This window comes from Pogona vitticeps, chromosome 3 (genome assembly GCF_051106095.1).
Source record: "Pogona vitticeps strain Pit_001003342236 chromosome 3, PviZW2.1, whole genome shotgun sequence".
Lineage (NCBI taxonomy): Eukaryota > Metazoa > Chordata > Lepidosauria > Squamata > Agamidae > Pogona > Pogona vitticeps.
Window position 1 is genome coordinate 101,480,040 of NC_135785.1, and position 257,461 is coordinate 101,737,500.

A 257,461-nucleotide genomic window follows, 5' to 3' on the forward strand; every position below is an offset into this window, starting at 1 on the left:
GACTCTTTCTTACAGAAGCTGTGATAGGGTTTTTGAGATATGTGATATATTCAAGGAGTGGTTTACCATCACCACCCATCAATGAGTTTTATGTCTGAGTGAAGTTTGAACTCAAGACTACTGAATCCTTGTCCAACACTCTATCTGCTACCCCAGAAGCCTTCAGCACTAGCTATACTGGTAATGATTTCTGGGAGTTGTAGTCCAAAAACATCTCGGGACCCAAGGTTGGGAAGCATAATTTTTCATAAGCCTCCAAAAGATCAACATCTAAGCACCTACAATTATAACAAAGTGTTTGTGTTTCTTACTGTAATATCTCCTGCCTCTCTTCGTCCTTTGTCTCTTGTTACACACACGCACACGCGCACACACACACACACACACACACACACACACACACACACACACACACACACACACACACACACACACACACACACACACACACACACACACACACAGGGGGGGGGAGAAGAAAAAACAAATGGAGTTTTACAAGTACATACTTCCAAATCCTCACTATGGGCTTTGCTGAGGATAGATGACAACTTTTGAGGATATATGAGAAATAAAGCTTTAGGGCAGTATCCTGTTCAAAACGTTACCCAGTTTTAGGTGGGGACAGTCCCTGGTGGAAAACCAAGAAAAGGAGACCAGCGTGGTGCAATGCAAGTTTATTAAAGCAAAGAGATACACACTAGTGGCTAGGCTCTAAATGTGAGCAAAAGCACCTTACAAAGATAAAAACCCCTTCTTATAGATTTTTAACCAGTTCTTTATGCTAACTACTTAAGAGATTTTTGGGGGGTGGTGCCAGAGGCCTGGACACCAGGTTTCAACCGGTTTCAGGACAGTGCTGGCCATTGCTGATAAGGGTTGGGTGTTCCAGCCTTATGTTATTTAGGCCCTTCTGGAGGTCCCTTCTCAAGGCCACCCTCCCATCTTCCCCCATACAACTACAGCAATAAACATTCCTGAAGGCATACATGAGAACAACCACACAGACACAGGCAGACCTCAAGATTCACCAACAAGGTACAGACAAGACAAATTGTAACTTTAAGGCTAACAATGAAGTTAACAATTCCTCCCTTTTCTTTTGTTCATCAATATGGTCATTTTTACGCACACTTTGATGAACTTTATAACAGCCTTATTCGTTTAACAAGTACATATCTTGAATCATCAAGGGTGACTTGGGAGGTGGTTGATGGTAGGTTGGAGAGAACCATGTTGGGTGAAGAGGCGGCCAAGGGACTTGTGGTACATTGTATGATGTAAGGAAAAATACATTGAATACAGCGGCAAACAAAAACCAAGATACAGACTAATAAAAGGAAACCTATAAAAAGTTGTCAGAGCCAGTTAAGGTTAGGTAACCATGAAGTGAGCCCACTCCAATCCCAGGATAATTCTTGGGCTGGTGTGAGGAGGCTTTTATGCTCCACTTGTAATGATGCAGTGATATTGCTACCTGACCATGATCTAAGATCAAATCCTTGGTCGCATCATGAAAGCTGCAACAAGTTTGGTGCAATGCAAGTTCCTCCTTGTGCCGTCAGGAGCAAGTCAAGGGCCAATCTATTTTGAATTACCATATTTTTGAGGGATGAAATTTCTTCGCAAAGGCTTTCACGGCCGGGATCTAATGGTTGTCGTGGGTTTTTCGGGCTCTTTGGCCGTGTTCTGAAGGGTTTTTTTTCTAATGAAACGTGAGGAAGAACAACCTTCAGAACACGGCCAAAGAGCCTGAAAAACCCACAACAACCAACAATGAAATTTTTGTTTGAATTCATTCAGTGATATAATTAGTTAAGTTAGCCAGCTTTTCAAGGGTGATGGAAGTTTTCGGAATGCTTTGCATAGGCAACTCAAAGAAGGCAGAGGTTCAGGCCACTTCCTTAAATAAAAAGCTTCCTCCTTTCTTCATCATCTTCTGCCTCTCTAACAGACACTCCATCCGATCAGCTGCCAAAATGCTAAAGGACATGGACTCAAGCAATGTTCCTTTAACACAGCTGGAACATTCAAGATGTAATGGAGAGCATGTCTAGCTTTCCTTTGCAGAATTGATGGTGGCTTGGCTTCAACTGCTTAGTGAAAGAATATCTTGCAGCAGGACTACTGGGAATTTTCCAAGACCTTAATTTTTGCTTAAAGAGATGTGTCTTGAGTTTGTCTGCCTAGATTTAATTGGAACTGTCCTGCCTAAAAGGGACGTCTGACTTTGCCCTCCTGTGAATACCACACCTCAGCAGAACAAGATAATATGGTACAGATTATAGTGGAAAATCACAGTGCTAGATGCCTACCAGAGGACTGGCAAATGTAAGATTAAAGATTCCACGTGGTCGGAAACAACATTCAAACAGCTCCCGTCAGACCTATCTTAAGCATGAATCCTCTCTTGTCTTCTCTGAGAAAATGAACAATATCTGCCTGCTATCAAAAGAAGAGCTGGGACTTTGGAGGCGACTGCCCAAGTCCCAAAGATTATTATATAAAAGGAAAACAAGACTCTCCAGAGCTGGTTTCCCAGACAATAATTTGCACTTAAGGCAAAATGCATTAAGAGCAGGCAGAAATACAGAGTTCAAGGCCAGTGCAATTGCAAGGCTTCTGGGAGAGCCTATGCTATGGTCTAGCATTTAAGTGGTAATAATGCATAGCAGTTGCTTGATGAAACCTCACTCAGGATCTTTCAACTGGTGCTCAATGTGGAGAAAGCTAAAATCTGTCACACTGCCTTGCCATATTTGGACCACAGAATATGCAACAGAGGCAGAAAACCAAGAGAAACAGGCATTTGTGGAGTCCCAGGCAAAAGTTTCAGATGCAAGGCAGTTAGATGTCTTTGGAAGATCCACATCATCATTAGAGCTGGTTCAAGGCTCTGGTGGGCCCTGGGCAAAAATAAAAGCTATGGGAACCCCCCTTTCTTCTCCCTCCCTCTCCCTTACATCCCTCCTAAATAGGTCAAACAATATGAACAATGTAATAGAACATAAGTAAGACTGACTCATTAAGGTAATCTTGGTAGCAGTAAATAAGGGAACAGTGTTTAGCTAAACAAATAAACAACATATCAGTGAAAAGGAAGTCTAGCTTACGAGGGAGGGGCAAGGCAAGGGAAGCTGAAAGCTGCACTTCAGGGCACATTTATTTATTTATTTATTTATTTATTTATTTATTTATTTATTTATTTATTTATTTATTTATTTATTTAATATCCCGCCTATCTGGTCAGTTACGACCACTCTAGGCGGTGCTCAGAGGAGAGGAAAAGCTGTGCACATCTGCAATCCAGATCAGGCCCCACGTGGGAGGGAGGGAGGGAGGGAAGGAGACTGTTGTGTGGAATCGCAGGACACCGGGCTCAGGCATGGGAGGAGGTGGAGGGTTGCAGCCACTTTGAAGGAATGGCTCCTAACGGAGCCTAAGTAGGGTGCCCTGCACATCCCAGCTGGCCTTACTCCCCCTTTTCCTCACCTGACCTCTGTCGGGAGAGGCAGGTCTTGCTGAGGCGGTTGAGATCTAGGATGCCATCGAGGAGGCTAGGGAGAAAGACAGCTGTGGGCACCTCCACGGGGGAGTGTGTGTGTGCCCTCAGGGCCCCAGAAGATGTACCGGAGCAGGTCCTCAAGGTGCAGGAGGGCTCCCTTCTCCTCTTCTGGCAGCATTGCCCAGCAGCACCTCCCATAGGTGCGCCTCCCACTTGCACAGCGACGCCACCTGGCACAGGAAGAAGATCAGCTGCTCCAACAGCGCCCATGGCAGTCACAACCCAACCTCCAGGGGAGCGGAGAGCAGGCAAAGGAGGGCAGCATGCCCGCTGGAGGGTCCCACAGCTCTTTCCCAGGAGCAGTAGTGATGGTGGGGCTGTGGCAGGCCATCAGGACTAGCCCCTACAGTTCACCAGCCTGGAGCACCAACTGCATGCACTTCACCACTGCCCCAGCCCACCCTCGCTCTCACAGCCCCAATGGCTCCTGGCTGGCTGCTGCTTTGATTGCTCCAGACAGTGGGCCCTGGGCAAATGCCCACTTTGCCCTCTGAATAAAGCAGCCGTGGTCATCATGATGTGAAGCAGGGCCTGCAATCATAAAGGCTCCAGTATTCCATGGATCCAAGATAAGCAAGTATGGAGCCCAGAGAAAATCTTTTTACCGGAGGCATTCCAGTTGTGGAATTCCTTTCCTAAAGTCTCTATTCCTGCCTTCATTGTTAACTTTTAGAGAGCAAGGAAACACTTTTTAAAAAAAAAAATCCTCACAGACCTTTAAAATTGTTTTATTTTTATTTTTTAATTGCTAGTTTTTCTGGACAACTCATTATGTTTTTCAAAATGTGGCTCATAGTTCTTTTCTCGGCCAGTGCACTGTCTTTGGCAGAATGCCGAATTCTGGGTCAAAGTGAGGCTCTTTGTATCAGTCCAGATGCACCCCACATCAAAGCAAGCAACCCTAATCTAGCTCCTGTGCTGACAGAGACTGCCCTGGACCTCACTTCAACAGTTCGACATTTGGAAGATTAATACTTTTAAAAGACATGCTGGAAAGAAGGGAATGGAAGGGAAATTTGGAATGCATATGAAACAGCCACTGAGGGGATGTGAGATGACAAGGAGAAAGAGTGAAGTTCCTCCCCTGCACTCTCCTATCATGAAGAAGCTGAGTCGGTCACTGAGTGAGATCATTCAAGCTTTGTACGGTCTTGCATCCTGCCTTTCTCACTTTGCTTAAATGCCAGATAGATTAGAATAAGTGTTCCATTGGCTTGTTTGGTTCACTTTGCCTGAGAGCTGAGCATGTGTCTGAGGTGGGTGCTTTCTGTATTGTTTGGGCTTTGAGGAATCAGGCTTCAGTCAAATTCAATATAGTAGGGACTATCTTTCTCCCCCCCCCCTTTTTTTTAAGGTAAAGGTAAAGGTAAATGTTCCCCTTGACAATTTTTGTCCAGTCATGTCCGACCCTAGGGGGCGGCGCTCATCCCGCTCTTCAAGCCATAGAGCCAGCGTTTTGTCCGAAGACAATCTTTCCGTGGTCACATGGCCAGTGTGATTTAGACACGGAACGCTGTTTACCTTCCCACCGAGGTGGTCCCTATTTATCTACTCGCATTTGCATGCTTTCGAACCGCTAGGTTGGCGGGAGCTGGGACAAGCGACGGGTGCTCATTCCGTTGCGTGGATTCGATCTTACGACTGCCGGATCTTCTGACCCTGCAGCACAGGATTCTGCGGTTTAGCCCACAGCGCCACCACGTCCCCCCTTTTTTTAGATCTCCGGTATTCAGGATTTCCTTTTTTGTTTGTTACTTGTTGTGACTTGGTTGGTGTCTTCTTTCTCATGTTAGCCAAAACAAACATGCGGCAACTTCCAGAACAGAGACCTGCCTCCCCACCCTAATCTGAAACCATGCTTGCTTTTCAGTGGTTTCCCCTGAAATGGGAAAAGTTGCCCATATGCAATCCTCTCTTTGTGATTTAGTGTCTTATTGTTTGTGTGTCCCCATTCAAATAAATGGGAGTTGCAGATATTCAGAAATTGAACCATTAGCCTGGAACTGGGTCCTGGTTGGTTCAGAGAAGGCCAAAGTTACACTGCCACACCTTGTAACTAAAAGAGTATCACAAAAGAAAAGAAGTTATCCCTCCATAAATTGACAATCAGAATGTAATACAGCAATGTAGGCATATTTTCATTACTGGTAAAAATGAATTCGATACACGTACCGTAACTAGTGTACTCATAAAGTGGACCCTCGACTTACAGACGGCTCTACTTACAGACTTTTCGAGTTACAGACTTCTCTGGCCGCAAAATTTAGGTTCGACTTGCAGCTGGAGAATCAACCTACAGACCAGAAAAAACCCAAAATGGAACAAAAATGGAACAAAAACGGCCGGTTACGGGATTAATCAGTTTTCAATGCATTGTAGGTCAATGGAGACTCGACCTACAGACTTTTTGACCTGCAGCCACTGTTCCAATACGGATTAATTCCGTAAGTAGATGGTCCACTGTAAACAGTTAACTGCCAAGCTCTGGAACAGACAGCATTCCAAGTCCAGAATTCTAACAATTCTCCCGAGGCCTCTTCAGGCATCTGTAAAGAATGTGGAATTCACAGGTGATGAGAGAAGGATGCTGGTCACACACCCCTCTGTAATTGCTTTCAATTTAAAAAAAAACAGGCTGAAGAGAGGGAGGTGCCTGTACTTGTGGAGCCCTTCCTTGTGAACCAAGTATGCTGAGGCTACAGGGAAAAGAACAATCTTCCCTTCACTCTTATGTGCTTAAGTGACAATGGAAGGACAGGGTTAGTGTGCTCCCATCTACACTTGTGAGTTCCATACTCTCTATGAATATCCAGAAAGATCTCTTGTTGAAATGGAAATGGAGGAGTAATAGAATGCAGGGCATAAGAAATTACAGGAATGAGAGTAAGATATCTGTTATCAGAAGGAACAAAGAGATTAACTAAAATAGACACACCTTTTCATTCAACAGGCAAATATAAAAAGATACCAGTTTGGGCAAGAAGGCTCCGACTGGGAGAGAATAGAAGGGACAACCCCCAAATCCTTTGTTGGGATTTTTGACGGTGGCTGTTCTTTTAGGCTAACACCTTCACGGTGGAGCTAAGAGTGGTAGCTTGTTTTAAGATGTTAAAAGGTAACGGTACCAGAGAGACGCCTGAGCTACCTGGGAAATGTTAGGAACCGCTAGTGTGAAAAGGAAGTGGTAAAGGACTTCTCCCTGGTAAAGAAGGTCACATAAACTACTTTGCCTAACAACAAAATGGCAAATACACAGAGTGGTTACAAGCAGCAGTGGCAAACTATACAAGTGAAATGTCAGTAGGAGTAACTTTTCCAAGCTCTGAAGTGGGAAAGTGTGTTTACATGCATACATACAGACAAAACGCAAACACATAGAGACAATCAGCTCTTGTTCAATCTTTCAGCAGAAGCCAGACTTACAATATTTCTTTTTCCCAAGCTAATCTTGGGATGGATTACTGCAGACCAGTCAAATACAATGATATTATTGTGGGTCTCCTGATGTTTACATCTCAGGACAGCCCTCTAAGCAATATGAAGGGGGCAAAATATAGACTTGTGGGTCTTACAGAAAGGAGTGTGGTGTGTGGGCTGTCAATTTGTTGGCAACATTCCTCATTCAGAATTACCAACTTCCTTGTAATGCACTTTCCCCCTTGTTTGTTTAATAGGAGAACAGGGAATACAAGATGAATTGATTCCTTTTTTTTATTATTTTTGCATAATATACGAAGCTTCATTTGAAAACGAATATGCTGGTTATGGACATCTGAGAAGCTGGCTGTTTCCTGAAGCCTTTGATTATACTGTGTTCCTTTAACATTGGGAGCGGGGTGTTACCATTCCAACTTTCCTGAGACTCATTAGCCTCTCTCATGATGTGTGACAGAAAGAAACAGCACCTGGAACAGTTCTTAAGTGCTGTCAAAGCCAGGAGCGGGAAAGAGCCATGCTGATTTTATTTTAAACAGCTGGGGCATCTCTTCAATAAAGTTAATAGCCCCAGACTAGACCAGCTGCAGGGCAGGATGGGAGAGGTATGTTTTTGGTACCCAGTAGCCTTGCACAACTGTAAATGGAATAAAAGAAAAGAAAATGCTTCAACCTTCTTCCCAAAGGAATACAGAGAATTTGCACTGAGTGAATCCTCTGATGGGGATGTCAATGTATCAAAAATTAACAGTAGATGTAACATTAGAGTTACATTAACACATATTTTCCCCAAAGCAGGGAGAATTGCAGGACTTTTCCAAGTGGGACTAAATGAATGATAATCAGATTCTATTATTCCTGCTTCTCGTGGGTCAGCAGAAAAGAGCTGAGGGTATTTCTTGTCTCCATAGCTTGTGCTGGTTAAGAGAAACAAACGTCTTAGTAACAAAAGAGTTAAAAATGCAGTGGGAGACTGTGGCATTCGCCCTTGTGCCCCTTGATTGACCTTCCAAACACAGAGCACACAAAGGCAAACCACTACTCCTTTTTACCCCGCTGCCACCAGTTGATCACTAAATCAACATTAATTATGGAAGGATGAAGATGCAGGTCCAAACTTCACTGTCTTTTAAAATTAAACATCTTTATTGATTACAGATATTATTATTAACCATAGGTAACTTTTATTATCAGCAAAAACAACCTTCTATTTGTTATTACAGTTCTTATTCTCTTTTCACTCTAATCACCTCAGATCTCCCAAAATACCACATTCTACCACCTCCTCCACTCTCTCACTCTGACTCTGACTGACTCTTACTGACTGACTCTCTGACTTGGCCTCTTTATTACATATCTCTCTGCTCCGCCTCTCAGCAACATTAGCCTGAAACATGAATATTCATAACTACTTAACATAATAAGGGTGAACACTACATACCTCCCCCCCTTAAATGTGTTTGTTTGGGAGGGGAAATGTATTTTTTCTCCCAAACAAACAGGAACAATTGTATTAAACTTTACTTACTATATAACACATTTAACATAACAATTACTATACCTTATACACTAAACATTTCACTACTATTCAGTAATATACTTTAACCTTATCATTTATTTACTATATTTCACGTTTTCAACCATAGAGAAATATCACAATCAGGAAACTTTTACATAAATAATTAACCTGTACATCATAGTCCATATCAGTTTCTTTTAAAAGTCATTGCATCATTCATCTAGCCTCCTGGAAAGCGCATCTGCGACAATGTTGTCAGCTTTCGAGGCATGATCTGAGTCTCTGTTGCAAAGGCAAAATTTGCAAAGTCCAAGTTTTTTACTTTCCTGTTGTAATAAGCTGCACTATGGACTCTGGTCCGGTAGTCATCACCTCCTTCAGCTGGACACACATCTGCTGGCACTCAGAAGTCCCTCTGTTGATCACTGACTCTTTGTTTTGCAACCTTTTCTGTTGACTGGCAGTCATCAGCCACTCGGTTGACCACTGGATGTCGTCTGCTGGTCGTTTTATAGTGAAACCTGCTTTAAGTCTGGCTCGGGGCTTCACATTCTCAGCTGGGGAAAGGGTAGGCAGTTCCTTCTCCTCCCAAACTGTGACCTCATCTAGGTCGCTGGCAAACCACGTCTGGAAGAAGGTCACGGTGACCCTGATTCAGTAGCCAGAAACCAATTAGATCATCTTGCCTTTATCTGGAGCCAAGGCCTTGCATGAAGACAAAACATTGATAACACACCTGCTCATTAGCATTGCTCATTAACGCACGGATGTAATCCATCACTATGAAGCTTACTAGCTGTTAGTATTGTTTACTCTGTACTATAAAATAAACCTCTCACTTGGGTGAGGAAGGCTTTTGGTTCATGACTCTCGTCTCCGTGTCTTGATTGCTGGATCCTGAACCAGGATCCCTCATCAGTTGGTGACCCCGACGTGATCCAGCTCCCATCAGCCGAGCCGACACTCTTCTGATGTAGGTTCAGCTCCTATTCACCCTGCTTCCCTCGACTGGAATAGTCTTCGTGCACCCAGCCCACGGGCTCCCCGGGTAAGCATGGGCTCTTCATATACTAAGGAACAGGAGCAACACGCTCCAGAGCTAAGTAGGCTCGTTCAGCAGAATTGCAAGAGGCAAGTGTCAGATAAAGAAATATTGGAATTGTTAAGTGAGATAGATCAGAGTTGTGCTTGGTATCCTCTGCATGGAAGTTTGAAGTTAGAAGTTTGGCAAAGGATAGGGAAAGAATTGCAGTCAGAGCCAAGAGCAAGTATTACATGTTTGTTAACTTGGAAAGTTATTTATGAGGCACTCTCTGTATTTCATGGAAATGACAATTTGGTTTTAAAGGGAGCAGCAGAGGAAAAACTTTCATCTCCGCAGTTTGTGTTAGCCCCCCCCCCGCTGCTTCTACAGCGCTGCCTCCACCGGCCCCCCTTGCTGCTGCTTCTTCAGCATTGCCTCCACCAAATTTAGATCCTTTACCGTCTGCTCCTGTAGAGGAAAAAACTGAAACTTTAAGTGAGAGTTCTCGAGAGGGTTGTGTAGTATCTGGCATACGAGAGACCCCAGTGAGTCAACGTAACATTCTCCTTGCTCCAGAAGGTGAAAGTAATTTGTTTAAACTCCCTCAAATTCTTCTTCCCCTCCCTTCGGCCTCCCTGCTAACTGCGGAACCGCCTGGGATGCCTCGCAGTCCTCCTGTGTTGGACCCTGCCTGTGTGATTTTAGCTCAGAGAGATGAGGCAGCTGTTTCTGCTTGCTGTGACTTGCTCCCATCTCAAGGGGTCTGTGAACTGCAACTCAGTCTTACAGACAAAGGGACAGAGGCTCTCCCCAAATGCTCATCTGTCCAACAGTCAGTCCCTAGTGACTGGAGCAGGGGTCTCCTGCCACAAAAGGAAGGACTCATTTGCCCTAAGCAAATGAAAATTAATCTTGCATCAGCCACTGATGGTCTTCAAAAATCAGAGATAGCCAAAACAGGGGAAACAGCTGACTGCTTGCCTCCTTTCTGGGCAGGTCTGGATGCACCAGCCACATTGCTGATGAGGTCACATTACAGCAGAGAGAAATGGGATTCAGGGCAGCCCCCAGGGCAGCCCCCAGGGGATTTGCGAGAGTTATTTCAGGTCATGTTTGCAAGGGAAGCTTGCTGTGTGTCTTCTGTGCAGGTAGTTTGCTACGTCTCCGAGTAAGGGGGCAGCTGTTACACCTCCACAGGAGTTGATCTCATGGTTGCTAAATGCAGTTTGCTATATCTCCGAGTAAATGATTGCTTGTGTCAGGAACGGTTTATGTTCTTTTCTGCAGAATGCTGTCATTAAGGAGCGCTTTCTTCTGTCTTATCAGCTGGCCAGATATTAAAGGGTAATAGGTTTAAAGGGTAATAAGTTTTGAATTTCAGAGAAACAATTCTTAGTTTAAAGCTCAGAAAATCCGAAAGCTTTGTCCCTATTTCTTACAGTAATAAGAGGCAAAATAAATTCAACAGATGTAAAAGTTTTCTTGAGATTACTGTCAAAGAGCCATTATTGCATAGGGTTAAATTTGCTCTGAGTCTATGGCTGTTCAAGTCTGTATACTGTAGGACTGTGTTATGGTCACAGCTCCATGATGACTGTTACATACAGCACTGATGTTACCTGTCTGTCATGGGTTTGGAGGGAAAGTTCCATCCTATGGGGAGTGGAAGGCGGGACATCAGGAGGAGGGGCTGTACTGTATATATATGTGAAGCCTGTGTGGTGAAGTTTAGAAGACGCTGGGATGTGAAGAAGCAGCAGCTGGGAAGAAGAAGCTGGTGTGGGAGTCTGTGTGTCAGACAGGGTACTACTGTGTGTCAGTACCAACCTGATAGGTTCAGGTGTCTGTATGGTTAGCCAGAACTGATAGGTTCAGGGTCTGTGCTTCAAGTTAAGGGTTCTGTGTGAACCAAACTGTATGCATGTATGAATGAGACTAAGCCACGTTACTATATCTTATTCACCTGAGCATTTTATTTTCCCTGTGTGTTGTATTAAATAAACCTTATTCTTTTATTTGTTTAAAAATCCATCCCTGGTCTGTGTGACTTCTTATAGGGAATGGTTGGTGGCAGCTTAGTTAACGTGTGGCAGATCCCAGTAGGTCTGGGTTTGTCACATTGATTGGTGTCCAGCGTGTGGGATACGACTGGTCCAGTTGTCCAGTGGTCCAGCAAAGCCTTGGCAAGTGTGCCCAGAGCAAGGGGGGTCTAGTCAGGGACAATCTGAGAGCACGTAGGTAATCTTCTAGGTGTACCTCACGGGGGGGTGCACTAGTAGAAGAACGTGTAACCTCAGATTGGGGGCTAGATTAGGGAGCTCTGAGGCAGCCTGTTTTGGCGGGAAAAAGCTGAGGCAAAACTGTGAAATAGCAGTGAGCTAGCTTGTCTGCTGAGAGGCCCAGCAGAGGGGGGTGGACTCCGGCTGGCTACAGTTGCAAGTAGTGCTGAAGGACAGCAGCAATCTATAGGGAAAGCTGGTTCTGAGGCAAAAGAAAAAAAAAGTGGTCGTTTTATTTTGAGGCTTGACTTTTTAAAGCAGCCTGTGCTGGGGGGGGATTATGCCCTTGACTCGAAGCCAAATGGCAGAAATGGGTGAAGTGAAAGACCCCCAGGTTGACCAAGGTTCTGAGGATGAATTTGGCTCAGTGCAGGGTGACAGCACAGGAGAGCAAAACCCAGAACTCAGAAAAATACTCCTAGCCCAACAGCATGAACTGAGGGTGAGGGAAATGGAGGAAAGATTAGAGAGAGAAAGAAGGGAAGAAAGGGAAAGGCAATTTGAAATGGAGCAAAGGGAAAGAGAGAAACAACGGCAATTTGAATTAGAGAGAGAGAGAGAGAGAATGGAGAGGGAAGAAAGAATGGAGAGAGAGAAAATTGCTCTGGAAAAAGAAAGGATGGCGTTTGAATTAAGGAAATTGGAAATGATGAACCAGAACAATAATAACAATAGGGATTCTGAGGGAGGCCAATTGTCTAAAGCTGACCTGAAGAAATTCCCTGTGTACCACAAGGGAGATTGTCCTGAGGTGTTCTTTTCCTTAGTGGAAAGAGCGTTTGTGGACTTCTCAGTGAGGGAAACTGAGAAGATGACCATCATGCGATCTTTAATCAGTGGTAGCCTGGCTGAGGTTTATTCAGAGATGCCACAGGAACTGATGAGAGATTTTGCAGAGTTTAAAAAACTGGTGTTTGCAAGACATGGGATAAATGCAGAACAGCTGAGGCAAAGATTCAGGTCCCTCACAAAGAAACCAGAGCAGACTTTTACCCAAGTGGGGGCTCAATTGGTGAGGCTGCTAGAGAAATGGCTATCTCAGGAGGGGACAGAGACCTTTCAGCAGCTCAAAGACTTGATAGCGCTGGAACAGTTCTATTCAGTCCTGCATGGGGAACTGAAATTCCAGGTGAGGGAAAGGAAACCAAAATCTGTGGCAGAAGCAGCCGAGATCGCAGATTTTATTTCCCAAATAAGAAAGCCCTTGGGTGAGGGGAAAGCGATGGGGAAACCCAAAGAAACCTACAGCAAGTACTCTCAGGGACCAGGGAAAAGCCAGCAAGGGGGAGGGGCCCATGGTGAAGGGAAGCCCTCAGACATGAAACCAAGACCTCAGATTTTGGAGGGAAAACCAAAACAAGAGGAGAAAGACTCAAAATACCCCAGAAAATGTTATTTCTGTCAGGGAAAGGGCCATCTAATCTCAGAGTGTGAGAAATTAAAGCAGCTAAAAGGAATTGTGCCTCAGGATTCGAGTGGAACCAAGCCAAAAGCTGTGTTCTGTGTCCAGAAAGAGCAAGGCTCATTGTCACTGAGGGAGCCTGTTGCCATGGCTACTCAATCTGGAACAGCTACATCTGCTGATCAGGCTGAGGAAAATGGTCCTCTTGTAGAGGTCAGGCGCTGCTTACTGGTGAGGACAGATTCTCAGTTGTTTGAGACAGCAGGGGTGGACGTAGGAATACTTGGCCATCAGTATCGGGGGCTGCGGGACACTTGTTCCCAGGTGACCCTGTGCCATCCAGATATTATTCCTAGGGAATATGTAATCCCAAATGAGAGCATGAAGGTGGCAGGGATTGAGGGGCAGGTAATCTCACTGCCAGTCGCGGAGGTACCTGTGAACTTTCAAGGCTGGAGGGGAGTTTGGCGGCTAGCAATTTCATCGACTCTGCCAGCAGCCGTGCTCGTGGGAAATGACCTGGCTGAACATGTGAAAAGGGTGCTAGTGATTACACGTTCACAAGCCACCACGGGGACAGTTCAAGGGGGTAATGATGAGCCAGAGACGGAAGCAGAGGGGAGTTCAGAAGCTGTGGTGGAAACCTTAACCACAGACAGCAGATTTGGACAAGAGCAAAAGGCAGACGCCACTCTCCAAAAGTGTTTTGAACAGGTGACTGACGCCCAGCTAACACCTGAAACCCCAGTGAGATTTCTGGAGAAAAAGGGGATTTTATATAGAGAGACCCTGAGGAATATCTCAAAAGGGGGAGATGGGATCAGAAGTCAGCTGGTGGTACCTGAAAAGTATCGCCCCATGATCTTACAAAGGGGGCACTCTGACATGTTTGCTGCACACTTAGGGGTGAACAAAACACAGCAGAGAATCACACAGAATTTTTACTGGCCTGACATAGGGAAGCAGATCAGGGAGTTCTGTAAACAATGTGATGTGTGTCAAAGGCAGGGGAATAGCCGCGACAGGACCAAAGCAAAGTTGTGCCCTTTGCCTGTGATTGACACTCCGTTCAAATGCATAGGGGTGGATATTGTGGGACCTTTGCCCAAGGCCACAAAGAGGGGGAACAGGTTCATTCTCACCATTGTGGACCATGCCACGAGGTACCCTGAAGCCATACCCTTGACTAATATTGAAACTAACACAGTGGCAGATGCCATGGTGGGGTATATGTCCAGGATGGGATTTGCCTCAGAAATAATCACAGATTTGGGAGCATCATTTACATCAAAGCTCATGAAACGGTTATGGCAAATCTGTGGAATTAAGCACAAGGAAACCACTGCTTATCATCCTGAAAGTAATGGGTTAACTGAGAAGTTCAATGGGACTCTAATGCGCATGATTAGGGCTTACTTGGCAGAGAATCCAAACAATTGGGACCAGAAGCTGCAATCCCTTTTGTTTGCTTATCGATCAGTGCCACAAGCCAGTACCGGGTTCAGTCCATTTGAACTTTTATTTGGGAGGAGGGTGAAAGGGCCCCTGGATCTGATCAAACAAAATTGGGAGCAGATCACCCAGGATGACCCACAAGACGTTGTGACATATATAGACTCTTTAAGGAAAGACGTAAAGAGAAACCTAGAGCTAGCAGCAGAGACCCTGCAAGCTCAAAAGGTCAGAAAGAAAGCTTGGGATGACCAGAAAGGCAGGGAGAGGCACTTTAACCCAGGGGAGGAAGTGCTTTGGCCTAGGCTCTGCAAAGAGAACAAACTGCAGCTGGGTAGCCCAGAAATAAAATACTTGGGTCACATGGTAGGGGGAGGAGTGATCAAACCCCTGGAGGCCAAAATAGAAGCTGTTCGTGATTGGCCCAGACCCAACACCAAGAAAAAAGTCAAATCATTTCTTGGGTTGGTGGGCTACTACAGAAAATTCATCCCGAGGTTTAGCGAGATTGCGGCTCCGCTGACCGATCTGACGAGGAAGAAGACTGATGACCGCATCCCGTGGACCAGCGACTGTGAGGCGGCGTTCCAGAGGTTGAAGGAGGCGCTCGTCCAGTATCCAGTGCTGCGTGCTCCAGACTTCGACCGGGAGTTCATCATCTACACCGATGCGTCTAACAGCGGGGTAGGAGCAGTTCTTTGCCAGGAGGATGAGAATGGTGACCAGCATCCAGTGTCCTACCTGAGTAGGAAACTCCAGAAAGGTGAGAGACATTTGGCAACCGTGGAGAAGGAGTGTTTGGCCATAGTCTACGCGATCCAGAAGGCCAAGCCTTACATCTGGGGAAGACATTTTGTTCTGTGCACTGACCATTCACCACTGCAATGGTTAAAGACAATGAAAACCCACAATAGCAAACTTATGAGGTGGGCTTTAAACCTACAGGACTATGACTTTGAAGTGAAGGTGGTCAGAGGGTCAGTGAACTGTGTTGCTGACGCCTTGTCAAGAAGACCTGGAGAATGAAGACGGCGAAAGAAACATGGACTATGTATATATATTGATGACAAAGGTTAAATGTACCTGTTTTTTTGAACTTGGTTTGTATGAATAAAGGTAAATTGATGTAATGTATATGGTAAATGTTTAAATGCCTAATTGATATGGTTAACTTAGAATGTAAGTATAAGTAAGTATGATATTGTATGTATAAATGTTGTTGTGTGTTTTATTCAGGTTGTTTTTTTGGGAAAAAGCACGTTAGCTTTCCCCCTACAAAACAACTTATAAAGAGGGGAGGTGTTACATACAGCACTGATGTTACCTGTCTGTCATGGGTTTGGAGGGAAAGTTCCATCCTATGGGGAGTGGAAGGCGGGACATCAGGAGGAGGGGCTGTACTGTATATATATGTGAAGCCTGTGTGGTGAAGTTTAGAAGACGCTGGGATGTGAAGAAGCAGCAGCTGGGAAGAAGAAGCTGGTGTGGGAGTCTGTGTGTCAGACAGGGTACTACTGTGTGTCAGTACCAACCTGATAGGTTCAGGTGTCTGTATGGTTAGCCAGAACTGATAGGTTCAGGGTCTGTGCTTCAAGTTAAGGGTTCTGTGTGAACCAAACTGTATGCATGTATGAATGAGACTAAGCCACGTTACTATATCTTATTCACCTGAGCATTTTATTTTCCCTGTGTGTTGTATTAAATAAACCTTATTCTTTTATTTGTTTAAAAATCCATCCCTGGTCTGTGTGACTTCTTATAGGGAATGGTTGGTGGCAGCTTAGTTAACGTGTGGCAGATCCCAGTAGGTCTGGGTTTGTCACAATGACACCTAAGCATTTTTACAGGTATTTTTTTATTATGAGGCCAGTCATTCATCAACAGGTAATTTAATTAGTGACCCAGCAGTAAAAATACTGGGACATGTATGGAAGCTAGTATTCACTTCATATTTATTATGACATGAAAGCATTGTTCCTCTCCAGCTACTTGTACAACTTCTATCATACCTTGCATTGCTTAGTAGTTTCCTAAATATCTCAGCGTGATGGGTCTAATCTCATCCACGGATACAGTGCAGCCTGCTAGGACATAAAGTCTGTATTGTTTTCCCTGCTCTGTGAAGTAGAAAACTCTAGGTCATAGCCTGGCGTAAAGCCCAGACTTCTTATCAGCGATTCTGGGCGTTCTGCAAGAGAATGCTATTCATCTCGGACAGTCTAAGGGAGAATCATTTGTAAACACTTAACTCCTGTAAATATGCTTGTGCAGCCTCAGAGGGAAATAAACAGAGCATAAAAATTTTGCATCTTTAACACATCTATTGCATGTCAGTTTTAGCATTGTATACACATGATCTCTCAACAATTTCATCTGCAAGCTGTGGATGGTCTGTCAATCTTAGCTATACCACGGCTGTCAATTACAGTTCTCTTCTTCATCCCTAACAAGAAGGATAGGATTACAATTAGTGAAAGATGCACTTATCAGACACTCCTTTGAACTTGTACTCCCGCGTTAAAGCAGTTACAGATTTGTGTTGCCAAAGCTTGTTCCAGATAGTGCCGTAATCAACTTTTGCTAATTTTTTTTGTTGTCTGCAGGTAATGTTGAATTCTCCAAAGGACAAGCGCCTGCTTCTCTGTGTTTTCTGGCAATTAACCATTTGTTTTCTTCCCAGCATCTTGTATTCTCTTCACAGACAGTTCATCTTCTCGAGGTTTTGTTACGTGACAGCTTTTGAATTTTTTCTATGACTTTAATTGTTACTTGCTTTAAAACATGTGATCCAACACTGTATTTGAATATCTTGTGTGCTCAATAAGGAATCACCCTGAAGCATAGGATTTCTTTTTAAGTCTACAGGGCAAGAAATTGTGGAAAGCGCACATTTAACATTTAATTCTCCAGATATTTCTATGCAACAGTTCTGTGTACCTTAACATTTTCTGCCTTTTTCCTTGTAGCAGTCTGCTGTGTTCATGCACTCCTAGCAATGGAAACAAGGTGATGCTTATGACTCACTGATTGCGCAGAGATGGATTTTGCAATGGTTCTGCTGATGGTAAAACATAGAGCTTATTAGCTAATTCTGGTTATGTATCTTTCCATATTTAGGTCCTATAGGGGTATATAAGCTAAGCCCAGTAGATAGGTTGAAGAAATGCTGTAGTGTTTATACATAGCTGTTCGCACATCACACTCACGTTTTTGTGTTTAAAGCTTTAAGGAGTTATACTATATGTGACAATGTTTGAATACCTCCCTAATTAGAACATTCCACATTGGGAGATATCTATCTAAATTTTCTTTTCATGCCAGCTAACTGTACAATTACAAGATCAGGTTTTATCTGTGTTCACATGTTTCTGAAAGATCCAAGTTTACAGGACTGCAAACAACAACTCAAAGAGCAAAGTTGGCTGCTGCTATCTTAGTTTTTCTTAATTCACTAGACAAGAATTCACTCTCATTGTAAATAGTCTTTAATATTGCTAATCAAATTGAACTTACGTATCTATCCCAATCCACATGGTTTAGAGCCAACTCACTTATGGCCCATGGATACTTTTGGTATTAAGTCAGCCTTAGCACAATTAAAAGAAAAGGGGGAATTATCCCTGGACTATCCCTGGGCCTGGGTCTCAAGGATGGGTCTCATGAATAAAGAATCCATGGTCTCATGTATAAAGAATTCACTCTTGCTTCAATTCTCTTCACTTCCTTCTAAGAATCATTTCAATAGTTACTGCATCATTTCAATAGTTACTGCATTAATAATTGGTCATACTCAAAGTTTTAAAGGTCTCCTTATCTATATATCATCATTCTTTATTACAGTCACAGACCTACAAAGTCCAATAAAGACCTACAAAGTCCAATAAAGGCTTCCACGTTCGTTTAAAGTTCATCAATGCTTTGTCCTTTATCTTTTTATTAAATCCTTTGTTTCTTTTTCTTCCAAACTAACCACTTGTGTTCATAGACACTCTAGCTGTCCAACCCTTAGTTCGCTATCGGAAGCCTCCAGGTCCAGGTTGGCTGATTATGTGGCAGTTGACACTCCAGACGGTCCCTTGTGGGTGCCAGCTCGGTGTGTTCGACCACATCATGTCGTGGCCTCAAGATCCGACCAACCCGATTCCAGAATTCGGCACACACCTGACCATTGCGACAACACCAATGGAGCAGAGACCGCGAAACCAGGGAGCTCAGCCGCCACCACCTGTCACTTGGGGTGCTCTTAAGACTCTCTCAGCAGAGGCCGCAGGACTTTTGCAATTTACTCAGATGGAACCTGCACCCGAGAATTTCCTAGCCGCCATTATCACCATTCTTAATTATAACTCTGCTCTTACTATTGTAATGTATTTTATTTGTATCTTTCCAATTATGTTGTGTGCACCAACACATGCATTGCTTTTACACGATCGCTTACAATATAACATTTGGGTTCGTCTTGCTGAGGAGGTTAACACTACTGACTTCTGTCTCTCTCAAGTACCTGACATACATGGCTTATTAAGTACTTGCCTTGTTCCAGTCTGTAAAGCCCCTGGTAATATTGGTACTGACTCAGGATTAAGTAAATTCATGAATGAGTCACAGATACAATATTCCTCTCTACCGAATTGGGGACCTATTCAACAACAGCTACCTGCGGAAGCATTTCAGGTACTTACTCCTCATGTTGCTAACGCTGTTAATAATACATGTGCTCGCATAGTGAATTGTACTGTAGCTAAAGTTCCAGGAGGTTGTGTAGATCTTGGTAAACCTCGTTGGAATTGCACTGCTTATCAAAATGTTTCTTTTAATTATGCTCATGTGAAACTTCCTAAAGGCTGGTTCTTCACATGTGGAACAAGAACTTTTAATTACATTCCAGCAAATATCACAGAGGGTACACAATGCTGTTTACTCGCAGCACAAGGGACACATCAGTTCTCTCTGCAGACTGTGATGGCAATATAACTTTATACTCAAAAGCTGAATATTCTGCTCTTATTTTAAGTTTTGTAGGCTTACCAGCTATGGTAAAAGTAAATGCTCGCAACACTGCACGAATTGCCTGCTTATTAGCAAAAACCATTAACACTACTTCCACTGCTATCAGTTTATTGGCAACTGAACAGCAGGAACTGCGACAAGCCATTTTGGACAATCGGGCTGCTATTGATTATCTATTATTACAACAGCATTTGGGCTGTGAAGCCATAAAAGAAATGTGTTGCTTTAATCTAACAGACAACAGTAATAGAATTCAACAACAGATCAACACTCTAAAAAGTTATGCAGCCTCTATCAAAGAGCAAATCGGTCCAGCATGGTGGGATGCTCTCTGGAGCTGGTTACCTGTGGGCTGGATTCGAAAGGTAGTGCAATGGCTAATCATGTCTGGGTTCATTTTAATTGCCTTTTGCTGCTTCTTGCAATGCCTGCCAAATTTACTAAATCTTTTCATGTCTTCATGCTCCAAAACAAAACCATTATCACCTCGACAGGTTTATTATCAACGGCTAAAGAAAAGGGGGAGATGTGACCTCATCTAGGTCGCTGGCAAACCATGTCTGGAAGAAGGTCACGGTGACCCTGATTCAGTAGCCAGAAACCAATTAGATCATCTTGCCTTTATCTGGAGCCAAGGCCTTGCATGAAGACAAAACATTGATAACACACCTGCTCGTTAGCATTGCTCATTAACGCACGGATGTAATCCATCACTATGAAGCTTACTAGCTGTTAGTATTGTTTACTCTGTACTATAAAATAAACCTCTCACTTGGGTGAGGAAGGCTTTTGGTTCATGACTCTCGTCTCCGTGTCTTGATTGCTGGATCCTGAACCAGGATCCCTCATCACCAAACATCTTTAGATGCGTCCCTCTTTAAGGCATCAGGGCTTACATCTTCCTCCTTCTGAATCACATACTTTCCCTTGTTCAATTTTGACACCACTTTATAGGGACCCTCCCAAGCTAATTGTAGCTGGTGACTCTTGGCTGGACTAAGTAAACGTACTTCATTTCCTGGCCCAAAAGTTCTTTTCCGGGTTTTCTCCAGTGACCTTTGCAGGCTGTTTTGCAACCTGCTCATATTTTCTTTTACTGAGTCTGGGTCACTTCCACTAATTGCCTCAGGATATCTAGTGGCAAAATCCATAATGGTCAGAATGTACTTATTTCCCCTTCTGGTGGCTTTAAGCAAAAGACCCACCAGATCAATTCCCAGCCTTTGGAATGGGGTAGAGACGACTGGCAAAGGACATAATTTGGCTTTAGTCCTGTCCTGCCCTGTCCCTCGTCTCTGACAGACACCACAAGTTCTGCAATAATAAGTAATCTGTCTACCCATACCTGGCTGAAAGAAGTTCTGGGCAACCCTTCTTTTGGTTCGTGTGATTCCCCATGTGTGCCCCAAACAAACTACTGTGATCTTGATTTATGATTTTCTCCCTGTATTTACTTGGGACCGCTAATTGCCTTTGGGGTTCTCCTTTTCCTCTGTATGGGGTGGCTAAAGTTTCCCCATACAAAAGGTCTTTATCCATGCAAAATCTCTCAGGGCATTCAGGAGACAATACAGTGGGCGTTCTGGCTGCTTCAAAGCAAATCTGCAAGCTAATGTCCTCCTTCTGCTCCTAGGCAAAATAATGTTTATTGGGATTCTTCAAAAGCATGAAATTAGCTCCAGCACCACTATTACTCTGGTTATTCAAGGGACTCTCTCTCTCCAGGCCTTCCCCTGCTACTGTATCAAATTCTGCTCTATTGGGTGATGTAAGCACCCCTTTGACATGCTCTATTATGTCCCAACCGATTAGAAAAGCGGCTGGTATTTCATCTGAAACAGCCACCTGCCACTTTCCAGACCAATTCCCATAGTTTATCCGAACCTCTGTCCCGTTCAGCACTACAGATTCTTTCCCAATTCCTTTTAAGGTCATAGTTCTGCCTGGAATTATGTCATCCTGGGCTATCAAATCAGAATGTACTATAGAAATTTGAAATCCTGTGTCCCTTATAGCAATGTATTTCTTTCCTCCCACTAATATATCTTCACCAGCGTTTTTGAGAGGGGTATTATCATTTTTGCTATAGAAACACTGGACTACAGGGGCTACTGGAATGTCTTCTTGCTCAGTTGCTGTGGTTGCCATGGAGACAGAACCTTAGCCACGGTTTCCCTCAGAGGCCTCCACAGTTCCAAGCAGTATACTTTCTTGAGCTGGCCATTATTCTCCACATTTTTAGGTTTATTTTCTGTACAATTAAATTGTAAATGACCAGGCTTGCCGCATTTGCAGCATCCGTAATTCCTCCTCTCATCCTGAGGAGATCCATTAAACTTTTCCTCAAGATTCATTTGGTTCTGAGAACTAGCCTGAGCCAATCCAGGTGAAGTACTACCCTGGCCTTCTTTTCCTGTTGTTTTGCTGAGGTAATTTTTATTAAAGGGCTTCTTATTGTCGTCCCAATTCTGCTTGTTAAAATTTACCTCAGATTTCATTTGGGTCTGAGAACTAGGCCATGCTAATCTTTTCATTTCTATTTGAAATTCCATTTGTTTTAACTCCAACTCCATTTGTCTTTTTTCCTGCTCTAATTCCCTAAGCTTGAATTCCTGTTGTAACTTCCATTTTTGAAAATCTAGGGAGCTTAGAACACTTGGTCTTTCTGAGGTATTTTCCTCAGTCTCTAACTGTTCTCCTGGAGTTAAAGGGTCTCCATTTCCTGAGGTACTAAACTTTGTGCCTCTTGAGACACAGTTCCCACTATTACTAGTCTTTTAGTTCCTTTGGGAGGCATATTTATCTGAGTTACTTATTCTAGAGTGTGTTTCTACTGATTTTATAATGGACCCATCTTCCTTCTTTTACTTCCAGTCATTGAAATGATTTCTGTTTCAAGCCTTGGCTTTCTCTTCTCTTCACTCAGATCTGCACTGACCCCTGGCTTCTGCTTTTTCCACAAGCGTTCCCTATACTGTTAGAGCAGGGGTCTCAAACACACAGCCCGCCAGATGATAGTTTGTGGCCCCACCTTGCCTGCCCCCTGAAGCGCCCACACATCCTCTGCTGTCAAGATTCAAAAAAGCCTCACCTCACTCTCCAGCTTTCTCCCAAGACAGCGCCTCTTGCACCCTCCATCCAGAATTGCAGCCTGCCAGCCAGCCTGCCTGTCTGCCAGCTGGCAGGCTGCAGTTCCGCATGGAGGGTGCAAGAGGTGCTGTCTTGGGAGAGAGACGGCAAGCGAAGCGCGCTGCCAGCCCTATTCCCTGAACACTCGAGGCACCACCGAGTGATGCCTGATAGCGGAGCTCGCTCCTAGCCCCTCCTCGAAGAGCACCTCCAACAGCACCTCCAACAGCAGCTGCTGCCACTGCTGCCTCTTCCAGGGAGGTGGCTCTCTGGCTGTCTTTCTCTCTCTGCACCCCAGCATCAGCCCGGCCAGCAGCCACCTCAGCACCCAGCGGTGCTTCCTTCTCCTCTTTGTCCTGCTTCAGCCACCTCAGCTCTGGAGGCTGCCTGGCTCACCTCACAAAGTTTGCTCCTCTGTCGTGGTGAGGGTAGCTGCTACTGCTGAGTGCACCTTTTTTTGAGGGGGCCCTCAGAGGAAGGTTGCCGGACCTCCGTGTGTGTGTTTGTGCATGTGTGCATGCACCTGTGGGGGGGCTGTCCCGTTCTGTTTAATTTCGTGGATATCAATGGGGGTTTTTCTCCTTTGGCAAGGTGATTCTGTGAGATTTTTTTAAAGTGTATGTCGTGCCCTCCTCCCCCCCAGCTAGACAGTCACCGGTGCTCCCTCCTCTGCTTCTTCGTCCTGCTGGTGGTGGTGGTAGTGAAGAAGGAACTGGAGAGGGTCATGGCCGGCAATGAGGGCTCATGCGCCCCTCCTCCTCCTCCTTCTCCTCGGAGTCCCGGCCGGGCTAAGGAAACTCCTTGGCGGCTTCCTCAGGCTCTTTCTCCGCTGGGTGGAAAATCTGATGCGGCCCAGCCTCAGCCAGACTCTGCCTCCAGTGGCCCCCAGGTAAATTGAGTTTGAGACCCCTATCTTAGAGCCTTGAACCTTAAGCTAGCCGACTGGGTCTTCAAATCTTGAGGTAAAAACAGGAATTTTCTTTCAGAGTCGTTCCCTATCTTAGACCCCCCAGATCTGGCTTCAGAATCCCCCACCACTAAGCTTTTCCCAAAAGCTCTAGTGAGGAACCAAACTTCTTTGCCACAGACCTCTGTCTAAAAGGTACCCTTGACTCAAGAAAAATTCTTTTTAAACTCAGGCTTGACTGGATTTCTTCATATCCAAACTCAGACTTCACTGGATTCCTTCATATCCCACTGCTGCCACCATTTGTGGCATTCACCCTCGTGCCCCTTGATTGACCCTCCAAACACAGAGCACACAAAGGCAAACCACTACTCCTTTTTACCCCGTTGCCACCAGTTGATCACTAAGTCAACATTAATTATGGAAGGATGAAGATGCAGGTCCAAACTTCACTGTCTTTTTAAATAAAATATTTTTATTGATTACAGATGTTATTAGTAATCATAGGTAACTTCTATTATCATCAATCACGATCTTCTATTTGTTATTACAGTTCTTATTCTCTTTTCACTCTAATCACCTCAGATCTCCCAAAATACCACACTCTACCGACTTCTCCACTCTCTCACTCTGACTCTGACTGACTTTTACTGACTCACTCTCTGACTCAGCCTCTTTATTGCATAATTTCTCGGCTCCGCCTCTCAGCAACATTAGCCTGAAACATGAATATTCATAACTACTTAACATAATAAGGGTGAATGCTACAGAGACATTTTCTCCAATTGATCTTTGTTTTTACTTTTATCTGGCAACAGCATTGTTGAAACATGGGAACATTGGTTGAATCTTCAAAGCTGACTCCTGAAACTTCTTTGCAGGTCTAGTTCTCTGTGAATTCCACAATGGAACATGACTCTGGAGCAGGGGTCAGGGAACTTTTTTACCTTTTACCCCCCCCAAAAAATTTATACAAGCCAACATTACCCTCTTGATTTGAAAGGAAGGAAATGATACAGTATTTGAATTCAAAATTGTATTGAATCTATTCAAAATTACTGTGAAAGCGTCAATTTACTTGAAAACTTCAGGTTTTGGAGAAATGATGTTGCTTCAGCTTGGATACAAGAGCATCAATACTGGGGCATTTTGATGTCAGAGCAATATGGATACAGTCTTCAGGGTCCAATCGATTTCTCTGCTTTGTTTTTACAGTGGAGTCTCGATTTATGGTCGGCTTCACTTACGTACTTTTCGACCTACGGACTTCTCCAGCTGCAAAGTTTCACCTCAACTTGCAGCCGGAGAATCAACCTACAGACCAGAAGAGGTAGGTAGGAAAAGCGCCCGATTCAAATTGGGTGCTTTTCCCTTCCTCCCCCTTCCAGTCTGTAGGCCATAGGTTGTGAATCCGGATGCCTTGCAGGGCTTCTCCGTCACCATGGGAGGCATCTCGGAGGTCCCCCCCCCGCTGCCGATAGTGCTTTGGAGCCACTATCGGCAGTGGGGGGGGGAACTCTGAGATGCCTCACATGGTGGTGGAGAAGCCCTGCAAGGCATCTGGAGGTTCCCTGCCGCTACCACTGCTGGGAGCCGAGCCGCACTGGGCGATCCCGGCCATGCTTGGACTCCCAGTGGTGGTGGGGACCTCCAAGAGGCCTCCCATGGCGAAGGGGAAGGTCTCCAGAGGTTCCCTGGCACCGCCGCTGCTGCTGAGAGCCTTCGTATTTCCCGCCCTTTCTCCCTGCCTTTTTCTTTCGGAGGTCTCAAACGGCTTCCTCCGATGTCAAGAGGAAAGCCCTTTGAGACCTCCAAAGGCTTGCAGCAGCAGCGGTGGCGGCAGGGAACCTCCAGAGTCCTTCCCCCTCACCATGGGAAGCCTCTTGGAGGTCCCCACCATCACCGATAGTGCCTCCCTGGTAGGCCCGTCCACCCTGGGAAAGCCTGCGTCATTGGGGGGAGAGCTCCGAGAGGCCTCTGGCAGCCACGCCGAAGACCTTGGAGTCCTCCTGCAACAGTGATGGCGGCAGTGGCGGAGCTCTGAGAGGCTTCCGGCAGCAGTGCCGAAGCCCTCAGAGTCCTCCATCAGCAGCGATGGTGGCGGGGGACCCCTGGAAGACTTCAGAAAGTTAAGTTTTTATTTTTAAATTTTTATTTTTATTTTGTATGTGTGCGGGGGTTGGGCGGGTTACGGATTAAATGGTTTTCAATGCATTCCTATGGGGAATGCATTTTCGGCCTGCGTACTTTTCGACCTATGGACTCCGTTCCCATACGGATTAATTCCGTAGGTCGAAACCCTACTGTATGTTTGTAAGAATGGAATATCGTTGTTCACAAAGGTAGGTTGTTGCAAAAGGCAGCAGCGTTTTGACTGCCTCCTCATGTGCAATTTTGAATGTCTTTGCAGCTGTTGACATTCAAAAATTTGACAGAAATTCTGCATGGCAGAAAGTGAGGAGGACTTAAAGAACCTCTTAATGAAGGTGAAAGAGGAGAGTGCAAAAAATGGTCTGAAGCTCAACATCAAAAAAACTAAGATCATGGCCACTGGCCCCATCACCTCCTGGCAAATAGAAGGGGAAGATTTGGAGGCAGTGACAGATTTTACTTTCTTGGGCTCCATGATCACTGCAGAGGGTGACAGCAGCCACGAAATTCAAAGATGCCTGCTTCTTGGAGGGAAAGCAATGATAAACCTAGACAGCACCTTAAAAAGCCACCCTTCCCCCTGCCTTAATTCAAAGTTTCTTTTGCTTGCCTGTTCATTTTCACAGTTTTGAATCAGTCTCTCTCTCTCTCTCTCTCTCTCTCACACACACACACACACACACACACACACATCCATCCATCCACCCACCGACCCACCCTCCCTCCATTTCCTCCCTCCCTACATTTCCTCCCTCCATTTTGTACATTTAAATAAGCTTGATGAAGTCCTCGGTCTCTCACACCTTTCTTTCTTCCCTCCCTTGCTTGCTCCTTGATCCTTTCCCCGCCTCCTGCTTGCTTGCATTCATTTCCAGAGGAAGCAGTCATTCAAAGCCCCAGATTGATTAATTGCTTGGGGCTATTCCACAGCTGTACCTATTAGATACTATATTAGATACTATATTAGTATCTAATATACTAATATATAATATATATATAATATATTATATATTATAATATATAATATTATATAATATATAAAATATAGAACCTATTAGATACTATATTAGCTAGCCTTGGCCAGCTTCCTCAACAACCACAGAATAGACACGCCTCAGCCACATGTCCTAGGTTAGACAAGGAATGTCTCGCCTTGAAGCAGGATATGAGGAGGATCTATAATAACTATAGATCCTCAAGGTCCTTTAAGTTCCCCTCTCAGTCCTTTGAGCTGGAAAACCACCTCGGAATAGCCATTAAGAAGCTTCAGCATTGCTCTATAATGGACCATTGGTCTCATTTAGTTCAGGCTATCAACTCAGGTAACAACAGAAAATTTTGGGAGGTGGTTTCAGTTTCTTTCATTTTTAATAAGAACTCTCAGGACCTCCCCTACATACCAGATGGGATGTGGGAACAGCACTTCTTGGCCACTTTTTATGATAGCTGCAAGCCCACAGTGCCAACCGACTCGCTTCCACCCAGAGATCTTCCGGAATGGGCCCCAGTTACAACCAGTGAAATAAAAACCTCATAGGACACCTTAGATCTGGTAAGGCACCGGGTCCCGATGCCCTTCCTCTGGAACTGCTTAAGGCTTACCTTGATTGGTGGGCGCCTGTGCTTGCTGCTTTATTCATTTCCGTTAATCAATCTGGTATCACGCCTAGAGCATGGACACAGGCCATAGTGATTCCCATTTATAAGAAGGCCATAAGAAATCCCCTGCAAATTATAGACCAATAAGCCTTCTCGGTATCACTGGGAAGATGTACCCCAGTTATCTACTCCAAAAACTACAAGACTGGCTTTTAGACCAAGATATCCTGGGACCGGAACAAGCGGGTTTTAGGGCAGGAAAGTGTACATTAGTTATTAATAACATGGATTCAAAGCCAGGCTTTCTGAGCTGAGTGCCCAAAGCCTTGCATATAGAAAGATAGATCTGTTTTATATTCTCACATTAAAAAAAAATTCAGATGGAAAATTTTATATTTCCACCTGAAATATTTTAAAAATTTGGGAATATCAGTAAACTCTTCTCAAAATGAGCACATAACTGGTTGTTGTGGGTTTTTCGGGCTCTTTGGCCATGTTCTAAAGGTTGTTCTTCCTAACATTTCGCCAGTCTCTGTGGCCGGCATATAACTCTTCCCATATAGATGTGTCTCACAGAGCTATGTTCCTACAGCAGAGGAAATATATAATCCTAGTATCTTTTTACAGAAAAAGTCTAGCCAACATAGAGTAAAGCTAAAATTAAACAAACAATATACAACATTTCCAAAAATTAACAGCACTTTCTGTTGCTTTGGTCTACATGTAATTATGTTACTGGTAGTGGAGAGTATTTTCAGTGCTTGAAACTAACCCACGTACACATAGGAAGCAAAAAAAAAAATGAGGGGACATGACACATATAAATTTTATTGAGATTATTCAAAACCCATTCTTAGTTCACCAACAAAATCAATTAGATACAGAAAGACAACTCTGACATATCATGCTATTGTATAACAGGCTGCTCACTGAAATTTCCTCACCTGTACGGTTCAAGACTTTATTTCTCTTTTCCATCAAATTCCCACATGGCTCTTTCTCTGAAATATTGACATCTATAAATCTTTCCCTATTACGTTTATAAAAGGTATTCTATTGATTTTAAAATGAGCTATTGGCGATTGAAATGCCCCTCAGCTTTTTTTTTCTTTTGTTCTTCTGGTGAATGGTCAGTCACTCTTGGAAATGTCACCAGGCCTCCCATTTTGATTCAGGGCCTGTTCTCAGAATGTCCCTGGTTGATGGCTACTGAGGGGGAAATCCAGTACACAGCCATCTGTCTGTACAAGGCTTCCCATCACCAGGCATTGGTAACCAGACAGGAGTGGCAATGTTATGGAATAGAGTTTCAGTAAATTGAGGGTCCATTTTCAGCTGGCTCAAGTGGCAAAGAGGGAGTGATGATGGCAGCTCCACTCCCCCACTCCCCAGTTCGCTGCCACCTGAGGCAAATGCCTTACTCCAGCTCTCACCTAGCCTGTCCCTTTCACCAGACCACTGCCAGGAACACATTCTATGTCTAACAGGCCTATAGGCTGACTCAGTGGCAGAAAAAAAATTCTGAATGTTGGCTCTGTGAGTTTCCCTCTGGAATAGGGATGGCCATTTCAAGGGGGAAATTGCTCTATCCAGTCAATCAAATGGGGCAAGTTTGTTGGTTGGTTGGTTCGTTGGTTTGTTAGTTAGTTCATCTCCCAACTTAGTGACAAGCACTATTCTGGGCAGTTGACAACAAAAAGGAATGTTGTCTCAGCAAGCCTAATGCCACAAAACTAACATTAAATAATGCAAATTAAAATTAACCTGAAATAAAAAATTCTCTTAAACATAAATGATGGTGGGACCAGGTAACTCAAATCCATAATAATTCAGGGGAGAATATCTTTAAAAGCTTCTTTGAAATGCATGATCTTTATCATCCTCTTGAAAGTTTTTGCCTCTCTGCCATGAATCTGTTAGATGGTGAGAAACATACTATATGGGTATTTCCATTGATAGCAGTAGGATCTGTGGTATTGTGTTTGAAAGCCCACTCTCTTTGCTGTATTTATTTTCCTGTAGAGATTGTCCATGGTAACATTTTACTAAAGAAGTGAAGATTTGTGTTTTTGGGGTACAACTCCCAGTCTCAAGAAGTAACATGGCTACAGAATCTAAAAACACAGGCAGAGCTTAGCATTTGCTACACCAGTGGGCAATAGTACACCTTTTTACCCTGGCAGAGGAAACCCCTTTTTAATACTATTATGTAGTACAATTAAAACAGCAGTATAGGTCTCATCTTACAGCATTTTGCTGCCTGACACAGGCCAACAAAGTACCGTATTTTTTGCACCATAAGACGCACTTTTTCCCCCTCCAAAAGGGGGGTAGAAAGTCTGTGCGTCTTATGGTGCGAAGGTGGTGACTTCGCCCCCACTGGCCCCGTGGGGGGGGAGCGTCGCAAGGGTCTGAGGGAGCCTTCCAGGACCCTTGCGATGCTCCCCCACCCCCCACGGGGCCAGCGCAGGCGAAATCGCCAGCTTCCTGGTGGGGGGAACGTTGCAAGGGTCCTGGAAGCTCACTCAGACCCTTGCGACGCTCCTCCCACCGGCAAAATCGCCAGGTTCTGGGAGTGTTTTGAGGCTTCCCAAGCCTCAAAACACTCCGAGAAGCTGGCGATTTTACCCCCCTGGCCCCGTGGGGGGTGGGGGTAGTGTGGCAAGGGTCCAAGGAAGCCTCCCAGGACCCTTGCCAGGCTGCCCCCACCTCCCCACGGGGCCAGCCCTGGCGAAATCGCCAGGTTCTGGGAGGGTTTGGAGGCTTGGGGAGCCTCCAAACACTCCCAGAACCTGGCGATTTTACCCCCCCTGGCCCCGTGGGGGGGTGGGGGTAGTGTGGCAAGGGTCCAAGGGAGCCTCCCAGGACCCTTGCCAGGCTGCCCCCACCTCCCCACGGGGCCAGCCCTAGCGAAATCGCCAGGTTCTGGGAGTGTTTGGAGGCTTGGGGAGCCTCCAAACACTCCCAGAACCTGGCGATTTTACCCCCCTGGCCCCGTGGGGGGGTGGGGGTAGCGTGGCAAGGGTCCAAGGGAGCCTCCCAGGACCCTTGCCAGGCTGCCCCCACCTCCCCACGGGGCCAGCCCTAGCAAAATCGCCAGGTTCTGGGAGTGTTTGGAGGCTTGGGGAGCCTCCAAACACTCCCAGAACCTGGCGATTTTACCCCCCCTGGCCCCGTGGGGGGGTGGGGGTAGCGTGGCAAGGGTCCAAGGGAGCCTCCCTGAAGGCTAGAGGGGGCAAAATTGCCACCTTCTGGGGCTCTTCTGAAGCTTTCCAAACTCAAAAGAGCCCCAGAAGGTGGTGATTTTGCCCCCTCTGGCCTTCAGGGGGTCTGGGTGAGCCTCCAAAGGGTCCTAGGGTGTGTTCCATAAGACAGACCTCTCCATAAGGCTCACCAATTTTTAGGAGAAGAAAACAGATTTTTTTCCTGTTTTCTTCTCCTAAAAATTTGGTGCGTCTTATGGAGAGGTGCGTCTTATGGAGCGAAAAATACGGTATGTCCCTCTCACCACAGCCATCAGATTGCATTGTACGCACATTTAGCCAAGTGATTCTCATACTTATGGAATGAGTTGCATTGTATAGTAACTACAGTCGTGCCCTGCTTAATGATTACCCCATATAATGACAAATCCACTTCATGACAATGTTTTAATGGGTTTTTTTCGCTTTGCGATGATCGGTTCCCTGCTTCGGGAACCGATTCTTCGCATTACGATGATCAAAACAGTTGATTGTTGGGTTTACAAAATGGCCGCCAGCTGCTTAAAATGGCTCCCCGCTGTGTTTTTGGATGGATTCCTTGCTTTACAGGCAGTGAAAATGGCCGCCCCTATGGAGGATCTTCACTGGACAGTGAGTTATTCAGCCCATTGGAATGCATTGAACGGTTTTCAGATTGTTTCAATGGGCTTTTTTATTTCGCTTTACAACGTTTTCGCTCTACAGCGATTTTGCTGGACTAATTAACATCATCAAGCGAGGCACCACTGTACATGGAATCTTGTTACTTTTTTCCTGTTTACAGTCACAGCTGTAAATCACTACCTTCAGTGGACCAAAGATTAGCCTCTGCCTGTTACTCCTTACTTAGGGAAGGTTGCTGTAACATTGAAAGAGGAACAAGAAAAGAGAGGGTGACATGTTAGAGAACAACAAAAAGGGATACAGCATGCAAAATAGAGAAACAGCACAAGAGAGAGTGCTTATCCCACAGAATGTGCACAAGAGAAAGAGAGAGAGAGGACATGCAAGTGAGAGTGTGTGATAGAGACCAACTTGCATGGCATGGTAAGCTGCAGCTAGACATAATCTGCACGAGAGAATGACAGTGTGAGAAGGGAAAAGAGAGAGAGAGAAAGGGAGAAATCAGTGGCTGAGGCAGGCAATACAATGGACTGCTAATATACATTTAAAAGACTTCCCAGTTTCACATGTTAAGGCTAACTGAGCTTCTCATATAAAAGACCAAGACAGAGTGGTTCCTAAGGATGAATTTTAGAAGTTATCAGCTGAGATTTGTGTAATCAGCAAAACTTATAAAACACACTATTTTTTCATTCTCTAGAGTTTATGACTTGCAGTCAGTGGTGGATAGCTCAGTGGTTTAAGCATCTGGCTGTAGAGCCAGAGGTTGGGAGTTTGATTCTCCACTGTGCCTCCTTGACATGAACTGGAATCAATGATCCATAGGGTCCCTTCAAGCTCTGTAGTTGAAAGATGATGATGATGTTGATGTTGATGATGATGAATTTGTTTATTTTGGTGTTCCCAAGGTGCAGTAAATAGAATTGGCTTCATGAAAGAACTAGTGAGCACTTCTTATTTTTACAGTGGCAATATAAATAATGGTAATGGTAAAACATTAGCAATGACCACCAAAACAAATTATTCTTGGGGTAAAGGCAACAATAACAATATGTTATGGATCCAGAGCAATAAGCAACATAGTAAGTTCTTTTTTAAAATGAATTTTCCAAGCTCTGCTGCTGAGGTAAACACATCTGGCTCCCGCCCAGGTGAAAAACCACTTTGGACCCACAGCATTGTCACCTTTCTTCCTGAAAATTGTTCTAGATTGAGATGCTGAGCTACGGTCAGGAAGTTTGCATGAAGTAACCCTAGTTTGATCCAGCAAATATCTTCTCTAGTTTGTGTAAGCCCTCAGCTTGATGTGAACATAATGAACAAAGCTCAAAGCAACGTTCCTTAAAAGATTTAGTGGAAAAAACCAGGAGATCTTAAGAAATCTAGGCAGCGGCACTGTAAGAGGAAGTAACAGCTTGCCCTTCTTCAGCATATGGGCTTACACTTTACTCATCAAGAGGGCCTCTGATGCCAGCATGCTCAGTCAGAAAGATTGGCTCACCCTGCTCTGATCTTCACACAAAGATATTTGTGGATTTGCCAGACTTTCAAAATACAGCAGTGATGTTATCCCTGTGAATCCTTAGCTCAGGGATCTCTTCCCACACTGTGCATTCCAGATGGCCAAAGAAAAGCACTGCATGGTTGTCCAGGCACTTAAGATAAACATAACTGAGCAATTTAATGGATATTGTTAGAGGGTCATGGATGGAGATACTCCTCCCCCTACCCCAACTCACCCTCAAAAATGTGGTTGCTATGCATGAGTGTGCACAGCACGCACACCCAGAGAGAGCATAGATTGCTCACTTCACATGGTACACTTTGTATCATCTGATTCCACTCCCTGCTTAGGCAGGAAATCCATTCTGCAAGAGTCCCTAAGTTGTTGTCATTCAGCCTCCATCTAAATATTTCTGACAAAAGAGAATCCACAGTCTTCCACAACATTCTTCTTCACTGTCAAACAGATCCAGCTGTTAGGTGTTTCTTGCCAATGCTCAGTTGAAGTCTTTTATCTTGTAATTTGAGCCAGTCAGTTTCTGGATGTACCCTCTAAGGACAATGGAATCATGGCTGATGCAAATTTGCCTGCTTCGTTTTATATAGAATACCCAAATGTGGAGGAGATGTGTCATCAAGCATATGATGGGAGAAACATGCTTAGGGCCAACTATGTTGATTGCAAAGGACATATAAAAAATAACCATAAAGTTTTAAAAAAACAAAGTCAATAAAGACATCTGCAGCTGTCATAAGGAATTTTCTTCATATCAGCAAGTTTCCAGAAATAACGTTCTCAGTTGACCTCATCTAAAATGACCCCTCCTCCTGATAAGCACAAGCTTCTGAATCCGGAGATTGCCAGGTGTCCCACTGCTTTGTAAAGTCTCCCAGTTGCAGTCCATACTTGCAGTGGAATAGCTTCAAAAATAACTCTGTGAACAATATTACTTGCCTTGCCCTCCTGATGAGCTCCTCCACACACATCTTGACCAATAGGAGTTACTTTGCAATCCTAAATTACACAGGCTCAGAAACAAAGTGACAGCAATAAGAAGCTGGTCAATAGGTGTCAACTTCTTTAACCGTTTCGTGTCCCCCTTTGACATTGGAAGAAGTGATATATAGCCATCCTGACTAGAAATAATTGGTGATTCTCACTTTCAGCAGTTTTGTTAATCTCCTTTTAAAACTGTCTAAATTGGCAGCCAACACTACCTCTTGTGGCAGTGGATTCCACAGTTTAAACATGTGCCATGTGCAGAAATGTTTATTTTTATCCGACCTGACTCTCCCACCATTCATTTTCAGTAGGTAACTCAAAGTTCTGGTATTATAAGGAAGAGAAGACCTACTTAGTTCTTCCTGAACTTACATCCACATTTTGTGATGTGGGAGCTGCTTCCACACAGTATAAATCTCCCATTGGGTACACAACTGACTCTTGTGGGGATCTATAGTTGTAAAGTCATTAAATGTTGGAAAAAGTGCTGAAAATCAAATGTTTTCCTTGAAGATTTGTGATCTCTTCTTGTTGTTATGGACAGTGAAATTAATTCTGACTTCAGGTGATGCCATTAAGGTTTTTGAAATATGTGAGATGTTCACGGAGTGACTCACCATTGCTCTTTCCCAGCTGAGTCAGAAATTGAACCCAGGTCTTCAGAGTCCTAAGCTGGTGCTCTATCCACTATGCCACATAGACTCACTATTTACCTGTTACTCTATGCCAGTGGTTCCTAACCTTTGGTAACCCATGTGTTCTTGGACTGCAATTTCAAGAAGCCTTTACCATCAACAGTGCTGGCTGTGGTTTCTGAGAGTTGCAGTCTAAGCACACCTTGGTCATTAAAGGCTCGGAACCACTACTCTATACAAATTAATGTTTAAAATAAATGGATGATCTGTCTAATTCACACATTTTGTACTTATGTGCCTTATGTACAAAATGTGTGAGACAGACAGACAGACAGACAGTTGGCATATGAAATATTGGAGAAGATGCTGAAAATAAAATTTCTTCCTTGGAGATACAAAATTTTCTTCATGTTATGCAAAGGTTAATTGGCTAGTGCTGCAGTTACGAACCACTGTAGCAACTTTCTCAGGAATCAGTGTTTATTGCTGGTATATTAAGATGTGGTTTCACACTTGCATCTCTGCTTTGAAATATAAAAATTGTGTGCATACCAAAGGGGAAACTAGAGTTTTCACAATGGCCCCATAACACTAATTAGCCAACTGCAAATGTAATTACAGAGGAAAAGTAATAAAGCTTGATGTTGACAATACATAAGACAAATAAGTATGGCTATGCATGTTAATGATTCCTTGTTTTAGGAGGTCAAATTGTGCAATCATTTTGACACAATTATCTTATTAAATTTGTTCTTGTTTAGTCATTAAGTCGTATCCGACTCTTTGTGACCCCATTGACCAGAGCACGCCAGGCCCTCCTGTCTTCCACTGCCTCCCAGAGTTTGGTCAAATTCATGTTGTTGAATTTAGCAATGGCCAAATAATGATGAAATAACGGATCTGCTGGAGCTGCACAACCTGGAAAAATAACTTTTTGGAACTTCTGGAATTCCCCAGTTGGCATGACCAATTCTAGTTCCAAAACATAGCTTTCCCCCAAGCTCTGGTGAATTATAGGAGTAGGAAGGGGGGGGGAGAGTTTTGTGCTTCGTTAGAGATGCAAGATGCTCGCAAGTGATCACCTTCAAGATTAACATAACTAAACTGGAACAGTGCATTCCAGGTCACTTTCAGCTTGCTGAGAATGTTCCAGGAATCAGAGCAGTCACTTCATCTCCCTCTTCATTATCACCATGCCTGTGCATGTGTTAGCCTCTTTTTGATATGCTCGATGCCATGTTCTTCCTTCCTGCAATCAACCTGCTGTCCTCAGCATAATAGGTGTAATAGTCTCCTTACAAATCTACAAGGTCAATGCAATTATGCATCAATGTTTCTGTGGATTGCCAGTGTGTGAGCTGACATGAGTGAATCAGAGATGCAAAATTAAAGACATGCAGCACCCTTCATATGATTTATGTCAGAGCGTGGAACTTTTTTGGACTACAAATCCAAAACTTTTCCGAAGTCTGGTTTATATAGACAGAATTCAGTCCAGCAAGGGAAGTGGGGAGAAGAACAGGGCTATTATCAGCTATGCTGAGAAGAAATCTTTGCTTATGCTTTGCTTGTCCCATAGGTTAACAGGCTGAGGAAGGGGGACAAGATCCATGGGCCAAATCAAGGATGACCAAAGTGCAGCCATCCAAATGTTGTTGGACTATAACTACCATCAGCTCTCATTAGCACAATAGATCCCATGCAACATCTGAAAATACATTTTGTACATTTTGTGTGGTAAAGATTGTCTTTGGAAATCAGGTACATTTCTAAAATTTAAAAGATTTAAGGTAAGATATAATTTTTAGAAATATTCCTGATTTCCACAAGACGGTATCCTGTAGACCATCTTGACTGCTGCCCTTCATTTCATCAACATTCAGGCTCCCCTTTGCTATGTAAAGTTTGGCTTGCTTTTTCTGCTGGCAACACAGGCACAATATTGTACAGCAATATCAGGCCATTTCTGGGCTTTTTGAATCATGGATACAGATGCACAATGTCCCACATTCATAATTCATCCCACCCATCTTGTCACTATAGAATTACCAAGCAATTGTATAATGGCAAGATGGGTGGAATGGTTGAGGTACCAACTAACAAATGGAGATTGTGATAGAATATACGCACCTGTTAACATCAAGTAAGACTATTCTGAGCCATGAAAGGAAAAAAAAGCCCTAGTAATTTCATTGCTTAAACCAGTGAGCTTCTGAATATTTGTTCTGTATTCTTTTTTAAATATATTTTAAGAAATATTTTTATTGTTTGTAATTTTAAAAGCAGTTTTAATATTTTTTTTTTGTCTGCTCTTCTATAATGAGACTCAAAATCCCCTTGCAAGCATGAATCCCATAAACCTGTTTGGTCAGAAAGGAGCCAATATGTCAAAAGGCTAGCACACCTAATTGGGTCCTGATTGACAGAATCAGAACTTCAGATGGCCCCAGATGTGGAGCTGATTTCTGCTTTGAAAATGGATTTGAAGAGACTGTTTGGTCTCAGAAATCCTGAGTGAATGTTTACTGAAAGTGCTAGAATAAAACACAACTGCTGCTTTTTAAAGGTAAAGGGAAATATTTTGAATGTGCCTTACAAAACCGTATGCTAGTTCCCTGAAGATGCATGGCAAAATTTCCCTCATTTCTGGAGGAATGTCACTACATTAGTTTCTTTAAAGCAAACCTGTTTTTTTTTTAATTCTTCAAAGAAAACCTGCATTTTCAGTCTGTTTCTGTGATTTTTAGGTGCCTTACAACTCTCCAAATACCTCCTTTTGCCACCCACAAATGAATCGTCGTTTAGTCGTGTCCGACTCTTCGTGACCCCATGGACCAGAGCACGCCAGGCCCTCCTATCTTCCACTGCCTCCCGGAGTTGTGTCAAATTCATGTTGGTTGCTTCGCAGACACTGTCCAGCCATCTCATCCTCGGTCGTCCCCTTCTCCTCTTGCCGTCACACTTTCCTAACATCAAGGTTTTTTCCAAGGAGTCTTCTCTTCTCTATCCCTTCATGGATTGCTGCCTTGTCGTGGCGAAGGGGCTTGAGTAACTCAGAGAAGCTATGGGCTATGCCGTGCAGGGACACCCAAGACGGACAGGACATAGTGGAGGGTTCCGACTAAACGCAATCCACCTGGAGTAGGAAATGGCAATGCCACTCCAGTATCTTTGCCAAGAACGCCCCATGATCAGAAACACAAATGAATACAATGGATCATTTCAGGAAGCTCTTGCAGGCACGTTTGTACCATATATGATAAAGGTTCTAACAAACTTGCTGTTTTTCTCATTTGAAAGACCAATTTTGAGGGTGGATACTTCAGCCCCAGAGCTGGATTTTTTTCCAAATTAGAAAAAGTGGTCGGGGCCAACAATTTTCTTCCAAAATAAGCAAGAATGTTATTTTCAATATGATCTGTTTTAAATCTGGGGCTGTTTGCAAGCCACGTATTCCTGAATTGGGGCAGGGGGACAGTTTGAAAAATCATCACTTCAAAATTCTTGGTTGAAATTTCCTCAAATTTGTAACATAGCAAGAGAATACTGTTTTCTAGAATTATGCCAAATGTGGTCCAGTGTCAATGTTATAAATTTTTGTTTAGGTTTCTCCCATTTTTAGAATTGCCTTATAGAACATTGATTTACTCTGCTACACATCTTAAGATTAGCTTTTTCAAATATTTGAAAATGGAGCTACCTTGCACATCTCCATTCACCTTCTAATTGTGAATGGAGATGCAAATACTAGCCAAAATCATATTGTGTAGATTAGAAGACAAACAGTGTAACTGGCAGTGGCTTCTTATTGGCAATCAATGGCAGTTGGATGGGTTGTTGTTGCTTAGTCGTTAAGTCGTGTCTGACTCTTTGTGACCCCATGGACCAGAGTATGCCAGGCCCTCCTGTCTTCCACTGCCTCCCGGAGTTTGGTCAAATTCATGTTGGTAGTTTTGATAACACTGTCCAACCATCTCATCTTCTCCCATCCCCTTGTCCTCTTGCCTTCACACTTTCCCAACATCAGGGTCTTTTCCAGGGAGTCTTCTCTAGGGAGTCCTCTCTGGATGGGTTAGTGGCTCATTTATTGCCAGCGAGAAGCTACTGGAAAGTATGTTATTTGCTTTCCTTGGACATGACTATGCAACAAGATTTTGACCGCTGTATTTTGGTGATTACCAAAACCTGAAAATAAAGAGAAAATGAATCATAAGACATTTGTGTTTCCTTTCCCCATCTCATCTCCATTTCCTGAAACCACTTTTCACTAAGCCATTGCAAAACCTGGTTTATCTTCTTAAGCACAATTCCATTTTCTTGTTATGCTCGTTCCACAGCATTGTATCACTTCTGCTTTTGATGGTATTTAGTGAATCATTTCCTCAAAAACAGAAAATACAGATGCTCCAAAGGAGCCAGAAATGCATGTAAAAGCCTGAAGGAACAGTCCTCCATGGAGTCTACATTTTGTCCCAGTTCTTTTGATTACTGTTTGGTGCAAGCACCTCAACTATATAGAATCTCCGTGCCAGAAAAAGAGCAGCTGCTCCATCAGTTTGAACACAATACCAACAGAAGGCATAGAAAAAGAAAGGGAACTTGTATCAAATGCCCACAAAGCAAAGCACCTTCTGTTTGAAACCCTGCAAGGCATCTCTGCAAAACTAGTTCAAAGATACCAGTGGCCAAGGTTTATCTTCATCAGTTTTGTTCTTGGCCTGCTGAAAGCATTCTCTAGCCTCCAGAAATGCTGCTGGTCAGAGTATTTCTCTTCCCACCCCACACCCCAATGGTAGAACTGGGCATAGTCTCTTTTAGCCATCCTAGCTGAATTATTTTCCTACTCAGCTATGCAGAAGCAGCAGGCCTTTAGGCTAATTAATAAATCATCAACGCATTTGTGGTGTGAAAAATGAAATATTTATGCTTGCCAGAGTAATAGTTCTGTCTTGTAGCACTATGCTCTGTTGATGCCTGATGGAGGATGAAGTAAATACCAGCTGGTGTAGAATGAACAGAATATAATTACTCTTTATGAAGTTAACTGATTTTTTTTTTTTTTAAAAAAAAGAAAGACAGGAGAAGCCAGAGAAACTAATAGAACTAAAAGAATTGAAATCGTGACATTGCATGGAATGGAATGCAAAGCGCATTCAGTATGGGGAGGGGCAGGAGAACACCATGACACAATTCCTGCTGCTACAGTGTTGAGAAAATTGTGGAAGCCATCTTGTGGACAAACATTCCACACTACCGTCACATCACTAGTTTGTGACCAGCTGGAGTAGCCCAAAAAGCCAGACAGGATGCCAAGCATACTTGAATATTTCAGTCAATCATATTCATAATTACTGGCCCAATGATGCATTCAAGGCCTCAGCTGTGATTGGCTTTTCCAAAGGGCACACTGCTGCAATTTCTTCGATTCTTTAAAATTTACTAGCAGGGCTCTTGGATGAAATAAGAACTAACCCCTTGAATTCCACTTCACATTTTTCTGTCTTCAGCTGTGCCAATTGCTTCCTCACTGCAACCACTGTCTACTGCCCAATAAATCGGAGAGGTGAGGCTGGTCACATGACAAGGGTACCTTTAAGAATCACAAGGAATAGGGAATCACACAGCCTACATCTCTTGAAAGTCCTTCTTTGGCATCACTATTAAAGGTGCAGATGTGTCTTCTGTTTTCTGTGGTCACTTTAGTACTGGCCACAGCAAAAGCAACCAACTAGAGTGTCATTCCTGTGATTAGTCTGCAATGTCTTGCTGAGGCTTTCAGTAGATCAGCCCTTTTTCTGCTGATTATTGCTTTCCAGTCCAAGGCTGCATGGAGGATAATCAATTCACTTTTGCCCCTGCTATATCATACTATGAAGACCCCTCCCTTTGGATACTGCTCAGCAGCAGTGCCCAAGAACTTCATTGGACCTAATCTCCCCAGTTACTGCTATGACTAGGGATGTGCCGTTGTTTTCTCTTTTTTTAATACCAATTCCCAGAATTCACCATGAATTCTCCAGGCAGAATTTTGGGAATTCCAACTCACATACCCTTATTTACAAATACATACAGACACCTACATTTCACTCACCCAGACAAGGGCCTGGCTCCATCGCTATCTTGGACCTTGTTTCCTGTTATTAATGTACAAAAAAAGGAAGCTGCTGCAGTGTATCCTGGGAGTCAATGTTTCACTGCCCTTTGGGCTCTATAGGGGGTATTTTCTAAAGAACTATGACCCCCCAAGAAGCACTGTGGCAGCTTCCTTTTCTTTATAGGAAGCAAGGCCTGAGCCTGCCATGGAATCTCCAAGGTAGGCCCTGGTCCTGGTGAGCACAAGCGGTGACTAAACTACATTAGTGCCAGCCCAGTCAAATAACAAAGAAAATTATTATTATTTGATTGTTCATTCTATCTGTAAGAGGCAAATCTAGAAAACCTCAGTGCTAGTACAGTGGACCCTTGACTTACAGAAGGCTTGACTTACAGACTTTTTGAGTTACAGACTTCTCTGGCCGCAAAATTTAGGTTTGACTTGCAGCCTGAGAATTGACTTACAGACCAGAAAAAAACCAAAATGGAACAAAAATGGCCTGTTACGGGATTAATCGGTTTTCAATGCACTGTAGGTCAATGGAGACTTGACCTACAGACTTTTTGACTTGAGAACCGCCTTCCAATACGGATTAAGTTCTCAAGTCAAGACCCCACTGTATCCCCTTGTGGAGGGACAGAATAACTATCCCCTATAGTCTTTGGCTTATAAGGCTATAGCAGTGATGGCAAACCTATAGCACGTGTGCCACAGCTGGCATGTGGTGCCCTTTCTTCTGGCATGCGAGCCATAGGTCGCTACTCCCACCACCACCCTCATGAGGTGGCTGCAACCAGGATTCCCCCTTCTACCACCACTTATGGGTCCTCCGGGTCCATCAGCATGATTCCCCCTTCTGCCGCCACAATGGGCATTTGAAAAGGGCCCCTAAAAGTGGATGAGCCTCTGTAGTTAGAACATGGTTTGCCAGAAATTCTGGAATTGCTTTAGGGGAGATGTTTTGATGCTGTTGTTGTTCTCAGAACCGAGTATTTGCATTTATCCCAATATTTTTGTAAATCTTTGTATATTTATATATTTTGGTGTTTTATTTGTGGCTGGTCTTAGACCGTAATAAAGTTTTATTCTATTTTATTCTATTCCCCCTTAAACCGCCACTTCTGGTTCCAGTCTTCCAGGTCCATCGCTGCCACTATTGCAGCGGTGGTGGCACGCCAACCACTGTTTCCCCTCCCATTTTGGGCACGCAAGCCCAAAAAGGTTTGCCACCATTGGGCTATAGCAATAACCTAGGGGACAATGATTTAATCATGTTGCTTGTGTTGGTTTAAATATCAAAGATGGCTTGCTATGTGTTTCAGCATCTTTTAATAACAAGCGGATGTGCTTGAAGACAGCTAGTGTGTACTGCTGTTTCCCATATTTGTAACCATTCATAAAGGCTCCTTGGCTCCTTGTTTGAAGAAGAGTTTGCTATAAATATGGAAGCACACTGTCTTCATAGAGAAGTGTAAACGTGAACAAAGTTACAGAGCAGAGCAAGGAGCCCAGAGGTGTTAACAGAGTGAACCCACCAATCTCTTCTGTTAATGTTGACATTAGCACATAATGATTAGACATGGGTAAAGGGAAAGAAAAAATTAGGAAGATGCTGAGTTAGTGGCAACATAAAAGGAAAATGTGCCTTTTACCTTAAAAATTAGCATCCCTTGCTTTTTCCAGTGCAATCATTGATTAAATCATCAAAGCCTGTATGGCCACAGCACCACTAATTTCCAAACTAGGAAACAGCAAGGGCTGGGAGGAGGGGGAGAGAGGAAGAAAGGATGGATGGAGAGTGTAGAAGTGCAAGCTCACTGCATTGCTCTTCCAAGAGGGAATTAAATATAATGATGCCCGTTGACTTTTTGGAGTCCCTCATTCACTCCATTCATGGTGACTGCCTGAGGAAGTCACTTGGATTTTCTACTGGTGCTGCTTGGGAAACAGGAGGGGAAAAAAACCAAAGTACATTTCCACCACCAGTGCCCTGCTGGCCCAGCTGTATCATTCAGTCTATGACCAGGTTCCTCCATTTATATTTTCCCCCTTTGCAGGAATAGATCTCTGTGGAGAATGAAAAATGAACAAATACCAACATGATGGAGCTGGGAAAGGATCAGTCTGGAAGGTCACTAAAAATACACAGGGCAGGTCATTCCCAATCTCTGTGCCTTTATTTGAGCATAGCTTAGTCAGGTTAGCTCTATAGGCTAACTATATAACTATATATAAAACTCTCTCTATATAGAGAGCTAAGGATGAGCACATATATATGGAACTTTTAACAGCACTCAGCCAGAGAGACTTCAAAAGTACTGTCCAGCAAGTGGGAGAGGGTGGGAAATCAGAGTATATCTCCTTAAAATGTTAAATAGATACATTGAATGTCATTATTTTTTATATATTCTGTACCATTATAATGCAATCAATCTTTAGCTGAAATTCTGCAAAGACATATAGTCAAGGTAGAGCAGAACACATACACAGCTGGAGTTGGTGTCTTTCAGGTCTCTTTCTACTACAGGTGGGCCAAAACGTTATGAGTTTTCATTTTCATGACAAAATGTCCATGTTTGATGCTAAGGAAGAACATGTCTTCAAAGAGCTACAGAAGCCCCCTGTAATTCACCTGTGTTTCTGTGATTTTTGTCAGAGCCTAGGGCCATCCTATTTATCAGCTTTTCATTCCGCCCTCTTTCAGGGCTTTCTGTAAGTTCCGGAGTCTTTGTCCTTCTGTCACAACACAAAGACTGAACATATGAGTTCGAAAGGCACCCAAGTGAATTTTTTTTTCCTTTTCTAATTTGTGACCTTGGAAAAGAAATGCCTGTGGAGACCAAGCTAGCATATTGGTCATAATTGGTTAACCAGCACATTGGTCACAAGGAAGGTGTGAGGTTGTTTAAAAGATCTTTCATCCTAGCTCCATCCTCTACCCTCATTAATGCCACTATCCGTATCTCTAGGTCAAATGTTCCAACAGATTGGTTCCTCAGTGTTTCTACCTGCTTTGATAAATATTATTTAATACAAAACCTCTTTTATGGAGCCACTTGGACTTCTCTGGACTCTGTGTGAATTGTCCTGCTGTGTTTTCCTCTGCTTGAGTGATGGGTCCTGCTGGGACAGTTTAGCTCTGGCTAGTGACTTGCCTCTGAAAAGCAGAAGGAGAACTTCAATTATCTACTTCCAAACCCCCAAATTAGGAACAATTGCTGCGTAGACAGCAGCCCCACACTGTGAAGGATCAAGTTTTACTCAGCTCCTTTTGAGGCTCCAAGGGAGACCTCTTTAAAAAAAAAAAACAATGTTTTTTAAGGAATCCATCACTCATACTGCCATTCCTGTATTTTCCACGTCACTTGCTTTCATTTTCTGCCTCCTCCAAGGGTACACAGCCATATGAGAATATTTTACATCCCCATGAGATTTTTCTCTTAAGTTGAATCAGCATGTGAGTCCTGGATAAGGGTAGCAAAGAATTTCATTAGAGTCAAGATCCTTCGTGAAATTACCCACGTTGCATCCCTGGAGATAGGAACTGTGCTTTTCTTAGGGATGTAAATATTGGTTGGGTTCGTCTTACATGCAGTAAATCAGAAAATACATATTTTCCTCTTTGCCATGAGACAATGAGAAATTGTTTTTATTGGTCTTATGGAGATTATGCATGTTTGCAAGTCTGCTGTGGGCACTTTGTCTCTCTGTGAAAAGCAAGGAATTAGCAACATGATTATGCATCCCTAAACCTACTTTTAAAAAAACACTCCACACTTGCAAAGTCCATAATACGTTCCGGAGAACTAAAACAGGAACAATAGTCAGTGTGCCTTTTAAAAATGCAAACATTTAAAATGTATACATTTCAAAACCATGCAGACAATACTTTGGTTGATGGGGGAAAAGATACAAATATACAGTATATATATACACTCATTTACACTCATATTCTCTCTATATATAGAAAATGAGTGTAAATTAACATGCAGCAAGGAAAGAATGAAGACTTGCAAATTGATATGAAAAAGAATGGGCAAGAGTACTTATGGGATTTGGAGAAACCCAAGAGTTTTCATACTACTGATCTTGAAGGACTCATGTTTTGTGCCAACGGCTTTAAAAATCTGTTTAATGTTCTTTTATTCTCTCTTTTTAAAAAACTCCTTTTGTTTATGACTTGTCAAAACAGTGGTGTGAATTAGCTTCTGAATATTGATCTCCACCCTATATTTTGTTCCTCTTTTCTTTCCTTTCTCTACCTTTTTTATTTTTGCTAAAACCATACATAATTGAAACACTGGTTCAAAAACCAGAAGAGGAATTTGCAATTCTTTCTGTTAGACACAGAGAGATACAATACTGTCTTCACATTTGTGAAGGGAATGAAATTACTGTTATACATTCCAACCAAACTTGTGCCTTCTAATCAAGCAGGTCTGTATAAGACTCAGCTTCAGATGTGACCAAGCTCATTACAAATCATCCTGTTTCTCTCTTCACCCTCTCCAAACATAGTTTTTTTCCTCGTCTGACATCAGAATGATGAGGTGAAATTCAGCATCTAATTTCTATGCAATAAGAGATCTGTTTGTTCTTCTAAAGCTTCCCCATTGAAGCAAAAGGCAAAAATTCAAGGACAGTCATGATGACTGCTATAGTCTATATCCATATCATTGTATCTTGAAATTCTTGCACATTGACTAGAGATGTGACACAAGGACTATCATGCGCTAAACTATAATGAGTCTAATGTGAGAGAAGTCAGGTGGAAAAGAATAAAACAGCTGGCATGACTGGGAGAGAATGTGGGAGCACAGAGTTGGGTCAGTTGAAATGAGTAGTTATTGGAGGGAAAGCGATAAGATATTCTGAAAAAGATAGCAGCACTAGTTTTCCTTAAACATTTCCATTATCTGTGTAATTTGTGTTAAACTGGATTGCCTACAGATCTTTCACTCACCATATATATTGGTCAGGATCCTCTTAGTGTTGGTGTAACTTGCCTTATTACAGCTAATTGATGAGGTGCCAGGGCATGAACAGGTTGTGTGCCTGGTCATGCCCGTGAGTGCAAAACTGAGATATACTATGGCATTTTGTCCATTAGCTGCAATTAGACACGGCTAGTTGTACAAATCTTAAGTAAATACCAATGGAATTCCAGCCATTTTATTGATGCAATTTGAAAGACAATAAAATAACTAATCCTGCTTTGGAAGGGAGTACAAGGATACATATCTAATGCAAACACAGTTTGAATGGGTAAGATCTGAATACCCTCCCTTCATGATATTGGTCAGTTTAAAACAGATCCAACTTTATGATCACAGGTTTATTAGATGTCTATATGGAGGGTTGGCTGTGTACCATCTGCTGAGAACTTAAACCTAGTGTCATTCATCTTCTTCAATCAAATGTTTCTAAGCCCAATTTTCTTCTTTCTCAGATTGATGAAGAAATGTTCAAACTCTAGAAAAAATTTCTTTTAAAAAAAGTGTAAAAGTCTCATCTACCCAAATGAAGAGACTTTGGCTCGTAGTCAGGCGTCTAAGGACATCTTTCCTGAAGCTTTATTCACCTGAGTGGTCAAATACTTCTTCCACTACAAAGAGAGATCACAGGTAAAGGCTCAGTCCTTCTTTGGCCTTTGTGGAAGCAAGCTAATGAGTAATTTTCTATGGGACTGTGGCCAATATTGTTTAGAAACCAAGAAATCAAAGAGGTCAGTGAAGCGTAATGATGTAAACCTTCTCTTTTTTCATCTTGCAGGAGAGAATGAAAAATTCTGGATAAACCTAACAGATTTTTGTGGGAGTTTTTTTATATATATTTATTCTTTTTCATGTTTGTCTATTGGAATTTTTTTAAAAAATGCAGAGTTTTTTGTACAAAAGTGGTATTTTGCTAAGAAAACCTAGCAGTGTGCATAGGAATTTTTCTGCTTTGCACAAAATGTAGGTTTTTATGCAACGTATTAGTTTTCCATGGAATAACACAGATTTTTATGAATACTGTTGCTGACCAAAAATATGGATCTTTGCACTATAATGCAGTAATCTAAAATTTCAAATTTCAAAGTGTTTTCCCTTTTTTGGCAGGATGTCTTAATGTATCAAGATATTCTTTTTCTTAACAACAACAACAACAACAACAACAACAACAACAACAACATAGTAATAGTAATAGTAATAGTAATAGTAATAGTAATAGTAATAGTAATAGTAATAGTAATAATAATAATAATAATAATAATAATAATAATAATAATAATAATAATAATAATAATAATAATAATAATAATAATAATAATAATAATAATAATAAAGCATTATTATGTCATTGGCCTCTTATGGAGGGCTTTGAAAAGTAGTTCACAATTTATGTCGCTTCACACAGCCCATTTTTTTTGTTTTGCTTTGACAAACACTTACCCCTGTGATAGGGGAAAGGGAGAGCTTTTTACAGGGAACATTTTATACAGGCTTGCAAAATAATCCTTCTCCCTGCCCCTGAAGCATTACAGAGGAGGAAGAGAGTCCAGTCACCCTACCCCACTCCACCCCATCCCTTTGGCTGTGAAAAACCCCACGTGGGGCTAAATTCAACCCTAGTTCCTTTTTTATATGTCAGCCTTCTTCACCCCTTGCCCTGTGATGTAAACACAGCTGTACCTACTTTTCTTTAGGTGGTAATCCCGGGTAGGTGGGGTTCGTCAGCCTTGGAAGACAGCCTCACTAGGTAGCTACCGCCCGCCTTAGGCTTGGCAGCCCCCAGCCAGTAAGGTGCTGCCTCGCCATGGTCTGTTAACCTCACAGGGTGCATGGCATTTAGGGTGAAAGCTGACAAGGAGATTGATAACCCTGCACCATGCAATAATCATAAGAAAACCTTTGCCCTAAAGCTGGGCACCTGGAATGTTCGGACAATGACCCCTGGTTTTTCTAGTGACCTGCAGGAAATAGACAACATATGCAAGACATCTGTCATCGAGATGGAACTGAGTAGGATTAGCACAAATGTCAAATCACAATGGAGGAAAACATGTTGTAGAGAGACTATCAGGTACGGAGAACTAGCAGATGGGAAAGGGCTAGCTTTCCCCTCCTCCCACCTCCTCCAATATCACTGCTCCTATTTGCCCTCACGAGCAGGAACTTTTACATATGGAAAATTCCCAGCCTTTTTGTGTAACATACGCCTTCGATCTGATTGTAGAAGAGTGGACCTCGACTCCAGTTCTGCAGTTTTTTGAAGGATATCTCTTGATCTACATGAGGTAGATTATATGTTAAAGGCAAATTATGTGGTTTTGATACATCTTCCACTCATAAAGTTCCATATTAAATGATAAAAATCAATTAAAGTAAATAATATATTAAAACTCAGCACTCGTATGTGTGTACATGAAGGAATAGTTCCTCAAGTGGTCAACTGAATGTCTAACCTGTCTTCAAGATTTGTTTGAACATGACAACAGCTATATGAATGTGTCTGTTCAACACAGATTTTTTTTTCTTGAATCGCAGTAAATTGTTGGTTTTCCACTCCATCACATCTCCAATCGGGATTAGAAGTAAATGTCATATTTTCACTTTCACTTTTCTATTTGTATCTGAGAGAGCAGCCAATTTAAATGTCAGTTATTTTGTCTTGTCAATAGTTTTCAAATGTAAGCACATCTGGTGCCAGTGATTGACAACCACAAATTAATAATTGCTTTGTTACATATCCAGTCAACATGCAGCACCACCACTGAGGTCTCTCAGTATGCAGTGCGGAGAGTTCACTACAGCATTTGCAAGGATGTACTGACAGGTTGTACAAAACACTCAAGTTTAATTCATATTTTGAAGTGATGAAATTTAAGTCCAGACGGTGCCCTTTTGGAAAAGGTACAACAGGAATTCTCTATAGCAAGGGGGAAATGGTAAATTGCTAAAGCAAAAATATGACCCTTTGTACAATCTTTTTCATCATATAACAAGAATGGAAAAAGTAAGACAGACATTTACATCTCTGAAGAGGAAATTATTACTGAACTGGTGGCTGATTCATTTTAAAGAAAGGGATATATCAACATAAAACCTTTGCAGATACTGAGAACTTCAATGTAACATGTAAGAAAGGAGAGAGAAGAAGCTGAGTCTGAATTTCCCTGGGAACTTGATTAGTTTCCACTTCCAGAACCAATATGTGAACTGAAATGCACTTGTATATTAAAATTTGCTCTTCAGTAGACATTTGCAAAAGGTGGCTACAAAAATTCCTATTTTTTGTGAACATGATTGCAGAACTGCATACATTTCTCAAAGTAAAAAACAAATGAACCCACATTCTATAAATTAAAACTGATGGTCAGAAATGTATATACTGTATCAGTGAACATTTTCAAAATAAAAAAACTTCACAACGGATCTATTTCCATAAACAATTTTATGTTTTATATCAAAGAATGCTATGCTTCAATTTATTTTATTTTTTCACCCAAGAACCCTGTGAGACCATTTGTGAAGTGTGAAAGCTGATGGCTGCCTATAGTTTGAGCTATCAAATAATTGAGAAAGTCACTTTGTATGTTCCAGCCTGCAAGGCTGAGTTCCTCAAATCTCACTAGCCAGCTCATCACAACCAAAACAGAATGCAGCAGGAAGTGCAGGGTGTTTACCATTTCTGGGACAAAGTTAAAACATCCCAGACACGTTGAGTAGATCTGCTCAGATATTCATTTTTAAAATGATTAAGATGCTTCCTTTCGAGATCTCTCGATCTCTCTCTCTTTCAATCATTCTTTTCAAGCAAAAGTTAGGCTAGTCTTAGCAGCCTTCTGTTTGGCATTGTTTTGACATGTAGGGGGCATAAAGCCCAAGCTGAATCAGCATTAAATCAAGAGGTTTCAAAGGCTGAAATGTACAGGATTACAACTGGGGTACTCAGTACAGCCAAGTCACAATTTAATATGGCTGGATAGTTCGGTCATTTAAATATCTGGCTACAGAGTCAGATATTAAGAGTTTGATTTCCGACTCTGCCTCCCAGGGTGCCCCTAGAAGAAGGGAATAGTAGACCACTTCTCAGTGTTCCCTACCTGGAAAACTCTGAAAAGGTTTGCCATAAGTCAGAATTTACTTGATCACACATAGTTCATTCGTTAGTCGTTTAGTCGTATCCGACTCTTCGTGACCCCATGGACCAGAGCACGCCAGGCCCTCCTATCTTCCACTGCCTACCGGAGTTGGGTCAAATTCATGTTGGTAGCTTCGGTGACACTGTCCAACCATCTCATCCTCTGTCGTCCCCTTCTCCTCTTGCCCTCACACTTTCCTAACATCAAGGACTTTTCCAAGGAGTCTTCTCTTCTCATGAGATGGCAAAAGGACTGGAGCCTCAGTTTCAGGATCTGTCCTTCCAGTGAGCACTCAGGGTTGATTTCCTTTAGAATTGATAGGTTTGTTCTCCTTGCAGTCCAGGGGACTCTAGGAGAAACTCTTGGCTACCACTTTCGGCCCAGTCCTGTTGGTCGAAAGTGTTTAAAATTCTCCTCAAAAGCCAGAGCCTGGGAGTCTGTATCTCCACTGTACATCTCGGGACAAGGGCCAGCTGAAATTATACATGTGTGACTAGAGCTGCCTGCCTGGCCTTGGGCAGGCTGCACAATCTCAGGGCAGCACCAGAAAAAGGGTCTGGTGCATGTCGGAGTACATTCTGCCTAGAAAAAGATGGGAGGGTCACCATGAATCTACCTTGAGTAGGAAGCATATAAATCCTCTTGGATGTCAGAGAATGTGGGAGACTAATATGTTCCATTAGGTGACCATATGAGAAAGAGGACAGGGTTCCTCAGTAACACTTGTGTTGAAGAGGGGATGTCAAAAGGTGCACATTTTCATTTAAGCTACACCTGCTAACATTCCCTGTCCCTTCTGCTTTTTCCATGTGGCTACTCCTTTGGTCCTACAGTTGTTGTTGTTTTTTTTAAAAAGTGACCCCCCCAAAAAACAGATTGCATCAAAACACCACTTGTACTGAAATTTTCCTTTCAAACTTTCCCACATATGGGGAGAGGATCTCCAAATGCTTCTCTTTGGAACTCCCACATATTCTCTTTTATGATGCCTTTGCTCCTTTTTCACTTTTCTTGGAATACAATTCAGAATGTCTTGAAATGATTAAGGTATGTAAATGAATTAAATCCCATTTGAGAAAAGATGCCTTGAGCTTCAACTCAATGTATAATACTTTGAATTGATGCAGAATTCATGAGAGATTGCAGCCAAATTAATTTTGGTTTACAAAAAGAAAATGACAAAATCAAAGTTTAAACACTAATACTTTTTTTATGCAGAGCAATTTCGACACCACTTGCTATACACGTGTCTTTTGTGTGCAATACATAACCCTAGTGACAACATTTATTTTGACAAAATTCTTGGATAAAATGTTGTATCCATATATGTCCATTCTTTCTTTTGCATAGAAACAGTCCTGTTTGTCCTATGTAGAATGGAGAGGGGCACAGCTGGCAGGAGATGTAATAATAATAATAATAATAATAATAATAATAATAATAATAATAATAATAATAATAATAATAATAATAATAATAATAATAATAATTTATTGTCATTGTAAGTATATACACAGTATACCCATACAATGAAATTCACAGACACCCAGAGACCAGACACATGCACACACATAAAATTCCCCAAACACTCCCCACCCACTAAAAGTCCCCCACTAAAAATACAAACATCTACACCGCAGGCCAAGTAACACAGTCCAACTAATTATTCACTACTGGTGGTCTTTAAGCTCATTATTAATTGCAATTATAGCTCTGGGATAAAAACTATTGAGAAAATGTGTGGTCTGAGTCTTAATTGTTCTATATCTTCTGCCAGACGGTAACAGTTCAAAAAAGTTATAAGCAGGATGGGAAGAGTCTTTCAGGATGCTGTGTGACTTCCTTAGACAGCGGGATGTGAAGATGTCATCCAGGGTTGGTAGCTGGAGCCCGATGATATTCTGGGCAATTTTAATGGTTCTCTGTAGAGCTTTTTTGTCCACTACAGAGCTACTCCCAAACCATGCCAGAATACCATAGGTTAGGACACTCTCAATGGTGCTACGATAGTATGACAGAAGTAAATGCTGAGATAAATTTAACTTGCCGAGCATTCTCGGGAAATACAGCCTCTTCTGTGCCTTCTTCATTAGCATGTTGCCATTTATAGTGTCAGGAATCAAATGAGAAAATGAACAAATAAATAAACCCCTAGTGTTGTGGCTGACTTTGTTGGGACCCTTTATGGTGTTGCTAGTGTGGATATGGAAGTGCATCTAACAATTGGGTTTGTGACAAGATTTGATTCCTGTCTCTTAGTTTTGGCAACATGCTGAGACATGGCTACTTCTTTTGAATATGCCAGAGCAGGCCATTCATTCTATGTCAAGTTCAGTTTTTCCCTAATAACTAAAAACTCCTAATCCACAGAAGTTCTGAAGAGGGTTAATTTCATCATGAAAAGGAGCAGTTGATTGAAGCTGCTCCGCCTCCCGATGGTGCTGCAGGTACTAATGAGAAGTCTCATTAGTAGACAAGAAGCCTGAGGTGTGACAGAGCCATGACTGAGAAACAAAGGGCTAGACAATTTTTAACAGTGTTCACTACTGAAGATGTAAATGCAACAGTGCAACTGAGGTTAAATGTATACGTCAACATTTTTATTATGGCTCTTGTTTCTATATACTTAAATAGGCCCACAGGACATATAATCTAGAAAATGATGAAAGAGAAGCACAAGAGGAAGACAGAAAGCATGTAGGCAGAGGAAAAATAGGGAGGGGATATATGATTATTTCACTGACTTGTACACATAAGCTTTGTTGCAGTAGGATATAGAGAACAGGGTATAAGATTGTGATTCTTTCCCTAATCCCATTTTAGAACTTTGATCATGAGAATTTAAAGATGTCAACATCTTAGCTTTCAGCAGTCTTTGTTCATTCTTCTCCTTTCTCTTGTTTTTTGTAACGTACTGGCTGAGGCAGAGGTATGGAAGTCTCCAATGAGCATATTTAGTAGTCGGCTGTAGTAAAGATAGTGACTGATTATAGATGTTGCTATTTTTCTTGTGCATTAGCACAATTTACTTTGTTCCATGTGTTAAAAAGGTGGGGTTTCCAACACTTAATACAGTCATTGAAGAAGAGGATTCTGCAAATGGAGAAGACAAGGATTTGGAAGTATTAAGATAATCACGAGAGGCCTTTCTCTCAGTCCCACCACACTCAGAGGCATATTTGGTGGGAACACAGGAGAGGGTCTCCTCTGTCACTGTGCCCAGAATCTCGAACCCCTTCCCATAAGAGGCCAGGCAGGCCCCATCTTTGCTGCCCTTCCACAAACAGATGAAGACCTTTCTCTTCAGGCAGGCTTTCCTTTACAATGACTGGTTGACCAAGGGATTTATTTTTTTTAAAAAAAAATAGGGCATTGTATTATTATGTGTTGTGTTTTTAATATTGTTCACATTATGGGTTTTTATGATATTTATTCAAAGCTTTAAAAAAATTAATAATTCATTATTTGGCTTTTAACTTTATTCTTTAATACTGTAAGCCACCTTGGATTGTTGAGGAGAAAAGCGGTAAATAAACAAATACATACATAAATGAACAAACAAACATTTTATACTGCCCATCTGGCCAAAGGCCACTCTGGGCAGTTTACAACAAATAAAAACAACAAATAATAACATATAGTAACAATTTTTAAAAAAAATCTCAAACAAATTTGTGTACTCAACTTCAGCTTTCCTGATACGACAAAACACTTCAGGATGAACTTTCAAGCCCCCTAAGATGCTTCTAGAACTCCAGTCAGACAAGGAGTGTTTTTCCCCCATCTGGGCCTCCACAACATGAGCATAATGTCTCTGTACAAAAGTGATGTCCCTTTGATATGGAAAACACACATACAATTACAGCCAATCACAGAAGGACTCATGGATAGTTCAAAAAGATACAATCGACCCATCTGACTACTGAAAATTGAGGCAAACAAACCAGCTGTCTTGGTGGTTTGGGACAGTTGTGTAGTTTTTTAAAAAATGTTCTCACCAAAGCAAGATCTCCAAGAGCACCAGGGCAAAGAAGGTAAGACAAGTGAAGACTTATATTCCTGCAATAAGCTGAAGATCTGCTACTCAGAGTTGAGGCTTTGATTTTGGAGGAATACTATATTTCCTTCAGTTCAGTTTGCCTTCTACTCATTTTGGTTTCTTGTTTGTTCTTCCTAGTGCATTATCCAAAATTAATATCCACTTGTATTAAAAAAAATTTCCTCTTTACTTTTTGTTTCATGTTTACCAAATAATCTGTATCTTTTTTTATATTTTCAGTATTGGAATATATCATTATATGTGTACTTGTCCCAATAGCCCCGAATGTATAACCCCCTTCTTGGGACCAGTTGTACATATAAAGGGCAAAAAGAGAGAAAAGCTGAAATCATTTTAATGAGTGTGAGACACTTTCAGAATACTGAAGGTGATAGAGCTGGAAAAGGAAAGATCACAGGCCAGAGTATACTGAAATGAAAAAGGGATAGATGTGGCTGAGGAAGACCATGGTGGGACCTGAAGATCATGAGGAGGAGCTCGTTACCAGTTTCTTCATGTTACAGCATTCAAGAACTAAGCAACTTTGCAAACAGAGTAATAGCTTCAACAGACATGGTTCCTGATCATGCTTTTTCATCCAGATGCGTTTTCATTGTTGGTTCTTCAAGGTCTATTTGCAACATATTCATGAAAAAAAGATATGGTGTATGTCAGTTTCAGAGAAGCAGGCCACACAAAAACAGAGCTGGTGGGATTTTTTTGTATGTCACTGTCACTGGATGTTAGACTGCCATAGAGTTGCAATATTACATAGGAATGCATTATGATGTGTTAGTTTTGTTTCAAGAAACTATGCTTCAACAAACTTGCATGTCACATTTGATGGCTATCATAATCCATCAGCAAAAATGTTTGGCATGCAAGATGATCCCAAGGAGCTTCTTTTTCAACATGTGGAGTTGAAATATTAAGCAATTAATCAGTCTAATTAAAAATTCTTGGGCTTGATGGAAATTTATACTCTGATTAATTGGCCACTGCCTTGCAGTTCCCCGTGACATCCAATATATTCAAGCTTTCTGTAAATGTATATCTGTAGTGGCTGTTTTCTGTCAAGTATTCATTTTGTCTAGCCTGGACAGAATGAAAAGTCACCACCATCACCTGTGCACTCCATGCACAATGGATCTGCTTTCTGGGGTTGTGAAGCATTCATTTAAACTTGGGAAAGCAAGAGAGATTTTCCACCCTATCTCTCTGCGTGCTTCAGCCAAAGCAGAGCATCAATATGCTCAAGCATCTACCTCCTCTTTGGGAAAAGAAAGCACAGACCATCTCATTAAAGGAGAATCAACAAGCTGGTGGGGGCACTATTCTTTTTTCCTCTCAATCCTGGAATTTCACATTGTGCAGTCACATCTAATGGTACACGTTCCCAGTTAAATGAAAAAGAAGTTTAGAAATGTACAAATACATTTAAGTTTCATTGAACAAATCAGTCATTTGATTAATTAACTTCTGATCAATAATTGGCTAAAATTTATTTCACTGAGTTTCAGCAGCACCTACTAACATATACTTAGAAATGGGGAAAAATTGCTTTCATCATTTCAACTATACACAATATACAACTATAAATCATAGTTCCAAATTATCAAAAACTAGTTGCTATGTTACATATACTCCTGATATCATCTACTGTTCTCTAACTTTAATAGCTAAGAAACCAGATATGATGTATGCTACTATTTTAATTAAAGAATGCTGATTCCTTCTCTTATGGTGGTGATTGATCTTTTGAATTGGCCTTTAGAGAAGAGGCTTTCAAACAAAATATAGAATATTAAAAGAAATATTAGCTTCAGCCATCTTAGAATCCCCTTATTTCCCCTACTCCAGATGCTCTTTCTCTTTCCCTCTCCTCCTTCATTCATCCTCCACTCTTTTTCTTCACTGTTTTATCTCTGCCTCCATCACCTCAACTTTCTCTTTTCCCTCTCTTCTACATACCCGGCATTAGGAATTCTCTCTCTCTCTCTAGTTCTTGCTCCTTTAGAAGGACGTAGCACATGGAGTTTTCTAAAGGCCCTGTGAAAGCATGAATCCCACTGTCCACTTTCAGTCTCTTCATAAGGAAGACTGAAGACACCTTCAAGAGAGATTTAAGAATTTACAGACAGATTCTAACCATTGAACATTCATTAATCCATGAGATGCATTAAAATGTTCTCCCTAGTGTCCACAAGCTTTTGTTGTCGAAGTTTCACATTATTGAAGCCATGCTTGAGACAGGCACACAGACACACACTTTTATTATTAGAGCTTTAAAAACTTAGGAACAGCTTTATATAATCCTATACTATTCATTCATGCTATTGCATTGTGAAGCAGTGGCCAGAATCCAATTTCTCTAAATGCAACATAACATTATGCCATTGTAAATGCACCAGGCATTCTGCCCAGACAATGAGGATTGTGAAACTGGAGACAGCAATTGGTTGCATGGTTTCTCTTTTGACTAACTCTGTAAAGAGCCTGTAGAACGGTTTTGCCAACAGTGCTTCTGCCTTGCAGTGACAAGTACTTCCACTTGGATACTATAAAGTTATGCAAGCATAGTTACACAACAGGATAGTTACTCCAGCGAGTGTTTTATTTCTACGATTTTCAAAACAAGAGAGAGCAAAAGAGGACCTAGTAAGTCAAAGAGAAGGGTACACTGCAATGTCTATTTCTAAAGGGAAATTATACAGTGGACCCTCTACTTACGGAATTAATCCGTATTGGAACAGTGGCTGCAGGTCGAAAAGTCTGTAGGTCGAGTCTCCATTGACCTACAATGCATTGAAAACTGATTAATCTGTAACCGGCTGTTTTTGTTCCATTTTTGTTCCATTTTGGGTTTTTTCTGGTCTGTAGGTTGATTCTCCAGCTGCAAGTCGAACCTAAATTTTGCGGCCAGAGAACTCTGTAACTCGAAAAGTCTGTAAGTCGAGCTGTCTGTGAGGGTCCACTGTAATCTTCTTATACTGAGATGATGTTGTTGCAGGAGAATTAGCCAATGCAGTATTTATCAGTCTGGAAAAGCTCTCATGGATGCCTTCAGCTATTCAGCACTATTGATTTCGTACATGAAGGCATTGCATTGTAGATCCTATTATAGGTATTGGCTATGTAGAACAGAAACTAGACCCTTTTTCTTCTTCAGATGAGGGGCTACTGAATTTTGCCACAATCAAAACTTCTTTTTTCAGTTGTTAATTAAGTGAGGTTGGTAAAGTTTTCCTCTTAATCCCCACTGGGATACATGGTACTGCTGTAACTGTATGAGTTCTTGATCTCCAAGAAGAATCCAATATTCCAGATGGGTTCTAAAGTTTATTGATTCAGAAGCTGAAATTCAGTAGTAACTAGAGTAGTTCCATTGACTCACTGTGGATTTGGTGAGTCAATTTCTCTGTAAATCCCCATGGATTCAATGGGCCTACTTATTTGTGGATTTCAGCCAATACATCCTTTCAAAAGTTATTTTAGTGTTTTTGTACAATCAATATTTTTATTATTGTATGTTTCATTGTTGTTTAATTATATATTTACTCTTTTTATAACTTCACCTATACAGTATTTTAATTACTGAGAGCTGCTTTGAGTCTCTTTGTGAGAGAAAGATGGCGTAGAAAAGAAATAAGATAAATAAAAATAAATGCATAAGAATCTACTCTTTCATAGTAAGAGCACACAACTGCATGCCTGTTCAATGACTGCCTCTAGGATCACAAGAGGCATTCCTGATTTGCACAGCAATGTATCATGTGATTTTTTTAAAAAAAAAAACAACTTTCTAAAGGCATTTTTTTTCCATTGGTATTACAATTGTAGTTCGCAGCCAGAAGATTTAAGATTTGTTCTTTGACCTTTTTCTATAGAATTAGAACCATTCATCTTTGCAATGTTGTTCCCCAAAAATCTGTGAAACTGTGCCGGTGATCCAAGTGAACCAGCAAACCAATGATAGACAAATGATATTGAAACTGACAGGCTAAAATGTTTGCAGTGTTCCTCCTCCAAAGAATTGCTGCTAACTAATGGACATGTTATAATGAAAGTTAAATTGAATTTGTTGCCTGAGTTTTGCCAGAAGACAGGTTGCACCAAGTTCCATAATTTATTTACTGTGATCCCCAGAAAGCCTTAGAGAAGGAATGAGAGACTTTTGTTCTAGGCATATGTATTGGCTTTTTGAAAGCAAACCCTCTTTTAATCAGACAGGCAGATTCTAATATGACTAAGCTACCAATAGTGATTTTTTTAACAAGTTAAGATTAGTAACTTCTTCCCTCCCAATATATATTTATTCCACTTAACATGGAAATAAATTGCGATGAGGAGTAAAGTCCTCCAGAAAAGAACAAACATTTCATTTGATTTCCAACGAGGCTTGCACCTTTTCTTCTGGAGTGGAATAGAAACATCCCATATTCTGATGTTGAGAAAGCAACCCAATAAAGACCTTAATTCAGCATCTTTTCCATGTGAAGAAAACAGATTGGGGAGCAATGTATTTTATCATTCCTCTGGCCTGTCAACCTTCTATTGGGCAAGGAAATCTTAATCAGTAAGACTGGTTCCTATTGAGCCATATCAGGATTACAAGGGAGGTGTGTCTGGCTTGAAGAGATACAATATAATGGTTGTTGTGGGTTTTTCGGGCTCTTTGGCCTTCGCGAATACATACAATATAATGTTTTCTTTCAAACACAGGACTGCAGGGCAGTGATACTTATTAGTTTCCTGGTATCCAACTCATTGTGTTATTATATAGTGTGCATTGATATGCCTATTGCCTTTTTTATGTTTCTTCACGTCTTCATTTGTGTCACAGTGTACAGCTCATTGTGTTTAGATGGCATCATCCATGACAACCAAAGCAAACTGACATTATACTGAGGAATTCCTATTTCTCATATTTTTAATTAATCCACCAAGATCCCTAGAAACTACTTAAGAGGTTGCCTCTTGCCTATCTAGAGTCACCAACTGGCTACCCTTGACATTCATCTGAAGTTCACTAATGAGGTTGTTCAGCTTCTTGACAGCTTTGAATGCCTGTCCACTGAGGAGAGTTAGTTTTCCTCCCCTGCCCAGCCTCCAGTTTCCCACAGCTTTAATCTTAATGAGGCAAAATCATCCTATTGCCTCAAGCCTATTAGGATTCTCCTGGAACACTGAGATTCAATCACAGTAACTCTCAGATCTCACCATGCTCAAGAGAAGCCCGTGACTATAAACACTGAAATATTTACAAAGCTAACCTCCTCATTTCCTGCAGCATGTACTGAAACTCCTTTTTCCTCCCTTGTGGACCGCTTTGGAATTGACATATGCAGCTGACTGATTGAAGATTACAACATTTTCGTGTGTCATCTACCTTACTGCAGTTTCCTGTGCAAACAATTGCACAGCCAAGCCAACATAGCACACACAGGATAGGGTAAGCCACTGGTCAGGGAACACTGAATCAGTCTGGAACTCTCAGACACGGTGAACCCAACAAGTTATAGATAAAAGGTCACCCTATTTCATGCACAGTAGTTTCAGATGAAATAGCTGTTAGAGTTAATAATTCCCACCATAAATCTCCCCACCGTAAAGAGCTCAGTTATACAGCTGGAGTTATTTTTATCACAATGGCCTTAATTATTAATGTGATCCCACCTGTCTTTGAAACCTTTTCTTCATCAGCTACATTTGGAAGGTGGGATGCAGAGTTCTCAAAACAACACCAAGGGGGGAAAAAGTCGATGAAAATCCATAGCTTCTTACATAACTTGCGATAAATTATAACTCTAAAAATGGAGCAAAGGAAATGCATTATTTCTGTTTTTGGATTACTTCTGGATGATGTAGATAGCAACTGAAGTGAGCCTTACGTTTATCAAGATATAATGAGATTGCCATGCCCCATTCCCAAACTACTGGTAAACAAACAGCAGTACCCATGCAAAACCCATATGGCATCATTAAACTGAAGTTTTCCAGTTATGACTTGGTATAAGCATTTGCCCTTCTTTCTCAGTCACCTCAGTTATTATAATCTAGCCTACTGTTCAATTGGTAAGAGCAGTTTATGGAGACAAATATTCTTCCCAAGATATAATGGTAAAATCCTTTGGCATAATTTACATCAGCAGAAGGGTGATGACTAGGATAGAACTTACAGGTAAACATGGAGGGGAAAAAATTTCTGTTCCCCCCCCCTTTTGTGTGTGTGTCCTTTCATTGATTTCCAAAAAAAACCACCCCTTCTTAAACACAAAGGGAAAAGGATGCCAAAGTTTACATAGCCCTGAATGTAGTCAACACCAATGGCAGCAGTCAAGATGGCCTACAAGATACTCTCTTTAGCTCACTACCATTCACAAAGTAGCACTACACGGAAGAAAATCCCAGAAACTGACTTCTTTTTTCATCAGTTAACCATTTCCCACTTTTCAACTAGGGAAAATTTCCTGGCTTTTTAAAAATGGGAATTTAAATATACATAGACAACACACAATCGCCAACAGAATTTTTCCAAATAGAATTACTCAGTACTAGAGAATTCCAGAAAGAGAGCACTTGATCTGTACTCTGGTTGCTGGGAGAGGACAGAAGCAAAAACAGCTGGGGTGTAGCTGTAATCCTTCTGTGCCAAAATATTTTGAAGTCCTGGTTTGAACTTAATGAAATAGTGTAGTAAACGTGTGAATAGGTACAGCACATACAATGGAGAACCATACACACCCTTTAACTCTTGGGTAAATTAAGGTTGCCATAGCTTTTCAGACTTGAAAGCTATGAAACAATTTCCAAACCCTTTCTTTGAGTTAGGCAAGCTGAGGAAGCAAAGCTATATTGGACCCAAAGCTCGAAAGACATTTTCAAAAATATGTCACTTTGCCTTTTGAATTTTTCATTTAAAAGGAAGAGATTGGAGTTAGCAAAGAATGTCATTTAAAACCATGGTCAAACTCATCCGTACTATGGGAAAGAAAGTCAGGGACAAAGATCAATTTGTTTTAAATGTGATGTTGGGATAGAGCCTTACAGATGCCACAGATAGACAGAAAGGCAGAAAAGTGGGTGCTCAGTCAAGTCAAGCCGGAACTCTCACTAGAGAAAAAAAATGAGTCAGCTGAACCTATGTTACCATGCACGTATAACAGAAATACAGAAGTGACCAGAGTAGACTATATTGTTGGGAAAAGTGGAATGGAGCAGTAGGAAAAGAAGACAGCCAAACATGAGATGGGTTGACTCAATAAAGGAAGTCACAGCTGTTGGTTTGTAAGATCTGAGCAGAACTTACTGGAAAAGACATTATTGCTAGGAAGAGGGTAGAGTAGGAAGAGAGAGCAATCTATCACGAGATACTGCTGGTTTGCAAGATCTGAGCAGGACATTTTGACAGGACATTTTGGAACTCAGTAACTCATATAGTCACAACAGATCATAAATGACTTGATGACACATAGCATATTTGGAGTTTTTTCCTTAATTCCTAAACAATTGTATATTGTCAAGATGGTGGAATAGGTACCCAAGCTCTCCTAACATTGAGGCAGACCATTCTGCTGATGTCCCGGGCCTCGGTGGTAGAACTGGAAAGCAGACAGATAGATTTTGTCCTTGCTCCAATTTCACTTTCTTTTATTCACACACCCTTTAAAATTGTATCTTTTCATTTCCGTATTTTTTTTTACTGATTCTTAAGGAAAGATTATTTGAGATCTTTATGAACACAGTACTGTACTTAATATGCCTGTATTAGTAGGGCAGGAGTGTTTTGGACATATATATGATTAATCTTATTACTGCAGGAACAGTCACAGTCAATTGCATTTGAATTAAAACTGAATAGGGAAAATACTACTTGGTTGTGGCAACAACAGTCTGGCACTCTGCATTGCAGAGCCGTAGGTGTAGAGAACTAAAAGATAAAAAGATCTAAACATATAATGTAGAGAAAATGCTTGCACCATGTTTGGTTGGTTGATGGCCTAGTAGTTACCAAGAAATTGTGTTGATTTAAAATAAAAATGCCTATAATCTATCAAGCTAAGATGGAACACCGGCCAATTATATGGTCATGATGAGCCAGCAACAGGTGACTGGATTTGCCAGGAATTACGGTGACCTCTCCTGAACGCGCACACACTACTTAATGACGGTACCCACCAATATGAGCACACTGAACTTGGAAACATTCCCCCTGATAGCAATGGTGGCTAAGGGATTCTGGGAGTTGTAGTCCAAAAATGCAACATTTCTGAGCCCTAGGTTATGCATATGTGAGTCTTAATAGTGGCAATATAAAGGAAATTTCCTCGATAGAGCACCTTTGTTGTGATCAAAGAGTGGAATCTGGGAAATAGCCCATGAGACAAGCCTTTGACACCTACTGAGCATATGTGCATGTAGGGTGTTGGCATCTTTGGTTGCGCCAATCACTTAAAACAGCATTAGACAAAATGTAGCCCAGGGATCAGATATTGTCCTCAAGGCTCTTTCTGAACCCTATATCCCTTACTATCCCTCTCTTTTTCCAGTCCTGCTTCCCCCACAAAAAAAGTTAATTGTAGTTCTTGGACTCTTTCAGGAGTTGATTCCCCTTTTAAATAGATCACGCACATGCCTATAGACTCTAACACCCCCAACATCTGCTTCTGAACTCTTCCAAAGGCAGTAACTCCATGCATTAGAAGGGAGATCTGCAATTTGCTGACACTTCGTGGCAGTGAGGAGACCACCCTCTTCACACCTTGCAACTAAGTATACCATGGAAACCTCTGAAGGTAATCACTGTGCCAAGCAAAAAAATCTAGATGGTATACCACAGCATCTTCTCTCTGTGTGAAATTTTCTCCCCCAATATAAGTGATGCTTAGATTAATTTTAACTTGCCAGCATTCACTCTTATTCCCCATTTGTGCCCTTGTAGACCATATCAAGGTGACAGCTGGTACCGATCTTTGCAAGCTTATGTCTTAATTAGACTGAAGCATCGGCTCTAGTATTAATTCTGGGAGAAATACTATATGGCTGCATATGTGTGAGCTGAGCCATCTTTATATCATGCCTTTCAGCACACCTCACTCCTGAACATTTTATTTTATTTTATTTCTATTCTTCCTTTTTCCCCCCTGTAAAATGACTCAAGTTGGCTTACACACAATTAAAAAAAATAGAACTACAAAACATGAAAATCACATTAGATAAAAGAAAAAAAAGCAATTGAATTATGAAAAGATTGAAAATAAAAACCCCGTTAAAACTGGTGGAAAATACATTCATTTTCAAAAAGATGAATGAAAAATGCTCTGATGGTTGCAGTGGGTTTTTAGAGCTGCTTGGCCGTGTTCCGAAGGTTTTTCTTCCTAACGTTTCACCAGATTCTGTGGCTGGCATCTGCAGAGGACAGGAGTCAGAACTCTGTGTTCTGAAGATGCCAGCCACAGAGACTGGCGAAACATTAGGACATTAGAAAATCTTCTAAAAGGCTTTTAATTGAAATAACAACTGTGGGTCCTGATGATGGCAATTTTAATTGTATTTTAATTGTATTTTAATCATTTTATTGTATTGAATTTTAATTATTGTAAGCCGCCCAGAGACCTCTGGGTAGAGTGGGCGGCATATATATTAATTAATTAATTAATTAATTAATTAATTAATTAAATAAATAAATAAATAAATAAATAAATAAATAAATAAATAAATAAATAAATAAATAAATAAATAAATAAATAAATAAATAAATAAATAAATAAAACATGGCCTAACAGCCCAGAAAACCTACAACAACCATCAAATCCCGGCTATGAAAGCCTTTGAGAATACATCAAAAACTTCTCCCCTTAAAGAAGCTTTCCTTAATAGCAGTTTGCAAACGTTGGGGCTTTATGAAGTATCAGGAGGGAGGGAGGGAGGATTTGCATAAGCACTGGTACACAAGACACAATTCGGATGGCACACAGTCAAGGTTCCAGATCTCATGGTTGCCCTTAGAGTGGCTGTGGCTGAAGGATTCTGGGAGTTACCCTTCAAAACATTCATTTTTCCAGGCTCTGCAGTAGTTCACTTGCTGATGCTGCTTTTGGGTTGTGTTTGTTCTAACTAAAAGAAAAAAAGAAGAAGAAAACTCTTGGGTTTAATTATTGCACATTTTAGTGAACGATGCTCCATTCTGCTTTTACCTTTGTAAGTCAGCCTGACTGTATATTTCCATAAACAAACAAATAACTGGAAGTGTGTGTGTGGGGGGGAAGCAATCAGAATGCTGAAAGGGCTGAAGGGCGGCTCACAATTCTTCCACTGTAAGTTTAATACACACTGAATATGTTGCTCCATTTACATTTTAGCCTCCTGGTGATATATAACCTTTCCCTCAATGTGTTTAGCATTTGAATTTCATAACACAATACTCAGAGTATAGGGTTTTGTGGGGAATGGCATCATATATACTCTGGCCTGATCCCTGCAGGCCTACTCGGAGTATCTTGGCTCTTTCCCCATCCTGTTGAGCGCTCACTCTTAGAAAACCTGGTGGCAGTTCTCCTGTGTCAGAGCTTAATATAGTGCCTGCCTTTCTTTTCTGCCTCCTCTGAAGGACTGCACATTTACTCAGTTGCATTTTGATGTTGAAAATTCAAAAGGATATCCAACAGACACCACTGAGGGAAAGATCAAGGGAGTACAAGAGAGTTTACTTAAATAAGTCCATGTCATGCAAATTCCCATCAATCCTTTCCAAATTGGCTGAAAGCCTATGAGATCACAGGAGAGAATGATTGACTGGTGCACTTAAAGGTCGGGCAGCTGTATTATGGAACCTTTAATCTTTTCCATCTCTCTTATTTCTTTGATACAAGATCCTGCTTCTCTGTTTCTGTATTTTAGTAGTTCTTTGGAATTGGCTGGGACCATAGATTCCCTTCTAAATCACCGCTTTTGTTGCCTCCATAGCAATGAAATCCCTTATCTTAGAAAACTTAATGGTGCCTAAAGATTTCATTTAGCTGCTCCTTTGTTAGGCAATGTGGTGGTGGTAGTGGTGATATTAAGAGGATGCCGCTGTTTACTTTCTCACAGGGAATATTTGCCTGTGTAGAATGCTTGCTGATATAAAATGTTTGTTGTTGTTATGTACCATCACATTGCCTATGACCCATGGCGGTCCTATGAATTCGTTCATTCGTTTAGTCGTTTAGTCGTGTCCGACTCTTCGTGACCCCATGGACCAGAGCACGCCAGGCCCTCCTATCTTCTACTGCCTCCCGGAGTTGTGTCAAATTCATGTTGGTTACTTCGCAGACACTGTCCAGCCATCTCATCCTCGGTCGTCCCCTTCTCCTCTTGCCGTCACACTTTCCCAACATCAAGGTTTTTTCCAAGGAGTCTTTTCTTCTCATGAGATGGCCAAAGTACTGGAGCCTCAGCTTCAGGATCTGCCCTTCCAGTGAGCACTCAGGGTTGATTTCCTTTAGAACTGATAGGTTTGTTCTCCTTGCAGTCCAGGGGATTCTCAAGAGCCTCCTCCAGCACCACAATTCAAAGGCATCAATTCTTCGGCGGTCTGCTTTCTTTATGGTCCAGCTCTCACTTACATACATCACGACAGGAAAAACCATAGCTTTGACTATTCGGACTTTTGTTGGCAATGTGATGTCTCTGCTTTTTAAGATGCTGTCAAGATTTGTCATCGCTTTCCTCCCAAGAAGCAGGCGTCTTTTAATTTCGTGGCTGCTGTCTCCATCTGCAGTGATCATGGAGCCCAAGAAAATAAAATCTGTCACTGCCTCCATATCTTCCCCTTCTATTTGCCAGGTGATGGGACCAGTGGCCATGATCTTAGTTTTTTTGATGTTGAGTTTCAGACCGTTTTTTGCACTCTCCTCTTTCACCCTCATTACAAGGTTCTTTAATTCCTCCTCACTTTCTGCCATCAGAGTGGTATCATCTGCATATCTGAGGTTGTTGATATTTCTTCCGACAATCTTAATTCCGGTTTGGGATTCCTCCAGTCCAGCCTTCCGCATGATGTATTCTGCATACAAGTTAAATAAGCTGGGGGACAATATACAGCCTTGTTGTTCTCCTTTCCCAATTTTGAACCAATCAGTTGTCCTATGAATGAGTAACCTCAAAAATGTCTAATCCTTAATAACCTTGCTCAGCTATTATAAACCCAAGGATGTGGTTTCCTTTATGGGGTCAATCCCTCTCACATTTGGTCTGCCTCTTTTCCTGATGCCTTCAACTTTTCATAGCATTATTGTCTTTTCCAGAGAGTCTTGCCTTCTCTTGAAGTGCCCAAAGTATAACAGCCTCAGTTTAATCATATGTCCTTATGAGAAAGTTCAGCCTTGGTTTGGTCCAGGTCCCACTTGTTCATTTTTCTGACAGTCTAGTTTATCCATATAGTTTCCCTCAAGTACTATATATCAAATGAATCATTTTTTTCCTGTCAGCTTTATGCTTACCTCTGTTGAAAACAATAATTGTAAATCAATCCTATGAAGAAGAACCAATGTAACAATTTCCCTGATACAGTTATGAAATTAAATCAAGTTGCATGGAAATCCAGTGTAATGTCCTAGAGTTTTCCCCACCTTACAGTGAATACAGTCAGTAAAATATCATGGGATGTAACTAGCTTGAGGGTAACCCTTCCTACATTGCCTATGATGCAAAACATAGCAAGTGGGTACTGCAGGATTCTGGTCTGGGACTAATGTTGGTCAGGTAAAGGCAAAGGTTCCCCTTGACAATTTTTGTCCAGTCGTGTTCGACTCTAGGGGGCGGTGCTCATACCCGTTTCCAAGCCATAGAGCCAGCGTTTTGTCTGAAGACAATCTTCCGTGGTCACATGGCCAGTGCGATTTAGACACGGAACGCTGTTACCTTCCCACCAAAGTGTTCCCTATTTATCTACTTGCATTTGCATGCTTTCGAACCGCTAGGTTGGCGGGAGCTGGGACAAAGCAACGGGAGCTCACTCTGTCGTGTGGATTTGATCTTATGACTGCTTGGTCTTCTGACCCTGAAGCATAGGCTTCTGCGGTTTAGCCCACAGCGCCACCACGTCCCTTGGTCAATCTCTTTGTAAATTACTTGGATGAGGTTGCATAGGGGAGGCTCATCACATTTTCAGATAATGTTAGAGTAGAAATGAGAACTAATATTTCAGCAAACAGAATAAGGATTCAAGGTGATCTTTACAGATTGGAGAACTTGTGGTGGTAGGAGATATATTCCAGGGATTGTTACCACAAAAATCAAAGAGTGAGACCCCAACTACCAGTAAATGCTAGCATCTTCCTGCTAGAAACTAATCCTTCAGAAGGGCAGCCCAACTTTTGGGAATGTAGGGAAGAAAAACTGCACTGGGAGACCAGCAAGAGATGGTGTCATAAAGAAGGGGGCACGGTCAAGTAGGGAAGCCCAGGTGGGCCAGGATGGATCCAAGGTCCCCCAGCCTTCTACTGAAGAGAAAATAAAAGGGGCTGTAACAGAGACACAAACTATAGCATTGCTTCCCATATTTTTTTTAAATAAGAGAATCATAATATTCACCTGCCGTGCATGGCAAGCAATGGGGACTATGAGATTTTTTAAAGTGTTATATATTGGCTTTAATTTTAAATTTACTTTTTTGAAATAGGTGAGCTCTCTTTCCCTCATGATGAATGAAACATGACACTTCAAGGCCCAAGCAAAAATCTATAATTTACTTCCCCAAAAGGGGGAAATAAATTCAAATACTCTTTGATTTCTCCTCCCTCTCACTACCACCAATTAGTTTGTCTTGGCTGATATACTGAACAAGCAGAATAGAAATTAATGTGCTATTAGATGACATTAAAGGAATTTGTGCTACAGAACAACTGCTTTGGGTACTGCATTCTTGCGGGGATAGCATTTCTCCTATAATTATTCATGACATTGTTTGATTTCAGTATGACCTTTCTGGCTTTATTGTTTTGTTTGAAGTATGCCTAAGTTTGGATAATTGATTTTTTTCTTCTTTGTGTAATAATGTGTTGAAGGAGCTCTTTCGATGATATATGACCCTGTCTGTATGTTTTTCTTCCCATTTCTATCAGGTGTAATTTGCTAGTCATTATGACCGAATATCCGCTGTAAATGAAAACTTGCTCTCCAAGGATTCAGCCTCTTCAGGTAAAAGTTGTGATGGAGTGGGAAAACATTATTTATTGTATAATTTGGGGAGGGGGTTGCTCATGTTGTGAAAATACTTTGTCAGTCATGAAATGAATGCTTGAACTTTGCAAAGAGATTTGGAGCTTAGAATGATTCCGTCTCACTGCTGTCATTCAGTGTTCTAAAGATATTGCGGCCCTATCTGTCAACATGTATCCTATAGTCAACATTTCTGTTTGCACATTTTTGGAAAATAGCAGCATGGACAGCTCATATTAATTTATGGCCAGAATACTACTGGTGTAAGTTTCAAGTCTGTGTAACTTGCTGCAATTAATTGTTGTTCATTGATGAGGTGCTGAGTCACATCTTGGTTGTGTGTTTCGCCATCTGCCCCATTGTGCACCTGAAATGAACAATCTTGTCAGTTAGTGACAGCAATTAATCCAAACTTTATGCAAACGGCAGCAGGTTTCCAATCAATATATATAATTTACATTCTGTTCTTCTTAATGTTGACTCATTTACTCGTTTTTGCCTCTTTTTTTCCCTTGATTTTTAGTGGATTTTTTTTTCAGCTTCTTTGGATTATTTTTGCCATTGCCACCAGGCAGCTTGCCTCTGCCAGCATGTCTCTTTGGGATTTTTTTTCTTGGATTCCCTCCCCACCCCCTAATTTCTTTGTGCATTTTTCTCGGTCTGGGCCTGGCCTCCCTGCTGTTACCTGCTGGAGTCAAAGAAGAGAAAAGGCATCAAGTGATATTGGGTGCAGAAATCCCACCCACCCTTCAGTATTCTAGTTGTTCCTTTTGGGAGAAGGGCTTTGATTGTAAGTTTTTGCATTTATTTTGTTGCCTTCTTGTTTTTGGGGAGAGGGCACTATGTATTGTTGTTGTTTATTCTGCTGTTTTTTTCTCTTCCTGTGTATGTGTGTGCGTGTGCACACACTCTCACGCACGTTTCTTGTTTTGCTGATTTTTAAAATAATATTATTTTCTTGATTTATGACATATTTATTCTGTTTAAGGAGTGTGTTTTGCTAGGTTTTTCAAACTATTTATTTGTTCCTGTGAGTTGTATTGTTGGCTGCTTCTGGAGTAGACTGAGTCTCTCCTGCCTTGGCTCTTCTTCTTTTTTGGAGTAGTTTTAAAGGGTTCTTTATTTTGAGTGCCGAAAAATTGGAGGCACCTGAAATGAATGAACCAAAAGAGGCCTCTTATTTCATTTAAAATAAAAGGGCAGCTGTATGAAAATTACAAACATGAAAGAGGAGCTCCCTGAAAAGAATCTGAGATGAAACAAATATGAAAATTTTCACCATGCGCATCCCTAGGTGAGAGTTCCCTTGGGGGCCAGCTTTATAAATAAAATGCTGGAAATGATAAAATTTTGATGCTCCAGTCTAGCAAAACTTATGTTTTATGTACATGATGAGACCTATCATCCGGTGAAATCCAGGGTCATTATAAGCAGACACCCATTCATATATTGGGGTGTTCCCTTACTCACCTCCCCACTGTGATACCCTCTACACATCCCAATAATCCTGTGTAGAGAGTCCCACAGTCTTCTAGAACAGAGACTGAAGGCTTCTGGTTAGAAAAGGACTGCTTGGCTTCTTACGCTTCTGGTGGAGAAGGGAAGGATTAATTGGACAACCTTTGTTCTCTGGGTATTCACAATTTTCTTTCTACTATGAAGTTGGCATGTTTTAAACCAACATTTGGAAGCTTTGCAATTCCCATATGGCCCAGGACGTGCACCACCAATGGACCAAGTAAAGAAGTCCTATACAAAAAAAGGAGATACTGCAAGAAATGAGCATTTGCCACATTATTGATCATCATTATTTAACAACGGTTGAAATGTGCAGTACTCTTTTTTTCAGTTGGTTTTTTTTTAGGCCAGTAGAAAAGCTATATTGAAAAGAAAGAGGAAACATGGGGCAGATGTAGTATGTTCCCAGAGACATATTTCTGCATTATAATCAGTCTCCTGAGAGTAAAGAGAGTGCACTGCATTACAGCATTATTTTCTCCAAAGGCCCTAATAGGCTTTGCCTTTTAAAAGCTTCCAAGTAGTTTGTCAGGTTGCAATACATCAAGAAATACACTTGATGCAAGTCCAAGAGGCACTTTTAGTAATTCAGCCTTTCCCCTGAAGCAAACATCAAACTAAAACTAAAATAGCAAGTGTGTGTGTCCCACAGCTGGGTAGGAAACTAAAGGTGCTTGATAGATACGGTAAATAAAAATACTCTCGATCACGCTCACCATGAAGTGAAATGGTCAAAGGGCAATGTGAATGGCATGGTGTTGCTGAAGCAACTGCCGCTAGAGCTGAGAGACGACTTTGATCTTCACCATTCCTGGTTGAAAACACACAATCCGTGCCCAGACTAGCTCAAGTTGTTTGGCGACATTTGGCAAAAGACAAGATGCTGTCCTTCCCTCATTTGACACACCAAAGCCTCTCCCTGTACTGGAGTGCCCAGCTGAAACAGATGTGTAGGTAATATCTTTCCCCATAGACAGGGCAGCAGGGCAGGGGAATGGAATGGGGTGCAGGGCATGGACCCTCCAACCTGGGCAAATTTTCCAGGTGCTAAAAGGATCAAACTAAGGGACTCCTGTTGTTGCTCCCAGCACCTACTTTCTGAGTCTGTTGCCTGCCTCTGTTGCATTATAGGGCCAGGTCTAATCCACACGCCTTAAGGATTTGCACAGATCAGATGTTATCTGTCCACCAGATGTTACAATTTACCAAATATTGTAATGTAATTCTTTATTCTTTAAATAGTTGAGTGTGTATTTATACATGTATGTGAATATACATTTCAATATGTGATTGAATATTCAATAGAAAGGGCTTTTGGCTGGGTTTTTGATGAAAACTGTGTCAGGATGCATTTTCTTTAGAAGACATTTGACATTTCTTTTATTCCTTTCCCCCCCACTTCACCTCTAAAGAAGAAGCTCCCTTTTGCAGATTTTTCTCTGTATATTCTGCACAAGATTTATAGCAAGAGTCATACCAGCCACACCATTAAACAGCAGGTATGTATGTGTTGATACTAATCGACACATCATATTCCATTCTCCATTTTGTTTCTAAAAAGGCACTGCTCATATTGCCCAGAATGTCATGCGGTCCAGATGCAACAAGTGCAACATAACAGCCAGCGTATCAGCATGGCTGCTGCTATTACATATCAGAAACAACAAAACAAAGCAAAACATAAACATATTGGGGGGGGGGAGGAATCTGTCCTATTGCCACTAATGGTGCCATTCCAACTTTGGTGTGCCATTCTGATTCTGTTTTGTGTTTGACATGATGGGAGTGGTCTTGATACTGCTTCATAATAGCCTTTTTTAATCATTCACTTTGTGAAACATTCCACCACATTTCTCAATTCCCTCCCCCCCCCAATAAATTGTTGGAGATATACTGGCAGAAATGACTACATCAAGGAAAAATTGTGTCAAATTACAAAACAGAGCTATTCCTTCGTAAAGTACTCTTCAAGTGCTATGTATTTTAAAATTTATTTCTCTCCATTTCAACTTTTAATAAAGTTGAAAAGGAAGTCCTCTTCTTTCCTCCCATTCTTACCATTAAAGAGGACACGGAGTTATATCTAATTGGCTTGCAGAGAGGACAGTATAATCTGCCAAACTTCAAACATTTGGCAAACAACAGTCTCATCAAAACTTGGCCATTGCACAGCAGAGCAATAGCTTTAGATATAAGAAAAGGGAGGACGTTCCAGACTATTGTTTAAGCCAGGATTTTAGTAAATGAAGTTTTAATTAACCAACTTCCATTTCACCCACATGGGTCAGAGGTTGACAGCGTCTCTTCAATAGCTAGTATTTCAATCCCATTTCAGGCCTTATGCACATGTTGAAATTATGCACAATCTGTTAGCTGCTCTAATTCGTCACACAATGGAACATTAATGCTCTTAAGATCATTTACATATGGCCCAGTTGTTATTTAAGAAAACAGCAATTAGACATGTTGGGATAATTAACAGTATGTGTACAATTAGCAGTGTGTGAATAATACTTTTTTAAAAAGACAGGCATCGAGGCAAGAGAAGCTAAATAAATGCGTTCGAGCCCTCTCAGTTAAGATTTTATTTCCTAATAGCATTAGTTAAAAGTAAAAAATCTTCTATTTATTGCTGGCAGGTGTTCAGTGATGTGGTGTGCAACAACAGGTTAATGACTGGTATGCCACTTATGAAATTCAAGATGAAATACATGGATACTTATATCTATGTGTAACTGAATACTCTGAAATAAATATATCACATACCTACTTGCTATTGCATCTCCCCCCCACACACACAGGTAGAACAAAGCAAATGAAAGCCTTTTGCCATTCAAACTCTTGGCTTCCATATATACAGTATGCTATTCATACATCTATCATATCTCCTAAATAGGGGTGTGTGTTTGTGTGTATGTGTGTGTGTGATCCAATTTAGTCCAACAGCAAGATCTTCTTGGATATGGAAGCTATTTCTGAGGGCAACCTGAATCATGGGCAATGCTGTCCAAAGTCTGACTCAACACAACCTTTTGCATCTATAATTAACTTCTTAGTTACTGTATCCACCCATGTCAAACACAGTTAAAATAATGTAGCAGTGTGCTCACGAGCACTCCCTGGAAGTAGATTATTTGTAAGGCCTGCTATGCTCTTGTTTCTAAATAAAACATTCAAATTAAATGGCTCTCCTTCTGGCTCAGTAAGCACAGCATTATACTTGGCAGGATCTGAAGCTGAACTGGAAAATGATCTTACGGTTATCGGATTAGCTTGCTTATGCATACTTGTTTCCTGAAAAATTAGTCCAGTGGTACTAATGATCCAGTTGTATAACCTGGGGCCTTTCCTGAGAATTTTAAATAGCTGAATCACAGACTTACTTATTTAGGCAAGGATCTGTTCCTGACTAAATATGCAATGGCTGTCCATGAAAAAGTCTCCAGAGATATTGGTGACACCATATGGGGTTGGCAATCACTTCCATGGCAAATTTCTCTCTCTCTCTCTCTCTATATCTATCTATCTATCTATCTATCTATCTATCTATCTATCTATCTATCTATCTATCTATCTATCTATCTATCTATCTATCTATCTATCTATCTATCTATCTATCTATCTATCTATCTATCTATCTAACACATGCACACCATCCCATGCTCGATCCTCGTAGCTACTTGAAGAAAGCACATTGTGCATAGAAAATATAACTGAATCATAAACTGAAAATTAAATGACTAAATCATTAGGACTTCATTTTCACACACACAAAAAAAAAATAGGACAAGAAGAATGGAAATGAAACATACCAGTACATTCCTTTCTGATATTTAGCAGGTAGAACCAATGTACCCATTCTGATATTCACGTTACCCTTTTATCCAATGGTATCTTTCCAAAAGTCAATTTCTGGAGCATTGAAACTGGTTCATTCTAGCTTACTTCCCCCCCATTTCATTAAGATCATAGTAGGAGTGGGGAGGGAAATGATATAAAAATAGTAAAAGAGATAATCGGATGTAAGGATTGGTTTTCATAGGTAACCTTAAAAATATCAAGGCACTTCAGTTTAAAGATCAGGAGGTATTCATGACAGAACAGTAGAGGCATATAAAATAATGAATAATTGGGGAAGAATAATAGGAACTGCATTTAGCCTTTGCCACGATACAAGTATTAGAGGGCACTCGCTGAAAATGAAATGATGGCACAGATTAAAAATTAACACTTTCCCCTAAAATACAATAATGTCCTTTTAGAACTCATTTCCACCCAAGACTTAGCTATTTAGGGAAATTAGGCATATGAATAGCTCATACAGTGAAAATGATGTTGAGAATCTGGGCTGGCAGGTCTAATACGATGACCTTAACAAATCTGTAGCAGTGCTCCCAAGGCAAGGAGTTTCATTTGTGTAGTTTCAGCTGCTGTAACAGCTGCACCCCTGCCTAGGGAAGGTAGTTTTGGCTCCCACAGTCCATGCCTCAATTACCTCTCAGTTGTACTACTATAATGAACCTGATGTGGGGCTGCCCTTGGAAAGTATTCAGAAGATACAGATAATGATTTGCACTGGTGTTCACCATGTGTTTTAGAGACCATATGGCACCAGGACAGTGCCAACTGCCCTGGCTTCTGATTTATTTTGGAAATATGAATAACAACCATAATAAATTTGGGCTCTCATATCTGAATGGCCATCTTCTTCCAAACAATCAGTCTCGACATTGAGAGCTCCAATAAAAGCCGTGTTTTTTGTCCCAACATCCTGAGAGGTTAAGTTGGTAGGACAGACGACAGGGTTTTTCTGTAGCAGCATCTTGATAACAGGATTCCCTTCCCAGGCTGCTCCAAGGGTACTGTGCTTTTTGAGAGGCAGTCAAAACTGTTTTTAAAATAGCTTTCTGTCTGTTCTGGAAGAGCATCACACTTCTTTCTAATGTGTATATTGGGATTTTATTGTACGCTGGTCTGGAGATCACGGTAAGTAGGAAATCACGTTATAAATACAGTGGTGCCTCGACTTACGAACGTCCCTACTTACGACCATTTCAAGTTACAACCAGCTCTGGCCGCAAAATTTTGCTTCCACTTGCGACCGGAGCTTCCACTTACAAACAGAAAAAGGCAGGGGAAAAAGGCAAGAAATTCAAATTTCTAACTGTAGGTGGCAACAAGTCTGCTTCTTTGTAGCTCTTTCACCCCAGCAGTTACAGAGTGTGCATTGGAGGAGGCTTTGGACTGCCTCACTTCTGCTTCTGAGTGACTGTGTGTGTATGTGTTTGCAGGGAGGCTTCAGGCTGCCTGGTACGGTAAGGTGCTGTTTTCTGCTTTTTAAAAACTGTTCTGGGTGTTTTTGCAGCATGGTTTTGAGCTGGGGGGTATGTTTCTGTGCTGTGATGGGTCTTGGGGGGTATTGGGGGTTTGTTTGTTGGTTGCCCCCCATTTCTGATGGATCTTGGGGGGTTTTGCTACATTTTGCAGTGTTTTTTTCCTATTTCCAATGGGTCTTGGGGGTTTGGTTGCTTTTTGGGTTTTTTCCCCATTTCTAATGGGTCTTGGGGGGTTGTTTGTTTTTTGGCTCCCCCCCCCATTTTGAATGGGTCTTGGGGGGTTCATTGCTTTCTGGGTTTTTTCCCCATTTCTGATGGGTCCTGCATGCTTCCCTTGCTTTTTCATTTGTTTTCTTTGTATTTCCAACCTGCTCCTTTTGTTCTCTGTGCATTTCCGATCTGCTCCATTTGTTTTCTGTGCATTTCCAATGGGTCTTGCACACTTGATTGCTTTTCTTTCCCCCTTCCCTTCAGCCAGAAGGGATTAATTGTGTTTTCAATGAGTCTTGCAGTGATTTTTTGTGTGATTTTTTTCCTTTGGCCGGAACGGATTAATTGCATTTCAATGCATTCCTATGGCCATTTCGAGTTACATCCATCTTCTGGAACGGATTGTGGTCATAAGTTGAGGCATCATTGTACAATGATGGGCCAGGATGAGAGGGTAACTCCCCCGGAAGCCCTATTGGTCAAAATCCTATCTTGAATAACCAATCAATCAAATCTCATATGTGCCAAATGAACAGCATCTGGCTTTGTCCAACTCAACAGATTAACCTCCTCCCATTTCTACTACTGACAAATGAAAGGCAATGTGAGAGGCCTCCGTACCACTGAATTCCAGGCATCAATGTTCTGGTTCAAACATAAAGCATGATAAAATGTCTTAAAATTCTATTTATTTTCTTTCTTCCTTGCTTGCTTGTTTACTCACTATCAAAATATTTCATACCCACCCTATATCAAAAGAACTCAAGGTGGGTTACAATTGATAAATTCACACTAAAAATGATTCACAGACTTTAAAAACAAATTACATCACTTACAACAATGAAAACATGTTTAAAAACATTAACAATCAGGACAGTATTAAAACAGACTGAAGCGTTGATCAATATCACATCTTCTCTCATAGAGCTGGTGAGTCAAATGTTATCAAACAAGTGTAAAACTCTTTGAACATTGGACAAGACACAAAGATGATAAACACCATGAAGGAGAGTTTTCAGGGCCTTTGTAGTTAAAGTATTGATTCTTCATCTAGTAGCGGTTCATCGTCATGAAGGAAAGCCTGCTTTTGTTTTGTAATTGGTTAACCGGGAGATAGCACACCCTTGTTTCATAACTAAGATTCATAGCTGTGAAACATAAGTGAACCTATAGAAATGACACTGTAAGAGGAGGAAATATGTATTTTCCTTAAGTTATGATCTGATCCTAATTACCAGTCTCTGGGACAGAAAAGGTTGGGTTACTGTACTTTTTTTTCTACCATTGTTTCCTAAAAGAACTATGTACTTCAGAGAGCATTTGTACGAGTCCAGTTTTTCAAAGCACAATCACAGGATCTATGTGGCAAAGGAGTCCCAAATTTCTGTAAAATTTCAAAGGTGGAAAATATTGAATAGGAAGGTCATATGTTCTTCCAATCTCTGATGAAGATTTCAATCCAAAACCACGAAGAACCAAACACACACATCTGGTCTTTAAGAGAAAAGAGAACCCGGTCAAAAGGAGTCTGTCCTTTTTTAAAAAAAATCTGCTTGTGAGATGTGGGGACTAAAATATTTGTACCAGTCTCTTTTCAACAGAAAGCAAAAGCAGACGGTCGATATTTAGCTGTATAAAGAAAATGTGTCAGGCAGATAAGATTCTGATAGGCAAACTTTGGAAAGCTGAGCTCTATTCCTGTATGAACTCTTGTTTCAAGATGTGCAATGCAAAAGCTATATAGGAGGAAAGCTACAATGAATGATGGACATGCAGAAAATAGCTTATTTAAATGCCAAGACTATAGAACCTATCCTTTCAGTCTGGGAATCTAAGTTCTTGGAAGATCCAAGGGTCAAAGATGAATTTTAGTTCAACTCCATATTCATCTGTTTTTTAAAGTTTACCATCTAGCCTTGTTGATTGGATGAGGGAACTTGACAACATGTTTATGGTAAGTCCCAAGAGCTTAGAAATGGACCATCTTTTTTTTAAAGTGTGTGATTCTAATTTGGGGAAGGAAGGGGATATAAGAGACTTTAAACAGGATGTTTAAGAGTGGTCTTAACCGATGTTTAAGAGTGGTCTTAACCAACCAGATAGACGGGATATTAAATAAATAAATAAATAAATAAATAAATAAATAAATAAATAAATAAATAAATAAATAAATAAATAAATAAATAAATAAATAAATAAATGTATTTGTATGGATGGGTGTCACAGTTACAGTTTTAGAACATCCAGTTTACATTGTGAGTGATACTACTGGATATGCTGTTCTGTATACATATTGTTGGGGTTTTTTTACTGTTTTTTGTAGTGAAAAGAAAGGGAAAGGAAACTTGGATTTATGGCAAAAATAATAAGATTTAAGTGCTGTAGACCATCTGAAGTTTGGGAACAGAATGTAGGGGCTAGAAATAGAAATGCTACATGTTTATTGGACTTCTTTTTGGAACTCTGTTATGAAATTCATAAATTACGGAGAAAAGGAGAAAAGCTGCCTGCAACCAATTAAAAGCAAAAGCTAAGGGTGCTGCTTATACACCATCCCATAGCACTTAAAACACTCTGTAAGCAGTTTACAGTTTACTTCTGCAGGGTACATATTGCCCCCCCCCAGCAAGCTGGGTACTCACTTTACAGACCTCAGAAGGATGGAAGGCTGAGTGAACCTTGAGCCGGCTACCTGGGATTGAACCCTGGGTCATGAGCAATAGTTTTGGCTGCAGGAAAACAGTTTAGCCACTGTGCCGCAAGGCTCCTTTAATTAAAAACAGAAAATAATTTGGTAGAGTGAAATTAGATGCTAAAGGATTTCCTGCTTTTTCTCTACCAATGGGATTTCCTCAGAATTACCTGTCTCAGCCGTTAGATTTGCAAATTACACATGCTTAACTTTCTAATTATTAACAATAGTAGTAGCATGATTAAATCAATTCTGACCAATGGCAATCCTGTCCAGAATTTTCCAGGTATTAAGAAAAGGTTTCCCACTTGTTCTTCTGAGGGCTCTCTGGAAGTGTGCAGCTTGACCAATGAGACACAGAATGGCTGTAATCCAAGGAAGTGCAGTGCGGGATTGAAATCCCAACCTCTAGCTCCCTAGTACACAATTTACTCAGTTACCCAGCCAGCTAATTTTCTGATTACTGAGCATAAAAGCACTCTAAATGCAAAATGTGGAGGTGACGAAAGTCATGAACTATAAGAAAGAGATATTCCACAAGGTACAGTAGCTATGAGTGGCCCATCCAATGATTTGTATTTGAGTATTTTGAAACATTTGTATATACTGTATTTGTATACATCCAAGTAGTGTGGAAAAAGTGAAAATGAAGAATTTAAAGGTCGCACTCCAAAATAAAGGGTGAGCTGGGAAGATGATAAAACAGTATGGGGACCATGAAACATCACTTTTTAAGGGTCTGAATCTCAGGTCAGTTTTGCTCTATTTTCTTAAAATCTGCAAAGACATTTGCATTTTACAACATATTTTGAGACTCTTGTATAACAAATATGTGGGATATATATACATATTCATTTAGAAATATCGATTTGAAATTTGGCCATTGTGGCAGAGAAATTGTATTTATAACAATTTGCCTGCAAATAACTTTTTTCAAAAAAAATATTTTCATATGTAGGATTTGATTTGATTTGATCCAAAAATGGCAGTGCAAAATTCACAGCAATGCAAAATTGAAGGCAGAATTATCTTCCAAACAACACATCGGATTTAGAAATGTGAATGAGGCTGGCTCGTGTCATAGTTCACAAAAATCATATTCACGAAGTAACTCTTTCTAGCATGACCAAAACTGCAGTTGTGTGCCTAGTTTTTTGTTTCTGTTTTGTTTTTGTGTTTGAGTTTGCCCTTTTTGTTTTGTTTTGTTTTACTCAAGACACTTGTGCGTTGTTCTTGTTTCTCTTCAGAGAAATTAAGGATTCCGTCCCAGTTTCATCAGACAGGGACACATATTAAACATGATACAAACTCTATTATGATCATAGATCAGCCATGTTACATACGCAAGATTAAAATGCAGCAAAAATATAATAATTCCTGTGAAGTCAAACTAGACAAAAATTCAAATTAAAATTAAGTGTAATTTCTTAATAGAGGGCACGATTCCACTGACCATAAAACTTGCTGTTGTACCAGGTTCTGCTTTTAAAAAATGATTTAAATTTTAGCATATATGTACGTTATGTGCACAAGTGGACAACTGAGCCAGGAGAGAGAGTTTTTCTGCTCCTCCTCCAGAGGTCTATTTGTTTTGTGGTGTATCTGGAATAAATTCATTGAAATTGATTACACATATGTGAATACCCCATCCACTTTTTTTAAAAAAAAATCTGCTATCTGATACAGCACTATATCAGATAACAGGATTTTTTTTAAAAAATAAAAGCACTGCACTCACCAAAAAATCGCTCTGCATGCCTGCCTGTCCGATTGCTCACCTGTCCCTGATCACTTGCTCACCTCCTGCTGCTTGTCAATGTGATTTTAGCCCAAATCATCATCACCAACAACAAATGGTCTCTCTGCTCGTTTATTCCAGCAGGGGGAACAGGTCCATAGTTAATACAGTGAGAGAAAGGACCCACCGAGAGAAGGGAGGAGAATGAGAGAAAGATAAGCCACAGAGGGTGGAAAGAAGGGGGGGAAGAGGAACGTGGGACAGCAAGTGAAAGAAAGTGAAAGCCACAAAGAAGGGGAGGGAAGGCGGGGGAGAAAGAGAGATTCTTTGGAATGTTTCATGGCCAGAGGATTCCAAAGCAACTCTTTCCCCTGCCTCCATATTTTGTTTTCCTGACTCCAATATTTACATAGAACAAGCACCATTGTCAGGGTACTTTGAACTTAACCCCATCCAGTTTAACATGGCTTCTTCCCAAGAGGTAACTTAGCCTGCAATTCTCCGTCTATGAGTTCAACACCAACTCTTTGAGGTCAACAGGGCTTACTTTTGGGCCAGAGTTTATATTAGGATTTCAGCCTTCCCACGTGAATAAGTGTAACTGAACCTGTGCAGATATCTTTCTGAGTATGCTGGCAGGCAGGATCATTTGTGGACACATCATTCAGAAGCCTTTCTTCTTGGGTTGACAAAATGAAAGTACCAAAACCATTTGAACTGCAATCTTGGGCAATATTACTGAGAGTAACATCCAAATAATGGAGTGAGGGTATATTTGCTCAGATCTATAATTTTAAAAAAATCTATATTAAAAAAAATCCGTGCTGCTCTAGTTACACATGAAGAATTCCAAAAGAACTGTAACTCACTTAATTCTGCTTGGCTCTTCTCCGGGGTTTTTCTGTATAATAACTCTGCATTTATCCACAGAACAACAGAGACCTTCCACTTCAAGCAGATTTTCCTTTAAATGTTCCTTTAAATGACTAGTTGACCAAGGGTTTTTTTAAAAAGGAGTATTTTATTCTGTGTTTTACTTATGTTTATAATATTACTCTTCTTATGCATTTTAATGTGGTATTTGTTTAATGCTATTTAAATATTGTAATTTTTTTTAAAAAAAATTCTTTCAGGTTTGTTTCTTTTAATACTGTAAGCCACCTTGGATCCTCCAGGAGAAAGGCGGCATATAAATATTTTAAAATACTGTGGTGCCTCGCTTGACAAGGATAATCCGTTCCAGCAAAATTGCTATAGAACGAAATCGTCATCAAGCGAAAGTAAAAAAAAAACAAAAACCATTGAAATGCATTGTAAACCGGTTCAATGTGTTCCAATGGGCGAAATACCTCAGCATCCAGAGAAGATCCTCCATAGGGCAGCCATTTTTCGGTGCCCGCTCAGCGAAAAAGCCTTCTTAAACACAGCGGGGAGCCATTTTGAATCAGCGGGCGGCCATTTTGAAATCTGATGATCAGCTGTTCTGATCGTCGTAAAGCGAAAAATTGGTTCCCAAATCAGGGAACCGATCATCAAGTGATTTTCTCCTATTAAAACATCATTTTGCAATCACTATAGTGATTGCAAAATACTTATCATTAAGCGATTTTCTCATCTAATGAGATAATCGTCAAGCAGGGCACCATTGTAAAAGAATATATTGAGAGGTAGATTTTATGGATCATTATCATAAGCAAGAACAAAACCACAAATATGAGCACTGAAGGGGAAGGAGTAGTAGTTTGTGGGAAATGGTGCAAGAAATATCTGGCTTTAGAGACAAAGTGAACAGTGGCATCTCCCAGTGATTCTCACAATTATCTCCTAGCAGGATGAAGATTTATGGAGCAGTGTTTGCGAGATGAGCAATAATTCCCTTCCCAAAGCTGGTTACTGAGAAAAGAAGAAGAAAAAGATTATCCATACTGCTAGGGGCTGGATCCCATTTTTTTTCCCTTTCTAGAGGCATGCTATAATGGAAAGATATTAAATATGGGGCAGGGAGGAAGGAAATCCACCTGGTAAAGCTTTTGACTGCATCAGTGTCACCATGCAAATGACAGCACCAGCGTCATTGCTGAGGGGGAAAAGCTGCTAAAGACCATTCTTACCCTAAAGGTGAAATTCAGGATGAGAACCATGGCATGAGATTCTGGAGACTAAAGTCTCTTTGTATATTAACCACATATAGCTCATTTCTATGCTCTCATCCCAGGCTCACGGCTCCCCCACCCTGACACTTTTGTACTGAGCGTGGTAGTCTACCAAGGAATTGTAAGAATATCGGGGAAGCCCAACTGAAGTCTCCCAGGACTGCTATGCTTCCCCAGGTCTTTAGGCAAGGAGACAAGTACTAGGGCTGATCATACAAGAAGAGAAGTGATTTTTATGTGTGGATGGCTTTTAAGTCTGGACTTCCACCTGTCTCTTGCCGTTCCAGTCAACACTAGGGCCCAATGAATCAGTGTCAAGGTGTTTGATGTGTATTGGGCGTACCATGAGGCCAGGAGGGAAGGAAGAAGAGGAGCACAGCCATTGTCACTTGTGAGCCTCTTTGTACACAAGCCTTGATGGAGCTGGCACAGGGCCCAACAAAGCTTCCTGTGGGCCGGAAGAAGTCCCCATATAGCAGATATATTGTAGGGACAATGAGGCAATTCCTCCCATCTAAACAGCTATAAATACATCTATTTATAAATATGGATGTATCAATAATGGCTGTGTGTGTGTGTGTGTTTGTGTGTGTTTGTGTGTGTGTGTGTGTGTGTGTGTGTGTGTGTGTGTATTTAGTGCTGGAGTGATTGGCAGATAAGTAATAGAATGCTGAATATGCGGCTGAATGCTGATTGGTTGGTACGGTTGGAATGTGACGGGAGGTAGGCAGTTGAGTAAGTCAGTCTGAGTCGTCAGCGTCAGTCAGACCGTGTCTCTCATGAATTTAAAAAGAGAAAGAAGTCTCTGTGAGGATGTGTTGTGTGTCATCTGTGGAAACAGTAGATTTTAAAATCTAAAGACAGGAAAGTCATTTGTAGAGGAGTATGTGTGAATACTATAAAAGAGAAAGAATGAGGCATTTGCTTTTCCCTCCAGCTTGAATTACCTGATAATCTACCCTTCCATTTCTTTCTTATACCTGTATTTCCCTAATAAATTCCTTTTGTCTGATCCTGAGAAAAGCTCCCCACATTTTTCATGTTTAAGTATAATTTTAAAGATATTTAGCAGTCTGACAAGTAGAGAGTATAATACCCATGTCTTCTCATGGTACAGAAAAACCAAATAGTAGTAGAAGAAGAAGAAGAAGAAGAAGAAGAAGAAGAAGAAGAAGAAGAAGAAGAAGAAGAAGAAGAAGAAGAAGAAGACAGAGCTTACATCAAAGAAATGTTATCAATTACCAACTAAATAATATTAACTCCAGTTGGGGCAAGAAGGCAAAGGCTGGGTGGTGTCCTAGAAGGGGCAACTCCAAATACTCTGGATAGGTAGTGAGGTGCTTGTCCTTTAGGCTAATGTCTAGCCTAACAGCATTAAAAAGAATTGTCCACATTTGGGGGCCAGAGAGGGACAACTACCTAGGGAGCGTGTGTCTCACTATAGAGTGATACTTAGTGAGAAGAGATGTCTCCCAGGGGAGGCCACATAAGGATATGCAGGATGGAAGCCTAGTGCAAAAAAAAAAAAAAAAAAAAAAGGTTAACAGCTGGAGCTGCTGGGAAGATTCTGCTTCCTCCTGGCTCTAGAAACATGCTTTTCACCCTGGTCAGCCCTCATTTATCAAGATCCTTTGCCCATTGCCCTAAACGTGGAAGGGCCAGGAAGCCCACTGTTATGATCATAAAGGCAAGACTTGAAAATATTAGGGTCATATTTAATGTGAGAATGTTCTATGATATCCATTCCAGTATCAGGTACTAAACTACATGGGCTTAGGAGGGTAATTTATGAAAATTATGTTATATGTTATATATATATATACTTGTTTTATTTTGTGTGTTGTAAGCCGCCTAGAGTGGTCGTAATTGACCAGATAGGCAGGGTATAAATGGAATAAATGGAATGAATGAATGAATGAATGAATGAATGAATGAATGAATGAATGAATGAATGAATAAATAAATAAATAAATAAATAAATAAATAAATAAATAAATAAATAAATAAATAAATAATAGATGAAGCTTGCTTAGAAAAAGGTTCCAGATATGCTGAGCTGATTTATTTGACTTATTTGCAGTTACAGCACTTTACTCACTGTTATTCACTCAACAGAGAGAGGCACCAAGAGAATCGCTGTCTCTGGGCACTATTAAAATAATATATTCTTCTACAGGCACATCTCCTGCATAAGATTAATATTTATCAGAACGCCAGATGGCTGCCTATGCAACAATCTTGTCAACAGGAAAATGGTGGAGCAGTCATCACTTTCCCACCCACAGGTAGATGCTTTAGATGATTCAAGTGGTTCCTACGAGCTGAAAAAGAGAGATCCATTGAGTCCTTGTCCCCTAAGTGCTCTTATTAGCACCTATATCATCTTCTACCATCTGGTATCTTTTGTCAAGATGTGCTGTAAGCAAGAATTTAAGAGGCAAATTTTAAAAAATGTATGTGTTCTTGAAATATATCTGCAGCTGCTGCTTCTGCTGTGTATTTTGCTGCTGTTGATCCTTTGTTTTTCACATCTCTGGTCAACATATGCTGGGGAGAGTGGGGGGGAGATACATTATGGATAGTAGAAATCTGATGTTCCTCTACTTTTTCTTTCTTTTTCTTTCTTTCTTTCTTTCTTTCTTTCTTTCTTTCTTTCTTTCTTTCTTTCTTAGAACTGGTTTCAATTTTTTCAGCTCCCCCCACCCTTGAATGAAGTTCTGACTTGTCTCGGTGTGAGAATATATTTACAACTTTCCACCAGTTTTCCAAATGTATTTTTAGAAAGAACATTTTAATAGGTGTGAATTTATTTGTAGAGGCATTTCCCCCTCTGTGTTATTGCCATGAGGTGGGTTGCCTTTGAAAGATGCCTAGAAATATAAGCTGGGGCAACACATTACCACTCATGTTAAACTAATATTCAGAGTACCCCCATCCCTTCCCCTTAGAGAGAAAAACTAGCTCATATCTCAGTTGCTTTGTCATTACAAACTTCACAAAGGGATATTGATATTTTTTATCTACATTCTGGAAAAGTTATTCCTTTAGACCAGTGGTTCCCAACCTTAGGTCCACAAGTGTTCTTGGACTGAATCCCAGAACCCTTCACCACTAGCTGTCTTGTCCAGGATTTCTAGGGACTGTAGTCCAAGAAATCTGGAAACCAAAGGTGAGGAATTACTGCTTTAGACTATTGCTCCCAGAATCCCTCAACAAGCAATACTTGCTGGAATATTCCAGGAGTGATTGTTTTCATGCCTCTTCAAAGGATTGTGACACCATGTGTAGTGGTCATGAAATGAAAAGGCTGATAGTTTAGGTGATCACTGAATACAGAAAGCAATTAGTTTTAGGGAGAGTGCAAAGAAGTCAGTCACATTCAGAGATGTCCGCCAGCGGAGTCCTCCTGCCCATCCACCTTGGCAATGCCACCAGGAGGGCTGCCTTTTATTAACCTTAACGATTGTGGATAGCATACAGATAGGATAATGGTTACATAATGCCAATTAGGACTGGCCAAAGAAAGGCTTTGAAGTTAGCTCTCTGTCTCTATGAGAAAAAGGAAGAATGGGTAGCCACTCAGAAGCAGCTGCATCATATCCAGGAGAGTATGCTCTACACTGAAGAACAGACAACAGCTCAGCAACCTTGGGGAGGGCCCCCCGCCCCCCCCACAACCGTGGATGGATACATTTTGGATGGTCAATACAGGAAGGTGGATCTGAAGGAAAGAGACAGAATGAGAGTAGTAGCAGCTGGGTTAATGAAGAAGCTGAAGCAGAAGACGCTCGAGACCATAAGATGGAAGATTAACTTCTAGTGTAAATAACTGTGAATAGTTTCCAATAAATAATTTACATCTTACAAAAGGCTCTGGAACCTCAGTGAAACAGAATAACAGATGGCATTGTAAAGATCGCAAAATGGCATTATTGGGAAACAAAGAAAACCTACAAGCAAGACATCTCCATACTCATTTGATGGGGAAGAATATCAAAGTTTAAAATTTTGTATAAATAAAGCATTGAATAATTAAGGATATAAGAAATGCAACCTTAGAAATGTGAAATGTGATTGTAACATGGAGAACTGAACAACAGTGAACTGCGTATTGGAAGTTACTTCAGGGCAAACAGATGTAACCTTGAAGTAGCAATATACTAAATTTCCATTAGAGGTCAGTGGAGAGGAATTACAAAACTCTGATACAATCCCATACATTCTTCTAAGGTACCAAAGCCTATGTAAAAATCCGTTGAGTTCACAACTGTAGCAGCACCCATAGAGAATGCATAGAGTTCACTACCAAAGCCAGCTCTATATTGAGGCTGCTAGGCTAGGAGAATAAGATGATAAAGAAGAATGTTTTAATTCCTCTTATTAGCAAACCTTTGCATCTGTAGTGCAATTTATGAGATTTTGCATTACCCTGCTAGTAATGAGTCTGTAAATTGAGTGAATATGTCTAAATAGTGATAAGGATATATAAACATCCTTTGCCTTTCAAAGGGCTGGTCTAACATAAGTAAGATGCCAGCCAGCTCAGAGACAGTTAAGCCAGCTGACCCACAATGGAGCCAAGCCCCAAGAGCGGCGGGGTAAAAATCAAATAAATAAATAAACTGAGCTGAAAAGTCAAGGGAGGAAAAAGATAGTGAAACAGCAGTAGCTGGAAACAGCAGCACAGAGGCAACACACAGAAATCATGTTTTTTCCTCCCTAAATTTAATCTGGCAGATGGCTGCGTGAGCACTAAAAAAAAGGTGATGTGTATATACTCAAATATGCTAAAAGACTAAGAAATGCATTTCTACTATTATGAATTTCCACCTTTTTAAAAGGTCTTGTAGTTTGGAAATGAAATGAGATTTAAGTTTTTTATTTAACTTTTTAGTTAAAGGCTTATAAATAAAATGCATTTGTCTGATATAAGAATTTGAATACAAGTTGTTCACTGTTTATATATGTTTAAGTATTTGTACCTACAGTTTTGCTCATTACTGTAAGAATGATATTTAGAGGTCGCACATATCTGACTTCTCAAAAAGTTACATATTTTCAATAATTTCTAGATTTTTATGTGGATAGAAGAAATGTGGATGAATGAAGCTTGTAGAAATAGACAAACTATTGTTTCCTGGGACATTGGTTTATTCTCATCCTCTGAAGAGAGATGGAGTAAGTTTGGAAGCTGCAGCCCTGATAAGCCAGGTAGGAGCAAGTAAATAACTTACACCTTGCTACTGATATGAACTTTGATATGATTATTGTGATAATCTGATTCCACATTGGAATTAATCCTTTCAGGGATAAATGTTCAGCTGTGACAGACCACCACAGATTCAAACTGACAAGGGGTATTATAAAATGTTATAGTGCTCTGTGGCCTTCTTCGAGTGCCATACTTTTGACCTGGGCATACCCAGAGTGGGGTGATAGCAGGAGAACATGATCTTAGCTTTCACAGAAGCAATAGCTACTGCCAAGGAAGAATGAAGCACTTAAAATTCCCCGCTAAGATTACCATTTACAATTGAAAGCTGGGAATGCTTTCAACAAGTCTTTGGCGTATATTGGATGTCTGAGGAGAAAACAGAAATGGAGAGTGTGCAAAAACAGCTTTCTTTCTTAAAAACAATGAAAACCTCAGGACAAGGATGCTACAATTAGTATACCGGGGGGGGGGGAATGAGCTAAAGTGATACCCAGAAACATAGAACTAGAAGTAAGGGGGAAAAATAAAGTCCTGCTCTGATAATGTTGCTGAAACCTGACCAACATTTGAAGATAATTATGATCTCTGATAACACAAGAAACTGTAGCCTCATATTAAATGGCTCCAAGAACACTTCAGCTGACTACTCTATAGAGTTGTTCTCTCAAGCAGAAATGAAGGCATCATGAAGGCGTCTACAACTGAGTCCAAAGGACCAATCAGAAATGGCCTCAAGTGACAAGTGACTTCTTTGTCCCCATGTTGAGCCATCAATCAGCATCCACTGGGGAAGTTCAATCTGAAAAGGAGGATGAAAGCAGAGAATCTTCTAAGACACAGAGGAGACAGACAATAAAGTAGCAGAAACAAGAATTCAGTTATGCAGTCAGATGGACACTGACAGTTGTAAAGTGCAATATCAGCTGCTGGCATCTGTTGTTATTTTCCTTTATCATTGTTAAATTTTAGAAGTTCTAATTTTAAAAATATTTATTTATTTATGTATTTATGTATTTATGTATTTATGTATTTATTTATGGATTGATTGATTGATTGATTGATTGATTGATTGATTGATTGATTGAAAGAGAGAGCAATGGTGATACATTTTAAGGAATTGTTATAGTTTGGTAGGAAATACTCTGGGCAGCCAACACGGGAAGAGGGAGTTGGGGGAAAGGGACAAAAGGAAAGAACTAAAAGCTGTTTGAGTGAGGGAGCTAGGACTCAGGAACATCTGAGAATCATAATGTTGAAGATTCAGTTTATTATGTATAGGTGTAAATAGTTATCAATGCGTATTTTAGATCTTACAAGAAAATGAAAACTTATAGAAATAGAGTGGTGAGCCAAAAAAGTAATTTTTCAAGGCTCTTTTCCCAGATTGAAGGAGCCCTTGGTGCTTGAGTCATCATAACAGTTGTTGCATTAATCACCGTTCTCATCTTAGACACATTTGTGTACTTAGTAACCAATCTCATAGTTTTGTTAGGCATCCTTTAGTCTCGAGACACTATGGTAACATGCTCTGAATAGAGGACTTGGAACAGCATCTAGTGTGGCTGAGGAGGCCAATTCGAGAGTGACAGTCCCTTCCATGCTGGAGACAAATACAATCTGTCCCCAGTCCAGCTCCCTGATTTTGCTGGTTTCCGGACTGCCTCTTTGCCTCAGCCTGCTGGACAAGGGTCTCTTCAAAATGCAAGAGGCCATGATGCACTGCTTGTCTCCAGGTTGGATGCTCAGATGTCAAGGTTTCCCATTGAGGTCCATTCCTAAGGCCTTCAGATCCCACTTGCAGATATTGTATCACAGTTTTGGTCTCCCTCTGGAGTGATTTCTCTGCACCAATTCTCCATACAGGAGATCTTTTGGAATCTGACTGTTAGCCATTCTCACAACATGCCCAAGCCAACGTAGATGTCACTGTTTTAGGATAGCAAGAGACAGGGTGGGAGGAAACATTTAAAAGGTTGGGATTGGCACACTTGTACCTATTGAGCAGTAGATCATTTAGTTGGTGGGAATTTCAATATTTGCCACTAGAGATGGGGGCTTCAAGCCCCCTGACACAGGTGGCTGACCTGATTGCCTCCCACCCCAGACCTCGCCGGACCACTTCCCATGTGAAGTGCATGGCCGGCATCATCTTCTGTGCCCCAATCGCAGCAGTAGCTGTGCCAGCCATGTACAGTAAATGGTCCAGTGGAGTCTGGGGTGGGAGATCACAGGCCAGCCACCTGTGCCAGTGGGCTTCATATTTGTATACGAATATGATGTACCCATCTCTAGTTGCCAGCAATTCTTGCCTGGTGTAAGCATCTTTATTCATTCAGAATTAGGCAGGGGAATCTAAACAGTGCTCCCTGGATTGAATTGTTCACAACATACATGTCAATCAGTCATGATGATATTCATTTAGCCATCTGTAATTAATCTTTGGCAAAATGGAATTCCACAGTAAATCTTAATTATGACCAGATGTGTTTCAATACAAAATTTCAACCCTCCAATTGCCCAATATGGCCTCACTTGCTTTTTGAATATAAATCATTAATTAACTCTGTAAATAATCACAGGCATGCTGTACGCATAATGAGGGACTCATTAACGCTTCTGAAAATTCTAAGGGCAGGATACATTTGCAGGAAAGCAAATAGTTGGTTAACGCAGAAAGATGCATCAGATGGGTCTCAATATATATTCAGTTCCCCCAAACCCTTTGGTTTATAAATGTGGGATATTGAATTTGCAAAGAGATACTAAGGGAAAATCCCAGAAGGTTACTCAATTTTTCATTAATGAACCACTCATCACCAAAACACAAAGCAATTCATAACACTTTGTGAATAATAGTGAACACAAGAAGGTATCCTATAGACCATCCTGACAGCTGCCATTGGTGTTGTCAACATTCAGGCTGCCCTTTGCTATATAAAGGTTGTCATTCTTTTTCTGCTGGCAACATGGGCATGATATTGTGCAGCAATATTGAGTTATTTCTTGGCTTTTTGAATTGTGGCTACAGGAAACCAGAGGGTGATTACGTTTGTTTGTTCATTTGTTTGTTTGTTTTTGAAAAATTGAATTAAAATTGGCATCAGCAGCCAAGAAAGTTGTGAGGGTTACAGTTCAAATAATGATGCTGTCTCTAAAAGTATGTCAGCCTCTATCATGTTTGCTGCCATGTTTCAACATTTAGGGGGAAGGAAAAAATTAAACCCAGTTTTAGAAAAATAAGGGTAACAATTGCTTTGAGCAGGACCTCTAAATCCATCTGAATCTGACAGAAAAAGTTGTAAGTTCAGATCACTGAAGATAAAGAGAGCAGAGCAGAGCTAAATGGAAAACTCTAGCAAACATTGAAAATATAGAGGTCTCTAAATATTTGTAGGTGGATTGAGGCTGTATTTAGCTCAGTGTGAATCATGAGCACAACTCCTACATCATACATTGAATTGAACAGAAATCACCAATAAAAAGCCTGCTGCTTATATACTGCCCCATAGCACTTCAAGCACTCTTTGGGCGGTTTACAAGTTAATTATGCAGGCTACACATTCCCCCCCCCAGCAAGCTGGGTACTCGTTTTACCGACCTCGGAAGGATAGAAGGCTGAGTCAACCTTGAGCCAGCTACCTGGGATTGAACCCAGGTCGTGAGCACAGTTTGGCTGCAGTACAGCAGTTTGCCCACTGTGCCACGAGGCTCTTGATGCACAGTTTGGCTGCAGTACAGCAGTTTAATAAGTCACTGCATCTCTCACAGCTATACTGTATTATGTTTCATATAATTTGGTTTGATTTGATATATCAGGTATTAATCTTGGGTTGCCTTTCCTGTTTCAACTTGTGGTGTTATGCCTTCTGATTTTTTTAAATTATTATTTTAGTTGGTTGCATGCTTTGCCAAATTATGCAAACCTCCTCAAGTTTTCAATAAGTTGTGTGGTCTGTAAGCTTAATAAAAAAACAAACTGTACTGGGGATGGCTGTTGTGGGTTTATCGGGCTCTTCCACAACAACTATCAGATCCCAGCCGTGAAAGCCTTCAAGAATATATTGTACTGAGGATATTTGCAGCAGAATAAATGGGAGACATCTAAAATGGCAGAAAGAAGTGTTTAATTCTTCAGATTATATCTGTCTCCCATGAATGTGGGATGAATATCAGCAATTTCAGGGGCATTTAAAGGGGATGCCACTGAGTTCCTAGGGGGAACCATGGACATAATTAGAGGCAGGAGTTTGAGCCTATCTGATTTGTGTTTAAAAGGCTGTTATCTTCAGTGTGATCTATTTTAACTTGCATTTGAGCAATCCTTCCATTCACACAGGAGACGTTTCTTCTTCCATGAGAAGGGTCCAGACAGCACCTCAGACTGCTCCAATTTCTCCCACTTTTGATTAATAACACAAATTTTCCACCCATCTCCCTGTCTTTTATTGTGGCTGTCATTCTGCAGGCCACAGCAACTTCCCTTTTTTGCCATTTGATTTAGCATGTGACATAGTGCTATAGCAATACATCAATGTAACATGAATACTCCCTTATATCTGAAAGAGCACTGCATCACTTAGAATATTTTTTTTAATTGTGATAAGTGGAAAATAGAGGAGAAAGTTTCTTCATTGTCCTTTCTACTGTCATAACTCACTACATACATACCAGGGATGTCACCAAAGAGAATGCCACCCACAGCTTCATTTGGGAGTGAATTAAGTAACCACACCAACTGCAGAATGAGATAAGTGCTCCCAATTGCACCAAATAAACCACAGCCCTAGCACTGTGCCAGAAAGGAGCAGAACAGTTCACAAAAGTGACAGGATGAATTGCTCTTATTTCAAATACATGTAGTCATCAGAAAATAGGACTAAACAAGCCACACCAAAAGCAATCCAAATTGTGATCACCCTCAAGTACTGTGTGATACAATTACAAAGTTTTGTTTTACTTTCTTTTAATGATAGAAACAAGGGGGAAGAACAATCATCTCATCTTCAAAGACAATCCTATACCCATTACAGTCTTCAGGGATGTTTTAACTCACCTGATGAATACTGAAAATTCTCAAGGCTAAGTACTTCTTTCCAGCATTGGCACTCTTGGCCAAAACAGCCATCTCATCTTCCAGGAGCAAGGCTTAGTCAGGCAGTACCTTTAGAAAACAAATCTAGTCTTTCAGAGAGCCTGCAAACCCACCAGTAGCAGATGAACACCTTTTCCAGGGTTGGTGTTCCATATACCATGAGCATTTCTATCCTATTCTACATCCAACTTGCCACAACCTCCTGGCAATGGTGTCCTTCCATGGCTTTCTGGAGATGTAATATAGAGCGGCACCTACATTTTCGTTTCTTGCACAGTTGTTTTTTTTAAACTCTATAGTTTTTTTTCCATTTCAAATACAAGAAAGCTGAAAATTTCAGGACCTCCTTATCAGAACCAAACAGAAATTAAATTCTCTGCCATTCTTATTTTTGATTTTAAATATTATCACAAATTTCTTCATATTTTGGATATCATGAAGTTGATATTTAAGCTTTTCAAAAGTAGGAGAAACCCAAGCTGCTAGTTCTGTTCATATAGGTCCTGGGCTTTCAGTTCTTAATTTTACAAAGACCAGGTGGGAATTTCTGCCTATTCAAGCATGATAGGGCTGAATTAAGCATGTCATCCCTTTTTAACACCTAGAGGGAAGCCAGGGAGAGTGCTGTCTCTTCCTTGATGGGAACTAGTGTACCTACAGAATTTGATGCATATGGATTCTGTCTCAGTTCATTTCTGAGGAATTTGCCAAATTTGCAAATTTATTCATACTCCGGAATAAAAAGACTTCCGGTTAAAAAAAGAAATCTGAGAAATGTGAAACTGACAGATGTCCTTATCCCTAGTCATTGCATGTTGGTGCCAACCTTCCTTGAACTTTTCCCCTCTCTGGTTCTTACTTTGTCCTCTCCTGGAACCCATTTTTTTGCAATTAGTTCCACAATGCATAAGTCATAAGTGGAGTACCTGTAGATATAGGACAGTTTGGAGTGAAACTTGGAGCCATCATCTTTCTGTTCAAACTGGTAGGGTTTTTTTATCAGTCACAATGAAATGCTGCTTTAAAAAAAAGAGAGAGAGAGAGAGAGAGAGAGAGAAAGGAAGAAAATTCAGCGACATAATTTTCCTTCCATCTCTACCCTCCCCCCCCCCCAAACTGGTTCATCATCATAAATTTTCATCTGTAGGCAGAGCATATATTTTTAGTACTTGTGACAGCAAGTATGGTTAACATATCAACAGTGAAAATCTGACATGTCTATTAACACTGAAATATTATTCATTTCATCTGCAGCAGCTAGAAAAGTTTGATCTTATTTTGGCTGGATGAGTGAGAGCTTGCATTAAAAATATTGTTGCTCTTTTCGTTTAAACGAGGCTTCTTTTCTTCTCATAAACCTATCGCTCTGTCAAGCTGATATATTTGCACTTTCTGGTACGAGAGCTAAATAAAGCATGGAAAATGCTAATTGCTGTAGCTGTTATACAAGATGTTTGTGACACAACAAAGAAATCAGTAAGTAGTGAGAACAATAGAATTTGCTCAAAGATTTTGTCTGGACATGTAGTAAAGGAGAGAAGTATAAAGGTGTTAATGATAACCTCCTTTTTGCCACTATTGGTCTAAGGATAAGTAAGCTTTTGCTCATGTATCACTTACATGGGAGAACAGAGCTTAGAAGTAACTAGTTACAAACATCTAGTGACTTATAATCCATTCCTTCATTCCAACAATGGCCGACAAAAACTTATCAACATTTATATATTTCTTTATATTTAGGATAGAAGCAACTTGAGGTGTTAAAAAAAAACAAGAATCGAAAAGAATCCAGAATCCTTGGGAGACACCAAAACTGAAATATTAATCAATTAAAATTTTCATCTTTAACATCTATATAGTAGGCAAATCCAATATGGTCTTATCCATGCTGGAATTGCTGTGTCCTGTAGAATTCGCTCAGTGCTTAAACAGGAGAAATTCCATATATGGAAAGGCTTGGGTGGTTAGAAAAATCAAATGTGGGAGAAACAGAAACATTTGTCTGGCCCCCTCCCTGTGGACACTGAGAAGGCAACTGAAGACATAGCTTTTCAGGGAGGCTTTCTACCCTGACCCTAGATGACTGTCTCTGACCACCATTTTGTTGCTCTATAGTTTGCTCCATCTAGTTTTATTGCTTCACTATTGTTTGTATTTATATAGTTTTCATTTCATTTTGTTTCACTTTCTTTATTATTGTAGACTACCCAGAGTAGTGCTTCGGCACTAATAGGGAGCAGTCTACAAATTTAAGTAAAATAAATAAATAAGATAGATAGATAGATAGATAGATAGATAGATAGATAGATAGATAGATAGATAGATAGATTGATTGATTGATTGATTGATTGATTGATTGATTGATTGATTGATTGATTGATTGATTGATTGATTGATTGATTGATTGATTGATTGATTGATTGATTGATTGATTGATTTCTCCAATCCTCCTTAATTTTTTCAGTTCCATGCTGGAGGTTTATGCACTTCCAGAATCTTGGCAAATTGCTGGAACTGGTCTTCTTCCAATTAAAAAATGACCAATTTGGTATTTTAAAATCTTATGGCTATATTCCTCTGTAATTAGCAACATTATTTGAATGGTTGTGTATTTTAAAACTGGCATTATTCTAAGCCATCTTGTTTTACTCTTTTGAGCAGCTTGTGTTTTATGTTTCTTAAATGATACAAAGGGAGCATGAAGAGTAAAATCATGGACGGGATTTTTCACCTGCATTCTGGTAAGATTTTTGCATAGTAACATCCTCCTTTCAATGTCAGTGCAATTTAGTTAGGTTTCCCCCCAGCTTATTAACAATTGAGTTAATGTATGTGACCTTTTTCTACTCAAATTCCCAATGGTGCACTTATCACTCTCACGAGATGCGGTGGGTAGAATTTCAGTAAATAAATGTAGGTTTCCAGGTGCTGCTTCTGCATTCAGTGGTTGTACTATCCCAAGAAATGGGCAGAAATGTGACTAACTTCTGTAAAATATTCCACATTCATTATCAACAGAATATAAAGCTGCTTCATTTTTTCTATGGACATTAGTTGGCCTTTTCCATGCCTTTTCTTAGCTATGTGTGATGCAACCTCTCTTTCATGCCTTTAAATAAGTTAGTTTTCACCCAGAACTTCTTTTTGTTGTATGCTCTGAAGAGGTCTTTTCCTAGAATGCTTGTGACTATTGGTTGCTGGGATACAGGAGCATCAGGGCTCTAAAGCACTCATTTCCTGTTTGTGTCTTCCCATAATTATCCAGTGAGGCGCCATGGGAACAGAATGCTGCACTAGAGGAGCAGTGGTCGTCTCATACAGTGATTTTTTCTTATATTATTATACTCAGATCAAGCCTCTTTGGGATGAGATTCACTCATGAATTCAAAAGATTCTGAGTTGTCTACTTCTTAGAATTTTTGGTAGGCTGTATCAGTAAGCTGTTGTCATGGAACCATCAATTAATGCTGAACTATAGCTCTAAAAGAGCAACATTGGGGTCATTTTGTCTTCATATGTTCTTTGGAGTCTCTCACTGCTCTCTTTATTATACAGCTTGACTGAGGGTAGCAAAAGTCACTGGTAATATGAGCAAAGTTTCTGGAATGAGTGGGATGCTGTTTCTATTAATTGGTTCACACTGTTGGTGATGACTGTAGCTGGAATGTCATGGAAAGCAAAGGTATGTCTCAGTTGTGCGACAATGCTGCAGGAATGTAAATCTCCATTTATTTCATTCTCGCAGATGAGAATTGTTTGTTTTTATTGTTGTTAAATGATCATTTTTCCCCCACACTGAGCTAGATTGTGAGAATTTTTGTGTAGTTGAAACCAAAGTAGACCACTAAGGAATAAATAAAATAAAATGATCTCCTTAAATGTTAGCATAATTTTCATTTTCAGTTTGTGCTTAACATTGTTAAGTGAGAGATCTGTAGCAAAATGCAATTGGCATCCTTTTTGAATAGATGTGTACATATGCACTGAAGTATGACTGGAATCCCAGCCCAGCTCTTCTGAAAATGTCTCACTTCTCTGTGGATTGATGACAAGCCTAGATCCTGACCCAGAATTTAGATTTGGAAATCTGGGAAGCTCATGCATATTACTGACTACCAGGGTAAATGCAAACAAATGTTACACTTTTCTGTGCCAAGAGAAACTGGCAATAGAATTAGCAATAGAATTAGTCCCTTAATAATGGATAATGCCCACCACACTAAAATCTGTCTGTCTGTCTAGCTAGCTAGCTATCCTTTTTTAAACTGTAGGTTTTTTAAAAAAAATACTAGTGATCCTTTTTTAATTATTATTTGTAAAATGAAAAGAAATTTGCACTTCTAGTACCTTGTTATGAGGGAGTCTGAAGGAGGTTAACCTGTCAAAACTGACTGGATGTTTCAGTGGGTTAGGTCTCTGTCTGTGGACCCTGAGATTGGAAATTTGATTCTCCACTGTGCTGCTGGGAGAAGAGCTAGTCTGTGCAGCTGAGCCAGCCTGTGTAGCCTTGAGCAAGCTGCACTGTCTTGGAGTAAACCACCAAAAAAGAGAATAATAAACCACTTCTGAGTAATCTATACAGTGGACCCTTGACTTACAGACGGCTTGACTTACAGACTTTTTGAGTTACAGACTTCTCTGGCCGCAATATTTAGGTTTGACTTGCAGCCTGAGAATTGACTTACAGACCAGAAAAAAACCAAAATGGAACAAAAACGGCCTGTTACGGGATTAATCGGTTTTCAATGCACTGTAGGTCAATGGAGACTTGACCTACAGACTTTTTGACTTGAGAACCGCCTTCCAATACGGATTAAGTTCTCAAGTGAAGACCCCACTGTACTGTATCTAGAAAACCCTGGAAAGGGTGGCAGTGAGTCAGGATTGACTAGACAGCACATGGTCATTTTTATTATCACACTTATCAAACTATGGTCAAATAGGTGTGTGTGTGTGTGTGTGTGTGTGTCTGTGTGTGTGTGTGTGTGTGTGTGTGAGAGAGAGAGAGAGAGAGAGAGAGAGAGAGAGACTCTTAATTCTTCTGTTTCTTGCATACCGTTGCTGTGGAAATGACACATTGTGTAGGGTAGTCCTAAGTAACAAAACTGCAAAGTTGCAACAGAGCAGCTGTTCTGGTTCCCGTGGAAGGGGGAATGAAAACAACATAAGAGGGGATAAGCTACTTCCTCTTCCTTCCCCCTCTTGATTTCCCCAAATTGTTTGATGGGCAATTTATATGAAAACATCAAACACCGCAGAAATGTTCTGAGCCTAGGCAGCAGTAATATTGCTTGAAATCCAATTTAAGGCTTTTTAAGAACAGTTAACTGTGGTGTGAGAAAGAAGGGGAAAACTGTCCAACCTCTTTTCAACAGAACACACTCTCTCACACACATACTCAAATAAATATAATTTATTTTTCCTAGGAAAATAGAATCACAGCATCATCCTACCACTTAATGAAAGCTTCAGCATGTCATTATATTAATTCTTCTGAAAAGCAACTTTCCAGACTCTACTATAATGATAATGTACCATAGGACATCTATATTTTTCTACTTTAACCGAAAGAGCAAACATTTCTGGCTTTATGACTGTGGAAACAGGCTACTGCAGAGTAAATTGTTATAGCATACAGACAACAGAATAGCCTTCCGCAGTGCATAGTGGAAGGCATTTTTTTTAAAAAAAAAACTGAATTACAAAATCTAGCTCTGTTTTCATTGTGAAATGTTGGCAGCTTTGAGTATGAGACATGGCCCTTACTTAAAAGATTTCAGTTTTTAATTTTAAAATGTATTTATTTACAGTGGTGCCTTGAGTTGTGAACTTAATCCGTTCCAGGATGATGGTCGTAACTCAAGTTGGTCGTAACTCAAAGCACCATTTCCCACAGGAATACACTGAAATGTGATTAATCCATTCTGGCCATTTTTTGGCTGTATCTCAAGGTGCTGATTGTAAAGAGGTTAATCTGTCCACTAGGGGCAGATTTTTTAAACCTAGGATGACCTCTAAGGTTAAAAAAAGGCAGGAAAAGAGGGAGGGAGCCTTATTTCCGGCCCTATCTCAAAGCACCGGTCGCAAGTCAAAGCAAACTTTTGTGACCAAGGCTGATCGTAACTCGAATTGGTCACAAGTCAAGATGTTTGTAAGTCGACGCACCACTGCATTTAGTTAGTTTTGAGACAAAGTGTAGTATTTTAACACTCTCCACACTTTGGGATGCTCGGCCTTTAAGGTTTAGGAGAACATATGAGGTAATCTAAAGAAAACTAAATGAATTTTGCTTAGAGTTGTGAAATGAGGTAACCTAGAATCCTGTTCCTTTTTGTGGTGCATAACAGTTCTGCAGGCAAACACTCTGTTTGAGCCTTGTGAATACTGACTTTGGAGTTCCACAAGCTGAAGATTGTCCCATTGCAATAAGCAGGGCTTTTTCACTCATGCAAGGAGTTACTAGATTCCCTCTTGCACCAGTGGTTGACAAAAGGATACTTGCCTTGAAAGATTGGTCTCCACATCCCTGGACGACCAATAAATATCCTTCCAGCAAAACAAGCAGCATATAAAACCAGCTCGACATGTCCATGGGGAAAACCCACAGGCTTGATTTATTTTGGGTTATTTGGGGATTTGCCTCCTTTGTTTGGGGGTGTTTTGAGTAATGCTGGCCCTTTTGTTACTTGTGAAAGGATCCCCTTTTCTGTGGTCTTCCATTTTATTTTTCCCCATTTATTTTTTTCTGGCACTTGTCTAAAAGCCCTATAGAACTCTTGAAACACTAGAAAAAGCGGGGGCAAGACATGAAGTCAATTCAAATGCCCCAAAGAACCCCTACTAACTACTTCAAAAGAGCATGGACAAGGCAGGCATTCCACCATACATTAACCAAATAACAGAATTTTTAAAATGATGTAACAGGGGTAACTCCCTCACCCATAAACACATGAGAAAAGGCTGTCTCCCAAAAACCAAGAAAGAAAAGAAAGAAAGAAAAGAAAAAGAAAAAGAAAAAGAGAAAAGAGAAAGAGAAAGAGAAAGAGAAAGAGAAAGAAAAAGAAAAAAAAGAAATATAGGTAATAATACAGCCACAGCTCCCACTCAACCGAAATGATTAGAATATGGGCAGATTTCTCTCCTCTGTCGTCGTCGTTTAGTCGTGTCCGACTCTTCATGACCTCACTGACCAGAGCACGCCAGGCCCTCCTATCTTCCACTGCCTCCCGGAGTTCTGTCAATTTCATGTTGGTTGCTTCGCAGACACTGTCCAGCCATCTCATCCTCAGTCGTCCCCTTCTCCTCTTGCCATCACACTTTCCTAACATCAAGGTCTTTTCCAAGGAGTCTTCTCTTCTCATGAGATGGCCAAAGTACTAGAGCCTCAGCTTCAGGATCTACCCTTCCAGTGAGCACTTAGGGTTGATTTCCTTTAGAATTGATAGGTTTGTTCTCCTTGCAGTCCAGGGGACTCTCAATAGCCTCCTCCAGCACCACAGTTCAAAGGCATCAATTCTTTGGCGGTCTGCTTTCTTTATGGTCCAGCTCTCACTTCCATACATCACGACAGGAAAAACCATAGCTTTGACTATTCGGACTTTTGTTGGCAAGGTGATGTTTCTGCTTTTTAAGATGCTGTCAAGGTTTGTCATCGCTTTCCTCCCCAGAAGCAGGCGTCTTTTAATTTCGTGGCTGCTGTCTCCATCTGCAGTGATCATGGAGCCCAAGAAAGTAAAATCTGTCACTGGCTCCATATTTTCCCCTTCTATTTGCCAGGAGGTGATGGGACCAGTGGCCATTATCTTAGTTTTTTTGATGTTGAGTTTCAGGCCATTTTTTGCACTCTCCTCTTTCACCCTCATTACAAGGTTTTTTAATTCCTCCTCACTTTCTGCCATCAGAGTGGTATCATTTGCATATCTGAGATTGTTGGTATTTCTTCAGGTAATCTTAATTCCATTTTGGGATTCCTCCAGTCCAGCCTTCCGCATGATGTATTCTGCATATAAGTTAAATAAGCCGGGGGACAATATACAGCCTTGTCGTACTCCTTTCCCAATTTTGAACCAGTCAGTTCTCCTCTGTACCATTAATGTATTTTGTTCTATTCCTTGAGTCTGTCACCAGCATGAAACAGCAGGCAGCAAAAATAATCCAGAAAAGGAAAGAGGGGAAAAAACAGTTGGGGGTGGGAGCTCCACAAGAAATCAGGGAGGAAAATCCAAAAAATAATCCCAAGGAGGCATGCTGACATGACAGTTATCCTACCTGGTGGCAAGAGTAAACACATTTCTGAGAAAAGAGAAGAGGAATCCCCCCAAAATCCAGGAGAAAGCAGAAAGGATACACAGGTACAGATGGAGAGCAAAGTCAAGATAAAGGCTACAACAGAATTCACCAGATCCCACCCACAAGGGAAGAATGAATCACAGAATATACTTCACTGGTTTCCAACCAAACCAGCTCCTCTTACAATCAAAAAATCCCTCTCTCCTACATTGGATGGTCAATCATCTGCTGACAGCAGCCCTGACAATGCTATTTGATCAAACCTTTCCTGGGCAATTTGACAGACAAGAAATTAAGGAAAGGGCAAGTGAAAGAGGAAAACATGAAAGAATCTAAAGTTTTCATGATCTTCTCTTTTATTAAAATGAAGCATCAGTATTTCAGAGGCTCTCTTTCAGAAATTAATGACAGAATCCACAAAGGATTGTGTTTTCTTTCTTATACACATTAACTGGAAGTCCCATCCCTAAAACCAGCTTAAAATGAACTTCAGCATTTAGGAAACTTTTCTTTAATAAAGAAGCTAATTTGGGGGTTCCTGGAATAGGGAAATTTGAGGGCAGTGTAAAGAGATTAGACAAAACAAGAGAAATTTCTCAGCTGTGTCTTTTATGCACCTCAGATGTGACCTCCTGTATGATAGTGCATTTGTTTTCACCTTCTTACCCATTGTCAAAAAGACAACACTATGGAGAGCTGAAACTATAATTTTCTATACAGTCCCTCATGTAACTCTTCAACTCTAGAAAGGAAAAAGGCTTTTGTGATGTGGCACCACGTCATTCCATATGGGTCACAGAGAAAGCCCCAAATCTCCTGACAGTTAAGGCAGTAAAAGAAATCGTGCCATCAGGTCATCATCATAATCACCACAGCCTCTCCTTACCTTTCCTCATCTGTCATCTGCATTCTTCTACTTAGCCACTTGATGGCCTCCCTCCCCCTTGACCCCATTGTCTTTCTTTGACTTGACCATCTCCCTCTTTTTACCCCGCCTGATTACAGAGTAACAGCAGGAACTCCAAAGGCATACTTCACTGTGCCTGGTGCTGCACTGCCTGAGATGAGTGCCCCATTCTGTCCAATGGATGGGCCAGCTCTGGTGAAATATATGAACAACTGACTTTAAAAACAAACCTGACTTCAGTTAACCAGGATGAGACAGAACTTTCCAGATTTTGCTTAGTAACAACCCACAGACTTTGCTTAAGTTCTTGCAGTATGAATGTTTTTTTTAAAAAAAACCTCATAATTCTGAAAGCCAAAACTACGCTATTTTGCCCTGAAAATCCACTTCTGCCTAGAAGCGATACATAGCAAAAAGCCAAGCTATACTTTTTAAAAAGCATGGATTGGGGATAATAGATGAAGTTTGCTACCTCCTTTGTCTTCTAAAAAGAGCAATCCATTTCTCAGGTCAAGAGTCTTAACTCTTCAGCCCCTCTCCAAAGGAAGAAACTCGCTGTCTCATTAATGTTGAAAACAGCAGCTGGTAAAGCAATGTTTTTGAGCAGATTAACCATTTATACATTTTGAAATGCGGCGACTTTCTTCTCAACTAGCGAAATCAGATTTCTCTTATTGAGCTGAAATTGAAATCTGTATGAGTTAGCAAATATTGGACCTGTCCGTAGTGGCATTTTCTCACATCTCTCAACACAATTGTGAAAGGTCAATAAGAACTTGATTTGTGTTCTCAGATTTAAAACAAAAGAATTGATCAGCTTTCTCCTTCATTTCAAAGACATATTATTTGAAATCTCATTGGGGGAAAGTTATTCATGCAGAAGTCCAGTGGTGTTGTATGTGTATTCTGAATGCAGAGGAAACTGTTGCCCAACTATGTAATAAAAGGAGCTCTCGGCCTCCCCTCTCATACTCAGTCTTGAAATTTTTGCATATACCAGTGTTGCTTTTGATGTCCCAGAGATAAGGATTGCATTTCAATGAAGTATTTTAATAGAAGGTCTAGCACTACCATGAACCACATGGACACAGCCATTTCAGGTGGCATGCACTGGGGCTGCAGAGCATTGGCATGCTGTTGGACGATAGCAATGTGTGTATGCCGCGCAGCCTCCCTTGAGTCCCACAAGTTATCCTTATGTCATCCTGGAAGGATGTGGAAGGAAGCTTCAGCTGCTCATCCAGATGGCACAAGAGATGCAGGGCCATTGTTGTCTTTGCATTATGTGGATAAATGCCTGCTTCTTAAAGAGGAATGCTTGCCAGAACATGTAACTCTGGACTGAGGAATGCAGCTTTGTGTTCTTTTCTATCAATTTCATATATGTACTGTATGTTACTGTCTGAATTGCACATTTGTTGTGTTAACAAATGTGAGATATATAGGAACTCTCAGTCGGGGGTTTGGATTTCACAGTAAACAAAGCATGGTGTCTGCTTCACTGCTCCATCTTGTAGGTTGAGCACAAAAAGGTCTTCTTCTACAACATGGTGTGTGCACCACATAATGTGTATTACCAGATATCAGAAAAACCAGCTTTGTAGACTACACACCCCAGAATTCCAAACTGGCATGGCTAACTTTCTTCATTCTTCAGTTGATCTAGAATTTAAACATACAATACTATTCCATTCTGTTCCATACCCCTCCCTCCCTCCATCACATAGGCTGGGCAATGTGAAGCTTGAGATTGGAAGAGAAACAGAAAAGTTGAAATGTTATCTTGGATGCTGGAGAAATCCAATATAATTCATATGATGCTTAATCCAATTGACTCTGAAGTTCTAAGACAGAAATTGCAAACTTTCATTCACCTCAGAAATTGTCTTTCTCCATCTCTGAATTAATGCTCTCACATATTTCCAAGCCAGCTCCATGAAAATGTGTTACACTAGCCTAATTGGGAGGTTGTTAAGGCCTGGGTCATGGTGACCTAATCTGCCCGTCCTAAGAATAGACAAAGCTGGAGCACTACCTGAAGCTGTATGACCCCATTCAGAACTGGTTGTAATCCCAGTTTCAGACTGATCTTTTTGTTGTCACAAAGAACATTTATGTTGCCCGGATTTAACTTCAGTTTATTTATTTACCCACATTTGATCCCTGACTAAATCCAGTCACTAATACAGGACTTCTACAGTCTCCTTTGCACCACTTCAAACACAGAAACAGATCTGGGTATCATCAGCATAATGGTAAGACCCCACCTCAGTCTCCTGGTGTCCTCTCCCAGAAGTTTCATGCAGATGTTAGAAAACATAGGATGCTTGAGGGGCCTCCATAAGCTAGCAGTTAATAAAGAACAGCTCAGGGGTGTGCTCGTGGTCTTCCAGGGACATTTTGTTGCCCAAAACAATGCCCCACATCCCCACAAAAAAGAGTAATTTTAACCAGTTCTCCTCCCACCCCCCAAAAAGCCAAGTAAACCCATTTCTGAGCTCTACTATGTGGTCTGGGAAGGGGATTGGGAGCACAGATTTTGCCACCAAACTTGCCACCCCTACCATAAGCCAATGCCCAGGACACTGAAACTAGGCCTGTTTTCTGGGACCACCTTCTGGGCATGCTTAACCAAACAAGACCATAACCACTGCAAAACACTGCCACCGAGTCCTTTAGCAGCCAAGTGCTCCAGAAGGGTGGCATAATGGCTGATTGTATCAAATGCTACTGAGGGAGCCAGAGACTAGAAGCAGTAATTTGATGGTAGTGAACTCTCCAAGGAAAACGACATTCCCATTTCGTCAATTTTTTTTCTTATTACATGACTTTGCAGTCACCCTTTGAAATTCCTCAGATGTTTCACCTGATGGAAATCTCAACACACCATTTGATTTTAGTACAAGGCCAGTGCCACCTTTAATGACCACGAATGGTGAGAATTTTCAAAATAAACACATCAGAGGGGACTCATATTTGGAAAGATGGTAGGAAAGGTATATTGTAAATACTGCTATTCCTTTCCCTAGGTATTCAGGTATCAGGCCTACTATGCCTAATACCTGAATAAACAGGTCACATGAGCTGTTCATGCCATTTTTGCTTACTGGAGACGTGGACTTCAAATTAGTTTCTCACTTTAAAAATATATATTTCAGCTTCTTTTTTTCTTTTGCTGGTCAATTTAACCAGGCTGCTAGTGGTATAATTATAAGAGATGGCAGAACTGCAAATGGTTAGAAATGTGCTCAGGAGATTGTTTTTCCCTAAAATGAGGATGGAATAGGTAGGAACTTTCTCAGTAAGAGCACACAAGCAAGCTACCAAGCACGTTGCCATTAATTTCGTCTTCTGCCAATCTTCTTCTCAGAGGTAAGATACACTGCTGGTGGCCAGTTTTCTACCCAATTAAGGGAATAAATATGTCCAACACATAATTCATGAAGGTGAGAAATCTCACACCTTCAAGATGAAATGCTCACCATCACACTAATCAGATGTCATCCAGCTTTGTTCTTAATGATTACCTCAGAACTAAATTTACAGTGAATTTCAATCCACCTGCAAAATAATAAATCCCTGGAGTTCGCTCATATATCTTGCAAACTAAAATAATATGTGTTTAAAAGAAACATGACTGAATTAGGCCAAAGTCCTCTGGACACTTTCAGTGGCAAACAGCCTTTTTTGTAAAGTTAACTGGCACTTGCAGTCTCAATAATTCACTCTTGAGACATTAGTAAGAGAAATAATAAAAGTTTTCATTTACTTACAGTGAACAGACAACAGCAAGCTAAAAACATGACTGCTTTAAGCAACAGACCTCAACAGACTGACTTATGTTCAACTGTCTAAAGAGAGGGTGAAGCCCTGAGCAGGGAAGGCAGGACTCTGCTTCCAGAGGCAAGAGGGAACAATTGATTAGTGCTGGATAGATCGACAGTCATGGAAGCACAGAAAGGTCCCTCCCTACTAGAGGCAGCATGTGAGGCTGCAAAAACTCCAAAATAATCAACAGTTTTAAAATACCATAGAAACTATAATAAGGATATACAATATTATCAATGTTAAAACTAAGATTTAAAACATTTTTAGAACATATAAAAATATCTATGTTCAATAAATATAGCATTCCTGTGACCCTTCTTGATTAAAAATCTACCTGAATTGGCAAGTTTTGCCTGATTAAAAGAAGGACAAGAGGATTTTTGTTGTTTGCACGCAACTCAGAAATTTCCAATTCAAAGTGCTGGTCGTTACATATAAATCCAAATACCGCTTGAGACGAGGCTGTTTGAAGGATTGTATCATCCCAGCTTTCTCAGCTTTTAAGATCTTTTGGGGATGCCCTTCTCTCATTTTTTCTCATGTTTGTTCGGTGAGGGCATCAGAGAGAGTCTCCTCAGTGGTTGCTCCCAGACTGAAGAAAGCACAGTCCCAAGAAGCCAGGTTGACGCCCTCTCTCTCATCCTTCTTGTCATCTGTCAAAACTTGCCAATTCAGGCAGGCTTTTAGCCGATGAGGTCTCAGGAATGTTATATATATTAAATTTAGAGGAATGCACAGTCCCAACAAGCCGAGTTGCATAGAAACTATAATAAAGACATCAATATTAAAACCAAGATTTAGAACAATTTTTAAAACATTTAATAATCTTTAAGTATTCGGTAGAATGGATCAAACTAGCTGTAGCATAAGATGCCTCACAAATTGCCATTGTAGCACCCCACTGCAGGCCAAGGTCTTGCGCTTCACTGATTTACACAACCGACTAATGTCCCATTCTTCAGTCATCCTACCAGGTCACTCCTACGTCCTCATTTGCGCTACCCAGCTTGCCCTATCAACTTGATTCCAGTCAGCCAGGATTCAACATTTTTGCCTAGCAACCCAATCTGGTACACATTCTTTCCAGTGCTGTTACTGGAAAGATGGATTACCTAACCTCAAATGGACTGGTCAGCAGGTAAAACACTGGCATTGATCTCTACTAGCTATTCAGGTTCGATTACAATGGGCTGCCTTATGTATCTAAAAGGCATTAATGTTGCTTATTGATTTAATGAAGTATTTTTCTAGATGCATTCATTTTCAAAAACCATTAATTTCCCATTTCACCTTAACATTTGATAAAACTGAGAACATTATTGGTTTAAACTGTGCTAATTTTTTTTCTAATCACAGTGTCTTTTTTGATTGCTGGTGTCAGATCAGTGTGAACCAGTGTGACCCAGAAGAATATTTTGTACCTTATACATCTCTTGGTTCTTTTGAAGATCCTTTAACTTACTTGTCACGTGCAAGACGAACTGAATGTTCAAGAAAAGTTCTAGTTTTTTTTCTTGTAGGTGAATAATTATTACAGATATAACAGTGCAAGCAGATATGAATGTGTTACACTGTTCCTACTGAATTTCAAAAAACCTGAACTATAAAAATCTAATATGATGTTCTAGGAGTATAACTATGAAAACTTAATGAACTAAGTGAAAATGTAACTACTCTAACCAAACTTTAAAATGGTCTGACAAAATCTAATAAAAATTAATAGGGTGCTTAACAATAAAATTATAAGACTGTATATAACGTGTTGCAAAATACTTAATGAAAACATGTTACAAAGACATATTTTCTAAGATATAAAAGTTTAACTCTCAATTAAGTCACGTTTATGAAAGGTATCTTAACAAACTATGTAATTAAAAGACTAGACTAGAACATATGCAATTATAAAATCACATCCTCATATATGAAAAAAAAAAAATTAACTCCACCCCCCCAGCAAAATGGACTGGTCAACAGGTAAAACAGGCAGCCAATGCAGGGCTGCCAGAGTTGGGGAGATATACAGTGGTGCCTCGCATTACGACGTTAATTCGTTCCAGCAAAATCGCTGTAGAATGAAAACATAATGCAATTTTTAAAAGCCCATAGAAATGCATTAAAACCAGATTAATGTGTTCCTAGGGACTTCAAACTCACCGTCCAGCGAAGATCCTCCATAGCGCAGCCATTTTCGCTGCCTGTGCAGCGAGGAATCCATGTGAAAACACAGCGGGTGGCCATTTTGTTTACCCGATGGCCATTTTGAAAACGCCAATCAGCTGTTAAAAATCATCGCTTTGCAATGATCGTTCCCGAAACAGGGAACTGATCATCACAAAGCTAAATTCCCCCATAGGGAACATCGTTTTGCGATCGCTTGATGACAATTTCGTTCTACAGCGATTTTGTTGGAATGAATTATCCTCGTCAAGTGAGGCACCACTGTACCTTGTGAGAGGCAGATGGCTCATTTGGGACTTGAACTTTGTCCAGCAGTTTAGTCTAACCACTACACCACATCAGCTCTCTTCTCCCATCAATGCCAATCTGTCAAACAAACAAACAAACAAAAAGAAGCCAAGAAATTTGGAAGAGAAATAGCAATAAAGGGGGAAAGGGGGGAACTAGTGGGTTGAGACCAAGGGAGTAATCTAGATGGGGAATGAAAGTGGTGAGGCAACAGAGAGTACTCACGTGTACAGGAAGTGACTTATTTAGAGGCATTGGGCACACAAAAACTAGAATATGTTTTGCTAAATATGCATCCTAAAATCATTTAAGCTGCAGGATGACGTTAAAGCTATGATTTCCAAGATTGTGTCCTCTCTTCTGATCTGATAGGCAACTCTGTATGTCTTTTGAGGTCAAGCGGCCCTTTTGGGAAACTCTTATGGTACTTTTTTCAGTTCATGCTGAGAAGCTGAGCGACATGAAAATAAATCCATTAACAGGGAAACCCCAGGACACTTTTAACAGGTCTCGTTGCAATTTAACTCATGAAATAGTTTAGCTGTTTTGCTAACCTATTACTACTGGCAATTGTAACAATAATACCCTTTTTCTTTTCACAGAGAACTAGAGAAAGAAATAGTAGCATACCTCAGGCCTACTTGGTCCATGGCTGATTCAAATTTTGAAACTTGGACTTCAAATCCCCAACTCAAAAGACAGGTCCAAGCATTGTGATTGTAGCTAGAAAAGGGCACAAATGGGAAACCAGTAGTTCTTGATGGTTCATAGTTTGTCACTATTCACAAAAAACAAATTTCCATGAACTTTCAAGAAATTTCTGAAAAAAATAACTGTTTTGTGGTTTGCGTGATTCTGGATTCCAGAATGGACCTCTTCCAACTTAGAGGTGTCAAATTCACAGTGTGTCTTCAGCTGACCTTCCTCCCACCCCCTCCAGGTTTGGCAAATATTGGATTTGGGATGACTGAGTTATAAGCCCCCAAAAGCAGGTTCCCCCCAGGAAAGTGGTAGCTGGCTTGGTGGAAATTAAATGAGTGGTTCATGTGAGGGAACTTGAAATAGGGTGCTGTTCATCAAGAGATAGACTGAGGAGGGAACAGAAAGAGGGAAGGACAAACATCCTCTTCTCATACCATCTGCTGCACAAGGGAAATCACCAGCTGAGCTTCCCAAGGCGTGGCTCCTATAAGTAGCTGGTTATCCATGGTTGGCTGCCTGATCTGACAATCAAACCTACAAAACATTTTCTCTAGGTGTGAATATGGGTTGGCTCTGCCAGGGGTGGTTCTGTTGACAGCGCGGGAAAAAGGACAGGAGGCTGCTCTTCTTTTCTAACAGAATCAGTTTTATTTGTGAACAAACTCAACTCGGCTGGCTCAAACAGGTCCATTAAATTCAACTCTGGTAACAACTTATAACTTCAAACTCAAGTGGTTATTTCTTTGTCTTTTCTTCCTACTGGGGGGGGGGCTGGCCCAAATCGCTCCCGGTCGGTCATAGGGCAGATCGGTGTGGTCCATACCGTGCAAACCCTCCCACAACATGGGTGTCTTGCCCAGTCCCCCTCCCGCTGACTCTGGAGTAAAGAGGGATTGGGACGGATCACCCACCTCCCCCCACACTGGTTGCGTGAGTAAACTACCACAGTCCATTCCAGGGGATCTACCTTTTGCCTGCGCGTGAAGAACTCTGGAGGTCCCGGTAGTAATCCTCCATCAACTTGTAGATTCGGGAATTCTTTAAGCAGCTTTAGAAAACTCTCTTGGCCCATGCCCTATTCTGTCTGAACAGACCTATCCTTGTCTGCTGGTTCGCTCTTTACCACTCTGAAACTTCCCATCTTTTTGTCCCCTGTTATATCTTCCCATATAATCAAATCAAGCTCCTCCCCTTTCTCATCAGCCAAACACACTTCCCTAGGTTGTTGTACTTCCCTGTCATCCTGTTCAACTTCCACTAATATCCCCTCTACACACTCTGCTCCTCCTTCTGCTCCTTTGACTGTGGAGGATGGCTCAGTCCCTTTCTCTCCTTCACACGCCCCCCCTTCCGAGTGGGCCGTCCTCGGCTCTTGTTGTTCTCCTCTGTCTACCTGTCGGGAAAAATAGTCTATGTTAGCATGAGCATTTCCCTTCCGGTACTGCACCGTAAACGTGAACGGCTGGAGACTCAAATACCATCTTGTCAATCTAGGGTTAGTGTCTCTCATCCGATTAAGTCATTGGAGAGGGGCATGGTCAGTGACTAAGGTGAACGGAGCCCCCAGTAGATAGTATCTCAACACCTGTATGGCCCATTTCACTGCCAGAGCTTCTTTTTCAATGGTTGCATACTTCTGCTGTCGCAGTGTAAGCTTTTTACTCAGATACAGCACTGGATATTCAATCCCGCCCCTCTTTTGAGATAAGACAGCGCCCATCCCTCGGTCAGACGCATCTGTCTGCACCACAAAAGGCAGTCCGAAATCAGGGGCATAACGACTAGGAAGTTGGGACAAAATCTCTTCCAAAGCCTCAAATGCACATTGTTCCGTAGATCCCCATGTTACTTTGTGGGATTTCCTCTTAAGCGTGAGATCTGTTAGAGCGGCTGCAATTTCTGCGAAATTAGGCACAAACTGGCGATAATAGCCAGCAAGTCCTAAGAATTGTTGTACTTCCTTTTTGGTAGTGGGAGGCATCCATGCTACTATCTTTTCTACCTTATCAGACACTGGTTGAATTCTTCCTCCTTCCACCTGGAACCCCAAAAATTGTACTTCTTGCCTGGCAACCTTACACTTCTCCGGGTTCACTTTTAGCCCAGCTTTTCCTAGCTCTGTCAACACGCATCTCAGATGTGTCATGTGCTCTGCCCAGATCTTACTATAAATCAAGATATCATCAATGTAAGCCCTCTCACCAGCTCCAGCACTTTGTCCATTAGCCTTTGAAAGGTTACAGCTACGCCATGCAAACCAAATGGCATTTTTAAGAATTGATACAACCCTTGGGGTGTGACAAAAGCCATTTTTTCCTTATCCTCTTGCCTTAACAATATCTGCCAATAACCTTTCGTGAGGTTGAGGGAGGTCAGATATTCTGCTTGGCCTAACCGTTCTAGTAAGTCATCAATCTTAGGCATAGGATAGGCATCAAATTTAGACACTTCATTACGTTGTCTAAAGTCTATACACAACCGAATTTTCCCATCTGCCTTAGGAACTACCATTGGATAACTTCTCCAGGGACTACACGAGGGGTCAATGATTCCTAAGGCTAACATCTCTTGCACTTTTTTGTTGATGGTTTCTTTTAAATGATAAGGCCAATTCCTCCCTCCAGACCGGACAATGACTCCAGGAGGTGTTTGTATCACATGTCCTGGTTGTCCTGAAAACACATGCCTGAATTCTTCTTCTATGCTCCTCAATTCTAGCTGCTTTTGGTTATCTAACATCTCATCTATCTTGATACGCAAGTCCTTTCTAAGACACGTCTCCACATCTGGACCGAAGTCCTCTTCCCCCATCTCACCCCATAAAGCCTCTCTTTCTTTCCACTCCTTTAAAAGATTAACGTGGAAAACTCCCTTTTTCTTAGTTTTATCAGGCATATAGATTTCATAATCCACTGGTCCTATCCTATGGGTCACTTCATAAAGCCCCTGTCAAGTAGCAAATAATTTAGTGGAGTCTGAGAGCATCAGCAACAATACTTTCTGACCTGGTTCAAATTGCCTTGGGCTCACTTTAGCATTATACCACATTTTCTGTCCTTGTCTAACCTGGCCCAGATGTTCTTTTGCAATCTCTGCCACCTTCCTCAGATGTTCCCTCAGCTCTATCACATGCTGCACCGCCAATTGCAACTCATCCTTCCGACTTTCCCATTTCTCCTTCACCAAATCCAATATGCCTCGAGGGTTCCATCCGTACATCATCTCAAATGGTGAAAAGCCCGTGGAGGCTTGTGGCACGTCATGAATAGTGAACATCAGAGGGGCTACAAGCAAGTGCCACTGTCTAGGTTTCTCCATCACTAATTTTCTGAGCATCCCTTTCAGAGTTTTGTTAAGTTGCTTCACAAGGCCATTGGTTTGGGGGTGATAGACTGCGGTATGAATGGGTTTCACCTCTAGGAGGCGCCACATCTCCTTAAAAGTTTGGCTCATGAAATTTGTTCCCTGATCAGTTAAAACTTCTTTGGGGAAACCTAATCTAGAGAAAACTTGCATCAACTCTCTTGCTAACATCTTAGCAGTGGTAGACCTCAATGGGATAGCCTCCGGGTACTGCGTCGCATAATCTATAATTACTAGTATATGGGTATGCCCCCCTGCAGACTGTATCAGAGGCCCCACAATATCCAGACCAATTCGCTGGAAAGGGTGATCCATTAAGGGCATGGGAATTAACTCTGCCCCTGGATGGGGTCTTCGCTGCGTCATTTGGCATTGCGGACATGTGCAGCAGTACTCGGTTACCTCCTTCTCCCAACCTGGCCACCAGAACCTTTGCCTCACTCGCACTTTCATTTTCGCTTCTGCTAGATGGCCCGACATAGAAATATCGTGGGCCAACTCTAAAATCCTTTTTCTCCACTTTTGAGGCACCGCCAACCTCCGTTCTCCCCCCTTTTCCACCCAATATAAAAACCCATCATTTAATTCCAACCCTTCTTGGCCCCTTACTATAGTTCTCACGGGTTTCGCCGTTTGTAATGGTTCTTGCAGCGAAGGGTCGTCCTGCTGCCACACTCGTGCCGCCTGTAAAAAATCAGTCTCATCCTCAGCCTCTTTGCACTCACTTTGCAGTCCATCTCTAAGGGCATTCATATCTCATTCTCCCACCCAATCTCGGCCCAACAACATTTCTTTCAATAATCCCGGCACCACCCCAATGTTCATCCGACATTCGTCCTTCCCTACTCTCATGCTAACCCACATCATCTGATACTTCTTGGTATCTCTGTGAATGCATCTCACCACCAACCCTTTGTCTTTCTTTTCCCCCAACAAGTCACGTACTAAAGTTTTTCCGCAGCCAGTGTCTATCAGAGCCCGTTTCTTCTCCCCATTCACCCATGCCTCTACTTCCCACCGCACGGAGGCGGGTGCTTGGGGCTCACTGGTCACTATCTGTTGGCCCACCCAAGAGCAATCTGTTCCGGGGCAATTTTTCCTTATGTGTCCGGAAACCCCACATCCAAAGCAAATTGGGCATCTATCTTTCCCTTCGCGCCAACCTATGCCCGGTGCGTATATTCGTTGGTCCACCATGATGGGCCTAACTGGCTTAGCTTTCTCTCTTAGCTTGCTTGGTCCACTCATCTCGCCGCCTTTCCTTGCAATGAGCCCGGTTCCTGAAGTCAGCACCTCTCCACATGGTTTGTTGCGCTCCCCCCACGGGGCGGAGCTCTCCTTGCTGACTTCCTCTGCAGTATTGCAATCCTCCAGCAGGTGAAGCGCTTCATCCAATGTTTTCGGGTTATTCTTTTGCACCCAATTCTTCGTGTTAGCTCCCAACGTGTTAACTATCTGCTCCAGCACAACCAAATCTACCAACTGCTCCTTCGTCTTCTCTTTGGGCCTCCAGAGAAAGTTCTAGTTGGCACACTAAGGCAGCTACCAGGAGAAAAAAAGTGAGGGAAAGACTTTAAAGGGTGATGGGCACTGTCATCTTTGTTCCCTTCTTAGAACGGTGAGGCAGGGAGCCTGCATTTCTGCACCTTCTGTCCTTCCTCTCCCTCCCCTGCCCCTTGGATCTCAATTTAGTGGTGTTGCAGAAACTTTAGTCAATGACTTTGCAACAGGAAAGGCAGGGAGAATAATATGTAAAGTAAAAAAACCTAATCACCTACGTCTTTGTCTTTCCTTACTCTTAATTGCAACATGTGAATGCCAAATTTAACATGAGGGACCTCTCTGGGTACTGCATAATGCTATTAATACCCCTGAACTCTTTGCTCTGCCCTGATGTTTATCCTACCCTTGTTTCATTTTGTTTTACACATTGGCCTGAAGATGTTACATAGCTCTAGTTATTTACTTGGCTAATTGAATGAAAAAAGGGATGATACAAATGTGATAAACGAATAATTAATCAAACAGCATATAATTCCAATCTTTTTGAGGAAATATTGCTCACTTTGGCAATAGCATAAACACAAAAGACATATTGCACATTATAGTTAAAACTCTTGATGGTTGGCTGGTTGGTTGATGAATGAATGAATGAATCACATTTTAATACTACTCACCACTAGCAACTTTCTCAGGATGGATTTACAACAGTTGTGAATCAGTAACATGTAAACCATACGGTCAAACTAATATTAAAATATATATAAAAACAATATCAATGCATGTAATAAGAAGCCAGCAGAAACTTAACATAAAAACACAATAAATATGATAATTTCAATAGTGGAACAGTATGTTTGTGCTGACTTAGCCCTTATATTGAAGACTCCTGGCATTATAGCCTATGAGAAACATAGTACTGTATTGGAAGTTTTAAAATCAGAAGAGAATGAAACCATAATAATTCAAGTGCTGATGTAGATTATTGGGTGTTTAGATGGCATGGAGGAAGCTGTAGTTCGTCGTTTAGTCGTGTCCGACTCTTTGTGACCCCATGGACCAGAGCATGCCAGGCCCTCCTATCTTCCACTGCCTCCCAGAGTTGTGTCAAATTCATTCTGGTCACTTCAATGACACTGTCCAACCATCTCGTCCTTTGTCGTCCCCTTCTCCTTTTGCCTACACACTTTCCTAACATAAGGTCTTTTCCAAGGAGTCTTCTCTTCTCACGAGATGGCCAAAGTATTGGAACCTCAGCTTTAGGATCTGTCCTTCCAGTAAGCACTCAGGGTTGATTTCTTTTAGAATTGATAGGTTTGTTCTCCTTGCAGTCCAGGGGAATCTCAAGAGCCTTCTCCAGCACCACAATACAAAAGCATCAATTCTTCAGCGGTCAGCTTCCTTTATGGTCCAGCTCTCACTTCCATACATCACTACAGGAAAAACCATAGTTTTGACTATGTGGATCTTTGTCGGCAAGGTGATATCTCTGCTTTTTAAGATGCTGTCAAGGTTTGTCATCGTTTTCCTCCCAAGAATTAATTAATTAATTAATTAATTAATTAATTAATTAATTAATTAATTAATTAATTAATTAATTAATTAATTAATTAATTAATTAATTAATTAATTAATTTATTTATTTATTTATTTATTTATTTATACCCCGCCCATCTGGCCTAAAAGACCACTCTAGGCAGCTAGACCACTCTAAAAGAAGCAGGTGTCTTTTAATTTCGTGGCTGCTGTCTCCATCTGCAGTGATCATGGAGCCCAGGAAGGTAAAATCTGTCACTGCCTCCATATCTTCCCCTTCTATTTGCCAGGAAGTGATGGGACCAGTGACCATGATCTTAGTTTTTTTGATGTTGAGCTTCAGACCGTTTTTTGCACTCTCCTCTTTTACCCTCATTACAAGGTTCTTTAATTCCTCCTCCCTTTCTGCCATCAGAGTGGTATCATCTTGGGATTCCAGCCTTTCGCATGATGTATTCTGCATATAAGTTAAATAAGCAGGGGGACAAAATACAGCCTTGTCGTAGTCCTTTCCAAATTTTGAACCAATCAGTTGTTGTTCCATATCCAGTTCTAACTGTTGCTTCCTGTCCCACATACAGGTTTCTCAGGAGATAGATAAGATGGTCAGGCACTTCCATTTCTTTAAGGACTTGCCATAGTTTGCTGTGGTCCACACAGTCAAAGGCTTTTGCATAGTCAATGAAGCAGAAGTAGATATTTTTCTGGAACTCTCTGGCTTTCTCCATAATCCAGCGCATATTAGCAATTTGGTCTCCAGTTCCTCTGCCCCTTGTACTTCTGGGTTATACCTCCCCAAAGGCACCCTCAGGACACTCACTTCCTCTTCTCTGCCTAGGCTTGCCAGACAGCAGTCTAACTTTCCCTGAGATTCCAGGGCCCAATCCTGAGACCTCAGGATGGTATCATGGAGGATGTCTTTGTGATGTCACGGGTGCAAGTCCTTGTGTTGCTAGGGGCAGACCAGCAACAACTGCAACACACTGTGTGTGTGATGGCCATACAGAGCAACAAAGCAAAGATAAACTTGAAGTCCAGTGAAGTAGTGGTGCTACCAAGGATCTGCCTCCCAGAGTCCTATTGTAATTAACAATTTATCATCATCCTCATCAATGATCATGGCAAGCTGTTGCCAGTGCCTGGTACTATTCACATTAAGAACAAGATCTTCTTAGACTGTAGAAATAACCTTTGAGGTGCAACAGAAAGTGCTAGCTGGCCTCAGAAATGGATGAGGTGATTTTAGACACATGGATCAAACAAAGGAAATCTGAATGATAAAATTCAAATGAAATATGAAATCTTTGGGTTCCTCTTGCTCATTAAACTGAATGATTCAGATTCCAGAGTCTTTCAGAAGAAAATGAATTAACCCAAAAACTAAACAGCTTCTTTCATGTTGCTTTTTTAATTTATTGCAACCTGAAAGTCCCATCCGCATTGTTTGCTAAATAAATTCTGTTTAGGAAGAAGAAACTGGTTAATTATAGGGAATATAAACTCGTAATATTTCCTATGACTCTAAATTTTGACTCAAACATTTAGTTTAACTCTTAAGACTTCTGGTTATTAATGAAATTTGAAACAAAATTGAAGACATAGTCTCTAAAATCTGGACGTTTAGTAAAAGTGCTAAATTGGCTAAGCTTTTTTTAAAGGTCTTGATTACTTAGCTGCACCAAATTCTGATCAGAGGCACTGGGATCTGTTGATTTTTTTTTTTTTTTTTGCTGGTTCTTTCATATGTTTCTGGCTTAATTTCAGTAATAATTAGCAATTTAAGCACATGCAACACATTTTCTATCATTGGGGTAAGTTGATTCAGAATTCACCCCAAAACAGTTGTCAAGGTGTCTTTCATTTGAGCATTGAGGTTTACTTGAACTGCTGAATTTAACTTCTACTGTACTGTGGACAAATCTCAAGAAAAATATGCATGGAAAATCGGCCAATTCTGCGAGTATAGAATTAATATGCAGTCAAGTGAATGTTACCAATAGTTTTCAATAGACATGACACACTGAAATCCATCTTGGATTCTGTTTATGGGCTGTAGCTAATAGCTATTTTCTTTACTATACTAGTGACGGGAAGATAACACATCTTGTCAAGCCTTCTGTGTTTAAACACAGAGTAGGCATTATACTTAATTGGACTTTAAGGTGACTCATGCAGGGCTTATTTATTTACAGAATACTTTACAAAAATGTATTTCATGTGAGAAAATTGAGGATTGTAGCCTGTCATGATTAAGAAAGTTAAAATATTTATTTTGCACTTCCTAATCTTTTAGTTTGTTTTCGATTCTAGACAGGAAGTGCCTATGTTGCTTAGGGCTGCTTTTCCAAGGGCCAGGAACAACTTTGTAAGATTTCTGCACCCCAATGGGATTCCAAGTTCTGCATTATTGGTACCAGGTTGGCAAGTTTTAAAGCAGATTTTGAGGGCCCAGCTCAAGAAAGGTATACACGTTGATAGGAACTGAAGGCAGCCTTAGAAAAAATAAGTCACATTTCCTGGTAGAATCCAACAACATATTTTTATATGGTTGAAGAGTCCAACTGACAACTTTTTCCCCTATTCAAACCAGAAAAGAGATCTCAAGCAGTATCCCACATGGGTTCTCAATTCCAGTCTGTCTGTCTGTCTGTCTGTCTGTCTGTCTGTCTCTCTCTCTCTCTCACACACACACACACACTTCTATGAGGTCTGGACTAAACTCAACACAAACAGAAAATATCTCCTAGCCTGAAGACAAACCTCCTTTTGAAGGTCCTTTCCACTTGAAGGTCTATTGCCCCATCCAAGTCTAAATAAAAATCAAGAACCGTAAGATGAGGGACTTCAATGTTACTCATTCAGAGTTCGTGTACCTAGACAAAGCCAGAGCACAACTCCTTGGTCATTGTCTTCCCCACTGAAGTAAGATGCATTGTAATTCTGTTTAAGTTAGGGAAAACACAGCATTTCTAATTTTGCATCTTGACATATAATTAGCATATGCAGTTTTATGCAAGGCCATGTTCCTCTTTTGTCCTCTATTTTAGTGACACACCTCCTCCTTTATGATAGGAGGGTAGCAGTAACTACATTGCCTTATATAGTAAATCACACTTGACTAGGCCCATTGAATCAGTGGGGATTTGCTAAGTCACCTCATCCATAAGTTCTATTGATACAAATGGGCCTACGATGGGCCTATGACTTTTTATGCCAAATTCCTACGTGCCACCAAATCAGAAGACAAAAGAGGGCACTCTGATGAGATTTTTTACACTGAGCAACAGGATTTTGGCCAATGTATCTGCAGAAGAAGCTAAGTTCCCCTGGTTGCTCCTTACATAGTCGTAGGCATCAATGGGAACATGCACTTCCAACTTTCACTTGATTGCACCCTTGCCATTTCAACTCATTTTCATTAATGAACTTTTGTCTGCAGTTTTGCTCTTGCAGCAGAATCAGCACAAGAGCAAGTAAAATGTGAATTTAGAATCTAGAAAAAGAAAGCAATCTATGTGGCTTGGGTGTCCTGGTCTAAGGTTTATTTACCATTATATAGCTCTGCTGATTTTTAAATGCATGTTTTTTTGCAATATCTAAATGCCTTGGCTTTGCTTCTCTGCTCAATAAACTCTCAAAGGCCAGTTTTTGTTCTGTGTATTCTGCTGCTGTGAACATTATCCCTTAATAATTCTCCAAAATCAATCTTTCCTAAGTAATTTCCTCTATTGATGTTTGCTAAGAAAAACACCAGGACCGCCCAGCCAAAACTATGCTTCTCTTTATTTGTTCAGCAGGTATATTTACATCTATGCTCAGCAGCTGTCAGTAGCTAGGATTTTGAGTTGAAAGTTAAGTATATCACTGTGCCAGGATGAGCTCTGATTGTAGTATTTGTATTTTCTTAGAGTGCCGATTTGGCTGGTGTTAGTTTATTGTACTTCATCATGAATCCCAGCTGTCTGTAATTTTATCATAATTTCTTATAGTTTTACAGTGTCTCAGATTAACGTTATACTAAATTGTGGATGAGTTTATGATGGTGCATCCTGAATAAAACCAAACAGATAATTTTGTTAGAGTCAGACACTATCCACCCAAACCAAGCCTAATTTGCAGTCAAATTACTGCAGCTGTGGCACTCTCAAAAATTAACTATTTGGCACTCACTAGAGGGGATCTGAGGCATCTAATCAAATGACCAAGCAAAAATGATAGGCAAGTGGATATGGCTAGGGGAAGACAGCTAAAGAATGGAAAGCCTGAGATTCCATCAAATGAATCATAAAGGCAAACAATATGTGGTATTCAAGCACACAATTTAGATAGCAATCCTTGACACTGCCATTTACCGAGCTAACAACTTGTAGTTGAGAACACAAACATCCTGGACTACAGTACCCATCAGCTCCAGATAAATATACGCCAGCAGATAAATATTTTGAGATGCCGTAGGCTGTAATCCAAATCATCTGGAAGACAGAATTATGGAGGAGGCTATTGTAGATATTTATGTAGAACTAAAAGTGATGGAACTTCTCAGCAGACAACCATAAGACTGAGCCATTTATTTTCCATAAATAAATGGTCATTGAAGAGGGAATCAAATCAGAAATGTGGGGGGTAGGAAGAGAAACTTTTAATCCTTTCCCTGGTTGAAACATGAGAGCCCCAGTGAATATGCTTGCTCAAACTGCTGTTTGCTTCAGGGGAGAAGTGACCATTAGGGATTTTTGACAGGCCCACCTGCAAGGGGAAAAAGGCCATCCTCTTCTTGCCTGGCTTAGTCCCAATTTTGATTCCCCCCTTTACAGAGCTTTTTTTTTCTGTTAAAAGAAAATATAGTGCATGTGTTTGTGTTAAACCAAAGTTTGACCCAAGGGCCCTTAAGCAACTTGACTTGTGGGCCTATGACTAAGCAGGCCTGGTCTCCCACCCAATAAGCACACTACACAGGCCAAATTGGAAGTAAAAGGCCATGACTTATTAATTAAAGTACAGCCACAGTTCCCCTGGCTAAGCATTGGGGTCAGATCCAGTTCCATCGGGAGGTCCAAGTGCCATCACTGATGTAGCCATCCACTTCCCAGACCGTTCTGGGCAATGACACGGGGTGGCAGATCCTCAGAGATGATGTGGGCATATACCACTCCATGGCTCCCTGCCAGCCAAGGGGCAAGGTCATGGTCCTGGCCCCTTGAGCTGGGGCAGCCCCGGCCTTGCCCCTGCCCCCCCAAAAGGGAGGGGGTCCGTGACCCCACCTGCTCACTCTCATCCACTGGATCCATCCCCAATGCTCCCAAACCCCCATGAGAGCCAAGCAAAGCTCATCTCCTACCAGAGAAGTTGCAGGTGCAATCAACCTACCATGCCCCTCTGCAGACCCCCTAACCAAATGTCCTGGCCCTGGTCAGAGAGGTGCACCCCATCAGGCTGAAATAGTGCATCATCTTTCTGAGTTATGTCTCGGTGTTTGATGCAGATGCCACCCCAGGTTGTGACTAGGTGGCCCAGCGCCCTGGTGATTTTCTGCTGAGTAATGTCCACCTTCCTGGGGTCACAGGCACACCTGCCTCTCATCTGGGTGCAATAGTCACGTAACAGTAGCAAGTCAACCTTTATAGACAGCACCAAGTCCGGCTCCTTGCGGGTTCCCAGTTCATTCTCCCCTAAGTGGAAAAGGGGAGAACGGCCCTTTTACCTCCAGCTGTTGCCACAGAAAGGGCATGAGCTGCTCCCAGCGCATGCCTCTGAGACCCAACCATCTAAAGTTCACTGACTCCTCCAAGCCAAGGTTCACCCCACAGTCCATCGATGATGCATGAAGACTTGCCCAGTAGGCTACGCTGTGGCCCAGGACCCAAACTTGTCTCTGTGGGACCTGTGAGGAATACTAACATAATTCTACACCTACAGTGGCCAGGCAGTTACAACATATTAGTGTTGTGAGTTCTGCCTCTGGATGTAAAACCAGTATGCCATAAAGCGCGACCTTCTGATTGTTTTAATTCAATCTGTAGGTAAACCCTTTGCTGCCTCCTCAGTTGCTGCCCAGTCTGGCATGAATGGGATGCCAAGTTGCGCGGTGGGAACCCTGCCTTTGCCAACACATCTCTGAGAACTCCTGCAAATTGGTACCTTGTAAGGAGGAGGGCATCATCATGAATGAACAGTGGCCCGTTGCCCTATGGGTGGGTGCTCCAAAAAGGCTTCCATAACATGTACCAGGCAAGACTGTCTCAATGATATGGGCTAAATATTATGTGTGACCCCCCCACCTCCTGGTCCTCTCCTCAGGTTGCCATTGTTGCTGCTCTGTGCTGCTGCCAATCTCCTTTGGAGCATTGCGGAGGTCTACCACAACCCAAGCCCGGGAGCGCTCTTTTTATCTGAGGTGGTTTCTGGCAGATTCCCCCCCCTCCAGTCTTGTCAGCCAATCCCCGCCTGCCAGCAAGACACGTCAGCCACGCGTTGCCCTCCCTCACAGTCTGTCACATTGCTGCCACTATTACAGAGCCATGGAGGAATATGGGAGGCCAGGCAGCCACTCCAGCCACAACATAGGGCCCAGGTGAGTTTTGGTTCATCTTTAACTTCACTTTTTGGGTAGACAATGACAGTCTGAGAGCTCTCACAGTTCAGGATGGGAAGAGAAGCTCCACCACCCTGTTATTGTTGCTGCTTCACCATTTCCTTGTCTCCTCTCTTCCTGTTGCACCCCACCTCACATGGCAATGGTACCAGCACTACCACCAACTGCCTGGCCACTGTAAGTGGAAAATACAGTTGGCCTCTTTGTGCAGCTGGCACTACCTTCTACATCGGTTAAGTGGTACTACCACTGCCATGAGGCATGTTGAATATAGTGCATGTAAAAAGGGAAATAGTGGTGGTGACAGGAAGAGAGAGGTTGAGGCAGGAGCCTTCTGAGAATGAATGAATGAATAAAGGAATTCACCATCCCTGGCTTTCTGCCAGTCGAGGTGACTACCCAGTAGGTGTGCCAGCTCAGTGAGCAGGGAGACTCTATCTTTCTCAGTTGGGGAGATCCATGGCACAGCCACTGCTGCAACTAAAGCCCTACCAGCTTGTGCCAGCCAGGGCAGGAGGAAGGGGCCAACTATTTCTTCATTTACTTCATCTTCATTTCCTAAGTTTTCCTTTCCAATAACAGCATCTTCAGCATATGTTTGGCCTCTTTGGAGATATGACTGAAGAACAGAGAGGCTTGGGATACTGTGGCTCTGTCACCTACATTGATCCCTGAAATCTTTTCTTCCTGATCCATATACAAGGAAGACTGAAAGTGGATTAGCAATGGCAGCAGAAATTTCTGGTATTACCTCAGGAGGCTTCTGTCACAGATCTCCCTTTGAGTCCACCTAGAGGCTGGAATAAAAATATACTGTAGTCCTGTTGTTCCCTTCCTTGGTGGTTTTGGATGGTTCTCTTACAATGTACATAATGTAAAAGAGCATTGTTTTCAACGTCCCTTGATAAAATTAATGTTTGTGGCTGGAATTCCCCAAAACCCCCAGCCTATAGCTTCCTAAATCCTCCAGCCGGCATGGTTGGTAGCTGAGCCCACTGGGAGATTCTTGGTGTTGTAATCTAAGCAGTTACTGTTACAAACTCTAATGGTTAATCTGCTTGGAATTTTCTTGCTGGGATGTTATTTGTTTGGAATTCCAGACGTAGAACTTTATAACATATTCTGCCAAATAGGTTGGTGTTCCTTAAATGACGGAAGTTAAACAAAGATTGTCACAGAGGTTTGCCGGGATACAACTGTGTAAATGTCAGCAATAATGCAACAACTGCTGGGTCTAATAGAGTTTAATAGCTATGGTTAAAAATTAACAATCACAAATAATTGATATAGAATCAGACAAAAAAAGGGGGGTATAGAGGCCTAAGGGGAGGAATCAGCCATGAAGATTAGCTTTTAGGTATTCAAATAAGGGCATAAGTATAGTACTTTAAAACTGTAATGGCAACCATTTAAAACATAAATGCATAGCTGTTAAATAGGCACCTTTTCAGCACACTGAGCTAAATGCACAGAATTGAAGCAAAACTAGTCTCTTTCCAGAAGCGATAAATCATGTTCAATACCCTGCATTATATAGCTTCTATCATGCCCTCAATCATATTATTGGAGCATGAGCTACACATAATGATTATTCAACATCCATCTTATCTTCCACTTTCTAGGGAAAAAATACTTATATTCAGATATGATTTTTAACACGGAGAAAAGGATAGCTATAAGAAGCACCACAGCTTTGATTAATTATTTTTTTCTCTCATTCCACACAGCTTATGCTTCTTCTGATACATTAAATAAAATCTTTTTTGCATTAGACTGATTTTCCTATCGTGCACTTTATATATATTTTTAACTATGTTCCTTTGAAAGGAAGAGGTTTCTTGCTGAACTGGATATTCAAAGTACAACAGATTTACCAATTTTCTCCTTTATATTTTGGATGAACTATTCAAATTCGGATATGAATACTGTATGTATCTCAGAACACAAAAGTTTTGTTGACATTTCTCAGTTGTTTTTGCAGGCATCAGATATGGCATCAAAGCTGTCGGATTTCAAATAACGAATTCCCCCCAAAAGGAAAATAAAAACCATTAAGCTTAAAGTAAGAATTTAGATTTAAATCTACCCCTGTGAAAGCAAGAAAAATCAGATTACAGATAAACCTCCCCTCCTAACTCCCAGCCCAGTAGAAGCTGCAGCATAATCTCACTACCCACCAAATGTGGGCTTTCATAACATCAGCATCCTCCAACAGCTGACTAGTAGACAGTATTATCAAGTACAGTTGCAGTTGATCCACCTTTGGGGAAATCTCATACAGTGGACCCTCTACTTACGGAATTAATCCGTATTGGAATGGTGGCTGCAAGTCGAATCTCCATTGACCTACAATGCATTGAAAACCCATTAATCCCATAACCAGCAGTTTTTATTCTATTTTTGTTCCATTTTAGTTTTTTTTCTGGTCTGTAAGTCGATTTTCTGGCTGCAAGTCGAATCTAAATTTTGCAGCCAGAGAAGTCTGTAACTCAAAAAGTCTGTAAGTCGAGCCATCTGTAAGTCGAGGGTCCACTGTACTGCTTAACACTCTTAAGTTAAATCTAGAGTAAACAAAATTTCTCTATCTCTGCCTTCTTTTTCTCTGTTACTTCCTCCCTGCCCTCCCCCCCCCCCGGGTTTCAAACACTGAAGTTCAACTCTCGGGTTACTCAAGGTGGAAATTATGGGTGATGATATCAGGGAAAAGAAGTTAGCCAATGAAGGATATCAAGAAAGAGAATATATGAAAATGCTGCCACATAAATAAAAACAAAAAGCCAACATCAACATGACATCTCAAAGATGTGACTCTACAGAAAAAGACCAACATCTCCCAAACAGTTCTAGCTGAATATCCAAGGAAACAATGCCACTCTCAAGAAGAAGGATCTTACTATCTACAGTCAGGCTGTGGTAACATGAAGGAAATGCTTTCTTGTTATTCCCCAATTAGTTTGTTACTTTTTTTTTCTGGTCACATGATGCACAGTCAAGATTGAGACATTTTCCCAGCCAGTGGTGTAACTGCAGAACATTTCCCCATCACCAGAAGAGTTGTGTTATTTTGTACCTTTGTTGCACCAGTGCATTCCTTATCAGGATTGTCTGTGTGCATGACCTGCCACAGTTCTTTTCAGAATTGAAGCCAGGAAGTTGGCCGCCATTATTGCAGTGCACATATTATTTTTTTAATATATTTTTCGTTCCTGTTACATCAATACATTGCTAAAAGTATGTCATGGGAGGGCCACCACCATTACATTACTGGTGAGTAATATTTTTTTTCCTATGGAAAGATACATTGAAACATTGGTATGACAATGTCGCTAAAGAGAAACCACTTCCTGATCAATGTTGCCTCTAATATACACCCCCCATGTGTGAATCCACCCCCATGGGGTTCCGTTGTGGTGGGAACAAAGGGGCTGGAAACAATAGGTGTGGGTGCACAGGGGAGGAGAAAAGCTGTGTAGAGTGTGGCGGAGTCAAGTGCAGTCACACATCTTCGAGAGAGACTTGTTTCTGATATTGATGTATCAATCAAGGATCTAAACTGCCTCATGAAGCAAGAGAGAAAGTTGGACTTACTACTTAGTAAGCATCTGTAGGATTACTTGTGGGCATTGCTTCTACAGAGTAACAGCTTTCTAGTAAGCTGTCTTCAGATGACTGGCACAGGAGTTCAGAAGGAATAACTGCATGTTATTGCAATTACTCATTATAAATTGTAATATGCTGTCAAGTCATTCTGACCCTGTGAATTAACAACCTTCAAAATGTTCCATGGTTAACATCTGTGGTCAAGTGGCCTTCTCGGCGGTAGCTCCTCGCCTTTGGAGATTCGCGAGGCCCCTACGCTGGGTACTTTCAAATGCCAGCTGAAAACATGGATGTACATCCAGGCCTTCCCTCCTGTCAACTACTGATTTCTTTTGCTTTGCTATTTATTATTGATTTATTCCTGCACTATTTGTTATTGTTGTATGCTCATGTTTTTATGTTTTTTAATTGTTTTGATATTCTGTAAGCCGCCCAGAGTGGTAGAATATACCAGATGGGCGGGATATAAATCGAACAAATAAATAAATAAATAAATAAAATAAACCGGCGCCATGGTGTAGCCAGCCATAATAATTCAAATAGGAGGAAATAAATCAATGCTGCTAAAAGTTCTTGATACATTTGTCCTGTGACATAAACCACATGCCACGATTCAATACAACAGAAGTATAGAAAGTATCAGAAGAACATTAAAACATTTCCCCCATGTGACCAGGGCCTATGTCTGCCTCTATAGAAAAGGTTACTCAAAAACCTGTTTCCAGAAGGTGTGATGTTCAGAGTTTTTCCCAAGCAAAACTTATTTCATCATCAGAAGTGTTTTAGCCGAAGCTGATCCTATCATGGTGGGGCTAAAAAACACAATGTTCAACCCACAATTCCCACTTTTATATATTGTCCATTTATGTAAAAAATGCTGCTTGGATTAGGTAACATGGAACGTACAGTGCACTGGGGATAGAAGAATCTCTCCAACTGTTTCCTACATTCAATTAAAATAAATATACAGTATCCATCATATGAAGAAATGTGCATTGTGGGTAGCAATTATCAAAACAAATAAAATGAAATTCTCTACCACATACATTGGCAAACAACAAGAGTTACTATTATTCACAGCTTGGAGAAGATTCTGCTATGCCTACCTGCCAGATGGCTGTAAAGGCAGGAACCAGCTGTCTCTGTCTGCATGTTTGGTTCTTCATGGAACTTAGACTTCAAACTGATAACATTTTTGTAGCTGGTATTTTTGACATACTGCTCAGATTAAAATGCATTTGAATTGTCACATTTACACCTGAGTTACTGGGTGTGGGTGTGGGTGGGTAGGTGTGTGAGTGAGAGAGATGGATTTCTAGTCCATATCTGAATTGCAAATCTAGGTTAGATAAGCTTTAGGACTTGCCTTTGTTAGCTTGATTTGCTCAAGAAGACTAATTTTGCATGGAAAGGATAGTGAACTTTCTTAGATATTGGATTTAATGCTTCAGTTATTTTACTATTATGTATACTTGCTTCAGAACTGTTATTCAGTTCTCTCTACTGTGAAAAGTGTAAAAAGCAGTTCTATCCTGTGTGAGGTGAGTGTGAAATAGAAACAGAAAAGCTTAGAAAATACACTTACAAAAATTAAACTACATAAGATTTCCATTTTTCTGACTCCACACACACATGGGCATCTGAGATGAATTCCTCTTTGGCATATTAAGGTAGATGGCTGCACGAAAGGGTTACAAATGGACCAACTGCATAAGGATTACCAGCCTTTCCCAACCTTGGGTCACAAATGTTCTTGGACTACAACTTCATCATCTCCGACCAACATGGTCCATACTGTAACCTAACAACATCTAGCGACTAGAATCGGAATGGCTGAAATAAACTTGGAGGCACAGCAGGTAGACCACATCCTCATCTATCTCCTTAAAAGTTGCAACAAAAATAGCAGAGGGCCCATTAAAGTGGAGCCTCAAAAAGCTGTTCTTAGATGGAACGAATAGCACAGGATTATATGAACCAAAATCTGCTCTGAATTGATTTTTGGTGATATGATATGCATATATTTATTAGTTTATTTAATCTATTTCTTCTGTGACTCTTTTTTTTTTTTGGAAATCACAAGGATCAAAAAATGAAAAACCATATAAATTAATAAATTACTATGAACTGCACAGAATATGAGCAAGATATTAAAAAAATGAAAAGAACAGCAGATAGGACCCAAATGCATGATGTTCTACACCTTAGAAACAGATGAGGCCATGTTAAAGTACCAAACGGGTTAATACTACGGTTAGGGTTTGGTGAAGGGCCTCTACAGATAATGCATGAGAACAGACTTCAAATATAAGAATCTTGGTCTCAGGCCATGTACGCCTGTACACATTACCACCAAAACATGAAAAATATCTGTAAAGTTTTCTGAGACCAGGCAAGCTGTGTTCCACACCACAGCCCTGGCATCATCAAGTTTCCAGCTGAAGTGGCAAGTGGAATGCTACTAGCTGCTGCTTTTGGTTGGAACTTGACTTCACTCATTGCCAGCTCTTCCCCCATGTAAGGAAACGGCAGGTGGAATAAAATGCTGTCCATGGGGCATGAAAGAATCTTATCAGAAAACACTGTTACTACTAAAAAAAAATCTGTTGTGATCTGCTGCCTTCATGTACTGCTCCCCTCCTGGGCCAGAGGGAGAGTAATGTCAGTCAGTCAAGTTTATTGTATTAGCTAAAAGCCGTCACAATTGTTTAAAATACAGATATGGTCAATTAAAATCATGATAAAACCACAGACATATAAAATAATAAGAGACCCCTCATATCTGAGAATCTCCCACACAATTGATCGCAATGGCTTTCAGAAAATTAGCCCGGATGTTTCTGGCCGCTTTTGCGAATAGCGCTGTTCTATACGTAACATAAGGGTCACAATCCAAGAGCAACCTGACCACCTTTGTCTGAGGGCTTTCCTCCTGTAGAGCAGCCAGAATGTTACCCAGGAGCTTTTCTCGAGGGTTCTGATATAGCTGACAATAGAGTAAATAATGGAGAACATCCTCTATCTCACCTGCTCCGCAGATGCACACCCTTAGATGTTTAGGGACATTCATGTACCTGCCATCTAAGACAGCGGTTGGCATCGTTTGGAAGCGGAGTTCTGTGAAAGCAGTTCTCAAGGGGGCAAAAGTAAGTGCATCTAGGTATTGCGCCCTTGAGTGGTTTGTTTTCAACAGGCGGTACCAGTGGGAGAAACCTGAAGAGTGGATTAAGGCCAAGTCCTGGTCATTATCCGATTTATAGAGCCAATCTCTCAGCATTCTTTTAACCTCAGAAAAAATGAAAATGTCTGTAGAGAGGGATTTAGATTTTAGTAGGTTTTGAGCTGAAGTTGCCCAGCCGCCACTCTTCCATTGCTCTATCATACAGCGTTTGGGTAGGCGGTGGTCAGGCATATCCATCACCCTCTTATAATAAGAGAATATGGCTAAAGTTGCCCTGGCTTTGATGGATACCATACCTGTCTCTGTTCTGAGGTGAGCTGCTGGGGTCCCCTGGGGTGCCACGAGGATGTGTCTGAGAAATTTATTCTGTCCTACTTCAAGATGATGTAGGTTGTTCTGATTCATACCCCAGATCTCAATACCATAAAGCATTTGTGAGATGACCCTCCCGGAAAATACTTTTAAAGCTGGGGTTACTAGTTTGCCACCTTTAGAATGAAAGAATTTGACCAGAGCATGGCTAGATTTCTGAACCGATATTTTCATGCTCTGTATCTGGGGTTTCCAGCAGTTTTTCTCATCGAAATGCACTCCCAGGTATTTGAAGGTCTGGACTTGTTCTATTTTGTTTTCGCCTATAGTCCAGTTGAATTTGGGGGGATGCTTTCCAAAAATCATCACTTTAGATTTTGTGTAATTTATTTTTAGTTGCTCTAGGTGGCTAAACTCTTGGAGCTTATTTAAGCTTCGTTTCAATCCCTTTTTGTTCATTGATAATAGAACAATGTCATCAGCATATATGAGACATGCAATCTTATAGTTCCCAATTGAGGGGGGAAAATGGTCTGGATGGTTTAAGGCTGTTACAATATTATTAATATAAAAGTTAAAAAGTAGGGGTGCGAGTAAGCATCCTTGTTTTACCCCTTTGTTGGTGTGAATTTCCTCTGTCAGCCTTCCATCTGTGCTAATCTTTACCCTCAATGTTGTGTTGGAGTATAGTTCTTGTATTAGAGCTAGGAGTCTCTTATCAATGTTGGTCTCTGTGAGCTTATCCCACAGGCGGTTTCTGGTGATTGTGTCGAATGCAGAGGAGAAGTCAATAAAAGCCGTGAACAGCCATTTGAATGGCCTGGAGGTGTATTTGCACACGAGATGATGTAGCACGTAGATTTGATCTACTGTGCTATGCCCCTTCCTAAAACCTGCTTGTTCCTGATGAAGGATGTTATTTTCCTCCATCCATTTAGTCAGCTTCTGGGAAAGAAGGCGGGTATAAAGCTTGGAGCTAATATCCAGTAAGCTGATTGGGCGGTAATTCTGGGGGGTAGATTTGTCTCCTTTTTTGTAGATTGGGAAGATTATGCTCTGCCTCCACCCATCAGGAAAGATTCCTGTAGCATTAATGTGGGAGAAGAGCTGTGCTAGGACTGGGGCCCACCATTCCGGGTTATTCTTATACACCTCTGGTGGGATCATGTCCTCGCCGGGTGCTTTATCTGTTGCTAGGGCATCAATAAGTTTGTACACTTCCCGTTCTGAAACTGGGGGCCATTCGGGTGTAGAGTTTAGTAGAGTCTGGAGGGTTCTCACTTTTTGTGGCCCAGTGTTTGCATCACTATTGAAAATAGTTTGAAAGTAGTGGCACCAGGCATTTGCTGTGATGCAGCCATTTGGTGCAGGATTGGGACCTATATCCATAGCTGAGACCATACTCCAGAATTTTCTCTCTTTCTTTTCCAGCACAGCCTGCCCTAGTTCCTCCCACTGGGCTGACATGAATGCCCATTTCTTTTGTTTTAAAAGTTCCTTATATTTTGAGCGGTAGCGAGCCAGCGCCTCCAGATTCGATTTTGAGTGCATCTTCCTCGTCTTCCTTGTTAAATGGGCTAGATGCTTTTTGGTTAGTCTACATTCTTGGTCATACCATCCCCGTCTATGTGGGGCTAGGGAAGACTCCTGTGGCTTTTTAGTTAATAGAGGTCTTAAGTTAAAATTGATATAGTTGGTGCCTTCTATTGGATCCCTATGTCCGATTACAATATCCCTATGTGCACTCAGCAGATGTGGGTTGTTTAGCTGTTCCCGAATTGTTTGGTCAACAAGGGGGGACCATTTTAAGCGTTTCCCTACAATCATAGTTCTCTCTGCCCAATCAGCCGGTGGTGGGGGCAACTGTGGAGTTGTCAGGGGGATGGAGAGACAGATGGGTAGGTGGTCACTATCGGGTCGGTCTAATATATTGTATTTTGTCTCCTGGGACACCAGCCTAGGGGAGCAAAATATATAGTCAACGACACTCCCTGCCCGACTATTAAGGAAGGTGAAATGTCCTTTTGAGTCGTCCTGAGAGCTGCCGTGTAGGCAAATTAGTTCTAGGCCAGACATTGTCTCGGCTAGCTTCCTACCTTGTTTGTTGAGGACTTTGTCCAAGGAGTGTCGGTCAGATAGGAAGGGTTCATTAAACTCTAGGTCTGAATCAACTGCTGTCTCAGTTGATCCAGGGCCAACTCTGGCATTAAAGTCTCCACACAAAATTACAGCTGCTTTCGGGTGCAAAAACTCACAGTGGTTGATGGCTTCTTCCAATTCATGCCAAAAAGAGGTGAGATTTTCTGTTTTACCGGGTGGACAATAGGCATTGATGCATATTAGTGCCTCCAACCCATTTCCCCATGTTCCCCTTACCAATGCTGACAGAATAAAATTACTTTCCGATCGGTAAATGACTTCCAGTTCCACGTCCAATTTGACAGAGACCAAAATAGCTAAGCCTCCTCTAGCTCTCCCTTTCCTGGATGGTTTAAGAGCAGGAAGCAAAAATTGGGTATACCCATGTAACACCAGGGGAGAGCAGTCAATTAGCCAGGTTTCCTGCAAACAAAGGATATGAAACATTGAAAGAAATTTCCCGAACCCCTGGTCCACCAACTTATTTTGCCACCCAGCGATGTTCCATGATAAAACTGAAAGTGGGCACTGGGAGTTGGAGCTGTTCTGTGGGTCAGGGCAGTTCTGTCATAAAAGGGTTGGCGCATCGGCGGAGGGTGTCGGGTCTGAATGTACTTCAGCCTGGATTGTAATGTTGGGCCGGCGAGTTTCAAGGAGAGTCACAAGCTCCTGCCTTACAGCCTCTATCTTTTTAAGTGTCAATACCTGCTCTTCCCATGGGAGAGAGGTGAAGCTGTCCAAGGCCTCTTTTGATAAAGCTTCATCTTCAATATCGAGCTGTAGCTGCAGATCCCTTGGAGATTGATTGATAATAGGGCTAAATCTTGTGGGGGCAGGAACAAGAGGGGTTGTTGCCACCTTAGGTTTCATGGGTGATTTCAGTGTATGCCTAATAGTTGAGTTGCCCTTTGGGTCTTCTGGGTCTAGAAGAATCAAGTCCACTGGATGGCAGTCCATCAACTGTGTAGAGATATTTGCCAGCTTCTGTTGGCCCATCTTCCTAGAAGCTTGGAAATGAGTTTCATGGTTGGGTGGGGTAAGAATGAGTGGCATCACAGTGTGGTCACTCAAGAATTCAGCTGAAGTTTGTAGAGAAGCCAAGCTGATTTTGGTTTCCTCCCAATTGGTATTGAATTCGGTAAGAGTAGCTAAGACTTCCTTATTGGAGGGTGGGGCTTCAGAATGAGTAAGGGCAGTCTCCTGAAAAGTCCCTTTCTTAGCTTTAGGTGCTTGATCCCTTGGTTGCAGAGTTGACAAAGATGCTGGTGACATTAATTTACTTTTCGGGGCTTCTGCCTTGGTTTCCCGGCTGTTAGTGCTAGGTTCTCTTTGTGTTGAGTTTCTCTGAAGCAGGGGTGTAAGAGATGTATTTGAGAAGACTCTAATAGGTGTAATCTGAAATTTAGCTAGAAAGGATTTCATTTTGGATAGCATGAGTGGGATCACTGCATGTTCAAAGGAGAGTTGTACCCTCTTTTGGCCCTTGGACTGAGGAAGCCATTTAATGGTTTTTAGGTCTATTTTGTGTGCATCTGTCATTAGCAGTTGGCTTAAGGAAGTTAAAACTGTCTCATGTGAGTCCCATCTCCTCCTGTTGATTGAGATAGGTGCAATTTGCAGCAAAATCTGAGTAGGCTCAAAGATATTCATACTCCTTGCAGCCTCCCTTATGTGCTGAGCAGGTTGGAGCTGAAGGTTCTTTTGCGGCTCAGTACTGTTGTTTTTCCCCATCTGGTTGCTTTGCATGTTCCTCTTTAAATCTGGATTTCTTAGTGCCTTGGTCAGTGATTCTGTGAGTTTCCCCAAAGCAAATTCAACTGCATTCATTTTGTGACACACCCTTTGCAGATTATTAAATATTGCGTCAACAGTTTGAGCTGTGAGCAAGCAATGTTCTGCTAGATGGGTGGGCAAGTGTTTGATAGCAGCGTCTGAAACAGCCTTAATAGGGGTGTGCAGGGGGAATTCAGCATCTTGCCCCTCAATGGTTAAAAGCGTTCCATCCTCCAATGTTGCAAATTGGTTGCTTAGGGCTATGGAGGGTCCAGCAACTAAGTTACTCACTGAGCAGTTGGTTGTTAGAAGCTCATCTATTTTCAGCTGCTTCGCTGCTTTGGCTGGATGGTAACTTGGGCTTGATCTATGACGCTTGTTTCCCATTCTCCCTAATTACCCTGTGTTTTAGTTCGGTAGGAGTTTGGGAATTTGCTGATTGCAGATTCAAGGCAAATTACTCCTCTCACTGACGACAATCTCCAGTTAAAATATAAAATATTTAAAACAGGATTTAAAAATATATAAACATTTTAAAATATATTTAAAATATATTTTAAAAATATATTTAAAAAATGAAAGTAAAAACTTCAGCATTCATAAAAAGGCTTATTTTGACGGCGAGCAACTTGACGAAAGTGGTTTGTTAATGGGGTAGGCAGTTAAAATCACAGTAAAACAATAAGCAGGTGACAGCAGCTGACTCTTGAATAATAAAAGCTGCAAGCAATAAAAAAAACTTATTTCTAAAAGCTTAATAGATAAAAAGTAGATAAAAAATTAAAACATAAGAGGGAGGACATGATGGCGCCGTGAGCGGACGCATTTCTGTACAGCTCCGATACAATCACTATTACCTGGTAGATTACCAACCCAAACAGAAGTCTCTCCCCTGTTTTTCTGCTTCTGTTTCTTCCTTTGGATAACATTCTTTGAAACTATGGGGAAAAGGAGAAGATCCAAACACCCCCTCAGCCAAGAGAACTCGCCGATAAAGACATCAAAACAGAGGCGGCTGGAAGACTGCCCGGCATGGTCAGACGCTGCAGAACCAGAGGGTGAGTTTGCTAGACCTGGCTCTCCCGGTTCCCTAATCAGAGACTTCGCAGAAGACCAGTTGTTATTCTCCTTGACTTCACAAGATAAACATTCCTCACAAACTGAGAATGCTTTTAGCAATTTCTTTTTAACTCTGCTTGGCGAACACTGCGTAATTACTGGGGAGACAATTATATATATATGTCAACAGCTTAATGCCATTATAGCTCACCTGGACAAGCTCAACAAGACTATTCTGCCCATATCTTTATGTCCCGGACTAGACACAGGACCTCACTCTAGTTGCCTAGAGAGAAACAGAAAATTAACCGTACCTGATACTCGGATGTGTGCAGAGGTTTCCAAGGGGACATGCCGCTCCCTAATGAGAAATCAAATTGTGTTGGAGGTCTGGGACACCCCGTTAAACAAAGGTAGATGGACAAATAAGCAACATGTGCTCAATTCACTGGGCAGCCTCTTATGCTTGGATAGTCATAAGATTGATTTATTAGAAATGACATGTCTTCCGCGGTGCTCCCGATGGCCGCGCTGCCTCCGTGTGCTGCTGAAGTTCAAAAGTTTCAGAATTCCTCGTTTACTCTATGAGAAAAAATATCTACTCGAATTCTACAATATATTCTTGCGAAGAGTGTTCAGCGACACGCCTCTTAAACCACTGATATCAAAGAACATGCTGAAATGCTCTTTATCAGCTTCCTCTGAAGCTCCAAGGACAAGATCTGGACAGCTGCCCAGCTCTCAGTTAAGAGGTAACGGCCTTCAGAATACAATCATTAGAGCTGACTCTCCATCTGTTAAGAGCCCAGGCGTTCCTTCTCTACTATCTGAACTAAAAGCAGCAACTAACAATATTGGAAGATCCTTAGCGAAGCTAAAATCAGCTCATCTTGAGCCTCGCGTGGAAACACACTTGTCTTGTCCCAGTCTAAGTAGTGCCCAGCACATCGGAAAAGGCAAAGGGAAGAGGAAAAGCAAGGAATTATGCAATGATTCTCCTCTTGACCCTTCAGAATCCAAGTCTACAGCTGATGCATTGGGAATTACTCTCCCTGGGGCAACAGCACCAAGCCCCTTGTCCAAACATAATACCTCCACTATGGACCTGATCATTCCCGAACCAGACACATCAGCAAATCTGATGTCACTAATTTCGCCAGCCAGACCCTCAAGTGAGACACCAGGCCAACTGGAAACAATTGGCATTTCCTCAAAAAAAGTTCCATCGGGGGAGACACTGCCTAGGACGAAGCCTAAAGCCACCCCAATCTTGGAGCACCTCTCTTGGAAGCCCATTGATGTGTGCCCTCAGTCTGAGCCATTGTCCACCCTACCACATATACAGCCCAGTTTCAGCTCCACCAACGGTCCTGACCCAGGAGAACTTCTACTGCAGCTTGATATCGATATAGACAGCGAGATTTTGCCTAGCGAGGCCATTGATGGGTTTAAAGTGCTACCACGAGAAAACCAGAATCTGGTGCTCAAGAAGGTAGAGGCCTTAAGGCAGGAGCTGAGGACTCTGGTCGAATCCTCCCAGCCCAAGAGCACCCTTGAAGGATCCTTATCCCCTCGGGGGACGAACGCCTCTATCTCGTCGATCTCCAATGAGCCTACAATAAGGTTAGAAGCCTGCAAGGGCAGGACCCCTCCACATAAGGAATACACCCAGGCAGTGTTGCCTACAACTACCTGCACTCCAGTGGGCCCCTTGTCACTAACCTCCTCACTGTCTACTGGTGCCCAGTTCACCAGAGGAGCACAAAGAATGCAGGATGACCAGCCAGGACACGACAACAGAGGCTACAGTGATCTCTCTCAGCCCCCTACTCTCAGCAAGGAACCACTGACATCACTGCAAGTGCCCTGCTCCTCATCTAATCCAGCTAAGGTGAGCGTGGACATTCACAACCACGAGAATCTCAGTGACTGCCCTACGGTCCCACTGGTTCTGCTTGAACCCTCGGCTACCTTGGCTGCAGACAACCTATCCAGGGTGGTCCCATATGCAGACAGTCTGCCGCTGAAGCCGATGATGTGTACCCCACTGCTGTCTGCAAACTGACATACTGCCAACTTGCCCTCCGTTGGCCCATCTGTTGACCTCAGACTGATTTCCTGGAACGTGGCGGGGTGGTACAGGAAACTGCAGGACCCTGAGTTCAGCAATTTCCTCCGAGGCTATACCATTATCTTACTCCAAGAAACGTGGGCAGCTCATTCTATACTACTATCAGGATATGCCTCATACTCCCTTCCAGCACAAAGGCGTATGGCAAAGGGCCGTCCATCTGGGGGTCTAGCAATACTAGTTGCTGACTCCCTATCTTCAGATTTCGTGCTCACAGTTGATGGCAGTTGTAAAATCCAGGGTATTAAACTTAAAACCAGGAACCAAGAACTCTTGATAGCCAATGTCTACATGCCCCCAGTCTCTTCTCAGTCTCACAGGGCCAGTCAATGGGAAGCCTTGAGCCATGCCTTAGACAATCTGGATCTTAGGTTTCCAGGGATTCCTTTGCTGTTAGCAGGCGACTTTAATGCCAGAGTAGGCCAGGGCGAGGTCGTATTCAACCGTGTCCTGGATACATTTAGTGATGCTTCCCCCTTACATCTATATGTTGCTGAGAGGCAGTCTAAAGACCACCAAATTAACGACGCGGGAATTCATTTGGCAAAACTCTGTCTACTTAGAGGTTTGATCTGGCTAAATGGCCTTACAGAGTCCGACAGCGAGGGTGAGTTCACATACATCTCCCCCCGGGGATCCAGCACAATAGATTATATCTTGATCCCCATTTCCCTTTTACCATGCGTGGCTGAATTCAGGGTGGGTGAGCCCTTAGCTAGTGACCATCTCCCCTTATGTTGTAGCCTTGCTCTCAATGCAGACTCTACTGCTCTGACCAACATCGCCCTCGAGGAGTGCCCATTGATCCTACCTAGAATCAAATGGAACCATAGAGCAAAACATCTCTTTGAAAAAGTAATTAATCCAGAGATGTCACCGCAAGGCTCCCTCAATTGGTTATCTTCATCAAAGCCCGAAGATCACATCAAAGGGTTTGAGAATCTATTAGACACCATCTTAGCTAGCCTTGGCCAACTTCCTCAACAACCTCAGAAAAGACAGGCTCCGGCCATATGTCCTAGGTTAGACAAGGAATGTCTTGCCCTGAAGCATGACATGAGAAGGATCTACAATAACTACAGATCCTCAAGGGCCTCCAAGCTCCCTTCTCAATATTTCGAGTTGGAAAACCACCTCAGAATAGCCATTAAGAAGCTACACCATCGCTCTATAATGGACCGCTGGTCTCATTTAGCTCAGGCTATCAACTCAGGTAGCAACAAAAAATTCTGGGAGGTGGTTTCAGGTTCTTTTATTTTTAATAAGAACTCACAGGACCTCCCCTATATACCAGCTGGGACTTGGGAACAGCATTTCTTGGCCATTCTTTACGACAGCTGCAAGCCCACACTGCCAACCGACTCGCTCCCACCTAGCGATATTCCGGAATGGGACCCAGTCACAACTAGTGAAATAACAAAACTTATAGGACACCTTAGATCTGGTAAGGCTCCGGGTCCCGATGCCCTTCCTCCGGAACTGCTTAAGGCCTACCCCGACTGGTGGGCGCCTGTGCTTGCTACTTTATTTACTACCGTTAATCGATCTGGTATTATGCCTAGGTCTTGGACTCAAGCCATAGTGATTCCCATTTATAAGAAGGGTGATAAGAAATCCCCTGCAAATTACAGACCAATTAGCCTTCTCGCTATCACTGGGAAGATGTACGCCAGTTATCTACTCTACAAATTACAAGACTGGCTATTAGATCAAGATATTCTGGGACCTGAACAAGCGGGTTTTAAGGCAGGAAAGTCTACATTAGACCACTGCCTGATTTTATCCCATCTGATTTCTAAATATACCTCTCAGCGCAATACTCGCTTGTATGCAGCCTTCCTAGATCTAAAAGGGGCCTTTGATTCCATCGATAGAGATATCCTATGGCTAAAGCTCGCCAGGCTGGGTATTGATAGGAGGCTCCTCTTCTTAATCCAAAAACTCCATGAGGGCTCTACATGTCGCATAAAAACGTCGATGCTGGGGGCCCTTTCCAATCAGATCTTTTCCAACAGAGGAGTGAAGCAAGGCTGCGTTCTGGCACCAACTCTGTTCAATCTATTTATCAATGACCTCGCCCCACTCCTACATAATATCAATGGTCATAGCCCCAAATTGGGCCATATACAGATTCCAGTTCTATTATATGCGGACGACATGGTTATCCTCTCCCGCACAAGGGTTGGCCTAAAGCGGCTAGTTATCGGTTGCTATGACTATCTGATACGCAATAATCTCCAGTTAAACTTTGAGAAATCTAAAATTATAGCTTTTGGAAAAGCTTGGAAATCCTTCTCGTGGTCTTTCAATGGCAACCATATTCAGCAGGTTAGAGAGTTTAAGTACCTGGGTGTCTTTTTTCATTATCGACACTCCTGGACAACTCACCAACGGGCAGCGATTAAGTCTGCTAAGCTCTCGGCACAGGCTATTTTACGTTTCCACCATACGTGGGGCCACTCTTACATCCCTGCTGCGCTGCAGATTTTCGATGCCAAATCAGTTACACAGCTTCTATATGGTGTGCCCATCTGGATGTCTGCATTACACAGTTCTGTGGAAAGAGTCCAATCCACATTCCTGTATAAAATCTTTGGTCTTCCCCACTGTGTGCCCTATGCTGCTCTATGCCTTGAAGGTGGCCAGCACAAGATCGAGACTCAGGCCTGGCTCAGATTCTTGAAATATTGGATTAAAATCTGTTTCTTTTCACCCAAGGACATCTTATTCCAAGCGCTCTTGGCAGATAGTCTGTTCCCAAAAGGCCTTGCCCTATTTCTTAAGAAAATCAAGACCCTGGGGCTGTCACCAGACTTACTGGGCTCAATACCCCCCTCCAGGGTGTTTCCAACAATCAAAAAAAGGGTTTTGGATATAGAGGGGCAATCTCTGCACAGCGCTGCCCAAAGAGTCTGCTCTCCACTCCACTTTCAGTTGCCCCTCAGCTATGGCTGTAGACCGAGCTATCTCTATCACTTAGAACAGCCACAAGAACGATGGGCTTTTACCCTTGCCAGATGCAATATAGTACCCTCGAACATAGTGCAGGGCAGGTACAAGGGTTTACCAATAGAACTGAGACTTTGCCCGTGTGGTCAGGGAGTGGTTGAATCCCTGCAGCACATGCTATTTTACTGTATTCTGTACAAGGATATTCGCCTGTCCCATCTGTGCGCTTTTCTCTCCTCCCATTCCGGATGGGATGATATGAGGAAAATGCAGCATCTTCTAAGTGGCAATATTAAGGAACTTACCCTGTCAACTGCCAGATACGTATATGCCATCATGCAGAGACGTCGTAGCACGGTCTCGCAGAATGAAGAGCCCTAAATATGCTCTTGGCTGGCCCTTCCTACCTGTTACCCAGTGAACATTTTAGTTGTATGTTATTGTATTTGTCTGTTTTACTGTACTCAGTATGCCAATAAAGGTTTCTGACTGACTGACTGACTGAATTAAAACATAAGTAAAAAACATAGAGGGAGTGGAGCTTGGAGCGTGCCTGCTCTTAATCCACCCCTTACGTTCTTGGTGGTCAGCTGAAGTCTTAGCGGTTAGCTGGTCAGAGTCTTATTTAGTATATTAGTGATTTGCAGTTGGCCTCTGGTTAATTCTTTAAAATATATTCTTCGACAGGGTTTAAAACTGGTATGCACAAATGGTTCCTTAATAGCCTCACATCAGAGTTTCTTGCAGGAGTGTTTAATAACAAGGAAAGAAGATAGACATTAACATTCCAGCAGCCGGCACTTTGACTTCTTGGCTCCTTGTCTGGTGTTATGCAAGGGGGAGTATAAAGTGCTGCTCAACTCTTAGATAGAAGGTGTCTGCAGCACAAACTCCTCTTCTCTTCTCTGAGCTTATTATCAGCAAAGAGGCTCTCTCATTAATAAAAATTCTCAAAGGATTTACCTTGCATCACCAGCTATTGCTCAAAACTTCTCGGAGCTCTGTCTCAACACCGCCAAACGCTGACACCACCCAACCGGAAGTCCGGGAGAGTAATGAGTACATAAGTCCCATGTTTATCTACAATCTCTGGATGACCAGAAGTAACCAGACAATTCCTCCTTACACTGGGAAGGGAGGAGCTTGGGGTAAGAAGATATTAGGTGACTCCACTTGGGCTGATTCTGACCCTGTATAAGCCAAAGCTTTTCCTCAGTCTGTTCCATTACTGATCCCAATCATGTGTTCAGAATTTCTACCATTTAGCCTGTTTTTTGACAAAAGAGAAAATAGTACAGGAACCCCATAGCATAAATAAAATGTTGCTGAACAGTAATTCAATAGCAACTTCTTTGTGAATACCAGCAGAACAATCAGAATGCACCAGATTTAACTTCCCTCCTGGTCAGAAGTCTGGAAGGATATGATGGTTAATGATACTGAAAACCTCCGAGATGTACAGCACAGTTTTACTTCCCACTTCCCACTTTTTTCCATTAATTTGTTTAGCCAGATGAATATTTGTTTCAAACTTGAACCTTAAACAAGATTAACATGGATCCTGGTCATCCAAGAACGCTTGGTATTGTATGACTACCAGCTGCCCATACCCCAGGGTGGGTCTCATTGGGAGTCACTGTACCTTGTGATGCTAAATAGCTCCCAAGGGTTTTTACTTCCACCTGGTGATAAATGCATAAAATTTCTAGCTTCCCGCCAATTCATATCCCACCCATCCTCTGATTATTTTACTTCCTACTCCAATGAGCAGTTTCAGAGAACCTGGGATCTTACACAGTTTTGATCCTAATCAAGGTATTGGCCAACCGTAGATTCTGAAAGCTCTTCCACCAAACTGACCAGTATAGCCATCTTTTGTTTTCAAATAATGTTGTAACACCTCCGTTCCAAAATGAATATGCCATTTAATCAGACTTTTTGTTGCACCCTGAATACAACATGCATGTTGCTCAGCTGTGCATCATGTTGCACACTCAAGAGCACAGACATATCTTAAAGCCACGATGAGCAACCTAGATGTTGTTAAATGCTAACTCACATTCTCCCTAGCAATTCAGCCAATGGTGGAGTACACTGGGAATTTCAGATGAAAAACATCTGTCAGGCCACAGGTCACCCATCTCTCTGCCCATCTATAAATTATAAAGGTTATTTATTATTGTGTCCCAGAGGAACAAATCAGGAGTTCCAAACTTTGGATTTCCAGATGTCCTTGGACTAAAACTCCCCAAAGCCTTCACCACTATGTGTGCTGGCCACGATTTCTGGCAGTTGCAGTCCAAGAACATCTGGGGACCCAAGGTTGGGAACCACTGCTTTAAATTGATTACTCTGTGTTACCAGATGCTGTTCTTCCATTGACAGATCTCAAATCTTATTCTTCTTCAGGACACTCATCCACAGAAGTAAATGTGGAGCTTCACCATAGAAATGGAGAACATGCCCAAGATGCAAGGCATTCATCAATGTCATATATCACCCTAGTGATTTGACTGAGGCTGGTTTTTCCAGGGATGCTTTCCTGGAAGAAAATTCAAAACTAAACAAGTGTTAGTAGATGTACACAGTTCACTAAGAACTTTAAATGATTGTACAGCTTCCATGCAAAATAGTTAATTTTGTGTATGAATGTACACAAACATCTGTTCTGCTTCTATATGCAGGAAAATGTTCTGTTGGTAAGTTATAATTGTTTGTGATCTATGGCAATTGCTGTTTCCTTTTTTTAAAGGGGTCTATCATCTATTTTGCTGCTGGATCTAAGAGAATATATGTACCTCTAAATTGGTTTTAGTGACTACAGGTGGCTTAGAGGAGAAGTGGAAAATGGGCAATTTCTGTGAGGGATTGGAACCTCTGTTTCTTTCAGCTACCATAATTAGAATGTTTCTCAATATGACACAGAATTAGGATCCTGTTCTTTTTTCCCTCCCTCACATCCTCTTTAAGATTAAAGGAACAACAACAGACCAGTTGTTATCCATGCACACAGAAATACTTATGTGGGTGGAGAAAGCTATGAGCATCAAAGCCATATGTCTCCCGAAAATTTGCAGTGGAAACAAATGACCACCAGGGAAAACAGATAATGTCTTACAAAATAGGCATCTTGGAAGCATGCGGCTAAACTAACAGTAAAAATGATCCATTCTTTTCAACATGAAATTAGCTTGCTAGAGGAATATCAAAAAGAGATTTTTAGATGGTTTTGGCACCTGCTCCTCAATTATAGGGATATGTGTATTTAGTTTTTTTGATTTATGAGGAGCTGGAATATTTTGAAATACCTATTTCAGCAAGGTGATGCTGCTGAAATTTAACCTGTCAGTTTTATCCTGATTTTATGGTATCTTAGCAAACTTTTAAATAGTTTGAAAAGTTAAAGACTTTCCTGATTGTGCTTTCTGAGATGGAGGCTCTTAGTTGAAGATGGTTACGAGTAAAGCTGTACATTACTTGGTGTTGCATGTGAACAGCATATCATTTAAATTGCAAGATGATTTTTGTATCATGTTTGTGGTAACAAAGGATTTGCCTAACATGATATTCTGGAATACACACAAACGTGGCACAAATTTGTTATGAATTGCCTCTTCTGTGAGAAGTGAATAACTTTGTCTGAGGGTAATACTATACTGCATAGAAAAACCGCTGTGAGCCACATTTTTCAAATCAGGTTTCCACAGATGAAATCGCTGTCGCCATCCAGACATCAAACAGTTTTCAAGAATCAGCAGGGATAGAAGCGGAGAGCTACATTTGCACAGAGCTCCATCACAGCATAAGGTGCCAGTTATCAATTTCTACCTCTTTTTAACCCCTTCATGGATTGCTGCCTTGTCGTGGTGAAGGGGCTTGAGTAACTCAGAGAAGCTATGGGCTATGCCGTGCAGGGACACCCAAGATGGACAGGTCATAGTGGAGAGTTCCGACTAAACACAATCCACCTGGAGTAGGAAATGGCAATGCCACTCCAGTATCTTTGCCAAGAACGCCCCATGATCAGAAACAAAAGGCTAAAAGATATGACGCTGGAAGATGGGCCCCTCAGGTCGGAAGGCGTCCAACATGCTGCTGAGGAAAGGCGGAGGACAAGTACAAGTAACTCCAGGGCTAATGAAGTGGTTGGGCCAAAGCCGGAAGGACGCTCAGCTGTGGACGTGCCTGGAAGTGAAAGGAAAGTCCAATGCTGCAAAGAAAAATACTGCATAGGAACCTGGAATGTAAGATCTATGAACCTTGGAAAGCTGGAGGTGGTCAAACAAGAGATGGCAAGAATAAACATCGACATCCTGGGCATCAGTGAACTAAAATGGACAGGAATGGGCAAATTCAGCTCAGATGATTATCATATCTACTATTGTGGGCAAGAATCCCATAGAAGGAATGGAGTGGCCCTCATAGTCAACAAAAGAGTGGGAAAAGCTGTAATGGGATACAATCTCAAAAATGATAGAATGATGTCAATACGAATCCAAGGCAGACCTTTCAACATCACAATAATCCAAGTTTATGCACCAACCACCACTGCTGAGGAGACTGAAATTGAACAATTCTATGAAGATTTACAACACCTTCTAGAACTGACACCAAAGAAAGATGTTCTTCTCATTCTAGGGGACTGGAATGCTAAAGTAGGGAGCCAAGAGATAAAAGGAATAACAGGGAAGTTTGGCCTTGGAGTTCAGAATGAAGCAGGACAAAGGCTAATAGAGTTTTGTCAAGAGAATAAGCTGGTGACCACAAACACTCTTCTCCAACAACACAAGAGGCGACTCTATACATGGAAATCATCAGATGGGCAATATCGATATCAGATTGATTATATTCTCTGCAGCCAAAGATGGAGAAGCTCTATACAGTCAGCAAAAACAAGACCTGGAGCTGACTGCGGCTCTGATCATCAGCTTCTCATAGCAAAATTCAAGCTTAGACTGAAGAGAGTAGGAAAAACCACTCAGGTATAATCTAAACCAAATCCCTTATGAATACACAGTGGAAGTGAAAAACAGATTTAAGGAACTAGATTTGGTGGACAGAGTGCCTGAAGAACTTTGGACAGAGGCTCGTAACATTGTCCAGGAGGCAGCAGCAAAAGCCATCCCAAAGAAAAGGAAATGCAAGAAAGCAAAATGGCTGTCCAACGAGGCCTTAGAAATAGCAGAGAGGAGAAGGGAAGCAAAATGCAAGGGAGATAGGGAAAGTTACAGAAAGTTGAATGCAGACTTCCAAAGAATAGCAAGGAGAGACAAGAGGGCCTTCTTAAATGAACAATGCAAAGAAATAGAGGAAAATAACAGAAAAGGAAAAACCAGAGATCTGTTCAGGAAAATTGGAGATATTAGAGGAACATTTCGCGCAAAGATGGACATGATAAAGGACAAAAATGGGAGGGACCTAACAGAAGCAGAAGACATCAAGAAGAGGTGGCAAGAATACACAGAGGAATTATATCAGAAAGATGTGGATATCCCGGACAACCCAGACAATATAGTTGCTGACCTTGAGCCAGACATCCTGGAGAGTGAAGTCAAGTGGGCGTTAGAAAGCCTGGCTAATAACAAGGCCAGTGGAGGTGATGGCATTCCAGTTGAACTATTTAAAATCTTAAAAGATGATACTGTTAAGGTGCTACATTCAATATGCCAGCAAGTTTGGAAAACCCAGCAGTGGCCAGAGGATTGGAAAAGATCACTCTACATCCCAATCCCAAAGAAAGGCAGTGCTAAAGAATGCTCCAACTACCGCACAATTGCACTCATTTCACACGCTAGCAAGGTTATGCTCAAAATCCTCCAAGGTAGGCTTCAGCAGTATGTGGACCGAGAACTCCCAGAAGTACAAGCTGGATTCCGAAGAGGCAGAGGCACTCGAGACCAAACTGCTAACTTGCGCTGGATTATGGAGTAAGCCAGAGAGTTCCAGAAAAATATCTACTTCTGCTTCATTGACTATGCAAAAGCCTTTGACTGTGTCGACCACAGCAAACTATGGCAAGTTCTTAAAGAAATGGGAGTGCCTGACCATCTTATCTATCTCCTGAGAAACCTATATGTGGGACAGGAAGCAACAGTTAGAACTGGATATGGAACAACTGATTGGTTCAAAATTGGGAAAGGAGTACGACAAGGCTGTATATTGTCTCCCTGCTTATTTAACTTATATGCAGAATACATCATGCGGAAGGCTGGACTGGATGAATCCCAAGCCGGAATTAAGATTGCTGGAAGAAATATCAACAACCTCCGATATGCAGATGATACCACTCTGATGGCAGAAAGTGAGGAGGAATTAAAGAACCTTGTAATGAGGGTGAAAGAGGAGAGTGCAAAAAACGGTCTGAAACTCAACATCAAAAAAACTAAGATCATGGCCACTGGTCCCATCACCTCCTGGGAAATAGAAGGGGAAGATATGGAGGCAGTGTCAGATTTTATCTTCCTGGGCTCCATGATCACTGCAGATGGAGACAGCAGCCCCAAAATTAAAAGACACCTGACAAACCTAGATAGCATCTTAAAAAGTAGAGACATCATCTTGCCAACGAAAGTCCGAATAGTAAAAGCTATGGTTTTTCCTGTTGTGATGTATGGAAGTGAGAGCTGGACCATAAAGAAAGCAGACCGCCGAAGAATTGATGCTTTTGAATTGTGGTGCTGGAGGAGGCTCTTGAGAGTCCCCTGGACTGCAAGGAGAACAAACCTATCCATTCTAAAGGAAATCAACCCTGAGTGCTCACTGGAAGGACAGATTCTGAAGCTGAGGCTACAGTACTTTGGCCATCTCATGAGAAGAGAAGAATCCTTGGAAAAAACCTTGATGTTAGGAAAGTGTGACTGCAAGAGGAGAAGGGGACGACCGAGGATGAGATGGCTGGACAGTGTCTGTGAAGCAACCAACATGAATTTGACACAGCTCCGGGAGGCAGTGGAAGATAGGAGGGCCTGGTGTGCTCTGGTCCATGGGGTCACGAAGAGTCGGACACGACTAAACGACTAAACGAAACGAAATGAAACCTCTTTTTAAAATTTAGTTTTCCTGAAGTGACCTAGAAATATGATGCTCCAGCGCTGCCTTGAAAGCTGTTTTAAGAAAAAAACCAAAACACTGGGGTTTTTTTAGAAAACAGATGCTCTAGGTCCAGGGTACTGCAAGGGTTCCCTTGGACTGCCAGGAGAACAAACCTATCCATTCTAAAGGAAATCAAGCCTGAGTGTTCACTGGAAGGACAGATCCTGAAGCTGAGGCTCCAATACTTTGGCCATCTCATGAGAAGAGAAGACTCCCTAGAAAAGATGCTGATGTTGGGAAAGTGTGAAGGCAAGAGGAGAAGGGGACAACAGAGGATGAGATGGTTGGACAGTGTCATTGAAGCTACCAACATGAATTTGACCCAACTCCGGAAGGCAGTGGAAGACAGGAGGGCCTGGCGTGCTCTGGTCCATGGGGCCATGAAGAGTCGGACACGACTAAAGGACTAAACAACAACAACAAGGTTCAGGGGAACTTCCCCTATGAGTGACCCTTCACCTTCAGATCCAGCAATCACACTAGGTAGAAAGCAAACTAACGCAATGCCAATCCAACTGGAGCATATTTTCTTTTAAAAAACTGTCTGCTGAACAAAAGAGGGCAATTCTCCACTGAAAATACACAATCCTGCATCACACTTCCCTGCATTGACCCTTTACATCATGTAGTCAATGGGTTTAGGCTACATGAGACAGAAGGCATGTGGACATATGGACTGAACTAAGCTACGGAATATAGCCTATGAACTGGATGGAGGAATGTCCTGTTTACAGAATAGCATAGAGGAAAACTTGGGTTTGTTTCATAAACAGCAAAAATTACTGCTTCTTATTGGCAGAAAAGGTGGAGGATTTCTCCCTGTCTGGACTTTAGCTTGATGGACTCTGGCTGAGCAGGAAGGCAATGAAACCGTATGAACAGGCTATAAAATTTGATACATTCAGTGACTTCAGGCCCAGAATATATCCTGATAAAATGCAATGATCACATCATGTGCTCCCAACCTGTCATCTACCAATACAGAACTGAAATTTACAGGAGGAGGTAAGGATGTCAATCAGAATGTAGGAAAATTAGAGGCGTCAATGGGACAAAAAACAATTGTTGCTTGGGACAAGGAGACCCGGAGTCACATTCATTCACACATGCAGATGCTTTTCAGTTTGCTTTTTCTCATGTAACTTTTTACAAGTTTTTACAATGGGTTAAATTACTGTTTCTGGGAGCTTCTATACCTCCTCAACTGTCTTCTTTTATTTATTTTTTTCCCATGCCCCCACACATACACACACACTCCAGTGGCTTCACTACTTTATTTTTTGAATTATTTTTCTTCTGATTTTCCCATCTGAGTTATCCTGGATCAGTTCTCCTGCACATTCCCCTGATTCTTCAGGAAAACATTCCTTGGAATAGGTAGCTATATGTTTTTCTTTATCTATCTTTAAGTCCAAAACTTCTAAACATCTGGGAACATAGCAAGCTTCAAATAGAAGGCTGGTGGAAGATCAGGATTTACAGCATTTTATAAAGAGTTAACTGTGGCTCATTTTACGTAATTGTGATATCATTTGAGACTTTAATGCAGGTTGTTCTGCTTTGCACGTTTTCATCATTGCATTGTACTCTGTCAGAAATTCATTGATTTCTTTTATATCGTGCCGTCATTTCATGGATTTTCTTCTCTGCTTATCTGCTGTAATTTAAATAAATCTTCAAATTAATTGCACCTGTGGTTAGCCTCAGATAATCTCTGGCTACATCTTTTGCCCCCTGGGGGCAAATAAAGGACCTCATTTTCAATCTGTGCCTAACTGTTTGCAAATTGAGGGGTAAATACGCAGTGTAGTTACCTCCTCATACTCACAAGTAACACCAAACTATATACTTGGTCATTCAGAAGGAAGCATTCCTATCACCCACCCAGTTCACACACATGGGGTCAAGGGACTTGTCTCATCAGGATTCACCTTCAGTTTGTTGTTCCTCATCCAACTCATTACAGCATCTGGACAACATCCCAGGGCTTGCACTATCCTACCTGACTGTGATAATAAGAAATATACAGGCTCACGCTTAACCATCTTGTCTCAAAATGGGCTATTGACAATGGAACAGTAGTTCTCACATACCTTTGGATCCAGATACATCCCGCTCATGAGAAGCTATGCAAATAAGCTTTAATCAGCTGATTGAGCTCGGTGGCTTGAATCACCTGGCTGCAGAGGTCAGGAGCAGGAGTTCAATTCCCCACTGAACCTAATAGGAGAGGGGTTTATGAATGAGGGATATTCTGTGTCTGTTACCACAGTCCTTGCGAATGAGGGGACTGTTTCGTCTCAGAAATCCTGAACAATATTTACTGAAGATACATGGCAAAATATCTCCTTTGCTGGAGGACAATCACTCCTTTACTTCTTTAAAGCAAAGTTGTATGTTTTTTTTTTCATTTAAAAAACCTTTTAAACAATGGTTCCCAATCTTGGGTCCCAGATGTTCTTGGACTAAAATTCCTGAAAGCCTTCACCATTTGCTGTGCTGGCCAGGATATTTGGGAGTTATAATCCAAGAATATCTGGGGACCCAAGATTGGGAAGTATTGCTTTACAGAAAACCTGTCTTTTCAGTCTGTTTCCATGATCTTTAGTTGCCCTGCAACTCTCCAAATATATCCCTGTGGTGCCCAAGCCTCCCTAAGGAGCTCTTAGCACTCGGTCAGAGAGTTCGACAGGCCACTTACCTACCACCTTTGCGCTGAGGCAAGTCCCAAGACCTCAGCAGTGTGTAACGTAAGCCCCTTGAACAAGTCTGACCTTAAGAGGACACTTTACTTTTGTCCAGTACTTAGCAAGTACAGACACATGGGCCTTGTGATTCCTTAGAACTCACAACAGCTCAGTTAGGCAGGACTCTTAAAGAAAGCTAGTTTGTGGCCCTCTCCACTCCCTGGATTCAGCCAGACCCTGCTGTTCAAGAGACCAGTCCTTTTGTAAGAATTTTTATAACTAATTTTTATTAGAAAAATAGAGTTTCATAGAATCAGTTTATATTGCCCAAGCTTTAGCATAAAGAACATATTCAAAGATCATTACAGTTAAATAAAATAACTAATCCCCATTAAAATAATAAACATTACTAAGATGGGCTAAGGTGGGCTAACCCCATCTCCTTTCTCTTCACTTACATTCTTTCTCCTTCAAGCCACATATTCAAACCATCAAGTTCTTTTTCTCTCCCATCATCATGGAATTGAACTTAACTGAACTTCTCCCACATAACCCATCATCCATTTTCAACATTCTCTAACTCCTCCCTTCTTCTTGACACTTCATGGCTGTTAACCAGTTAGCCTCAAACGGCTGTAACACCTTCCTCCACCCTCAATTTCCATGACAATCCAGGTATTTTATCTCTTCTCCAATTAGCTTGGAATGTTGAGTCTTTCACAGGCCTCTTTGTCTGACTTCCAGCTTTATCTTGAACCACCGGTTTTCAGAAAAATACTCTCATAGCACTTAGAAAAACACATTCTAATGTGTCTCAAATCATCTTCACACAGAACCTGTCTGACTCCATCTTACATTTCTCTGATTACATATCCCACACCGCTTCAACTCCATCAGAATCCCTTCCCTGCCTAGGAATGTATACAATGTATTATTTTGTGAATGTCCTGCTGGCAAGCATGTACCATGCTTGCTCAATGTTTTAACAAATTGACTGTTTTTCCCTTTTGAAAAGCCTTTTTTGAGGATGAATATTTCAGTCCTTGTAGCCTGGATTTTTTCCAATCAAAAAATGCATATTGGGCCAACCATTCCATTTCATAATAAACAAGATTAGGATTTGATTTTTTTTCAAATTATGTCATCTATTTTAAATCTTGGGATGTCTAGTGTTGCCTATTTCTGAATGGAAGGCAAAAGAATTTACTTTTAAAAACTTGAAAACTTTGCCCAATGCTCACAAATTTGGCACAGAGCAAAAGCAGACTGTCTGCTACACCCATGCCAAATTTGGTTCTTATTCACATTCCAGTTTCAATGTTATAATTTTTTGTTTGGACTGCCCCCGTTATTAGGACTGCCTTATAGAATGTTGGTTTGCTCTGCCAGCACAAGCTCATTTTTGCTGTCCCATCCAGCAATAATAATCTCAAGTTTGACTCATTATTTCTATCATGATTTCCATTTCTGAAGTTCAATATGTGCTACCTAAAATCAGTCCCATAGCACCTGTTTTAATATGCTTTTCATACAATAAAGGTTCCTCTTTTTGTGCAAATCCAATTTAGAGAGAAGGGGGGGGGGAGCAGATCTTCCTGTGAAATTGGCAACAAAGTCTTACAAAATCAAAATGTGGAATCCATGCTGGGAAAGGCTATTTGTGCCTGTGAGTAAGCCCTTGAATGGATAAATACTGACAGCTTAAAAATCTCCAGCAATGCTCAAGCTTTAATTTTAGTTCTCAACATGTATTTGAAAACATCAGCTCATTTTGGGTAACACTCCTCAGTGGAGCCAAGAAAGAGTAGGAGAGAATAATGTCAATTAAACAGAGTTTTGCTTCACTTTGCTTTTGGGTTGTCCTCCGAGCTACAGGGGCTAAATAGAAGTAAAAATGCCCTTGAGGGAAAGCTGGATGCCATCCAGGCATTTACAGTTATAGAAAAACACTGCGGAGAAGATGAAGCTACTTAACATTTTGACTTTTCCCATCTGTTTGGAAATAAGCAAGGAAAATGACTGTACATAATTAGTGGTCACAATAGCAAAAGTTTTCAAGCAGATTTCTAGAAGCCACAGTTATTTAAGAGGTTGCCAAAGCCAGTCCAGTTATAGCAAGAAGGATGATGGGAAGAGCCATTTGTTCAGGTGACATATTTTTCCCCTCACAGGTCTGCTGCAATTAACAAGCAAGAAAATGCTGGTAAGACTGGAAAAGGATTTCTCGTTAAGACCAAATGATGCTGGAAAAGTAATAAGCACCCACATTTTGATAATAATTGGTGTGATAGAGCTAAATTTATCTCCCTCAAGTGAGAATCAATGGGACAACTACTTTTAGCTCAAGATATGCAGTTAGTATAATATAAGAGTTATATGACTTGTAAGGGGAAATCACAATCTCAGTACAAACATAGAACTTAATGATTAACATTGTTGTGGCATAAGTTTGATGTGTAAAAAAAGATATATATCATCCAATGTAATGGGCTATTAGGGTCTTTTTAGTTTAGTAATGTTTATGTTTTATTATATTTACATCCCATTATCTTCCAAGGATCTGAAAGCAGCATATATGGGTTACCTCCCAACTGCCACACATTTGTTCTCACAAAAATCATACATTGTAGGATAAAACTGAGATAAAGTGAAAACTTACAGTATGCTGAATTAATTGTGTCCCCTGTGTGGATGTGCACCTTTACATGGTGAGGGGGTCTGAGTGTGTCATAGAAGTCAAGAGCAATGACATCAGGAGACTAGACTCCATTGGGCAGTAGTTATGATGATGGGGTGGAGAAACTTCTGAAGGGTAGCTACGAGGCAGCAGCAGTAGCTGAAGGTGACACTGGCAGGGAGTTTTTCCACAGATAATGGACATATGACACCAAGCTAACTTTTGTTAGAACTGCACAGATGGAAGCAATGGAAACCCCCTGAGGAACCTTTATTACTTTGAAATCCTATGAAGAGACAGTCCAAAATGAAAAAAGAAATAGTGCTGGAAGATGAGATTCCCAGGCCAGAAAGTATTCAGTCAGCTATTGAGGAAGATCAAAGGACAAGTATGAGTAGCGTTTTCAGAAATTATGTAACTAGAGGTGGGGTTTTGTCACAGCAAGCTCGGTCGGATTTTGGGAGGACCAGAACTTTAAGTCAAGATATGTGTTTTATATAAACATTTTTTATGGACCCAAAACAATAACACAGAAGAAAGGTGGGCTTAAAAAGTTAATGAAAGCAGATTGGATCTTGTAACCATTTGAACCACGGTAGATGTAACATCACTGGATAAGAGACATTTCTTTTTCCTTTGTTTTCTTTGGCGCCGCGGTGGAGGCGACCTCCCTCCTGTAGCCTGGAACGCCTTTGGTTGGAGGACCTACCCCTAATTACTGAGGCTGGAGAGAAAGATAGAACTGCTAATGTTATTTGCCTCAAGGCATTGTTTGTTATCTTAAACACTCATTGTTTTGATGAGTGGCTATGAGAACATTTCAAGGAGAGAATAGTGCTCACCTATGATTTGGATGGGCTAGGTAAATAGTGTTGTTTCAATGAAAGGTGGGGCAGCAGTGACACCTGCTGGGAAAGAAACCAGATAGCATCTTTTTAAAAAAAGTAAGATTAATCATTAAAAAATTGGAAGATGACAGTGAAAGGAGGAAAGGAAAAGGCCCTGAGAGGCTCACCTGTGCAGGAACAAAATCTGATATTATTGGGGTAAGAGACACTTAAGGATTGGCAGCAGAAGTTTCAAAATATGTTATCCACAGGATAACAGCAGATACAAGGAGGAATGGCTCAACTGTCTGAACAAATTAAAGATTTAGGGTCACAAATGACTGATACCAAACACCAAATTATAGAAAATAAAAAAGAAATAGACAAAATACAAGAAACCTCAAGGAAAAAAAGGAAATGATCAATGCAAAGCTGGTAGTGACGCAATATGAAAGAAAGTAAGATGAAATCAACATGCTGAAGTTACAAATGGAGAGCTAACCTCATACTTAGATTTCAAAATCTTCCAGAACAAAGGTGAAGACACAGTGTAATTGGTAACTTAAATTTTAGCCCCACTTATGGAGATGTGATGAGAAGAAGTACAGCAAAATACAGTTACAGCACAAAGAATTAATATAACATACACCGGGAATAACAAACTCCCCAGAGAAATTCATGTTAAATTCATGAAAATTGTATTTCAAGAAAAAGTTCTAAGAAATATGCAAGATAAAAGATCCACTATAAAAGGAAAAGAAATTAAGATTTTGAAACATATTCCATGGCAAATATAGTGGTGCCCCACTTGACGACGATAATCCGTTCCAGCAAATTTGCTGTAGAGTGAAATCGTTGTCAAGCGGGAAAAAAATCATTGAAATGCATTGAAAACCAGTCAATGCATTCCAATGAGGGAAATGCCTGCTTGTGCAGCAAAAATCCTCCATATGGCGGCCATTTTGCAGTCTCTGACTTGCAAAGAATCCGTCCTGAACACAGCGGGGAGTCATTTTGCGACCTGCCGATCAGCTGTTTTGAATCATTGTTAAGCGACAAATCGGTTCCTGAAGCAGGGAACCGATCACTGTAAAGCGAAAAAACTCTTTGAATCATCGTTGAACTCATCGTACAGCGGGATTTGTTGTCAAGTGGGGTAACTGTCTAGTGGGGCATCACTGTATGACAGAAAAGGAGATAATGCACAGAGTTGACATATTTCCCGAGAACAAACTCAATTACATATAAGTGGTTGATACCTGAAGGTCTCTCTTTCCAATTCCAGTCACAGAGATGTTCTATTAACTCAACAATGAAGGCAGAAGACTTTATGAAAAAAGGGGGAAATGGTTGAGTAGGAAAGAAGAGAAAAAGACAGATGAGAAACAGGAAGAGGAGCAATCAAGTGGATTATTAGGACCAAACTCAGAAGGAATTTCAGAATTTCAGCTAGAAAACCAAATGTGAAGCACCAAAAGAAAATCAAGAACTGTTTTATGAAATGTTTTTAATAAGTATTCGTGAAGGCTTTCACGGCCGGGATCTAATGGTTGTTGTGGGTTTTTCGGGCTCTTTGGCCATGTTCTAAAGGTTGTTCCTCCTAACGTTTCGCCAGTCTCTGTGGCCAGCATCTTCAGAGGATAGCACTCTGTGCTCTGGTGTACTTTGCTTGGGAGTTGAGCATTCATGGCTGTGAGATCAGCTTTTGTCCCATTCAGGAAATGGGTGATTAGTGTGTCTTGTTGTGGGTGTATTCTTGTGATAAGGAGGAAAGATTACCTGTCACTGTGATTGATGGGTGTCATTAGATGGTCTTTTGTGTGTAGTGATCCCCAGTCCTTATGGCTGGGTAGAGTTCGTTGACCTTTTGCATGCTGTATTTTTCAGAGCTGGGAGCCAAAATTTTGTTGAGTCTCAAACTTTCCTCTTTTTTATTGAAATTCTGCTGTTGCTTGTGGATTTCAATGGCTTCCCTGTGCAGTCTAACGTAATGATTGCTGGTGTTGTCCAGTATTTCAGTATTTTGAAATAGAATTTTATGTCCAGCTTGTTTTAGGGCATGTTCAGCTACTGCAAATTTTTTTGGTTGTTTCAGTCTGCAGTGTCTCTCATGCTCTGATTCTGGTGTGGATGCTTCATTTTGTGGTTCCAATATATACCTGGCCACAACTGCAAGGTATCTGGTATACTCCTGCAGTGGTGAGGGGGTCCCTTCTGTCCTTTGCTGACCGTAATATTTGTTGTATTTTTGTGGTGGGCTTGAATACTGTTTGTAGGTTGTGTTTTTTCAAAAGTTTCCCCATGTGGTCCGTGACCCCTTTGATGTATCGCAGAAATACTTTTGTGGGTGGCTATTTTTCTTCTTCAGTTTGGTGTTGTTTTCTTGTTTTGATGCCTCTTGTGATTTCATTTTTGGAGTAGACATTTGCCTGTAGGGCCCAATTCAGATGGTTGAGTTCAGTGCTGAGAAGCTGAGCTTCACAGTTCCAATTTGCACGGTCTACCAGTGTTTTGATTATGCCTCTTTTTTGCTGTGGGTGGTGGTTGGAGTTTTTGTGTAGGTTCCAGTCTGTTTGGGTGGGTTTTCTGTAGATCTTGTGTCCCAGTCAGAGGTCAGTTTTGTGTACAACCATGACATCTAAGAATGGGAGTTGGCCCTCTCTTTCTTTTTCCATGGTGAATTGTATATTTGGGTGGATGCTATTGAGATGGTTCGGATGGTCTCAGAACCAGACTGTGGATGCAAGGGGTGCCAAAGCCAGGGCAAGTTTTTCGAAATGCTCCATGTAGATGTTTGCCATGTTTCCCATGGCCACTCCATCTGTCTGTTCATAGAATTCATTATCCCACTGGAAATAGCTGGTCGTTAGGCAGTGTTGGAAAAGGGCCTTGATGTCTTCAGGAAAGATTTGCTGGATGAGTGTCAGAGTGTCCTTTATCGGTACCTTTATGAACAGGGATACTACGTCAAAGGTGATCAGTCTGTCCCCAGGGTTGAGTTTTAGGGTGCTGATCTTGCTTATGAAATGTTCTGAGTCTTTGATGTTGGATGTGGTTTGTCCAATGGGGGTCTGTAGGAGGGTCGCTAGGTATTTGGCTAATTCATATGTTGGGGAGCTGATGGCACTTACAATGGTCCTGAGTGGGATTGAGTCCTTGTGGATTTTGGGGAGTCTGTATAGTCTTGGTGGGAGAGCTTCTGTCTTGCAGATTCGTTGAAGGACATTGGGGTGCAGGGAGGAACTCCTGATCAGTATGCTTGTTTATTTTGTGATTTTGTTGGTTGGGTCCTGTTTCAGTTTTCTGTAGGTGGTGGGGTCTACAAGTCCCCTGATTTTGTCCTTGTATTCTTCTGTTTCCATGATTACTGTGGTGTTGATCACTGCACATAAAAGAGCAGCTAACAACACCCATAAATCACAGTGACAGATTGTCTCTCCTCCTTATCACAACAATACACCCATAACAAAAACACGTTGATCACCATAATCACCCAATCTCGTGAAAAGGACAAAAACTGATCCTGCAGCTATAAATACTCAACTATCCCACAGACTGCACCAGAGCACAGAACAAGTTATGACTCATGTCCTCTGAAGGTGCCAGCCACAGAGACTGGTGAAACGTTAGGAAGAAAAACCCTGAGAACACAGCCAAACAACCCAAAAAACCTACAACAACCATCAGATCCCAGCCATGAAAGCCTTCAAGAATACAAGGGTGTATTTTATTTACCCATCTGCTTAGTCTGTGTGTAGATCACATGGAAAGCTGGATTAGACTCAGATGAAAGAAGAATGAAAATTAGTGGAAGAAATATCAGTAATTTAACTTACACAGATGACACTTTTACAGACAGAAAGCAGAAAAAACATGAAATGATTTCTGATAACAGTGAAAGAAGAAAAATGAAAAGCAGGACTGTAGGTTAACATTAAGAAGGCAAAAAGTAATGACTACAGAAGAATACCAGGTTAATGTTCAAAATGATAAAACTGAAAATGTTAAAGATTTTGTGTACCTTTTATCCTTAAGGATAGCAAGACAAGACAATATAACATATACATACTTTTATTGTTACAGCATCAAGCCATATACATAAAACCAATATAACATATACAGAATCTATAGCCTAATAATTGTTCAATCATATTCAATAATACAGTGGTGCCTCGCTTAGCGATGTTAATTCGTTCCGAAAAATTGCTGCTAAGCAATTTCATCGCTAAGCGAAACACGGTTTCCCATTGAAATGCATTGAAAACCGGATAATCCATTGCCGTCCTTAAGTGAAAATCGCCATAGGAAACATCGCTAAATGAAACGCAGTTCCCCAATTGAAAGGCATTGAAACCTATTCAATGCATCTCAATGGGGGAAAAATACAACAACAAATTTAAAAAGAGTCAGAACAAAGTCACATTTGGTTAACAAAGGGTTTATTAAGTGCACTTTATGATTTCAAACATTTTAAACAGTAAACTTTAACTTTATAAATAACAGAAAAACATTTTAAATATAGCAAACACGAGGCTGTTTAAACTATTGTTAAGCGAAACAGGGGACCCAAAATTTAATCGCTATTTGAACCATGGTCCCAACCATCGCTAAGCAAAAATCACCCATAGGGACCATCGCTAAATGAAGCACAAAAATGCTCCGAAAAAGTCATCGCTAAGCGATTTCGTCACTAAACGGAGCGCCTGTTAAGCAAGGCACCACTGTGTACCATCATTTAATCTTGTACATGTCAATAACCTTGCATCTATCAATACTTCAGTGTGTTCTCATAGTACATTAAGTAAAGTTTGTATCCTGCTTTAAAGATGGCAGACCAGTATTCTAGCCAACTTCCCACAGTATTCTTCTCACTGTTCAGTGCCTGAAACCAACAGCAGGTGACATATTTTAGTAAAGTTATCCACTTTTTTATCTACTTTAAGGAGTCTAACCCATGGGGTCAGATTCTCCATTAATACTACTGTCCATATAATATATAGATATATTTGGAATAAGAGTCCTTGAATGCTCTTCCAAATGCAAACAATTTCAGTTCTCACTGCTCCTGTGAAGATACCAACTCTTTATCAGATAAATTCTCATTCCTTCCGGTAAATAATGAAAACAATAACAAGGTTTCATGGTGAATTACTTTTTAATGCGTTATTTTTTTCTAACCATTTTATTACCTTATGCCAAAATGATTCCGCCTTCCAACAGGAAATGCACATATGTTCTAACGAACCTTTTAGTCTACAATTTCTCTGGTATCTCCATATTGATTTTATGATGTTTTAACACTCTAGATTTAGCCAATATTGATTTACACAGTTTGGTATTCCATATTTGGTCCAAATCTTTCCCGATATATCAATATTTAGATTTGTTTAACAACTGTTTTTTCTTCTCATGTAACTACTTTTTCTTCATTAACAATGTTTTTATAAATTGTTGAGATTAATCCTCTTTTTAAAATTAAAATCTTCTATCCAATAATTTTCTAATGCTGTAAGTGTGCTAATAGGACCTGAGGTATTATACAACTGATTTACAGAATTCTTCATCTAAATTAGTTGAAACCAATTACTTATTATTTCACTAGCTTTTTCTTCTAATTATCCAGTTGAAATAGGTTTTCCCTGTATAAATAGATTATAGATTCCTGTTTCCTTCCAATGTTTAAAGCCTAGTTCGCTCATCAAATGGAGACTGAAGCCAAGTAATCAAAAGACTGAGACTCAGAAGGAGAGCAATTCATTAAAACCAATAACAATAAGAAAGCTACAACAACTTACCAGATTAATTCATGAAGGCTTGGTGAATAACCATGTTTTAACCAGGTGTGGATATGAGATTACTGTTAGTACAAGGCAAGGAGAGAGCATCAACTGGGTTACTATAGCTAAAAGAGAACTATCCTTTTTTCCCCACACCATATATAATTTTATATGCTTCTATCATGTCTCCTCTTAGTGGCTTCTTTCCCCTAAGCTAAACAGCTACGAATGTTGTAACTTTTCATCACAGGTGAAGCTACAATCTCCTGATCATTTTGGTTGTCCTTCTCTAGGTCTTTTCTAGCTCTACAATATCCCTTCTGAAGAGCAGTGATTAGAACAGTTTGCAATATCCCACCATAGATTTGGACAAGGGGGTATGATGCTTGTAGTTTTATTTAGAGATGGGGATGAAGCCGAAAATGAATCAAGACATCTGTGAAAAAAAAATGCCAATTCACTGTTTTGGGTTCGTTCAGGTTTGTCCGAAGTGGACAAATCAAACTTTCCTGATGTTATGAGTGCAGCTGAAGACCTGGAACTAGAAGGGTTAACTGAGGCTGAGGAGAATGCTGAGCAATCAGAAACACCTGAATTGCCTCCAGATTCTCCTTCCCCAGCAGACAAGTTTCGGGCCAGGCTTCGGGGAAGACTTATGGCAAAAAGGTCAGAGGATCGCTCGAAGGCTGTCCACAGAAACATCCGTTCAACTAGTCCTGAGTACTGACAGGATGGAAAGGTTTCCAGCAGCTCAAGGGGCTGTTTTACTATAAAAACAGCTCCTAGTCAGCTAGAATTCTGTGGAAGCAACAAGTCAAAACCTCTGGCTTGCATACACGCTCCTATAACCTTGCACCGTGTTTCCTGAACTCCTGACTCTGGACTCAGACTTTGGACTATGTTGTATGTTTGACCTTGGACTCTGACCCTGGACTATGTTGTGTGTTTGACTCTGGACTCTGAGCTTGGACTACGTTCTGTGAGTTGGTTGGTAATTAGATATTGGCTTTGCATTCCCAGTATTCCTGACTTTGGACTGGTTTATCGGGCCTCGGCTGTTGTAACCCCCGGGAACGTGATACCTGAAGCAATTAATTTTGGGGAGATTTGTGAAACTCCTAGTTTGTTGCCTCCCACAGCCCCCTCCACCATTATCTCACTACTCCCACCCTTTTCCTACTGCCCCATCACCTCTACCTTGTCCTCGGCCAAATCTGATGACTCCAATGCACACATTATCACCGCTCTGCCACCACCTCTACCCACTCAACCGCAGCCATCGTCACACATGCCACCACTGCTGCTGCCTCTGCAAATGGTGGCTGACTTCCCTTCTGGCTCCCTAGCCTGCCCTGTCTGTCTATGGTCCACCAATTAGCTGATCAGGGCAGAATGGGTCTGCACAAAGGGAAGCAGGGGTTTCCTTTCTGGCTACCGTATCTGCCCTGCCTACCTATGGCCTGCCATGATGGGCGGGCCATAGGCAGACAGAGCAGGTAAGGTAGGCAGAAGGGAAGCTGGCCACTGTTTGCAGAGGCAGCGACAGTGGTGGCATATACGGCAGTGGCAGCGGTAGCATGTGCAACAGCAGCACTGGCAGTGGAGGAGGAGGAGGTGGTGGTGCATGCAGCGGCTGTCAAGGACAAGGCAACATGGGCAGGGGGAAGGGGGCAGGCTATGGGGTGGGGCCACTCAGCTGTCTTAAAAAAATCAATGAACCAATTTGTGCTTCTTTGATAAAGCATTTGGAAAATCATGGTTCATAATTCATCAACCTTGATGAACCATGAACCAAGATGAACCACCATTTTGGTGGTTAATGCCGATCTCTAATTTTATTTTCCATAGCTGACTTTTTGTTCCTTATATTGAACTGGGTTTCCATTTAAACCCTTTTCCTTATTTCCCCCCCCCCCCCAAATCTGGAGTTCTTCTCAATCTCTTTTTCCTAATCACCCCAAATAATTTGACATTCATGGTAAACCTGGACACCCTATTGTTTATCCTGAACTTGGTGGCAAGATATACAGGTAAATTTTGTGGTATAGTACGCCAGCTATAATTAACAAGTATTTCTTTCCACTTTATATCTCAAGATCCAGTGTTAATAAGATACAGTTTTCCTATCATTTTGAAACTTGTGTTTCTTATTATCACTTAATCTGCAGGATGTGCTTTTTAAAGCTTTGGTTGTTACAATAGCCTAAATATTGATAGAACTACAAAGCGTTCTATTAGTATCAAGATCTAAAAGCATAACTTTATATCAAAGTTTATTCAGAGTATTTTGTTTTCAGAATGGGGTGGATAACCTAATAAAGTAGCTATTTATGTATCATTCAAAGAAGAGGAACTGCATCACATACTAAAGAGGACAAAAGAAGATGAAGCTTTGTATATGATTAATATTTAAATGCATTCATTAATCCATACGTTTAGATGCAACTTCATCATATACAGAGATGCAATTTTGGAATTAGTTGCTATGATTTAAATGATAATACATACTATAGATCTCACTACAGTAGGGAAGAGTACTCAATGACTGCATAGTTTCCTGCCCGGGTAACTAATTTTGGCCAGAAAATTTCAAGATTCCAAAGACTCCAAATAGCTCTTTCTCTGTTTCTTTAGTTTTCACAGCCGACCACTCCAGTAAGGAGGTGAGAAGATGATTCTCCCTACTCAGCTGCTGAGTGGTCAGCTGAGGGGACAGGTGGGGTAGCATCGGCAGGACTACTTACACAATTGGAGTGACAACAATGCTGATGGATGTGCGCACCGTGAGGAGCCCAGTGAGTGGACAAGGTTGGTTCTGTGGGGGCAGGAACCGCCATGACTCTTGTGGTGCCGCAGTTCATATTTGTATCCCTTGGATATGAGTACAAAGCTCCCATGTCTAGAAATAACTGTTTCAGGTTTAAGGAGACACCTGAGGAAAAGACACAATGGAAATGTTGGATGCAGATGGAATGTGGAATAATTTGGGGGTTGTTAGGCATCCTTCAGTCTCGAAAGACTATGGTAACATGCTCTGTATGGAGGACTTGGAAAAGCGTCTAGTGTGGCTGAGGAGGCCAATTCAAGAGTGACAATTCCTTCCACACTTAAGACAAATCCAATCTGTCCCCTCTCCAGCTCCCCGATTTTGCTGCTTTTGTGACTTCCTCTTTGCCTGCTGGACAAGGAAATTGGGAGAGGCCGTGATGCAATGCCTGCCTCCAAGCTGAATGCTTAGATGTCAGGGTTTCCCATCTGTTGAGGTCCATTCCTAAGGCCTTCAGATCCCGCTTGCAGATGTCCTTGTATTGCAGCTGTTGTCTCCCTCTGGGGTGCTTTTCCTGCACTAATTATCCATACAGGAGATCCTTTGGAATCTGATCATCAGCCATTCTCACGACATGCCCAAGCCAATGTAGACGTCGCTGTTTCGATAATGTATACGTGCTAAAAATTCCAGCTCATTCTAGAAAGACCTTGATAAGAGAATGGTTTGACCAAGGCTCTGAAGTAAAAACATAGGACAGAAAGGAGATTTTTAACACCTTAGTCAAATCTGGTAAATGAGACATCAAGGGTTAATAATAGTTGGTGCTCTCACAACTGATATGGGTGCTGCATCAGAATAGTCTACATGAGCCAACTGCTTTGCCTTCTTACTTCCTGCCACTAAACCAGGATAATGAAATATTCTGTTTGGATAAATTTCATTTGTACATTTTCATCTATTCTAAGAATTTGCAACAGAAAAATAATTTCATTATAGCATTCCGCAATTGCTAAACCCACCTCCCTGATAGGGTACCACTTATCACCCTCCACAGCACTTTCAGTGTTGATCAACCTTTGCCCCTCCTTGTAATGAACCTGTGCAGACAGTGGCAAAGTTGGGTAATGCCAAGTCCCCTTTAAAAAAGACATGCTAAGTTGGGCGATAAAGATCCTCCACTAGGTGTTCCAAACATGCTACTTAATGTCCAGATGTACGACCCACAAGGTGTTACTGGTCTTCAGCTCTCAACAGCCTTACTCAGCAAAGTCAATGGTGAGGGAATGGCAGAAGCTGTGGGCCAACAAGACCTGAAGGGCTGGATGTTCCCCATACCAATATTAAATCGATAGGCCCCCAGATAATACCGTATTATGACACACTGAAAAATACAGATAGTTTTTTTGAGAGATCGCGTACGAATAAAACAGGGGAGGATCAAGGCAACTCTTAACTGACAAATCTGAGCCATCTGCTTTTATATGAAACCTATATTCCTTCTGCACATGCCCCATCCACTTAGCAGCAATTCACAGCAAAGTCTGAACTGCTCTGTAAGTGCCTTCCATTGCCTTCAAACTGCAGTTGCCTTGGGGTTTCCTTGGGGTCAGAAATATCTACTACCATTTGAGCTTCTCATTCCAGTAAGAACAGCTGTCCTAAAACCAACAGAAGCTATCAGAGCAGACTCCAGGGAGCATATTGTACCAACCTGGTTCCTCTTAAATGGAAATGAATGTAATTGGTTCATACAGAAAACAAAATGGCTTTTGGGTTCTACATGGTTGCTGTCTCTCATGATTTGACAATCAGTTACCAGGTCCATAGATGCACACAGAACAATCTGTTTTACAAAGAATCACATCAATAAGTGATCCATTTTCTTCATACTAAGTGGATAAGTCCTGACTTGGGTGGACTGTCTTGATTCAAGCCTCAGTTCATGTAGAATGCAGAAAGATGGTGGTATTCCAAGCACGTCTCTGGGAGGCTGGCTTTCCTTCTGTAGCAGCTCTTAATGTTTCTGTAGAATGATAGCTAAATCTTTTGCAAAATACAAGCTGGAGCAGAAGTCTTAGGTCTACGAAGGATCTGCCAAGCAATCACATTCTAACAGTCACAATAAGAATAGTTGGCACACACCACAGATCAGGACCAGCCCTATCGTGAGGCAGAATGAGGCAATTGCCTTAGGTGACCAGTGCTAGGTGGTGGAAGGAAGCAGTAAGAGTAGCACCCTAATAATTCTATTTTTGTGGGGGTAGGGGGGCAGAGGTTGCCAGTTGTGCATTCCAGGCAGCCTGCACTCTAACCCCGAGGCCAATGGTTCCCAACCATGAGTAACTCTGGTGTTCTTGGACTGCAACTCCTAGAAACCCTGGCCAACACAGATTGTGAAGGCTTCTGGGAATTGTAGTCCAAGGACTCCTGGGTTACCGAAGATTGGGAACCACTGCCCCAAGCTAACCTATTGCCATCAGATGGGGTGAATAGTGCTGTCCCTTCATCAGTGCTGCAGTAAGATTCAATTTCCATTCTACCCATTCTTGTATGTGGAAAGGGGAAGGGACATCACTGTGTCATTTGCCTCAGGTGGCAGAGTCTGGAGCTGCCTCTGCAAGTAATAAGGAAAACTGCCAGTTTAACTTTTTTGTGCAGTCACATTTTTTACACATCAATTTGTTTCCATCTTGAAAACAATGCAATAAAATTTTAAATTTGAAAATAATTCCAGTAAATTCTTCCAAACCAATTGTTGCAAAATTCTTCCTGATCTACATTATCCAAATGTAATTATGCGCTGGTATTCCTAGTCTGGAGAAGAGCATGTGTTACCATCCTGTTATTTAGAAGTCACAGAAGAGGAACCTGTGGGAGCAGGAGTTGAGAAAATGGTTCATAAGGGTTAAAAATTGGCATGAATCAATGTGCAGGGGAAAACAGGCATTAAAATCTAAACCCTTATGTGGCTGGACAGGTCTGTCAAAATTGCTTTCTCTCATATTTGTTGTTTTTTTTTTAACTCAAGTTTTTATCAAAACATGAAGCATTTTGCCAGTATTGATAAATTCCTCTTTTTTTAATGAAATGAAGTGGAATTCTCACCCATCAGTTGGACACTTATTAAAGTAATACCACTATGATCAGAATGAGCATCCACCCTGGATTGCCAGTTCCTGGGAACCAACAGCAGGAGAGGAGGACTATTGTATGCCTTGTCTGCTTCTGTGCTTACTCACCACAAGAAGCATTTACTCAGTAAGAACCACCGTCGATAGTACCTGTCACGATCCCCACATGGCCCCTGCTTGTTTCACCAAACAAAGAGCTCATGCTACGTGCCCCTCAGCTGCCAACAGTTGATTTCATCAACAATACTTATTATTAATAATCAAGGTCCATACCATATGTCATTTTAAAAGAACCAAATAGAAATTGTTTATTGATACAGATGTTGACAGAACAAGCCATGGTTGTTAACTCTTAAGCAACCATTATCCACTCTCAACCACCACTCTCCTGCCCAAACTCCTAAACTCTCCCTCAATCTCTCTATCTCCAAAACCCTATCTAAACCCCTCCTGCTGCTGCTGAGTCTCTTATATCTCATGACACTGCCCCTCCAGCACTCCCACTGGTTTATGGAAATAGTATATGAATATTCATGACCTGGGTGGATGCCACAGTACCCATATGTAACATGAACTTGGAGAAGAACTTGGTTCATGTGAATTTGTCCACCCCAGCTAGGATAAAACCTCTGGATCAATGGGACTGATATATGGGTTTATTTAAAAATCCCACTCTCACAGGGACTAGCAAGTGGATTTAGCCCTTTGTGCCAAAATGGACTTCCACTGGTGTCCCATAGTTGAATCCACTGTGTGTATTGTGTTCCATTTACCACTCTCCTACCTTCAAACACAGAAGAAGCTGCCTGCCTGCTTGCAAGTGTCCAAGACCTCTCTCCATTATTGCAGGCAATGTTTGCATGTATTTAGAGCAAATTTTTATTCTTTAATTGGCACCTACTAACCTTTACTAAGCTCCTTCCCATAACCTATTCCTTGCTCCATCTCTAGTCACATCCATTTATAAGAATATGCAAAATGAAGTACTGGCAACATGCTTCCTTTTTCTTTATTTGCCTCTTTTACCAGAGTTCGGATATCTTAAAATTTGTTATTAGCTAGATGGGGGGAAAAGAGCACGGGGAAGCAGTTTTCCTCACAATCTCCATTAACACCTAAAACAGGCTTAGAACAACCCAGAATTTAAACGCTGTGGAATGCTGAGGGGTTTTTGTACAACTGAGCTGTTATAAAAATGAGAGTGTTCATAAATGCAGTTGAATTTTCCTATGAGAAACCAGCATCTTACAAGTGCTCAACGACTAAAGTCCAAGTAAATACCCAGGAGTCAGATTTGTCAGTCAAGAAAGCTTAGCACTTTCATTAACTGCCTGAACTCCCAAGTCAGTCTGATTCTGCTCAGACTTCTGGAAACATCTAGTTCATGCTCAGCATGCCCAGAGACTTAATAGAAGCATTGAACTTCTGCCAAGATGCTTGATCCAGCGTCAGTATATACCATGCTTTCCAAAATAAGCTAAACAGCTTTCTTCCAGGCTTGTCTCCAAGGGATCTGAAAACCTTAAGCAACTTTTCCCCAAGCTTTTGAGCTCTTCTCAGGAAGTCACAGGTACAGTCAATCTTTTTTGCATCTTCAGTACCTCTGCTGTCACGTTATTATAAGCAGAAACCAGGGCACTCACGACTTCAATAGAAGTAATGGTTAGGCACTGGTTTCCACAAGTAAAGATACAAGGTCTATCTGGATGTTTCTTTATGGGATGGGCCCTTACCATGCCAAGTCTCAAGAGTCATGCTATGTGATCTGATACGGTATTGTCAACCAGCCATATAGTGAATGTGTCATTTGATTACCCTACATTGTAGTGGTTACATGTGACTCAATCTTATCTTTGTGCATGGGGGGAAAAAAGGTAAATCCTTTGTGTTCAGTGTGGTTTACAACCTGGTATGTCTGCATGTGTGTGTTATATGTGGAATCAACTTACAGCGACCCTAATAGGGCTTTCAATGTAAGTGAGATATTTAAAGAGTGGTGCTACCAGTTCTACTCTCCCACTTTCTATGGCCAGGTGGGGATTCAAAGCCTCATCTCTAGACTCCTAGTTCATCATTCTATCCACTACACCACACTGGGAATCCTATGCACAATGGCATATATGCACTACAATCCTGTAGACATCTACTGTACTCCAAAACATGTCCCATTGAATTTATCTGGGCTTCGTCTCTTGATCACAATTCCTGGTTCTCATTTTTCATCATACTTAACTCTCAAAGTTCTCTGTTATAGCTAATAAATGTAAAACTGCTTCTGGATTATTATGTTGCCTCATGCAGAACCACAAAATCCTTTAGCTCCAATCCTGGACCAAGGTGATGATGACCAAAAAATTGAAAAGATTGCCTGTAATGCTTTCAGAATAAACTCCTGTCCTGAGAATTAGGCAGGGAAAGAAATCTTGGCTCTGCTTCACATAGCACTAAGCAAGCGCCAGAGGTATATTTCCACCTGCTCTCAATAGATATTGGCTTTTGGAAGGTTTCTTGGCAATGAGTCCATGCACTTGGCTCATCTGAATTTCTGCATTCCAGATGTTTACATTTCTAACCCCAAATGGTAGGAGACCAATGCACTATTCAATTTCATATATGCTTCTGTGGCCTTATGAAGCCAATTCAAGCCTAAAATTCTCTTAACTTATTCTCATGGAAGTTATAAAAGGGTAACAAGGGAGTCTGAAAGATTTCTTGGACAATAATTCCAGACTGAACTTGCTTCAGAAAGCTGTACATTACAGTTGCTAATTCATCAATATCTATTCCCATCTCTTTATGATGCAACATAAAGAGCAGGGTCTGTTCTGATACCCTTTAAGATCAAAGTCTCCTGTGGCTAGAGACGGTCTTTCACATTTCACATTCCTAGTGTGTGTATAGTTGAAGATAAATACCAACACCTTGAAGTGAATCTGGAAGCTTAAAGGCAGCCAGTGGAGGCCTTACTCTACTGTCAAAGAGATTTTTCCATTTAGGGCCAAAAGCACAGTGGCATTCCCTCCATTCCACCAATAGGAGCTTACTGTCAATTGACTCTTATTTCCAACACTGGCAAAGGGATAGTGTCCTGCACCCTACCTTCAAGCAGTGAATGAAATTAGAGAGTATAAGATGGGAGTGGAGGTTTAAGACAAACAGCTATAGGACTACCATTGCCGTCCCCTCAGCTACTGGTGTCAGAAAGTTGATAGGACCTGATATATTTATATTCTGTCCTCTTCAATGCATTCCAATGGGGTCAAAACTCAATGTCCAGCGAAGATCCTCCATAGGGCAGCCGTTTTCGCTGCCTGTCTTGTGAGGAATCTGTCCCAGAAAACAGCGGGGAGCCATTTTGTTTACCCGGCAGCCATTTTGAAACTACCAATAAGCTGTTTTAAAATCGTCGTTTTGCGAAGAATCGGTTCCCGAAGCAGGGAACCGATCATCGCAAAGCGAAAATCCCCCATTTAGACCATTGTTTTGTGATCACAATTGCGTAATGAAGTTTCGTCGTAATGCGGGGCAATCGTAAAGCGAGGCACAACTGTATGGCTGAATAAGAAGTTGACGGCATATACCAAGATCCAGGTCTATAGAGCCTATACTTTGCCTACGGCTTGTAATACTCAACAGCCTAGCGTCCACATTCAAGGCTTACATGTTCTTCAGCAAAAAGACCTTCATATGTAGCCAGTTGATGATTTGCAACTACCAGCTCATCCAAAGTTAACATTTTTGTATGCCATTATGAGTTATTATTTGGGGACATTTTTTCAGGTTCTGAAGAGCTTAATGGATAAGTCCAAGATTTTAATGTAGTTGGGATTTCATATGGGTAGGGATGTCAGTAGATATTGTGCAACAGCCCAGTTCAGCATTCCATAAAGGGAAAGGTTCCCCTTGACATTTTTAGTCCAGTTGTGTCTGACTCTAGGGGGCAGTGCTCCTCCCATTTTTCAAGCCGTAGAGACAGCGCTTGTCCGAAGACAGTTTCCGTTGTCACGTGGCCAGCGTGACTAGGGAACGCCATTACCTTCCCACCGAGGTGGTACCTATTTATCTACTTGCATTTACATGCTTTCGAATTGCTAGGTTGGTGAGGAGCTGGGACAAAACGTCGGGAGCTCACTCTGTTGCGTGAATTCGATCTTATGACTGCTGGTCTTCTGACCCTGCAGCACAGGCTTCTGCGGTTTAGCCTGCAGCGAGGCAACTCAAAAAATAGGGTTGCCCCAAACAAAAAATCGGCATTGTGAAACTGGATATTGGATTAGTATCAGTCTGTATCAGACTGTCTGCTCTTGTTCTGTGCCAAATTTGTGGACATATGGGCAAATGGTTTTTAAGTTATCAGTTTTAAAAGTAAGTGTCCCCTACCCCACCCCCGTGCAGACACCAGCTACCTTTTCCATCTGCAGATTTAAAATAGATCAAATGCATTGAAAAGACCAATCCTTCTTTAAATCTTAAAAACATGTATTGAAAAACAGCCCTGACAATTGCTTTGTATTTTAGTGAGATGTAGTTAAATGATGAAAAAAGGGTCAGCTTCTGTGATTTTCCATCGTTTGGTGTCACTTGGTGAATGGTAGTGAGCAGAAGAGGGGATCCTGTAGCCCATCTTGACTGCTGCCATTATTGTTGTCAATATTCAGGCTACCTTTTGCTATGGAAAGCTTGCCATTCTTTTTCCTGATGGCAAAGTGGGCATGATACTGTGCAGCAACACTAGACACTCCCTGGTTTTTTGACTCGTGGCTACAGAAGCACAATATCCTGCATTCATAAACTGGAGGGTTTTTAAAGAATTGAATATGGAAACAGTAGCCACTCACCTTGAAATGAAAGATACCAATGAGGAGCATGCTTATCGAGCACAGAATGCAATTAGTTGGTGGAAAGAACAAAGAGAAATGTGGTTAGGACAGTCAAATAGAAAGTTTGGAAGACTTAATGGAAATATTCCAATGCTCCAACATTTTTCTTGCAAGGCTGCCTCTCTCACCTCGCCTCTACGTATTTCTGAAAAAACAGACCTCTGTGTCAACCCCTACCCTACCCATACTGTCTTTTTCTCCATGTAAAGAAATGCACACATGAACATGTTTGAGGGAAAATGTTTTGTTTCATAGAAATATTGCTTCAGGGTCCATACAAAAAAAAAAAAAAACATAATTAGAGTAATTCATTTCATCTAACCATGCATGGAATTTTCCCAGAAGGTTTTCAAGCGTGTCTCTGCAGTGGTGCCAAAACTACTGCTGGTTATATTAGAAGCTGCTCAAATGAACTTCTGGTCCCCTCAAGAATTTTTCTCTTCTAATCCTCGTGAATATTTTCCCTCCCAAACAATGTACAAGGAAGAAAGGAAGCGATACCTTTACAAAAGGGTTTTGGTTTTCCTTTCCTCCTGGAACAGTAGACAGGTCTAGGAATATGCTTCCTATAAGATAATTTTTTTTTTGTAAAAAAAAAAAAAATCCCGGACAGTACATTAACTGTGCCACTAAAATTGCTTTCAAGCCCTGCAGGATGGTTCATCAGGCTAAGAATTGCAGAGCTAGGCATGTGAGGAAGAGACCTTAAAGGAGAAAAATCATCCTGACCAGATATCAACACTTCATGGATTATAGGTAAACTAGATTTCTCAAAACAGAGACTGCTGCTTACGAGAATCATTTACAGGTGTATCAATAGCATTCACTTCACAGGATATAAATTACTTATCTTTCTTCATTTCTATAGACACAGTGATTCTTCAATTGCCTTTGGTTGAGGCACATGGCTCTTGTTGTGCTTGGAGTCGAAGCACCCAGAAACATGGCAATCCCCATATTAGAAAAACTTGCAATTAGGCGTGCGACTAGACAGCAAGACAAAAATATGCACTAGTCCACTGTGATTTGCACCCATGGAAAAGTGTTTTTCCCTAGGTGAATTCACTTCAGCCATCCAGAAAGGAGTCAGCAGTGGCAGAGACAGATTTATGTGGGAATCATCTTCCTATCCTATCATCTCCCTATCCCAAAGTTGCAAGTGGATACCCCAGTCTGGCTCCCCTCCCCACCTGCCCCCCCCCCAGAGAATAACTCACATTTGCTCAGCAGATAGAAACGTACACATTTGCTGTGTCCAGTTGGTAGGGAAGGCTGTTTAGCTTTACTGTTGTTGTTGTGGGTTTTTCAGGCTCTTTGGCCGTGTTCTGAAGGTTGTTCTTCCTGACGTTTCGCCATTCTCTGTGGCCGGCATCTTCAGAGTAGGAACTCTGTCCAGCCACAGAGACTGGTGAAACGTCAGGAAGAACAACCTTCAGAACACGGCCAAAGAGCCCGAAAAACCCACAACAACCATTAGATCCCGGCCGTGAAAGCCTTCACCAATACATTTACAGTTGTTTTCCATTTGATCCGAAACCTAAAGGTGTGAGTATGCTCTAGGGCTGCCCAAGGGTAAAAAAGTATGCTCGACATCAGTTTTCCCCCATGTATTGATTCATACACTTCCAAGCCTGTGTTTGATCACTGAAGTTTTAGAATTGGGATTGACCCCGTAGACTTAAGTGGTTTGAGAGTAAAATATCTCAGGGAACATTTCTCCCACAGGAAACTGCCTGGATTTTCAAGTGGGACCATTCTTGTCAGGAATGAGATCTATAGGCACAAGAAATAAGATGATATCTGATAAAGTATACTTGTGAAATATTCTCCATCATAGAGGCTAGACTGCAAGTTCCTTGGAATTTGCTACCAAATAAACTAAAATAACTTATAGCTGTTATTCTGGCAGGTTGGAGATTCAGTGTTAGTTCACTACTGGAGCAGAATATACCATCTTTGTGATCTTTAGTTGTATTTATTATTATATGATTTTTTTTGTTAATGATATGGATTAACCTCAATGCTGAACCCGTAAGGAATCCATTAAAACCACTTACTTTTAAGAAAGCATCCAATGGATATAAAAACCAATCACTTTTTTTAAAAAAAACATTCCAAATAAACAAAGTTCCCTCAGGAACCACAATCCTCAGATTCCATGACTTGGAGGGGACTCCCTCCACTCTGATCTCTCCATCTGGATGGTGGGATGCAGGTAGAAACCCAGGCTACATGCTACCTCATCCTCTTGATGATATAATCTGGTCCTTATCAGAGCTAGTAGCTTTTTTTAACCCTTTTGATTTTCACAGTTCCAGGGATTTCATACAGACTCTGAAAGAGGTCTCAAGACACAAATCCACCCACAAATAATCTAGCAATTTGAAGTTCCTTTGGATAAAGAGGAAGGGTAATTAACTAAACAGTCTAAACTTCGATTTATTGCATTAAATCCTGCCTATTTGCAGTTTAAAAACAAAAACTGAGGTGGGATCTTGACCAGACTGATTGAATAGCAGAATACAAAGATCTTGATTGATTTCACAATTGCGATGCTTGCTAACATATGTATTATTTGCCCACACTCACTGGAGAAGGGTATGTTTTGTGGGAATGGGGAAGATTATTAATGCATGAAGAGAACTGGAATATTGGGAGCTTTTCTTCTTGTTGTTTGCATTAATCGCCCTGTTGCTTTTGTGCTGGTGCAGTCAAGTAAATTATGTATGTATTGTTTCACAGCATGGCTCTAGATAGTGTATTGTATTGATGGATCACTTCTTTAAATGTATTCATCTCAAAAGATACTGCCCATGTTTCATGTCTGGTCTTTGTCAAAATGCCTGTTACGTTTGGAAATTTCACCCAACGCTGCTAAAGCAGACTAGAGGGTGGGAATCAGTTTGAACAGCAGTGAATTGTGACATTGCAGCTAGGATGTTCCTAGTTGTATTCTTGCTAATAAAGAAGACATTTCTTTTCATGATCAGGGTGTGAGTAAGAGGGAATTACCTCAGCCTTCATAGGGATATGAATCTTGCAGACTTTCGCTGTCAGAGAGAAATGGATGGAGGGAAATAATTCTTTTCTCATTGCAATGGAATTTCAAGCTTAGTTTGCTTGTTGTTCTTCAGAAACGTCATGGGAGATTTCAAGGGGATTTCTCAGAAGCTTTGCATTATTTTTCCTGGAAGATACGCCAAATAACGGTGATGGGGTTTCAGATTTCTTGAACTACATAACTCATAATTCTCCATTCAGTGAGTTCTACCTGACTTACACACACCTTAAAAACACCTAAATTTGGCCTGCCTGGGAGAAAAGGCCTAAACTGGAAGGCTTTGAGGCTTAGCTAGGCCTAGTAACATCCAAGCCTCCTGGTTTCCATCCCAATGTTGACTAGGAGCTTTCATTTTGGACAGGAGGCTAGGCCAAGCTAAGCCTCCAAACATTCCAGTTTAGGGCTCTTTTCCCAGGTGAGTCACATTTAGGGTGTGGGTCAGGGAGAACTCATGAAATGGGGAGTTATGGCATTTGTAGATGAAGCAATCCAACAATCTCATCCCTAATGCCAAGCTGTGCAAGACTGCACGGGATTACACTCTAGCTACACAGCCTGGTATCTTTTCTGATCAGGATGCACCTGAGAAGGGCAGCAAACAGACCAAACTGTGCAGTATTTTTGTAACTACTGCACACAATAACATTTTTGCTCTGTGGGATTTAGCTGGAAGGAGCAGAACACGAAGCTCCTGCAAGACTGTTACAATAACTATGAAGAATGGCATCTTCACTGGGCAAGATTCAAGGAGAAGGACATTAAGCGGTGAAGAATTTGGCAGTTTCCTGCACAGAACTGGCAAAAATAAAACAAAACAGAAAGTAGTTTAATTTTCACAAAAAGTTGAGAAATCTGACTGATTCAAGGGGAGGACTTAATGGGGAGTCTTGACATGGAGAGACTTAAACTTAATCAAAACCAAGAGATTTTGTGAATATTTGTCACCTCCCTGCCTCCGTACATTGCTCATCGCTCTTCTGTATCCTCACTTTGGATATTGGCAAAACTCTAATTTGGAACCCTATGTTTGGTCCTGAATGTCTAGTTTTGTTCTGGAAAAGACTTGTGTAGGCTGCCATGGGAGTTGTTGGCCGAGATGAGGTTTTTTTCTCCCCCACACTATACCAGTGTGCTATTCCAAGGTGCCTTCCCCTTAATGCCAAATTTTCACTTCTGAGAAAAACATCTCAGTATAAGATCCCAGATAGTCTTGGAGCCGTGTGTTCCCTTGCATTAAGAATGACTGATGTTTTAATGCTACAATCATGAGCAGAAGAGAAGGATATTAGATCTGCATAAATGCCAGTAACCTTAGGCATTTATTAACATGGCTAATGACATTAGTCATGGGGTACCAGGGATATAGACCCTTATTAATTACATAATGGGACATTTCTGATAGTTGGAAATGTATCATTCTCTGATGTGGGAAATTTCTTCACAGTGGTAAGCATTAAAATGTTGCTACCTTTGAACAGATGTTCTGGAAAAGATATGATGTCAAAGTTCTTAATCAACTCTTTTCAAGCTACTGGGTATACTACAAATATCTGTGAATTTCTTTTCCTGGTGCTAAAATTGCATGTTAGATGTTCCAGACAATTCCCTAGACCAGGCACCTGGCTTATGGATATTGTCGTTTGGATTCATTTTCAAGGATATGAGAAGAACACAAAATGATTCAGAATTAAACTAATTGCTGATATTTATTTATTTTTTCGTATCGGAATATTGCACAATTTACAATTAGGGACATATATAAAATACAGTGGTGCCTCACTTAGCGATCGCTCCGTTGAGCGATGAAATCGCTTAGCAATGGAGGTTTGGCCATCACCAGAGCGATCGCTTAGCGATGGCCCCTATGGGGAAAAATCGCTTTGCGATGATCACGGGGAAGCTATCATCGCAAAGCCCCCATTTTCAGCCAGCTGATTGGCCGTTCCAAAATGGCCACTGGAAAACAAAATAGCCACCCACTGTGTTGTCTCGCTTTAGAGGCACCGAAAATGGCTGCCACAATGGAGGATCTTCGCATAAGTTTAGTTTTAAAGCCCATAGGAATGCATTAAACAAGTTTTAATGCGTTTCTATGGGCTTTTAAAAATCGCTTAGTGACGAAATCCCTTTGCGATGTTTTTTCCTGCACGAATTAACGTCGCTAAGTGAGGCACCACTGTATAGATAAATTTAAAAATAAAATTTTAAGATAATTAGTCTGTTTTTGACCAAAACCAGGCTACTTCAATAGTGCTATCTTGGCCATTTGCTAGATATTCTTTTGTACACATGCTGGGGCATAAATCTCATGCACATAAATGCTGCATTGATTGAATTTCTCAACAATCACAGAAAAATTGTCCTGTATCCAAGCAGCTCAATTTTACTGGATTATTCTTTCATCTTCTTAATTCACTTCAGAGTCTGTTAGGTGATTTCCAGATAATCCATCTGAACTCTTGTCCTGGTGGGGGTCAGCCTTTGGCATTCAGTTGCTGATTCAGTTTGCTTTGCACTGCCTAGCAATATGTATGCAGTTTTACATAGATTTGCTTTGCACTGCCTAGCAATATGTGTGCAGTTTTATTTCAGAAACATCATGCTCAATCAACTGTACTGCAGATAAAAATGATATGCAGACAATGCACAGCAGTGCTTCAGACCTGCCTTGTAAAAACAGCATCCCTGCTTTTGTTGAGAATTGGCTTGATTATGGAGAAGCCATCATCTCGGATGACAGAAATTGCAGGATGGGTTTTGCACAGAAATTGCAGGATGGGTTTTGCACAGCCCTGCTGAAAGCATTGGGAAGCTGCCGGTCAATCGGGGAATGTGTCCAAATAGAAGCACAGAAGCAGAAAAGAGAATGCCATTTGTGAAAGGGGAAACCATTGCCTTCATCTGAAAACAGATTAATTATAGACATGGAGATGCCAAGTGCTGGTGTGACATGAGGTTTCCTCTGCCCACTGCAAAGAACCTTAGTGCTATGGCCCTGTTTTAATTGAATACGACAGCTTGGCAAAAGGAGCAGCTAGGTGTGAAACACATCTACTGCTAGAGGGAGGCTCACTGCACAACGATGACCTGAAATCAGCAAATCATCAACTGTGACCTTCTCTGCATTTTGCAGAGCAGCTGATGCTGGAGGCAAGGTTGTCAGCTGCCCATTTCCCTGAAACTGACACACTAGATGTATTACTATGAGTCAGGAAGTGAAGGATGCTACTTCCAACTCAAGAGTGCCTCTTGTTACCTGTGATGAGTCAGCAGGCTTTGACGTACCTCTTCTGTAGCAAATAAAATAAAGTAACATAAAATGGTAGGCTTGCGAAGATCTTGAAAAAGTTACTTCTTGAGCAGCAACCCCTTGAGTCCCACAGCCTTTTAGACTATATCTCTCTGAATTCCACAGCTAACAATGCTCATGATGCCTAGGGGATCTTGGAACAATAGTAGAGATAAGCAAGACTCACTTCGTGCTGTGTCATCCCAAGTTGTTGGTGCAGGACCATAGGTGCCATGACTTCCCTTCCCACACAGCCCAGCCAGCTCCCCCACTCACCAGCCGGTGCGTGCTGTGCAGTCGCAGCAGGAGCATGATCTTCCCTTTTCCTCCTCCTCCAGCAGCTGTCCACTCAGACAGGGAGGCAGGGCAGGGATATCTGCAGTGCTGCCTTTGAGTGGGCAGCTGCTAGAAGAGCAGAGAAGCGAAGCCCATGCTCCTGCTGCAGCTGGACGGTTGCATGAAGAGCAGATGAGCAGCACACCCCAGCTAGTGAGTGGGGGAGCCTGCCGGGGTGGGTGGGTAAAGAGAACAAACAGCATCTGTGGTGCCATGCTGATGACCTGCAATGGTGCAGCACAAAGCAAGTCATGTCAATCTCTAAATAATAGTCTAAAAACTAACTTTTCCACTTGGGAATTGTCGTTATGATGACATCCCGTGATACTGGTGCAATAACCTGGTCAGAGTTTGGGTTACTTATCATTACAATTTCAGGTGGAAAGAGTGATGGACTAGGACTCAGGAGGCCTAGTTTTGAATCCTCACTCAGTCATGGAAGCACACTGGGGTGTGTGGAATGGGTACAATCACTCCTTAAATATCTGTTACCTTGAAATCCCTGTTATGGTCTCAGTAAGCCAGTTCCAACTTGACCGCACATAACACGAACGACAGTTCTAAGGCTCCCAGAAAAATTTAGCTGCTGTTACATCATAATACCTTAAAAGTAACTGCAAAGATAATTCAATAGTTATATAGTTTGTTAGATCTCCTTAAAAATCACTACCTAATGCTACAACTAGATAATAACTAGAAAAATAACTAAAACAATTATACTGTAAAAGGAATGGAGTTAGCCATTATGTTACAATTACAATGGAATTTATTAACACTTCAGTTACTGCAAAAAGGACTGAATGACATTCATAATTAATTAGTGAGAATTCATTTATATTGGGGTTCTTCCAAAAATCATGTATGATATGAAGATAAGATCCACAACAAACCAGAAAGAATAATCCTACCCAGTCAAGTTTTTTTTCTTACCTCACAGTCACTAGCTAGAAATATATGTGAAAATCCCATACTATGTAGACCTCGAATTTCCTGAAATAGCGTCTACAAACTATATTTTTAATTGAATATACATATTTGACCTCAGTGAGCCACACTGTGAGAGAAAGGAGTCAGATAGCTGTGCTCAACACTATGGTACACACACAAGAAGCTGTGGGGATTTTCTTTTAGGAAGCAATTAATTGTAAAGCATTCCAAACATAATAGTTTTATAAAATGGGTATTTCCCATTTCCCAAAACTAACTGAAATAATGACCCTCTAAATTACTTTTAAAATTAAAAAAGCTAAATGCTACACCCCCTCAGGGTACAGAACACAATCTCTTCCCTTCCATCTTGTCATTGCCTCAGAATGTACAACAGAGTATGGGGCACTACTGGGAGTAGAACACAAGCCAGCCCTTGAACCATGTGATGTTCTTCCTCTACTCTGTAGTGAGGCCCTGCTCCTGTAACTATAAAAGTAAGTTTGACAAGGACATGGGTGCTGCAAATGCAGTGACATTTTCCCTCATCAAGTTGCAATGGCAATGTATATAGTTATAATGTAATTAGTGGAGAAGATTTTCTTATTTATAACTAGTTACTTGGAACCAGTTACTTCCAAATTCTGGGCTTGCGTAGGAATGACAGAAGCTGCCTTGTGCCAGGTCACACTCCTTAGCTGTCTAGATTGCTATGGTTTATTTTGATTAGCAGAAGCACTCAGCTCTCAGGCATAATCTGCTTTCTCATCATCTGTTTTCCAGTCATTTAAAGTGGAACTAATAGAGACTGAATTTGGTATCTTTAGAAGGCAAAACATGTGCTGTACTACTGAGCTAAAATCTCTACCATGGTTCTTCCAGGGTGTTTTGTTGCTGCTAAGGTAAGCAAGGGAGGCTTAGTGGTGGTGGAGCAATGAGGTGGCTCAGCAGTTCCAATCCAGGGGAGGGGGAATTATATCCAGTCCTTTATGCATTTTTCACCTTACATAAGTTCAGCTCACCATATCTTCCACCTAAAAAGGACATGCTGCCACTCCAGCCCCTAAAGATACAAATTCTTCCATTCCTCTTACTCGACAAATACGCTAGAAAAAATCAAAAAGGAAAATCTGACAAGGTTCCACACAAATGGGAATAAAGGGAGTGTTAAGCACAGAACTGTTAAATACAGATTTCTCTGTTCAGATAACCCCTACAGTGAGGATGAAGACTTAGCAGTAAAGAATGGACAGACAGAAAGTATGAAAGTAGCACCTGAATGGAATCTGAATAGTGTACCCTACCGAGGCTGGGTAGGAGGAACAAATTAGGCTACACATTTAACTCAATCTCAAAAAACAGTGGCCCCCAAGGAAGCCAACTGAAAAACATAACGGCAACTATTGTCTTCTGTTGCTTTCCCCAAAACTTCAAAGGAGCATGCCTGGAAACATGAAATGCCCAATTCTTAAGAAGAAAATACCTGCCCTACACTTGTGAAAGGCTGCAGTTTATGAGGGAGTAAACCCCACTGAAACTGCTGGAACTTATTTCTCAGTAAGCAGTCCTTATCCACGAGTAAGTCCAACTGAACTCTATGTATGTATTGCTACAGATCTCACCTGTTTTCAAGTGTTTTAAATTGTGGTTTTTAATATTGTTATCGGTTCCTTCATTTTCAAATATTCTATCCCATTGGGGTTTGGACTATGTGGGATCACATTGTTTTAATTAGCTCACCTTGGACTCTTCATTAAGAGACAATCAATCAATCAATCAATCAATCAATCAATCAATCAATCAATCAATCAATCAATCAATCAATCAATCAATCAATCAATCAATCACAATTGCTGCTCCAAGGCTCATGGACTGGTGATTGGGTCAGCTTTGTCCCAGGTATAAAATGGGGGAGAGGAGTGCTGGTTGTTGCACCACCTGGGACCCCACATGGTGGTACAGGTGTCCAGCTGAACCCCAACTCAATGGATCCGCAGCTACCCAGAAGATGTGCTGGCAGAAGAAGAGGCACGACCAGCAGCTGCTAGAGTTGATCAGGGGGCGGGACAAGCTGCTAGGACTTGATGACCTTCATTGGTCTGGCTTTACTACCCCCCGAAGAGTGTAGGCTGACTGTAACCAGTACTGAGAACTTGGGTCCAGCCTTGCACTAGAGACTTGGATGACCTAGTGAAGGGAACAGGTGCTCAGTTAAGAACAGTGGGGCAATGAGGGATTAGTGAAGAAAACTAAGCTCCCCTGTGGACTGTTGGAATGGGGGCATTCGTGGTGCCCAACTTAACATTCCCAGATTCTAATAAATACGAGTGCTATCAAAACCAAATATCTAGAGTCCATGGAGCCTATATCCAAGGAAACACACCCAGCTATCCCAACGTTGGGTGGCCATAGCTGGGCCTAAAACCCACTGAACCCTTTGGAATTTACAGTACTTCTCAGTAAATATACAGAGAATTGTACTGAGCCTGCAGTCCTAACCCAGGAATAAGTCCAGCTGAAGCTCTGTAGGGCTTACACATTCACCTATATGTATTCCTAAAGATCTTGTTTGTATATGTTTTCAAATGTTTTTAAATTTAAATATTATTTTCTGTTTAATTGTTTTCAATATTCTGTCCCATTGTGGTTAAAACTGTGTAGGATCATGTTTTGGGCCTCTTCATTGAGAGAAAGGCAGCGAATGAATGAATGAATGAATGAATGAATGAATGAATGAATGAATGAATGAATGAATGAATGAATGAATGAATGAATGAATGAATGAATGAAAAGCAAGCAAGCATAGGTTTGCACTTAAAAAAAAAACACAATGCTGGTGGCTACAATGGTCTTGGTAGCTGAAAATTCCCTAGGTCAGAAATGCTGATGCAATGTCTTCTCCTCTTCCTCCTCTAAAGGTGAGGCATATCAACAAGCCATGGCCCTTTTTTGTCATTCAGAGTCAACTTCTTACAGTTACAATGCAAAAGGAACACCTAATATAACACAGAGCACTTCAGGTATATGGATGCATCAGAAGAAAAATGAATTTTGGCTCCCTTCTCTTTCTGTCTCTTCTTTTGAAACCTCACTTTGTTGGAAGATGATGCTTAATCAGATTCTTTGCTTAGAGTAGCTGTAATTACAGCATATAATTGCACTGCTTTTTATCTTCTCACGGCTTTTCCATTACACAAGTCCCTTCAGAACAGGGCTTTTGAGCTAGGCAGCAGTTTTCTGTGTTTCAGGTATCTCCATCATTAATCCATTTGCTATTCATTGTAATAAAACTAATCACAATGAATTTATTTGGCATAATGTGGATATCTTATGCCCTTTCATCATCATTCCTGGGCAATTTCAATTACAGCCATTGCCTGATACCAGGAGAGCTACCTTGCAGTTTCTCACTTTGCCTTCCCAATGCATCAATGTTAGCAGCAGAATCATTTGTACCTGCTACCAGTATCAGGAAGAGTAATGATGATGAGAAAACCTTTAATCAAATTCAGGGCTAAGGAGTGAGCATGCTTGGAATCTTCAGCACCAACACCATATAAAATTAGGCTAGTCTTCTCCCTGCGGTAAACCCTCAGAAGTCAATATAGCTATGGCAAAGACGCTAGTCTAATTCACGTGAACACGTGCTATGGGAAGGCACCAATGGAATGGGTTTAGTTATTCACAACTCCAAGAGAATCTGGAACGCGTATCATTTCAGGGTGGGGCTGGGGGTTAATCTTGTTTGCTTGGCTCCCATTCTTCACCTGAAGGTCACTTCAGAATGAATTCAAGCAAACGTCAACCATAAAGGAAGATAGGATTCCAAAGTAGCTTTGCAGATGCATAGCCGTAAAATGGGGGAAATATTTGAAACGATTTTATATCAAAGCGCAAATGATCCCATGAGCTCTGTGCCACCTGTCTGAAATGTAGCGACATGATATAATGCATGCAAGCTTTCAGTTCCTGAAATGCAGCAAATCCAGTAACAGTTCCATTTCTCTAGATACACAAACATGCCATAGGTATACCCACAAAATCACCTCATTATTGTCACGACACCTGCAACAGGGCATAGTGCAGTGGCATGCGTCACAGCATGAAACATCTGATATGATGCCTCCATCATAATTTATTACCAGCATAGATTTATGGTTCATATATTACTCAAGTGTTATTATTTTATTAATTCTTTGAATATATTATTCAAAGTTTAATCCCTCAGCAACGAAATTTCCATTTCTGGAACTAGGAATGGGAAAATATTGTAAGATGAGGGAGCAAAAAATGCCACCTGTCTCTTGTTCAAACAGAGTGGCCCCATATAACATTGGGTGCACCTTCAAGCCATGACAATTTTGGAATGAAGCTCACACCTTACCTCTTCACCATGAGACAAAGCTCATGGTGGGGGGAAAAAGAAAACAAAGGATAAGATGGCATGTTTGCTGTGGCCTGTAGCAGTAAACAATGTGACAAAAAATGGCAGGAAATAATGCAAGTAATATGTAGGGATCTCCTGAGTTGTAAATGGCCCACTCCGTATATCAGTGTATGCTGGGGAATCATAAGGCTTCATAGAATCATAGAATAATGAATTTTGAAGGGGCCTATAAGGCCATTGAGTCCAACCCCCTGCTCAATGCAGGAATACAAATCAAACTAGATCTGACAGATGGTTGTCTAAATTTATCTTCAGTGTCTCCAATGTTGGAGCACTCATCATCTCTCAAGGTAATTGGCTGCACTGCCATACTGCTTTAACAGTTATAAATGTTTTCCTGATATTCAGCCAAAGTCTGCCTTCCTGTAACTTTAGCCCATTATTAAATATCCTGCACTCTGAGATGATTGAGAACAGATCCTGCCCCTCCTCTGTATGACAACTTTTCAAGTATTTCCAGGAATGACAGCTGAGAAATACTCTACATGTCTACATTTCCATGATTCTTGATGGCTTTTGGTGGGGGGGGGGCAGGGAGTAGAGAAGGACTGCATGTATAAAACCTATGTTCAAATAATGTGTCCATTTAGAAAAGGGATATGCTGGCATTTTTCTCAGTGAGGTGAAAATGTGTCTTAAAATGTAAAATATGTAGAGATAGTCCATTTGGAAGGCAAAGGGGCCTGCAGTCCAATACAGACCAAATATGGAATGAGCTTGGTGGTGGGAAGTGATACCCACAATGACAATGAGCTTGGAAGACTTGTCCACTGCTGGCCTGCAATCCAACATCTGGATCTAGCTGGAAAGGACAGTTGGAATATGACACTTGTCACTAAAAGAGTCCCTGCAGAGTCCCAGTCCTTGCCTACTTCCTTGCTGTTACCTCCTGCCCCTCCATCAAGGTAATATCTCCCCATGAATTCTGAAGATCAAGAAGAAGTTAATTCTATCCATAATAAATTTAACTTAATAGACTGAACTATTGGAGGTGGACATGTATTGAGACAATTAGCAGGAAAACTATTTACAAGACTCTCAGCTAGTTATTCACTGTGTATGGAGGGGTATGTGGACAGTTGTCGCAAACAGTTGTGTGAGTTTTTTTCTAAAGTCAAGGTGGCCCTCTTGATTTACGAAACCCCTGAGAGAGAAAGGAAGTGCAATGTGAAATAATGGTTTTGTTTGGTGTATTTTTTGGAGCAACTATATTAGTGGTATTTTTACCCCAAAACTGGCAAAGTGAGGAGGATTTCATCAATTTGCTGTTGTCTAAAATTTGGGTGCAGACAGGCTCTTGGCTGGAGAAAAGCAAACAAAACACTTTTTTTAAAAAGTGATGTAGCACATATTCGCTGCCCTAGTGCTCACTTATAAAGAAAATTCATTTCCTCAGTCCCCCCCAGGGATATGAGGAAGTGATTAATTTGCCAATATCCTGAAGCCGCTATCGTATTAAGCCACTTCATAATATTGGCAAATTGACAGCAAGCTGCTATGAACCAAATAGGGTTGCTTGAGTTCCATATGCCTTTTGGATGCAAGAACCACACCAAATAACATATTGGATGTCCCACAATCCTATTTAGCCCAGTCCAGACTGCCCCTTCCAGACTGTGTAGACAAGCCCTGATAAGTCCTTCAGTAGCAAGCCAGGTCCTTATGCAGGAAAAAGTGGATCTTAGACCAGTGGGGTTTTGTCTTGAGGTTTTGTCTGCTTATAGTCCCCAAAGTTTTTCATTTTACACTGGTGCCTCGTAGAGCAACGAATCCGCGCAACGGTGCCGTTTTCGCGATCGCAAAAGTGATTGCAAAACGGCACCTAGATAGGGCAGGAATCAGAGAGCGAAGGTCAGTAAGGGGGTCCAAAATGGCCGCCGGAACAACCGAAAGGGCCGGGCGCAGCGTTTTCGCACCCTCCCCTCGCTTACCAAGGGCGCGAAAACACTGCGCCCGGCCCTTTCGGCTGTTCCGGCGGCCATTTTGGACCCGCTGGACAACTGATTGCAGCATTTTCGCGCCCTCGTTCAGTGAGGGGAGGGCGCGAAAATGGCTGCCAGCATAGTTGCACGGTGAGTATTCAGCCCAATTGGAACACATTAAACACTGTTTAATGCGTTCCAATTGGTTTTCTTGCCCCGTTCAACGATGCTTTCACACAGCAAGGGTTAATCCGGAACGGATTAACCTCGCTGTGCGAGGCACCACTGTACTTCTTTCCCCAGCTGTGTTGCTGCAGAAAGATGCTATTGACAGCTCTGTGCACAGCACTGTGTTTTAGCTTCACAGAAACAGGAGCCATTTTGATTTAATATAAAGTATTTGTACATTCACTTATTCCCCTGATCTGGCTACCCCTGCGCACACAATATATTTATCTCTTGTCATGGATAGTAGCAACAACTGTACCCCATTCATCAGTTGGTGACAGAACTGGAGTGCAAAATCTTATCAGAATTTATGATGTCCCATAAGAATCTGGCAGAAGTAGATGGCATCTTTGGTACCAAATATGAGTTGTTTTCTGACAAAATTTGATGCATTTAAGGAAAAGACAGTATTCAAATTCTACAAGTGCTTCAGAAAATAAAATTTCTTTCAAATTGTCTAGGATGAAGTTTCAGTGGCTTTCTCTTTAATCCCATTTGCACAATATGAAAGCCGAACAGTTCATCATCCGCATGAGTGAGAACAAAGCCCAAGAGCACAGCATGAGAACATTCCACCCAAACAAAAGTTATCTGAAGTAAATGTACAGCATAACAATTACTATTAGCTTCAATGGACTTTTAGATCTTTTCCTAATGGTGACTCTGGATGGCATAATTTTTCTGGGACTCAAAAAACAACACAATGCCAAGGGTGAACCAGGCAGCATTGTGGCAGCTGTAAGCAGGGTGCCTTTCTGCATCTTTTGTCAAAATTTAAGGGGAAAGGGACACAGGAATATTAAGAAAATGGCCACCAACAACTGAGGGTCAGTATTTTTAATCTACTTGCAGGTGTACTAATACCTTTTCCTATTTTCCAACCATTTGAATTCATTTGGTTGTTGTGGGTTTTTCGGGCTTCTTGGCCGTGTTCTGAAAGTGGTTCTTCCTAACGTTTCACCAGTCTCTGTGGCCGGCATCTTCAGAGGACAGCAAACTGTGCTCTGGGTAGGCTTGAGAGTGGGTGGAGTATTTATGGCTGTGAGAAGGCTAGTTTGTGAGATAGGCTATTGTCCTGATCAGGAGATGGTTGATTAGTGTGTTTTGTTGTGGCTGTATTGTTTTGATAAGGAGGGGAGATTATCTGCCCCTGTGGTTGATGGGTGTCATTAGCTGGTTTTTTGTGTGCAGTAATCCCTTGACCTTGTGGCTGGCTCTTGTGCCATCAAACCAAGAAAACAACACCGAACTGAAGAAGAAAAACAGCCACCCACAAACAAAGTATTCCTGCCATACATCAAAGGGGTCACAGACCGCATGGGGAAACTTCTGCAAAAACACAACTTACAAACAGTATTCAAGCCCACCACAAAAATACAACAAATGTTACGGTCAGCAAAGGACAGAAGGGACCCCCTCACCACTGCCGGAGTATACCGGATACCTTGCAGTTGTGGCCAGGTATACATTGGAACCACGAAACAAAGCATCCACACCAGAGTCAAAGAACATGAGAGACACTGCAGACTAAAACAACCAGAAAAATCTGCAGTAGCTGAACATGCCATAAAACAAACTGGACATGAAATTCTATTTCAAAATACCGAAATACTGGACAACACCAGCAATCATTACGTCAGACTGCACAGGGAACCCATTGAAATCCACAAGCATCAACAAAACTTCAACCGGAAGGAGGAATGTCTGAAACTCAACAAAACCTGGCTCCTAGCTCTTAAAACCACAGAGTGCAAAAGGTCAAGGAACTCCACCCAGCCACAAGGTCAAGGGATTACTGCACACAAAAAAACAGCTAATGACACCCATCAACCACAGGGACAGATAATCTCCCCTCCTTATCAAAACAATACAGCCACAACAAAACACACTAATCAACCATCTCCTGATCAGGACAATAGCCTATCTCACAAACTAGCCGTCTCACAGGCATAAATACTCCACCCACTCTCAAGCCTACCCAGAGCACAGTTTGCTGTCCTCTGAAGATGCCGGCCACAGAGACTGGCGAGACGTTAGGAAGAACCACTTTCAGAACACGGCCAAGAAGCCCGAAAAACCCACAACAACCATTAGATCCCGGCCGTGAAAGCCTTCACGAATGTATTTGAATTCACTTTTTCCCACCCCCCTTCTTCCAGGACAGAAGGAGCAAGAATCCTGAAAGAATATTTCTTTATTGTTTTTGAACTGTCCTAGGCAGCCAATCAGTGGTTAGTATCCTGTTATGTAGCTATGCTGGCATGGAAAAATGACATCACCACCAGCAGCAGATTGCCCATAATTAAAGAGTCCTCAGTTTAATTCCAGGTTGTGTGCGACTTTGTTTTATTGCATGTGATCTGTGCACAATCTGAAATGGAAGAAGGCATACTTTGGTGATGTTATTCTTTTTATGCAATTGAAACTACACAGCAGGACTTAGGAGCATATGTGTTTTCCAGTGCTCCTGTCTATAGTTTCTGAGGTTACTTACTCATGTGCTCACCAACACTATGATTATGAGAATTCAGAAAGATACAATAAAGCAGAGGAGGGCAATAAACAGCTCATGCGTTGAGCTACTCATGTTCACCCTAAAGGAAAGGCAGTACAAAGGAGTTTTGGAATTATTTGGATGGGTACCTTTCACCCCAAAGTCTATTTGCCAAACACTCATTTAAGATAGAACGTTGCACAACTAAGTATCACATCACATTTTAATTTAATTTAATTTATATCATGCTGTATATGGTCAGACCAGACAGAAGTTTCATTCTGAGAAGGAAGGGAGTAGAACAGAAGTATGCTTGTGAACAGTTTCCCTCTCCCTAGAGATGGAAAATACTTTTTTTGTTGCATTTGAGACTCTCTAAAGTGCCCATTTGACACCTCCTGAAGGTCAGCGCACGATAAAGCAGACCTTGCTTCTGAAATCTTCAAATTTGCAAGGATTAGCTTATGTTTTGGTGAAGCAAGATACACGTGTAACCATGCATATGTTTCAAAATAAAGATAGCTAAAAATGCAATTTCAATAATACATGTACATTTGCTTTAGTCAATAGGAAAATGTGCCCAGCAATAGGTGCATTATAAAGGCAGTGAAAAATATGTAATCTGGAGAAGATAAAAACAAGATCTCACAACCTGATATAAACCAAGGAGAGAAAAAGAAAGCAGGAGGGATTTTCAGAATAAAGACTGAGAGATTTTCATGTCCGTAACCCCCACTCCTTGGCTTTTTAGTTAAACAACAACATTAGGTCCCCTTTGGCAACAGAGAGGTCCAGATCCAACTCTCAATAATATATGTTAATTAATTGTGTCATATCTGAACATCTGCATATGTTTAGGATTTGAGAGAAGCAGCATGTGGATCCTCCAATGATTTGTCAAATTCCAGGACAATCAGTTTCTGGCCCTTAAATTGGGCAGTTTTTCCAGCAGTGCCATCTGGGCAGTTTCCTGCTGGCCATTTCTCAAAGGAAATGGTTTGTCTGCTAGGACTTAGCTAAGGTTGGGAGGTTAATACAAGTACTTGCAGTCCAATGCACTTGGAAGTCATACCATGCTCAGAGAAGAGCTACTGATCAGAATACTTCATACATTTGCTGGTTAGAAATGCCATTATCTTGCTGGTAAAATTCTTGCTGTACTTTCTCCCATGAATGAAATGTACATGTAAATACTTACTTACCATTGTTAAATGGCCATTGAACTCAGAAGTAAATGCTTAAAATAGCCACATAAGGGGAGACTACAAATTCTATTGCCTTTTTTTCTTTGAAAAAGTGAGTACAGCTTCTTCTTTGCACCAGTTGTGAAGGGGCATTCACAGAGGAAAAGCATCAGGTAAAAGTTTGGGTGCATAACTCTTCCAATGATTTCCTTCTAGCTGGAAGTCACTTAAAGGTTACACTGCAAAACTGTGATTATCAGACAGCTTCATTCACTCAGGGGTGAATTTGCCAACTCTTTGCCAACTGGTGAACATTTTCAGTGGCATTGCTGAAATATTGCTGAAAGAGGAAGTGTTTTGCAACACTGCTGGAAATGTTTCACCCAAACAGTGGATAGATTCAGCTCAGTCTTGATCAAACCATTTTAACACAAAGAAGATATCTAACACAATGTTTCTCCAGTTCCAGAGACAAGTCAACAGTGTCTTAATGTTAGGGTGATCACATGACATCCATATTCGGGCAATTGCTCCCTTTCTGTCAGTTATCATCTCCTTGATGATCCATGGCTAATAAGTTCCGGGGCTGACAAAAACCATGGATTTCTTTGACTTCTACATTCAGATTTTTTGTTCTCAAATTCTATTAAATTTATGAACAAAAAAAAATGTGCAAATACTTGCAAACTTATCAAAAACAAATGAAACAAATTTTCCAACCCTCTGTATTAGCCGGATTCAATATGGTACAACAAATCTCACCTCATGCTTTATAGACTGCAGCAAAGCTTCTGACTGTATGGCTCATGAAAACCTGGATTGTTCTAAAAGAGACAAGAGTGTCATGACATTTAATTGTCCTGAAGTGTAACCTATATTCTGCACAAGAATCTACTGTTAGGAGAAAAAAAAGTCAAAACTGAATGACTTCCCCTTTGCAAAAGTGGCAGATGGAGGATGTTTTACCTCTCTGTGTATTCAATCTATACATGTAATGTATCATATACAAAAAACTGGATTAGATTCAAAGGAAGGAAGAGTGAAAACTGCAGGAAGAAACATCCATAATTTAAGAAACATGGATGAAATTATATTGCTGGCACAAAATTGCCATGACTTGAAACAGCTGTTGATGAAGGGGAAAGAAGAAAGTGCCAAAGCACTTGGATTCTAAGAATCGCATAACTTTAATGTTGACAGCTTTGAAGCAGCCAAGAAATCAGAAGAAGACTGGGACTTGGAAAGGCGAAAGAACTAGAAAATGTCAAAGATAGAATGGTACTTTCAGTTCCTATGTACAGATGTGAAAACTGGACAGTGAAGTGATCTCATGGGGGGGAGTAATATGTCCAAAATATGGTGCTGGAAGAGAGCTTCATGGATGCCACCAACCACCAAAAAGACAAATAACTGGGTTCAAGATCAAACAATGCCTGAAGTGTCTCACAAATCATTGCCGCTCAGAGCCCACTGGTAATGGTGTGGCTAAAAATATATCGTTTAAATAAATAAATTAAAATTACTAAACTGGAGCTATCATGAGAAGATGAGACTCCCTGGGACAAAAATGCTGAGAAGAATCGAAGACTGTGAGGAAAAGAATGAACATTAGATGAATTGATTCAGTGAAGTGTACTTTGCTGAGCTTTGAACTCTGGTGCTGGAGGAGACTCTTGAGAGTCCCCTGGACTGCAAAGAGAACAAACCTATCCATTTAGAAGGAAATCAACCCTCAGTGCTCACTGGAAGGACAGATCCTGAAGCTGAGGCTCCAATATTTTGGCCATCTCATTAGAAGAAAAGACTCCCTGGAAAAGACCTTGATGTTGGGAAAGTGTGAAGGCAAGAGGAGAAGGGGACGACAGAGGATGAGATGGTTGGACAGTGTCACCGAAGCAACCAAGATGAATTTGACACAACTCCGGGAGGCAGTGGAAGACAGGAGGGCCTGGCATGCTCTGGTCCATGGGGTCATGAAGAGTCAGACACGACTAAATGACTAAACAACAGCAACAAAACTTTAGTGGGCAGGACCTAAGGAAGTTAGAAATTTTTGATTCCAAGACCTGCATAGGTCTATGAACAATAGGACTTTTGAAGGTCTTCATTTCATAGAGTAGTCACAAGTTGAAAGTGACTTGGTGGCAGATAAAAATATCAGTTCTCAGTGTGGAGAGGACCACATTGTACCCATCTGCCAGCCTGGCAGTGCTGAAAGAGAGGAACCTATCAGAAAGGTGGGTGTTAGCAACTCTACTAGAAAAATCACAAAAATGTTGGAATAAACAGAAATTCAAATCCAGACCTGCAAGAGCTAAGCATTTAGCATTCTCTTGAATGGTCCTGAATTGGTCAGATTTACATTCTTCTACATTTTAACTGCATATTCTTTCTGTTCAGTTGAGTAAAAACAAAACAATATACCTGGACAGTTCTTTAAAAGAAATAAAGTAAATGGAACCTTCCCCCCCCTTCTTCTTCCTCCACACTCCCCATTCTAAGTAGGTTGCCTAATTTGTTTGCCAAATCTGAGGTTTTAAGGGATGTACAAACCTGTACAGCCAAAGTCCCATTTGTTTTTATCATAGGCATCATGATTCTTTGTGTCCCATGGTTACTTTTCGCCTGCCATTCATAAAATGTGGCAGTTGCTGCCTCTTTGCACAAGCAGGATCCCATTGATTTGCATGTGGTGACTCTGGCTTGCACAACTACAACCTAATGCGTCCACCCAGCACTGTGCCCATAGAGGTGTCAGACACCGCACTTCCCATTGATATTCTGCCCTAGGTGACCTAAATTACTGGGTGAGCTTGGACCCATCTCTCTCCCCTCTCATCTCTCTGTCTCTCCGTTTCCCAGAGCTACCTTGCAAGGCTGTTGTGAGGGCAAAGTGAGGAGGACACAGCCATGTGCTATCTTGATCACACTGGAGGAAAGGTGTAAATGTAAAGAAGAAGGGGAAGGGGAAGAAGGAGGAGGAGGAAGAATTTCTGCTCAGGGTGGAGTGACTCAGCACAATTCTGCACAGCCCTAAGGAATCGGTGCGAAATTTGTTTCAGTTCAGTATTGATCAAAATTGAAAAAAATGTGCAAAATATGAATACAAAAGGATTACTGGCATATTTACCGATCACTTGGAATGGCTGAGAATTTTATTTGGTTTTGGTTTTGATCAGAATTCACCGAAATTACAAGAATAAGTAGTAAGAAAGCAAAACTAGAAGATTTCCCTACCCTTATGCACAGCAGCCAAAAGACAACGCTGAGAGCAGAGCAGTAATGTTTCCTGCTCCCACTGACCTCCTCCAACTCATCCATTTGGAAGAAAAGGGGTTTGCTCTTAAGAACTGTTTTTTTTGTTGTTGTTTTTCCCTACCAAGCCTCTTATTTTCCTCAGAACACTTTTAGAAGCTGAGATTCACAGTGTCATAAAGATAATAAATTGGCAGTATTTTCTACCCACGAGCATTGTCCATATATTGACAACCCTGTGCTGTTTGAATAGGTATGAGTGCTTGTCTCCTGTTTTTGCCTATCCATCTATCTTTGTTCCTCTGTCAATATGCTTCGGTGAGAGCTTCTATCTTTCCCTCCCAACCATATTGTGCTTCCTTCATAAATCTCTCACAACACAATGAACCATCTCTGTATTTATCCAGTACTGATGATGCAGAAATACATCAGAGCATGGGGAATGGGTTCTTAACACCTCTTCATTTGTTTAATAAACTACTTGAAATGCATGGGGAGAACACATCAATATTGTTAAGGTTAATGACTGCCTGATTCATAGAAGAAAGAGAAATGGCATTTACAGGCAAGCGTTCCTTAGCAATTGTTGTTAATAATGTGGGTACATCGTTTAAAAACAACAACACTGTCCTCTTTGAAAATCATGCTGAAAGACACTGGAAAGTAAAATAAGGTAAAGGTAAAGGTTACCCTTGACAATTTTTGTCCAGTCGTGTTTGACTCTGGGGCGGTGCTCATCCCTGTTTCCAAGCCATAGAGCCAGCGTTTCTGTCCAAAGACAATCTTCCATGGTCACATGGCCAGTGCGACTTAGACACGGAACACTGTTACCTTCCCACCAAGGTGGTCCCTATTTATCTACTTGCATTTCCATGCTTTCGAACTGCTAGGTTGGCGGGAGCTGGGACAAGCGACGGGTGCTCACTCCATCGTGTGGATTCGATCTTACGACTGCTTGGTCTTATGACCCTGCACCACAGGCTTCTGCGGTACAGCCCGCAGCACCACCACATCCCTTTGTACCATCTACCTAATTCCCCACGGAGACCATTTTGGAGGTAGTTTCTAACAGTGCTACTAATATCTTAAAAACAGCCTTCTCCAAATTTTAAATGCTCACTCAGTGTGATACAAATTGTAGTTCAACATATCTGCAGTCTCTTGAGTGGGGAAGTCTATCCCTTAATATTCTGGGCCATCTTTGGAAATGGTTGGCCTCTAAATGCCAAGGCATCACCTGCAAGGTTCCATGATACCCTCAAAGCTGTAGGAACTGAACAAGTGTCCCACCATGTCACAGTTCATATTATTCCAGAGAACAGTGAAATGTACAACCTTCCACGAATACCTTGAAATAAAGACCCAAAGAAGCTCTTCAACTATTGATATATGCCAGTCCCACCGATGTGTATATCTGAGATGCAATGGGGGGAAGTGGCTGCAGTTCCATGGGGTGTGTGTGATGATGCCACTCAGGGCTTTAACTACAGGAGCTATCCAAGGTGATGAACCACACTCCCCAAAACATGTTCAGCCTTTTGGATAAATCATGTAAAGTTCAAACCAGAATCACTGTGAACTCAGGATTAGCAGACTCTACTGTTGAGACAGCTCATGAGATTGCATATCTTCACTGATGTAACTTCCTACAAGTTCTAAAATTAAAAAACACTGTAGCATAATACTTTTATTAATAATAATCATGCTCACTAAAGTCAATTCTGACTTACGGTGACATTTTTTCACAGTTTTCTAAGTACAGAGTACTCTGAATCAGCTTACCATTTCCTTCTTCTGGATGCACCTTGAAGCTGTTCATTTTGCCCAAGGCTGTATAAACTGGCTCTTCTGCTGCAAAGCACAGAGGGGAATTGAAACCCCATCCTCTCACTGAACTATCCAACCACCCAATGGACCATATAAACAGTACTAGGAAGAGTTAATTTTCGGGATAAAGAAGAGCAAACATTCCCTGCTTTCTCTTCCTGGTGACAGAAGAACAATCATGACCAAAGATACCAACTTGTTATTCTAACAAGTTTTTTTGTAAAGTAAAAGAGGAGAAAATGCAATTATTTGGAACTGCACCATATTTCCCCCCTTTTAACAGCTGTTTCCATAATATATGCACACAGTGATGGAGGCTGGGAACAACATCCATCTGTAGGCTCAGATGTTCATATTAGGAGGAGTCAGAGCTCAAGACAGGCAAAATGCCAGTGGTGAACTTTCTATCATGTTAAACTGTGAAAGAATATGAGATGACAGCAGAAGACTATTGCCAGCTCCTGTCACTGTCTATGGAGCACTCATCTTTTCCTGCCACCTTTCTGGACATCCATCTCTTATACCAGGGAAGGCTTCACAATTCATAGCCCACAGAAAGGGTCTCATAGAGGGACATCATAAATTCTTAAGCAAGTCAGCTCTGAAATACTGTAGGTCTGCAGATAACTAAGATCCAGTTCACAGAAGAGCTTGTGAATCAGCTTCTACATGATCAGAAGCCACTGGGTGAGTGCAGCAGCAGCTGCTAATTACGTAGCTGCAAGCATCCACAGTGAACTTCCTCATTGTCATCTCTGCACTGCCATTCACTTTCATTCATTTACTGATGCTGGAAGCATCTAGCCCCTCCTGATTGTGGAGAGGAACAACTAAGCACTGAAATTGCTTAAACCTCTCTTTGAAGAAGTCAGCAAAGGGATAAAGGAGCAAGAGTGAGTATTTGGCACTGATGCCAATTTTAGCTTTTTAATTCATTCCTGTATCCATCCAGAATCTTCTACAAACAAGTCTGCAACGTATATAGCCCTCTAGATGTTAATGGGTGGCAACACCTATGACCTCTAACCAACATAACCAACCATGAGCAAGGATGGGAGTTGTGTAATCCAAAAACATTTCCCATCCAGAGTAACTGTTAAAATACCCAATTGAATTTTTCTAGCTTCCTATATTAAATTGTTACTGCTTTACAATTAAAATCAAGACTTATAAGTAGGGTTGCCTGGGAACTTCAATGTTTGGAAATTGCAATTTTGAACCAGCTTCCTTTGTGCCTACTGATCCAACTCATAGATCAGTATCTAGATAATAGTTACTGAAGACCACAATTAAGTCATAAGAGGACTTAGGGCCCATCTTCACTGGCTTTTTTGGAGTGAGCTTCTGCAGACTAAATAGAGTAGTTTGGGGTTGGGTGGAAGTCCATGGATTCAGCTACAAGCAGTTCTTTGCCCGGTGCTTTAAGAGAAACCAAATAAAATATATATGCATTTCTTTTTTAAAAAGTTACACAGCACCTCTCCTTATGGAGAAAGGATATGCCCCTGTGGGGAAGAAACAGTTGAGTCCCTGGCACACACCATTCTGGAATGTAGTTTATATAAGTCTGAACGTACCCATTACCTCTACCCAATAATGTGTAAATGCATTAGTATACCTCCCGCAGACTACCTTAAGTTTCTGCTGTCCGGAGAGAACCAATTAATATCACAGTCAGTAGCTAAGTTTTTATTCTCAGTTTTAAGAATCCGTAAAGTGTTGTGTTAAGATAGATGCATGATTCAAGTTTCATATTCCTGCTATCTTTTAATATCTAACTTATTTTGTATATTTTATGTAATGTTTTTATCCTTGTATTTTTGGGTCTTTGACCGTACAATAAATTCAAGTTCAAGTCAGTGATCAAATAATTGATCAAAAAATACCAGAATCAAAAAATTGATTTCCTTTGCCCCTTCACCAAGAAGAAGTAGTGTTCAACTTGCCAATATCCTGAAGTCGCTCACTTATCAATCCTCTTCACAATATCAGAAATCCCAATAGAAGGAGCCTCGACAGCAGGGAAGGCTCAATTTTGATCCAATCCCATTGATTGCACACTCTGAAAACAGACCAAAACAGAGCAATCCTACCAGCACCAAGCAAGTAGAAGCCTCTAACAGGGGCTCAAAAAAGTGTGGGCAGGATAGTTAGGGGAACGTTCGGTTCATTACAGCAATTATGTATTGTGGTTGCTGAAAATAAGAGTAAACCAAATCATCCCCAAAGCAGACCAAACAGTGGGACAAGTGCCCATATGAATGAGCCCTTCGAAATTAATGCGTTGAAAGTGTCACAGACCACAAGCTGGTCTATAGGCACTCCCCCTGACATATGTATGGTGTGGAAGGTAAGGCTACAAACTGAAGTGAAGGGGATGAATCCATTGGTGATGGTGAGAGATCCACACCATAGGAGGGCAGCTCTTGGCTTGATGAGTGCTGGCCAAGTTCTGCCTCCATGCCTCTTTTTCATTGTTGCTATCACTTACCCTCTCTGTCTTTCTGGTTGCTTTTAGATCAAGTGGAAATGTTTGATTCCATATCAGCTAAACAGATCTAGTTTTTCACCTACTCTGTACCGAACTGGGTTAGGAATTTGGGATTTTTGGACAGGTTACTTTGGCTTGACCAATCAGATCTTGTTTAGTTAATCTGGGCATATTTGGATGGCAGGTATTAATGGACCGGAAAGGTTCAGGATCTGGGACTCTTGGACAACCTAATTTGGTTTTGTCTTTTACATCAGTTTAATCACATTGCATTGACAGATTAGGGCAAGTCTGGAGTGTTATAGGATTAGAGAGTTATAGGATCCTAAGGCACCCTCATAGTGAACAACAATCACCAAGGCTTGTTCCTCAGATCAGTGGGTCTTGTTTTGTTTTGACCAGTGTCACCCTTAAGACCAATGAAGTTCATCCACTCAGAGTTCTGGTGCTGCTCCAATAGGAGGTTATATATGACGGGGGAATACCTGGCTCAGCAAAAGTATGAGCAAGAAGGATCATGGAATTGTTGTAGATCACAAGCTAAATATAAGCCAACAGTGTGATGTGGCTACAAAAAAGGCAAATGCTATTTTAGGCTATATTAATATAAGTATAGTTTCCAAACCCCACGAGGTGCTAGTCCTCCTCTATTCAGCACTGGTTAGGCCTCATCTTGAGTATTGTGTCCAATTCTGGACACCACACTTCAAGAAGAATGCTAACAAATTGGAACAAGTTCAGAGGAGGACGACAAAGATGATGAGGAGCATGGAAACCAAGCCTTATGAGGAAAGTCTGAAAGAATTGGGCATGTTTAGCCTTGAGAAGAGAAGACTGAGGGGAGATATGATCACACTTTTCAAATATTCGAAAGGCTATCATATAGAGGAGGGGCAAGATCTGTCCTCAATCATCCCAGAGTGCAGGACATGCAACAATGGGCTCAACTTATAGGAAGCCAGATTTTGGTTGAATATCGGGAAAAACTTCCTAAATGTTAGAGCAGTATAACAGTGGAAAAAAATTACCTCGGGAGTTGGTGAGTGCTCCAATACTGGAGGCATTCAAGAAAAATTTAGATAATCACCTGGCAGATATGCTTTGACTGTCTTCCTGCATTGAGCATGGGGTTGGACTTGATGGCCTTTTAGGCCCCTTCCAACTTCACTTTTCTATGATTCTATGATATGGAGAGCTTCCCTCTGCACCTAAATTGGTGGAGTCCAAAAGGATGGATAATCAGATGACTGCCTTTCTGGGACCAGGGTTGACCCACACATAATTTATGGTAAGGCAGTTGTCTGTTTTATACTTTCCACACTGACATCTTCTTGCAAATCTATACTTATATTAATGAACTTCCCTTCCCTCTAGTTTATTCTAAGTACTGGCATCCCAACTCTTCATTCACTCTCTGCTCGAAACCCTGTGAAGTCATGTACCAGTATTATACTGGAATAATGACTAGTTATGAGAGTGAGCATATAAGCCAGAAACCTGTGCTGAATACACTTCGAAGCAAGTTCCTTGAACTTATTTCTTATGTGTTAAGCTGTCCTGAATTCCTGAAACTGGTCTGGTATTTCCAAACAGAGCATCGCCTTCCTCTCCTCCCCCATGTCTTCCCCTTTTGATATTTGCATGAGAAGGTTTCCTATATTTCTGGAGCAGGATGAGAAGCATGGGTAAGAATCCATTCCGCTGCTGCGCTTAGTGCAGGGAACTGAACTGATCTCCTGTTGAGTGCCAATGGCATGAGGAGTGTCATGTAGTAGTGGGTAGCAGTCCATCCAGTTTCTTCCTATGCTTGATCCAAGAGCAGGAAGACTTTTCTCCAGACCAAGAGGTTTCTTATGTGTCTCATGGCTACTTGCTTCGCTTATATGGCATAGGTCTATATGAGCGTATGGCCTTCATTTTAGTTTCAGAAATGAGCTATCTTTCTCTGCCCCAGAAATCTATCCCCAAGAGACACTGAAACATTATAGCTGTGCAAAACATGGTGAGTTAGTTTAGAAGGCACCAGAGCTGTGTGTGTGTTTCTCTCTCTCTCTCTCTCTCTCTCTGTGTGTGTGTGTGTGTGTGTGCGCGCGCGCGCAATGGCTGATGACAATTTATTACCTGTATAATTTGAACAGAAGGGTGTTTCCTCATCATGAGCAAGAGTGGGTTCACGGCCTGCTGAGTAAACCTAACTAACAAGCTTGTTGGCATCTTATTATCTGGTGGCTGTTGTTCCAGCTGGTACTGTTATAACTGTTCATTTAAAGTTGTTCCCAATTATCCTTTTTTCAGCATTTCAATTCACTGGATTTTGCAAAGGGTGGGAAGATGCTTTGTGTTAATTTACACAGACTTGTGTTCTGACATACCCTGAGAGATGCAAGTGTATGTCAGCAACCAGAAAGTAAAAAATCAAACAGCTGTGAAGTAGGAAATATTGAAACTGTACTAGGTGGCTAGCTCAGTGAGTTAGGTTACTGGCTGAAGAGCCAGAGGTTGGGAGTTCAGTTCTCTCTGTGCATCCTAGAAAAGACAGCATATGTGGCCTGGGGCAAGCCGCACAATCCCAAAGCACCCTGAGAAAAATGGAATGGTGAGCCACTTCTGAGTACTCTCTAACCTAGAAATCCTGAAAATATTCACAATAAATCAGAACTGACTGACAGCACACAATTTTTATTATTAAGCAGTATCACTATCAAAAAAAGAGAAAAATCTGACAACACAAAATTAATACAATTCTTCCCCAAGTAACTCAAGCTGAAGTTTTGACACATTTATGTGGTGGTGAGAATGGTTTTATACAAGACCTTAGCTGAGAGAAAGAGAGAGATCTAGCAGTGTTGTGCAAAATAGCAAAAACTCATCTGAACTGTAAGTAGTTCCCAAACTCATATGTGATTTTCCTTGAGTCTGAGCATAGTCTATCCCAGTACAATGGTTTCCCTTAATGTGGGCTGCAAAGTAAACATTTGCAAGAGGTTGTTTCAGAGAAAGCAACAGCAATTTCAGCCTATAGCGTGGGCAGAAATTTTGCCATTACTTTCCAAGACACTCCCGTAATTTGAAATCAGAATGGCATGAAATTATCCTATTTAATAAGGGGGGGGGGAGAGAGTAAAGCCCTGCAGATATTTTAAAGGAGAGATTTCCAAGTAGCATAACATGGGAAACATACTTTTATAGCATGGAAGTGCTTGTTGTTGTTTTGACTTATATACTGCCCCATAGTGCTAAACTCTATGGGTGGTTTACAACCTTTATTCTGCCAATAACCCCACCCTACCCCAAACTGGGTACTCATTTTGCTAAATTCAGAAAGATGGAAGATTGAGCCAACCTTGAGCCAGCTACCTAAATTCATTGGGATCAAATTCATATTGTGAGCGGCTTGACTGGAGTACTGTAGTTCAACCGCTGTGCCACATGACAGTTCTAGCCCATAAACTAACCTTCCCTATCTGTGATATTGGTTTAGACGCAACGCAACATCATTGTTTAGAGTTGCTTCATCCAAGGTCATAATGATGGTGATGATGTCCATGTTAGCCAATTAAGCCTTCTCTGCACAGATGGATCTCTCCAGCCACATGAGACTGAGAAATCCCTCTCGTGATACTTTTAATCTTCTTTTTCCTTCTTGTAACTTCTGATCCTTTATGAAGACTTTTGAGTAGAGAGTAAAATACATTTCTCCTTTTTTTTCTACCTAAAAGTAGTATTCTGAGTAATATTTCTACAAAATGCTGGTTATGGGAAGGGGTGGTTAATAAAGGGAGACCTGTAAGCTAAATTCTGACTCTGGTTACTGTAGCTGGGCTTCTGTTGCACATTTAAAGGGAATCAAACAAATTCCTACAACTCTGAGCAGTCCAACATCTAGCAGGAAAAGAATAAGAAGAAAAAGAAGAATCTTCTTCTCTCATTCTGGTTTTTCTTTACAAGACAAGTTTTCATTTATGTCTTAATTTTATTTGAAATTGGATGGGTGGGGGTATTAATTGCCATGGCAAATGTAACTTAGCATAAAAACCTGCTGAACAATATTAATGTGGCGATCCCCCTTTGCGCCCTTTATATCTTTGGACTCTACAAAGGTGAACATGCCCTTTTCGCTGCCACCAGGTATTATCTTAATACCAATACAATTCCCACACACTTAGGAGCTACTCAAAGAACTTAGGAATCAGGGGTTTTGATCAAACTTTTATTAAAGAACAAAAATTATAAGGAGAATCAAATATAACTGCTTCAGGTGTTCAATTTTTAAATCATGTATTCAATCACTGGTTTTATTTATATTATGCTTATGCGTTCATTTCTGCTTGTTCAATATGACGTAAACTGTTCAATTCTCTTTCCTAACCCCTCTAATCTATTCCTAAACCCTAACACTCTCTCAATAACTTCTTGTCCCTACTTCTCTCTATCCCTGTCTCATTCCAACTCTCTCTAACTGTCTCTTCCAGCTGTCCAACTGTCATTCTGACTCCGCCCCTCCTGCTCTATCTTCTGATTGACATGCAGGAATGACATCATCTTTTGGGTTCCACTACAATTAACTATCGCAAGCTCTGCTCCGTATTCTTTTTCTCTAAAGAAGGTAGAAAGAAACAACAAGATTCCCTGAGTGACAGATGCTCCAGGGTACCCATTATTAGCTACTAGGCAAGAAACATAAACTTACAGGATTGCTGTGAAATACCTGGAACAACAGGCTCACTTATTAGTTTTCGGCAGCATTAAATAACCCTAACTGTGTGTTTGGTCTCTGCTCAGTGCAAGGAGGAAAAATATTTTGAATATATGCATGAACAGATTATAAGAAAATAATTTGCCACAAATGCTCCAGTCCTATAAGCACTGAATTGAGAAGAAACCCCATTCAGCACCACTGGATGATCTTTATAGTGAATATGATTTGTCTCACGCTAGCTATAAAATTTGTAGTATTGGTCCCTTCTTCCTCTGGAACATTTTTCATTATTTACTTATTTATTTAAAATATTTCCATGCCCCCTTTCTCCTAAAACGTGGGTCCTGAACCCCTGGTCCGTGGCCCAGTACCAGGCCTTGGCCTTGGCAGGACTAGGCCACGGAGATAGATCTCTGGCCCTCTGCATGCACACCCCCCACATACATGCACGGATGCACACACACGTGGATGCACGCACACCCCACCCACGCACACACGGACACATACATGCCCCCCACGTGCACCCACACATGCCCAGCCACACACACATGCACTGACACACCCACGCCACACCCATACCCACACAGAAGCATAAACACCCTGCCCATGCATGCACAGAAGCCCCCCATGCATGCACAGATGCACACACACCCCATGTCCCCACCCCGCACACTAAACCAGTCCATGGTGTGAAAAAGGTTGGGGACCACTGTCCTAAAGGATCCAAGGTGTTTTGCAGTATTAAAACAAGCAAAGTTAAAATCCAAATAATAAATTATTAGAATATTTTAAAAGTATTAAACAAATATCTTACTAAACAGAATAAGAGCAATATTAAAAACAAAAATAAGATGCAGAATAAAATGCCCCCTTTAGATCCCCTTGGCCAACCAGCCATTTAAAGGAACGGCAGCAAAGATGGGGCCAGTCTGGCCTTCCATGGGAGGGACTCCCACAATGTGGGAGCAATGAAAGAGAAGGCCCTCTCCTGTGTTCTTACCAAGTGTGCCTATGAAGATGGTGGGACCAAGAGAAAGGTCTCCCCGATGATCTTAAAACCTGGGTAGGCTCATGTTATATAAGCTATGTTGCTATAGATTAGCTCATGTTGAAATGCTTACAGAGGTGGGGATACATTATTCTCTTATGAGAACATCCTAAGGCATTGTTTATTTTTCACATTTAATTGTCAAAATAAGGCCAGATTGAAATTATAACATTTCCAGACAAGATGCTCCCTCTTCAAACCAGCCTCTTGCTATTAACTATTATCATCTTATAAAAATATATCTGAGCTTTCTTCCCCATGACAAATAACTGCCTTGGCAAGTTACAGCTGTTAAGTCACATAATGCTCTTACAGTGCCTCTCAGAATCTCGCCACTACTGGGGGAGAGATCCAGAACAACATTCTTTTGATATCTAAGGAGCAGGAGGGTCTTGGAAAAGAAAAAAAGAATGGAAGAAACACTAGAAGGCCAGACACCATGAATCGCCATATAAGTAAATGAATGTGAGGCACAAGAACACAGGAAACTAACTTATATCGACTGAGATCACTAGATCCATCCAGCCAAGTATTGCCAACATTGGAAAGAGTTTGGCCAGGGTTCTCTCCCAACATTACCTAGATATACCAAGGACTGAGCCTTGGACCTTTCTGTAAAGCATGTGCCCTGAGCCACACTTCTTCCCAAAAACAAACATAATATCTGGTGTGCTGAGGGGAACATAGAAGGAGTCAGTATGAACTGCTGCAAGGCAGAAAGTGTTTCTAAAGCATCATGGACCTCACTTAGCTTCTTCACCCATACATGGGTAATGACAGAGGAGACAAAGTGACTCAGGTTCCCTCAATGTTCACCGCAAACCGAGGGACACGGGACAAGTTTTATGCATGAGTATATCTCTCTGTGTGTGCACATGTGCCACAAAAAAGAAATCAACAGATCGAGACCCATAAGATAAAGAGGCAGAAGGGGCTGGAGATGCCTTCTAAGATTGGCAGGGGGCCAATTCCTCAGTGATAAACCAGCAAAAAGAAGGAGATATCGTCTCTTCTCTGTGACTTACTAACTGGCCACATTGATGGGGCTGTCATGTCACAGGATCAGAGCTTAGCTGTGAATGGAAAAGCTGTATTGAAGACTGCTAACCTATGGAAACAGGTGAGCAGGAGAGTGCTGAGGATAAGATCAAAGAAGCCAAACTCGATAATTTTCATTCTGTTCCTAATATTTGAGATTTGTGCTGTCTTCTTAGAAAATTCATCCCTTTTGAACTTAATTCTTAATTTAATATTATACTGGACCTTTTTTTCTGCCTGAACCCATCTTAATACAACAAGCCGAATGTCCAACTTACAATAAAAAAGCCGAGGTTGCTGAGGGACTTTTAGTTGTGGAGTTAAGTGTGTTCTCCACATCCTTCCCCTCAAGAATTGTAACCTTCACAGAAGAAGCACACAAGATATATCCCACATATGGGGACACTGCCCCTTTGGGAAGCCTAAATTAGTTTACTATTTTAATGTACACAGACAACTGTACTATGTTGCAGTGTTGTGCACTGTGCAAGAGAACTATTTTAGCAAATCTGTATGTGGCTTTGTCCCCTCTCAGAAAAGCTCCTGTAGAAATTCTCGGATGGAGAATGTAGGACCACCCAGACGTCATTGGCTGCACATCCCATCAACCCTAATGAGGATAATGGACACTGCAGTTCAGCATCATCTGGGCAGTCACACATTCCCTAACCTCAATACAGCTGTTGTTTTAAAAAATAAAAAAGGGTATCTAGCAAAGTATACTCATTACTGTTATTTTTCTTTCTCCAAGAATTACTGCCATTAGCCACACTTTGCCCTTGATTTCTCCACTCAACAAGGCTTAAGTTTCATTAAACATAAAAAGAATTAAGTGTTTTTCTTAAATTGGTATTTGGTAAACTGTCAATATGTTATAGAGGAGGATCTATATGCATTTCATGGACGTACATGGTGTACACCCATTCAATGGGAACCTGTAATATCAACACTTATGTGAGTTCCACTGATTCAATAAGCCTGCTTTGGTTCAGGCTAACAATTGACCTCTCCTTCATGGATTGCTGCCTTGTCATGGCAAAGGGGCTTGAGTAATTCAGAGAAGCTATGGCCTATGCCATGCAGGGACACCCAAGATGTACAGGTCATAGTGGAGAGTTCTGACTAAGCGCAATCCACCTGGAGTACGAATTGGCAAGCCACTCCAGTATCTTTGCCAAGAAAACTCCATGAACAGAAACAAAAGGCTAAAAGAAGATGAGCCCCTCAGGTCGGAAGGCATCCAACATGCTACTGAGGAAGAGTGGAGGACAAGTAGCTCCAGAGCTAATGAAGTGGTTGGGCCAAAGCCAAAAGGACGCTCAGCTGTGGACATGCATGGAAGTGAAAGGAAAGTCCAATGCTGCAAAGAAAAATACTGCATAGGAACCTGGAATGTAAGATCTATGAACCTTGTTAAGCTGGATGTGGTCAAACAGGAGATGGCAAGAATAAACATTGACATCCTGGGCGTCAGTGAACTAAAATGGATGGGAATGGGCAAATTCAATTCACAAAATTATTATATCTACTACTGTGGGCAAGAAGCCCGTAGAAGAAATGGAGTAGCCCTCATAGTCAACGAAAGAGTGGGAAAAGCTGTACTGGGATACAATCTCAAAAATGATAGGATGATTTCAATATGAATCCAAGGCAGACCTTTCAACATCCCAATAATCCAAGTTTATGCACCAACCACCAATGCTGAGGAGACTGAAATTGACCAATTCTATGAAGACTTACAACACCTTCTAGAACTGACATCAAAGAAAGATGTTCTTCTCATTATAGGGGACTGGAATGCTGAAGTAGGCAGTCAAGAGATAAAAGGAACAACAGGAAAGTTTGGCCTTGGAGTTCAAAATGAAGCAGAGCAAAGGCTAATAGAGTTTTGTCAAGAGAAACTCTATTAGCCTTTGGTCATCACAAACACTCTTTTCCAACAACACAAGACGCGACTCTACACATGACCATCACCAAATGGGGAATACTGAAATCAGATTGATTAAATTCTCTGTAGCCAAAGATGGAGAAGCTCTAGGCAGTCAGCAAAAACAAGACCTGGAGCTGATTGTGGCTCTGATCATCAACTTCTCATAGAAAAAATTCAAGCTTAAACTGAAGAGAGTAGGAAAAACCACTGGGCTAGTCAGGTATAATCTAAACCAAATCCCTTATGAATAATGGAAGTGAAGAACAGATTTAAGGAACTTGATTTGGTGAAGAACTTTGGATAGAAGCTCGTAACATTGTACAGGAGGCAGCAACAAAAACCATCCCAAAGAAAAGGAAATGCGAGAAAACAAAGTGGTTGTCCAATGAGGCCTTACAAATAGCATAGAAGAGAAGGGAAACAAAATGCAAGGGAGACAGGGAAAGTTACAGAAAATTGAATGCAGCCTTCCAAATAATACCAAGGAGAAACAAGAGGGACTTCTTAAATGAACAATCCAAAGAAATAGATGAAAATAATAGAAAAGGAAAAACCAGAGATCTGTTCAGGAAAATTGGAGATATTAAAGGAACATTTTGTGCAGGAAGAATTAAGGAACCATGTAATGCGGGTGAAAGCTCAACATCAAAAAAACTAAGATCATGGCCACTGGTCCCATCACCTATTGGCAAATAGAAGGGGGAGATATGGAGGCAGTGACAGATTTTACTTTCTTGGGCTACATGATCACTGCAGATGGTGACAGCAGCCACAAAATTAAAAGACGCCTGCTTCTTGGGAGGAAAGCGATGATAAACCTCAACAGCATCTGAAAAAGCAGAGACATCACCTTGCCGACAAAAGTCCAAATAGTCAAAGCTATGGTTTTTCCAGTAGTGATGTATGGAAGTGAGAGCTGGACCATAAAGAAAGCTGACCGCCAAAGAAGTGATGCTTTTGAATTGTGGTGCTGGAGAAGGCGCTTGAGAGTCCCCTGGACTGCAAGGAGAACAAACCTCTCCATTCTAAAGGAACTCAAACCTGAGTGCTCACTGGAAGGACAGATCCTGAAGGTGAGTCGCCAATACTTTGGCCATCTCATGAGAAGAAAAGACTCCCTGGAAAAGATGCTGATGTTAGGAAAGTGTGAAGGCAAGAGAAGGGGACGACAGAGGAGGAGATGGTTGGACAGTGCCACCGAAGCTACCAACATGAATTAGATCCAACTCTGGGAGGCAGTGGAAGACAGGAGGGCCTGGCGTGCTCTGGTCCATGGGGTCACGAAGAGTCGGACATGACTAAACGACTGAATGACTAAACAACAACAAACAATTGACCTTAGGCTGAGATCAATAACTGGAACTCCCCCCTCCCCCAACATACATTGTCAGGAAGGGGAGGTTATAACATTGTTTCCCTATTAAAATTAGATATAAAATAAGAGCAGAGATCTCATGATCCTTCAGATGCTCTTGAACTACAATTCTCTTCCACTTGATCAGCATGGCTAATGGAAGGGGATGATGGAACGGGTAGCCCAACAATTTTTGAAGGCACTCATGTTCCCCATTCCTCTTATAATAATAATAATCTTAGAACTGCAGAGCTGGAAGGGATTCTATGAAACATCATGTCCAGTTCCTGTCAAGGAGGTGCAATGGGGAATCAAACTTCCAAAGTCCAGCTCCACAGCCAGATACCTAAACCACTGAGCTATCCTGCAGTCATAACATGTGCGTCAAAAGTGGGCTGTATTTATGTCTGCCTAGCAGTCTTGAGATCTGTGCCTCCCTCACATGTTTTAGTCCTAAGCTCCTGAAGACAAGGTATATCACTAAATAGGGCTTTTATTATCAATAACAGAGGTGCTAGTGATAGGCCTGGCTGTTGCCATTTGTTTCATAAGGAATGATGGTCTACACACACTTCCCTGGGTGCTGCAAGATATGTAAAGGAACTGCTCATTTTCCCAATGGATGTTAAAAGTATGTTGTCCCAAATGTTTCAGAACAGGGATGGGATGCCTGTGTCTATCCAGATGCTTGTCTGTGCTCCAACTCCTATAACAATGGTTCCTAACCTTGGATTCTTAACCCAAATGTTCTTGGATTCAAATCCCCAGAAGCCTTCACCACTGGCCACGCTGGCCAGGATTTCTGGCAGTTGTAGTCCAAGAATGGGGACCCAAGGTTAGGAACCAATGTCATATAAGCTGCACCCAGAATCTCCAGTGGGTTATTAGGATAACAATTAGTATAACATCTGGATTGTCAGAGCTCTGCACACCCTTTAAAAGCTGCCACAGCAAAGATAAATTTCTTTTACCTACAAAGATATGAAGTGCTTCATGCGTGTTATTTTCAAATCTACATCTGTATGAGTTTCAAAGTCAAGCTTCCAGTGACTAACTCTAATAAATGTGCCTACTCTCTTCCTTCTTCCTGTATCTATTGCTTAACCATGTCTTTCTTCTATTTCTATCAACAGAAGAAATGGAAAAAAAGTCGATATCTAAATCTACTCTGTATTTTGCTTTGCCTAATAACTCATTCTGAACTAATGGTGGCATGGTGACATTTTGGGGCTAATGATCCAATAGGTTATAAGAAAGAAGACATATAGTGTCAGATTGTTTGTATTAACAGTTGTATGGAACATTACAAGCCACCATTGATTTCATAGCTTTTCAGTCACTGAAAGCTGTGGTTTTTCTCATATTGCATAAATGATCAATCAATGTCCATTCCCTGCCATTAATTGGCACTTAGAAGAACACTTCAAGTACATGATAAAATGTTAAAGGAAAACCAGTTTTCCAATAGAATCCTGTCATGGCTGTGCTCATAAAAAAATGAGGAAGATGAAGTACATATAGAGTCATATGAAAACATACAAAGTATAAGGAGAAGAAACAATGTATGGCAAGGTGGTCCCAGCGTTATTAGGAAACAGCATCTCTGGACAAGCTGGATTTCATAAAATACGACATACATATTCGCAGAGCAGGGGAAAGTTATTTTTCTGCACTGCAATACCCAAAGGGATCCTGGGAGTTATCATTCAAGAAACATAACTTTTCTAACCTATCACAATTCCTCCCTCTGTCCTCTCGCCTTGATTTGCTGATGAAGAGAAAGAAAATACTCTTAGAAAGCTATAACAAAACATACAGTAACAGATTACTGGACTACACGCGCGCGCACACGCACACGCACACGCACACGCACACACATACACATACACATACACATACACACACACACACACACACACACACACACACACACACACACACACACACACACCACGAATCCCTACTATAAAGGGGTGCCTCTGTACTAGCCTGCACTGTACAGGTATTTGTACCCTAAAATATGGGCAGATTCAGTCTGCAGTGACAGTGAAAAACCACACCTATGGATGAACTGAACCAGCCTTGTTTATGAAGAAGAAGAAAGAAAGGTTACTTACCTGTAACGATGGTTCTTCAAGTGGTCATTCTGTGAATTCACACAAAGGGTTAATACCAGCGCCAGCGTTGGGCCTCTCGGAACGTTTTCTAGCTGCAAGAGAAAAGTAACAATGTTTAGGACTACCCCTACTGCGCACGCCCAGCCTAACCGTCCCTCAGTTCCATTTGTCCGCCATAGGCCCTCGAGTCATAGAGATGCCAGTGACAGACAGACAGAGGGGAGGCCGGGCGGGATTGTGTGAATTCACAGAATGACCACTTGAAGAACCATCGTTACAGGTAAGTAACCTTTCTTTCTTCATCGTGGTCTTCTGTGAATGCACACAAAGGGTGATTAGCACGCTTACTAACCGGATGGTGGGCTGTCACTGAAGAGCCGATGCTAGCACTGCCCTCCCGAATCTGGTCTCCTCTTTTGCCCTCACGTCCAACCTGTAGTGGGTTATGAAGGTAGAGGCATTGGACCATGTAGCGGACCGGCAGATGTCGGGCAGGTCAACGCCGCGGAGTAAGGCAGTCGACGAGGCTACAGCCCGGGTAGAATGGGCTTTAAGTCCTTGTGGAGGATCTCTGTGGTTGAGCTCGTAGGCGAGGGCGATGGTCGATACGAGCCACCGAGAGAGCGTGGACGGCGAGGCCGGGCAGCCCTTCTTTGGGCCAAAGTAACAGAGAAAGAGTCTGTTGGCCAGGCGAAAGTCTTTGGTCCTGGACACATAGAAGGCTAAGGACCGTCGAACATCAAGCATGTGGAGCATGCGTTCAACGTCAGTAGTCGGAGACGGAAACAAAGTTGGCAGGATAAGCGGTTGATTGACGTGGAAGTCGGAGACCACCTTCGGAAGAAAGGAGACGTCCAGGTAAAGCATAACCTTGTCCTTAAAAAATTGGAGAAAAGGTTGGTCATGACGGAGAGCTGCCAGCTCGCTAGCTCGACGGGCAGAGGTAATAGCTACCAGGAATAGCGTTTTTAAAGAAAGCATCTTGACGTCACAGGTAGCCATGGGTTCAAATGGGGGTCTGGATAGGGCATGCAGAACCAAATGTAGGGACCACTGAGGGAGTGGAGGACGAACGGGAGGTCGGAGGTTAGAGAGACCCTTCAAAAACATCCTGACAGTGGGATGGGAGAAAAAGCGGGAAGAGGGAGAGGCTCTGGGCTGGAAGAAGACAACCGCAGCCAGGTACACCTTGATAGTAGAGATAGACAGGTGGAAATCGAAGAGGTAACGGAGATACTGCAGAAGTGTAGACAGAGACACAGGGGAAGAGGCGAGATCCCTCTGCTGGGTAAATTTCAGAAAGCTTTTCCACTTGTAGGCATACAAGCGAGACGTGGAGGGCTTGATGGCGTTGGTCAAGACCTCCTGAATTTCTGGACGATCCTCCACGCCGTCAGATGGAGCGTGTCGAGGTCGGGGTGAAGGACTTCGCCTGCTTCCTGGGTCAGTAGGTCCGGCCACATCGGAAGGGTTACTGAGTCCACAGCCATGCTGACTAGAGTGGGGAACCACACTTGGCGAGGCCAAAAGGGTGCAATGAAAATGGCCGGAGTCATTGAACGTCGGAGTTTGATCAAGGATCTCTGTATCAACGGGATCGGTGGAAATATGTACAAGAGACCCTGGTTCCATGGAATCATGAATGCGTCGCCGAGCGAGTGGTGACCGAGACCTGCCCGGGACGCATACCGGGAGCATTTTGCGTTGTGAGGGGATGCGAACACGTCCAGCACTGGGGTCCCCCATTGGCGGCAAAGGTCCTGGAAGACCAGAGGGTTCAGCTCCCATTCGTGAGTCTGATAATGAAGCCTGCTCAGAGTGTCCGCAAGTGTGTTGTCCTCCGTGGCTACATGGATGGCCACTGGATAGATATGATGACGGTAACACCATTCCCAAAGGAGGATGGAGAGATACAGGAGTGAATGAGAGCGGGTTCCTCCCTGCTTGTTGACATAATGCATTGTGGTAGTGTTGTCCGTCACCAGCTGAACTCCGCGGCCGTGCAGGAGAGGAAGGAAGGACTTGAAAGCCTTGATAACCGCCAGCAGTTCCAGGTGATTGATGTGGAACATGGCTTCCTGTGGCGTCCAGAGGGCGTGAATGGTGCGACGCCCGCAGTGCGCCCCCCAGCCGGACGGACTGGCGTCCGTTGTAACTTGAACGGTGAGACGGAGTGGACGAAAGGGCCGGCCAACCGTGAGATGGGGTGTGTACATCCACCACTGGAGCTGTCTGGTGAGCTCCGGGGTGACACGAAGTCGTTTCCTTTGACTGTCCATCATGGGGTCGAAAAGGGTGAGAAACCAAGATTGGAGCGACCGGAGTTTGAGGCGAGCGTGCGCGAGCGCCGGCGTCGTAGAAGACATCAGGCCGAGGAGGTGTTGGGCGTGGTGGGCTGTCACCCGAGCACCGGGAAGAAATTTCCTGATGGCTCGTCGAATCTTGTGTATTCTTTCTGGGGGAAGAAAGACTCGACCCTTTACAGCGTCCAAACAGACCCCTATGTATTGAACTGTTTTGGAGGGAATGAGCTGAGACTTCTGTTTGTTGACAGTGAGACCGAGATTGGAGAGAAGATACAGGATGAATTTTGTGTCTTTCAGGGATTGCCTTCGCGAGGTGGAGACTACGAGCCAATCGTCCAGGTAAGGGTAAACGTGAATGCCCCTGAGACGAAGGTAAGCTGCCACCGGAGCCATGACCTTGGTGAAGGTCCGGGGAGCTGTGGACAGACCGAATGGTAGGGCCTGGAATTCGTAGACCGTGTCCTGAAAGATGAACCGAAGGAACTTGCGGTGGTCGGGGTGAATAGTGACGTGAAAGTATGCGTCCTTTAGATCTATAAGGACGAACCAGTTGTTCTTTTTCAGCAAGTGCATGATGGACTCTAAGGTGAGCATCCGAAACCGCCTGGGTCGCAGGTAAGTGTTTAGGAGTCTTAGATCGAGGATGGGCCTTATGCCTCCTCCGCTTTTTGAGACAGCGAAGTAGCGAGAGTAAAACCCGCATTGTATGTCGCGAGGTGGTACTGTAGAGATGGCATCTTTTTCCAAGAGAGATGATATTTCTTCCTCTAGTGAGGAATCGAAGGGAGAATGAGTTATGAGACCTAGCGGAGGAGATCTTATAAACTCCAGCTGGTAACCGTGCTGAATAATTTTTAGAGCCCAAGTGTCGTTTGTGATGACAGACCAGTTGTGAAGAAACGGTTGAAGACGGGTGGTAGGTGGTGAATGGGTGAAAACGGGGGGCCGAAAGTCAAAGATACTGTTTTTGTTTCCTGCCAGGTGGCTTAAAGGGTTGGCGGCGATGGGGAGGACGAGGGCGGTATCCCTGATAACCCTGGACAGAAGAAGAGGACTGGCCAGAGCGCTGCTGAGGTAGGTGCTTGTAAGGACGGTATTGCTGGGAAGATTGATACTGTCCATAAGATTTACGCCATTGAGGGCGTCGCTGTCTAGATTGAGTCTGAACAGAATAGGACTTAGCAGTTCTCTTAGCCTTGTGAAGGTCTTCCAAATGGGAGTCGGTCTTTTCGTTGAACAGCCCGGTAGCGTCGAAGGCGAGGCTCTCAACCTTCGACTTGACGTCCTCCATTATGTCAGCAGAACGGAGCCAAGCATGGCGCCGGATAGAGATGGCAGACATGAGGACTCTGGCAGAGATTTCTGCTGCATGTCTGATGGAAAGACGTTCATACTTGGATACCGTCTGAGCTTCCTCATAGGAGTTAAGAAAAGCTTGCCGGGTGTCTTCAGGTATCATTTTCAACCCCGGTAAAAGTTTGAGCCACAACTGTTTGTGATAAGCTCCCAACACAGTTTGATAATTTATGACTCGAAGTAGCAAGGTGACAAGGGAGTAGATTTTCCTGCCGATGAGTTCCAGCTTTTTACCCTCTTTGTCAACTGGGGTAACATGGGCTTTGGCCGAAGGCCTTGAACAGCTTGTCTCAACAATGAGTGAGTTTGGAATGGGATGCTTGAGCAGAAAATGAGTGTCAGCCCCATGAATCTTGTAGAAGTGCTCTGTGCGACGAGGGACATTAGGTGTAGTCGCAGGCTGAGCCCAGAACTCCTTGATGGCCTCCATAACCACAGGCACAAAGGCTATACTGGGGGGAGCGGTACTGTCCCTCTTGATGTCCCCAAAGAACAAGTCCTCTCCCGGAGGGGAAGGGAGATTCAAGTCCAATTTGAGCGTCTTGGCAAGCCTGGACATCATCTGAGAATAAGAAGAAAAATCCTCAGATGGAGAAGGAGCGTGAGTATCGCCAGTATCGGAAAGCACCAGATCACCCGGAGGTAAATCATGCGGTGGCAAGGGTGGGGGTTGCTCCTGATCGGAGTCAGAAGACCGCTCCGTGGACACCTCATCTGGATCAGAGGAGAAGACATCCCTCTTCTTCTTTGGAGGGGGCTTCTCGATGCCGACCTGCGTTGTCGGGGGTCGAACTGGGACCACGGATGGCGCCGAGGTGGAAGGGGCCGGTTGCGGTGGAGGGGCAACCGGTACCGTAGGAGGGTGGTCTTTGGCTCGAATAGCCCGGCGTCGGCGTCGAGGGCGGGTCGACTCCGAAGAAGAAGACACATATATGTACCGGATCTTTTTGCGGTACCGGTCTCGAGATGCGGATGTCGACGACGAAGAAGGAGACCGCGAATGGTCGCGCCGACGTCGATGGTGTTTACGACGCTTAGGGCGGTCGGAATCCGCTGAACGGGAAGAAGAGGACCGACGTCGATGCTTGCTACGACGTCGATGAGAACGGTGCTTCTTCTTAGAGCGTTTACGCTTAGAGGATTTCGAGTCCGAGCGATCGCCAGAGTCGGACTGAGTGGAAGCCCGATGCCTCTTCTTCGATCGTTTCCGTCGAGGAGACTTCGACCTCGAGCGGCCGGAGGAAGGGGACCGACTCGGGGAGCCATGCTTCTCCGTGCGAGAACGTTTGCCTCGAGGAGATTTCGACCTCGAACGCACAGGTGATCGAGGTATCTTCTCTCGAGGGGATCTCGAGTCCGAGTGTACGGACGAGATCGACACGGGAGGCGACCCCTGGCCCGCAGGAAAAGGGCTATGTGGGGCAGAAGCGAGGCCAGTAGTGACAGCGACTAACTGGCTCGGTGTCGGGGAAGACCTTCCCGAAGGCGGTAACACTTCAGTACGTCGAGCAGGAGGAGGCGCGGGTGCCTCGGACGAGGCCCCGAAGCGCCTCGACAACTCCTCAAGAATCGGCGATGGGATGGAACCCGAGCTCGGAGAAAGTGGAATGGATGTCATTTTAAGCTGGGCGGCCGCCTTAGCTTTGGACGATTTCGACGGCTTAGCTTTCGGAGCCGGAGGCTCGGGGTTCGAAGCAGGAGCGGCCGATTTCGACGACGCGGATTTTTTCGACATTTTGGAAACTTTAGAGACGACTGACTGAACAGGAGCTGCTCGAGAAGTGGAAGCCATTTCCCCCTCCGAGGGCGCCGTGGAAGACAACGTTGACTCCCACAGATAAAGTTTAAGGCGCTGTTGGCGAGCCTTGAGAGCGGCCTTAGTGAAGGCTTTGCAGTGTGGGCAAGCTTTAGGATTGTGCGACTCCCCCAAACAATACAGGCAAGTATCGTGGCCGTCCTGATGGGGAATTTTGCGGTCGCACACCACACACCTGCTGAACGGCCCGGAAGGGGACATAGGGCAGTAAGGAAACCGAAACGACAAGTCCAAGGATAAGGCAGAGCAGTCCGAAATCAGTCCGAGTAAAGCCAGAAAAAGACACTGGGTCGTCAAGTTGAAGGGAAAAAGCGCTAGGGTAGTCCGTGAGCGAAGCTGAGGTCAAAAGCCAAAAATCAGATAGATAGATCGCAATAACGCAGCTAAGACGAGAGGCTCCAAACCGCTAGGCGGAAAAATGGAACTGAGGGACGGTTAGGCTGGGCGTGCGCAGTAGGGGTAGTCCTAAACATTGTTACTTTTCTCTTGCAGCTAGAAAACGTTCCGAGAGGCCCAACGCTGGCGCTGGTATTAACCCTTTGTGTGCATTCACAGAAGACCACGATGAAGAAACAAAATAACAATGGACAATTAAATCTCTTTCAAATATACCCCTACATGTTTTGGGGCTAATGATCCAATAATTTTACGTATAGGTCTTTAGTGTATTGTTTCCACCTTCTCTTTATTTTATCCTGGCCAAATACTGTGTTTCCATGTTGGTCTTTCTCCATTCCTAATCTAGGCTTACATTTCACTTTGATTTCTTGGATCTTCTGGAACAGATCTCTTGTTTTTCCTTTTTTTTTTTTTTTTTTGGTTATTCTCTCCTGTATCTTTGCACTGCGCTTGGTAATTATCTCTGCATAAATTTGAAGATCAGTCCAGGCTTTATAGACTACAGCAAAGCCTTTCACTATGTGCATCAGAGGAAGCTAAGGGCTATTCTGGAAGAAATGTTTGTGCCTCAGCACTTAATTGTTCTGATGCATAGTTTTGTACTGTGATGGTTGCCCCACATCACTCTTGTCACTCACAATCTGGTTCTCATTTGCATGATCCTATGAGAGGAGTGGAGGGGTGGAGTCAGCAGATATAAGGAGGTCGGCAGAAGAGATAGATTTGCATAGAGAGAAGCAGAAAGAAGCAGAGAGAGATAGAGAGATCGTCAGGGAGATAGTGAGAAGAAATAATAGAGATAAGCTGGTCAAGATAAACAGATAGAGCAGGTGGTGAAGGTGGCAAGATATATGATATTTGAACAATTATATTGTATGCATTGAATAAAGAACATCTCTGATTATAATTAAAGTTAATACCTTTCAATAAATCATTCTGTTGGCAGCAACCTGACAAATGTCTGAATAAAATTTCTTTATACATTGTGGATAAAGGAAATCCACTGGTGGCAGGGAGAAAAGGGGGGAACATCCCAATTGTTATCTGCTGGTGGGAAGACGTTGTGTGGGGAAATAAGCAGGGGTTACATGTGAAAATGTCACATGTACTTTGGACAAGAAGCTATCATTAGGACAGAGTAGAGACAGACAGAAAGGTGTCAGACATTTTATCCCTTTAACTATTCAGCCTGTGCTCACATCATACGGAAAGCTGAAGACAATTCAGATGAAGGAGGAGTGAAAGTTGGTGGAAGAAACATCAATAATTTAAGATATGCAGATGTCACCATCTTACTGGGAGAAAGCACCATTCACTTGAAATGTATTAGGGAAAATGAAGCAAGTGCCAAAGCAGAACTACTGTTGAACATTAAGACCAAAATCATGACTACAGAAGAAATACACAACTTTGACATTGACAAGGAAAAAACTGAAGTGGTTAGAAACTTTGTATACCTTCATTCAATCATCCATCCAAATGGAGACCATAGCCAAGAAATCAGAAGAAGGCTGAGACTCATAAGGACAGCAATGAACGAACTAGAAAATATCATCAAATATAAGGATGGGTCACTGGATACCAAGAGCAAGATCATCCATACTCTTGTATTTCTGATCATCTCTGCATAGTGATTGGAGATACAAGAATGTATATGATTTGCTCTTGGTCTCCAGGCAAGGTACTACTGTAGGACCATACATGGTGCTAATAATGAAGAAATAGGAATAGTTAGAGATTTTGTATTATTTGATTCAATCATCAGTCCAAATGTAGGCTGCAGCCCAGAAATCAGAAGAAGGCTGGTATTCAGAAGGGCAGCAATGAAGAAATTAGAAAATATCATCAAATCTTATGATGTGCCACTGGAGACAAAGGCCAAGATCATCCACACTATCATATTTTCAATCATCATGTATAGTCGTGAAAGCTGGACAGAAGAAAGCTGATAGGAAAAAATTGATTCGTTTGAAATGTGCTGGAAGAGAACTTTGAGGATACCCTGGATTGTCAGAAAAACAAATAAGTGGGTCCTAGATCAAATCAAGCCTGAACTATATCTGGAAATGAACATGTTGAAACTGAAGCTGGCCTATTTGAGGCATAACAAGAGAAGTCAGAATTCTCTGGGAAAGTCAATAATGTTGGGCAAGTTGGAAGGCGGCAGGAAAAAAAGGAAGACCAAATATGTGATGGATTGACTCCTTACAGGAAGCCACAGGCTTAAGTTTGCAAGAGCTGAGCAGGGGACAGGACATCTTGGAGATTGCTCATTCATGGGGTTGCCACATGGCAAGGGTGACTTGACAGCACATAACAAGAACAATATTTGTCTACCAGCCCCACAGCCAATAGAAAATTGGTAATGTTCAGCTGGTCTGGCTCTGTCTTTTCCTATGGCAGTGGACTGGGCCATCAGCCAGGAAGAAACGTATTTTAAATCTGGTGTCCTGGAGCAAAGTCCAGCCGCCCTGCCCACATTCTGTATTAGCAAATTATTTCCAACATACGATAACTTTAATAGGCATATCAAAGTACATGAGATGTTCAGGCAGTGGTGTATCATTTCTACTCACCTACCCAACGTCTTCTAATGCAACATTTCAGCCAAATACACTATGCTGACTCTCAGAAAAGTTTAGGCATCCATCAGTCTTGAGAGACTATGGTAATGTGCTCTGAATAGAGGACTTGGAGCAAGGTCTAGAGTGGCTGAGAAGGCCAATACGAGAGTGACAATCCCTTCCACACTGAAGACAAATACAATCTGTCCCCTGTCCAGCTCCCTGATTTTGCTGGTTTCAGGACTGCCTCTTTGCCTCGGCCAGCTGGACAAGTGTCTCTTCAAATTGGGAGAGGCCCTGATGCACCACCTGCCTCCAGGTTGAATGCTCAGATGTCAAGGTTTCCCATCTGTTGAGGTCCATTCCTAAGGCCTTCAGATCCCACTTGCAGATATCCTTGTATCGCAGCTGTGGTCTCCCTCTGGGGCGATTTCCCTGCACTAATTCTCCATACATAAGATCTTTTGGAATCCGACCATCAGCCATTCTCACGACATGCCCAAGCCAATGTAGACGTCGCTGTTTCAGTAATGCATACATGCTAAAAATTCCAGCTCGTTCTATAACTTTGTCCTGCCAGGTGATACCAAAAATGCATTGGAGACAATGCATATGGAACACACTCCTGCTGTGCACAAAGGGTCCATAGACCTGGATCTTGGTATATGCCATCAGCTTCTTATTAAGCTTGTGAGTCTAGAGAACATGGTAGCTGCTTTGCCAATGCGTTTATCCAGCTCGACATCTAGGGAGAGAGTATCAGGATCATTGAGCCAAGGTACACAAAAGCATGGACAACCTCCAGTTCTTGTGTAGAGATGGTAATAGAGAGAGGTGAGCCCACGCCATGGCCCATGACTTGTGTTTTCTTCAGGTTGATTGTTAATCCAAAGTCTTGGCAGGGCTTACTAAAATGATTCATAAATTGTTGGAGCCCTTCAGCAGAATGGGAAACAACAGCTGCATCATTGGCAAAGAGAAAGTCCCGCATGCATTTCAGCTGGACTTTGGTCTTTGCTTTCAATCTAGACATATTAAAGAGCATTCCATCTGATCTACTCCGGAGATAGACACCTTCTGTTGCAGTTCCAAAAGCTTCATATTAAAGAACGTGTTGTTGACACAAAGACCATAATAATAGCAAAACTCCAGCAAGCGTTGGCCATTTTCATTCATCTTCCCAAAGCCAAAACAGCCTAGACAAGTGGGCCAAGAATTGTGATCAGCACCAACTCTAGCGTTAAAGTCTCAGAACTAGACTTTAGCGTCTGAAGTCTCAGAAAAGCATGGTTCATTATTAAAACAGTCTCCTTCCTTTAAGGAAACTGTTTAGATTTTAACATCTACTGCAATCATTGACAAGCAGGCCTACAAATTAATTTTGCAGGCTTTCCTCAACCACTTTAGAACTGTTTCTGCACTCCTGGACCATGCTGAGCAGTAAGGGGACTTGCATAAACAGTTGGTCCAACTTAGGAATTTACCTACTCAGCGTGCTCCAAGTTTCTACTCCAAGAAAAGAAAGAGCAGGCACATCCAGAGCACATCTATGCTGCATTATTCCCCTTTATAATATTAATAGTAGCACTATACCATACAATAGTGTGAGTTAGCCAGTCCCATATAGCAAATGAAAGTGTTTAAGAGACACAAATGTTACATTTAGTAGCACAGACTTCTATGGCAGTCAGAACACAAACTATCAGATGAAAATCATAACCAGTAAGCAATACCCTTACAAACAGGAGCTGTATCTGGAGTAGGAATATATTTTTCCAAGGAATGAAAGACAGCAACATTTCCGGTGCTGGGAATATGTGATCCACCCAGAAGAGAACTGCAACTCAGTGGGATGATAATCTGAACAATGGCCAAGGAACAAATAACAACTAAGCATCTGATCTGTGAAAAAACTGATTGTGCAGAAAGGCCCCAGGCTGTGAAGTAAAGGAAGGCAGATAACGCTGCAGCATAACTAGAAATCCAACTTTCCACCAGAATTAAACCATAATTTAAAAAAGTGAAAATGACAGGATTATATTCCATGGGCAAATTATCAGAAAAATATATATTAGCTGATAAAAGTAAAAATACATTAGGAGGACCAGTTTATTGGCAAAAAGCATTCAGGGCAGAAATATGAGGGAGGAGGGTCTCCAGGATACAGCAGCCTCCTCAAACCAGTTCTATCACTGAGCAAAGTAAGGCACCTATCTCAGGCAACAGGCTTGGGATGTTCTGAAAGGGAACCAACTACTGGTCTTTTACTTTCATCACGAATGTATTTTTACTGTGTGATAGGGAAAGGGGACTTTCTGCTTCAGTTGCCATAACTTGGCTAGCTTGATGTACAGGGCATCTTAATTTGAGCACAGGGAGCACCCACTTCCTGTTCCACCTCAAGCAACAAAATATCTTGGAGTCAGCTTGGGGCTTCTTCTTTGCAGCATCGAGCTAGAGCAGCTTGGCTGTCAATTAAATTAATGTCATCTAGTTTTTCCTGTCTGATTGCTGCACACACATCCCTGAGTGATCATATCTTCTTCCCATACATTGGGGGCAAAAGCACTGAAGTGCACTCAAAAGCAACGTGTGGAAATACTGAGTTGCTGCTTGTCATAGCTCTGCTGTATAACATGGCTTCTTTTAAAAAGGAAGGACTCCACTGCTATCCTCCCACTTACCCCCCAGTATAGAAAATGTCAACAGCAATTGAGACTCCATCACCATCAGCATCACTTTCTGAACTGCTGTTTGGCATAGGGCATCCCTGGACTCATTCTGCTACCCCTACATCAGCCCTGCAGAATTACTTGCTGACATTGAGGCGGATGTGCATAAAAGCTGCAGTACTGCAGAGGAAATTGCAGCTGTGTAATAACGTGGCTGCAATAAACCTCTTGACTTCTACAGCTTCCGTTATTTATGGTGTCCCCAGCTGCAGTCAACCAGATGCACATGCAGAATGACAAAGGATATTTTGCTTCTGTTGCAATCTATCTCAAATCAAGATACATGATATCTCACGCCAAAGAAAGTATCCATAAGCCCATGAGCTGCATTTTAAGAAACTATTGAGAAAGATGACCAGGTAATATTCCCCTGCATTCCAGAAAAAAGGCCTGCTGCACAGTTCTCATAAGTGCTTTTAAAGCAAAATGGTTACCTAATGACTCAAAACTCATTCTGAATTGCCAGAATCTCAGCTCGTACAGAGATCCACTTAAAGTGGGAGAGCGAAGGAAAAAAAGAACGGGTTGAGTGAACGTACCCATTAAAATTCAGTCTGCTGTGTGCTAGCAAATAATGAAAATAAAGAAGTTGACATGCAAAATATTGCTGTTATTTGGTTATACTACATGAATACAGAGTTGATATCCTAAAATAATAGAGGTGACTATGGAGTTTGTTGAAAAAGCAGATTAGTCTCAAGACTCCAGCCCACAGTGGACTCTGCACCCAGCATCTGAAGGAGGCAGTGCGGGAGTTCAATTTGCATGCCTTCATCATCCAGGTCCAATCAAAAGAGTGAAGCTTCAGTGATCCTAATGAAACTAAGAAATGTAAACTAAGTGAGAATTGCACTTAGGCTGGCCATAACAATAAGAAAGACTTCACTCTCAGTGACATGCTGTCTCCCTACTTACCATGGAGGATGTATTTACAACTTTCTAATACAGTATACTTGTAATAATATTGTCCACTTATTGGTCAGTAGTGCCCTGTTCAATATTCATACATGTCAAACTGCAGAAGCTGCCATGGCAGTCTTATTTGGTGTCAGTTGCACGTGACCTGGCACACAACCAGCATTGTACCAGATCACTGTTTAACGTCTATAACTGGACCGGCATGTGGATACATATTGAACGGGGTGCCAACCACTGTTTCTTGTTAATCCCCTATGCCCTCTGCCTACCAACTTACCTTAAAGAACAAATATAATAAATGGACACCTTTTGACATAGAAGTGCTGTTCTTCAAAAACAGTAGGCATTTTGTTCCTATCATGGTGGCACTCGGGTCCTTTGATGGAGTGATTGGAAGCATGGAAGACACAAAGAGTTGGGCATCATGATGTAAACAGCTAAACCTGCAAGAAAGCTTTATATCACTGAGTCAGCTAGATCAGTGGTTCTTAACCTTTGTTACTCAGGTGTTTTTGAACTGCAACTCCCAGAAACCTCAGCCAGCAGAGCTGATGGTGAAGGCTTCTGGGAGTTGCAGTCCAAAAACATCTGAGTAACAAAGGTTAAGAACCAGCGAGCTGGATCATGTCATGTGATACTTCTGGGCTGAAGTTACTTTTTTGGATGACTGCTCCTGAAATACCATGGCTAGTGCCATGCTAGTCAAAAGGTTGTGGCAGTTGTACTCCAGAAAACAACTTTCCGAGGTCTGTTTCCAGAGCTCTTTTTAAAACCTTCCAGATTAAGCTTGTGCAGCTGGTCTCAGTCAAGAAGATCCTGCTGGTTTCCTGTGAGATCAAACCCTTACTGTTGCCTTCGTTTTTGGCTAACTTGGGTTGTTCCACCTTGTGAACCTGCCTCTCCCTGCAATATACATGGTATACAACACAAAGACCATTTTTCTAAAGCTCAGGGGAAGAAGGAAGGTAATGGAGAAGCCCACCAACTTCAACTGCTGCTGTTCCCAACCACTTCAAAATAGGAATGTGTGTATAACAAGAAAAGGCAGTGTGTAGAAAGAGTGGTCCATTTTTGGTAAGTCACACCACCTTTGGAAATCTAGACATTTTTTCATCCTTAATATGTTACAAAATAATGCAAATACACCAAGTGATATACTTAGTAGATGAGCACTATTGAGCAAGTGAATTAGAAAACTAACAGGAGAAAAAAGGCAGGATACAGCCAAGAGGTCAGGGCTAACCAACTGAAACTCTACAGTACTGCAGGAGCCACTTCTTTCTATTCCAGATTGCTTCTGCTTTGCAAAGAATGAAACAGGGAATAATATGTTGAAAATGTAGACCCAGTCAGACAAATATGTACGTATATAATCCTGTCCACACTACACTGTTCATCATAAAGGCATGGAAATAAAGATGAGAACTCACATCTCATCCATGTCAAATTTTATAAGCACATGCTTGCACCTTTCCAAACAAACTAAGAAGTCATGTTTTAAAAAATCCTTCACATGACAGCTTCGTGGTATGTAAATAACTACAATATTTAGGCAGGTAGTAAGAGCAATCTGGCTAGTAATATATCACAGAGAGAAGTAAAAGGTTAATCAACATCGCTGTCTCTTCCCATAGTTCCCCTGCCCATGCTTTAAAAGGAGTATCAACCTTACCAAGTAGACAATTCAAATCACTTTTACTTTAGAGTTTTTTCTTTGTAGATCATTCATTTAGGAGGAAAATGTGCCCAGATGTTATATAAGAGATAGGAATATGCAATGTGGTAAATGGCAGGATTTTAATGGAAATTATTAATATTGTTGCTGCTTTTAATATTTCTATTTTATTTTCTATTACATGTGTTATATAGCCCAGAGTGGTGCCTCAACAATAATGAGAGCAGGATACAAATTGAAAAATAAATATAAATAAATAAGTTAAGAGCAGCTTATTTGGGTTTTGGGAATGGCAGATGATTGATCTAAGCCAATAGAATTGGATTTAGGCAAATAACCTTTTTGCATATAGTATCCAAGTTTAGCCCCAAAATCAAAGGTAGCTCATTATCAGTCCATTAAATAAACAACCAAGCAAGAAAGCAAGCTGTTTTAAAAGTTTAGTTAAACCCAAGTGTGATGCTAGAAACAGAATCTTGTAAGCTTTTGCATCCATTGTCAAATCCAGATTTGTGGGTTGGAATTGTTGTTGTTCAGAAACTCCAGGCGCAATCACAATTATAAAACCATTAACTGGTATTGTATAACAGATACAAGTTTTAACCAAAAACCTAAGTACAGTGGTGCCCCACATGACGACAATAATCTGTTCCGGGAAAATCGCTGTTAAGCAAAATCGTCGTCATGTGAAAAGCCGTTCCCCATTGGAATGCATTGAAACTCGTTTAATGTGTTCCAATGGGGAAATTATCTCGTCATCCAGCGAAGATCGCCCATAGGGGAAGCCATTTTCCAAGCACCGATCAGCTGTTAAAATGACTGCCCTGCGAAGCATGGGTCCAGAAAACACAGGGCAGCCATTTTGCGGAGCCGGAAAAATTGTCTTGCGAACAAACGGTTCACGAAGCACGGACCTAATCAATGTCCGGCAGAATTTCCCCATAGTAACGACTGTTTTGCGAATCACTATAGCGATCACAAAAAGTCACCATCCTGCGGATTCATTGTACAGCGAGGTTGTCGTCTAGTGAGGTACCACTCTATCTGTTAAGCATCAATGCAGTATGTACGATGATGATGATCATGATGATGATGAATGAACTACAGAGCTGGAAGAGACCCTTTGGATCATTGGATCATTGAGCCCAGCCTCTGTCATCAAACCCCCAACCTTCGGCTCTGCAGCCAGAGACGTCAACCACTGAGCAGCAGTTCATTTCAGTTTGGTACAGATAGGAATTTTTGAATATGTACATATTATTTCACATTCAGAATAGAAAGGACCTAAGAGGAAGGGAAAAGCTTTAAAAAGGGGGGGGGGTAGGGAAGGAGAAAATAAATTAAAATTAAAAATGGAATGTTGGGGAAATCAAAACTGACAGGGTTGTCCATTGCAGCCCAAGGCTTTGAGTGCTTACCTCTTTAAATGCCTGGGCTTTGTATATGTTATTCCTGAGATCTGAGAAGATCTACATATTTAGCACATATATGGTCATCACCATGCTGGAATAGCTGTACCTATTTAATTTGGCTAGGATACAAGACAGAAAACTTTGTTCAGAATTCACGGATCAGAATTCACACATCACAGATTCAGGATGGAAAGAACTCTTTTTGGCCTCAGCTATAGAGGGAAGAAGCTATATGCTACCTCCTGCTATGGCTTCTTGGAAGAACAGTCATGGTGAGAGCTGTCTTTTCTGTCGTTTCCCATCCCTATCTGTTATTTAGCCTGCCACCAAGAGCCCAGTCACACAATTAACTGTCAACACATTGAAGAACGGTCGCACATGGAGCAGAGTCACCCACTCCATTACTGTAGCAATGTATTTGCTGTCTCTTTGTTTGGAAGCCAATGTGTGGTTCCTGAAAAAGATCTCTTGTTTTTAATATACCCAGTAACTGGCTCTCAGCTACAACTGGGGACAATCCAGAGAGGAGGGATATATCTGAAAAGTTTTGATCAGAAAGCTTTGGCCATTGATCTCCTTTGATTAGGAAGCCATGCCCCATAATGAAGGTCTATGTTTGTAGCCTAGATAATGGAGAATTGAATCTGGTCTTGTAAAGCTGCCCTCCCCAACACCATGGCATCACTGCTTCTCTTCTGGGCCCAGTACTTTTCAACCTTTTTACCAACAATATAGATCAACCTTCTTTAATTTATACCCTCCAGATGTCAGACTATTAACTCTCAAATCCTCCAGGCATCTAGAGTGGAGAATACTGACTTGGATGAAGTACCTGCTTTGCAGATTAATAAATGACAAAAAACTAGGAGGGGGTGGTACAGAATGCAGCCAAGATTGTGGAAGACTGGAATAGATCTGAACTTCACACTGACCTTGATGACATGGAAAAACGGGTCTGAAACAAAAACAAAGACAAAATGAAAGTCTGTGGAAACAAGTGCAAAGGTTTCCATTTAGATTAGATAGAATAACATGGAATACAAAAGGACTGAGGCTTTTAGCTGAACATTAGTCAGCAGTGTGATGTGTCACCAGAAAGCAATTTTGTGCTTCATTAATGGAAGCATCATTTCCAATCACAAAAAGTAACCATTCCATTATATTCCAGACCATATCTGGAATACAGTGCCCTGTTGTGGCCACTACATTGTAAGAAGATTGTAGATATACCACAATAGGCTTACAAGTGGGCAATACCAATGGTCAGTTCTATGCTGAAATACCTCATCACACTGCACCCTGGGGGGGGGGAGTGACCAGCTCTCTTTTGGTATCTGAAGGGCTGCCATATCAAAGCAAAGCTTTGCTGCTCCAAGAGGCAAGACTAGATGCAACGTTCCTACGTTACAGGTGGGAAGATTTCAACTGAATGTTAGGGGAAACACCTTAACACCAAAGACAGATCAACAGCTGCTAAGGGAAGTGCAAGTGGAGGTATTCAGGCAGAAACTGCTCAGTCGTCATTGGGATAGAACAGCTCTGGCATTCCTGCAGTAGCAGGGACCCGATTGGGCAGATAATATGGTGCTCTCTCAACTCTGTGATGTGACGAATCCTTACTTCTAGCATGTTTTCTGTGGAGAGTCCAAACCAGTAAACTAAAGAATTAATCCAAACTCTAAATGATAAATGCAACAATGCTGGTGCCTCTAGAGCAATGGTTCCTAACCTTACCTCCTCAGATGTTCTTGGACTACAAATCTGAGAAATCCTGGCCAGCATAGCTAGTGGTGAAGGCTTCTGGGAATTTCAGTTCAAGAACATCTGGGGACCCAAGGTTGGGAACCACTGCTCAAGGCATTATCTCACATTTCATTGAAATTGCCATGAAGCCTGTGGGAGGAACTGCATTATTTTTTGCTGTGGCAGCACATGCTATCTTGGAATTCTAATCCAGTTTACCCCTAACCACACCCATTGATCTCATTGTTGCACAGAGACATGAGAAAATGCCTAAGAAGGCCAGGCAATGTTGCCTTCTCAGTCAAAAGTAGCATCTCAGTCAAAAGTAGTACTGTGCAGAATGCCCAAAACATTATTGCTATATGAAAGCAGCCCATAATATATCCTTCCATCAGAATGGGAGTTGCAAGTGACCGGAGGACTGCCAGTGGCCTACAACTACTGTAAATGGAATGGAATCTTTTCCTATGCCTACTTGTCACACGCCTTTGAACCCTGTAGCATCCTTCCTCAAGTCTTGGAGCAAACCCCAGTGAAATAGATTGCCTTTTGATTGGATCACGCAGATATTCGCACTCATAGCAACTGGAGGCAAATATTTTTGTCTTTATTGGTTTGCATTTTTCACCTTCTTTTTACTGTGACAAATTGGAAGTGAAGGCAAGTTGAGTCTTGTGGACCTGCCTTCAGATCTGAAGTAGGCAGCTTGCTCTGTCATTGAAAAATCATAGCTGTTATTTTCTCTTCTATACTTAGTCCGAGAACGGCCTTCAGTAATGAGAAAATACATTTTCTGTTAGTCTGTCTTGAATATTTTTGCTGGTTTTGCTCAATATGTAATTGTGTGTTTTGTCTTTTCTTAAAATGACATCAACTGAATCAGATTATCCAGCACCTTCCTAAATTGCTTCCATATGATTTTGTTTCTCCTCTGTTATAACAACTTCAGTACAGTCAGAGACATGAGACCAGAATAGCAATGTGTGCAGCCCACCCACACACCACCTCTGAAATTATTTTTTCTAGACAATGAAATACTTAGCTGTCTGGTTTGGGATGTGAACTATAATTGTTAATATTTCTCGCTTTTGCTGATCCAAATTGTCTCAACACAACAAGATACCACAATAAAGAATTGTAATGCCCTATGAAGTATCTTGCTTCCAGAAGGTGACAGAGACTAGGAGTTCTATTATTACTATTATTTATTATTTGTGCAAACTCTCTGTACAAAACTACTGTCCTTTCTCTTTGAGGAAGCAAAGCACACACAGAGAGCTAGTTAGCACTGAACAAATGCCTGGACTTGTCCATGAAAGCTCACATTAAAAATATATAAAAATTAGTCTTTAAGATCCAGACAAGTAGGAGTGAGATTTTATACATGAATACCACTACCAAATTAGGTTGGAAATGCTAATACAAAGTCAGCCTGTTTTTCTCTGAAGGCTTGCCAGATAAAACTAACACTCAGTTAGATGGCAACTGACTGCATGCATACATGACAGATTTAGTATACATAATAAAATAACAACCATCCCAAAGACTTGATTCTGCTATAAATCTTGAAACTTACTGTAGCAGAATGCCCCACGTCACGCCAGTCCATCATGGGGAGCTAAAAGACAGGAACCTATGATAGGACAGGAGGGGCAGAACCAAAATAACAATTAGACAGTTAGTTAGACGGTTAGAGTTGACAGTTGAAGAAAAGCATTTGGAGATAGGGAATTGAAGAGAGAGGGTTAGGAGATTGAATTGAGAAAATTAAGACAGAGAATGGAAAGTTGGATTGCTTGAAAGAATAGGAAAGGGTTAAAAAGTATAGAGAATAAATAGATAGTCAAAGTGGAAGTGAATAAAAACACATACAAACCAATGTGGAACCAAATGCTATTTAATAAATGATCCTAAACATCTGTGATTTACATCTATGATTTGCATAACAACTATAAGATCAATAAATCTGTTGTATTGGTAGCACTTGTCTAAGATATATCTATTTGGTATAGTGTGGATAAGATCCACTGGTTGATCAGTGGCAGCGTGAAGAGAGTAAAGGCATCCAGAGGGTGGACTTGTGTTTAGGGAAAATAAACAAAGGACACTGGGTGGACGCGACACTTTTTAAAGTGTGCATGTGAACACCATCGCACACAGAGACACACAAACGAACACACAAGCAGTTACATAATGTAATATATTCAGTTTTTTCCCCACAATCCTCCATGCCTTGCCTTCTCCCCTACCAGCAACAGCCTTCTTAATTATTAAATTGTGGCACCACCCTACAACCTTATGATTTGATTATTTGTTCCTGAACTGGGAGCATGGAAAAAATTCCAAGAAGGCCTTTTCTTTTTCCCCTCTTCAAAATGGGGTTGGGGGGACATTCTATCAGCTTTCATGCCACAAAATTTTACACCACAAAATTAATGTAAGCTAATTTTAAACAAGGTTTTCAGACATTTTTAGTTTTAAATTGTAAGTTGATTTTTTGGGGGTGGGGCTCAAAAGGGATTGGGTAGAGAATAAAGGAAATGGGGAGGTATGAAAGTTTCTTGGAATTCAGAAATGGAGTGTGATGCTGAATAATGTGGGAACCCCTAAACTAGATTCACCTCAGAAACATAGCACTGTGCAGAACTCTTCAACCAAGCTTTGTCCAACTGCCTTTTGTTCTATCAATTATGGTTAATCCGCTGATAAAGAAAGACAGTGCAATTGAATTCACCTTCTCATCACTTTAGGTTTAGAAGTCATGGCCTAACTTCAAATGGTGAAAGTGATGGAGAACTCAAAACAGTCAAGTCCTTTAAACAAATTAATAATGATTGACACCTTTTAATCTCATCATTTTTATTCCTCCAAGAACCTCCACAGAGGTAGGACAGGATGAGAAAAATATTAACTTCACCAAGGTCACCTCAGAAGATTGAGGGTGGAGTAGACTTAAATTCAGATCTCATGGTCTCAGAGAATAACCTGCCCATTATACAAGGTAGGGGCAGATTTTAGAGTTGTGGTGTGTTTTGCACTACAATACTGAGACCTACCAATTGGAACTAGATGTGGAATGCCAGTGAGGAACTGGCAAAGTCATGTGATATGATTCAGAAGGTGGAACCAATTACCCATTCACTCTTCATGTTAGAAGACCTTTGTGTACATATACAAATCTCCATCTTGATCTGTGTACACATAAAACATTCTAGCATTTCTTCTGTAAATAAAATGCTCATCTAAAGCAGCAGGGACATGTCTGTTTTCTGTTCCTGCTGTCAGCACAAATATTCTTAATCCAGCCAAGCGGCTGACACAATTAAACTTTAATAAATCACATTGTGGTGGTTCAAAAAAGAAATTAGCAATGCACAGAGTTGCTGGAAATGAGCACAGAATGAGAAGTTAATGCACACTAATATGCAGAAAAACAGATATGAATGCAGACTATAAAAAGAAATCCTGTTATGATTTAACAGCCTGAAAATTACTTGCTTGCTAGAGAAACACCTAGGCTATGTTTCATGTCATGAATGAGATTCTGAGATTCTACAGATCTACACCCACGTAGGGATGGGAGAGAATTTAAGTTTAAGTTTCTTCTTGATCAGAATCTAAAATCTGTAAAATTGTAATTCCAAACCATTTTGCCCATCCTGTAGTAGTGGTTAGAATTTCATGTTGAGGCTGCAAGAATGTTTAATTCATTCTCTTTTAGATTCCTGTCCTATCTCTGTTCCATCATACTGAAGGAGATTTGTTGTTCAACAGAAAGCACTGCGAGTTTGAAAATCAATACTTTGTTACATCAGAAGTGGAATTTTCACAGAGGAGGAGAAACAACTGCGTGGTCAACCTACCTTTCATGCTGTTGTGGAACATGTCTCTAGTACAGTTATCCTAAACAACTACTCTGGTTTAATAACTATGGAGAACTTCCTGAATATAATAAAATAAAACCATATAGAGGACAAAAATGGGGGCATAATCTTACAAACTAATAATGGAAACAAAATGAAGGCAAAGCGTTGAAGATGGTGACAACCTTCTCAGTTTGATTTATTTGGTCCATTTCTGGATGGGAAGAGAACAACACATGTGTCTTGAAGAGCTGAGGATGTATTTGTCCTCTTGCTACTGATATGTTGGCCAAACTGAATGGAATCCCAAAGATGTTGCAGGTTTCCCAAATCTAAGACACATTTTCTGAATCACCCAGGCACTCTGCCAACTAAAGAAAAAGGAAAGAAACCCAGTGCTTCTTTGTTCAAAGTAGCTGGCTGTGGTTCCAAATGTACTGATGGAAAATCAAATAAGTGTACTGTTGTTCTGAGGCATTATGTATCGTTGCTGCTGCTTTAGGACAACGCTACATGTCCTAAATAAATTAACAGAGTTGAAGATTGTAAGGTATTTTTAAGAAAGTAGATTTCAAAGTAGTATTCAGACTGGTGAAAAACAGATAAGCAGACAGAGAGATGCATGCACAGAGAATTCTATTCTATTCTGGGGGGGGGATTGCTAATACTCTGGAAGATAGCCTCAACATTCAGAAGGAACTAGACAGACTCGAACATTGTCCCCTATCCAATAAGATGCAGTTCAGTGGTGGCAAAAGTTAAGTCCTGCACTTAGGCAGGAGAAACCAGATGCACAGGTTCAAGATAGGTGGTCCCTGGCTCGACAGTAGTACCTGTGAGAGGGATTTATGTGCCCTGGTGGACCACCGCCTTAGGATGAGTCAATAATATTCAATAACTGAAAGCCTAAGATTAATTTAAAATTAGAATATGTATGATGAATTAGTTACACCAGAAACTTATGTACCTTTGAAATGTAACAGATAAGAATGAATATTGTAAAATGTTCATGTTGATTTCCAACCCCTGTTTAATTCCATGTCCCCTGTCCCCATCCCTAACCTTAACCCCTAAAATAAAACTTAAAAAGAAAAAGCAGTGTGCTGCAGCTGCCAAGAAAAACAACACAGTCCTAGGCCGCATCAACAGAGGAATAGCATCAAGACTCAGGAATGTGTCAGTACCACTCTATACCATGCTAGTGAGGCCACACTTGGAGTGCTGTGCCCAGTTCTGGTCACTACAATCAAATCAAACAGTTTGCTTATCAAAGCAAACAGGCATACTTTCAAAAGATGTGCAAATAGCATATTCCTACAAATATTATATGACACTGCTACTTTCATTTAAACTTCTGCTGCAGACCATTACAACAGCATTTTTAAAAGTCCTAATTGGTGAGTGGTTATACTTCTCTTTTTCCAATACCAGACAAACAGCTTTCTAAAATTTTGCCAGACCATTAAATGAATTACCTCTGAACTGGCTGCACATTATGATGTATTGATCTGCCTGTATCTATTTTGTTTTAATTTTACAGTGCTTTATAATATTGATCCTTTGATCAAATGGTCTTGTTGCCACATGGGCAATCAGTTGTGAGAGGAACGAACTAACAAAAGATGTCTTCTCTCTCCCAGTTCTCCAAGAAGAAAGGAAAAGATGAAGAACAGAGAAGAATCAAAGAAACCAGGAAAGTGAGTGAATGTCAAAGCAGTCACCTGTCCTAAACACATGCTGCCTGATCAGTGAATAAAAAGGTACTGAGGGACTTCCAAGGGCAGGAGCATGTCTAATGTGGAGACAGTTGGCCTTCTGACAAAACTCAACAGCTATTGGAAGGTTCCAGAACACGATGCATAGACACAGAAAATCCCACGTGTGTGGGTCCATAAAACACTATAAAGAAATGTCATTTGAAGGAGAGACTATATTTTCATCAATAAGGGAAAAAAATTGTACTGGTTATCTGACAGAGCACAAACTTCTAGATCAGAGTGCATAACACACAGCCTGCTGTAGCCTCTAAAAACTAGACAGATCTTCAAAATGACCTGTCTGAGGCCCTGTATTTCCTTCCACATATTGTCTCCTATTCCTGCCTTCAAGAAACACTACAAACCTCCAGAATTTGTATACTTCTCCTTCTTTGTCATTTCTTAGCATAGTAGTACTGCAAAACTTTCACAAATTTGTGGGACTAGGTAAAGGTAAAGGTTCCCCTTGACAATTTTTGTCCAGTCATGTTCGACTCTAGGGGGCGGTGCTCATCCCCGTTTCCAAGCTATAGAGCCAGCGTTTGTCCAAAGACAATTTTCATTGTTCACATGGCCAGTACGACTTAGACACGGAATGCTGTTACATTCCCACCAAGGTGGTCCCTATTTATCTACTCACATTTGCATGCGTTCGAACCGCTAGGTTAGCGGAAGCTGGGACAAGCGATGGGTGCTCACTCCGTCACATGGATTCGATCTTACAGCTGAAGATCTACAGACCTTACAGCACAGAGGCTTCTGCGGTTTAACCCGCAGCACCGCCACGTCCTTCTAAGGGATTAGGTAAGGGTGCACTATATAATGTTCTATATTATGTGTATTGTATACAACAGGGCTGGGCATCATGTGGCCTCCCATATGTTCTTAGATGACAACTCCCGCCATCCTTCACTTTTGGCTGCACTGGCCAGGATCCATTGGAGATGCTGCTCACAACATGTGGAGGGTACAAATTTGGACCTTTTATATGAAGCATGCTCTTCAACCTTTTACCCCTGTCTCACTTCTCAAATATTTTGCCTGATCAATGTGATGTCATCATAGCTGTGTTGCAACAGTGTCATGGTGTTGCAAAAACTGACAGTTTGAGCACCTTGCTGTGGGAGAAAAAGAGAACACCCACTACAAAAGGACTTCTTAATTATTTATTCTGCAAAATAAAGGAGTATACATCAGTTAATACCCAGACAATATGTCTCAGAGTATAAACCAATAAATGAATATTATAAGTTTCTGGGTTTTGTTTTTAATTCAATAAACACTTCCTAAATTAGGAGAGGTTCTCAAGGCTCAGAGCAGAAGGGACATACTGATGTACACTGCAGTTTGAATTTCAGTCTGTTTTGTAGCAACTGTAAGCAATGTATGATCTGTTACTGTATTTTAGTTTTGTATTTCTAACATGACTGACCTATAGTTATAATAACAACGAAGTGAGTGCTGATGTACCAAAATGTGCTATAGCTGGTAAATAATATTTAACATTTAATCTAGCCAATGGGGGGGGGGACACTTCATCACCCAGTTGATTCAAAGGATATATGGCCCTATCAGCTGAAAGCTTCCACAGGAAAATCTTCTTCCCAACCTTCAGACTGGTGCTTCCTCCACGCATATTATGTAGGGCTAGAGGACTGTTGGAGACAGAAGAATGGGGAGAACATCTCATCATGGAACCACTGTAATGTCCTCCCAGACTCCTTTGCAGAATTTCACATTAAACATGCAAAAGCTTCTTGTTAGGATGAGTAGTGATGTAAAGGGCAGGGTTTTCAGACATCTCCGTGTCATCATGATTATGACCTTTAAATGTGTTTATGACTCAGATCTTGACTATCTGAAAAAAAGTATTTATCCTGTACAAACGGACCCAGACTGTAAGATCTGCAGGAAAGAGAGCCTTCTCATTTAGTCACCATCCAGAGACACAGTTGGCAAGTTGTGTGACAGGGCCCTTTTCAGTGGCTACTCCTAGATTACTTAAACTAGCGGTCTATGAAGACTAGATTTACCACTTCCTTGATGTCTGTCCAATGACACATGAAAGCTTTCTTTTTAGGCAGAACATTGGTGGCTAAGTGTTAAGGACAAGACTCCAGAAGAGGCGCTGCACAGCAATATTGATATTTTAATTGAATTATTTTTAAAAGGTAATTAAAGGTAAAGGTTCCTGTTGACATTTTTAGTCCAGTCGTGTCCGACTCTAGGGGGCGGTGCTCATCCCGTTTTTCAAGCTGTAGAGCCAGCGCTTGTCCATAGACAGTTTCCATAGTCACGTGACCAGCGTGACTAGGGAGCGCCGTTTTACCTTCCCACCGAGGTGGTACCTATTTATCTACTTGCATTTACATGCTTTCAAACTGCTAGGTTGGCGAGGAGCTGGGACAAAGCGACGGGAGCTCAGTCTGTTGCACAGATTCGATCTTACGACTGCTGGTCGTCTGACCCTGCAGCACAGGCTTCTGCAGTTTATCCCACAGCGCCACCACGTCCCACATAAAAGGTAATTACCTGTATTCTATTTTTCATACTGCGAACTGACCGGATTGCATTTTATTATATACAGTGCATTACTTTTTAGCTGTCCTGTTTGTTTGTTTGTTTGTTTGTTTGTTTGTTTGTTTGTTTGTTTGTTTGTTTGTTTGTTTGTTTGTTTGTTTGTTTGTTTGTTTGTTTGTTTGTTTGTTTGTTTGTACACTATATGCTGCCTTGAGTCCCAGTTTCTGGGAGAAAGCCAGGATATAAATGAATAAATCCAAATAAATAAAAACTACATATCAGAGTTCACCACTGGAGGGAACAGAGAGTATTGTTCTGTTGTTCTTTGGACTGATGGTAATGGCAAAACAATGCATTCAAAACACATTGTGAAAATGAATTCCACCCACAACTGGAGCAACAATAATGAAAATGGCAGTCTGTCTGCTGAGAAGTAACAGGTAACAGTGAGATCCTTTTAAAATATAATGTGATGGGCTATGCCAACGAGTTTGAGGCTTACTGTTTAAAAAAGAAAGTGAAAAATCTAAAAGGAAATATGAAGATAATGCTAAAGGAGGAGGAGGAGGAGGAGGAGCAGACCTGTGGGAAAATCTGGTCCCTTCATGGGTATGGCATTTTGTCTATCATATATGTGTCTTTCTCATCTGATCATTTCAGTACAAAAAGTGCCCTCTTCCCCCTACCCCCACCGTTTCTCTACCTGGTCCTGGTGCTCTCTCCAGTGGCTGGTGAAGGATTTCTGTGCTTCTGTCAACAAGATCTAGAACATCTCTTTAAATACTCTTCTTTCCTTGTCATAGATGGATAGCCTTTCTTCATCATTTGCAGTCTAGTGGCTTAGTTTCTTCACTTTGCAGTTTTTTGTACAAAATTCAGTTTCATTGGTTCCTTAGCCACACATGTGTGCACACACATAGATATAATTATTTGACTACCAGAAGTAACTGCCAATTGCTTCATTCCACACTTCACTCAGTCTGAGGGCCACTTCACTTGAAGAACGATATCTCAAGATCACCATCCATATTTAGTCTTGCAGATATCCTTCCTAAACCCAACAGTCTATCAGCAGGAAACGAACTATTCCAGTAAGCAACAAGAGTGAGCATAAATGCACCATCAAAATTCTGCTCAGAGTATCTGCTCTGAATTTTGCTGTGAATATTCAATTGTTATTTACAGATCAGGAATGCTTGGCAGGTACTTATTATTCAGCATCAGCAAGGATTTTGCTGAAGCAATCAATATTGGGCAGAAACTGACTGTGCCCATACAGCAACAGTCAATATTTTAACATGACAGTCGAAATATTGGCCTGCACTTTTGTTACTACATTTATGTGAAACGTGTCAGCTTGTAGATTGATGAGAAGGTTTCATTCTATTTCTTTTGACCAGGAACAGCAATTCTCAACTTCAGATCAGATGACAGGCCACCCAAGGGCTGAATGCACTCCCAGGAGCCCAAATATAGTCTCCAGCCCCTCATACCTTGAAAATAATGCATGTGTTGTTGTTTTTTAAAAAGTTACCCAACTGTGGTAATGGAAAGGTATTTGAGTTACCAAAGATCATCAGAAAGACAAATGAGTAAGGCATAGATCAAGCCCAAATTCTTTCTAGAAAGAAAAAAAATGTTAAATTGAAGCTATCATGCACATCATGAGGAGACAACTCTAACTGGAAAATGCAATGCTTGGAAAAATTGAAGAGAACAAGGGAAAAGGAAGGGTATGGATTATGGGATGGCTTGTAAAGGAAGACACGGTTTAGATTTTGTATGAATGAAACAGAACTGTAAATTATAGGACCTCTTAGAGAACAAATGTATTGTCTCTGCAATGCTATCATGGAAGTCTGGCAGGTTGGTTTAGTGGTATGTGCCACTTTTCTAAGCCTGTGCCTCTATTTCAGAGGAGAGTTTGCTTTGCTTTTTACCCAAATTAGGTGACAGTCCAGGACGAGATGTTTGTTTGTTTGTTTGTTTGTTTGTTTGTTTGTTTGTTTGTTTGTTTGTTTGTTTGTTTGTTTGTTTGTTTGTTTGTTTATTTATTTATTTATTTATTTATTTATTTATTTATGTGCCGCCCACACTACCCAAAGGGCGGCTTACAACATTTAAAATACAATAAAAATTCAACATTTAAAATACAATTAAAATATATATATAACATTGCCATCGGACCCACAGCTAATATTATTTCAATTAAAAGCCTTCTGGAACAGTAAGGTTTTGACCTGGCACTGAAATGTCATCAGCATCGGCACCAGACGAATTTCAGTTGGGAGGGCATTCCATAGTCTGGGGGCAGCTGCCAAAAAGGCCCTTTGTCTACAAGCCATCCCTCTTACCTCCTTAAGGGACAGCTCTTTCAAAAGGGCCCCCTGGCTAGATCTTAACTGCTGGGTAGGTTCATATGGAAGGAGGCGGTTTATACCAAAGTGTTTATACCAAAGTTTCCTTAGTGAAGGCTCAAGATCAATCCCTTGGATGAAAGGAATCTTTGGGACGATCAGCTTGCCTATCACTTGAACTTACCAAGGATATGTAAGCATAAGAGATATTGCCCCAACACAGGTATTATTAATTGTATAAGTGTGATTAATTCCTGCACTGCATTGTGGTATATTTACTCTTCATGATGTATTCATTCAGTGCAGAACTAGATCCTGGGAAGGTTTTCTGCATTTGCCAGCTGCAGGGATTCACTCACTATTGTTTCTAGAGGCTCCCAATATGCAGAAAGGTCATGGGGTTGATTCCCTTGAGGTTGCACACATCTTATGATTTGTTATCTCTTTAATAAAATCTTCAGTCTTTACCTCAATGTGTATACATTGTGCCCAAATCTTCAGACTTCCTACCAGCAATTGGCAAGACAAGGCCATCGTAAGTCAAAAGCAACTTGGCGCCATATAAAAATAATGTCAAATCTCCAAACAGAGAACTACAGCAAGAACGTGAGGAAAAACCTGTAGTAATTTGGCCTCCAAGACAAGGTCGAAAGACAAACTCATATTTTGCAGGTTCAGGTGGAATATAAGCATTATGAATGTTTTAAAAACCATAGTTTTCCAACCAAACCCTAGGCAGAAAAAGAATTATTCCCACAGGGTAGGCATTAAGCATCTGCACTGTCAATGTGCAAAAGGAGACTCATCATAGGTATCCTACAGTCTTGAGACACTATGGTAACATGCTCTGCATGGAGGAGTTGGAACAGCGTCTAGTGTTTTGATGCTGTACGCAAAGCTGGAGTGTCCACTCCAAGGCACGAAGCCTGGGTAAAATAATATGGAGGATAGGCTGTTACCCAATCAAGCAGCAAATCCCCGCTCTCCACGTCACTGAAATAGTCCAATGGAAAGGCAAGAGCCAATTGAACTGGTTTCAGCGACATCACAGGAGTTGACAGAATTACACGAACTGCCTCCGGGACTCTGGCTCTGGATTTTGCCTTGAGGTTAACTCCTGAAGCCTTTTCCATCAGTGAATATAGCCACAAGGCAGTGGAGGTTTGAAGTCAAAGTTTTCCTTCTCCTAGATGGGCTGCCTTCCAGGGCTGACGAGTCCCACCTACCCAGCCTGCTCGCTCACAGCATGGAGGATGATGGCGGCGCTTCAGTTGGGGTTTGAAGTCAGAGTTTTTCTTTCCTAAACACAAGCCACTGACAAAGTGCTGGATGAAGCTGCCTCTCATCCTCCATTTCTGATTATGGTATCATGCCTCCAATTTCATATCTTCTTCAGTCTCATGAACACGACTGATGTTTGCGCAGGTACTCTTCAACACCCATGTGGCTTAGCAGCCTTGGGAATGGTACCCCCACACCGGGTAACAATACCTTGACCACACTTTGTGATGTCACTTTTTGTCAACTTTATAAAGTCTCCAGCAGAGACTTTAGGTAGAGTCATCATGTCCTTAACAGAGGAAAGCAGCTTGGCAACAACTGAAAACCAGAAAGTGGAAAAGACAGAAGATGTTTCCTCCAACAAAACAACTGGGGTGAGGAAGTCAAATCTATTTCACTGCAAAAGCAGACTGAATCAGGGATATTTGTATGATTCTAGAGAAACTGCAGAGCAACACTAAAATGGTTCCTTCATATCACATCTGGCATTAATAGGTTAAAATATGGTCAGTAATTTTATTTAAGGAAAAGAGAAATAAAAAGTAGTATAGCAGACTGAATGGATGGTACCAAAGGAGAAGGCAAGTGGTACCTGCATACCCCAATACTGCTGACCTTTTTTTTCTGGAAGCCTCAATCCCAATCATGCTAGGGAGAGCTCAGACTGAGGTCACTACACAGTATGGATATCTTCCACCTTGCAGGTGCTCTGCTATCCATTTTACAGAGCTATAGGGTGAAGACCAATATGTGTGTTACTTTTCAAATAACTTGTTATGTTCTGAGATGTTTTATCATTTTTTTCCTTCTCTTATTCAGCTCAGTTTAATGAAATGAAGGCTTCGTTATACAGTGGTGCCTCACTTAACAATGTTAATTTGTTCCAGCGAAATTGTTGTAGAGCGAAAACGTCATAAAGATACATTTTAAAAGCCAATTGAAATGCATTGAAAACTGTTCAATGCATTCCAATGGGCTGAAAAACTCACCGTCCAGTGAAGATCCTCCATAGGGGCGGCCATTTTCGGTGCCTGTAGAGCAAGGAATCCGTCCAAAAACACAGCGGGGAGCCATGTTGAGCACCCGGTGGCCATTTTGAAAACCCGACGATCAACTGTTTTGATAGTCGTAATGCGAAGAATCGGTTCCCGAAGCAGGGAATTTATCTTCGCAAAGCAAAAAAACGCCATTTAAAACATCGTTTTGCGATCACAATTGCGGTCGCAAAAACATCGTAAAGCGGATTCGTCATTATACGGGGCAATCGTTAATCAAGGCACGATTGTATATGCTGCAACTCAAGTGGCCCGTGGAATGAATGAAACTTGCACAGGCGTTGACTCACTGAATCCCCACTGATTCAGTGGGCCTACTATTCTTGCAGCTTACTAGGCTAAACAAGAGGGTTTCTGCCCAGCACTCAGACTTGCTACAAGTCAGTGTTCTACGTTTCCATTTCGGTTCTTAGTGCACTGTGCCCCATCCAAAAGAAGAAACCAAAAGTATACTTAGAAATGAGTATTATGCTACTAAGCCAACTTTCCTCCAAGGATGTCAGGGTAGTTTCTATTTCCCTTGCACATGACATCTTCACAACAACCCTGTGAGGAAGCTGGGCTGAGTCTGTATGACTGTGTGTGAAAGAGTGTGTACGTGTGCATGAGGGAGAATCAATTGAGACTCGTGGCTGAGTGTTTCTAGCTCAACATTTTAACTACTACACACCTTCCTAAACCTACTTGATAGTTTTGTGTTTGAAATTGAACCAAAGGCTCCCAAGATGACAGTTTCCATTCTTAGTAACTATAGTTTCCCTGATGTTTATCCTGTCTGCATCTGGAACTGAGTAATTGGGTTGTTTTGGATAATCCAGAGGAAACCTGGTCCACCATCACAGAAACAGTGGCTGTAATTCTAGGTGGCCCACATGTGTATGAGGGAATTAATCCCACAATATTGAAGTGAACACCCCACACACACACTTTGACCATAAGTCACCCCCTCTCACAGTCATGTTTGCCTCCAACTAAATCAAATAAGCAGCAGTAACAGATCAGATTAGTACACCAGCAGAATACTGTATTATGCTTTCGCTACTCCACTTCTTTGAAAGTTGCTTTCTAAAATTAGGAAAAACAGCACTTCTAAAAATGTTCCCTGTTGGTTGTATGTGATCCACATTTCAAAAATGTGGAGTTAATGACATAAATCTTTCATTGCTGCTACGGTGCAGCTTGTGTCATGACTGCCACAATTCTGCAAGAGTGCAAAAATACCCTGCATGAAGGACAATGCACGGAACTGGGCTTGTCCTCTTGTCTTTGCTAATTTCTGGCCAAGATCAGAGTACATGACCAATTCCGGCTGTATTGTACAACCATGTAGTAAAGCTGTCACACCTTCTGATCAGATGAATTTTCAGTATGCAGTAAAGTGGCGGGGCTCCTCAAATGTTGAAAGACCTATTGTTGTGGCCACAAGATGGAGCAATTAGATATCTAGTCAAGCCAGACAGCTTTGAATCTTGAATATTTGAGCACCCTATGTGCATGAATTTTCTATCCTTCTTAAAGAAACATTCCTTTAAAAAAAATTAAAATGTCAAAGTGAGAATAATACAAATAATTTTTTTATCTGATGAGTCATTACTGCTGTATAATATTTAGAAAGTCTGTCCAAGACATCAGGGCCAACAACCTCCAAAGATCATGAAAACATATTTAATTTTTCTTCATCTTTATCAGGGGGAAAATGTGCTTTTAATTTTTTACAGTTTAGTTGGGTAGGCTTCATGAAAATATTTCTGTGCCATTCCTGTATATTGTACATTTAAGAAACATGGAATTAATTTAAACTAAGTGGCTATTATCCTGTTGCTCAATTCCAACAGCACAGAAGGAATGACATCAGCAGCACTAGATTGACAGGAATTAAAGACTTGATTTTTTTCCAGTTTTGGGATACATATGTCTTTGTCCCATAGTATGTGAGTCATCTGGACCCCAAAAACAAACACAGGAACAATTTAATTTTCCACAAACTGCTGCTGTTGAGAAAGTTATTTCAGTTCTGTAGGCAAAGCTGTGCAGTAGGAGCCTGGCAAAAGACTAATTTTCTGCATTTTCCTGCACACCACCATCTGAGAGAGAAGACATTTCTGTGCTAACCTTTTTGTGTGGACAGGCAGCATGCTGAGCACGTAGTGAATCTTAATATACATATTAAAATGTATACCCTACCTTTCTCATCTATACACATCTATTTGACTGAATTTGCAATGAATTGTCTTTTGTCGTCCTGATCTTTCTGGGGATGGATGAAAGGGCAGCATGATAAATAGGAGACAGATTTGTATCTAAGGCCTCTACCCCTGTTGAGTGAGGGATTTCCTGTATGCACATGTATGGCCTCCCTGACCCCTGTCTCAAAACACCTATGATCTGAGTCCAAAACAAGCACATCCTGGTCATCAAATGAGTGTCCTTTGTCCTTCAAATGAAGGAACACTGCTGATTGTGGTCCTGAGCCATTGCTTCTGTGCTGGGCCATTCTCCTATGTAGTGGCTGTTTGATTTCTCCAAGGTAGAGCTCTGAACACAGGTATTAACTAGTGTGTGTAGGCTTTCTGTAGGTTTCTATTTCTAAGCTGCCATTGGATCCTATGGTGACTGCACAGTCCAGGAAAGCCAGCTGGTTGTCTGTGGTGAACTTGATATTTGGGTCCACTGCGTTTATCTGGTCTGTGGAAGACCTATACAACCTGAATCTTAATCTTCACCCAGGTGTCATCCATACACCTGGACCAATAGGTCAGAGTCAGATCTATCTATCTATCTATCTATCTATCTATCTATCTATCTATCTATCTATCTATCTATCTATCTATCTATCTATCTATCTATCTATCTATCTATCTATCTATCTATCTATCTATTGTGGTGGCGCTGCAGGCTAAACCACAGAAGCCTTTGTGTGCTGCAGGGTCAGACGATCAGCAGTCGTAAGATCAAATCCACGTGACGGAGTGACCTCCCGTTGCTTTGTCCCAGCTCCTTGCCAACCTAGCAGTTCAAAAGCATGTAAATGCGAGTAGATAAATAGGTACCACCTTGGTAGGAAGATAAAACGGTGTTACCTAGTCACGCTGGCCACGTGACAACGGAAACTGTCTTCAGGCAAGTGCTGGCACTACGGCTTGAAAACGGGATGAGCACCGCCCCCTAGAGTCGGACATGACTGGACTAAAAATGTCAAGAGGAACCTTTTCCTTATCTATCTGTCGATTTATCAATTGATCGATCGATCATCTGGCTACCAAGGCCACTCTGGGCAGTTTACAAACAGGATAAACAATAACATTATAACAAGAGTAATCAACAACATCCAAATAAAATATAAAAGATACTAGACAAGCTACACTAAAATCCTCATAATAAAAACATAGTAAAATAAACTGAAAATGGAAACATGGTAGGTTGGATGGTAGTTATTGAAGGCACTATTGTATCAGGGTGTTTTAAAATCCGAGGCCTGCCTGAATAGCCACGTTTTAATAGTTTTTTAAAGGTTCCCAATGAAGGGGCTGGGCAGATTTCAGATGGCAGACTGTTCCACAGTTGCAGGGTGATTGCTGACAAAGCCCAATTTCCAGTCATTATTTTTTGGGGCTCTCTCAGGGGTCAGAACTCTCAAGCACCTGGACTGTGAAGATCTTACAGGGTGGGCATATCTAGTCAGAAGGAGATGTTCTGCCAGATATCAAGGTCCTAAACCATTTAGGGCCTTATAGGTCAGTGGTGGGAAACCTTGGGCCTGAGTGCCCAAAGTAAAAGAAAAAAACAAAAAAACCCAGCAGGCAGTGGTGGCAGTGGCTTCAGAAGCAGAAGTAGCAGCAGCAGAAGCGGAAGTAGTGACAGAAGGGGGGATCCTAGGCATGGAGTTGCCCTGAGACCCCACTCCAAATCTGCCACCATTGCCAGATGCTCCGGATCCTGGCCCACTGTCTGTTGGGGTGCCAGCACCACAGCTGCAGCCACCTCCTGAGGTTTGGCTGTGGGGGGGGGGAGAAACGATCTGGTGACTTATGGCTTGCATACCTGCAGAAAGAGCTCTGCGTGCCAGCTTTGGCACACATGCCATAGGTTCACCATCACTGTTATAGGTTAACACCATCACCTTGAAGCTGGCATGAAAATGAACAGGTAACCAGTGCAAGGCGGCCAAGATGGGGGAACTGTGTTGGTATTTCCTAACCCCACTCAGCAATCTGTCCACCAAGTTCTGGATCCATTAGCATCTCCACAACAGCCCCAAGGGCAGCCCCACATAGAGAGCATTGAAGTGTTCTAATCTTGAGACTGCCAGTGCATGAACCAGCATGGTGAGGGACCCAATGTCAAGGTAGGGATGCAACTTGGCTATCCATCTTAAATGGAAATAGGTGGAACTGACCACATACACTATCTGGGATTCCACTGACAGTGCTGGGTCCATGAGTATGCCCAAGCTATGCACCTCATCCTTCACAGAAAGAGTAGCCCCCACCAAGGGAGATGGAGGCACCCAGACTGCAGACACTAGGATGTTTGCAGTCTGGACTGTAGAATTTCCATCTTGCCCAGGTTCAGCCTCAGTCTATTATCCCTCATCCATCCTAGCATCATGTCCAGGCAGAGCTCAAGGGATGGGATGGCATCCTCTGCAGAGGGGTAGAAGGAGAGAGAGAGCTGGGTGTCATCTGCATATTGGTGACACTGGAAGGTGTTTAGTGCCTTCTTTTCCACTTCTCACATGTATAAATTTGTAACAATAGGCGACACTGGTGAACTCATGGCACAGTCATGTTTCTGTCTATAAAAGTCACCTCTGTAGGTGAAGTAAGTGGTGCTCAGACACAGGTCCAGGAGCAGGCACATCTGGTCCAGGTTGGCGCTGCTTCTGGTGGAGAGGGTGTTATCTTCTTCTAGTCTCCTTTTTACAGTTGTTAGGGCATCAGGGGTGGGAATGATGGTGAAGAGGGATGTGACATCAAAGGACACCAGGGCTTCTTCAATATTTAGTTTCAGTTCCCTGACTTTGGAAGCAAACTCCTCTGAGTTATAAATGTGGTGGTCCGAGTGTCCATCCAATGCTGCTAAGATGCTGACCAGGTATTTAGCTATGTTGTATGTTACTGAGTTTATGCTGCTGACTGTTACATACAGCACTGATGTTACCTGTCTGTCATGGGTTTGGAGGGAAAGTTCCATCCTATGGGGAGTGGAAGGCGGGACATCAGGAGGAGGGGCTGTACAGTATATATATGTGGAGCATGTGTGGAGAAGCTAGAGTAAAGCTGGGAGAAGAAGCTGGTGTGGGAGTCTGTGTGTCAGACAGGGTACTACTGTGTGTCAGTCAGTACCAACCTGATAGGTTCAGGTGTATGTATGGGTAGCCAGAACTGATAGGTTCAGGGTCTGTGCTTTAATGTAAGGTGTTCTGTGTGAACCAATCTGATGTATGTATGATTGAGACTAAGCCACGTTACTGTATCTTATTCACTTGATCATTTTATTTTCCCTGTGTGTTGTTTAAATAAACCTTATTCCTTTATTTGTTGAAAATCCATTCCTGGTCTGTGTGACTCCTTACAGGGAATGGTTGGTGGCAGCTTAGTGAAAGTGGGGCATATCCCAGTAGGTCTGGGGTTGTCACATTGATTGGTGTCCAGCGTGTGGGATACGACTGGTCCAGTGGTCCAGTGGTCCAGCAAAGCCTTGGCAAGTGTGCCCAGAGCAAGGGGTGTCTAGTCAGGGACAATCTGAGAGCGCGTAGGTAATCTTCTAGGCTTACCTCACGGGGAGGTACGCTAGTGGAAGAACGTGTAACCTCAGATTGGTGGGACTAGATTAGGGAGCTGTGAGGCAACCTGTTTTGGTGGGAAAAAAGCTGAGGCAAAGCTGTGTGAAGTAGCAGTAATCTAGCCTGTCTGCTGAGAGGCCTAGCAGAGGGGGGTGGACTCCGGCTGGCAACAGTTGCAAGTTAGTGCTGAAGAACAGCAGCAATCTATAGAAGGCTGGTTCTGAGGCAAAAGAGAAAAAAAAAGTGGTCGCTTTATTTTGAGGCTTGACTTTAGAAAGCAGCCTGTTCTGGGGGGGGATTATGCCCTTGACTCGAAGCCAAATGGCAGAAATGGGTGAAGTGAAAGACCCACAGGTGGATCAAGGTTCTGAGGATGAATTTGGCTCAGTGCAGGAGGACAGCATGGGAGAACAGAACCCAGAACTCAAAAAAATGCTCATAGCCCAACAGCATGAACTGAGGATGAGGCAATTTGAAATGGAGGAAAGATTAGAGAGAGAAAAAAGGGAGGCCAGAGAAAGAGCTGAAATCAGTCAGGCAGAGGCAGATGCCAGGAAAAGGGAAATGGCCATGAGGATAAAAGAGATGGAACTGAAACACAGAATTAGAATGGCACAATTAAAATTAACATTCCTAAATAAGAAAAATAACTTATCAGTTGAAGAAATTGCGGAAAGAGAAAAGTATGAGGCTCAGGCCAGACAAAGTGAGCAAGATCTTGAAAAATATAATCAGCAAAAAGACATTAAATTAAAAGAAATCAGAGATAAGACTGAAGAAAAAGTAAAAGAGATAAAAGCTAGGGCTGAGGAAGAAATTTTACAGATCAGGGCTGAGTTTGAGGCTAAGCAAAAGGAGCTGGATTTGAGAATAAAAGAGAAGAAATTGCAGCTAGAAAAGAAACCAAAAGAAGGCACACAGGTTAAGGCACAACATCAAAACCTGAATTATTCTGAAGAAAACATGAGGGAAACATGGGACCCTCAGTACTCCAAAGGGTTAGTTCAGAGCCCGCCAAAAATGGGCCGCCATTTTGTTGATAAAACTTCTGGGCAGAGCCAGTCCAGGAACCAGATTTTGGAGGGAAAACCAAAAACAGATGAGAAAGACTCAAAATACAGCAGAAAGTGTTATTTCTGTCAAGGAAAGGGCCATCTAATCTCAGAGTGTGAGAAATTAAAGCAGCTAAAAGGAATTGTGCCTCATGATTTGAGTGGAACCAAGCCAAAAGCTGTGTTCTGTGTCCAGAAAGAGCAAAGCTCCTTGCCACTGAGGGAGCCTGTTGCCATGGCTACTCAATCTGGAACAGATACATCTGCTGATCAGGCTGGGGAAAATGGTCCTCTTGTGGAGGTCAAGCACTGCTTGCTAGTGAGAACAGATTCACAGTTGTTTGAAACAGCAGGGGTGGACGTAGGAATACTTGACCATCAGTATAGGGGGCTAAGGGATACTTGTTCCCAGGTGACCCTGTGCCATCCAGATATTATTCCTAGGGAGTATATAATCCCAAATGAGAGCATAAAGGTGGCAGGGATTGAGGGACAGGTGATCTCGCTGCCAGTAGCTGAGGTACCTGTAAACTTTCAAGGCTGGAGGGGAGTTTGGCGGCTAGCGATTTCATCGACTCTGCCAGCAGCCGTGCTCGTGGGAAATGACCTGGCTGAACATGTGAAATGGGTGCTAGTGATTACACGCTCACAAGCCACCACGGGGACAGTTCAGGGGGGTACTGGAGAGCCCGAGACGGAAGCAGAGGGGAGTTCCGAAGCTGTGGTGGAAACCTTAACCACAAACAGCAAATTTGGCCAAGAGCAAAAGGCAGACGCCAGTCTCCAAAAGTGTTTTGAACAGGTGACAGACGCCCAGCTAACACCTGAAACCCCAGTGAGATTTCGAGAGAAAAAGGGAATTTTATATAGAGAGACCCTGAGGAATATCTCAAAAGGGGGAGATGGGATCAGAAGTCAGCTAGTGGTACCTGAAAAGTATCGCCCCATGATCTTACAAAGGGGGCACTCTGACATGTTTGCTGCGCACTTAGGGGTGAACAAAACACAGCAGAGAATCACACAGAATTTTTACTGGCCTGAAATAGGGAAGCAGATCAAAGAGTTCTGTAAACAATGTGATGTGTGTCAAAGGCAGGGGAATAACCGCGACAGGACCAAAGCAAAGTTGTGCCCTTTGCCTGTGATTGACACTCCGTTCAAATGCATAGGGGTGGATATTGTGGGACCTTTGCCCAAGGCCACAAAGAGAGGGAACAGGTTCATTCTCACCATTGTGGACCATGCCACGAGGTACCCTGAAGCCATACCCTTGACTAACATTGAAACCAACACAGTGGCAGATGCCTTGGTGGGGTATATGTCCAGGATGGGATTTGCCTCAGAAATAATCACAGATTTGGGCGCATCGTTTACAGCGAAGCTCATGAAACAGTTATGGCAAATCTGTGGAATTAAACACAAGGAAACCACTGCCTATCACCCTGAAAGTAATGGGTTAACTGAGAAGTTCAATGGGACTCTAATGCGCATGATTAGGGCTTACTTGGCAGAGAATCCAAACAATTGGGACCAGAAGCTGCAATCCCTTTTGTTTGCTTATCGATCAGTGCCACAAGCCAGTACCGGGTTCAGTCCGTTTGAACTTTTGTTTGGGAGAAGGGTGAAAGGGCTACTCGATTTAATCAAACAAAATTGGGAGCAGATCACCCAGGATGACCCACAAGACGTTGTGACATATATAGACACCTTAATAAATGACCTAAAGAGAAACCTAGAGCTAGCAGCAGAGAGCCTGCAAGCTCAGAAGGTCAGACAGAAAACCTGGTATGATCAGAAAGCCAGGGAGAGGCACTTTAACCCAGGGGAGGAAGTGCTGTGGCCTAGGCCCTGCAAAGAGAACAAACTGCAGCTGGGTAGCCCAGAAATAAAATACTTGGGTCACATGGTAGGGGGAGGAGTGATCAAACCCCTAGAGGCCAAGATAGAAGCAGTTCGTGATTGGCCTAGACCCAACACCAAGAAAAAAGTCAAATCATTTCTTGGGTTGGTGGGCTACTACAGAAAGTTCATCCCGAGGTTTAGCGAGATAGCGACTCCGCTGACCGATCTGACGAGGAAGAAGACTGATGACCGCATCCCGTGGACCAGCGACTGTGAGGAGGTGTTCCAGAGGTTGAAGGAGGCCCTCATCAACTATCCAGTGCTGCGTGCTCCAGACTTCGACCGGGAGTTCATCATCTACACCGATGCGTCTAACAGCGGGGTAGGAGCAGTTCTTTGCCAGGAGGATGAAAATGGTGACCAGCATCCAGTGTCCTACCTGAGTAGGAAACTCCAGAAAGGTGAGAGACATTTGGAAACCGTGGAAAAGGAGTGCCTGGCCATAGTCTACGCGATCCAGAAGGCCAAGCCTTACATCTGGGGAAGACATTTTATTCTGTGCACTGACCATTCACCACTGCAATGGTTAAAGACAATGAAAACCCACAATAGCAAACTTATGAGGTGGGCTTTAAACCTGCAAGACTATGACTTTGAAGTGAAGGTGGTCAGAGGGTCAGTGAACTGTGTTGCTGACGCCTTGTCAAGAAGACCCGAAGAATGAAGACGGCGAAGGAACATGGACTATGTATATATTTTGGTGACCAAAGGTTAAATGTACTTGTTTATTAAACATGCTTGGTTTGTATGAATAAAGGTAACTTGATGTATTGTAAATGGTAAATGTTTAAATGCCTAATAGATATGTTTATCCTAGAGTAAGTATGGTATTGTATGTTGATGTATAACTGTTTTTGTGTGTTTTAACCAGGTTGTTTTTTTGGAGAAAAGCACTTTAGCTTTCCCCCTACAAAACAACTTATAAAGAGGGGAGGTGTTACATACAGCACTGATGTTACCTGTCTGTCATGGGTTTGGAGGGAAAGTTCCATCCTATGGGGAGTGGAAGGCGGGACATCAGGAGGAGGGGCTGTACAGTATATATATGTGGAGCATGTGTGGAGAAGCTAGAGTAAAGCTGGGAGAAGAAGCTGGTGTGGGAGTCTGTGTGTCAGACAGGGTACTACTGTGTGTCAGTCAGTACCAACCTGATAGGTTCAGGTGTATGTATGGGTAGCCAGAACTGATAGGTTCAGGGTCTGTGCTTTAATGTAAGGTGTTCTGTGTGAACCAATCTGATGTATGTATGATTGAGACTAAGCCACGTTACTGTATCTTATTCACTTGATCATTTTATTTTCCCTGTGTGTTGTTTAAATAAATCTTATTCCTTTATTTGTTGAAAATCCATTCCTGGTCTGTGTGACTCCTTACAGGGAATGGTTGGTGGCAGCTTAGTGAAAGTGGGGCATATCCCAGTAGGTCTGGGGTTGTCACACTGACGATGGGTCTGAAGGGGGCTCCTTTCTTGTGTATCTTGGGAAGTCCATAAAGGCGGCAGGGGGGAGCTCTCCAGGATACAACTTGTGGTAGGTCACCCTGTCAATAGCATGGTCCTTTTCCGAGTGTTTCAAGCATTTTGTCACTTTTCCCCTGTAAATATTGGGTGGGGGGGTGGGGGGGTCCCTCTTCCAAAAGTGAGCTTACTTTTCTACAGTAATTCATAGTGTTGAAGATGACAGTGCATCTTCCTTTGTCTGCAGGCATTGCAGTGATGGTCTGTCTCATCCGTGATGAGCATGGGCAATGTCAGAGCCCTTCTTTCCTGTCTGGTGAGGTTGGATGGTGGCAGTTGAGCACTGGAAAGAATTGCAGAAACTCTTATCCGGAGTTGTTCAGCTTCTGCCACTGGCAGATTGTTGTTCTGGATGTAATGAAGTCCACAACTGGAATTTGTTTGGGAGCGATGGCAAAATTTAGGCCTTTGGCGAAGACCTCCCTCTCTGACTGAGTGAGTTCCCTGTCTGAGAGATGTTTCATCCATTTGTCCTTTGTGTCCTCCTCTGTGTCCCCTCATCATCCTTCTTCTTGTTGAGTTCCCTTCTGGCTGTTTTCGGAAGATAAGAGTATCAAATTTCTTGATTGGCTGGTGATGTTGCTGGTGTAGATAGCAGCTGTTGCCACTTTTGGACTGAATCGTTTGCCCAAGGACTGCAAAACAGGGCTGTATGGCACTCAAGACCATGTGCTGTCCACTCGAGTAGCAGACACAGAAACTCACACAGTCCAGAACCAAGGTGGCTAAAAGGGTACAGAGTGGACCGAGAAATAGGAATCTGAAAGAAGATGGATGATACTGGCAAATGAGACAAAGGAAATGAGCCAAATGATGGGTTGTAGGGAAAAAAAGTGCTTCAGATCAGAAGGAACTGCATGTAGAGGTGGTATGTGTGGACTTACTGAAAAACATAATAAAGCACATGCTTCAGGCAAATCTGCAAATCTTTCTAGGTAAGATAACACTTTAGAAGAAATGTAGCATTCGACAGTGTCATTTCCTCACCCAAATGTTGCTACATGTGTGGATACTTAATTCTGGGATTCAATGCATGCTCAAATGACTGAACCACTGACTTCACATAGTGTTTTCACTTCGAGGAACCTGTGGACAAGAGCAGTACAGTGAACGTAGGCCATTCACTAGTTTATCTTCCAGGAGTTACTCTTACTACTAAATTAGAGGGCAGGAACACAAGGTCTTTACTTTCTCAAGTTCCAAACAGGTGGTGATGTAACTTAGAAACTAAATGTATGACTGTATTTCACTACTATATTTTGACATATTTCTGATTAGATTACAATTATGTCGACTTTGCATTAAGAGTGACAAAAGCACAGCACTATCTTGTACAAACCAATTTTGTTTGATGGAACTTGGCTCCAGATAAGTGTGCATGGGTTGGAGACTGAATGCTGTAAATAGATTGGTGGGGGGAGAGAGGGAGAGACTGAAAATATAACAGCAACTGTCATAATACTGCACCACCTACATACTTATTTAGAAGATGTGTATACCACACTTTATCAAAAGGCACAAAGATGGTTTACAAAATGTTTTTTAAAAATCCTAGGAGAACCACAGTAAACCACCACAAAAGCAGAACATGCATCAAGTAGGCAGCTATGCTATCCGGCTTTAAAAAAATTTTTAAAAGTGGGAGTGTGTTATGCAGCCATATTTAAAACACTGCGCCCACTATGTACCATCAAAGATATCATATGGCTCTTTAAGACTGAGCGAATTGCAACTTCACAGACAGTACTGTATTCCTAAAAAGGAAGTCCTAAGGGATGTAGAATAAATTGTTCCAAAGTATTGGCTGAAGTGCTGTTGCTTAGCATAGTAAAAGGCTGACTACACAGGCTGTTTAGCCTGCTCTTTGGAGCACTGAAGAAATGGGCTGGTGTGTGCTTAAAGACAGAGATAAGGCACCATCTTTGCTAGAGTACATCAGCACATCCCCAGAGTGGTCCAACCCCTCCCCCTGCTTTCTGGGCCCTTTCTGGGCACCTCTGGTGCGGGTAGGATTGTTCTGCTTTGGATCAGTTCCAGCACATGTGATCCCTGGGACCAGTTCAAAGCAAGACTTCCTCTTTCAATTTGCCAATATTATGAGGTGGCTTAATAAGCAATCCAATACTTCAAGGTATTGGCAAATTATTCACTTCAACGGCTTGGAAAAGGATGTGGGGTGGGGGGGGAATTGGACTGTATGTATTGCTGATGCACTACATCAGTTATTTTAAAAAAATTAAAATCTTTTCTTTATCTCACCTTAAAGGGCTGGTTAAGAAATTGCCTGCAGTCAAATCTTCTGCAGTGGCTTCGCCTGTAGACATTTCTCAAACCAGACCTTTAAGACAAGGCAAAGAAAATATTGTTTATATATAGATTGTTTAAAATATTGTTTATATATGGCAGAGGGCGGGGAAGTGAAGATTTTTTTAAATTCTATCTATCTATCTGTCTGTCTGTCTGTCTGTCTGTCTGTCATATCTCTCTCTCTCTCTCTCTCTCTCTCTCTCTCTCTCTCTCTCTCTCTCTCTGTGTGTGTGTGTGTGTGTGTGTGTACACAATTTTTTAAAAAATTTTTCACTTCCCCTGCCCTCTGTCAAGCAGAGGAAGTGATTAATTTACCAATATCCTAAAGTGGCTCACTTATCAAACCTGACTGTTCAAATGGAAACTGCTCCTGTTGACTTAAACAAGTCAGACTTGATTAGATGGTCCTAATCAATCCCAGCTGCTCCCAAGCAGCCTACACTAGCTTGCTCCCTGCTGCCAGTGGAGCCCTACCCTAAGTCAAAACCAGGGCAGGCCCATTTGAGTCAATGGGACCAATGGAGGAGTTCACTCAATCAATCCTTGCTGGTTCAATGGACCTACTTTAGTTGCAACTTACTACACCAAGTCATAAGATTTCAGCCATTCTTTCTATTCAGTCATCTCAGTCTACCCCTTCATACACTGATCTGTAGCCCCCCTACCAAAGTGCTTGAACAGCTCAGCACAGAGTATTTTACTGAGCCACCATTTTTAAAACCCTGGAAAAGGACAAAATTGGGCAGTTTATTTTTATTCCTTTCACTTCAAGGAGCACCGCTTTGTAGCTCTGCATCACTTGCTGCCATTCCATTTCATCTAACACTTGCCGATGATCAATGTCAAAAGAGCCTTTTGAAACTATAAGCTGCTCTTGACAAAATCTCCAACAGCCCCATCAAGCCTAAACTATGAAAGTTTTACCAGTAAACACAGCCATTTGTCATCACTTTTCTCTTGACTGGGTGTCACAAGGTGCAAAGCATCAAGGCTTGGGGGGTTTTGTCCTTCTCATCCAAAGGGAACTTGGGATGTGTCGCTAAAATCTACAAGAATTCACCAGACTAATAGGATGAAGAAAAGCAAAAAATAACCTGCATCATAGATTTAAGCAGCAGACAGGAGTGTCTAGTCAAAATGCTTCAAGATTCGCAAAAGATTTTACCACCTGAACTGCAAGAAGAAAAAGTATTACCATTCCCAGACACCAACTCATTGACTCAGCCTTCCAAAGCTGGCACACACATATGAAATAAGGGAGCCTGGCACAGACTGACAAATTATAGACACTGGGCAGAGATGGATTTTATTTAACAAGGAGAAATCGGGACAGGTAACAGACATGGATGGGAGACAAAACAGGAGAGCTTTAATAGAGTGGGCAAAAGGTATAAATAGCACTTCAGTAATTATATATTTTGACCCATTTTGTAAGCATTAGCCATGCTCAAGGTAAGTTGCTGTAAAATCAAGGATGGGTGTATGTGCAAGTGGAGGAAGCAGCAATGTGTCTCATTCCTGGGCAGAAAAAACGGAAGGCTAGGTGGCAACCTGAACCCCATGCTCACTGACTGTTGGGGGGAAAAAACTCTATTGAAGAACTCAGCAGGGTTTCCTTCTAAGTAAACACAGTTAAGGATGAAACTGGCCGATCTTCTTTGCCAGGGACCTGCTCCTGCAGCTTAATTGGTTTGTTAGTGTACACAGCCCCCACCTTGAGCTTGTCTTTTGATGGAAATTTTAGATGTAAATAAATGATTTAATAGAACCGGGCTTTGAGGCTTGAAGTCTGAGGAGCAACAAGAGCACAGTGAATCAAACTGCCAGGTGCTGTAAAGTCATATAAAATGCAGAATGTTTAGTCTTTTGCATTTTAAAAGATCAAGCATTCTGTCCACATTTGTTTGGAGAAAATCCAATGGAAAGTTTTCAGCTACTTGCATGAGAAAAAGGGAGGGGGACTTCCCCTGAACATTACATATATATTGGTTGTTATTTTCCATGTTCTTGTTTGTTAAGCGAACCACTTAACATTTTTCATACATCTGCATACACGTCTGGTTTTAGCTGATGATTTTCATGGATGCCCCCAACATTAGGCAGGATGAGGGGCTACCACAGGTAGCAGACATGTGATGTCACACAAGTGCAGCAAATTATTAATTGAAGTTGTTAATACCGTAATTTTAAATGCCAGGGTGGGGCTGGACTTGGGTATTTTCCCAATGTGCCAAAATAACAGTGGGCTTTTGGTACAATGTACCTTGGTTCAGGGTGAGGATGGGTTTGCTGATCTTACATGCATCTTTTGCACACTGGTTTAACTACCCTTTGCAGAATGAGAACAGTAAAGTGTTTAGATCATTATCCCCTAGGTCCCCAGAACCATATTATTTATACCTGTTGCTCCTCCTCACTGCTAGAAATACCTCCCACAAACTCCCCTGCTCTTTTCCACAGAGCTTTCAGTAACATTTCCAGGACGAAAGAACTCATTCTAAGAGACCTGGGGAAATCATTTCCTGACAAGCCATGAAGTTGTCATTGCGATGATAAGGATAATGATGCCAAATAAAATCCCTTATGACGTTCTTAAGAGGAATTGCTGCATGGTGTTTGTGTATTTATCTTCCTTCTTGTTCTGAATATTTCAGATAGAGTTTTCTTGGAATTTAAGGCACCTCCTGTGTGAAACTTGGATAGAACATTCTTCTGCATTAATTTATTAATCCTAACTGTGGCTGGGAGTGCCTTTCCACAGTTAAAACTAGCACGCCAGCTGCACCCATACCTGGAGTGGTTTGATCTGGCCATAGATCCTGACTTATATCCTGGCTAGATTAGTGTAATGGGGTTGTCTTTGGAGAGTGCTAAGAAATTTCAGCGGGTCCAAAACACTAAAGCCACATATAAACAGCTTGGATCTAAACTGTTTCAAAGACTTCAATCTCCCTTTATAAGCCTGCCCATCAGGAAAGGCCTTTCTCTCTGTCCCACCATCCTCACAGGTGGGGACATGGGAGAGGGCCTTCCCTGCCGCAGCTCCCCGACTCTGGAACTCCCTCCCATAAAAGGCCAGACTGGCCCCATCATTGCTGCCCCTCGGCAGATACTTTTCTCTTCAGGTAGGCTTTTCCATAGTGACGGACTGTTTAGGAATGGTTTTTAAAAAGAGACAGTTTGGATTTTCTTGCTTCTAAATCTGTTCTAGGAATGCTTTAATATTTTAAACATAATATTAATTCAATCAATATTTGAATAATTCACTGGTATTAGCTTTAGTATTGTTTCTTAATTATGTAAGCCACCTTGGATCCTTTCTCAGGAGAAGGGTGGGGTAAATAAATAAATAAACAAATAAATAAATATTAAACAATTCTTGATGCTGGGGCTGTGATTACATGATCAAATACCACAGGATTTGCTGCATTTATACTAGGAGTCAACTTGAAGTATCTTTTTCTGAACATAGGATTCAAATCAGTCTGGCCCTTTTTGCTCCCAATGCAGCTTTCCCCCCCCCCCATCACTGGAGGTTTCTGCTTTTTTCAAGCTGGGATGATTTGAGTGGAGTTTCTCCTGTGTGATCAGTTGATTCATTCTGGTAAAGACAGGGGACATGTCTGTGGGTATTGTTTCAATGATGTAGGACATGATGTTCAAGACTAGGGGAACAAACTCCTGTCCTTGCATTATTTCAGATCATATTTGCACATACATACATACACAAAGTGGTGCCTCACTTAGCGACGTTAATCCATTCCAGGAAAAACATCGCTAAGTGATTTAATCGCTAAACGATTTTAAAAAGCCCATAGGAACGTATTAAAATGCGTTTAATACAGATGCGACTTCTCCATTTCATTGGAAGCTGCTTCCCTTAGAGATATCAGACCACAAGTGTGTTTCCTTTAGTTTAAGCCACTTGTATGTTGCATAGTCTCTGGTGTCATCCAGTGAACAAACCAGGTAAGACACCCTGGAAATCTGTATTTCTAGATTTTGTTTATTTATTCATTTTTATTTTTATTTTCAAACAGTGTATAAGTGAAACTGAGGGTACTGATCCCACAGACATGATGGTTTATATAGATAAAATTAAAAACAAATTAAAATAAGATAAACTACTTTTAAACAGAAGCAGGCTACTGCAATAGCATTAACTCTGCCATTTGGTAGATCATGTGGTGGGGCATAAATTGCATGTAGATAAGAGCTGCATTGATTGAATTTCTCTATAGACACAGAAAACTTGTCCTATGTCCAAGTAGCCCTTGAACAGACTTTGATCTTCTTAATTTGCTTTACAGACTATTAAGTAACTTCCAGATGGTCCAGCCAGAATCTTGTCCCGGAAGACACTCTTTGGCATTCATCTATTCAGCAAAATGTGACGTTTTTGTTCTCTTTAAGTTTAGCCTAGTTTCTTCCGGTTCGATATTTAGAGCTTAAGATTTGTACAGAACATGGGGCTGATGCCCATGAAGGGAACAGGATTGGTGTTGTATTACCTTATTTTGTTCATTATTTGCTAGAACCGCTCAGCATTCTTCTGGAGGGGCAGTACCAGCCAAATAATAGACTTCTTCAATGTGGGTAGGTTTTAGGCAGGCAGCAATAACCTTACATGATTCATTACAAGCTATATCCTCTTGTTTGCCGTGTGCAGATTTATACCATGTGGAGTAGCCCAACATGCGGTGACCACATTGACTTCTTCATTGTTTCTTTAACTTTGCTAAAAGCTTCCTTGTGACACAGAAAAACCACCTGCCAATTGGGCTGCATTTCTTCCTGGGAAAAGGTCAAAATGCAGATAAGAACAGGATTCTCTGACATATTATGTTTAAAATGGAGGAATTCTCAGCCACCTTTAATAATTAAACCATACCGCATCACTAACCTTTGTGGATTTTCATTTCAGATGAATTTCTGGAAAAATGCTGGGTGGAAAATATGGGACAGCTGTAGTGTGTAGTGGTAACCTGTTCAGGCTTGCCACAATCAGAAACAGAACATTGGACCAGAAAGACATTGGTTATCATCACCAGGGCTCTTGTGCCTTTATGTTCTTTGTAATCTACTCTGATGGTGGGTTAATTCACAATTGTATTTTTACCCTAATCATTTCAAAAGGAGAGCAACTTCTACAGCTTTTGTTATGAAGTTGCTGTTCTGAGTGAAGAGATTTTGCATACACCTTCATAGTACAGTGTGAGCAAAATATAAGCTGAGAGCATCAAAATAAACATATCATCAAGGAGCTGAAGCCTATTCTAGACAATAATGCTTCAGTCCCCAACAGGTCTTTGTGTGGCAGACCCGTGCCCACTTACAGATAGCCCCCAAAACGTAAACAACTACTGCAATTTAAGAGGCAACACAAAATGAAACATAGAAGCAGGGAGACAGCCTTGTTACAAACCAAGGTGTCAACTGTGTCCTCACATTTGCTCTGGCAGCATTATTACATATCCAAACCATGTCACCCACAACACCAAGTTCTCACTGATCTGTTCTAACATTATATATGTTGAACTCTGCCGTGTGTCTCCCTTGCATTCTGCATAGGGCATACAAACTCTACATAAGAAAGAAATGTGCTCTCATCCGAACCAACACATAGAAGCAAACAGCAGAATGTTTCAACCCTCAAGGACACACCACTGCTGATTTCAAAGTGGCTGTTATAGAAAATGCAACACAAGCAAGCATACAAAAGAGAGAGTGAGAGAGATTCTAATATTAAGCTATGGAATGACTTATATTCATAAATTCTAGTGTGCATCTGGAGGCCTAAATAAAGATTTGAGAATTTTAATATTCTCTATCTCTGTGATCTATACTTTCACCCACATCTGTTTGTCTAGCTAGCTTGCTTGCTATAAAAGTTGGCTTACCCTACAGTACTATCAAACAGTTGTCTTTGCAAAACCCTGACCTCAATGCAGCCTATTCTTCCTGAGAATTCAAATCCTAAAACATTAATTCCAAGAACTCATGTCAGTTGCACCTTTCATTTGCCAAGATTTCCCGAATGTTAATGTTATGAATGCCCTAAATGTTCACTATCTGTGAATAACATCATTGTAACAGTGTAAGAATATTACCTAGTTTCACATGCAATTGTCATTTCACCTTATCTAATCCCCATCCTTTATTCTACTCTCATCTCCTCCCTTATATACACTGTTGTCCTGAGACAGGGTTCCCACGAGGCAGAAGTTGTGAGGAAAGTCCAAGGGCTTTCTATGTCAAGACAAAGGGGAGACATTTCCGCAATTCAGGGACTATGCAAAGAATTGTTAGAGTCCAGAGCTAGAGCCAATCCATAAGTCACTTGTGTATCATGGCAACAGTCCAAAAGGAGCACCAAGCAAGGTCCTAAAGCAGTCCAGGTCAAGTTGACAGTAGGTTAATAAGGCTAGGAGGAAATGAGCTCTGGAAGCTGAGGACAGGGACAACCAGGAAGCAAATAAGGATGTTAGTTTCCAGAAATGTGGTCTGACCTTGGGCTGCATTTACCTGCCATAGTATGGGCACCCATCCCCCTCAGCTATTATTACACCATTATTCATAGCAACAAGGTCACATGCTTCATCTTTATTTGTTGCAACTAGATCCCATGGGCTTTCTTGTTGAGTATTTTGAGCCACTGTCATTCTCTCAGGTTTGAAAGCTGCACCTCTTCAGAGCCTTTCCCATCCCCTGGAGGTGACAGGCCTTTGCTAGAAGATTCAGGCTCTGCTTTAGTTTTCTGTCACTGTGGGAGAGGACTGTCAGGTGGGACCTCAGCCCCTTCTTCAGTCTAGGTTCCCTCCTGCAGATTATCCTGATCAATCTTCTGTAGGGCTGACTACGACAGAAAGAGCATGACACCTGTGTCCAGATACTGTGCTCCATGTGTATGAAAAAGTGGGCTGTAATCCCAAAAAAATTCACATTGAAATGAATTTGTTAGTGTTGAAGATGCTACAATACTTTTGGTTTTATTGTTTGATAACATCCCTACTTTATGAATGCTACCTTCTTAAGGGTACTATGTATAATCAAACTACACTGAATACACTGAGCTGCAGAATACAGTTTACTCCCAAAGTCTGTCTAATTTTCCCTGTTTGCTGAACTTCTTATTGAAGCTAACTTCATATTGAAAGGTAGTCGGGGGGGGGGAAACTCCAAGTACTGAAAGAAATGGGGGAGGGAGCAAAATGAAATGTCTCACAATTATCTTCACATTGCAACCAATATTGATTTCTTTATGAATTTCACACAAATTTGTCAGTCGACTGTCAAGGGCAGGATTGATTCTCTTGCCTGTGGGAATGTTACAGTATCAGCATAATTAGCCCCATCAGTACATTTGCACAATCCTTTTTGACATTTCTGCTGCCAATGGCAAATTAGCGCAATTTTGATGGCTTGCATCCATGCACAAGCCACCGGTGAACAAAAGATATACCTTAATTTCTTTTCACTGAAAAGCCGTTTTTTTTTAAAGGGAGGTTGCAGAGAGGGTGCAATTATTACTGTAATGACAGGAGGAAGATATTAACTGGAATAGATAAAATAATAATGGCAGCCTAGGCCTCTTTATGATACATGTGCTGGAGCTTTCCTCCCTCCAGAAAGCACTGAAATGTGCTCTAATAAATGCTCTTTAACAATACTCTTGAACAATACTGGATAGCCTTCTTTAGAAATGTAGAAATCATTGCTTTACTCTGCCTTGGGAAGAAGAGAATAAGGCTGCCAATTGCTCAACCTACGTGGGTTTTCAAAAGAAATCATAGGGAGAAAAAGCACATGGCAATCCATCACAGACCATGTTTGCTGACCATGCCTTCTTAACTCTCTGCTGTTTTTGTTTCAGTGCCATCAACAATATCCACCTTTTGAAATCTCACCATGTGTAACAAGAGTTCTTTCTCTTTCCTTCGGAATTCTTCAGATACTTGTCAGGGCCAGAATCATCAGATTTGTTTAGAAATTTACTTTACTGTTGCTGTGTTCACAGGAACTCTTCCTCCCAAGATTACATCTCTCTGTGATTGAGTTTAGCTGGAAACATCTCCTAATTATACTTCAGCCCTGTCACTCTGCTGGAAGAAGAGGAGGCCATCAGCAACTGAGCAGCTCCCAGAAATGTCCACAATCATCCTTGCCAGCTCCATACTTCCAGGTGGCCATTATTAGACCAATATTAGGTACAAAGAAGGCCTGCCTATAACAATTAGCAGTCTAACCTTCAGAGACCACAAGGCCAGAGTCTCAGATTCATCGCCACACCTTTTCTCACAGATTCTACAACAGTTCAATCATTGCTACATTGCTACAATCACTATTGCTACATTGACAGAAAGCAATTGCCAAACCAGAATAATTACCTCACAGTGACCTGCCTATTGCAAGTCAACGAAGATTCCATAAATGGCTAAATCAAAATATTTTTACTCTAGCTAGATAGCTGATACCTTATGGTAGTTTATCTCATCAATGGATTCAGCTCTCACAGTTGAAGATAGTAGAGCAGGTCAAACTACACAGAGAATACAATGCAGTTCCCCTGATTCTCTAGAACAGGGGTTTTAAACTCAATTTACCTGGGGGCCGCTAGAGACAGGTGAGTCTGGGTGAGGCTGGGCCGCATCAGATATTCCGCCAAGCAGAGCAAGAGCCCGAGGAAGCCGCCCAGGAGTTTCCTTAGCCGACAGATAGGTGGGCTGGCTGGCAGGCTGCAGTTCTGGATGGAGGGTGCAAGAGGTGCTGTCTTGGGAGAGAGCCGGCAAGCGAGGCAAGGCTTTTTTTAAACTCTTGACAGCAGAGGATGTGTGGGCGCTTTGGGGGGGCAGGCAAGGCGAGGGCCACAAACTATCATCTGGGGGGCCACAAATGGCCCCCGGGCAGCATGTTTGAGACCCCTGCTCTAGAATTCAGTCTCATGTGGTTGAGTCAACATGAATCTGAAAGACTCTTGGGAGAGATGTTCATCCTTCACCTATGAGTTGGTGGGGAAGATGGGAGCTAGTGTGCTCATCCTCACATTTTCATTATGTATTCATTAAACTATCAAGAGAATGTCTGGACAGAACTAATATCTGGTGATATAGCAACCCATTTCAGAATAGACTTAATACTGACTTCTGCCACCCATAGTCATGGTCCTAGTTTCTGAAGAGAAAACACTAGATGAACTTGTTGCTAGTTCTACCAGTTTAGGCCAGGTAGGATTTTATTTTATTTTATTTTTGAGACATTAAAGTGTTCCATCCTGGGAGGGACACAGGAATATATATTGGCCAATAGTATACACAATATTCATACACCAGGATAAAAAATGTTTCTATGAATGAGTTGTGCAATATACTTTGATCACACAAGAATCAAAATTATTAGTTAGTAGCAGAGTCAGCATTTCTGCTGGCCTGTTGAAAC

At 41.7% G+C, this 257,461-nt stretch overlaps 1 long non-coding RNA gene across 1 annotated transcript; it reads left to right on the top strand.

Annotated features, from left to right (window-relative positions):
- Positions 1-11,136: 11,136 nt before the first annotated feature.
- On the top strand, positions 11,137-242,241 carry LOC144588331 (uncharacterized). Its single transcript, XR_013543842.1, has 2 exons — positions 11,137-12,045; positions 241,482-242,241. It is a non-coding gene; the product is annotated as an uncharacterized LOC144588331 (long non-coding RNA).
- Positions 242,242-257,461: the final 15,220 nt, after the last annotated feature.